The 243,793-nt window shown below is 46.9% G+C and overlaps 2 protein-coding genes across 4 annotated transcripts; both read right to left on the reverse strand.

Annotated features, from left to right (window-relative positions):
- Nucleotides 1–12,006: 12,006 nt before the first annotated feature.
- On the reverse strand, nt 12,007–89,949 carry Heg1 (heart development protein with EGF like domains 1). Of its 2 annotated transcripts, XM_059277342.1 has the most exons (15): nt 89,709–89,949; nt 64,344–64,643; nt 53,953–54,174; nt 51,875–53,206; nt 49,044–49,160; nt 47,914–48,033; nt 43,394–43,497; nt 40,768–40,826; nt 40,354–40,514; nt 36,611–36,745; nt 28,851–28,893; nt 28,496–28,533; nt 20,093–20,180; nt 17,387–17,561; nt 12,007–14,788 (listed from the first exon to the last, which is right to left on the reverse strand). In XM_059277342.1, the coding sequence occupies exons 1-15, from the start codon at nt 89,947–89,949 to the stop codon at nt 14,639–14,641; spliced, it is 3,285 nt and encodes a 1,094-aa protein (XP_059133325.1). In that variant the 3' UTR covers nt 12,007–14,638. The 2 variants fall into 2 exon arrangements, with proteins under 2 accessions (XP_059133325.1, XP_059133324.1); XM_059277341.1 differs by lacking the exons at nt 17,387–17,561; nt 64,344–64,643; nt 89,709–89,949 and adding exons at nt 55,441–55,776; nt 56,621–56,790 and having other exon boundaries at nt 14,649–14,788.
- A 20,202-nt stretch (nt 89,950–110,151) lies between these two features.
- Slc12a8 (solute carrier family 12 member 8) lies at nt 110,152–243,529 on the reverse strand. Of its 2 annotated transcripts, XM_059277132.1 has the most exons (12): nt 243,413–243,529; nt 238,882–239,073; nt 229,941–230,172; nt 190,495–190,608; nt 177,526–177,613; nt 175,537–175,624; nt 165,459–165,605; nt 153,740–154,364; nt 127,221–127,318; nt 123,582–123,699; nt 115,158–115,218; nt 110,152–110,633 (listed from the first exon to the last, which is right to left on the reverse strand). In XM_059277132.1, the coding sequence occupies exons 1-12, from the start codon at nt 243,512–243,514 to the stop codon at nt 110,471–110,473; spliced, it is 2,028 nt and encodes a 675-aa protein (XP_059133115.1). In that variant the 5' UTR covers nt 243,515–243,529; the 3' UTR covers nt 110,152–110,470. The 2 variants fall into 2 exon arrangements, with proteins under 2 accessions (XP_059133115.1, XP_059133114.1); XM_059277131.1 differs by lacking the exon at nt 165,459–165,605 and having other exon boundaries at nt 243,413–243,514.
- Nucleotides 243,530–243,793: the final 264 nt, after the last annotated feature.

Genomic DNA, 243,793 nt, shown 5'->3' on the forward strand with positions numbered 1-243,793 from the left:
TACTGGGAAGAAGTAGCACCAGCATGCAGGGGATCTTTGTTGCTCCTGGAGTAATTGACCTGATATGAGGAAGAAATTAAGGTGATGACTCATTCACCCAAGGGAATTTCTGTAATAAAGATTGGTCAGAGACTTGCACAGTTAATTTTACTTTCTCAGATACAAAAAAAATCCAGTAAGAAGAGATAAGAGAGAAGCTAGATTCAGTTTGTCAGATGCCTATTGGCTATAAGCCATAGGTCCACAGTGTCCAGAACTCACCCTTAGTTATAAACGGAAAAAGTTTCTTGGGTCTTTTAGATACAGGTGCAGATTTACCTGTTATAACTGCTAGTCAATGGCCTTCTATGTGGCCCAAAATGGAAACTATTATACAGCTGAAAGGAATTGGTCAGACTCAGTGTCCTGAGCAGAGCAGCAATGAACTCTCCTATAAAGATGAGTAAGGTCATGAAGGAACTTTTTGGCCATACATTGTCCCTCACTTGCCTGTAAATTTGTGGGGTCAAGGCCGGGCGGTGGTGGCGCACGCCTTTAATCCCAGCACTCGGGAGGCAGAGCCAGGCGGATCTCTGTGAGTTCGAGGCCAGCCTGGACTACCAAGTGAGTTCCAGGAAAGGCGCAAAGCTGCACAGAGAAACCCTGTCTCGAAAAACCAAAAAAAAAAAAAAAAAAAAAAATTTGTGGGGTCAAGATGTTATGAACCATATGAGAGTATATTTACATACTGCCAGTGCAGCCATCTCTAAACAAGAAGTTCCTGACCAAAGGTTAATAAAGGTCATCTCTACTCCCTAAAGAAAAAACTAATAGGGATGGGTCAGAATATTTTTAGGAAGGGTCACTGAGCAGCTTGTACTCCATGCAGATCCTATAACTTGGAAATCTGACCATCCTGTGTGGATAGATCAATGGCTCCTAACAGAAGAAAAAATACAAGCTGTCCAGCAGTTAGTATGGGAACAGTTGGATGGTGGTCATATCGAACCTTCTAATTCTCCTTAGAATTCTATTTTCCTAATCAAAAAAAAGTTAGGGAAATGGAGATTATTATAGGACTTAAGGAAAATTAATGATACTACACAGCCAATGGGAGCTTTGCAGCTTGGATTGCCTATACCTACTGCTACACCAGAAAATACTTATAAAATTATTTTAGATTTAAAGAATTGTTTTTATACCATCCCCTTGACTTGCCAAGACTGTCAAAGATTTGCATTTAGCCCACAAAAAGATTCTGTTGCAAGGTTTTGCCCCAGGGAATGGTCAACAGCCAAACACTGTGTCAGAAATTTGTGGTTCAAGCTATCCACAAAGTTAGAGAGCAATTTCAGCAGGCTTATATCATTCATTACATGGATGATATTTTGCTTGTCCATAAAGATGAGGAAATTTTGCTTGACACTTTTGAACAGCTTCAGCACTGTCTTACTCTTGTGCCAGAGAAAGTGCAAAGACAGCCATCTTTTAGTATCTGGGACTGAAAAGTTGGAAATATGAAAGGATGGGTTAAAAATGTTAAATGGTTTTCAAAAGCTGTTAGGAGACATTCAATGGTTATGACCTTATTTGAAACTACCTACCAGTGATTTGAAACCTTTAAGTGATCTTTTAAAAGGAGATAGTGACCCTAATTTGCCAAGAGAGTTAACTGAAGAAGGACAACAGGTTCTTTTACAAGTAGAGAATGCTATTCAATATCAGCAAGTACATTACATTAATTATGATCTCTCTTGGCATGCATATATTCTACCCACTAGACATACTACCACAGCAGTACTATGGCAAAACAATCCTCTTTTATGGTTACATCTTCCTGTCTTACCAATTAAGGCATTAAATCTATATTATGAAGCTGTAGCTTGTTTAGTGCAGAAAGTCAGAATTAAACCTAGATGTTATTTTGGTAAGGAACCAAGTGTAATTAGTATTCCTTTTATGAAACAGCAAATTGATTGGCTTTTTCAAAATAGTGATTCTTGGACAATTGCCTTTTCTTGGTTTTGGGGTCAAATTGATAATCAGTTCCCAGCTGATCAATTGTTACAATTCGCTCAAATGCATTCATTTGTATTTCCTAAGGTTGTGATGAAAAATCCTGTGAAAGATGCTACACTAGTTTTTATTGATGGTTCTTCTAATGGGAAGGCTGTTTACATTATCAATGGAAAAAGTTATGTAGTACAAACAACCCCAGTTTCTGCACAGATAGTGGAATTGCGGGCAGTGAACATGGTTTTCAGTTTTTTGTAGACAGTTCATTAATTTATATACAGATATATTTATAGAGTGCTTCAAGTCATAGAAACTGTTCCGTGCATTGGGACTAGCAACAGTCAAGTCAGAATGTTACTTTGGCAAACCCAAGATGCTATTCACAAGAATGCTACCACGCGTTGCGGGTCATATTAGAGCTCATTCTAATCTTCCTGGTCCTCTAGCTGATGGTAATACAACAGCTGGCAAATTAACATGGATGATTGACTTATCCCAAGTAGAACTGGCTCAACAGTCACATGCTTTTCTTCATCAAAATAGCAATAGTTTAAGGAAGCAATTCAATCTTACTAAGGAAACTGCTCAACAAATAGTTAAACAATGTGGGATATGTCCAAAATATTTTCCTGTCCCTCACTTAGGGGTTAACCCTCCAGGTCTTCATTCTAATTATTTATAGCAAATGGATGTCACTCATATTGCAGAATTTGGCAAGTTAAAATATGTACATGTAACTATAGACACTTATTCAGGATTTCTAATGGCAAGTGCAGAATCTGGGGAAGCTACAAAACATGTAATTACACATTGCTTGAAGTGTTTTCCCTGTATGAAAGTACCAAAATTATTAAAACTGATAATGGTTCTGGATATAGTAGTAAAGCATTTCAGCAATTTTGTACCCGGTGGAAAATTGAGCATAAAACAAGCATTGCTTATAATCCTCAAGGACGAAGCATAGTGGAAAGAGCTCATGGCAGTCTCCAAATACAACTTCAAAAAATAAAGAAGGGGGAAATTTACCCTCAGTCACCACATAATGCATTGAATCATGCTCTTTTCATTCTGAATTTTTTAATGTGGATGTCCGTGAGCAATCTGCCACAGATAGATTTTGGCATGATGGCACCCAAGTGACTTTCACTCAGGTGAAATGGAAAGATCCTTGCTCAGGATTATGGAGGGGTTCTGAATCTGTTTTAATACGGGGCCAAGGACATATTTGTGTTTTTTCACAAGATGAAAATGAAGCTCAATGGCTGCCTGAGTGGTTTATGAGGAGTGTGGAACAGAGGAATGTCAGCTCCAATAATGCTCCTCCATAGGAACTGCAGTGAAAGCAGTTGAACCAGTGTTCCTGATATTGAGGTTCCATCCTGAAGTCCGGGAAAAGCAGGAGACTAAGGGGACCCCCAGGCTGCTGAGGAGTTTGGGAGAAGGGTTTTGTCACTATTTAGTAAAAGCTGAAAGGAAACAGACCTCAGAGTCATACTGCTTTTGTTTTGACTAGTGGCGAATCAATGCAAGCTCCCTTGAGACAGTGCCTAATAGCTGCACAGGAAATTTTTTCCAAGAGCCTTATGGCAGCTCAGTTTGATAATTTTACCCTTGTCCTGAGGTGAGGTTTTTCGGTAGAGTGAACCAAAAGTTCTACTGTAACCAAGTGAAGTTTTAGCAATGTTTGTTTGAATTGTGGCACTTAGGGGAGCTGCAATGAGTTGGGTGAAGTGATAGCCCCTGACTGGCAACCATCCACACTGTGCCCAGTTCTAGAATGTCTGGAAGGGCCAGTGGGCAAGGTGACTTTGGGGGAGTGGCATTGCCCTGAGTGTTACAGCCCCCTAGCAACAGCACTCACCAAATCCCAGGGTCAAGGGAGTTGGATACCACAGCTCTAGAGCCATTGACAAATTAGGCTCTGGTTTCCAACTGTCAGGGGAACTTTAAGAATGTTATCAAAACTGATTGTGATCTTCAGAAATAAAGCAGTTTTGAGTTCACCTGCAATTTTAACTATGGTGATTCTCAATTCATGTACTCTGTATTATTGGAAGAAAATGTAAATAGTTCTGTTAAAAGATCTGTTTTAGATGTTTGCTAAAGTTTACAAGGTAATTCTATAGAGAGCTTGCTTTTGAATATAAGTTTGTAAGAAGTGTAAATACATATAGTAAGTAGTCATGCTAGTTGTAAATATGTATAGTAATGTTCATACTAGAATTATGTTTATATTAATGAATGAGGGCTTAATGAAGCTAAAGAAATCTTTAAGTTTGATGTAGTTTATTGGATGCAGTTTGCATCAAGTTTATTGATTTAAAAAAGGGCTTGTTACAGCTAAGACCCACTTAAAAAAAGAACATTCCATCTTGGTCATCCTCTACTCCTTTACTGGGGGGTGTGGCAGCCTACGGATCACTGGGTTATTCAAACTAATTGCAAGCTTAGTAGGGACCCGAGTCAGAGTTGAGTTAAGCTCTGTACCCCCTCCTGTCAGAGGCTGGTAGTCAGAGATGGGCAACATTCTTCTTGCTTGCTTCCAATCTAAGACAGAATTTACTTGATGGAAAGTATCTCTCCATGACGGGTAAGGTTTGTCTAACTGAAGACGACAACCTAAGGCAGGCACAGTCTATCTGAGGGGCCTGAGGGGCTCTTTAAAAAATTAAGAGGAGGTACCTGTGGGAGTCTATAGAGGTTTCCTAGTGAAATCTGAGCTTGCTTTACTCAACAGGTTTGCATAAGGGGAGGGATTGACCACATGCATGGTTACCAGGTGTTTGGAAGGGTCTGCACTTGGATGTGCAGTGTGCTTTGTTCTAGCGAGGGGAGACCTTTTGCCCTGCCCCTTGGCATTCCTTTAAAAGGCCCTTTAGAAGAGACAGAAGGGGCAGGTGGATAAGGATCCAGGCCCTCCCAGCCCTCCTGAGCTATCTTGTGTTTCTATCTGTCTCTCTTCTCTCTATATTTCTATTTAAATATTTTTCACTTCTCCCTCCTCAAGAGTATCTGGGGGTAAAAGTGGGAGCGGGTCTCCCACAATACCCCAATGCTAATAAACAGTATTGGTGAGTTTCAAACTGAGGTAATTTTTATCCAAAAGCCACAAAAGCTCTGCAGACCATGAAGTACGACTTTCTGGTTTGCTTTTGCAGTGCTGGGTTTAGTGCTGGGGGCTAAACCCAGGGCCTTGCTCATATTAGGCAAGTACATAACCACTAAGCTGTATCTCCAGATCATTTTTACTCTTTAAATTTTGAAACAGGGTTCCACTAAGTTGCCTGAGCCAGCCTTGAATTCACTGTATAGCCCAGACTGGCTATACAGTGGTCCTCCTGCCTCAGACTCCTGAGTAGAGAGGATTACAGGTCTATGCTACCAGGCCTGGCTTTTTAATTTGAATTCTTTTGTTGTTGTTGTGAGTTTTCATTGAAACCCAGTCAGCTTTGTAATGTGCTTCTGACATTAAGCAATCCTGTATTTCTTAAGTGGTCTCATGATACTTGTTATGTAGTTTAGCCTGACTTTGAACTCAAGAGATCCACCTGCCTCTGCCTCCTAAGTGCTGGAATTAAAGCCATTAAAGCCACACCTAGCCCCATATACTAATTCTTAAAGTGTCTTCCCAGAAGTGACACATTTCACCTTCATTCACATGTCTTTAGTCAAAGCAGGTCCCTTCAAGGGGCTGGGGACGGGCCCACTACCACGTGACCGAAAGGAAGCCATTTCCTTGGGACCCTCCTGTCAATCACTCTTCTACTTTCTATAGTTTTATCTTTTCCATAAATGGACTCAATGTGTTGACTTTTATGTTTAGCTTAAATAAATGTATTTGTGTATTTTTGTGTTAGTGTATGTATGTGTACCACATGCATGCAGGAGCCCAAATAGGTCTAAAGAGGGCATCAAATCCCCTAGAACTGGAGTTACAGGCAGCTGTGGGCTGTCATGTGGATGCTGGGAATAGAACCCGTGTCCAAATGCAGTGAGTGTTCTTGACTGCTAAACCATGTTTCCAGCCCACCCAGCTTTCTTTTCTTTACTTTTTCTTTTTCACTTAACATAATGCTTCTGAGACTTAGCCTTGCCACAGCATCTCTGCCTGTTATAATAGTCTGTTCTTTTTAATTGCTTGGTGAGACTCAATTGCATAGTTATTCCACAACTCTACAGGGTGTACAACCTTTGGACACTGAAATACACTGCTTCCTCTACAAATGTGTTGAGCCTATGCACATCTATCCTGGGATGTATGTGGTCCATGTAGTCTCCCTCTCTGTCTCCCTCTGTCTCTGTCTCTGTCTCTCCGTCTCTGTTTCTGTCAGAGAGAAAGCCTTGCTGGGAACCTTAGTCTGTCCTCTGACTCATGATGTAGTCTAAGCTGGCCTTGAACTTGCTGTCATATCTCTGCCTCAGCCTCCAGTATGCTAAGATTATAGGTACAAGCCACTATTCCCAGCCCAGGGCCTTTGATTTTAAAGTATTTTTTATGACTCATGTACCCACTAACCCATCCTTACTTTAGTAACTGCTTACTAGCTGTGGATCAGACCTTGAGCATAGACTATCAGACAAGACTATACTGCTGTCAGTCCTCACAGTTATGATTCTGAGCTAATTGGTCCCTTTTTGGAGGGGGGCAGGCTATGGAAGTGAAGGGGCCAAGCTCAAGTCTCCAGGGACAGTGAATAGTGACATCCAGTGTTCCATGTTCTTCCTTCTTTTGGTGACAGGAGGTTCTTATTCACCAGAATCAAAATGCATCATTTCTTGATAGTTATATAAAATGATTTCATATGAGTTTTTTTAATCTTTGCAACTTCCCTAAGGCAGAAATTATTATCCTATTCTACCGACCAGGATACGGAGGTTCAGATGCTGTGGTAGACTCAGGTCTGCCATGGTCATTTGGGAAGAAATAGCAGGCATGTATAGAAGAATGTCTTATGCCAGCTGATAGAGCTGAATGATTTTATAAAGCCAGTAAAATCAGCATAGACATTCACTCCTGGTATGCCGAGGGTTGCATGATGTCATAATGCTGTTATTAGAGCTGAAAGCTGCCGTGGCCTTCACCTACCAACATGGGAGGACTCTGCCTGGGAGGCTCACTTCACCACTGCACCCAGGCTCTGCTCCCTAAGCTGGAAAACATGACTGTGAGTGCTGAAATCTTCAGGCTGAGAGTCTGAAGACACTTGGAGAAGGTTCCTTCCCAGCAAATCAAACCCTGGGGCAGAGGCTCAAGCAGGGCAGAGACAAGAGTGGGCTAAACATGCAGCCTCGCCTGACATGTGAACAAAACGCCTTCCCATCTGGGCTTTGAAACAGTTATCAAAATGTAGTCACAGAAGCCAAGCTGTAGAAATAACCTTAGTATCCACTAATGGCTAAAGAAACTTGTGTGTGTATATATATATATATATATATATATATATAATGAATATTATTTAGCACTAAAATAGGGGAGAGGGTCCTTCTATTTTGAGTTGTGTAGAACTGGGGAGAATAGTATAGTGAGTGAAACAAGCCAGGCAGAAAGATAAAAATTGCATGACCTTACTTACATGCATGTATTAGCGTGCATTATACGTGTGTGTTCACTGCTATTATGAAAGATCTGAGGACGAACACAAAAAAGATTGCCAGGCGTGGTGGCCCAAGTCTGTAATCTCAGTGCTCAAGAGACCAAGGTGGGAGACGCCTGGGTTTGACGCTGACCCATATTTCAAAAAGTGAAAAAGATGAAGAGAGAAAGGGAGGGGAAGAGGAAGAATGATGGGGGGAAAGAGAGAGAGAGAGAGAGAGAGAGAGAGAGAGAGAGAGAGAGAGATTGATTGACTGATTGACTGATTATTTAGCTTGAGACTCAGCTTTGGGGAGATGGCCCTCCTGGCCACGTCACACCACAGTAGGAGAGTGTGTATCTGAGGAAGAGATCACAATGCAAAGCTGGAAGACAAAGAGACACTGAGGACTCATAATCTCTCCTCTGTGGGCACATCTCTAACTGCCCCAAGGCTCTTCTACCAGGTCCCACCTACTAAAGGTCCTGCCATCTCCCAAAATTGCCACAACGAGGACCAAGTTTCCAATACATGGACCTTTGGAAGACCACCCATTGTCCCGACCTCAGTCACATGGAGTCTGAAAAAAGTCACTATAATGAGAATGATGGGGGGTAGTTGGGGAACAGAGAGAAGAAGGTTAAAAAGTCACTAAGATACATGGATACTATAGTTAATAGTGTATTAAAGGCTAAGGATTTGCTGAAAGATCTTATGTCACTATACAAACACATCCAAGGGTAGATGACAGGTTGATTTGCTTACCTGTACAGAAACCACTTCCTTACGCATATCAAACATCATAATGCACACCTTAAATGTATACAATTGGAGGGGATTGCTATGGTTTCCAAAGCCTGGCTAAGCTGAGCAGGAACAGGAAGGGACCAACATCAGGACCCTGTTAAGATCTCAGTGTGGGACTGGAGAGATGGCTCGGAGGTTAAGAGCATTGATTGCTCTTCTAGAGGTCCTGAGTTCAATTCCCAGCACCCACATGGTGGCTCACAACCATCTGTAATGAGATCTGGTGCCCTCTTCTGGCCTGCAGGCATACATGCAGGCAGAACACTGTATACATAATAAATAAATACATCTTAAAAAAAAAAAAAAGATCTCAGTGGGGCCTGCTTCCTAGAGGCTGAGTGGAGGGAGGGTCGGAGGGAGAGATGGTACTGGCCATCCGGAGTGTTCGATGAACTACAGCCTAATTGAGCCTGCTGATGAGATGCCCTCATATTCTTTTTTTTTTTTTTTTTTTTTTTTGAGACAGGGTTTCTCTGTGTAGCTTTGCGCCTTTCCTGGAACTCACTTGGTAGCCCAGGCTGGCCTCGAACTCACAGAGATCCGCCTGGCTCTGCCTCCCGAGTGCTGGGATTAAAGGCGTGAGCCACCACCGCCCGGCAAGTTCCACAGATTCTTAAACATGCTATTTACTGTCCCATCTCCAAGACAAGAGGAGTTGGTATGGAGTGGTCACAGGCAGCAGTCAGGAGCAAGAGTCCAGTGTCTGACCTAGTTACACCCTCCGATTTAGAGACAGAGAGAATATAATATCTGAATTAGGCCTTTATCACTTAGGGAGGTCCATCCATCCACCCACCCACTCATCCACCCACTCATCCACCCACTCATCCACCCACCCAACCCATCCATCCATCCATCCATCCATCCATCCATCCATCCACCCACCCACCCACCCACCCATCCATCCATCCATCCACCCACCCATCCATCCATCCATCCATCCACCCACCCACTCATCCACCCACTCATCCACCCATCCATCCATCTACCCACCCAACCCATCCATCCATCTACCCACCCAACCCATCCATCCATCCATCCATCCATCCATCCATCCATCCATCCACCCACCCATCCATCCATCCATCCATCCACCAACCCAACCATCCATCCCCCCCATCCCCCCCCATCCATCCATCCATCCATCCATCCATCCATCCATCCATCCATCCACCCACCCACCCACCCACCCATTTACCTTCAACAGCGTTTCTTCACTTCCTGGCACTGAAGACAGAGAGTCTACTCACTGACTCCATTTTTCATTCAGAAGTCCACTATTCACTTCAGCTATTTAAATGGTGTGCTGATTAAAAAAAAAAAAAAACTTACACACTCATTTGCTTGTTTTAAGAGAAAACCAATGGGAATGATATTAATTTTATTGCATCATTTTTTGCTGACTAGAACGCCAGACTTAAGAGTGGATATAAGTATAAAAATAACCGAATTCTTACAAATAATACTTTGCTGCTACAGTACTGAATAATTAGTGGAGGCGACATTATAATACAACTTTAAATAACATTCTCTGATGGGTTTCACACAGTCAGTTTCAAAGAGTACAGAACAAAATCCAGGACAATGGGAATGGAGTTCGTATCGCAGCTTCATCTCCATTGGACCTCAAGGCCAGCCACACACACACACACACATCACCAAAACTCACAGCAACTTGTGGTGAAACAGTCATTTTCTCTGTAGAACAGGCCTAGGTAATGCCCAAAGATTAAGCGAGTGGGTTCAGTTCCCCTGACAAACCGATTCCACCCCACCCCTATCCTCACCTCATCCTCAACGACTCAGGACAAGGGCATCAAGCCCGTCATTTAAAATTATAGCCGAATCTACCAGGTAGCCCCTTGGAAATGCCCTCTTTGAAAATGCCCACATGACAGGTGCAGTCCAGGACCTGCCTCTTTTCAGACCTGAAGGGTTCCCTTTGGTTGCACAGGCTATTCTGTTGACTAAAGTTTCCACCAGACACAAAGGAATGTAACCTCGCAGAGACACTTAAGTACAAGGAACTGATTGGCATTTAATACTTCCATGTTCCTATTATCTTAACTAGTTATTTAAAAAAAGTTTAAAGTTACTATTTTAACTTCAATGTTCCTATTGTTTTTTCTTCCCATTGGGATTTGAGAAAAGAAAGAACACACATCCCCAAAGACAAACTACAAGACCATTTCTGTCTCCCAACATGCTGGTGAGCCCTTTAGAATGATACTGATAGGAAGAAGACAAGACAGGGCTGCAGTGTGATGCAGCTCCGCAGTACAGTGTAGCACTTGCCCGTATGTGCAAGCCTGGGTTCCATTCCTGGTCCTGCCCTCCAGGAGGAGGAGGAGGATGAAAAGGATGAGGAGGAGGAGAGTGAGGGAGAGGAGGAAGAGGAGGAAGGAGGAGGAGGAAGATGAGGAAGAGAAAAGAGGGATGTGTATGTCCTTTTCTAAAACAAAAAGCATTCAGGTAGACAGGTAGATGACTATATCTCTGCTATTACAGGCTGTTTTAAATAAAATACTAAAATACAGAACTTTGCATTGTTCTTCCCAAAGAAATGCTTTGGTCTCGAAAGGCAAATCAATATAAATTTAGAACTATGGGTAAAGCCCCTAGTTTTGAGTGTATTATGGGACACTTAGCCAAGGGCAACTTCGCTGTATAGCTTTACTGCGTTAGGCCAAGTCCTGCAGTTACAGAGACCCCGGCACTTAACTACTGGGCAAGGTGGCTTAAGGAGGCACCCAAAGCCATGTGCCAGGGGTAACCCTAGTGTGCCCACTCGGGAACCTCCCACTTGAGTAGACAGCATCTTTGAAGACTTTACTCTTGGTGGGCAGCCAGTCTCCTTCCAACAATGCTGCTCTCTCCTACGGGCCAACTTTTATGACTTCCTCTTTTAGAGCATAACTGTCATCTTTGACCTCCAATGCCACGAGGCATCTTGACTGCACCAATCATACACAACAGTTCTGGTTCAACTCCACTTAGATGCTTCTAAAAATAGCTTCCCCAATAAGGAAGATCCTTTAGCACCCCGGACATTCAACTATGTTCCAAGCTACACACCTAATATGTGGGAGCCATGGCCTCACTTTGAGAGTCAAGCAGGAAGCCCTCAAATGGGCACCTCAGCCTGATTGTGCTTGTCAAAAACCCACCCACACCACTTCCTTTCACTTCTAGCAGCCCAAGCTACATACCAGTATACTTCTTGCCAACTACTAGCCAGTCAATATTTTCCTTTTTGAGACAGCTGTCATGTGCTCCAGGAAACCCTTGACGTCCTGATCCTCTGGCTTCGACCCCTGAGGGCTGAGGTTACAGGAGTATACCACTATGCCCAGTTTATTCGGTGCTGAGGCTCAAACCCAGGGCTTGTACATGCTAGGCAAGCACTCTGCCATCTAAGCTACATTCCCGGGCCCCTCTCTGAATGTTCATCATCCACTAACACAGGTAAGGCCAAACATCTCGCATAGAGCCTGGTGCATGGTGGGAACACACGATGCTATTTATCCTCTTAAGAGATAAGCTCCAGGGTCATCATGAGGTGCCGTGTGTGTGTGTGTGTGTGTGTGTGTGTGTGTGTGTGTGTGTGTGTGTGTGAGAGAGAGAGAGAGAGAGAGAGAGAGAGAGAGAGAGAGAGAGAGAGAGGAGGGCCCCTTGGCACTTACACAGAGCTCAGGTTAGATTCGGAAAACCCCCCTTTCTTTCCTGTTCCTGAACCCCTCAGGATAGATAAGTTCTGCCTGGCCTGGCTCTTTTGTACACAAGCATTTCCTAAGCAGTGTACCTTTTCCCTTCCCCCCACTTCCTTCACCCTGGGACCCCAATGCAGGACTGTGACACGTCTGTGCAAATGAATTATGCGTTCTAGGTAATGAGGAATGACTCTGAGCACTTGTGTCCAGCAGAGACTCTGCATGTCTAGGCATGGGTTCATCCTGTCTGTCCTGCACATGGCCTGCTGACATCCTATCTCCAGGCTCCATCTGGATGTAACCCCAAGTAGTAGAGCACCCAGTCACCCCATTCCTTCCAATGGTGGGCAGAGAGTCCCAGATAAGTCTTGAAACCTTTCTATCTCAAGCCCCACGGGAAACGGTAGACTCAGTATGAATTCACCCTTGCTTGGCGCTCTCATTTTTTTCACAGTAAAAAAGAAAGAAATGAAACACTCTTAATCGACTCTATTTGGACCAAACTCATGAGTCAACAAGCATTTTTGGAACTCACAGGACACTTTTTCTGGACACTGGGATTCTTCCCAGGAATTTTTCTGGGAATTTCCACTGTGTGGCTTAAGGCTTCTGGCCCCCTAAACAGGTGCTCAGCAGCTGTGACGCCAGCTGAAGGCATTAAAAATGTGTGTGGGAACAGCAGTGAGGCTGGGGACAAACAGGGATATTGAGGGAAGGGCTAGAACCAGGCTACCTCACAAGGGATCTGGGCTCAGGCAAGCCGAGCACAGGAGCTCACAAAGATACAAGGAGCCACCAGTTCCACAGTGAGCTAGGGGCAAGACCCATGGCTTCTTGACGGCTGCTTTGCAACTTTAAGTTAGCATCAACTAACAGCAACAGAATTCTCCCTGTACTAATGAGTGCGTTCTGATGGTTAAAATCCACTGCACCTGACTAGTGGTCCTGAGCGGTGGAGACCACGAGGCACAGCTCACACTTAAAACAGGATGGGGACCTGCATAAAATTTGGAGGAACCAGAGAACCCCACATAAACACACACAGATCCATCTCCAACAGCTGCCCCATTTCCAGAAAGATATGCCACGGAATTTCCAGCTTCAGAGTGGGGAAACACTCCGCCCTCTTCACTCATCCAAAACCAGGATATTCCAATATTCTACAAGTTGATAAATGTAGTTCCACAGGGGACAGAGCCTCCTCCCCTCCCCCCCAACACACACACACAACGGGACCCCACCACAGTGCAATAAACAAAACACGGAACTCTTTCCCCGAAAGCAAGCTCTCAGGCCCCTAGCCGGCCAAGCTTTGGTTCTCCAAAGCTGACCTGGACCATAACTGAGTCTCGAGGGGGCACTGCACAAGGACACAGACATATTGATGGCCGGGCGAGAGAAATGGCCAAGTTCTCTCTTCGGTGAGTAAATGGCTTTGAGTGATCCAAAGTTTCCATGAGTTTGTGGACAACATTCTGGGTTCAAAGATTAGCAGGTACACACCCTTACCTGTGGCTCCCTATTCTTCCTCGGGGAATCCCCCCAGCTTTTCAAAACACTGGGTGATGCAGGAAATACGTCCTGTTATCCAGTCCATTCCTCTGTCCCATTCTGCTGTGGGGACTACAGCAGGGCTGCTCTGTCCTTAGGTGAGACGCTAGCTGAGATGCACCTGCGATCCCCTCTCCCTTTCCTACTACAACCGCAGACTCTGGCGTCAGAGTCCCAGGTCCCATGCGACTCCCGCATGGATCGAAAACACCCTTCCACATGGAGGACCAGCCTGATACTGCCTGCCAGGACTTACTGAGGGGCAGCTGGACACTTCTAATGAAAACCAAATGGAAGTTCTTTTGCCCTGATTCATTCTTGTTTGGAAAAGTAAGATGAATAAATCCTAAGCCAATGTATCACCTCGACTTACAACACAAATGGAAGGTGTGTGTTCTCGCCTTGCAAATGTCAAGTTCTCGTTTAGGGCGTTAGCTTGGAAACGAGCTCAGGCAACCTAGAAACCTTAAAATACTATGCCCCTGACTGCTGCATCATTAGACCAGAGTGGTATGTTTACCTCCATCTGGTGTGTAGCACAAGGCACCAGGCAGGGAAAACAAAGTGCCAGCACCTGACTGCCAATCAATCACCACGCTGAGGCCTGCAGAAGGATCCTAGAAAAGGAAGGCTTTCTGGAATAGTCTGGAAATGAGTCAAAAATGAGACCTCCCTGCCCAATCTATTAAAGTGCAAATTAAGGGGGAACTGGGTCCTGGAAACGATGCCTAGTGGTCTCCTGTGGAAGTCAGCCAGTTCTACGCGCCAGACGTTCGGAGACTCGGTACTGGCCCACGTTCATGTTCACAGTAATACCAGTGCTGAATGAGTGGCCTGCAGTTCTGCATCCATCTGTCCCCTTCCACTGTGGTCATGCCCCTCAAGTATGGCTCTGACAAGTCCTAGGGGCAGCCAGTACACAGCGCTCCCTTTTGGTGCAGGCCTCTGAGCCAGAGGGCTGGGGAAGTGGCTCAGAGAAACGGGCCCCTCTCTCTCCTGGACTCAGAAGTAGTCTCTCCTTCTGCTCTCATCGCTGATGAAAGACGGGTTATACTGTCCCGGGAAAATGCAGGAGTGCCTTGATCCGGGCAGTCCAGTGTAGGCTGGGTAGAGTCCGTTGCGTTCAAGTTCAGGGTTCCTTACGTTTGTGGGCTGGATGCCGAAGAGAAAAGGATAAAAGTTAATTATTCCCGGACTTAAATAAGTTTAAGCGATTTTACATTTTAATGAACTTAAGATGGGGCTAGCTGTAAATGAAGATTGGGGCCAGCTATAAATATATCAAAGCACCGGCTCACCTGGAAACGCAACTCCCACGGGTCTATTTGTGTATTTAGATGGGGGTGGGGTGGGCAGAGTCGCGCCATCTGTTCCTGGTGGCCTGAAATGCACAATCTCCTTCTTTTAAAAAATTACTTTAATTACTTTTCTAAACTGTGTTTTATGTGTATGAATGTTTTGCCTGCATGTGTGTCTGTGCATCACTCGAGAGCCTGGTGCTCAGAGACGCCTGGAGACGGCGTTCGATTCCCTGGTGCTCAGAGAACCGAGAGCCGCCGTGTGGGTGCTGGGACTTAACCGCTGAGCCATCTCCCTAGCCCCCGTTACAATCTTCTCGGCTCTTCCTACCATGGGCTGGGACTATGGGCACGTGTCACTACACCTGGCATACAAGCTTATCTCTTTATGGATGTGGGATACATTTCACTTCATTTTAAAAGGGGGTTAAAAAACATTAGTCGGGCCGGGTATCCGAAACAACAATAAAGACCCCATGAGAAACTCTTCATTGCAGCATCAGAGGTTAATGCTTTTTTTTTCTTTTTTCTTGGTAGAACTAAAGTACTAGATAGGGTGCATTAGAAACGTGATACCTATGAGAGCCCAGTGTGGCATTGCCGGGACCACTTTGTACCCACTGTGAGGGACAGCGGCACACAGGTGACAGCATCACGCTGTCAACTCGGGTTCTGTTTCCATAAAGAGAAGATAGGGCCTGTGCTGGCTAGTTTTGTTAACTTGACACACAAACTAGAGTCATCATCTGGAAGGAGGGAACCTCCACTGAGAAACTGCCTCCATAAGGTCCGGCTGCACGGCATTTTCTTAGTGATTGATGGGGGAGGGCCCGGCCCATTGTGGGTGGGGCCATCCCGGGGCTGGTGGTCCTGGGTGTTATAAGAAAGCAGGCTGAGCAAGCCATGGGGAGTGGCACCCCTCCATGGCCTCTGCACCAGCTCCTGCCTCCAGGTTCCTGCCTCGCTTGAGTTCTTGTTCTGACTCCCTTGGTGATGTGGCCATGTGAAAGTGTGAAGTGAATAAACCTTTTCCTTCTCACGTGGCTTTTGGTCATGGGGTTTCCTCGAAGCGATAGAAACCCTAATTAAGCGTGTTCACCTGAGCTCCTAAGGAGACTTAAGACAATGCCCTGGGTATGCGCAGAGAGGCAGGTCCCCAGGATACTGCCTGCTTGTTTGTTAGAATTAACACATCACACAGGGCTGAGGAGTCCCTAGCGAAGGATGTGGGGTTAGGATACACTTACTACAGCATCAGTTAGGGAAGGGAAAAGATATTTCTGACAGAGGCAAAAAGACCAATGCCTGTTCGGAAACAGGATGTTGAACTATCAACAGGATGTTCAACTATAGGTACACGTCCATATTTATTTCCTCCACCTTCCTTGTTCTTCCTCCTGGTTGAAAATTTTCAAAGAGCACACTGGAACAAACCTGCCCCTCCCATCCAAAGTCTGATCCTCCTGGTTCATCCCCATAGCAACCAGAGGGATTATGGTTTCTATAGCGAAATGTCTAGCGCCATTAAGTCCCCATAGGGCAAGGTCTCATGTTTATTGCTACACAGCAAACTGATGAGAAGTCACCTGACATGTTTATTTTTCTGCTCAGATATCTGCATTTGTGTCTGCTGATGGCTGACACCGTGACTTGAGCTGAACTGGACGGAATAGGAATAAAAGTTGTATTTCCTTCAGTGTGGGACAGGAAAAGGGGCTTAAGGCGGTGGTTCTCACCTGGTGGGTCGAGACCCCTGGGGTGGGTGGGTCGAACAACTCTTCCACAGGGGTGGCATATCAGATATCCTGCGTATCAGATATGTACACTACGGTTCATAACAGTAGCAGAATTACTGTTATGAAGTAGCACGGAAAATAATTGTATGGTTGGGGGTCACCACCACACGAGGGACTGTGTTAAAGAGTCGCAGCATCAGGGAGGTTGAGAAGCACTGACTGGCTTAGGGCATGCTCCCAGCTTTCCCGATGATGTAGTCCAGGGCTGGACGGAGCCAGTGATTATCCACTGAGTTTCTAAAACCTCCAAGGTGAAGATGCCATCGAGCCCCACGGAGCCATTCTGGCCGCGTCTTTCCCAGCTCCCAGTTTTGACTGACAAACCACAGGGGGTGAGGTACGAGATAGCAAACCACAGTAGAGGGCAAAGGGCTAAAACCACATTCTCTCTTCCTTTGAAGTTCCCGTTCCTACTCAGAAAAGCGAGTTTAGGAATTACGACTCCCCACTCGCTAACTGTAATTTACTCTGTGGAAGTATCCCTGATACTCAAACCGATAAATACTGTGCAACCAGGCCATTGTTGAACTGAATGGTAAACAAACTGTGTATCTGAGAGGCTCGCGTCACTATTCTCTTGAAGCCTTAATTAACTCCGATACACTCACAAGGAGCTCTGAGCTGGGGCCCGAGGCCGGCTGGGCACAGGCACCTACCGAGTAGTACACGTCTGTCATCTGCAGAAGGTTTTTGGTGCTCCCGTTCTCGTGCATTTCAATGGCTTCTCGGCCCCATTCTTGTGAGCGAGGATTCTTGGGGTACTCGGCGTACGGGGACATTTGGAAGTCCCCGCTTTTGAAGATGAGCTTACTTATGTCATTTTTACTCTTTCTGTGAGATGTTAAAAGAATGTGCGACAAGTTCTATCAGTAAGTTGTGTCAGGAAATGGCCTCTGCGGCCACAAGACCAATGAGTGTGTTTGGCAACATAAATTAGACGGGGAACTGCCTACCCCTGCATTCCCATGTGGCTGCCCACCGGAAAGGCTACCATAATTTAGTATTTGACTAAAAAACCTAAAACTGACATTAGGTGCCCCCTCTGCCATCCAAAAGAAGATGTAAAAAGACTTCCTAAGTTCAAGAGTCCAAATGAAACATGAAGACAGCCCCAAAGGAACCATTAGTGTCCGCTGGGAGCAGAGGGTACTATGCCCTGGGATCGCGAGGGGCACAAGAATCAGGATTCACAGGTGCCTGTGGGCAGGAAAGGAGCTGAATGGTGGCCAGACCTCAGTAGCCACAGATGAAGCATCAACGCTGTTCCAGAATGCGGAGCCAGGCCTCGGGCAGCTCTGGCTCCCGGAGACTAAGCCCATGGCTCCCCTGTAGCCACTAGCCACCTAGGACGGGGTTGGTCTCTCCTCTCCCCAGCCATGTTTTATTTACAACTTCACAAGCCATAAAACCTTGATGGGGCCCCCAGCTTATAGACTCTCCATGTTCTCATTTTAGCAGGCCCAGAAGCCCTACCGTGAGGTTTCACTGCCTAGAAATGGTCAGGGCAACTGTCTGTCTTGTGGGTGGAAGGCCAGGAATATTTCATTAGTATTTGCTCTGAGTAAGAGAATCTGAAGCTCGCTGTTCACCCTGCACTTTAAGTTTCTGGGAAAGGATAGAAATGACTCAGCGTCATAAAGCATGGCCTCAGTACCGGTCCTTCCTTCGGGCTCAGAGCAGAGCTGCCACTACTGAGGTGGGACAGGATGACCCCACTGCTGTTTTCACTTTTCAGTAACCAAGCGCCCAGGCTCCCTCCAAGAATGACTACACTGTGTGACAGAGAATGTTGCCACTACAAGGCTTATGTCCTCCCAGCTGTCAGGCTCTGTTTCTCTACATAACTGCTCCGGTTTATTTCCACGCATGCTTATCTCTGATTTCTATGTGAGAAGGGATGGCTGTACCATGCACCCTGCACTCCTGAGGGAGCGAGGGAGTGCTTACAGGAAGTTATTCTTGGTGGCCTTCCTGGAGGCAGAGGATGCCTTAAAATGTCCTTATATCACTGGCACAAACAGACAACGAGCTATTTTGGAAAGGTCCCTCCATCTGTTACGTACAAATAATTCCATTGGATATCCTCTAAGTCAATGATTGTAATTTTCCTTTACTTGAACAGGTAATTGTAGACAAGGAGGGATCTAGTCTCCCCTTTCTCTTCCCTTCCCAGGGAAGCTCCATCACAGGAAGCCCGGAGCAAAGGTCATTTTCATCCAAACTATGGCTCCAGCCTCTTTACTGCTAACATAGATCAGGCAGCCCCCTCCCTCCCGAGTCTTCGTCTGCTTCTCTCTATATACACAGCCCTGAGAGATGATTGACGCAACCCTACGATTTACTCTTTCAATGGTTTTTAACATATTCACATCATCACAATTTCAAAACCGCTTCATCACCAACCCCTTAGCAACCATCCCGTCTTCCAACTTCCTTAACCTGCCCTCTGCCCTAGACTCCAACTAGTCTACTTTCTGTCTCTATTAGACGCAGACTACTTTAATAACTCATATTCATACCACACCCCCGACGGTCTTTCAGATACCTTTTTTCATTTAGAATAAGATTGTGAAGGTCTGCCCATGTGTCAGTCAATGGCTGACTGTTGGCTTTGGGGTACTGCTCGGTCACATTTTTTTTTTTTAATTCATCAGCCCACAGGCACTGGGATCATTTCCTCCTTTGACTTTTAGGAATAGAATCGCTGTGAATACACCAGGATATTTCTTGTGAATACACAAGAAACACATTCTTGTGTGGATGTGTTCCCATCAGATCGGCCTTTAACTCAAGGAGACCCAAGTGTCTGTCTCCAGAGTGCTGGGATTAAAGACGTGTGTCACCGAATCCGGCTGTTTTGTATTTTTAGAACAGCTTCCTGTATCCCTGGCTGTCCTTGCGCTTGCTTTCTAGCCGAGGATGACTTTGAATTATCGATTCCTCCTGCCTTTACCTGCTGGGCTGGTTCAGAAGAGGACACCACCACGCTTAGTTTTTGCACCACTGGGGGTGGGTGGAGCAAACACAGGGCTTCACGCGTGCTAGGCAAGCCCTCTACTCACGGAGCCACATACGTCCTCAGCTCTGGAGGGTCAAAGTTCTGGATTTTGATAAAGTCCAATTCGCCTTTTTATTTTGGTGCTTGTGTTATTTATTTGTGGTTCTTTGGAGACGGGATTTTTTATTATGTAGCCCAGGCTTGCCTAGAACTTGCTATCGACCCAGGCTGTCCTCATCCTCAAAGTCATTTTCCTTTTGCCTCTGTTTCCCCCATGCTAGTTTATTCAAGGTGACAAGCTGACCCTCTCTCTGTATAGCACGGCTGGTCAAACAGGATTTAGACGTGAGTTCTCACCACTCACCTGCAACAGGTAACAATCAGTGCGATGCCCAGGATGAGAAGAAGGCCACCTCCTGCGGCTGCTATCACCACAGTGATGAGCTGGTAGGCTAGAGGGACAGACAGACAGACAGGCTGGATTGGCAGGAGGCCACGAGTAAAAAGCCTCCACCCCACCCCACCCCTGCCTGCAAGGCTCTGGCTGCTCTCTCCCATTGCCAGGTCTCTGGCCCAGAAATCTCTAAGGCTAGAGTTCCACTTCCTCTGACTTGACAGGATTCCCCCATTCAGCCCCTTCTAGGGTGGTGGCCCTGAAATTCTTCCTGTGGGACAGCCTGAGGATGTCACTCAGCCACAAAAGGGAAAGAGACAGGCAAGCATTAAGTTTCCCCAAACTGTTCTGAGGGATTTTACTCTTACAGTTTGCTTCCCTCTCTCATTTAAGATGGGTGCCTTTTATTGTGTGAAAACTATACATTGGGGAATTTAGCTTGTTATCGTGATGGTGACAGTAGAGATAAAGACGCTTGATACCCACGGGAGGCAGAGGCAGGCAGATCTCTGTGAGTTCGAGGCCAACCTGGTCTATAGAGCTAGTTTATTTTTTTAGATAGGATTTCTTTGTGTAGCCCAGGACAGCCAGGGCTACACAGAGAAATCCTGTCTAAAAAAAAAAAAAAAAAAAAAAAGCCAAAAACCAAAAACCAAAACAAAACAAAACAACAAAACAGAGCTAGATTCAGTTTTAGGGTCTTACTTGGTAACACAACTGAGCCAAGTTCTTCAATTTCAGAAGAACTATTACTGGTCTGTTAAGTGCAGGGTCTGGGATCACTGAATAATCCACACCAGGGACCCAGGAGGCTCCTTATACATAAACTTAACTACCAGAAATCAGCACTGATAGAATAATGCTGGAAGGTCTGATTAATTGGGTTTTATATCTGTATATTTGTAGCAAAATTAATTCTTACAAATGACATTAAATATTCTATTTTTTTCTTGTGGAAATACAATTAAAATTGGTTTCTTAGTTTGCAAGACCTAGAATGAAAGGCTAGTAACTAGATTTTCTTTTTTTAAAAATATTTATTTTAGCTGGGTATGGTTGTGCACGCCTTTAATCCCAGCACTCGGGAGGCAGAGGCAGGTGGATCTCTGAGTTCAAGAACAGTTTGGTCTATAAAGCAACTTTCAGGACAGCCACAGCTACAGTGAGAACCCACACACCCCACTAAATTTTCTCGCTTCCAGCAAAACAACCAAATGTCCACTATTTGACCCCTGTAAGTGGCTGCAGGTTCCAGCACGTTCCCTCTGAAATCAATGATTTTGTCTGAAAAACAATGTATTTTGCAGGAAAATGGATGGACCTATATAACATCATTTTAAGTAAAACAAGCCATGCTCAGAAATGTGAATATTGTCTGCTTTCTCTCACACTGAGAAATCTAAACTAAAATCTCTCTCTCTCTCTCTCTCTCTCTCTCTCTCTCTCTCTCTCTTTCTTTCTCTGTCTCTGTCTCTCTCTCTCTCACACACACACATACTCTCTTTCTCTCTCACATACACTGTCTCTCTCTCACACACACATACACACACTCTCATACACACACATACACACACACTCTCATACACACACATACACACATACTCTCTCTCATACACACACATATACTCTCTCTCTCTCTCTCTCACACACACACATACATACTCTCTTTCTCTCTCACACACACTCTCTGTCTCTCTCTCACACACACACATACACACACACTCTCTCTCATACACACACACATACATACTCTCTCTCTCTCTCACACACACATACTCTCTCTCTCTCTCTCTCTCTCTCTCTCTCTCTCTCTCACACACACACACACACACAGACACACAATGACAGGAGAGTAGAAAGACAGATAGTGAGGGGAGAAATAACTCTGGTTATATAGCCTAGGGTAGCTTGGAACTCACTATGTAGCCCAGGCTGGCCTCAAACTCACGATCCTCCTGCTCCAACTTTCCAAGTACTAGAATTACAAGCATGTGCCATCATACCCGGCAGGACAGCTTTTTAAATAAACAATAAAATCTCACTTGGTCCCCCTTCTTTCCCTTGAGGGACCAACTACTATCATATACTCCCACCCTTTTTTTTTTCTTTTAAAGACACTCACTGTGGACCAAGCGAAGTAACCCAGACTCAGGAATCTGGAACCTAGCTTGCAATGTTTATATGAACTATTGAGAGTGAGCGGGAGTTAGAACACTAGAAAGGAGACCATGAGCGGTTAAAAAAGGAGGTGACCGGGGAGGCCACAGGCCATATGTGACCTGAGCGAAGGAGGCTGTGGGGAGGTGGAAGGGTACTCAGGAGGCAGGTAAGGTGCTGTGAGATGGTCTTTCTGTATGCTATGAATATGTGGTGCTCTCACTGGCTGATAAATAAAGCTGATTTGGCCTGTAGCCAGGCAGAATAAGGCTGGGTGGGAAAGCCAAATGGAGATACAGGGAGAGGGAGGGCGGAGTCGGGCAGATGTGATCCAGCCACCCAAGGAACAAGATGTCAGAGAACCGGTAAGCCATGGGCCATGTGGCGATGCATAGATTAACAGAAATGGGTTAATTTAAATATAAGAGCTAGCTAGTAATAAGCCAGAGCCATCAGCCAAACATTTATAAGTAATATAAGCCTCTGAGCCATCAGCCAAACATTTATAAGTAATATAAGCCTCTGGATGATTATTTGGGACTGGACAATCAGGACAGAAAGGCTTTGCCTCAGGTTACAGAAGGGTAAGAAGAATTAACATAAAAGAATTATGTTTGAAAATGCTACAGTGAAACATGAAAGTGTACATGCTAATTAAAAATGTTTAAATAAAGGAAATAATGATAAAAATGAACAGGAGAAGAGATCTCACATACCCTTCACCATCTCTACCTAGGGCATTGTCTTACAGGATCATTTTAACTGATCCTTTGGGTGCAAAGACTGACTTTAGTTTTCTGAGCCACAGGGCTTCATGGGGCCTTTCTCCCCCAGTGCCAATGATCATGTTTACTTCTAACTTTGCAGGACAGAGACAGAGACACCATCTGTCTGCCCTGTGCTCTCTAGTCTGAGGAGATGCTGCCAGATGAAGCCGGGGTCCTCAGGCCTCACCAGCAATGGCTCCTTCCACCGCCCTCTCAGCTTGAGGCTGTGATCTCTGCTTGTATTTTTCCACCAAACCAACCCACTCTGGGCCTCCCCCTTCCTCAGGAGCTCTTCGCTTTGGATACATGGTTGTTTGGAAGAAACCCATTGTCTGTAGAGCCCACCTCTTCTGGGAATGACTTCCTCCCTCCCTCTGCAGTGGGGGTGCTCACTCATGTTGACATCCTTGGCCACAGCTGATGAGGAATGAGTGCATGACCCACACTCAAGTGGAAAATAGAGAGAACTTTCTCTTTCACACACACTCAAGAGCTATATGGGGACTCTGTTTTCTATCACGTGGTCTGGGAAGGGAAGGAAGCTTGTGGACAGCCACCCCAGGTAAAAGCAGAGAGGAGGTGGAGTCACACTTGGATGCACTCTGCAAGCTCAGATCTCGGCTGCCAGAGGAGCCCACTCCAACGATTCCTACCATGCCTGACACTGGGTCCCAGGACAAGTCCTTCCAAACTGCCTAAGCTCGCCAGCCTTTTACTCCAGAAGAACTTCCTTTAAAAAGGACACACTTTCTTCCTTTAAAACCATGCAACAGAGCTTTCAAGGCAGCCTTATTGGATTTCTTTTACAACTCATTCAGTACTTAACCACATAAGGTCAGAGGTGTGCCTCTGAAGCCTCCCCATCTTCCGACAGCTCTGCTCAAGGCCCGCCCTTTCCTTCCTCTGAAGTTTCCCAATTTCCAAGTCTCCAGCCTACATGTGAACCTACCCAGTGCCTACTGCCCACATTATGATGATTTTCATGGGACTCTCACTCTCTGCTGGAGTTCCTGTCCCTTCCACCTCACCAGGCCATGGGGATACCCAACACAGACTAGGGTTCTCCTCCCCCAAGCCCTGCTTCCCCCGTGTTATGATGGGAAAGGAAGCCAGTTGAGGCCATTGGAATGACTGCTTGCTCTGACTTCCACGTGATTATCGATCGTTCCTTCCTCCTAAGTGTTTCGTCTTTCTGGACAAGTGCGCTGAGTGACTCCTGCACTTCCTCTGACCTGTCTCTCGGTGCAGTCCCATGCGATGATGACAGGGAGAGCAAAGAAAAAAGTTCTTTGTGTTCCAGGTTGTGGGTGGAAGACAGTGGGGGGATATCACTAGGTGGAATGCTCTAGTTCATGGAAGAGACCGTGAACAGAAAAGATGGCTCTAAAAGCCACACTTGGAAGATATCTCTGTTGAGCCACAGGCTTTGAAAAAAAGGGCATGTGGAATGCGTCCAAAAGAGGGATGGACAAGAATGTCTGTCCATGGTAAGAAACTAATCTGGAACAACAGTGTGAGTTCTACAGTCATGAGGCAACAGTGGCCATAAATCAGAGAAATGGCTTAGAGGATGAGCCCATAAAAAGGTCACCAGAGGGACAACGCACTTAAATTGTAGCACAGAATAGTATAGCACTATCCAAAGTGATGTAATAAGAGTATAGAAATGAAAACACTGCACAGTTATAAACAGGTTACAGGGCTGGAGATGGCTCGGCACTGGCTGCTCTTCAGAGGACCTGAGTTCAATTCCCAACACCCACATGGTGGCTCACAATCACCTGTAACTCCAGTTCTAGAGGCTCCAATGCTCTCCTCTGGCTTCTGTGGGCACCAGGTATGCACTGTACACACATGCGGGGAAAATACTCATTTACATAAAATAAAATTTTAATTTTAAAAGTTTAGAAAAACAGGTTACAAAATATCACATCCAGTGAAGTCCAATTCCTTGAAAAAGAGATGCACATTCACATGGATGACACGTGTTCTTCAAGCTGTAGGATGTATGCAATGCAACATACAAGCAAGCCGCTGAGTTTGGTAAATTTCCAGATTCTGATTTCATAGGTGTGGAGTGAGGAGATCTGAAACTGTGTCTAGTAGGTGCCTGGTGACTGGGGCTGCTGGTCCTCACAAAGACGGTGTGTGGTGTATAATGGGTGATAGATGGTGTGCATCCTCCTCTTTCCCTGCTAACTGGGGCTGCTGGTCCTCATGAAGACAGTATGTGGTATACAATGGGTGATGGATGGTGTACTCCTCCTCTTTCCTTACCTTACACCTATACTCTAATTGATTTGGGGTTTGAAAAGGAAAAATCAACGATTTTACATCGTTCTATGCTATGACAAAGTAAAAATTTTAAAAAGAGAACAAGTGGCTGGCACAGTAGCACCTGCCTGTAATCCCAGCACTTGGAAGGCTGAAGCAGGAGGATTGTGAATTTGAGGCCATCTTAAGTTACAAAGTAAGTTTTAGGCTAGTTTGGGAGATATGTTAGACCATAACTCAATAAACAAATATATATATACACACATACACACACGCATACATAAACACACACATTACATACACACATACATAAATATACACATACATACATACTACATGCATACATGCAAACACACATGAACGAGGGTGCAAAAGGTGAAGCAACCCAAAGCATCAGGGGAGACACGACACACCTGTGCGGAGGACCCAACATGAAGCTCAAGCAACAAAGGAGACGTGAAGTCTAAGAAAACAGCAAAGGACAAGGGACAGATCTGTCAGACATCTGGGGAAGAATTCTGGACAACTGGAGAAGAAGACGGAACGTGGGGGACAAACAGAGACAAAGGTTCCATGGAAAGAAGGATAAGCCAGTGGGAGCCCTGAGCCTTGGGTGTGGGTGGCCTGCGTGTCCTTGGGGACTAAAGCCTTGAGGATGACTCATTTTATCCCCTTTTGAGGGGTATTTTCTAGGAAAAGCAAGGAGTAGAACCTGGGCAAAGCCGGAAAACCAGCAAGAGCCTTTTAAAATGCAGAACACAGATGATGCCTATGCCTGGAATATAGAAACTGGATGACAGCCAGGAATGCAGGAAGGAGAGAACTTCAAGGTCATGCATGTGGCTGGGAAAAGCTGGCTTATCTGTCTCACTGGGGTTGAGAACAGAATGTGCCAAGAAATCTATCTAGAGATATTTCCTGCCTACAGAAAATCGATAGACCAGGCATGGGAGAGCACACCGGTAAACCTAGCACTCGAGAGACAGAGGCAGGATGATGGTGAGTTTGAGGCTAGCCTGGCCTATATACAGTAAGATCACATCTCAAAACTGAAAGAGGAAAACCAAAATCAGCTTGAGTGACAGACCCCAGGATGGGCGGTATAAAACACTGAATGATGAGTCATGGCTTCCTCAGGGGCTTTCATCACCAATGGGGAGACGTCCAGGTGCCCCCAGCTCCGTAACCAACACCCAGGGCTGGGTCCAGACCTCAGATAAAGAGCCAGGTGGCGAGTGTCTCTCAGTGTGTGCTGCTGAAGCATGTACAGCAAGTGTCACTTCACATGTTATCACAAGTCATAACATTTTTATCAGCTACCATAAAATGTTTTATAACACTACCTTAAAGTAGCTATCAAAGTCACCACAGTTTAACGATAAACTGTCAGTATCCGTTCCTGAAGTGGGCTAGAGCCAATAATCGATTCAAGTGTCTGCTGGACATAATGATGGCCACTTGGATAAAAGGGGAAGGGAAAAGTGGTCTCAGGGAACCTGAGAGAAATCCTAGTTATTTTTAAGACCTCCACAAACAAATAGACTTGATGATTTTCTCACCATAAGAGCTGAGAGAGTAACTGGATGCAGGGTATGCATTTCTTAGACAGACAGTAGCAACGGCCAGTCATATAAAAAACAAAACAAAACAAAAAAAAACACCCCAGCAACGGCACATAACCCAGAACATGGACACATGCAATACTCCCTTCCTGAATGACTGCTATTCTGCTGAACACAAAACTAGAAAGATCTGGAACCCAGCACCCAGGAGGATCTCTGTGAGTTCAAGGCCAGCCTGGTTCCAGGACAGCCAGGGCTACATAGAGAGACTTTGTCTCAAAAAAAAAGTTATAAAAAGAAAGATAGGGTAGGGGAGAAAGGCTAAGCTTGACATGTACACTGAAGACATAAAAAGTGGGGCATACAGAGGGAAATGGCAACCGGGGAGTCTTTTTGTTTGTTTTTGCTTTTTTTTCGAGACAGGGTTTCTCTGTGTAGCTTTGGTGCCTGTCTTGGATCTTGCTTTGTAGACCAGGCTGGCCTCGAACTCAGAGATCCACCTGGCTCTGCCTTCTGAGCCCTGGGATTAAAGGCGTGTGTCACCACCGCTGCCTGGCTCACAACTGGGGAGTCTTAGCACACATGAAATAAAATCATGTCTACTTCCAAACTGGTAAACGTAGATATTTACCATTCGCACATTCACCCGTACAACAGGAGGCAAAGCTACCCGAAACTGTCTTAGTTGCTGTTCTTCTTCGTCTACTCTACCATATCCTGTATCACAAATTTTGTTTCATAATTTTGAAGGTAACTTCCATCTTGAAAAACGTCAGTGTAAACCAAGCTAAAATGCCTCCAACTGCAGTTCAGAAGGGACTGGATCACGCTTGCCGCAGCACCGTCAGCCCTGACCATGCTGAGCTTTACTTTGGGGAGTAAGATTCCACCTGGTAGCAGGTGACTTCACAGGCTGGTTCCTGTCCCCGGCTGGCACGCCACTGGAGTCTCCTGACTCTTACGCTCTCTCTTGCTCACTGCAATCTCAGCGGCTTTTCCTCAATCTCGTAACTCTCCTGTGCTGTGATTTCTAGCTCCCTAGCAGTTACCGATTGCAGCCTAGGAACTTCCTGTGTACTTTGCAAACCTAACGCTGTACTTCCCGTCTGATTTTCCTTCCATAATTTGGGCACACCCACTTACAAACTGTACCCCAAACACCATGGATCTGTGGCTGCCCCAAGACTCTAAATGGGTCCTAAATGGTACCCCCCCCCTGCCCCGCATCCGCACCTTCCCCCCACCAGCCCAGCTCTGGGACATCCTTCCTACTCTCACTCCACCCCTGTATCTGCCCAAAGTCTTTCTAAACCTCCCTCCAATTCCATTATTTACAAGAAACACCCCTGAGTAGCTTGGATTCTCCCTCAGGTGTGGGCTCTGCTCCGCGCCTCCCACCGCATGCCTGATTTAGCACGCTCACAGCACAGGCGGAGCTGTGCAGGCCTGTTTGTTTCTTCCTCTAGAATCTGAGCTTGGGAAAGCACTATGCAGGGCGTACTCTGTTTTTCTCACACACCCAGCACAGGACTTAAGCACACAGTGGAGAGGGGAGGAGGCTGTCAGCAGGCCAGGCCCCACCTGGTCACAATTCTCCACTTCGGGATACTTACGGTTTCCACAGTTGAGACCACCAAGGCCGAATGGGCAACTGTAGACAAGAGAGACAAAGGAGACTCACATTCAAATCTCAAAAGCCGTAACAAGGCAATGCATATGAGAAACTTCTTTACTTAGGATAGGTTCCTTATTAGGATGGTCTGTCTGTCTGTTTTGTTATTCTGGGTTGCCCTGGCCATCCTGGAACTCACTCTGTAGACCAGGCTGACCTCGAACTCAGAGATCCGCCTGCCTCTGCCTCCCGAGTGCTGGGATCAAAGATGTGTGCCACCACCATCTGCCTGGATGGCCTGTCTTTCAGAGTAGTTTTTAAAAAACTTCATCAGAAAAAGTGAATAGGGAACTCACCTCATACAGGTTTCGTTTTCAAGCCTATATCCATCTTCACATGCTGAAAGAGAAAAGAAAAATCCATGAGGGTCCACAGGACCAAAACTCACATTGAATTAAACACCCAAAAGTCCACAAGAATATTCCAGAAGCCAAAAGTTTTAAAATTATCTATATCCTGACCTGAACCGTTGTCATCTCAATTCTTAAAGTGATCAAGAAACTCTTCTTGACCTCACTGTGGCTCAGTTCTCCATCAGTAAAAAGAGGGTTATGAGAGAATAGTAATAGTAATGGTTTCTTAGAGGTGGTGATGTATCTTAGCCCTTTTCCATCAGGAGGGAGAAGTGTTGTGGATGACCCTCTGGAACACAGTCCTGGTCGATGCCCGGGTTTTCATAAGTGAATGCCTTACTGTATAATCTGTGCCAGAGATCCTAGATGTTGTGGGAGCCCACAAAGGTTTCCTAGTGAGAGCGGAGCTTGCTTTACACAGCCTCATTAGGGGATGGCTTGACCACGTGCATGGTCACCAGGTGTTTGGGATGGTCTGCACTTGGCTGTGCTGGGTGTGGTGGTGGTGTCTTTTGCTCCACCCCTTGGCATTCCTTTAAAAGCCCTTTAGTAGAGACAGAAGGGGCTGGTGGGTTAGGACCCAAGCCCTCCCGAGCTACCCTGGGTTTCTATCTGTCTCTCTCCTCTCTATATTCCTATCTACGAACTTCTCCCTTCCTCCTCCTCAAGAGTACCCTGGGGGAAGAGAGGGAGCTGGTCTCTCTCAACATGTATCTAGATGTGTCCTAATTTTCACCTTGCCAAGAACAAAGATTTGAACCCTCTGGTGGTAGAGCTCTGGGCCCCCTGGATAGGCTAAGGCCCAGCTCTTCTCCTGGGTCAGCCATTCTCAAGCCTGTCTGATCACAGGATACTTTCAACATTCCAATAATGCAGACAAACACCAGCAATGGTGATGCATGCACGGATGAGAGCAGACAATGAAAAATGGCCCCGGATACAAATTTCCTGCTGCAAGGAATGATAAAAATTTGATTCATGATTAATGCCTGATACACATCACATAAGAGATCAAACCAAAAAAAAAAAAAATCACAGGATGTAGAGCTGCCAACAGGGAGCAGAGAGCAGAGATACAGTAGGAAGAGCTGTGAGTGGCAAAGGCCAGCATGGGCTGGGGATGGGATGGGGGGTCGCAACCCTGCAGGCTGGGACAGGAGGTCTCACAGACTTCCTGTGTTCTGCCATGAGTTTGTGCATTACAGCATTAACTGGGTAGATGTGCTTGATATTTTTCCTCGTTATGTTTTTAATGCTAGAAGCTAAATATCTGTAGCATCCATTTTACTGTCATACATCACCCATTAACTGCCATTAATCGTTTTGTGGAATACAGTTTGAAAAACACTGTTCAAATAACCTGAAACTGATCTCACCACGTCATTAAAGAGCCGTGCATACACAATGGGCTCCACAGACTCACTTTTCCCGAGTGACAGTCTCACGCACTCCGGGCTGTTTACCTTAAGCAGCAGCCACAAGAAAGCCCTCCGGCACCATCTACTGCAGGATGCCATGGACCACGATACCACAGTAACCTCTCAGTGAGCATGGCCAGAGAAACTTCTTGTGGGTCTCAATGCCTCGAAAGATAGGGAGTCTCCTGGACCACCAGGGTGCTTTGCTTTATGCGCTCTGACTCCTCTCAAAGTCATGATCTTGCTGGTTTTGCGTTAGTATCTGAGCTTAGGTCTTGAGTGTATGGTTTACCTCAGCAAATACCCTCGTTGGCTTTCTATATGTTCACTTTCCTTCCAGTCTCGACAAAGCAGCCAGTTTCCCCTTCAGCCTGACTTACCCCTTAACTATGTACATTTGCAGGCCTTCAACTCCGAACTCCTCAGCTTCCCAAGGCTAAGGTCACAGGCATGTGACACTATGCCCATTCCCTTTCTTTTTCCCCCCATACCATACCTAACCAGCCAAATCTGTGATTTTATAATAATAATAATAATAATAATAATAATAATAATAATAATAATAATAATAAAATTCACTTTAGCAGGGTGTGGTGACTTTTAATCCCAGCATTCTAGAGGCAGAGGTAGGTTTTCGTGAGTTTGAGGGCAGCTTGGTCTACATAGCAAGTTCCAGGCCAGCCAGAGCTACATAGTGAGACTCTATCTCAAAAAGAAAATCGTTTTATTGTGAACTCACAAACAAAACATCACTCAGCCACCCACACAAATACACACTTACCCTGCCCCAAATTCTATACATCTAGAATGATGGTGCGGAAGCCACAGGGCTTCGCTTAGGGGTTTTTGTTGTAGTTTTTTTTTGTTTTGTTTTGTTTTGTTTGTTTATTTGAGACAGGGTTTCTCTGTGTAGCCCTGGCTGTCCTGGAACTCACTCTGTAGACCAGGCTGGCCTCAAACTCAGAAATCCACCTGCCTCTGCCTCCCAAGTGCTGGGATTAAAGGTGTGCGCCACCATCATCTGGCTTCTCTTAGAGTTTTACACTTTAACAATAAGTCATGCTTTTTATACACCTATCCACCACAAAAAAGAAAAAAAACTTATAATACAGTTGAAACTAGAAAAATAATTCGCTTTCTATTCTTTTTCAAGACTCACATCCTTTTGCCTCATTCGGATGCTCCTCATTATCTGGTATTATCCTTCTAGGTCTTCTTTCTAAATGTTATACGACACCCACACTTAAAGCTGTTGGCATGTCTACATGTCTACCTTACACGCCATTTTCTTTTCTTTCAGAATTTGGGTGAGCTTGCTTAATATCATACTTTCCAACTCCCTCTCCTTCCCGGAAGTTTCATGCTCTCATTTTACTTTACAGCTGAACTAATGTTCCATTTCATTTCTGTATCTGGGCCACATTTTTATTCTCTATCTGTTGATGGCCATCTAGGTTGGTTTCGTTTCCTCGTAAACAGAGCAGCCATAAACATGGGTGTGTGAACATCTCTCTGGCAGGGCGTGGGGCTCTCCAGGTAGAAGCCAGGAGTGAAACAGCTGCCTCCTGCAGTTCTATTTTTAATCTTTTAGGGAGCTTCCAAACTGACGTATTGATTTGTACCCCCGTCAGCAGGGAGCAGGGGCTCCTGTCCCCACATCTGTGGTCAGATTTGTTGATGTGAGCCATTCTGAGTGGGGTGAGGTGCTATCTCAAACTAGTTTTAATTTGCTTTCCCCTGATGACTACGGATGCTGAGCACTTTTAAAAATAGTTACTGCCGTTTGTGTTTCTTCTTTTGTGAATTACTTGTAATTTACAAGTAAACTTACTTTGTAAATGAATTACATTTCATTCTCCCTGCCCAGGCAGTATGTTTTCAAGTTCATATTTATTTATTTATTTATTTATTTATTTATTTATTTATTTATTTATTTATTTTTACATTTATTTTTACATTTATTTTTACGTGTGTGTGTGTGTGTGTGTGTGTGTGTGTGTGTGTGCAGGTGTGTGCATGTCATGGAGCACAAGTAGAGGTCAGAGAACAACTCTCAGAAGTCAGTTCTTTTCTGTTATTTTGGGGGATGTGGGAATTGAACTCAGGTCATCAGGCCCATGTCCCTGCCCACTGAACCATCCTGCTGGCCCCTTTTTACTATTTAAAAAAATCTTGTTTCTTTATATGAATTTTTTTCCCTTTTTTGTTTTTTTTTTGAGACAGGGTTTCTCTGTGTAGCCTTGGCTGTCCTGAAACTCACTCTATAGACCAGGCTGGCCTTGAATTCAGAGATCCACCTGCTGGGATTAAAAGTATCTGTCTCCACTGCCTGGCTTATTATATGGGTTTTCAATAGGTATTGCAAACCCTTTATTCCACAAGAGAGTGTAATCATATCCTATTTGGAGAGGAGACGAGGCTGTATTACCCCATCTTTGACACCTTGAGTTCTCTGCTGGCCTTAGGAAAACAAGGCCCCCTGTATGGAACAAACAGAATGCTCCCGCCTTTTCCTGGCCTGAGTAGAAAGCTTCACGTCCTCACTCGTACTCCCGCTCCTACTCTGTGTCATGCTCTACAGTGGGACTTTGGGAGTGAGGGAAGCCCCTGAGCGATGATTTCTGACTCAGACTGCGCTCCACGGGGACAGCTCACCTCTCCACCTGCTTTGGCTGATGTCACCTGTATTCTATTCTGAACACTTCTTCCTGAAAACATTTTTCCATCCATCTACACACCCAACGCTCTTCTGCTGGGTGGGAGCTCTCCACTCCTGGCTATCACCCAGTCATGTGCAAGGTCCATCTGTCATCCTGCTCACGCGCTCCAGCTGGTGGCTTGAGCTATTTTCACTTAGCATCAAAAGTGTCCTGACTCCATGATGTCAGCATTTCTTTAATCAGAAGGACATAGGCTGGTGAGGTTGTTCGGTGGGTAAAGACATTTGCTGCCACCAAGTCTGATGGCCTGAGTTTAAGCCCCAAGACCCACATGGTGGAAAGAGAAGCGACTCCATTAATGTGTCCTCTGACCTCCACATGTATGCATTCACAACAAACAAAGGAACAGATATATACACGTAAAATATTTCTTTAAAGGGTGTGTCCATCATTTGTCAAAGACTGAGTGTCCCTGTGTGCCTGGTGTTGCTCTTAGGACTCTTAGGGAAAACCTTGCCAGTAAAGGCCCTCCCAGTTCCTCATCACACATACCCCAGAGGGACTCTGTCCCCGGAGCATTAGGGACAGAACGCATATGGCAAGAATTTGCATATATAGCCTCACCAGGTTTCTGCTACTGCTAAGGGAAAAAGCAAAATCGAGCTTAAAGTACAGGGTGGAGTTTTAATAACTCCTTTGCAGGACACTACGTCAAGACTGACCCTTAGACACATTTGGTGCCCTATGGTCACCTCAGTAGACCCTTGAACCCTTCTTACAACATGCTAAGCCCTATCCTGGACACAATTTTCATTCCGAAGGCACTTGCCATCTGAAGAGATCAAGTCTGTTAGAATCTGGGCAGCGGAGACGGCTCAGTGACTGAGAGTACTTACTGCTAGGCCAGGAGGCAGGAGTCTGGCTCCCAACAACTGTGACTCCCACTTTGGAGGATGTGACCCTCCTCCGGACTCCTATGGTAACTGCACAGATGTAGCACATACACAGACACACAACCACATAAAATTAAAATAACATTTCACCAGGTGTGATGGTGCATGTTTTTAATCCCAGCACTAAGCGGGCAGAGGCAGGCAGAACTCTGTTAAAGACCAGCCAGGACTACATAGTGAGACCCTGTTTTAAAAAACAAATCACCCTCTCCCACCCCCACCCCCAAAACCTTTAAAAATGCTAGTCCTAATCTGATCAGAAGAGGGGTAAAGGTTGCTAGAATTGACGCCTGTCTGATGGAAGGAAGCTAAGAAGCCCAGGAAGGACACATCTTTTAATTGTAAATGTCTGTGCTCCCACACCAATGGCCAGGAGATGTCACTGCTAACCCATCTGACAGAGCCAGAGTCCACAAAACTCCAGAATCCACTCGTTAGAGGCCAGCGACCACTGCTTGAGACACGGCCTCATGGGGCTTTCACAACAAGACCCAAGGCTAGTCAGGGTCTTCCCCGGGCTGTTTCTTAGTCATTACCGGGTAAACGTAGGTTGGTGGCGCCTGCGTCACTTAAAGCACACATACTGAAAATGACCTGAAAAGGATCATGGTGACATATGCCTGGAATCTGGAAGCTGAGGAGACAGGAAGATCATGAGCTTGGGGATGGAGCTACCTATATGCCGAGTTCCAGGTGAGCTCGAGCCACAAAATGAGTCCATTTCTTATCTCTCCCCTCAAGTCTTCTGAAATCTGGCCAAATCTCAGTGTAAACAGAGAGTGAGAAATGTGTATTTTTTTTTTTTCTAAATTGCTGTAATTCAAGCTAGACATTGCCAGGTTTTTATACGGTATACACGCATGCCTCTTACTGTCTCACACAGACATCACTAGACTGTCTTTGCCGTACTTTCAAAGCTACATATAGAACTGAAGTAGACATCCTTCTTATAGAGGTTGTCCCAATGCAACCTCTGACCGAGGTTGCCTAAGAGATAGTTAGGACATTGCTGACTTGGAAGGAGAAAGAAGTGGCCCAAGCCAGTCAGAAGCAAGGGTGGCAGGCAGGGCCCAGCTCCTCTGCACACCCACGGTCCTGCTCACCTTTGTCACAGGCACCATAGCACACCGCACAACACCACAACACACACAGACTTCAGCACCATCACTGTCCCCACACAGCCGAGCTCCAGGCCCCATAAGAAGGGCAGGAAAGCCGATAAGAAGGGGTTAGGCGCTTGATGCAAAGCAACAGTCAGGCTGGCAATGAGAGGCTAGGGACCAATCATGCCAGGCGTGAAGCCCAGCTCGGAAAGAGGGTGTTCTTCTAACTCTGTCACAGGTCCCGTATGGAAGGTTGACGTGGGACCTCAGAATAATTTTCTACCTAAACCTAACACCGTCAGAAGCACTTTCAAGATGAAAGTACTGCCTCAAATATGTTTCTATATTCTTTTGATGAGATGAGTCCTCTAAGGGGAAGTCCTGACTCAAGTGGCATGTCACCTTGCCCTTATATGTGGTTTTTCTCTAGGATCCCAGTACATCTGTCCCCAGCAAGGTGCTGGTGGAGCAGGAAATCTGTGCCATCCGCATTGTAACTGGAGATGGTGCTCTGTGAAAAAATAGCCTCTATACTGTCATCCTTGCTGACCATCACAGACTGCAGCAGTCTTCGGAGCCAGGGAACACGGCACTCTGGATCTGAATAAAACTGACTTTATTTGATCACACTCATTGAGTGTGGTCTTTGTCTCAAATGGAGTGAATGTCTTCGGCTTCTTCTAAAAGACTGGCAGAATGAGGCCGGAGAGATGGCTCAGAGGTTAAGAGCACGGGCTGCTCTTCCAGAGGTCCTGAGTTCAATTCCCAGCAACCACATGGTGGCTCACAATCATCTATAATGGGATCTGATGCCCTCTTCTGGCCTGCAGGCACACATGCAGAGCACTCATACATAAATCATAAATAAATAAACTTTAAAAAAAAAAAAAGGCTGGCAGAATTAGATTTCTACTCTCCAACACACCAAGAAATCTTTAAAATGTTAACCCATCAAATCAACAACAACCCAGATAAATGCCAGAGCACGTGCCCACGGGCGACAGAGAACAGCTTTAGACACAGCTTCCTGTCATTCTCAGGGTAGCTACTGAAGTATCACCACACTCATTTCAAAGAAGAGGAAACAGGCTCAGAGAAACGAAGTGCCTGCTTAATATGAAACCTAACTGCTGAGGCGGAGTGTGGCTCTGACCGGTGTCCCGGTGTCCTGGGCATCAGTGAGTACACTCACTACTGAGCCACAGTGACCCCTGAAAGACCCAGCTCTGTGTCTGTTATTTTCACCTTTAGTGATTAGCAGGTAACAGACAGAGCTTTGGGGATAAAAACAATTTTTCTAACTTCTTCCAACTGGAAGGGAGGGAGGGGAAGGGGCCCTTGTGATAGCTTCCATTCTCTTTCCTTTTGAATAGGCCTGGCGGGACCAGCATGCACCGGGAGATACATGCAGGGAGATACTGTATCCATTCCTGCTGCGAGCCAAATAGCGAGAGCCCGTTATCCTCAGTTTAGAAGTGTCACACCCAGCGCAGAGACCTGCCAGCATGGCAGGCGCTGCACCTGCCTATCCCAGGAAGGCATCTGGGGCTGCTGGGGACCCGTGGCTACCTCGGCAAGAGTGATCCATCTTGTTGAACTTAAAGTAGCCGGACTTGCACTGACACAGGGCGACGCCATCCAGGTCGGTGCAGACGGAGGTCTCTCTGTCGCACTCCGGGCTCTTCCGCTTGCACAAGCTGCCCGCTAGGATGCGAAGAAAACAAGACGGTGAAACCAAACCCAAACCTCTCCTCCACACCTTACGAGGCACACACTCGTCATTTCGAGAGGCCGAGAGTCTCCGTGGAGCCGTATGCCTCTCAGAGGCCCCGCACAGCCAGCCTCTGCCACTTGCTTCCTGGGCACCGCCGGCAAATAAATACTCACAAGCATTCCCTATGCAGAAACCAAAGTGAGGAAGCGGAGGGCACTGCCCAGCCTACAAACGCAGCCTCGGTGGTGTATTCTGTACCTTCACGTTAAAGGATTGGGCGTAGGGGCAGGTAGGGGCGCTGGAACAAACCCAGAAAATGTGACCACGTTCTTAGGGAAGTTGAGAGCTTGGACCAAAACCAACCTGTTCTGGCCAGACCAGTCTCAAGTGGAAGCATGTCTGGGCTCTGTGTGTCCATCCTCAGAGCCCAAGACCACTCCTTGTGTTAGGGCCTTTGCCCCCAACGCCTTTTACAGGGTTTATCACAGGGCCAGGTTTGAATGGTAATCCGACTCTCCGGGGCTGGCAGGAAACTGTTTGTCTGGCTGTCTTCCCACTACAGTGGGGATTCCTTGAGGTTCATTCAGCACTGGGTCTTCAGCACAGAGACCAGCCAGTGAGCATGTGCCGGGGTGGGGCTGGGGTCAGGTGTCCTACCCATCAGGCACCACACCATCACCGGAAGAAACAGAAGCAGGCAAGGAAGGAGGCCAGCTTTAAGGCCGCTTCCCTGTTCGTTTGTGGGCTTTATTCACCTCATGGACGATGAAGAGTCAGTTTATTAGTATCAAAAAGTATCCACTGCTGGGCACATAGTCCTTTGAGGTTTTATACAGCAAACGCTATGAAGGATACAATTTACCACCCAAGGTAAGCAAAGAGGCACATGTAAATGGGTGCATAGAAAGAGCAGAACTATGAAACCAACTCGATAGTGACTAATAACTTATCTACACATGTACAAGGTAAATAAGACAGATGTGTGCTGTTGCTGTTGGGGGTCAACAGCAAGTTCAACATGGGAAGACAACTTCCATTAGACAGGCAGCGTGTGCGTTGTACGATCAAGAGGAGGCGTCAATTTTGTAGGCATAGTCTCCCCTCTTCTATCTCAAAGAAAAGACCCCAAGCTCTTCGGAAGGTTCCTGTTATTAACACTGCAAAATTAACCCTTGCCTGGGCAAGTTCTGGTGATGGAGGCTGATGCCAGCGCTTGACAGCCCTGGTGGAATTCCCAGCATCCACCCCTTTTGAGAGTCCTGAGAACTGAGGCCGGGAGACTGCCGGGTCCCAGCGGGGTGAGTTAGGGTACAGCTTCAATTCTCCGTGCTGAACTTCCTGCCTTTATCAGCGGAAGCTGACGTGTTAAATCTGGGTTCCTTTGTTTATTGTAAAAAGTTTGTATTTAAGGGGAAACTTTTAAACGGAAAAAAAAAAAAATCTCTCCAGGCAACCTGCAAAGCCGGCACCAGAGAAGACCTGTCTCCACAACCTCCTCTCAGCCGACTTCTTTGAAGGCTCTGCCCGTCATCTAGGTAGCAGAGAGCAGCGTCTGCAGGATAAAGCATTGCCCAGGCCATCCTAGCCTGGGAACTGCCCGGTCTCATTTTCTGGAAGTCAACGTTAAGTTTTCCTTCCATCCCCTCCACTGATCTGGACTGCTAGCAAAAATATTCCTTGTCATGCCCAAGCGACCATTTCCTGCCCAGCATCAGATTCCTGTTTGAACAGGGAGGGCAGGTCCTGGCCCTGCAGCGGAGGAGCTGTTTCCCTCAGCCTTCTCAAAGGACATTTTCACAAAGCCACCCAACAGGACCTTGCAGAGCCTTACTTAAATCGATCCCTGGTTATGTGAGTCTTCAGTGTTCACAATTCCCATGGTCTTTCCTGGGCATAGCATCCATCCAAACAGACAATGGGCGCTCACACGAGTCTAAGGCTAAGGCATTCCACGGGGGATTTCCACAGTCTCTGAACCTCGGGAGACCATGAGAACTTAAGTGCTTTGAAAGGAGGAAGGTGGACATTCAGTGGACTGAAGGGAGAAAACCATGCTTGCCGGTGGCAATGTCCAGAGCAGCCTCGCCGCCCAGATGCTGGAAATCCAGGTGTGTAGCACCTGCTGGTCTAGCCTACCTCTCTAGTTCCAGAAAAATTACCAAGAGACAGGGCTGGACCTGTCTTGACCAACCCTAGAAAAGGTCTGGAGGGAAACCAGGGATGGGAGCCCCATGTTGGCTAATGTGCCCGGCTGTCTTTATTCTCGAGATTGGGAAGGAGCAGTGGGGACAGTCTCAAGGTGACCACACGGGGGCAGTCCAAACAAGGCAGCGGAGTGAGCAGGCACAGCCAGGAACAGGCTCTTGCAAAGCCTCATAATCCGGCCACTTGACCTGCAAAGCACAGATGCACGTGCAGGCACAAGAGAAGCACCCTGGCTCAACACTGACCACACAAACTGCAGCCCAGAAACGGTTAGCAAACTGAAGGGGACCTACCTACTGGGAGAAAAAAAATGGTACCCTTGAGTCCTTGGCAAGAGAAACAAAACCCTAAAGCCAGAGAGCCTCAAAGTTTCCAGCCCATTATAACAGGGCATGAACTTTGAAACAAAACACTCCAACTCTACTACGTTTAGTCCACTTCCCCCCAATCACTAAGCAGACAACCCCCAACAGCTTATCTAACAATGAAAAGTTAAGTGCCAGCTCCCAAGCTCTGTGGCACACTTGCTCATGCAAAGAAAGGCCCTGGACCAGCAGTTACAAAATCCTGACCTACTGGGAATATCCTAGACCAGCCACCGGATATGGCACCAAAACCCGATACCTTCAATTTATGTCTAACATCTGGATGCCAGATGGGGAGGCTTAGCCTAGGCTCTCTTTCCTTTGCCAGCCCTCAGCCAACGGTACAACAAACTAACCAGAGTCCGCTTTGATCACTTACAATGCGCCAACAGGGACTAGCTCTCTTTGCCTAGAGGCATTTGTGATTCCAGCCAGTCTTCCTCTCCCAGATGTAAAACCATCCCCACGAGATGCAAGTGTGCCTCCAAGATTTGTCTCTAATCACCTTCTTCGTTGGCCTTACCCTAAGACAGGGCAAGAGCTCCGACAAAATAGACAAGAACCAGGGAAGGGAGAGCCTCATCACAGCATTCCTGGGAGCATCCTGCTGTGCATTTTTTATGTTTTTAATGTTTTATGATAGGAAACAAACAAAAGACAGGTAATACGGCACATGGGTCTCTGTTTTTTTCTTAGTAATCACCATATGAAGTTTGCTGGATCATTGACAAGTCTACACACTCTGTACATCACTTTCTGTCTCCCTAGAAAACAGGAGTAATATCTTTTGGTTCCATTAGTTCTCACTCTGGCACTGTATAGAAGAAACAGAAGGAACAGGACACCAAGCACTAGATGCCCAAAGGCCGTGCGCAGACAGAACAGTGTGCATCTGAGTGTCATGAAGGTCTGTGCTTCAGACATTCTAAAGGTAAGTAAGCTCTGTGAAGGAGCTTTCCTGAGCCTGAGCCCTGAAGACCTCCCGTTTCTCTCCAGTCTATGTGAGTCCTAGAGGAATCTCTCCTTACCTCTAAAGATCCGCCTCTGAGACCCCAAGAGCTGGCAAACTTCCGCAGAGGACCTGCAGGAGTTGACATATTTCTGGATCCCGTCAGCCAGGTCAAACAGTGTCACATTGGAGGCCAGGGCAAAAGTGGATTGTAGTGAGATCACCACTGTACTGGGCTCTCTGTAGGCAAAGTTAGTAAAACCTTAACTGACCAAAAGTGACATGTGGGTCCCAGCCAAGTTTGCAAAATAAATGTTACTGCCATTTTCCAGTGAAAGAATAGGAAAGCATGAAGGTCCCGTGACCTTCCCCTGGGTTACCCAGTGGATTAGTCATAAAACAGAGACTGGCTTTATTTTGATCACCCATGTGGTAACAGCCCACCCCCCACTCCATAGCCCAGTTCACAAGCAATAGAAATTCCGTTTCTTACCTAGACACAGCAACTGTAGATCGGATATAACCAGGCAACGTTGAAAAACACAAGTTTAACTAAAACGAAGAACAGGGCTGTCAGACAAACACACCTGACCCAAGAAGCGATTTCCTATTTTCAGAATAAAACAGGTGGTTTCTAGCCATCAAGTTATCAGCAGGCAGCTTTACCCAAAGCAGTGTGTGCGGCCTTGTGTTCCCCGCCTGAAGATCTTTCTGTTGTTCCCCGAGAACAGAGGGAACAGGGCAGATAGTGGGGGGAAGCTTGGCAGGAAATGGTGTTCAGAGCAGCACCCTCAGAAACAAAACATCTTCAAAGGAGAGGAGATCCAGGGTCTCAAAAAAACCAGGCAACTGTTTATTTGGACTCTGCATAGTGAACAAGCTCGCTCAAAAGGCTCAGCTCCTCTCGGCTCCCCAGGTCTGATGGGCCCCCCAGGCTCCTCATAATCTACAATGAGTTGACCTAACTCAAAGACAGGTTTTCCTCAGAAAGGCTCTCTGTGGGAAATTACATGGCGTGGGTCAAGAGCTCTTTTGTTGAGACTAAATGAAGAGCTGTGTGTTTGCCTTGTGCCCCAGAGAGAGCAGAAAGACTCGCAGCCATAGAAAGCATTGTGCCTGCCTCCTTAGCAGCTCTCCGCAGCCAAGCTGGAAATCCTTTTTATGGAGCAGAGAGTCTCGATATCTCATCCCAGGCAGACCCACCACCGGTCTTCTAAGTCAGCGTTCAGAGCCCTCTGACTTGGGAAGATGGGGTCAAGCATGGAATGTTATCGAATGGGTGCAGGTAGGTCTGTAAGTCATTACATTCTAGTCTAAGAGCAATGGTTATTATTGGTGCTTTATTATTAACCTTTTATCCAGGTATGAACAGGATGCCGTCTTGGGAAGGCCCACGCTAGTGGCTTTCCCGATGGCTGCTTAACTCTTCATGTTAGTTGGGGTCAGGTATGTCATGGTTCAGTGTGTTGTATGGTGATATTGGACCAAACAAACAAACAAGAAATACTTAGTTGCTTGGTACAGTGTTACATGAAGGGCTGCTCTTTTGCACAGGGCTCTAACCCCTGCACTATGTTAGAGGAAAACATCTACCTGCAGAACAACCAGGAGGCAGCTACGGTACATCAGCGAGTCTGCTTTTGGCTAGAGCGGTCATGCCTCTGCCCTTGCAAGGCCGTTTCTAAGCCTCACAGTGTCCTTCTTGACAATAATGATTTTACTGAGCTGGGACCCCTGGGCCAGGCCAGAGTATCTGCCATAGTCCCTATCACTAGCCATCTGATCGCACTAATAGTGTGAACAATAGAAGGAACTCTGGGTCATACAGCATCAGCTCGGCCTCTAGAGGGTCTAGGACTGAAGTCAGCCACATGGGCAGCCAACCACGTCTACAGGGCAAAGTCCAAAGAAATGCCTCGGACACCAAGGCTCAGGAGCATTGTGGCGGGCAGTACTCACATAGTCACACACTGTTGGCAAGAGGTACCAACAATGTCAATAACACCCCAGGGACAGAGTAACTAGAAGCTTTGCATTTGGGACCCCTAGACTCTGCCCCGGGCATATCTTCCCTTAGCTAAGTTTAACTGAAAACCTTCAGTGCAGTGAACCATATATATGAAGATACTGGCCTCCAATGAGTTCTGTGAGTCCTAAAAACTATAGAAATTGAGAGTGCACTGAGAAACCCCCAAACTTGCAGTTAGTGTGAGCAACACAGGTGACCTAGGGGACTGCTTTCAGCTCGGCTTCCACTTAGTGTGGACTCAGACAACGCCACCAACTTCCAGAGCCTCCCAGTCTTCCATCTGAAAATGTGTCACCTACCCTCTTACAGGACTGAGCATCTGGCATAGTCCCTGTGACAGATTAAATGCCCAGTAGACACAGAAATGGAATTAAAATACAAATAAAACCCGCAGTCCTAAAAGAGCATCTAATTCCTGGCTAATATATGAACTCCAACTTAATGTAATAGCAAATCCAATTGCATTGCATTTCATCTCTGATTTAGTACAATGGCAAACTTCAGTTCTCAAAACACCACATCTTTGGCTTGGGCAGCAGCTGAGGACAAAATACATTGTCTGAGTTTCATTTTGATTTCTTTTTCTCCAGTTTTCTTTTCAGATAGAAAGGCAATAAAGAAAAGAGCAGCATCTAAGGCCCCTAGACAATGTACATTGTGAGCTCACAAGGCTGGCTAATTGGAATAGTATCAGGCCGCTGGCGTCCTTTGAGGAGAAAGAGTGGTCTCTCTGAGCTCTCAAAACACAAGGTAGTCATATCGGTGTCAACAGCAGATGGGACCCGAGGGTTTTCTGGGTCCTTCCTCTTCACCCGAAGCCCACACTGGTGCAGGACATCACTGTGTTGTCTATGTGTTTGCACATGAAAAAGAACCAGCCTAACAGATAGGAACCGTGCATGAACATGTATCTAGAGCAGCACTGTTCCTGGACTCCGCGGATCCCAACACCTTTCTTCTTTGCACTTTCCCTTCTAAGTACAAAAGCAAGTCTGGGGGACACAGATGACCCTGAGTAGCATCCAATTCTGAGTGAAATCTGGCCTAGAAAACAAAGGACGGGTATGAGGAGGCCTTTCAGGAGACTTACCGTGTGAGTGATCTCGTTCTCAACCTCGTGAGTGTTGGAATGGTTGTCCACAGTAGTGTTGAGAAAAGTCTTCTTTAATTTAAACTCAGTCACGAAGGTTCTAACTGAAAAGGAAGATGTTGCCTGTTAAGCCAGACAGCAGAGAGACCAACGCAAGGCCATGTATTCATAAACCTCTGGGACGACCAGCTTCACTCTCCCACAGGACAATCTGTGTGCATCTTCTTGAGAGTGAAGACCACACCTTCCTCTTCGAGAAGGTAACCAAGGGCTGACAAAGGAGCAGGGCAAACATGTGTAGTAGGTGTAGACTCCAAGGTGCTAAAGATTCCACCATTCTCAGCCACACAATGAAAACAACCCTCATTAGAAACATGGCATCCCCATTTTTAAAGCCCATTTCACTCATAAAATAAAATTCTAGTTAACACCAATTTGTGCTGATTGGCCCTAAGAGAAATGAGACTTGAAAATGGGCAGACAACCAAAAATTAGTACAGCCTGTTTTTTTACAGCTGGCTCTTATCTTTCATTATATTAAATTCATATATCTTGCCCTCTGGACGGAAAAAAAAATAACCCGAAACACAGAGGCCTATGAGGCCTTTCTAGCATGGAAACCTTGCATGCTGAATTAAGAGGAAGGCCAGCAAATGAGCCAGGGAAAACATCTAACATCTTAGAGCTAACTGTCTAAGGCCCCTAATCCTTATTTAACATCCTTTCCTTGCTCTACAGTTCGGTGAAGCCAGCTGCTTAGGGCTCTTTCTGAACAGCAGGGAGCTCTGTGAAAACACTCTGGGCCAAGCGAAGGCATTTCAGCACGCTCTAATTTGCATGTTCCTGTGATCTGTACGAACAATGAAGCCAAATGGCTTGAAAAGGGAAAGATGGCTGTTTGCACAACTGAAGTGCATTCCTCCCATCTGTGCTACCTGTGGGACAGTCTGCACACAAGCTTCCAGGACGGTTACCTGACCCGGTCATCTTCACGTCTCACACGCCCAAGTTCAAATCCAGACTCTCCATATAGAAATGTGCACAGGGAAAGGGTTAGGCACACAGAAGTTTTCTGAATGTGCCTTCTGTTTTTAGCCTGAGAAATATAGCCTGCCTTCTCCCAAACCCTGTCCTCTTTCCTAGAAGGGCCTTGCTGAGGCATTTATTATTGATTGATTGATTGATTGGAGCTGAGGATCGAACCCAGGGCCTTGCGCTTGCTAGGCAAGCGCTCTACCACTGAGCTAAATCCCCAACCCACATTTATTTATTTATTTATTTATTTATTTATTTATTTATTTAAGTTTTTTGAGACAGGGTTTCTCCGTGGAGGCCTGGCTGTCCTGGAACTCACTCTGTGTAGACAGGCTAGTCTCAAACCCACAGAGATCTGCCTGCTTCTGCCTTCTGTGCTGGGATTAAAGGTGTGAGCCTCGACCGCCCGGCTGCCAAAGGCATTTATACCTCTGTGGAGAGGACGCCATGCTTGGCTTTAAGTTGCTGGTTATTGTAAAAACAGTGACTTTTAGCCTACGCTTTGCCTGGGTAACTCCATTTTACAAGCTGCATTTGACTCTATTTCATGTTGTGAACAAAGACACTCCCTCCTGCCCAGAACCACCCACGGGGCACAGACTGATAAATATCTTGCAAGAATATATCAAATTAAATTGGATTTCTGTATGAGCATACAGCTTACTAAAACTTATTGGAAAGCAAGGCCCTACAGCTTATGAAACACGCCAAGGAAGGTTGCAACACTCTTTCCTGCACCCCATAAAGAGGTGAAACTTGACATGCTACGGCATTGCCCCCAGCAACCTGGCATCTGACCACCCAGAACGCACAGGGACGGCCTGACTCTCCATAGGGCTTCCGCTCAGCTCAGTCTCCACTCTTGACATGGTATTCCCTGTCCCTCTGTCCATCTGGACCCAGTCCTGCACAGGACCTCATGCCTATGACCTACACGGGCCTGTGCTTCACCTCCACAGCCCTGTTCCTCTAGAGCTCATCTGCCCCAGTTCAAGCCTGCAGCCCCACAGAGGCCCAATGTGCTCCTCAGCAACTCTCCAACTGGATTCCTGATGTAACAACTAAAGTTCTCTTCTCATCGGCCTCAGCTGTCTGCCACCTTAACCCTTTCATGGCCATTCTGTAACCTACACACACACACACACACACACACACACACACACACACACTGTGATGTGTAACGTCATTAATCTCAGAGTTAATATTAGTAATTCAATTTGGAATAGAAGGACCTACGCTTGCCAACGGCCAGCTATCAAGGGAAATCAGAATAACTTGGCAAATTATAGCAAATGAAATTGAAGTAGCCTGTGAATTCATTGTTCCTCAATAAATTCTGACATTGTGGAAAGACACAGATGTGTCCGTGTTTCTAATATAGTTAGCGTACTCAAGACAACTTCCACGGCTGCAGTTACATCATCTAGCTTTAAGACAGGCATTGGAAAAAATTACTACATTTATTTACTTTGTGTGCGCTTTGGGCATGCGTGCGTGCATGTGCGTGCGTGTGCCAAAGTACCCGTGTGAAAGTCAGAGAACAGCGTGCATGAACTGGCTCTCTCTTTCTCCCATGTGAATCCGAGGAATCGAATTCAGGTGGTCAAGCTTGGCAGCAAGTGCCTTTACCTGTTGAGCCCTCTCACTGGCCCACGACAGATTTGTATCTCAATTTAACTGCCAATTTCACTAGTGACCTATGGCAACTACTCTGCACTGACAGCGGTCTGCTTTCATAGCAACCAGTCTGGTGGATGCTGCCTCCCAGCTGGACCACTCTTTACCACGCTCAGAGCTTGCTCAAACAGATCATTTCATTCGACATTCCCAAAACCTTGAGTGAGAAGTGGAGCAGACGGCAATCTGATTTCACAGATGAGGAAATCAGAGGTTCTGGCTAGGTGTTGCAGGTGATAGCTGGGAGCTGGGAGCCTGAAGCCGGGCACTTGAAACCTGGCAGGTGTACTTTCCGCAGGGCTTCAAAACACAAACGAAAATGAACATATCCCCATCTCCATCCTCTGACTGCACACTCTCCTCTAGCTCCCTATAGGGTGTGGCTACATGAAACAGGCTACCCAAATGCATATAAACTATTACAATAAGAACAATTCTTGACTTTGACTCATGTCTGTATCTGTAGATTTTTCTTTCTGAAACAACGCTCAATTCCTGTATTTCAAACAATTTTCAAAATTTTTGTTTTGTTTTGTTTTTTTTTTTTTTTTTTTGGTTTTTCGAGACAAGGTTTTTCTGTGTAGCTTTGTGCCTTTCCTGGATCTCGCTCTCTAGACCACGCTGGCCTCAAACTCACAGAGATCCACCAGCCTCTGCCTCCCGAGTGCTGGGATTAAAGGCGTGCGCCACCACCGCCGGCCAAAATTTTTATTTTAGGAAAGTGCCAGCCTTACAAAGCCCCTTCTGCCTCTGGGTAATAGGAACTCATGCAGGCAACACTTGCAGAAGGCACAGGCATCCTTTCTCTCAAAAAACATTGACTGAGCACTCATGTATGAAGCGTCACACTGGGCAGCCGAAGCTGATTCAAAGGCAGACCATTTTACCTGCTAGTTTCTATCCACAGCTTTGAGACTGTGTTTCTCATTCTAATTTCTCCAGCAAGCAAGGTATTAAGTTCAGCAACCTAACAAGGGTCACGCCCTGTGTGCAAGAACGCTCTTAACAGTGACCACACTCTTGTGTAACACAAGGAACTGCAGCCTGAGAACCGGGACTCATCCCCAGTGACCCAAGCTTGGCTGCCGAGCCTCTCTTGAGAACCTTAGCTCTCACTGGGTTTGTTGATATGTTTTTTTAACCTGTAAGATGAAGAATGAGGGGTTGGGGATTTAGCTCAGTGGTAGAGCGCTTGCCTAGCAAGTGCAAGGCCCTGGGTTCGGTTCTCAGCTCTGAAAAAAAAAAAAAGATGAAGAATGAATTTAAAACCAATGACCTGCCAAATGAGGAACAGAATATGGCCCATATGGTGGACCGATTCCAGCAGCAGCTGTGTCAAAATGTATGTCTGTGCCTAACAACCTGAGGACCACTTTTAAAAACAAGAAGAATGTGTGCACACAGAGGGCAATCAGAACTTCACTCTGTGCTCACTCTAAAATTGCAAAACAAAACAAAACAACTATGTACTTGGAATATCCTCTGGGTCTTTTTATTTCCTTAACTACAGGGTAGAAGGGTTGAGCAAGTAATGTTATACACACATGAGCCTGTGATGCAGGCATTAAGATATTTGTGCTTTTCAGTAACCTGCATATACTTACGGATGTATCTTGAATTTAATATGTAAATGTTAAATGATGTAAATAGACTGTACATCAACAAACTCTGAATAAAAGTATTAGAATAACAGGCGCTGTGCTTCACTTCCTTCTATATTTCTGCATTTTATATCTTGGAAAAAAACATTGGCTTTGAGTAGGAAGAAAAACAGCCAATAAGTGCCAAGACAGACTTAACTCTCTTACCCAGATTGCATATTCCTTTCTCCAACTGATACCCGACTGGGCATCTGCAGCTGAAGGATCCCTGAGTATTGTTGCAGGTGGCTAGGGGTGGGCAAGGGCTGGAGAGGCACTCATTCACATCTGTGGAGGACAAAGAAGGAGAGCATGTTGATGGGCGGCTGACAAAGAGTTATAATCCAGGGCCTACTGAGAACCAAGTGGCACTCTGTGGCGTGTGGGGTGAAAGAGGAGCAGGAAACCACCCCTGTCCTCCAGGGGACGACTACCGGTCAGGGCAGAGGCAGCCATATGAAGAAAAAACTAGAAGACAAGACAGGGTTTGGATGTACAGAGCTGTACCTAGATCTAGTTTATTGTTTGTTGTGGGTTTTGTTGTTGTTGTTTTGAGACAGGGTTTCATCCTTTTATGCCTGACTGGCCCAGAACTCACCATGTAGACCAAGGTGGTCTTCAACTCACAGAGATCCCACTATTTCTGGTGCCTGGGTTCTGGGATTAAAGACACACACAGCAGAAATAGTAGGCTTTGATGCAGGGGAGAATTAAAGACTGTTTTAAACACTATTTGAATATAAATAAGACTAACGGGACTTCAACAAGCAGATTTTTGGGAGTAGGCTAGGGTTCCAAGCTGAGGGAACAGCAGAGTAAATGCCCAGGGCAGGGAAGGAAGGGTAGGTGTCTTTAGGGAGCTGCAGATGGTTTGGTGTTGCAGGGGCACAGAGAAGCTATGGAATAGAACCAGGTCAAAAGTTTGTTTGTATCATGCTGTGGTCCTTCATGTTATCATATACAACACACAAGCATGCTAACACTCAAGCCAAGAGGCTATTAAACTAAAAATCTTACCCATGTACACTCTAGAAGAAAAAGGCTCTTTTAAAAATTGTTGTTTTCCATTATGTATATGTATGTGAACACAGGAGTGCAGGTGCCCCCAGAGGCCAGAGGTATCTAATTCCTTTGGAGCTAAAATTACAGGCAGTTTTGAACTGCCTGATATGGATGATAGGACCCAAACTTCGGTCCTCAGCGAGCACAGTACGCACTGTCCACCCTGGAAAAAGGATCTTACTGAACAGCCCGACAACACACGGTAACATCATAATAAATGTCCCTGTCTCTCTTACCCACACTGCAGTTGTCCCCTTGCCAGGCAGGTGGGCACACACATCGATACCCACGACCGGTGAGGTCCACGATACATTCGCCATCATGAAGACAGGGGTTCACGAAACAGCTGTTGACTGAACACATCACAGGAATAACACAGACATGTCAGAGCAGCCCCGGTAAACATCTCGTTCTCACAGCTAATGTTTGCTTCCTGCCTATGTTCGTTTGCTTGCCCTGAAAAATCACACCACTGAAATAGAACAGAGTCCCAAGAGGTTTGCAGACAGAGGTGATGAAGTCGGGCACTGACACCAGTGTGTGTTCGTGTCAAGTGTTAGATAATTAGATCTCCAAATTCAAAAAAGCACATTCAATGCTTCCTGCAAGCCAGTCAGTTCAGGACTGATAATTCTATGGCCTTTGTGATACTAGACTAGTGAATGTCAACTTAAAACACATTTTAAGGTGGAAAGAATCCCTGGTCAATTTATCATGCCTGCACCAAGATTCACTCTGTGTGTGTACACAAATGCATACATATGCACGGCTTACTTTTTCTCTTGGATTTTGTCAAAACTATAGAAACCTTTACCTGAAAATCTTGAAACATACATACTTGTAGTTGCTATGCTTTTGGGTTTTTTGTTTGTTTGTTTGTTTTTTATTTTGAGATGGTCTCATGTAGCCCGGGCTGGCCTCAAATTAATTATAAAGCTCAGGCTGGCCTTGAACCCCTGGCCCACCTAACTCGGTACCTCCCAAGTGCTGGGATTATACACATTCACCACCATGTTCAGCTTCCAGATGTCTTGAAATTTAACGTGGCCTCCTCCACAGATTGTACACCATCTGGAAAACTATCAGGTAAACATCGCCAAGCCTTTTCTTTTTTCTTTACTGTCTGAGGCGGGGTCTCATGGAGTTCGTGCTGGTCTCAAACTCCATGGTAGACTGGGATGACAGTGAACTTCTGATCCTCCTGTCTCTGCCTTCCAAATGCTAGGGTCACAGGTGTCCCATCAGCCCTTCCTCTCCATATACAAAAACAGGTCCCATCTGAAGTCATGGGGGCCTTTGTGGTTAAACTCTACTGTCGCCTTGGCCTCTTATCCATTCCCTGCCCCATGGTGCCCACAATCTGTTTTCTTCTATGTAATTAGAAGGGTCATGCTCCAGCTGTGACATGCCTGTTCCATAAGGAGTTTTGAAACACTCTTAGAAAAGCCCCAGACCTACAAAATGGTGTCATCATTTGCAGGGAGGAAATCCTTGAGGAACAAGGGAAAGAAAACAGAAGTCGGACCTTCAAAGAGTAAGCTGAAACAAATGGGCTGCTCTAGACAGGGCAGTCCTATTCTTCACGGCTATGGCTGCAATTTGTTATTCTGAAATTATGTGTATGTGGGGGGTGGGCAGGAGCACGTGGGCGCACTGTTTCTGGAGGCCAGGGGAAGGCGTTGCAATCCCTAGTATTGCTCCGTGTGGGTACTGGGAAGCAAACTCAGGGCCACTACAAGAACATTGTGCCCTCCATAAACCGAGTCATTTCTCCAGTCCCACACTTTGTCACCCAGCATCACCGACGTGAGCAGAGCATCTATATGATTAAATGCGGTGCCCATTACATAATCCTATAGTTTCCAGTGACTGTACTGCAGACACCCACCCACAGGAACTGTAACAACCAAACCCTTGCCTTAAGGGAGTCTGATGAACCTGGGATTGGACGTATTGGCCAGTGGAAATGAAGATTTTTTTTTTTTTCTGGAGAAGTGATTCACCTTTCACTTCTTGGACATACTCGGATGGCTGAGAAGCGGGCACCGTTGACTAGCAGTGGGGATGCCTTCTGACCCTGCACCCCAGGTTCGTCTTCACTGACTCACTGAAACTGTACCACTAACTGAGCTCTCTGCTGTAGCCGCCACACGGCAGTCCCTCCTTTCCCTCTTACATAAGATGGCGTCCATCTTGCTGTCTTCAACAGCGGTTCTCCCTCATCGAGTCTGGATCAACTCCAAGTGCCCTGTGAACACCACTTCCTGCTGTGTCCTGCTTCTACCTCTCTTTGCCCTGGGTTAGCTTTCTTTTCCTTATATCGGCACCTTCAACACAGCTGTGCAGATAATCTCATGTACAAGGTAAAGAAACACTGGGAAGAGGTTTGCTGAACATCCTTTTGTTTACACGTCCTCTGGTTACCAACTAACATCAGGGAGACAAAGAACTCTGGGCTTCCCTGGATGGAGAGAAGCCTTTGACCCTGAAGGACCCTGAGCTGACTGACTTGGAAGCTCTGGACTGTCTCTGGAGAGCAGGCATTCAACTCAGCCCTACCTCTAACGGACCACCTAGAGCTTCTTTTTTCTTGGGTGGTGCTGGAGAACTTGCTGGAGACTGTGCACACGCTAGGGAAGCGCTCTACCCCCATTCCACATCCTAGGCCCGCTAACACTGCCTCTTCAATTTCTCCACTGTCCAAACCCACAGCTATGCTTGGCTCTGACCTCAGATGAGTTAAAGACACGCTTGAAAAGCTTGGACAATAACAGAGCACGAAAGACGACAGTTATAGCCTCTATGCACGTCACACAGGGCCCAAGTGTCCTCTCTCCTCTTTCTTCAGAAAGAATCATGTAACTTGGGGGGATACTAGGAGAAAATTAGGCCCACACTGCCCATACTTCATGCTTCGTATTTCAGTAAGAGTCATTCTCGGTCATAGGACAGACATTGTTTCAAACACTAGCCACGTCCACACGTCCACACAGACCCCCAGCCCTTTGCAGCTCTAGTGCTGGTCAGGGCCTGACGGTCAGTGTGTGTGTTTGTAAGATGCATTTACCTGGGGCTGGAGGTGACAGTGCTGTTGGTGACTGTGGGGGGCTCTGAGCAGCGAAGGTGGTATATTCGGAAGTCGACATTTCAGCTGTAGAAACATCTGTAGTTTGAGGTGAAGGTGTTCTGAGAAAATGTGAAACCGGGCTGGCCTCTTCTGCCTGGCCCAGCTTTGTGGTCTCTTCTGCTGATGTGGGAGTGGTGGTCAGAGGGGCAGAGTGAGTGGTAGGATCCATATGCACCCGGTTCCCTTCTGTGGTGACGGCCTGCTCTGTTGAGGTTTGCAGCACTAGAACGTCAGGATTGGTTGGCAGGTGCTGTTCCTCAGGGGTAGTGGGCACAATCACAGCACCTGGGGTCAAAGCTTCCGTGCTTGACAGGGTGCTGGGATTGGTCACAGGAGAGTGAATAGTCTGGGAAATGGGAGACGTCAAAGCTGGAGACATCTGGGCTAAGCTGGTGCTTGTGGCTAGAAGGGCTGGCTCTGTGGAGAACCCCATTAAGGCTGGGGACCAAGGGGTCCCTGGAGGAAGGCTCATCGTTACTGGTTTGATAGAGTCCGTGGGCAGAGACACCAGGCTTGGTGACTTTGCTTCCGTGACGGTTTTCTCTTGCTGTGGGGTGCTCTGGTTCTTGGGGTCTGCTGTCTGGTTACTGGGGAACACCACTACAGGGGATACCACTGTTGACATCTGGACTGAAGTTACACGTGGCTCCCTTGCCCTGTGTGGGATCAGGGGCGAAGAGGAATGTGGGACGGTCGTTTGTGGGACAGAGTGTGGGGCAGAGGTTGACACCACGAAGGAGATGGGTAAAGGTGACGGTGAGGATGTTGAAGATGTGGCTGGCTCAGAGGTAGACTTCAGCTGCTGTGTGGGAGACCCGGGTGATGGTAAGGTTGATAGAAACTGGTGGGGTGGTAACACCGAGGGGAGAGGAGAAGGGGCCGCCTCAGAGGGGTCCTCAACAGACTGAGTGCTGGCATCAAGACCCAAGGTGTCTGGCACATTAACGGTGGATGTGTAGGATGGAAGGTGGGATGTATGCAGATCCAGTGACTCGGTGGAAGACTGAGCAGGTTCGCCATCATAGGAGGACACGTTACTTCTTGTAGTCTGAGCCTGAGAAGAGGAAAAGTCCAAGTGTGGAGGAGCTGAGATCTTAATATAAGAGGTTGAGCTCTCGCTGGAGTCTGAGGAGGAGGAGTTTTCTGTGATGGACAGTAATGTCCGTTCTCCTTTGGTGAAAGTAGACGAAACATAGGCGTGGTCTGTGTGGTCACCGGAAGTCCTTTGTTCCGCGTCTGAGCCGGGCCCTTGACCATCGTTAAGTCCAGTGACTACAAAGAGAAAAGACAAAGTTGGTCAGGTAAACAAGACATCTTTTTTTTTTTTTCAGAGCTGAGGACCGAACCCAGGGCCTTGCGCTTGCTAGGCAAGCACTCTACCACTGAGCTAAATCCCCAACCCCAACAAGACATCTTTGAGACAAGCTCTGGAAAACGTTCTTCGCGTCTTATCCACGAACTTAAGTGAGGGAGACACTGCCTCTGAGAGGTGATTCCTCTCGGTACACACTCTCAGTGAAGACGATGCTGGAAGCTAAAATAGCCAGCCAGGGTCGGCTCAGCGCAGATCCCTCCTGTGAGGGCCAGCGCTAGTGACATGCGTGGGAATAAAGGCGAAGTGCAGAGCCTAAACATAGGGACTATTTCCAAAGGCCCTCTTCACGTCATTTTTAAATAAAAGCAAATTGCCATGGAAAGGCGCCCAAGATTCCCAAACAGTTATTGCCATTATCAAATGGAAAAAAGGAAAACGCTCCCAACTTTCCACTCTGTGTAATGAGGTACTTCTTCCCGGGAGATGGTCTTCACCACAGTGGCTGCTCTCCCTCTATTTTAAACCTCTCAGGCAGATGTCATCCCATCTACCTCAAGCAAGCACGAGGCGATGGGGGTGGGAGAACCCAGAAGGTTCTTTTCCTAACGAGCAGTAAGCTACTTTTTCCGGTTGCCAGCCCACGTAACCACCCCAGGGCTGTGAGCCAATCTACAGACAGGAAGGCGGCTGCGGGAAGACACACCTCCGGGGGTAGCTGCCCGGGACAGCAGGCCCACGTGCTCCGTCACGTTCCCACGCGGAGTGGGGCGCGCTGGGTGGGTCGCGGCGGCGCGCGATTGGCCGAGGGACCGCAGCGTGCGTTCCCCGCCCCGGGTGAGCATCGCAGACGTGTGCGGGGCGCGCACCACGGAAGTGCTCTCTGCCAGGTCCGAGCTGTCACTCAGCAGCGCACCATCTTCCGGAGCTACAGGAAAGAGAGGGCAGGTAAATGCAGGGACAAGGACTTTTAGCCTCACGTTCTGGGCCACCAGAGACCAGAGGCTTCCCTGAGGCTCTTTACCTGCCACCAGAGGGCTGACATCTCTCTGTTCAGGTGTCCTGACCGTCACTATAAAGACTGTTTGTTACTCCAGCCAAATTTTTGCTCGGTGATACATTATAACAATCAGAGTTTTATCAGTGAAGTTGGTGGCAAGTTCAGGGCCTGGCCTGTGGAGTGTCAGTCACCACAGGTCAAAAAATAGCATGGATGCTGGGTGGTGGTGGCGCATGCCTTTCATCCCAGCACTTGGGAGGCAGAGGCAGGTGGATCTCTGAGTTTGACGCCAGCCTGGTCTACAGAGTGAGTTCCAGAAAGCCAGGGTTGTTACACAGAGAAACCCTGTCTCAAACAGCAACAACAATAACAACAACAACAACAACAAGATACTAGTATATAACCTGATAATTCCAAGACAGCACGTCTCCATATAAAGTGTCCCCGAACAATCATAGGGACACTATTAATAATAGTGCATCCTTGATGGAACATTATTCAGAAGGACAGATCCATGCTTGATGAATCCTGAGGCCATGTAAAATTAAATACACAAAAGGCCATGTATGGTATGATTGTTTTCATAGGAAATGTCCAGAAGTTCTGTGATTAGCAGGCATTGGGGTTTGGGGCAGGCTATACTCCATGGGAGGGTGTGGACACAGAAGGCCCCAAGTTCTATATGACAGAAGGGGAGGCGGCATCCAAAGCTCCTTAGACATGGGGCTGGGGAGAGGGCTCTGTCAGTAAAAGGACTTGCTATGCAAGCCTGAGGACCCGAATTCAATCTTCAGCACTCAAATTTAAAAGCTGACCATGGCGCGTGCTCCTGGAAGCTCCACACGAGGGACATGGGCACAGCCTTATTATGATCCCCAAGTCTAAGTGACAGACTTGTCTAAAAGCTAAAGTGGATTGCTTTTGAGGTTCAACACCGAAGGCTGATGGCTGGCCTCCATTTACATGTGTGCACTTGGGCACCTACACACATGTGTGTGCATATACATACACCATAGAAAAAGAGTTGAGACGTACTAGATAAAAAGGATGGGACATGTAGGCATATTTGTAGTAACCAGCTAAGAGAATGGCCTGCGACTGGTAAAATTACTTTCCTAATGCAGGCTTTAGAAGATCAAAGGACCAGACACATCCTAAGTCCCTGCGGCAGACTTCCATGCAATAAGAACTCACTTGAGTGTCCTCCACGTGGTGCTGCAGAATCCAGACTTTCCGAGGAAGATGTGGATGAAGACTCTGAGGAACTCTTCCCATCCAACCCTGAGCCCCCACCTTGGGGCTGTGGTGCAGTGTGTGAGAACTGAGTCAAAGTCCGAGTGCTCCCAGCTTCTGGATGCAAAGCAGAGCTTTCTGCTGGAGCTGTAGATGTTTTGCTCTTGCTGGGGAACCATTGTCCTGTGTGCTCACCACCACCAACGGAGGGAACTGACCTAAACGCCAGTTCAGTCAGAGGCACGGCACTTCCATTTCCTGCTTCCGAGCTGCTGGCAAGCTGATGTCCTCCGAAGGCTGTAAGGTATTGGGGTGGGGGGTGGTCATTAGTGGGCCTGGAAAAGATGCTTAACAACTAAGATGTTATCCCCTCTAAGGCAAGCTTCCCTCTGCCAAGGAATCTTGGACAGTGTTTATATGGGTCACCTTACAAGCATCACCATGTTCTAAATTTTTAAAAAAATTATTGGATGTCAGCAATATAATAATATTAAAAATTAAAGCTGTGAACAGGAGACCTGAGGGCAGCATGGGCAAACAGTAATTTACAGGCTTCAGTGTTTCTCTCTGTCCCTTGAAAAGTAGCTCAAGGAAGGAGTCCTGACATCCAACAAGTTCAGTGTGCACAAATATTGTAGGTGGAGTGTTTTTCTAAAACGACAGCTGGAATACTGATAAATGTTCTTCTACTTCTGATGTGCAATAAAATAAACTATAAGGAATAAGCCAAACTATGATTTGGGAAATACATTTACACCTGACAACTTTTATATTTATAAAGATGATCTATACACAAAATCACTGAAGCCAGCTGTAAAGAGCAGGTCGGCGTCTCACTTTGCAGATGAAGATGAAGGATAAAGATGGGCCGAACAGTGAGAGCCCCAGGGCTGAGGTCTCCACTCTGCTCAGTAAGCTGTGTTTGCTTTACTTAAGCCCTTCAGGTCTTGGTGTTCTCATCTGAGGGATGGCACTTGTCCACACCCCAAGATCAAAATGCAATCGTGTGACATGGCAGAAAGGATCTGATGTCATTAAGGACACACTTTTCTTCGGAGACTGCAAATGGTCTTGAGGAAACCTCCTAAGAACATCCAACTCTATAAAATATCCACAAGTCAAATAAAGGAGAACTACTTACTGTGGGAGTCACTTTGCCAGTACATGGATGGAAGTCCAAATCCATTTTCTGTAGATGGCCCCATGCCTTCTCCAACTCCTAGACTCTCAGTTAGTCCACTGTTTGTCCTTGAGTCAACCACAGAGGGTAAAGAATGGACTGAGGCTGAAGTTATGGCAATTCTGGAGTGCTCAGGGAAGCTCTCTGTCTCATTAGGTTCCATACTGACAGTCAAAGACCGGAGCATTCTTGGGACACCATTAGTGAATGTGTTGGTGACATGTGTACTCTTTGTCTGGGTGACTGATGGGCTTTGGAGAGCAGTGGAGTTGTTAAAATTCTTTATGCTTCCGGAAGCTAAAACAGAAGAAAATGTGCTTCAAAACTACTGGAATGGCTAAGAAAATCAGGATTCTATCTAGGTACAAATGATGCTTATTACATTTGATACGTGAATCTGAATAGCATGGGTGTAATAAAGAGCAGACACTTGTATCGTGCTGATACACACCAGTGCTACTAGGGATCCCTCCTTCTCTTTCTCCTCACCAGTTCTGAGTCCCACAGAGCTGGCTACAGACACAGTCAGATCGCTCACCATGCACAAGTTTTCTATGCAAGCGAAAAGGAAGACAGGAGAATCTCAGACAAAGAAATAATTTGTCTTGTTTTCTAGAGAGACACTGCATTCTACAGTGTAGGAATCCCACAGTGCAGGCCACCGTGATAAGACTGTGGCTGCCAGTTTGTTTTTTAGCACGGTAACCCTTTTGTTCAAACACTCTCATAGATTAAAATCCAGTCCGTAGCAGTTTGTGAGCCAAGTGTGAGCCAGTACGGGGTGTACAGCCACTCAGCCAGCACTGAGGCTCTACAGAACACAGTCAAGACATTACTGGCCTAGGACAGTAGTTCCCAGCATGGTCACCACCAAAGGCTCTTTATTAGTCCCTACATCGTGGCCACCGTAAGGCTTATGCTTTGAGAAACCATTCAAATTACATTCATCAGCAGAACTACTAACCAACAGGAGAATGTATTATGGCTCCGGGGAGTTTTATTTAATTTCACCTAAAAGCAAACAGATTTCATTATTGCAGCTACTTTATCTCACTGAGCTTTAGAGAGATGTCTTCAAACCAGTGTAGGACTCCAGAGGGCACTCCAGGAGACCAAAGACTAGGCTGGGAACAGTTTTTCTGATCAGTGAAACAGATGCCTGTCCTCAGAAAGCAGTCAACAGCCTCAAGACTTCAGTTACATGCCGTTGGCAGAATGCACAACCTGCTCCTCACCATGGATACCTGGCCGAGAGCTCCCTTCCACAGGGAGATTTTCCAAAGGTACTTAAGAACTGTCCTCTAGAACGCACCTCTCAGCCCCAACACCAAGGGCTAAGGATGCTGCTCAGTGGTAGAGAGCTGACTTAGCATGCGTGAGGCCCCGAGTTCAAACCCCAGCACCACAAGATGTCCTTGTTAAAGGCAAGAACAAGGTGTAGGAAAGCCTGGAGAGCCAAACAGTGGAGGCAAACAAAGAGGTGCTTTCCTTTCTTTTCCCCCGGAAGCCAACAGCAATAAAGAGCTGTCTAGACCTATACCGTGAAAGGCTTCCAGCTGTCAATCATGGCTCCAGAAAGGGAAAAAAGGAAGCTGCCATTATAAACCGTTCTTTGAAGACCATTCTTACGTGCAGTTGTGGCCAAAAGCACAAATAGATTTTAGACACAGAGAGGAAGTGTGAGAAAGAAAGGGTGCCTTTTATTCTCGCGCAAAACCATAGACCCCCTGACACCAGGAGCAGACTGCTGGGCAGGTTACTGGACCTTAACGGAAACAGTCACAGGCCCAGGTTATCCACAGAGATAACGGATTAGAAAGATGTGGGTGCAGAGGCATCCAGCCCTGCTGGAACACAAACAAAAGCCAAAAGCCACTTTTCTATAAGAGAGAAGTGATATAGATATGTCCCATAAACGGTCTCCAAATTACTTTAAAACCATTTTTATTTCTAATCAACTGCATTCTGTCATTTGTTCAATATTCCCACCAAAACACAGTGGTGGGGGATAGAGATGACTTGGCATTAAGAGTATTTACCGCTCCTTCAGAGGACCTGAGTTCGGTTTGCAGCACTCACACTGAGTGGCTCACAACTGTCTGTGACTCTGGCTCCAGAGGGTCCAACACCCTCTTCCGGCCTCTGAGGGCACCTTTACCCATGCGCAACCCCTCAAAAAAAGCACATATACATGCAACTGCAAACAAAACCTTAAAAACCAAACCTACTGTGATGATTATATTGGATTCAGCTTGAAAAGTCCAGGCCTGCCCATTTTGGTAAGTTTAGCAAATAAATGGCCACAGAAATACAATCACAAAGTTCACAAAAGCTGAGTCACTAAGGAAACCAGCTCTATTTCCCACACCCCCAAGGGCTGTGCAGCACATTGCCACCCCACTCATCATGGTTGGACATGATAGCACATGCTGCAATCTTGGGAGGTGAGGCAGGAAGATAGATCATGAGCTGGAAGCTAGTTTGGTCCGCACAGCAAGGTCCAGGCCCACCTCCACTACAAAGTAAGACCCAGTCTCAAAACTAAACCCAACGGTGGCTGGAGGGAAGGCTCAGCTGTTGAGAGTACTGTCTGCTCTTCCAAGGGACCTAGGTTCAATTCCCAGCACCTACATGGCAGCTCACAACTGTCTGTAACTCCAGTTCCAGGGGATCTGACACCCTCACACAGACATCCATGCAGGCAAAAACAACAGTGCACATAAAATAAATAAAGTTTTAAAAAATTCAGGAAAACAGCTACCCTGAAGTGAGCAATTGCAATGCCTTAGGCATCGTGCTAAGTGCCTTATATACACGTCTCACTTAGTTCTCACAGTGAAGGTGTGTAATTACTTCTGCCAAGCTACGCCTCTGATAAAGAAGGGAATGCTTATGATCCTACACGGGCACCTGCTGCACAGGCTAGGAGGAAACACATCACACTTCTGAATCAGTAAGCTGGCATCGTGATCACTGGATGATCACCCTTCTTGGATGGCTCCCAGGAAGCAGTCATTCAAAAATGGGAAACCTTCGGAGTTTGAACCTCAGAAAAGGCAAAAAGAAAAAAAGGAAGGAAGGAAGGAAGGAAGGAGGGAAGAGAGACAGAGACAGAGAGACAGAGTGAGAGACGGGGGCAGGGGGGAGGGAGAGAGAGGAGGAAAGCTCAGCTAGTGAGATGCTCAGCTACGGGCACCCGCCACCAAACCTGACAGACATTCAATCCCTGTGTCCTACAGGGTGGAAAGAGAATAACTGACTTGTACAAGTTGTTCTCTGGCCCTAACACACTGTAGCATGTGCACTCCCCTACACAATCAATCAATCAATCAAATAAAAAATCTAAATAAAAATTTAAAAACTTGTCCCACCCCCTGGGACAAGGCCCGAGCTAAGCTCCTGGTCTTTCTTTCTAACAGGCCATGGAGAGAAGGCCCTGCTCACACGAGTCTCTCTCCAGTCACAGGACCAAACCCCACAGCCTCAGGCATCATCACATTGCTCAACCTTGACTGTTATCCAGAACTTCCCAGAAGAAGAGCCGAGGCAGCTGGTGTTAGAACGAGACAGACGGAATCCAAAATCTTTCAAGTTATTAATGTTCTCTCCCTTCACAAAGCGAAATCACCACAAAGCAATTTACCTGGACCACATCAGCTCGGCTGCCCACAGGAAAGACTTCCGTAAGTCAAGACCCATTATGACGCCCCAGCCCTTACTGAGTCTGACAAAATGTCACCTTCAAAGAACATTAGCGCGATTCTCACAAACCGGCAATGGAAAGATTCCTTACGTAAATATTCCTTGGAATTACTGCCCCTGAAACATTCATGCCTATGGAGAAAACCGTATGCTTACTTTGTCCGACAACAATCGTATGCTCCACCCTGCTTCCCTTTGTGCCCCCATTTCCAGGAAGCTCATACTAAATTTAGTGCTCAGTTGTGGTCACGCTCACACAATTCAACATACACATTTCTGCCTTGGGAAGAGCTTCCTCCCCTCCACCCTCACCCCTGCCATGTGTTGCTGTGTTGACAGCCCCACCCCCACCCCGTGATCAAACAGCAGTACATGATCGTCGAAGAGACTTCGGAAAGTCTACAGAGGCTGAAGCAGGAGAGGGTGGAGAGCAATGCCTTCTGGTCTTTCTTATGGTCTTACCCCTGGCTCATCTTCCTGGACTTGCTTTGGTGCTGCTGTAAGATGCAGTTTCTGTTCAGAGACAGATTAACTCCTGGCTCTCCAGGGTGTGGAAGAGGCTGTATTGAACAGTGTGTTCTAGTTTGTGCTCTGGTGCTCTAATAAAACACTGACCAAAAGACACTCAGGCAAGAAACAGTTTGTTTTAAAGTTCTAGGTAAAAGTCCATCACTGAGTCTGGACCTGAAATAGAACCATGCTGCTCACTGGCTTGCTCCTCATGGCTTGCTCAGCCTGCTTTCTTATAGAATCCAGGACCACCTGCCCAAGGATGGCACCACCCACAGTGGGCTGGTCCCTTTTACATCAACCATTAAAAAAAAAATGCCCCACAGACTTGCCTATGGGCCAATCTGATGGAGGCATCTTCTCAATGGAGGTTCCCTCTTCCCAGATTACCCTAGTTTGTGTCGAGTTGACAGAAACCCAGCCAGCACCACATGCCGGTGTAGCCAGGTGGCAGTTAGGAGGCCCAGTTGACAGCCCGAGTGTGTATGGACCACCCAATGTTGCCCCCTTTCAGATCAGCTGATCCCTTGCCGCGTCCTTAGCTTGTCACCTGTGTGCACATCCTGGAGAGGCATCACCAACCTGACTCATCTGAGTATTGGGCTATTCCCTAGGCCTCATTGCTAGAAACCCCTCACCACCCCGCACCTGGTACTCCATGGCTTGTCTTAAGCTGGCCAGCCAGGCAGGTTGACCCCAAGCCTGTCTGGACAGGTCCTGTTGGCTTCTCTCCTTTGGCATTCTTGCCTGCATGCCTGTATCCTGTATTATGGACTCAGAAACGGACAGCAGAACCTTCAAGATTTCCTTTCAGTAGAAGGAGAGGTAGACAGAGCTTGCTTGGTAGGCTGGAAGGAGCCAGGCTAACTTTAAAAACAAAGCAGAAGTTTGTTTCCTCTTTTGGTCTCAGGTGCTGGGTAGCGTATGTCCTCTGTACCAAAGTCCTCTCCAGTGGCCATTTTAGAGGGTAGCCTGACTCTACCTACAACAGATCACCCAGGTCACCAAGGAAGAGAAATCCTCAGTAAGACTCCAGGACTATGAAAGATAGTGAAACTCCAAACATTAGAAATGGAAGGTTCTAGAACAGTAGTTCTCAATTTGTGGGTTGTGATCCCTTTGGGAGATTGAACAACCCTTTCACCTAAGACCATCAGAAAACACAGATATTTACATTACGATTCACAATGGCAGCAAATTTTCTGGTTGGGGGTCACTACAACATGTGGAACTGAATTAAAGGGTCACAGCATTAGGAAGGTTGAGAACCACTGCTCTTGAAGGACAACTGCTCAATGAATTAGGGCCAGAGACAGGCATGGTGGCGCACGCCTTTGATCCAGGCACTCGGGAGGCAGAGGTAGGCAGGTCTCTGTGAGTTCAAGGCCAGCCTGGTCTACATGTGGAGTTCCAAGACAGCTAGGAACTCCATATGTAGAAAAAACTCCATGAAAAGAAAAGAAAAAGAAACAAAAAGGAAGACTATGGGGGTCAGTTACCTTTTAAACAAACAGATGAAGAGCAAGTCTGGTCCAGTAAAGTTAGAAATGTGGACTCCTTTTGAATATACCACAGTACTAGGTTTAATGTATATTATTAATATTAAATGACCCTGACCAGAACCACAGTGGACATCCCTTGGAAATGCTTCTTTTCTTTTTAGCAAAGCTGGTTGTAAATCACCAAGCCACAGAACTCAGGCTGCCCAGGATCATAGCTTTTGTCTAATCCAACTAATGCTCATGAATGATTTTTTTTTAAAAGATTTTTGTTGTTGTTGTTTACGCAGATGTGTGCGTTTGTGTGCATGTACTTGTGTATGTCTAGAAGAGGACATCTGATCCTCTGGACCTCGAGTTACAGACAGTTGTAACGTCAGGGTGCCACCTGATGTGGGTTCTCTGGAAAAGCAGGAAGGACTCTTAACCACTGAGCCATCTCTCCAAGCCACTTATGAACCATCTTAAAAAACAATCCCCTGCAAACATGAACCGTGAATTCTGTCCACACCCGACAGTGGGAACTACATGGCAAGCCTATGCGAGAAGACTGCCCTTTCCATGGGTAGTCCAGAGAAGACCTCTGGGCTCGGTTTTCACTTTGATGACATAAAGCCAAACTCCCAAACTTGCAGAATACTTTAAGAAACCTCTGCCTTCATGGTTGGAGGAGCAGCACATAAATCCTCACCCCGAGCTGAGGTGCTATTGATAGCTGATGGTTGCTTGGGGAGGAGACTCAGTTTTCTTTAAGAGGTGTGGTTCCTGGTAGGTTGACCATGCTCCAATGGGTGGCCCCACAGCCATGAATTTATGGGCATCAAGGATTGATTCATAGGGAGCAAGGGAGCGAGGGAGCGAGAGAGGGAGGGAAGGTGGGCATACATGAAGTTAGGAAATGGTGGTGATCTGGGAGGAGTCTGGAGGAGTTGATGGCGATTATGGGAGGGGCTAAACATGATTGAAATATAATGTATGCATGCATGGAATTCTCAAAGAATAAATAAAATGCTATATATATTTTTTTAAAAAAATAAAAACAAAACAAAAACCTCTCTGACTTAAAAGGATCTTGAAAGTGCCAATCCTGCCACTCTGCCTTGCTTCCCACAGCCCAAGGCTAGAAACAACCTGAACAGCACACAGAGGGGCAGTTCACACCATCTCTTTGGCTCAGGGCAGGATGTGCCTCCTGGGGGAATCTGGGCACATGTGAGCCCCCAATTCTTAACTACTGAACATTGCTCTGGAAGTGTCCTCGAGAGGACGGCGGTCTCTAGGCAGGTAGGCCTCAGATGAGCTGGAGAAGTGTGTGGCGTAGAGGCCTAGCAGAGTGGAGAAATGCTTGTGGGACAGAATGGCTTCGTGGAGGCTGGTGCACAGGAAGCAGCATGGCAGGATGGGACAGGGCCATTCTCTGCGGCCACAGGGCCTACCAAAAGCCGTGCAAACACCTGTACTGGGTAGGCTATTTCTTTGGAAACAATGCCAGGAAAAATTATGGACCTATTTTCTCTGCTATCAAAGAAACTGCTTTTGCAAAAATAAACAAACGAAACTCAAACTGCTAATCAAATGGTGTAATGGTGTCCGGCTCGCATTTCATTCAAGCCTCCTGGCATGTGGCCTCTCCTGTAAGCACACACATCTGTCACACTTAATCTTTGTTGTACGTGTGTATGGAGAAGGGGGGGAGGAAAGTGGGAACAGGAGGTGTGGAACACAGCAGCCACCAGACTGGCTGATATTTCCCTCCATGTATAGTTAAAACGTATTTTGAGCATAAACCTCAATACCGAGATAAACTGCACAGACCGTACTTCCACCCAAAGCACTTGGCACTGAAGGAATGGCTTTTAACTCTTCCTCTGCTTCCCCTCTTAGCCTGACACAGTACTTAACCAGCTAGTTATACACATCGATTTGGGGTTATTGTGACATTGGAAGGGTGAACTGGGGACAGGAGTACTCACACGAGGGATGGTCTGAGGGAGGTGGCCGACTCTGGGTCCAAGAGAATTGCAGCCCAGAGCGCTCCTGGCCTGATGAATTTCTCTTCTGGAAGAGCATGGTTGGCTTCCCAGTTTCCAGGGCAGGAAGGGAGGCTTGGCTGGACACCCCCGTGCCAACCACTTGTGTGTACACGGTCCCTTCTTCTGGGAGCTCCCTGGCCCTCTCCAGGAAGTCCGGGGATACTCCACTCTCGGTTTGAGAAACGGTGGTTCTTCCTTCTGATCTGGAACTGCCGGGTGACTGCGGGAAGCTCCCCAAGGCTGAAAGGCAGACAACAACAATTAAAATTCCACCAGCAGCTTCCAAATGTCTCATTACCTTTAGATAGCTCAACTTCAGCTTCCACGAAACACACAGATGTGAGGAGAAGGCAGGAAGAATTATTCATTTTAGGAAAAATTAACTTCAAGAGAAACCACCAACCGAAGACGGTCTTTTGACCTCATCAGTGGCCCTCGCCGGGGGAAGAAATTACCAGTAATGGAGCACTCTGATGCTAAGCCTTAAACAATCTAGAGTTAGAGATCGGTGTTGGACCATGAAGACTTAACCCTCACCTTCCATAAAGGGTCCCAGAATGTCCCAGAATTCAATGTATGCAGAATTCCCCACACTGGACAATCAGGCCAACCAGAGAGTATCATATGCAGGACTTCTGAGCTCTGCGGTCTCCATTCATAGATGAACACAAAATACTTTCATACATTTCCCTTACAGAGCTGGGTGCCCCCAGTCAGACCTGTCCCAAGGGTATGAAACCAGGAAGTCACCTTCGATGGCTTCAGCCTCTTCTTTGAGGTCTTCACCAACTATCAACCCCCCTTTGGTTGACACAGCTCTCGTTTTGTTTTGTTTTTGTTTTTGGAGACAGGGTCTCGCTATGTTGCTCTGCCTGTCCTGGAACTTACTACGTAGACCAGGCTGGCCTTGAACTCACTGAGATCCACCTGCCTCTGCCTCCTGAGTGCTAGGATCGTTTTTTAATTTTAATTTTTGAGGTGGGGTCTCACGAAGCACAGACTGGTCTCAAACTCAAAGATGACTTTCGCAACTTTTTTTTTTTAAGATTTATTTTTATTTTTAGGTGTGAGTGTGCGTGCCTATGGTAGCCAGAAGAGCACTGAATCCCCTGGAGCTAGAGTACTGGCGGCTGTGAGCTGTCCAACATGGGTGCTGTGAAGCAAAGTTGGGTCTTGTAGAAAAGGGATTTTAGCTGCTGAGCCGTCTCTTCAGCCCAAGCTTGAACTTCTGATCCTCTTGCCTCCACCTCCTGAATGCTGGGATCACACACGTGGTTTATACGATGCCAGAGACTGACTCCAGGGCTTTGCACCTGATTGGCGGGCTCCCCCGCCCCTCCTTTGTTAAGTGATTCTTCAACACCTTCACCTGGTCAACGCTTGCTGCCTACATGTCTACCTGGATGGTTCAGCTCACTTCAGGTCCCCTTTACTCCCATATTAGACATCTTAGAGGCAGATGGCTCCTCTCTCAAACTGTTTTAACACCATCACTCCGTTGTGCAAAACCCTTCAGTGAGTCTTCCCAGCACGCCATGTCGAAACTGCCGAGCTTGCAAAGTACTCTATCATTGTCCCGACCCTCCATAGAGTTAGTTGTCCTGCCCACTGCTCTGTAACTCTCCCATAGAGGGCTCGGGCACTGATGCCCCACAGGAAGCCCACATGGGCTTTGCTCTCTCTTTTATCTTCGCTCACACTGGGCACCCCATTCCTGAGCTGGAGGGCCCACTCACTCAACACATGGACTTCGGCTCTCCTCACTTGGAAACCTGCTGCCTGCTCTCCACATACTGGGTTAATTAGTCTCCGAGCTTCAGTTTCCAAAACCTTAGAGCGGGCACAACACGGCCTCACCGGGCTGCTGGAAGGCTTGAGGGAGCAGGCTCGTTGCTGCTACGTAGGCGTGAGCCTAATTAGCACTGCTTTTCTTTGTCTTCGCTCTTAGGTTGAGCTGTACTCTGAGGACTGCGGCCTTGTTTTGAAGCCCTTCCCTGAAAATATTCAGTAACCCACTGTGTAGACTGGAGTAGCAAGAACCAGTCAAACTCCATCGACACAAACAAAGCCTGGCCATCCTTCCCAACCCCTGGGACGTGCGACTGCGAGGCAGGAGCCCGGGAGGAGGGAGGTGGTATGGATTTAGACTGCCATGGAGCCTAGATGTCAAAGGACCCGCCAGGATGTTCGGCAAATCTGCACCTCCCTCTGGTCTGACTTTACAAGCTAGGCTCTGAGGAGGATTTGCCTGATACACCCCAGTGCAGAACCCCTAAATGGGCCCAGTTGCTCTGGATGTGGGGGTGGGGTGGGAAGGGGGCAGGAAATGTGTTTTCTAGGACTGGACATATATAAATGAACATCATGACACACTCACACGAGGAGCTGCCGTGGTCAGTCAGGGCCGTGGTGATCTCAGGCGAGTGTCCGGCATGCAGAACAGGGACGTTTGCTCGGCCGGAAGACTTGTTCCTCCCCTCAGCACTTGTCTCAGGTAGGAAAGAGGGGTTTTCTGGGGCTCCTGAAGGACTGTGGCTCATTCTGGCAGTCTGAGCTGTCACTCTCTTCCTGGAACCTGAATGGTCCCCTTGACTCTGATAAAAGGGGGTGTTTCCTGTGTGGGGTTCAGTGTTGTTACTTTCTGTCCAATGGTTCCTTGCGGTGGCTGCAATAACAAGCAAATGCATCAGGGAAAACTCAATGGCTTTTGAAAAGTAAACATGAAGAAACTTTCAGCACCCCAAGTGGACCCCTGGAGGTTATCGCCAACTTCATGACTTCTTAAGAACTCCATCTAGGGGGGCTGGGGTGATGGCTCTGCAGTTAAGAGCACTTGTTGCTCTTGCAGAGGACTGGAGTCCAGCCCAGCACCACACTGAGGGGCTCACAAATCCTTGCTCTCTAGCTTCAGGGATTCTGACGCCCTCTTCTGGCCTCCAAGGGCACCTGCACACACATGCACTGCTCATACACACACACACACACACACACACACACACACACACGTACACACACTGATTGAAAAATTAAATCTTTATACGCCCCATTTTTATTTTCCTTATTTGAGAATATTTCTCTTTGTGCTTAGGCTTGGAGCCTGTGAAACCATGGGAAATTCTCAGTGGGAAGTGAATGAAGTCATTTCTATGTTTATAAGCCAAGGCAAAAATGTTAAACCATCTGATAAGCAGAGACCCAGGCAGGCAGAAAAATTATCTGTGTCTAAATATAACAAAGAAACAAAAAGAACAAGTTATCTTTTAGATTAGTACTGCCCACAGGATTAAGTGAGAGAAACCCACAATCCACAAAACTAACTTTGGTAGCCACTTTAAAAAATATATGTATGTGAAATATTTTATTTTATTCAACATATTCAAAATATCATTCCAATAGGAACTTGATATAAGAAATATCAAAATAGTAATTATATTTTTGTATTAAACCTTTAAGTTTAGTTCATATTTTACTGCTGCCCTCTTTATGTGTGTGGGTGTTTTGTCTTCAGGTACATCTGTATATCACTTTCAAATTTGGTGCCCTTGGAGGCCAGAAGAAGGCATTGGATCCCCTGGGACCAGAGTTACAGATGGTTGTGAGCTGCCATGTGGGTTCTGGGAATCAAACCCAGGTCCCCTGGAAAAGTAGCCAGTGCTCCTAACCACTGAGCCATCTCTCCAGCCCCTTGCTGGCCATGTTTCAAGGGTTCAATAACAAGGGGCATGACCAATGGCTCAGTTACCTGAGGTGGGTTGGGAGGGGAGTAGACAAACTGCCCTAGGAGAGTCTGAGAACTTTCTCCAGGGGTTATTTCCTCTGCCAGTTCCTTGAGAATTACTGTTCATGCCCTGGCTCTCTTTCCTGGAGGTGATAATGAACAGAGGTTACCTGGAGGGGAGGGAAGTCACTCAGGCACATGGGCTTCTCTGGGGTCCCAGCCTGATGGGCAAGGCCCACAGTAAGTTACAATTGGATGTGGGAGGGTGTTGCCAGAGGCAGCCAGAAAGTCCCTAAGGTTATGAATGGCAGCGACCCACAGGGAATGCTTGTCCTACTCTTCCTTCTCTGCTTCGGAGGCAGTTGGCATCCCAGAAAAGGTGAAGAGGCACCAAGGCATGAGGATGCTTTCTCTACCCTCTTGATTAACTGCACACAATAACAAAAAGGACTCTCAAAGGAAATCAGAAAAAAGGGAGTTGCAGAAAGTCAGAAGGATGCCCCAAGGCCAGGAAGCCAGGAGCGAAAGGAAGATAATAAATTTAGCTCCATTAGAGCCTTTAAAAAAAGGCAGAGGCCCAGTGATAGCCCCTTCTTGAGATGATAGGAGTGGAATTCTCAGACCCCAAGCAGCTGCAGGAATTCCACGGGAGGAAAAGACTGGCCACAGGCAGACAGAGCACAGCTCACACTGAACCATACTGTCTCCCTGAGAGCAGACTACAGAAAGATGTAAGAATGGAAAGACGCACGCTATAAATAAAGCCACAAGGCTGACAATAGTCCTCTGCAATGTCCTCAAGAACCCTGCCACGATCAACAGCTAAAAACGCTGAATAAAATAGCTGTAAAAAAAAAAAATGATCCTAAACGCACTTCTGAGCTGGTGAATAAGGGAAGAATCAGACTAGGAACAGAGAAAGGTGAGCAGAACTGAAGCTGGCATTTCTTCAACATCTCTAGCCTTCTGATGAACACGGGGCTGCAGGGGGTAGACCGTGTAAACTCTCCAGGAGACTAAAGCGGAACCACTGTGCCACGCTGCAGTCAGAAGGACTAGACCCTGGACAAAAGACACGGAAACTAAGCCACAGAGGGACAGCAAGGAAAGCTGGCCCTTCCATCTCGGCTTCAGAGGAAAGCTAAAGCGATCACAATCCAAGTCTATCAGCCCAAAGCCATCTCCTGAGGGTGTGCAGATTTATATTCCCTACACGATCCAAACCTCAAGTGGAGGGTGTGCTCAAGAGGGGTCTTGTGACTACACTAAAAAAGAATGTATCTTTACAAAGGTGATTTAAAGAGGTACACAGCGCCCCTCCCCTCCACATATCAGTGAAGAATGGGGAGCTGAGGAGTGACCCTGATAATGTCTTGAGGAACCTGGCAAAACCATGCGAACACTCTCTATACGAACATACTTCCAGATCAATTTCTGTCATTTACCAAAAACAAACAAATAAACAAAAAAGAAAACTTCTAATAAGACATTGCAGTTAAAAAAATCACAAATATACTAGAAAACAAGTCATTCTTAAACAAAAGTCAGCAAATCAGGTAAGATTTGAAATACTAGAATCATTGAAGAAGATGTGTATATATATAAACGGATGCCTGAACTCACACCCACATACTCCTGCACAGACACATGGTCACACAGGTAATTTTAAAAAAAGGAAAAAAAAGATAAGAGAATGCTAAGAATCAGGTAAGAAGACAGAAATTATAAACAAAAGTTTAGCAAATTAGAAAAAAAAAAGGCAAAGCCAGGCGGTGGTGGTCCATGTTTTTAATCCCAGCACTCAGGAGGCAGAGGCAGGCGGATCTCTATGAGTGCCAGGCTAGCCTGGTCTACAGAGCGAGTTCCAGGACAGCTAAGACTACACAGAGAAACCCTGTCTAGAAAACAAAAAATAAAAAAATAAAAATAAATAAATAAATAAATAAATAAATAAATAAATAAATAAATAGATGGAAAAGAAGCCGAACACATATCTAACTGGAGTTTTATTTTGAATTATTTTTTTATTTATGTTGGGGTGGGTGAGTGAGTGGGTGTCCCTGGAAGCTAGAAGAGTAGGTGGGACCCCCCAGAGCTGGAGTTACAGGAGGCTGTGAGCTGCCTAACAATCATACATGCTGGGGACCAAACTCAGGTCCTCTGACAGAGCATCGATGTCTCTTAACGTATGAGCCATGTCTCCAGTCGCTAAGGAGAGTTTGAAGAGAAGAGAAGGGAAGGCCAAAGGTCAATATTCACAAACCAATGAAAAGCATAAATCTTCAAGCTAAGGAATTCTAACAAACTCCTAGAGGATCTCTCTCTCTCTCTCTCCCTTTCTCTCTCTCTCTCTCTGTATCTATACATCTATATGTATATATCTATGTATATATATATGTGTGTGTGTGTGTGTGTGTGTGTGTGTGTGTGTAGTTGATATATACTGATATCATAGTGAATCTGCCACAAAACCCACAGAAGTTTTTAACTTAAACTCAACCAGAAACAAAAACAAAAACAAAACCCAGCAAATTATCTACAAGGAAAAGCAACCCAGCCACTACAACAACGGAAACCAAAGAAAAGACAGCAGATCAGCGTTCGCAGTGTGCTAAGAGAGAACAGCTGGAATCGCAAAATGATCTTTCAGACGTATTCTGAGAGCATCAGGTAAAATGATTTTCACTCACAAGTGAGTTAACCAATCTCCCTCCCGAATGAAAACAAGAAATAAAAAGGAGGACATGACTGCTCCTAAGGAGTTGAGGTTTTTATTACAGATGTAGAGGAGAGCACAGGCAGAGGCAGAGACATCTGGGAGAGTCCAGAGTGAACATGGACAGACTGAGCTGGGCCATGTGGAGGGGGGGAAGGAGGGCAAGAGAGGAGCCACTGACCAAGAGGGGCCAGGAGGGAAAAGGGCCAAAAAACCCAAGTAACCAAAATGGCTGGATTATATAGGGAAGGACAGACCAGCCTCTGGGCTGGAGAGTTCAGGGTCGGGATTGGGGTATGCCAGCCATAGCCTGTAACAGATAGGGACTGAGGGATGCTGGGAGAACCTGGAGGCCAGCTTCAGCTTTGATCTGTTAATAGGCATCTCAGCTGTTGTCCCGGGTTTGAGAGCCAACACCTTCGCTAAGAGAAATGATAGAGGTTTGCTTTCAAACAAGAAAGCAATCCTGGACACCCGAGGCAAGGAAGGCCAATGTGCAAGGTAAATGTGGGTGTGCATCTTAAGGAACAGTGGATTCATCTTTTCAAATGTCATTTTTTAAAAGTAATGGGACTATTAAGGTGGAACAAATCCTGGCAAACAGGTGCATGCAGGGCGTGATCAGAGTCCTTGGTGCAGAAGGGTAACTTCACTGACATACCTGAAGCTAACCCTGAGCAGAATTAGACTGCGTCGTGTCCTGGTAGATTTAGAAGGTCATAAAATGTCCATAGAGAGAAATGAGTGGGCATCACTCAAAACCAAAAGAAAATAAATAGATATGAACAAAATTATAAATGGGATCAACTAGAAGGGTTGAAAGTGGTCAAAATTTCCACTTCAGCTTTGTAAAGTCCATTTAATTGTTAAACTATATGTAGGTTTAATAAAAATAAACGCTAACAAGAGATGATGGGAAGACAGGGCCCACCGGCAGCGTCATCCGACTTGGGACTCACTGTGTGGCCATGTAGGCCTATTTGAATATTTGGTTTCCAGTTGTTGGTGGTGTTTGGGGAGGTTTAGGAGGCACAGCCTCGCTAGAGGAAGTACATCACTGGGGGTGGGCTTTCAAAGCTAAAATCCTCTCGCCATTTCCAGCTTGTTCTCTGCTTTGTGCTTATAGTCAAGGAAGTGAGCTCTCAGCTCCCCGTTCCTGCTGCTGTGCTGACCCCACCATTATGGACGCTAACCTTCTGGAACCCAAACCAACACAAACTCCTTCTTCTCTAAGTTGTCTCAGTCATGGTGTTTTATCAGAGCAACAGAAAAGCAAGGAATACATCTGGTATCTTTGCTGGACCTCAAGGCTGGAGACCCAGGGAAGTCATTTTGTAATAACTTTCGCTGAACCCCAAAATGCCCCCTCGGTAGGTGGTCTGTAGCCCTTAAATACAAAGCTGGGTTCATGAGACTCATGAGGAGTGATGTGGGTTGGGGCCCCAGTGACCTTTATAAAGCAGAGGCATGTGAGTGGCTTGTGACTCCACGGCCGAAAGCCTCACGAGATTACTTGACTTTGGGCTGCTCGGTCTCCAGATGCCCAGCCTCTGTCAGTGCCGTCTGTGGACATAACAGGCTAAGAGAAGAGGCCAGTGAGCATCTGTCCAGAGACAAGATTCACCCTGGGTCGATATTGTTGCACCGGGTGGCCTGAGACCTGCAGGCAGAGGTTGCTCTCCAGCTCCTTAGTAGGTATCAGCGCTGCCTAGATTGGTAAGAAGTCATTTAGTGTCTCTTTGTGCCTTGGGTTCTAGCTTTTTCCCACTTTAGGATCAGAGGCAGCCTCCGGGCAGCCCAGCCACAGCTAGCCCGTTTGCCTTGCCAGCCCAGCTTTGGGTCAGAGACAATCATCCAAACCCCATTCAAGCCCATGACTACGGCGTCACACCAACCACTGGAGCTGGCGTGTCTGGGCTCAGCCAACCTTGAACAAGGATTCTATTCTTCTGTACTCAGCCAGAACATCCCCCGGACCATGAATGGAGTTTAAATTAACAAGAGTTATATTGCTTTGCTTGGATATTTTCCCCTCAAGTTGACAGCTTCCACTTCTGTAGCATCTTAATGTTCTAAAACATCTGTTTAGGAACCGGCGCTCATGAGGGAAACTGGCACAGCCTGGAATCGGATTTCCTAATTAGCAGGTGCTTCAGTGGCGGCTCCTCCAATCCACATCCCCACCCGACACCGCCATCCCCCATCCCAGTGAACGTGTGTGTGTGTGTGTGTGTGTGTGTGTGTGTGTGTGTGTGTGTGTTCAGCTAGCTTGTTCCTGAGCGGTGATGGGCCTGTGCCATTTCCTTCTGGAGGAATTCTCACCCCTACCCTCACCATCCAGCCCAGCAGAAGGCAAAATGTCAAGCACAGTCTGGTACTAGCTTGTGTTTGGAGGTGGGGGGGAAGAGTTGAAGAATGAGCTCTTTATTTCCCCATCTCTCCATTCCAACTCCAATTTCACTAGCTTGGGTCCAACACCGCCACGTGCTGGATGTTTTCACTTGCCTTGCCTCCTGGAGGAAGGATTGGGACAGTCCTGGCAGGTTGGTGTTATTATCCTTATTGGGCACATGGAGAAAGTAGGAAGCAGGAAGAGTCAGAGATTGGCCCGTTAGCTGCAGACATGATCTGAACCTAGCTCTCCTGGTACACGCCAGCTTATTCCTCAAGGCTCTAGGCCATTGGCTGGTAGGGCCAAAGGAAAAAACAAAAACCAAAACAAACAAACAAAACAATAATCCCTCTGGCCTTCAAACCAGGCTTTAACCCAACTTGGCCGACCTTGTTTCTCCCTAAGAGGAGTGAAGTGGCGTCCATCGCACGGGCTTTGAACCCAGACTCCATGTGGCGACAGCTGCACAGGATTCTCTGGAAGATTGAGCAGGAGGATCTCTAAATCAGCTTCCAGCAGAGATGATGTCTATGGATGCTGGAAGCATGGTAACACAGAGAGTGGAGTGGGCACCGAGGTTCAGGGGAACAAGTCTACTTCTCAGACATGGAGCCGGGGTGATGTTGCGACTTCCAACCACAAACATCTGATTAATGCCTGGGGCTGTTGATGAGGAAGGACCGCAGAGAGGCTGTGAAGGCGCAATGGAGGATCAGGGTCTGATTTAAAGATTTCAATCTGCCAGCAGGGGCAGAGCCAGCGACAGGGACACAGACACAAGGGGAAGACGGGATGGAGTTTAAAGCAGGACCTATGAAGAGGAAGGCGGTGTCTGCTGCAGGGCCACAGGAGGCTACCGGCACCGGTCCTGCAGAAAGGCCATTCGGCTGTCTGTTGGTGAAGGTCATGTTGCTAGGGTTAAAGCTCACAAGGAGAGGGTCTGCGGCAGTACCACCCACATCCCTAGCCCTGGAACTCCCCATCCCCACGTCCCCTTGGAGCTTCCCCAAGATCCTGAACTTGAAATGCCCCTTTTGAGCTGTGGGTTTGATGCCTTGCCCCTAATTATTACAGATTCCAGCAAACGGGTCTCCCGTTATGAGTTTCTTTGTCATTGTAATGGTTTTCCTAAAATTCGATTGCTCACATAGGGAGGAGAGAAAAGTCTGGGGGGGGGGGTTTCTCCTCTCCTTTGGTTCTTTTAGTGTGTGGATTGCCACAGGCGTGAGAGGAGCAGAACACAGCTCACGGGCCCTTCCCACAGGATGAAATTATGCTTCTATCCTGAGAGCCAATTACAAATCCCACACATTTCCCTCCCCACAAGGCACTTTTTACAGGAGAATTTAAGGGCCCTCAATTATCCTTTTAGATGCTGAGAAGGCAGGCAGGAGGGAAATTCTTCACTCTTTAATGGAAGAGGAAACTGAGGCACAGTATCAAAGTCACCAGGCAGGTTAACTCAGAAAATGGTGGCAGAGCAGAGACTAAAGCGAATCCCAGACGAAACCAGCGGGGGCCCAGAAGAGAAGCCCAGCCAGCTCCTCCTGGATTAATGTGCAGTGCGTGGCCAAGTCACTTGCTACACCATTGCTTGGTACCACTCACTCTGGCCACTGTTGGCTGGGTTGTCACTGACTCCCTCCTAGTCCTCTCCAAAGGTGACCAGGTCCTTTAGGGATCATAATAACTAATTAATCTTAGCCTTGGATGACAGGTCGGAGGCTCAGGAGGGAGAATTACAGTTCTAAATCCACTATCTAGCTAGTGAGTGGCATGTATAGATTCAAAATATCTGCTCTCACACCGATAACGATGGCTACTATTAAAAAAAAAAAAAGGCAGGCAGGAAGGCGGCAGACAGGCAGACAGACAGACAGATAGGCAGGCAGACAGACAGGCAGACAGACAGACAGACAGGCAAGCAGACAGACAGGCAGGCAGGCAGGCAGGCAGGCAGACAGGCAGGCAGGCAGACAGATAGACAGGCAGATAGGCAGGCAAGGACCGGTAAGGATGTAGTGAGCCCGGAGTTCATATGTGCTGCCAGGAGTAATGTAAACTGGTTCAGCCACCATAGAAACAGTCCCCCAAAAAACGTAAACAGAGTTTGCATATGATCCAGCAACCCCTCTTCTGGGTTGTGCAGCTCACAGGACTGACAGCAGAGACTGGAGCAGATAACATGACACATTTTCACAGCAGCTGTATTCACAGCAGGCAGACGGTGAAAACAACCAGTGGATGACTGCTTTAACAAGATGTGGTATAGGCGGATGATGGGCTATTTAACAAGATGTGGTATATGCAGACAGCTACCAATATAAAGCAACCCTAAAAACCTAAGTGAAACAAGCCAGACACAAAAGGACAAATACCGTACGAGTCCGCCCATGAAGTACTAGGAATAAAAACTTCATCAAGATGGAAAGTGGACCAGAGGTTCCTCGGGGCTTGAGGTCAGGGATTATTACTTAAGAGTTTCTATTTGGGATAAAAAGTTTCTGGAAACGAATGTGATGGTGGCTATAACACTGTGATTGTTGAATGGCACTTAGAAATGGTTCAAATGGAAACTTTCATGTTAGGTATATTTGGCCACTTTAAAAACCAGAACACATATTTTTACTGCACCAGGCATAGGCAGGACACTTGAGGGCTGCCAGGATGACTCAAACAGAGATGTTGCCTCAAGGGCTGAGTTGTGAGTCCTTCTGGGGTATGAGTAACTGCCCAGAGAAGCAGAGCCTGTGCCCCCGGAGTCTGAGAGGTAAAAGAGGTAAGACTGGAGCTGAAAAGCCCTCCTTGCACCCAGAGCTGCTGGGGGCCTTGCCCAGAGGGGCCTCACAGCTTTCCCCAGGAACCCTCCAAACGAGGGCTATTTCAGACCAGATGGCCAGGGGTCGGATATTCCAGGGGCAGGCAGGAACCTGGGGGTGTGGGAGGAAGGTGGTTGTAATCTCCCCAGAAAGGCGGCCGCCCACCCAGCTCGGCTACTCCAGCAGGCCGTGTTTTGAACTGTTGCTGCGGATGTAATGATTTTGGGTGGAGCCAAATGAGCTTGTGTGAACAAAAGACTCAGCCGTCAATGTGGACAGTCCAGGGCTCTTGGGGACTTTTGCTTCCTTCCTTGTTCTTATCCTAAAAGGAGTAGCCCTTAGAAAAACCATACACATTGCAAAGCCTTTGGACGTAATGTCTGAGGATGACATTTAAAAAAAAAAAAAAAAAAGAGTCCCTTGGGGCAGGCTCTAACGACTGAAGTGTCAAGTTGACAGGGCACACCACCACCCTCTGCCCACGAGAGACGGCCTCTGTCAGCTGTTCACCACAGCGTCCTTTCCTCTCAGGAAGAGGCAGGTCTGCAGGTCTGAGCTCAGCTAGGCTAGGACGAGGGCTAGCCTGAAGCCCTAAGGCTGGGGTCAGCCTCCCAGAAACAGAGCTGGCCAGGAGGGGTTCTTGAGGACCACTCTAGAGAGATGTAGCCTACCCAGGCAGGAGAAAAGGCTAAAAGACCGTGATGCTATCCTCAGGCTCTTTTTTTTTTTTTTTTTTTTTTTTTAAATCTTGTAGGAAAGTCTCAGGGTCAAGGGTCAGAAGATTCCCACTCAGTTAAGTAAGTATACACAAAAGCTCTCTGCAATGCCTAGTCCACCTTGTTTTTTTCTTTTCTTTTTTTTTGTGGGGGGTAGGGGGTACCTAACCTTGCAGCCTGCCTGTTCTTCGCCCCTCTCATCCTTTGAAAAACACATTTTAAAAAAGGCTGCAGAGGAGGCTCCTCAGCCCAGGGGGACCTCTGGAAGGAAACAGACCCTGGCAGCCTGTGCCAGGCCTGGCCGAGAGCTGAGGAGGGCACAGGGCAAGAGCAGACCTCCAGCTCCTGTGTGCTCAGAGTGTTCGCTCACAGCCAGAGAGGAAGCTGGGGCAGAACTCCACCAAAGGAGACCTGCCAGGTTAGTGAAACAATAAAGAGGCAAGGAAAAACATCCTGGTTCCGAGGAGGAAGCCCGGAGAGCAGGGCTGAGAAGGGGGAGGAAGAAACCGCCTGTGCCCTGTGGGTGTGAGCAGGACCTGAGACTCCAGCTTCACACATTTGCACAGCCCTGTGGGTGATTTTTTTTTATAGGTTCTGCAGCTAATGTATCCCTAGACTTCTGTGAAGTGGCCCTGGCCTCAAGGGAATCGTAGAAATATAATTTGTTTACGCCTGTTGGAAAATGAATGTGTCGGACTCTGGGGGACACAGGGCTCAGGCAGGAGGAGGGGAGCAGGGTCATTGGCTCTTCCTGGGTGGGGTGTCACTGTGGGGCTCAGCCAGGTGTGAATGAGAGCAGTTAAAGAGAGAAAAAAGGTTGCTAAGCTTCATTTTATTTTATTTTATATTATTTTATTTTTGAGACAAGGTCTTTCTATGTAGCCCTGGCTGTTCATGGAACTCACTCTGTAGACCACCAGGCTGGCCTTGAACTCACAGAGACCCTCCTGCTTCTACCTGCCAAGTGCTGGGATTAAATGCATGCGGCACCATGCACAGTTTACTAAGAAGTTTCTTTAAAAGGTGTTCATTCCCTTCAACTAGAACCAACAGTCTTCCCCCAGGCGGGCTCCAAGGGCGGCTTACCGAGGAGACAGATCCAGACAGGTTTTACGGCACAAAGGAGGATGCTACCTCTGGCTGCCTGCCCTACGTAGCCCACATCTGGGAGGAGCCTCGGGGTTCTGCTGGGACTTGGGAGGAAGGGAGGATGCCAACAAGGAGGGAGGAAGAGTTGGTGGTAACCGCTGGCAGATGGGAGAAGTCATGAGCAGAAATGATGGAGGTGTAGTGTGGACGGGAGATGAAGGGCCATCAGGAGGGAGATGGGGAGCAGATGAGACGGGGTGTCACATTGCATCTGTAACTGCCAGCTGAAGGCACAGGACTGAGCTTCTGAGAGGAGCAAAGTCCCTTCAGGAAGCATCCACACAGAGGGGGCAGGTGAAGCCGAGCTGGCTTCCCGCCATACCTCTGTCGTACAGAGTCCTTAGGACTGTAGACCTGCAGAGTCCTCCCCGCCTACCAGGTCCTATCCCCTCTCCTCAAGCCTTCTAGCCAAACCTGGTTGTTTCTTAGGACCAGTTCAGAAACTATCCGGGTCTCCACGCCCTCTGGCCCCTCAGGAGACAACACCAACTGTGCCCGGGAAGGAGACTCTCCCTTAGGACTCCAGGTTTGCTTTGTGAGACGATTTTTGTCTACTTGACCATAGTCACATTCCTATGTCTCTTTTGAGAGGCTAGCTCACAGGAGGTGCTATCCAAACAATCCCTGGGCTAAGTTGGAGGCCAAGGGAGCTGTGAAGAGCGTCGCTCTTGGAGGCCGAAGAGGACTTGCCACAGCACCCAACCAGAGACAAAAGAACAAAGAGACAGGGTAGAGAAAAGCCACTGACGTTGACTACAAATGTCATCCTTTTCTCCTCTTCCTTCCTAACTCTCTCCCCATCCTACCTTCACGAAGCCCCGCCTCAGACTAGACTAACAGTCCAATGTACATCATCAGTAGTAAACACAGCATGTACACGTTTACACAGCACATCCATGTGGCTTTATTTTATGTCTACAACCACGAAATCAACAGGACTGGATCTGTTATCTCTGGGTTACAGATGTGGAGGCAGATGCAGAGCAAAGGGCGTGCCCAGGGCCTCAGTTCACTGCATTATGACTAAACTCACTCACTATGTTACTGGTGCCTTCACAATCACAATTGTTTTTGTTTCGGTTTGGTTTGGTTTTTTTGTTTTTCAAGACAGGGTTTTTCTGTGTAGTTTTGGTGCCTGTCCTGGATCTCGCTCTGTAGACCAGGCTGGCCTTGAACTCACAGAGATCTGCCTGGCTCTGCCTCCTGAGTGCTGGGATTAAAGGCATGCACCACTGCTGCCCGGCCACAGTCACAATTGTTAAAGAGAGAAATTAATAGCTCCATTTTTAACACAACCCCCAGACACTAGGAAGCAGCCCCTACCACACAGCTTCAAGTAGAAGGGGCTAATACCGAAAGTCCTCTGACCCATGTCAGAGCTCCTGAGCTACCATTGGCATCTCTCTGCCATAACTCTACCAGACAGCAGCCCTCCATGACCTCGAGGCAAGACTATACTATAAATAATTCCTAACAAACCACAAACCTCACCTACGAAAGCATGAGCCTCTTTGAAGACGTCTCACTGAGACAATACTTCCTCCAATGGAGGTTCTTGCTCAAGCTGTTTTCTAAAGCCTGCTGATGTTTAATAGATGCACGTATCCACACAGACACACACGTATACACATAATTAAAAATAAACCTTGCCGGGCGGTGGTGGTGCACGCCTTTAATCCCAGCACTCGGGAGGCAGAGCCAGGCGGATCTCTGTGAGTTCGAGGCCAGCCTGGGCTACCAAGTGAGTCCCAGGAAAGGCGCAAAGCTACACAGAGAAACCCTGTCTCGAAAAACCAAAAATATATATATATATATAAATAAATAAATAAACGTTTTTTAAAAAAAAGGATCCCCAGAGGTTCTGACCCGAGGGGAATGCTCAGTGTGCAGAGGTGCAAGCCCGCCCTATTACTCTGTAGTCACACCTCTCATCACTTGTGTCCCCCACCACAAGCGCTCTGTGTGGGATCGTCGGGTCTCAGACGGTCCCAGACAAGGGTGGCCACATTGAGCTCTTCTCACTTTCAATCCGGCTCGTTTCACTCGGCTTAAAGCGAAGGGTGGATAAGGACAGCCGGGCCCTGGCATGGAGGAGGGCCAGGTAACAAAGGTCTCTCTAGAATGCAGACTTGAGCCCCTTGCTTTTAGAACTGGTACCCTGTCCAATAAAACACCCAGAAGACAAGCGTGTGCGTGGCAGGGTGTTATCAACACAGTGACTAAGCTGGTTGTTGTTGTTGTTGTTATTTAATCAGCCTGACATAAACCTAACCATACCTTGGAAAAGGAAATTTCAAAAGAATAGCCTCCATCAGACTGGCCTGTAGGCCAGTCTGGTGGGGGCGTTCTCTTGATTACTGTTTGAGGTGGGAGGGCCCAGCTTACCTGTGGGCAGTGCCACTCATGGGCAGGCGGTCCTGTTTTCTACACGAAAGCAGGCTGAGCAAGCCCAGGGGAGCAAGCCAGTAAGCAGCACTCCCCGACAGCCTCTGTTGCAGTTCCTGCCTCCTGTTCCTGCCCTGACTTCCCTCAGTGATGGACCATAAGCTGCAAAATGAAATAGACCCTTTCTTCCCCAGATTGGTTTAGACCTCAGACAACAGAACCCAGACTCAGACAGTGTCCAATGTAAACAGGCCTTAGTTTCAGAAGTAGAAGCATTCATTGGCAGTATAGTGCTTTCTTTCCTGACTGAGCCCAGAGCTGTGGGCTTTACAGGGTAGATGGCCCCTATACTCCCTGAGGAGGGCTCTTTTTTTAATTTAACAGATGAGAAAACAAGGACACCAAGAGGCTAAAACCTACCAAAATCCCATAGCAGGCAAGCGGCAGTGACGGGGCTTGAACCCCAACTGGGGTCTGTGCCAGTAAAGACAGCAGGGCTCTAGCCACACATGGTCAAGACACGATCCCCCAAAAAGTCTTACCCCATGGCAACAGGAAATGTCATGGTGGCCCCCCGAGGCTCCAAGAATGAAACTCATTCCCCAGCGGAAGCTACTCTGTCACCTCCTGGGCAGAGAAAACAGTGGCTTTCAACACTGCTTAACAGACAATTACTAGTCACCCCTTGTTCAAAGGTCACCCCTTCAGGGGACAACCCAGCATCTCTCTCCCATGTGCTTTCTACTCTTTCCTGAAACCTGGATGCCTCCAAGGATGGAGGTGGCCGGATGCCCTGCAGCGCCGAGTCTCCATCCATCTTCCTCCTTGGCCTTCAGCTCCCAACTCACCAGGAACATCGAGGAGAAACATGTAAGCTCACCACAGCCACGCCTCCACCTCCCGAAGCCTAGCTCCTTCCTCACACAGAGAGGGGATTTCTGAGCAAGATCAGAGCGTCTCTCATGCCTTGCCCCCTCACCCCAACAGCCCCAGGAGGGAGACACACAGGGTCTTGCCCAGCTTCCATGCTGTCTCACCCGTGTGCTTTTTTCAGAAACTCTACACGATAAAGGGGTGACACAATGCTGTGGAGCTCAAGTACCCCAGAGCTAAAATGTAAAGCAGAAAGAGCATATCTGTTTTGAGCAGCCTCTGTAGATTTAGCAGATGGCCTTTCAGCCCCCAAAGGGATCTGGTAGCCATAGCCCTACAGCCCACTAGGGCACTCAGAAGGAACTGTGACCTTCTTCCAGTTTTCCTGGCCCTTCGGGGTCCAGTCCCCACAGCCAGCCAGTCTGCCTTCCTCCCGATCCTGAGGCAGGTGAACTCGGTCCTGCATTATGGCATTTGCCATGGCCATCCCCTCTGCTTGGAAAGCTCTTTCTGTTGGGGCACCTTGTGTCAAGCCTCCAAGACAGGAGTAAATTTAGCGCACACACACACACACACACACACACACACACACACACTCTATTGGTTGTGGTGGTACTCATCTGTGATCCCAGTACTTGGGATCGGGATCTCAAGTTCAAGGCCATTCGGGGCTACATGGTAGAACCCTGCCTCAAAAACAACAAAGCAAAACAAAACCCTGTCTGCTTTGGGTAACAAGTGGGGTGAGAGTGAGTCTACAATGGTGGTAGTGTCGGGCCCTGCGGAGCTCTTAGAGGTTTTAAGGTAAGAATCGGGTGACCCGAATCACATCTTAAGATTACGGTGGCTTTCCTGAGCATCGATTAGTGGGAAAGAATGGATGAGGCGAACAGAAAAGAGCCAGGGAGATGCAGAGGGCAGACTCCTGGTGTATTTTGGAAGCAAATCGACCTGAATTGTTCTCCCCCGGAGGGACGTAAAAGGTGAAGGGCAGAGACAGTGGAGGGTCATCCGGGCTTCTGGGTTAAGCAGGTAAATGCTGCACTCAGCCCCCGACATGGGAAGAACTGAGAATGGATGGCAGGTTTAGAGGGGGAGAATCAGGAACGTTGGATCTCTGATTTTTTTTCCCTCCATTTCACTGACCAATTTTGCCACAGGGATGCCACATGTGATGCCATCCATGCTCAACCATTCTGCACACAGGCTTCTTCCCCTTGTACTCTAGCCAGTCCCTACTAAACAGCTCAGATCAACTGCAGTGGCATTCCTCAGCCTCAGTCTCCCCAGGCTCCCTAGTCTCATTAACCTGGATGTGCCAGGAGGAAAGGACACGTCCGGCAGAAACATACTAACTTACTCTCACAAGTAAGACTGACAGGCTGCCGGGTTTCATGGTTAAACTGAGCACTACATTCGAGCGTTCTTCCGATCCACAGCTGGCCTTCCAACCACGCCGCCTCCCACTGCGCCTCCACGCCGGCGCCTAGACCGCTCCTTCTTCCTCCTGGTCATCCAGACTGGATGCTCTCCACCCAGGCAGGGTTGGTTTCCTCTTCCCATGTGGCTTCAACAACCCCTCCTGGGATGAACCTGACCCTGGCCTCTCTAGGTCAGCCCCCCCCCCCCCATCAAAGGACTACAGAATTCTTCCACTGAGACCAGCAGGGCGTCTTTATAATGAAGACAAACTCCTTAAAAGCAGGGCGACTCCTGTCCATAGCCTCTCCTCTACCTTCTACCCTTCACCATGACATCTCCTCCCCTTCTCTCCCCTCCCCACATCTTCTTGGCTGGCAGCCTCACGCCCTCCTGTAGTCCCCTAAAAGGCCTTTGTAGCTCTCACCCACCAATTCCCACAGCCCCTACTCCAGCCCATGCCCTGTTTTTTTGTCTTTTCCTCCAAACTCATGGATTTAACACCTGATAGCCTTCCACAAGTTCCAGGATACCTTCTGGGCTGGAGTGAGGCAGACCTGCCAGGGTTCATCCGCAAGACCCCCGCCCCAGGCACAAATGAGCATGAACACACAAAAGACACTGCTCTCTCCTCCGAGGCCACGAGGCCACGGAGGGCTTTATGCGGCCAGGACAAGACAAATTACTTAACAGGATTCTAAGACCCTCTGTAACGGGCCCTCCTCCCCTTTCCAGGCTGTGTTCAACGACTGATTATTCTCAATCCTAATTAACGTCCCCAGGTCGTCTTCTCTGGCCTTCTCAGCTGTTAATCACATCTATTCAAAAAGTCTTGAGCTAAGGGAACCAGCCTAGACAGCTGTCAATATATGAAGAGATAAAGAAAATGTGGTGTATAAATTCACTGTTATTCAGCCGCGAAGAATGAAATTATGCCAGGGAAATACACAGAACAGGAGATCATGTAGTGTGAAAAAAGCTGGACTCAAGAAAGGTGAAGACAAACACTGCATGTTTTCTCTCATATGTGTACATACCTACGTACATACATACACAGACAGACAGACAGATGACAGACACACACCCACACACACACACACACACACACACACACAAAGAGAGGGCATGAAAACAGAATGAGGCCTAGCTGAGGGTAGACAGGGGACCAGTGGGAGGGGAACACGAGCAATGTTAATAACTTACATGTATGAAAATGTCACAGTGAAACCCACTATTTTGTATGCTAACTGAAAATAAGGCCAAAAGCGTAAACAAAAGAAGAAACCAGTCCTGAGTTTTTGGACATGTGGGATTCTACTGATGTGAAAGGCCTCTCCACATCTCTGTCTATCCGCATCCCAGTCAACCTTCCGAAGCTCGATCCACTCCCCCCACCCCTCACGAGGCCTCCCTAGCCCTCCAGTCCCTACGGTTCCCACCTCCACACCACGGCCTCCTCTATCCAGAACATTCCTTTGGTCAGTACCATCTTGGATCCTTCTTAGGTTATGAGTCATCCCTATATTTTACATCTTTAACAGCTGTGCTCCAGCAAGAGAATCCCTAGGGGTGCGGGGTGTAAATGTGCCTACGACCTCCAGGCCACCTGACTCAGCTCTCCACACATGGTACGGCTTCAGTAAATATTTTCTGATTTATAAACCAATCGAATAAGACATGGATTGCTTGCTTGCGCCTTTTCACAAGATTGGGGACCATGATTAGAATGAGCTGGCAATCGGGATGCTGACAACTTGCAGTAGAGAGATTTTTTTTTTTAATAATTTAAAAATTAGTTATTTTTAGTGTTCTGGTGCGTGCGTGCGTGTGTGTGTGTGTGTGTGTGTGTGCGTGTGTGTGTGTGTGTGTGTGTATGTGTGTGTGTATGTGTGTGTGTGTGTGTGCGTGTGTGTGTGTGTATGTGTGTGTGTGTGTGTGTGTGTGCGCGTGTGTGTGTGCGTGCGTGCGTGTGTGTGTGTGTGTGTGTATGTGTGTGTGTGTGTGTGTGTTTGCACATGGGTACCGGTGACTGTGGAGAGGCCAGAGGTATCAGATGCTCTGGAGCCGCAGTTACAGATGGTTGTGAGGTTGTCCACTGAGGTTCTGGGAACTGAACTCAGGTCCTCTGAAAGAGCGGTATGCTCTCTGAACCACGGAGCCGTTCTCCAGCCCTGAGAAGGTAGATGTTAAGGTTATTTTTAGGAGCGGGAGACATCTGTCATACTCTGACAAAAGAAGGGGAGAGAAGACAGGGCGGGGATCTCTTTGTTTATGTCTCTGGGAAAATGAAAAGTGAGTGGCCAGAGGGGGCAGAGACATTCAGATGAAAGTGATTTGACAACTTCTGGATGCTTTCCCATTTCACAGAACAGGTACTGATAGCAACTGACAACTGCCACACAGCATTAGTCACTGTCCCATGTCCCCAGCCGAGCGCCTACAGTTCATTTCAGTTTGGTCGATAATGAATGTAGGTGCTTCAGGGGCCCATAACCTATGGATTGGCGTGTGTGTATGTGTGTGTGTGTGTGTGTGTGTGTGTGTGTGTGTGTGTGTGTGAGATACATCATAATAGCATTATAAAATATCACTCTATACATGTATAGACTTAAGTCCTTTTATGTGCAATTCCCCCCCTCCTAAAAAAATAACTTTCATTCTCAAGACAGGGTTTCTGAGAGCGGTCCTGGAACTCCCTCTGTAGACCAGGCGGGCCTCGAACTCGGAGATCCACCTGCCTCTGTCTCCCTAGTGCTGCGCCACCACCCCCTGGCTCTAAAACTAGTCTTAAAATCTACCGGCTTGGGGCTGGAGAGATGGTTCAGAGTGTATAATGGTCTTTAGAGGACCTGAGTTCTGTTCCAAGAACCTACATTGGGCAGTTCACAACCACCTATAACTCCAGTTCCAGAGGATCTGATGCCTTTGGTCTCCACAGGCACCTGCAAACACACACACACACACACACACACACACACACACACACACACACGCACAAATAATAAAAACAAAGAAATCTCCCCGTCAGCACCTTAATTTCCACCTCATGGTCCCTTGTCTTAGGCAAAGGGAAGAGCAAGAATGGTGAACTGGAAAGGCCCTAAAGATCTATAACAAGACTGTCCTTTCCAACAGGTGAGAAACAGACCTTGTAACATGGTGGTATGGGCTACTACATTTGGTTGAAATGCAGCCTCCTTCCATTCCCTTGAGACCTAACCTTGCTAGGCTTCATTTCCCATAAAGGGAGAATCAATGGGAAGCAATACCCCTGGGACCCCCGGCAGGACTGTTTGGAGGGTGAAATGGGGTAAGAAACATAAATGCGCTGACCCCACAGAGGTGCTCCAAGGGTAGGGGTGAGTCAGTCTCCTTGCCTGCGGGCTCCTTAGGAGTCTTCAAGGAAAGGTACTGATTACACCTCAAAGGTCCTGCTCATACAGAGAAGATGCTGGGGCAGAGGGAGGGTGCTGAGGAAGCCAGCGAGCAGCTAAGAACACAGCAGCTGTCGTCTGTCTGCTGTTCCTTCTCTCCGACTGAATAAGGACACCCTCAGACAGCTGGCCAGCGCCAATGGAAAACAGAGAGATCACCGGGAGGGCAGAGGGTCCCGTCCTTGCTCTCAGGCTTAGCAAGCAGTAACTGCCCAGCTGGCATGGGCACAGTGAAGTCTCCCCTTGTCCACACAGGTCAGCTGGTGTGCCAAAAACACACGGTCAGCATCTGCATGCACCAGGAGAGAAGTTAAAAGGCTAAAAGGATGTGGCTTTTCAGCACCCACACACACCAAGTCCCTCTCAGTACGTGTGACAACTCCAGTCAAAGAAGCAGGCTTCTTGATGCCCGGAACCACCTCTCAGCCTCAACCAGTAGGGTCACATTGCTGGAGGAAAGATACTCTTCCGTCCCTGAGAGGGCCGACTCTTCCCCAGCCAGCCTCCATGGCACCTGACCGTGGTGCCTGTGGCAGCCGAGCTAAATGATGAAGTTAGGCCATAAGGTTTAGAGCGATTTGGGAACAGCCATTTCACAGGCTCAGGAGGGGCTGGGCTCATAGCCCTTCCTTCAGGGAGCCACATTTTTCTAAGATTAGTATTCCTTGGACTGGTTACTTAACTACCTAGCATCTTCTCCCCTTTGGGTGGGAAAGGTCTTTCCTTCTGCGGGGATTCTCATGATGAGTCTGACCTCCTTTCCCACCTCCCCGCCCCTTCCACCATCCACGGATCTCACAAAAGCATGGCCTACGGATTGAGAAGTTAAAGTGAGGACTCGGCTCAGGGCTGTGGCTCGGGAGGGCCCTAGGTCGTAGGAAAGGAGACAGAGAGGAAACGTCTAGCTCTCAGCCTCCTTTCACTGACAGCAACAAACACATCGGAACAGGGTGACAGGTGGGCACCAAAGCCAAACAACGGCTATCCAAACAGGGGGCTGCTGTCCTTGGAGGACAGAGTCACAAAGGCAAACAGCCCGCAAATGGAATGCAAACACAGCCTCCCGGCAGGGAGAACCTTGAACTCTGTGGAAAGAGGAGAGCTAGAATGACTCTCTAGGAAGGAAAAAAAAATCTCTAGTCCCTGCTGCTCGTGGGGGAATATCTGGAAGCCTAGACCAAGACGGCCAGGCACTGACCACCAGCACCCATAGAAGGATCTCAGAGCAGTTTCTCCAACTATCAGACTATCTATCAGATATAGATATATATCTATATCAGAATCTGTGCGATTCAAGCCTCATTGTAGGAACACCCACCTCCCCACAAACCACGTGGACGCAGAGCATGGGCGACCATCTGTCCCAGTGCCAGGGAGGCTGGATGTCCGCAAAGGACTCCAGGATCTCTGCCGATGTGAGGCCTCGCTGACTCTTCTTACCGAGTGGTGCGTGATGGCCAGTCAACGCGGCCAGGAAAATCTTAAGAGATTATCGTAAAACTCTGGCTCCCTGAATCACTAATGGCTACTGTGTTGTATTTAGTTGTTGTTTCCTTTTTCTCCTAAGTGACCGCATCGTTTGAGGCATTAGCAGAAACCGGACAGAGGCCATGCCTGAATCCTCGGCCACACTGGTAACTTTTAGCCATTTTCAACAGGTCATGGATTTCAGTTCTTCTAATCTTACTCTTCAAATGTCCCTGACCCAGGCTGGGCTTAGGGCAACAGAGGGCAGGCACCACGTGGACAATGGTCTGCTGGGGCACCAGGAGATCAGGAGACCTCCTCAGAGAAAATCCGGATTATTCCAGTTCCCCCCTAGGTTCCTCCTTTCCCTGAAGCCTCCATCCTGCTCACCCCCCAAACAAATGAAACAGAGAAGCTGCAAAGACAAGACCATGGGCACGAGGAATGCGTGACAGCATGGCTTGTTCTCTCTCTCTTTCCTTAGATTTATTTATTCATGTATTTTATGTATACCCTAAAAGAAAGAGTCCGATCCCGTTACAGATGGTTGTGAGCCACCATGTGGTTGCTGGGAATTGAACTCAGGACCTCTGGAAGGGCAGTCAAGTGCTCTTAACCACTGAGCCATCTCTCCAGCCCCAAGCATGGCTCTCTTAAGGCTTCAATCCTTACCTTATTTTTTTCCCCAATTCAGTCAACAATAGAGTCCTTTTGCTACACTCACCTCCTGTGAGCTAGGGAGAGTTCCTGCCTTAGAAAGGGGAGTCCTCACAAGCTGGACCTCACAAAACAGCACCCCTCCCCCAAATCCCCTCACAAGATGGAGCCCTCAGCCTGAGCACCAATTATTGACACCTGCCTTGGGTTCCTGAGTAGCCCTGCGAGTTATCAGTTCCTTACACACCTCTGTATCTAGAACATCCCACAAAACGCCCTACCGCATCCCTGTTACTTTTCCGCAGCGGGAAAGTCAGTAAATGTCTTCCAAGCTCTTAATTCTTTCCTCTGGAACTCAGCTAAACAAGGGTCTGCACAGCATGTGTCTGTAGGGACCTCCAGAGCTGCTTTCCCCTCAATGGCTCACGGTGCCTCAGTTTCCCTGTCTTGGGCCAGTGACTTGGAAGTTCACAAATCCTAGGCAGTCTGCGGGGGCAAGAGTACCGTTGAACTTCACTTGAGGTTTTATGAGGGTAGGAAATCTTTTCTTACTCAATTCTACGAAATATCTCTATGTTCCAAGGATGAGCAAGTTGGAAAAAAAGTTTGTGAAACAACGCGAGGTAGACAAGAGTAGTGAAAACTGGACAAAATCTTGCCAGTCCCAGCCAGGCCTGTGGCAACAGCAGAGCCCAGTGCGTGCCCGGCACCTCTCACAGGAAGATCAGAGGCTAACAGCACCCAGACTCTTGTTCACAGCACTTTCTATCATTTTTACTTTCAGTTTACCCAGAAGGCTAGGAGGAACCAGGCCCTTCCATTTCACAGACGGGGAAACTGAGATCCAAGGACAGGACACTGCCAAGGTCCTAAGGGCAGTACTTTAGGATTCCACCCAGGCCGTGGCATTTTCTTCCACCAGAAAAAGGAACTAGAAACAAAGACAGCAGGGACAGGAGCTGGGTTCCCATTCTGTGACCGGGACAGGCAGCGCCTGCCTGCGGAGCGGCTGGCTGGGGAGGAAGGGGCTCCCAGACAGTCTCTAGTGTCTTGAAGAAGGGGTTCAACCTCGCAGCTCCCCACTCCCCACCCCCAGTACCCCCGCTCTTAAGGGTGGCTAGCTAGCTCGTTTTCTCTGAAAGTGCACCCTTTGTCCTCTATGATATCCTAAGTGCTAGAAGCCTTTCAAACTCCGAAATCCGTTATTTACTCACACTGGAAAGTCGGGCTCTAGACCTGGAGAGACAGACCAGTTCTACATCTGTCCGGGGAGAAAAGGCTGCATTGGAGGGATAGTAGCCAGAAGTTACCACCCCACGAGGTGGGAGAGGCGCTTTGGGGGTCTTCTTTTTGTAAAAGGGACATGGGTGTGAGCTACCCCAATGAAAGAGTTTTCTTCCAAAGCTCAGGGACGGAAACGCACGGGCACACCTTACCAGTGGCCAGGGACAGCATCTCTCCCTCCCGGGCCACTCTCACAGTTTCCCCCCGCGGGGGTCCGCGGAGCCGCGGCCCCGGAGCGCCCACGCCCCCTGCCCCACGCTGGTGGCTCTCACTCACCCGCGCTCACGTCTCTGGGGACCCGGCCAGAACGTCCCCGCCGGGTCATGACGCCGGGCCCGGGGGCCGTGTGTCCGGAGCCAGGCGGCGAAGGCGGCCCCGCGGCCGGGAGGAGCGCGCGGTGGGCCGGGGAGGGAAGGGGGCCCCGCGTCCTGGCGGTGGCGGGCGGTGGCAGCAGCAGCGGTAGCAGCAGCAGCAGCAGCAGCGGCGGCGGCCACCGCGGGGCGCGCGGCGAGGCCATGGTGGCGGCGGCCGCCCGCGCTCACATGCCGGGCGCCGGGCCGAGGGCGGCGGCGAGAGGAGCGGGGTGCGAGCGCGCTCCCAGCCGCAAAAGTTGTGCGAGCCGCGGGAGGGCGGAGGCGGCCCCGGCGCCACCACGCGCCAATCAGCCCGGGCGGGTCGCGGGGCGGGCGGCTCCTCCTCGGTTGACATCACCAGCCCCGCTCGGGGGCCCGGGGGCGGGGAGAGGGCAGGAAGAGGGCGGGGGCGGTCTGGGTGCCCCGGGTGAGCTCACGGAACCCCCGGGTGAGCTCATGGAGCCCCCGCGCAACTTTTGTCATGGGCCCACGCCCTGGAGCATCGCTTTGGGTTTTAGAGAAATGGAATGGGGTGGAGGTGGGGGCACTTTCCCAGCTCTTTAGTCACACAGTAGGTCTGTGAAAAGTAGGTCCTGGCAATGTAATGGATACCAGGTGAATATACAGCGTGATTTCAGAGGACAGAGAAGTGGAGCCTAGACCCTGCTCCGCACCATGCGCCTGCGCTGCCCTTAAGGCTCTAAAGAGGCCCCAATCCACCGTTGCCCTTTTGGGTCCCCAGGGCTAGTGATAAGCTTGTGTCAGCCACCCTGGGTGTCTGAGGCGGGAACCCTCATCTTCTTTGAGGTTCACAAGCTTTCTTCCCTTCCCATGCTGTCACTGTCTTTGGCTTACACCGGAGTTCTGCGGAGATGTCGCTGCTGGGACACTCCAACAGGCCACGGGAAAAAGAAAACTGTGAACTGAGGCTGGGGGAGGGGCAAACCCACAGCTAGGAAAAGGACGGCAATTTGCAAATGAAACAAAAAAAACGATACACAGCCTACACTGAAGTTGAAAGGAAATCTTTAGAAAGGGAGATGTTGCAAGATTGGGTGTCAGTAAATTTGCTGGTTAAAAAGTTCCCCGCCCCTAGAAAACAAATGATACAATGTCCAAAATTTAGGACCCAAATCTCTTTGTTTGTAAGAAAAAAAAAAAAAAAAAAAAAAAAGAGCAGCTCAAGATGGGGAAACAACTTGCTTAAGGCTGTAGGAGAAGCAACAATTAAAGGATTTCTCACTGAACGACCATGTGGCTTCATTCTTGCCTCATAGTTTACAGTTGTCAATAATTCAGACAATGTCTCAACCAAAATGAAAACCACAGCTCCCTTGGGATGCTCTCAGATGTGCTGGGGTCCTTTGTTTACCAAGTGCTCAGGAAATGGGCTTGTCTCTTTTCCCCATTTCTCTGCCTCTCTCTGTCTCCAAGCCTCCATGACCCACCTCCAGGGGACGGAGATCAGAATGTCCAGGGCAGCTGTCGATGGGCCTAGACCCATTTTCTGGTGACTCAGTATGAGTGAGTCATTTGGCAGAAAACAAAGGATGCTAGGTATAAACGAGCTTGCCTTAGACCAGTGAGCAAAGAGCAGAGAATTGGGGTTTGGGTTTGGGTTCATGGAAGCACAAAAGAAACCTAACTTTTCAGGTCTCACACAAAGTGTTCAGATCTTTCAATAAATAAATAAATAATAAATAATAAATAAATAGATAGATAGATAGATAGATAAATAGATAGATAAATAGATAAATAGATAGATAGATAGATAGATAAATAGATAAATAGATAGATAAATAAATAAATAAATAAATAAATAAATAAATAAATAAATAAATAAATAAATCCGAGCATGGACCCAGCTCAACATCTTTGGACACAGCTCCTGTTAACGGGTAGGACTATGTCGCAGTCCAGACCCAGCTGGACAAGCTCCAGCAGGCTAGTACACTGTGCTCAGAGGCTCTGGTCTCTACAGCTCCCTCCCTTCAGTAGAAAGGAAGACTAGCCAAAGACCAAGTCACCCTTTCAGGCAAACAGGAAGGTTTGTGCATTCAGAAAGCTCACTTGGGAATCTCACCTTTCCTGGCGATGGATGCCCCAGGGCATTGCACCTGCCACCTGCTCCTCCCATTATGCATCAGATTTATCTCTCTAATCTCTCTACCATCTAAGTCAATGGAACATTCAGAGTAACCACCAGCTTAACCAGTGGATAAAGGGGGAGACCCAAGGCAGACCCTGCAAAAGTTGACCACAGTGTAGATGGGTCCTACTACCTTTTCCTCTCCTGGGACAAAGCAAGAGGAATCAGCAGGGAGGCCATACTTAGGACAGAAACTTGCAAACAGCAGTCAGTCTGGTCTTAGAAACTGCTTCTTCTCCTGATTTTACCACCGTTGAACTGATCTGGGCCTTACCTTCTTCATCTATAAAACAGACTGTCCTAGATGATTGCTAAGGAATGTTCTGTCCCTGATGTTTTACGGTGCAGGGGCAAGGCTGTTGAAACAGGTGCCTAAGGACATATAAGTGGGGCACAGTGAAACCACCAAACTGGACCGCTCCGTGGGTGCAGTTGAAAGAAAGGTGTACTGTAAATCTGAAAGAAAAAAAAAAAAATAACCAGAGGCCTTTGGGAAGTCCAAAGCAGCCATGGCTCCCTCTTAGGGACAGAGGGATACAAGAGGAGAACACCGGCCTTGGGAGCAGAGAAAAATCATGGGGAAAGAATGAGGGGGTGAAGCAAGAGCGGGAAAACCCCACTGAGAACAGGTAGCTGCAGGGTGGGAGGAGGGATTGGACAGCCTGGGAGCTAGCATCGTGGGGGGGGTGTGTGTGAGAGAAGGACCAGAAGGCTAGTGTGGGGGCTTTGATATTCATAACAGGTACCTAGGAACTAGAGGAGCCTGGAGGTTAGCGTGGACTTTGGTATATAACTGCAGCTTTATACCAAGGGAAATGGCCCTTTCTGGCGGGTAGGTTTCTGAAGAACGCCACCAGCAATCCTTCTAGTCACTGCCTTTTGGGGCTTGGTGTCTCTTCCCCTGGAATATAAAAACACAGACAAGAGTCCTGATCATCTCAGATGACCTAGAAGAGCTTCTCTCGGGAGCCAGGAGCAGAAATAAGATGGTCTCACAGATCTGGTCCAGCCTTGGGAGTCTCTTTGTTGATCAAGACTGAAAACATCTCAGGCCAGACTCGAGGGATCTGTGGGCTAGGGCTGCAGAGGTAGGTGTGGGGGTACACCATGGGCTATCAGGGAAGTCGACAGGAATCTAGTGTCTGCCTCCCGATACTACATGGCGTCAAAGCGCTCATGCCTTGGTTTGCAGTAACAACTAGGACTCTCCTGGGACAAAGCAAGAGGAATCAGCAAGGAGGCCATGCTTAGGACAGAAACTTGCAAACAGAAAGTTTCCTTCGTTCAGCAGCTTAACCCCATGATGTTTCCTTCTTGTTCACTTAACAGCCTTCCACTCCGATGTGAGGTCTGTGAGGTGGCTCCTTCTCAGACTCTTTTAGGGGTCTGCAATCTGCTGGCTCTGCCATTCTGTAATACACGGCTTCCAGCTTTGCTTTGGGAGTCAGCCTTGCAATCAGCCAGAGGTGAAAAGAACATTGAGGTAAGCAGGAGGAACTCTGATGAGCCAGACCTGGGAGGGGCAGGCCTCACTTCCTCTTCCAGTCCACTAGGGAGAATACGACAATAGGCTTCACCCAACTGGGAAGGAAGCTGGGAAACGGGGCCTAGACACAAAGGCAAAGAGGAGGAGGAGGAGGAGAGGTTCAGGTGGACTGCTAACAATGTCTACCACCTGGCGTCAGGGGGCGTGGAAGGGAAAGGGAGCACCAGAGTTTCCTTCTTTGTATAAAAAGGGTAGTGAATCAGGTGATCTCTCCCGGCCCAGCTACTTAGATGTTCTGTAGTTTACATATGATGCCCCAAAGTGAATAAGCAGAACAGGCTTCAGTGCAGCATGCCCTCTGCCCACTGGTCAGCAGAGAGGACCTTGGGTTTCCTTCAAGTTCTGTCCCTAAGCTGTTCCCATTCCTCAGCCAAGTCAAGTGATCGCTCTTGACTTCAGTGTCCCCAATTGTCCATTGAGAAGAAAATCCATCACCTTCCGATGCCTCCCCAGGGTTGGTCTGAGGATATGATGAGGTCACCAAGAGCTCTTCTGAGCACCAGTGTGCTCTCGACACAGTGCTGTTACCAGCAGGGCCTCTCAAGTGTGCCCACTCTGCCCCTGAGCATGTGTGGCAGCACAGGACAGCATTGCCAAGGCTGGGATCCAATGGCGACTGCATGGCAGACCATTCCCGGGATGCCCAAGATTCTGGTGACTGGGGGGGTGGTTCCAGAGGTGGGCAACTTAGTCAACAGACACTTGAATTGAGCTTAGCCTGGGGGCAAAGGGCTGGCTTTAGGCATCATTGTGGAAGGCTAGCCAGTTTCTCATGCTAAGCCATCCTGGGTCTTGTTTATTCATCTTCTCATCTGCTTGTCTCTCCTCCCACTCAATTTATGAGCTGCTTTCTTGGAACTCTGCACTTTACTCATCCTTTACCAATAGAACCCGACACAATGCCTCCTTTTATTTAGTCATTCAATAAATATTCTGGGATTACCCTGTGCCTGGCTCCGTGCTGGGCGTGGGAGTCTCTGACCTCAGAGCTTAAAGGTCTGAAGGAGACAACCATCACAAGAGCCTCCCTGTAAACCTGTGTCTGTGGAAGGGCCCTGAAGAAGAGCACTCAGGACATCATGCCATGCCCCTGTAAAATGAGGTTGAGCCATGATCTGATCGCTGTCCAAGTTGTTAGCCAGGTCCATAGGGAACTGGAAGAATATGCACAAGCCTGAATGCAGGAAGACTTGGAATAAGATGAATGTAAAGAAAAAAGAAAACCAGGAGCTGGAGAGATGGCTCAGAGGTTAAGAGCACTGGCTGCTCTTCCGGAGGACCTGGGTTCAATCCCCAGCACCCACGTGGAGGCTTGTAGCTGTCTATAACTCCAGTTCCAGAAGATCTGATGTCCTCTTCTGTCTTCACAGGCACTCCACGAATGTGATGCATAGACAGACAAGCAGATGAAATACCCATACATATAAAATAAGACTTTAAATTAAAAAAAAAGTGAGAGAAGAAATCCAGCATGGCTGGAGCACAGTGAACAAGGAAGAGCAGGGAGGTGACCCAGCCCTAAGACTGGGAGGCTGCTTAGACCAGGGATGCCCAGGAGCACAGTGGGCACACTTGAGAAGCCCTGCTGGTAATAGCATTGTGTAGAGAATCTATGCTTTAAGAGATTAGGAAGACACGATCAGATTTTAGCTAAGAGAGATGGGGTACAGTAGAGATTGGTGACAGTGGGGTACAAGGGGAAGGGCGAGGGGTGACATGATACACAATTGGACATCATCATTCAGTGATGAGAGGAATGGTTCAGAAATGAGAGCTGGTATCTTCAAGTAGAGTGAGGAAAGGACAGTTCTCTGACAGGAGTAACAGCAGCAAGTTCCAAGGATGCTATGTGTTTGAGAGGTCGTGGGAAGTAAAAATCCACGAGCAATGGTGGCCAAGGCTTCCCGAGTTTCTGTCTTGTATAGGTGGGTAGACGCTGGTGCCGTTCACAAGGAAGAGAGGACAAGGTATGAGCAGTAGGTCTTTGAAGTCAAGACCATTGACTGGGTTTTGGGCATTGGTCCCAGGTGACCGGGAGACATCCATGTGGCAGTGTCAAGTATACCTTTGAGCCTGTGGACTTGGAGCTGAGAGAAGTCCAAGTCTGAGGTCTCAATCGAAGTAGAAGGGGAGGAGATCACCTATGGAAGGGAGAACTTTTAGTCAAAGAGCCCCAAACATGAGTTCTAGAGAGCCTGACATGACATGCCCTAGAGAGAAGGCCCAGCCAGAAGGAGACTGGAGTGGATCCATGGAGAGGGTGGAGGAGAGTAGGGGTGGAGGGTGGGGGGGTTGGTGAGTGGGTGGTGGTAGTATCATCAGAGCCAAGAGAAGGAGGGTGTGGTCAACAGTGTATCACCCCCAAGAAGGTCAAGTAAGGCAAAGACTGAGAGAATCCATTGCTTTGGCAACGTTTTGTGACCAGGGATCATAACAAGAAGGGTGACTGGAACAGAAGCCACATGAGAGGCTTGCAGAGGAGTGAGAGGTGAAACCCAGCTGGCTGAGAGAATGTCTCAAGAGGGTTGGCTTTGGTGGACAGAGTGAGTTGGGCCAGTAACTACAGGGGTGAGGAGTGAGGGAGCTGTGTTGTTTTCAGTGCAGAATTTGGACAGGGAAAGCATCTGCTTGGAAGGGAGAAGGACAAGATGTAAAGGTGATGATGGGAAGGCAGAGGATGCAGGAGGGGATGTCGGAGGGGATGCAGGTTGCAGTGGGTGTAAGGACCGGAAGAGAGGATGGAGCAGGGAGACCAGGGTCCAGCCAAGGGTCCAAATCTCTGCCTCAGGACCTCAATTTCCTGAGTAAGGGGATAAGGCTACCTGTGAGATGAAAGGACTGAAGTGATGGGCTAGAGGGATGTGAGACTGGGGAGAACATGCAGCTAGTTTCCTACCAAGGTACCATCAACACGGGGAAACTTAGGACGGGAATTCATCCTCCGACAGGATTCTGACTGCGGGGTCTAAGGCAGGAACCGCTCTCACCTCTTCCTAGCATCTAGTGGTACCCAGCAATCCTTGGTTTGCAGTCTGTGCCCCCAGCATGACATGGGCACGTCCCCTCTCTATGCCTTCTCCTAAGGACCTGGACAGTGGTTTAGGGCCTTCTGGAATCCAGTATGGCCTTATTTTAACTTGATTACATCAACAAAGCCTATTTTCAAATAAGATCACATCCACATATTCTAGAAGTTAGAACACAAAGGGTATAAATAGCTGTAGTGACATGATTTAGACCTGTCAGGAACCCACCCAGACTGGTGTGGTGGGGACATGCAAGAGTGTTCCTCAGCTGGTCAGCAGCTGCTCTTGAGGCAGCTCAACCTTATCCACTACAAAGAGGCTTACTACCCTTCCACTAGGGACAAAGACATCTGACCTCTCTTGTCTACTCCCCCCTTTCCATCCCAGACTGGGTCTCTGCATGCCTTTTGGCACCTTCCTCCGCCCAAAGATCTCAGAAGGCCCACTGCAGGCCAGCTGCAGAGCTGACCCAACCTCCCAGGAATTGAACTAGAAGAGGCAGAACCCAGCTTCTCATGGAACACATGCTGCTTCTATGCTGTTTTGCTTGGAGTTCCAGGAAGCAGAGGGCCTTTGGAATAAACCCCCTTCTGTATTTTCAATCCCCCCAGGAGAAGCCTTATTGTCCCCTTTCTGGAATGTCAGGAATGGTCTGCTTTTGTCCAGACAGAGTTAAGCTATGGCTAGAGAGCCTTTCCTTGCTGTTTCTCTGCAGATCAGTGCTAGGCTTAGGGCTTTTGCCCTTCAGGGCCAAGGTGAGAATGTAAACACCCAGTCCCTCTGGAAACTGGCTGGGACCTCCTCCAGGGAGGAAGGGTTGCTCATGGTTTGGCCAGGGTCCCAAGCCTTATGTACATCAATGCTGAAAACCAACTTACACAGCTTGGGGTGGATCCTCAAATGACCTTCCGTTTCTTGTCTACCCATTGGAGAAGGCCACTCCACTCCAAACAACATTCCCCCGATAAAATCAGTTACACACTGTAAACGTCAAGGAGCCTGGAACATTCTCCTCTGGTGCAATAGGATTCTGATAAACCTCTATTTTGCAAAACCTTGCAGCATGAAACATCCTCCCTGGAACAGCAGGGAAATTCCTGGGATGCCGGGACACTGGGCAAAGTGGCCAGGGCCCCAGGGAAGGAGCAGAAAGCCCAGAGTCCCATTGTGGGCAGAGAGATTAGAGTGTTCAGTCATCAACAATCGTTGGGCACTTCTCAAGAGCCAGATCCAGGACCAGTCTCCAAAGCTGCAAAAAGTTGCTTTTGCAATGCTTTCTCCTCCCACTCAGTCCAAGCTCACATTAGTGCTACACACTCACCTTCCTGCAGCCCAGATCTGCCATTCCCCTGGCCACTCTGCTCCACCCCACTCAACATGAGCCTGGAAGTTTCCATCCTCCCCGAATTCTGCTGGACCCTAGCCAAGTGCTGCTGTCTGTTCAGAGGTGTTTTGCCTGTGGGTCAGTTTCTGGGCATCTCAGTTTTTCTTTATGTTCGAGTGCCTCTGGACCATCCTCTCCTCCACCCCTTCCTCAGCCTCTTTCCTCTGTGTATGCCTTTTTCCAATCAACTTCTCCATATTTTTACTCTTTTCCTTTCTAGTCCTTTTGCTTAACTGCTGGTTGACACAGAACTAAATGCATTTCTCCTAGGTCTGTGGAATACACTTCCCCAGTCTCTGATGGTGTGGCCAGATGACAGAGAGCCATTCAAGAAGGCCCCACGCATATGCCACATGTACAGGAGTGTCCGGGGAAGAACTCCAAGAGCTTCCTGAGAGATGGAGGAACTAGGCAGAGTCTGAAAAATGGACATCAGAGCAATGTCTGGACAATAGACTTGTGAGGGGGGGGGGTGGGGGGGGATTGGCTTTTTCACAAAGTTCTACTGCAGAGAATTCTTTTACTAAACCAGACTCCCCAGCCATGGGGCTTGGACATCATCAGCATTCCTTACGAGCTCCCCCAACAATTCTAACATACAGCGCAGGTGAAACCACTCCTACCCACTGTGTAAGGAAACAGAGACTCTGTGCATCGGCCGGTAATCCAGAGTGACAATCGGTACGGTCATTTGAGAAGCAGTTGCTGTAAATCTACTCTGCACAAGTAGGCGTCATGCTAGGCTCTGGCAAGATGAGCAAGATGTGTGTGTGTGAGTGTGTGAATGTGTGTGTGAGTGTGTGTGTGTGGTGTGAGTGTGTGTGTATGTGTGTGAGAGTGTGAGTGTGTGAGTGTGTGTGTGTGTCTGGAGAGATGCCTCAGTGGTGAAGAGCACTTGCTGTTCTTGCAAATTTGTTGTATTTGTTTCCCAGCACCCATGGGGCTATTTACAACTATCTATAAATCCAGTGACAGGGATTTGATGCTCTCCCTCTTCTGGCCTCTATGGGTACTGCACACACGTAGTACACAGACACACATACAGGCAAAACACCCATACACATAAAATAAAATAAAAAGAAAGAGATAGTCCCTAGCTGTGACAGCTAGCAGATTAGGAGAAAGGATGGAGTCAGTTTGTTTACTCTAAGTTATTTTACATAAATACCAAGTGCTCTAATTCTGAGATTTAGCTTCAGCCATTAGACTGTTCTCCTGAAGGATGCTTCAGGGTTTCCCAAGCAAAGCAAACAGAGAATGTTATTTTTTTTCTTTCATTTTGAGACAGGGTCTTGCTATGAAACCCTTGTTGGCTTGGTACTTGCTATGAGACCAGGCTAGCCTTAAATTCATGGCAATCCCCCTGCTTCAGTCTCCTGGCTTTTGGGATTTATAGGCATGAGCTATCACATCCAGCTAGAACAGAAATTCTAACGGAGGACTAATACAGAGGTGCTGCATCCTCCCGGGGTGATACAGAGAGTGTTGGGAGAGGAGAGGAGTGAGCGATAAAGGCCAGCTGGCTGAGAGAATGTCTCAAGAGGGTTGGGTTTGGTGGACAGAGTGAGTTGGGCCAGTAACTACAGGGTCCGGAGTGAGGGAGCTGTATTGTTTTTAGTGTAGAATTTGAACAGGGAAAGCATCTGCTTGGAAGGGAAAAGGACAAAGGTGTAGGAAAAATGGCGAGGCAACACCAAGGGCTTGGACTCCATTGATCTCTCGGTGTTTAAAAGCTAAGGCATGGAGGACAGATTAGAAAACAGAGCAAGGGGTAGGGAGACCAGTTACAAGTCACTACAGTGACTATTCTCAAAAGGTTTTGGTGGCACCATCCAAGTACAGCCTATTCCAATGCCAGCTGGCCTCTTGAGAGCTGCACTCAATTCTTGCCTCTTCATCTTAGAACACTCTGTATGTGGGGCCTCAGGCTGCCATGAGAGCAATGGTGGTCATCAAGTATCAGAGGTGAATAAAGAAAAAATGTGGCGCATGTAGACACTCAGAAAATACTGAGTAACTGAATGAATCTATGATGGGTTGGCTAGGTTGACAGGGCGCATCAAGGGTAATTAAAATTGGGTTGGAGATATGGCTCAGTGGTTTTGCTGCCAAGCATGATGAGTGGAATTGGGTTCTTCAGAACACAGGGACATGCTGGGTTAACATGGCAGCTTGCCTGTAATTTCAGCTTCAGAAAAAACTGGCGCCAGCCATATGAGTGAGCTCTGGGTTGGGTTGAGAGACTCTGCTTAGTAAGTAAGGTAGGAAACCAGGAGGGTTTCCGACATCATCTTCAGGCCTTCACACGTACACACACACACATATGAATATGCAATCACACATGCCCACATATCTGTTGTATAAAATTTCCTCAGAGATTGGAACATTCCATCCTGTAATGGAAGCTCCTTAAGTAGGAAAGTAAACAAAAAACAGCTTTCGGAAGTACCTGAAACTGACCAGATTCACTAGGCCCCTCCCTGACAGAGTAAGTAATAATGACTGCTTGAGAGTCCCTCCAGGATAAGCCAAGCTGCAAAGAAGACTCAGACCAGACCAGCTGCCTGCAAGAAACAGAAGCCAGATGAGCTGCCTGGAAGAGGTGTAGACCAACTGAGGCATCTGGAAAGTACACTGTCCCATCTATTGAGCTGCCTGCAGGCTGTGCAGTGTGCTCCAGGTTCCCAGCTTTGTGAGCTGTCCCCATGCTGGGCTGGGCTCTGGCAATGCAGCTGTCTTTGAGTTATTTCTGCTCCTGTGAGTGACCCCTCACCCATATCCCTGTAAATAACCCCGATAAAATTCACGGTTCACCAAGTTGGACTTTGGTGAAATCTGTACTGTGGTGGGATCCCTATCTGGGGTGAGTAGATGTGTGTGTTGTGTCTCCCCAGGAAAAGTTTTATAATACAACAACAACATTTACACATAACAAGAAAAAAAAAGAATACTTAAAATTACACATGGTGATAATTTTCAACAAGGCAAAAGAAGGCCAGTATATACATAAATAAATAAGAGCGTGTAAACTAAAGTTACAAAGTCAATCACATACTCAGTTTACTGAAATGTCTCTAAATAAATGGCATTCCTTCAAACTCAGTACCTTGGGAGGCTTGTGCAATTGTTCCAACAACACTGTGAAGCTTCAAAATGTGCTGAGACAGACTAATTTTTTTTTTTTCACACTCAACAAAGACAATTTAGCTTGGCGAATCACTTTATGATTCAATTTAGCTTCCAATCACTTTGGAACCAGATTCGGTTCCAAATAGTTTTAGGTTCTCTCAGAAACCAAATAAAAACCTTGCCATCAATTAGAATGGTCACAGGCTTCACTTCAGTTTTGAGATGAAATTCTACTATCCGAGGCTGGTCCCAAGCTTCTGGGTTCAACTGAATGGCTCGGACTATCAGTGCAGATCACCACACTGGGTTTTAAGGGCTCTAGAGAGTCCCGAAAATGGAGTTCCAAGCATGACATGAAGACAGCTGTGTCACTGGATGAGTGAGTGAAGACACAAACCCACTCAAGGCAGATCGGGAGATTCTCATCAGTAAGGACCGTGGTCCATCTGGTTTTGTCCTGGAGCACAGTGACAGAACAGACCCGATGTCCTCTAAAGCCCATTCCTCCCTGCCCTCAGCACCCAGCTGGCCTGTATTTCCCAGCCTGTCTTTCAGTCAGATAGATGGTGTGTCTAGTCTGACCAATGAACACAGGAGAAGGTAACACAGGCCCTTTCAGTCCTGATTTCCTCACCTCCCTGGTACCCTCCTGGTGCTATCTTCTCTTACCTGTCCGCTGAGGGCAGAGATGTTGAAGAAGCCTATGTCTCTCTGGTGCGATTACAGAGCCTTGCTCTCCCTCTGACTTTTAACAGACGGTAACACAGGCTGGAATGCATTTAGTGTCAAGTCACTGAGGCTCATGGATCTTTATTATACCAGCACATGGGCCCTGACTGATACAAAACCACAAAGATGCCTATGTCAGAAGTGTTCAAGTACAAATTGATGCCACCATTTGGGGCACCAGTCTTTGTGACATTCAGTTGGGTGGCTGTATTTGTGTTTGCTCTATCCAGCCTCCTAACATACATGCTCTCTGATACATCTCACTAATCAGCACTCACTAGGCCCTCCTGCTGGTGGCTGGGGAATGACTGCTAATCCTCTGAGATGTCACCTGCTCATAGGGTTTCCCCAAGTGACTCTGATGTACGCCACATGGCCCATACGTCAAGGCAGTCTCCACACTTGGTAAGTCTAGGTTCTAATATAGTTCCTTCTTTAGCAAAACTGATCAGGAACACAGGTACACGCATGCATGTGTACAAACACATGCACACACACACACATAGTTGTTGTTGTTGTTATTGTATCATCAAATAAAAGAGAAAGAAAGTGACTTTGAGATGACTGTGGCTCAGCAGGTAAAGATGCTTGCAGCCAAGCCTGATGACCAGAGTTTAATTCCCAGGACCCACTACACAAAGTTGTCCTCTGGCCTCAACACAGGCTGATATGTATGTCATCACACAATATATACTCCTCTCAACTAAAAATAAAATTAAAATTTTTAAATATTTTTGTTTAAATGTGTGTGTGTGTGTGTGTGTGTGTGTGTGTGTGTGAGGCAGGTGCCCAAAGAAGCCAAAAGAGGGTGTTGGAGCCTCTTGAGCTGGGGTTCCAGAAGGGTCTGGGTGCCATGTGGGTGATGGGAACCAAACTCTGGTCCTCTGCAGCGAGCAGAAGGGCTTTTAACCACTGAGCCATCTCTTTAGCCCCCAAACAGAGTATCTTAGAGGATAAAGAAATACAGGCTACCCATTATTTTAGGTCCCACTCTCCCTCTCTTAAAAGGAGGCTATGCCCGTCACTCCATGAATGATGGGAGTAATCACTGTCATTCACTCAGCTCAGTCCATCATACCCAGGGCATAGAGAGATGGCACCAGCCTCAATGTTGTGAGATGGGCTACTCTTCCAGGAGCACAGCCAGCGGGGGGACTCCTGACCCTGGTGGGGGTCTTCCTTGCTATCTGTTCTTTTTCCTGGATATGGCCCTCCTAAGAATACCTCAGCAAGAGTTAGGGGCTTAGGACTCTATTGTGGAATATTAGCTTAAGGTGTGTCACATTCATTTATTCTGTGGAATATTTGTTTAATGATGCAAAGATGTGTTGCATTCTTTTATGTTGCATTTGTTTAATTCTGTAAAGCTGTGTTACTTTGCCTGTCTAAAACATCTGATTGATCCAATAAAGAGCTGAATGGCTAATAGCTAGGCAGGAGATGGGTAGACAGGGATGCCAGGCAGAAAGAATAAATAGGAGAAATTGAGGCTCAGGAGAAAAAGAAGGAGGAGCCAGAAAAGGAGGAGAGGAGGACACCAGGGGCCAGCCACCCAGCTAACCATGGAGTAAGAAGGAAAGAAAGCTATATAGAATAGAGAAAGGTAAAATCCCAGAGGCAAAAGGTAGATGGGACAGTTTAAGTTAAGAAAACCTGGCTAGAAACAAGCCAAGCTAAGGCCAGTCATTCATAAGAAAGAATAAGTCTCCATGTATTTATCTGGGAGATGGATGGCAGGCCCCCAAAGAGTAAAAACAAAAGCAAAACCCAATTACAGGCCTTCCATGCCTCAGCTGAGAACTGGCAACTATTTCTGCTGATAATTTCCCTAAAGGAGCCCATGTATATTTCCAAGATACGGGTGTGCTGGGCAGATTTAGTGGGATTTCTCTGGTTCCCCTTTCTCTGGAGGAGTGAGGACAGCATAGAGAAACTCCAGTGCATGCCACCACCACACCAAGCCTCTCTTCTCAGGCACCTATGCACTCCAGGGAGACAAGACTAGAAGGGATTAAGGTAGTCCAGGAGATGGATGCTTGTTCTGGAATCTACCCTGGCTCAGAAGAACGAGAAAGAAAAATTCTCAAGGCTCTAGGCAGATCAGAGAGAAGACTGAGAGAGGTGTGTAGGGGATAGGAAGGGACCAGAAGAATCTGACAGGCCGAGGGCAGAGTAAGGGTAGAGTTCTGTGGTTCTCCCTGCTCTGAGCTGGACATGCCCCAGATCTGCTGTTGGCTGGCGAAGGTGTCCTGCTAGGTCTGTGGCTCACAAAATGCCACATGGCCTCCTGGAGCAGCAGGGCTCCACTTGGCTCTGAAATTCCAGGCTAGCTAGTGCCAAGAAGCATTGCAGTTTGTGTGAGGTTTTTATTCTTCCTACGCTGCCCACAGTAACTGACTTAATTAGTGGGGGTGGCTCTTAACACTACTGCCCACTCCCCCATCTTTATCTCCTCAAACAAATTATTTTTATAAAAGTCTCGCTTCATTTAGTACTCAGAACTCTATGTACTAGCTGGTAGGAATTTCCATCATCATCTCACAGAGACAAATGAAAAAAGCATGCTCAAGGTCACAAAACTAGTAATTGTACTAGAGCCAGGGTAACATAAAGTTTACATTAGTAAATGCACCTAAAAGAAAGAGGTAGACCAGTAAGCCCACCTAAAGAAAGAGGTAGACCAGTAAGCCCACCTAAAAAAAAAAAAAAGAAGTAGACCAGTAAGCCCACCTAAAGAAAGAGGTAGACCAGTTGGTAGACTGAAGTGAGTCTGCTTTTTCTGAATGGCATCTTATTTATTTCTGTGCCTCTTGTTCCTTGGTTCAAAAGCCTTTTTGTATTTTCTTTTCTGTTTTAAGGTTTATACATCTTTTATTATTTAAATTTTTAAGTGTGTGTGTGTGTGCGCGCGTGTGTGTGTGTGTGTGTGTGTGTGTGTGTGTGTGTGTTGTATATGTACATGGGTGATACATACACACACGTGTGTGTTCACACTTCTATGCATGTGTGAGGAGGCTTCACCTGGCTTTTATGTGGGTGTGGGGGATTTGAACTCAGATCCTCATGCTTGCACAGCAAGGCCTCTTACATACTAAGCCACCTTCTCAGCCTTTCTTCCCATATTGTCTAACAAACATGGTTTCACATTCACTTCCCAATCTGGGTTCCTGCCTCCCTTGTCTCCCCAGCAATCCTGAGGTCCTCTTGAAGCAAAGGGTTTGGCTGTCTGCTGAGTCCCTTGGACATATATTCAGCCATTTCCTAAGTGAAGCATCATTCTCCTCTGCACCTAAGCATATCAGATACGGCAGGCAGAGGATGCCCCTCAAATATGGCTGCATCCTCATGCCTGGAACCTGTGGATATGTGACTGACATAGCAAAGAGATCTGGGCACATATGACTACAGATTCTGAGATGGGGAGATTATGCTGGGTTACTAGGTGGGTCCAGAATAATCACAAGGGCCCCCTAAAAGCAGAAGAGGGAGACAGGAGAGTCAGAAAAAGAGCTGTGATGGAGAAGCAGAGCCTGGAGACAGTATGCTTGCTGATGGCTGGGGTAAAGGTGGAAGGCACAAGAGCAAGGAATAAAAGCAGTTCCTAGAAGCTGGAGGAATCAATCAACTCCTCTAGAGCCTCTAGTGCAGTGATCCTCACCCTCCCTAATGCTGTGACCCTTTTATACAGCTCCTCATGTTGTGGTGAACCCCCCCAACTATAACATTATTTTCATTGCTACTTCATAACTGTAATTTTCCTGTTATGAATCATAATGTAATTATTTTTGGAGGTTAGTTAAGGGTGTCAAGACCCACAGGTTGAGAACCACTGCTCTAGAGACCATGGCTCTGTTTGCACCATCAATTTATTTCATCAAGACTCATTTTGGACTTCTGACCTCTATAACTGTAAGAGAACATATTTTTGTTGTTTCAAGACAGTGAATTTGTTGCAGCAGCAGTAGAAAGTTGGGCTGGGGATGTAGCACTCAGTTGGAAGAGTGCTTGCCTACCATGCATGAGGCCCTGGGTTCGATTAGTTCATCAGTCCCCATGCTCATTAGTTCACTGAGTTGAATGGTAAGGATTGTGAAGTTGTCACCTCTCTTTTCACATGCTATTGGTGACAAGGCGGACTGGGCCTTGGTTCTGACTCCTTATTGAAGGGACTTTGGGGTTAGAGTTTAGACTCAAGAGGAAATGATTAGACACCAGGGGCCTTGACTCAAACTGCTGACATCAGCTGTGTTTATCTACTACTTGTCAACCGAAGCGTTGCACCCCGCCCCAGAGAATGGACTGGAAAGGTGGCTGGGTGGCTAAGAGAGCTATTCCACTCTTGCAGAGGACCTGAGTTCAAGTCTCAGCACCCATATCAGACAGCTCACAGCTGCCTCTAACTCCATTTGATATTCTGATATCTTATATATTCAGTTCTGTTCCTCTAAAGAACCATGACTAATACATACACAAACCTTGTCTGAATGAGCCACTGACGGGCATGTTTAGTCGTCGTCGTAGAGACCTGCAATATATGGGTTTTATATGACACTTGTTAATGCACCATCTGAGGTCCCATCTACACCACCTGTCAGTGGTCAGGCCACTGGTTCCATCTCAGCTGGTTGACTCCTTCCAGGTAGACTTCAGACAGGCTCTCTTCACACAGAACTGTTAGGCACTCACGCATGTGCACATTATAAGTGCAGGTGGCCAATGTCCACCTGGGCTCCCCCTTTAGTTTGGGGAAATAGGAACCAAGAGATAAATTCTGACTCCTTCTCCATCTGGAAGAGGGTCTTGAGACAGGTGTTCTGTAGTCTCTCGGACCCTTCAAAAGCTCCTGCGTGGCTGTCAATCTGTCCTTTCTGCCTCGTTTCTCTCTCCTCTCACTTCTGCCTCTCACTCTTTATTAAAGTGGTAGCTTGTAAACATTTACTTTCCAAGGAACCTAGGCTGAGGCCTGATAGATGTTACAACTATGTGATCTAGCTGGGGTTAAATACAAGAACTTTGGATCCTATTAGAGGTTCAGCCTGCTTACTACCTGCCCTTGCCCCACAACACTGAGCTATTCATTTTGGTGTCCCAACACTGAGCATACAGTTTCCAATTATCATAATGACCGGGTCCGCTCTTTTTCTTCTCTCTGTAAGATGAATCACATCGGACTAAGGATGCTCTTCTTGAGTCTCTGTGCATTGTTTGTGGTCTTGGGATCATCTTATTCAAGCTCTGTGGATATTCCAGCTCACTGCCTTTTTCTTCAGAGTGGTTGCTCTTTTAGACTGGCGTGCAGAACTCAAAACAGAAAAAGCAGAAGCAGCCAAAGTCTTCTGTGATGGGCAGAAAATGATCCCAAAGATACCATGTCCTGTTTCTCAGGCCCTGCCAATGTCTCCTCACGTCAAAAATGCATTTGCAAATGTGATTAAATCAAGGCTCAGTCTAGGTTATCTTGGGCCTCATTATAAAACAGATAAAAATGAAGATGGACTTCACACGTCCCCAGAAGGCAATGCATGGGAGCTGTGACTTGTGGTGTTGGCTTTGAATTGCAGTGACGTGGTCACAAATCCAGGAATGCTGGCAGCCACCAAAACTAGAGAAAGCACAAAACAAATTCCTCCAGAGCTTGTGTGTGTGTGTGTGTGGGGGGGGGGGTTTCAATCCTGCTTCTTGGCCTTGGTTTTTGACTCAGTAAGACTGACTTGAAATTCCTATACTCCACAGTTAGGAAGAAAAATGTATTCCTGCTGTTTTTAAAGGCATCTGGTCTGTGTGATTAATTACAGTGGCCACAGGAAACTTCATGAATACAGGTTCTTCTTTAAAAGGGCCTTCAGATATGGCCGCTGAGGCCAGAGGACTACAAGTTCAATGCTAGCCTGGGCTACAAAGTGAGTTCCAGGCTAACCTGAACCACATTAAGACCCTGTCAATGAAACAAAAACAAAACAAGTCCTCAGGGATCACTGCCCTCGGCTTTTCATGAACAGTTGGCTTTATTTCACATCTCCTACCTCAGCCTCCTAAGTGCTGTTTGTTATTGACCATGCGCAGCTCAGCCTGTCCGTTTTGTACTTTATGTGTATTGATGTTAGCCTGCCTGTGTGGCTGTATACTACCTTCTCTGGTGCAAACGAAGGCCAGGAGAGGGTCTCTATCCCCTAGAACTAGAGTTACAGACAGTTGTAAGCCACCACACAGGTCCTGGGAATTGAGCCTGGGTCCTTTAGAAGAGCAAGAAGCGTTCTTAACCACTGAACCCTCTCTCCAGCCTGTCCAGCCTTTAAAAATATTTAAAAGCTTTGTGTGAATGTGTGTGCCTAAATGAGGTTATGTGTGCTGCATGCATGCAAGTACCCATGCAGGACAGCAGGCACGGGATCCTCTGGAATTGGAGTTACAGGTACTTGTGAGCTCAAACACTAAGCCATTTCTCTAGCCCCTCAGTCTGTCTTTTGTTTTTTTATTCTCTGTGTGTGTGTGTGTGTGTGTGTGTGTGTGTGTGTGTGTGTGTGTGCATGCTCATGTGTGGTGTACATCACAGCACACCTGTGGAAGTCAGAGGATAACTTGTAAAAGTTGGTTCTCCCCTTTTATCATGTGGACTCTGGGAATCGCCCTCAGGTGGTCAGGCTCGGCGGCAAATCCCCTCGACAGGCCAGCTTGCTGGCTCTTTTTATGGTGTTTCCATTCCCACAAGTTCATTCCATCCCAAAGTCTGCACTCTTTCAAAGTGTCTAAAGGTGCTCAGACATTTGTTCTTTAAGTAAAGCTGGGTATCGTTTTCAGATGTAGCGAATGAGATCTTGTTTTCCAGAAGAGAAGAAGGTTCTAAGTTTTAGCTCACCCCTCATGCCCTTCTCAGCCCTCATCTACTCTAAGCCTTCCTGTGGTGATATATTGTGTACCCTAATAAAATTTGCCTGAGGATCAGAGAATAGAACAAGCCACTAGATTAGACATAGAGGTCAGGCAGTGGTGGCACACACCTTTAATCCTAGCACTCGGGAGGCAGAGATCCATCTGAATCTCTGAGTTCAAAGCCACCCTGGACTACATGAGATTGACTCAGTCTAGGAGAGAAACAGAGCCAGGCAGTGGTAGCACAAAGCTTTAATCCCAGTACTGGGAAGCACACAGGCCTTTAATCCCAGGAAGTGATGGCTAGGTGGAGAAAGGTATATAGGGTGTGAAGAGACAGGAACTAGAGGCTTTTTCAACTGGAGTCTTTCGGGTGAGGACTCAGAGGATTTCAGTCAGAGGATTTGTGGAATTGGTGAGGTGAGACGTGGCAGTGGCTTGTTCCTTTGTCTCTCTGATCTTCAGGCAAATTTTATTAGGGTACACATATATCACCACACCTTCCCTTCTAATATACAGGTGTTTTATAAAATGTGTTCACAGTGTATCCCACACTGAATTGTGGGTAGCATTTGTTAAAGATGTGCAGCCCATGCCGCAGGCAAGGTCAGCACAGCATCTCAGGAAAGTGTACAGAAGAGTCTAAAGAGACCCAGCAGTCCATCCCTCCATGCTCAGTGGAACTGGAGCCTGGGCCAGGGGCTCAACTTACCAGGAAGCCTGGGCCCCAGTGCTGGATACTCATGAAGAGTGCCAGGCCCAGCTCACAGAGGAACCAAGAGTTCTGTCACCTCACGCTATTCAGGTCACAAAACAGCTGCAAAGGTGTCGGGGAGTCGGGGACTACACACATTTCTAACAACACCAGTCAAGGTTAGGCAATTCATAATCATTTCTTTCCTTCTCTTCCCTCCACCCGCTTTGATAAAGGGTCTTGTTACACAGCCCAGATTGTCTCCATCTCTCGAGTCCTGGGATTCCAGGTGACTACCATGTCTGCCTGGCCTGTTATTTGACCCTTTAACTAAAAAGCACTTCTCCAAACACTAACAGCCCACAAATGCACATTCCCGCTGATCCTGCGTTCTCCTTCTGAAGACTTATCTGCAGGTACCCTTCCCGACTGTGCACACATTTAAACATAATGACTGACTCATTGCAGAAGCGTCTGTAATAGCAAGAAAATCAGAATGAATCAAAATGCCGTCATCCTGAGACTGATTGAATAAATGATGGAGTATTCAGACATCGCGACCTCATGAGGAAACTGTGTAAGCACCATCGTGGAAATGCTTCCAAGGCAAGATGCTGTGGAGCATGTATATGCAGACTGCATTTGTGGATAGGAAGGTACAAGAACCCCCTTTCCTATGTGTAAAGAGATGGCTGCTGTGTGTGTGAGAAGTGGTTGCCTCTGTGGTGGGGGATGGGCACCAAGCAGATGAGAAGAAGGAGACTTTTATCCTGCATATAATTATACTTTGTGACTTAGAACCAAATGTAAGTGTAGCATATACTTTAAAAAAAAAACAATAAAATTAAAATAAGTATTTATTGTGCCCCTTACAATAAGAAATCTGGTTTTGGTTCTCCACATCTGATTGTCTTGATGTCAAATGATCACCCTGGTAGCCTGTGGGCTGTTCAGGTTGGGTACATGTGGAAGCCATGGCCACACCTAGAGTCTGGTGAGACAAGCCAGTTCAGACTAGAAGGTGATTTCTGCCATCCAAGGCTGTGAGGGAAGACCAGTCTTGGGGTTTCTCATTGGTAGAAGCAGTTTCCAAAGGTTCTGAGATTTGGGTCCCCCATCTCCAGGGCAGCTTCTAGAAAGGAGGAGTCCAGCAAGGGTCTAGTAGGGAGGCATCAGCTGTTCCCGACTCACGAGGGACGAATGGTGGTAGCGATCTCGGGTGGCAAAGTCTGTGTTCTCCTGGGTAAGCTGAGTCATTGCCGTGGCAACCTTGGCTGGGGATGGTGCCAAGATGATCTGCTCCCGGGTGGACCTCAGGCTCCTTCAGTGGGAGACAACGGATGGGGAGAAGAGAGGAAGACGCAGATGAGCAGTGGAAGCCAGTCTTCCCTGCATAGAGACACTGTGCAAACGCCAGCTGTCCTAACATTCAGCCTGTATTCAAATGTTTAAAACATAACTGTTGAGAACTATAACAGTGTGTGAACTCAAAGTAGGAGACATGGCGGCAAGTGAAGAGAGTAACACTAACTGTTCTTAAGTGGGACAGTATAAAAATGTGCTTTCCGATAAGAGAGGCCCACACTGAAGACGGTGTTGCGAGAGTTCTGTAACTTTTCCTTGTGCTCTTGCCAAACGAGACAACGGAGTGGCAAATCTACAGACTGGAGAAGAGTGGAGAGAGAAACCACTCTGAGTCACTAGGAAGTGAGTTGAGGTGTTACACAGGCTGCTGGGGAGAAAAGGTATCCGTGGTATCCCTACAGCCAACCTTGCATACTGCAATGCCTCCTTTCCAGACAGGATGTGCCTATGGCTGCAGTAATGGCGGGAAGGTTGTGGGTGTAACCCACTGCTTTTGGATTGGATTTGAGCCTGCTCCACAGGAAAGAATTAAGGCTTAGTACCATAAACCTGGTGGAGAGTCATGGCTTAGGAGGTTACAGGACCCAGGGAGGAAGCTTCTGCTGTTGTTTTACTGAAGAACCTGTTGGCAAACAGCCTTATAAGTTTATTGCTTATTTACACAGATTAGCTGCCCTCCACCTTAGCCAGAGAAGCTTCGCTCTGCAGCGGGCATCCCTTAATACAAAGACTCATAACTGGTCAGAGTACTGAGAATGAGTGTCTATTGAGCACTAAGCCCTAGATGAGATGTCTGTATCAATCCTTGTCACCAAGGCTGAGGGAGCATAAGCAAGAGGAGCAGAATGAAGGAGCCAGAGAATAGGGAGGGGTACCGTGAAATACTGTCCTTTGGACATGGCACTCATGAGCTCACTGCAGCTGGGATTGCTCACACACAGTCAAGTCAACAAGATCAATGGCCATTCCAACGGGCAACACTTACTGGATTCAGGGCTGTTACAGAAGAAGGAGAGGACATGAGATGGGAAGGGGGGGGGGTGTGCTGCAGGTACCCGGGGGACTGGGTACACATGATCAAGACGCATTGATTACATGCATGAAATTATCAACAGAAAAACAAACAAAAGATATTCTATAAAAAAGAAGGAAGGAAGGAGAGAGAGGGAGAAAAAAGAAAGAAAGGGAAGAAAGAAAGGGAAGAGAATAAAGAAGGAAAAAAGGAAGGAAGGAAGGAAAGAAGGAAGGAAGGAAGGAAAGAAGTTAGTTGAGTGAGGAGTGGTTTCCAAGGCACCAAGTTTACTTCGCAAACAGCTAAGGGGTCAAGCGCCAAGGCTTTGGGGACCAAACTGGTAAGGACAAAGAGAAGCCCAGCTTCAGAGTCCACTGACACCAGCCTTCGCACATCCAGGTGGACACACCAGTGAAGATCATGTTCCAGGCTGGTTCCTGAGGAAGGGATTAGGGGCTGGGGAAAGCATTACTGCTCTAATCTCTGTCCCTCATCAGTTAGTGGCCTCGGGATGCCTCTGTCTCCACAGGCCTGTTTTCTTACCCCTCCATGGCCCTTCCAGGTCCATAGCCTGTCAGGTTGTTGAGTTCTCACAGAAGCACAAAGTTCCTCTGAACATCTTTCCCTCAGAGTAACATTCAAGTGCTCAAATCAGGGATGTAAAAAGATCAAGAGCAATGTGAAAAGACAGATGTCTAAGGTAGAACTTAAGCAGCAGTGTTCGCTGACTCTGGAAAGCATCCGATCACATGATCCAGGCGCTACAGTCATTTGTTGAGAACATATCTATAGGAGTTAGGCTAAGAGTTCCTAAAAACTGAATTTGCTTCTGTAAGAGTGGAATCTGCAAAACAGAAGTGGCCAAAATGCCACACTAGACAAGCATACATGTTTTGTTTTGTTTTGAACAGGCAAAAGCCATGCATTCTTCTGGATTCAGGGAAACCAGCTTCCTAGAACGGCTTGCAGACTCTCATCTGGACAGTTGCTATGGCTCCCGGGAAGACAGCCTTCTAAAAGTCAGGGTTGACCTCACAGAGTAACCGTGAGGTACAGGTATAATAGAGGACAGGACACAGCAAACCCTCCTGCCCAAACACACTTAACAGTGGCACGCCCTTGGTTCTGAAGGACGTTTTAGAAAAAGTCAAAGCTACAAGGCAGAAAGCAAAGCTACCAATTTCTATTTTTAAGCCACTTCTTGGCCCTTCCCACTCCTAAATCATCACAAAACACACCCAGGAGCTGTGGTGGGGCCAGCAAGTTTGATGTGGACTTGGCCAAGGCTCCACACTCCACTTCACTAGTCCAGAGCTGGGTACTGAGGGAGGAGCCGTGTGGAGTAACTTCTGTTCCAACCAAGGGGCTGTCTTTTCCTAGGAACACCCTCCTAACACAGGGACCTTGATGGTGTCATCCTAGGAATTCAGAGTACAGCTGAATTTACTGTGGTAAACTCCACCGCCATTTTTTTTTTAGGCTTTCAAGCCAGAAATGACTAAATACATTCTCGTAAATCAGATTTTACCAAATATCCCCACCCACACATTTGAAGCTTAAAATTTTGTAGGCGGCTTCTATACCAAATCTATTTCCACTTAATCCACTTTCTCTCAGTACTAGGTTATGGGGGAAAGAGATCTGGGTAGGTGTGCTGCGACCTGGGCCATCCAGCCTCATGCCTCAGACAGGAAGAGAGGCAGAGGTTACCCCACACCCACCACAGCTCCAAGGAGGACATACAGCAGCCAGGAAATGCGGCTGACAGACAGGCTCTCACTCTATTCCCATCCTCCATTTCCGGGCCCTCACATCTCGACTCCTCCCTTTGTTTCCATAACCTTACACCTCTCCCTCTGTCCTCCCAAGCTATCGCACCGAATTCTCACTCCCTGTGCCAACTTGAACAGATTAACAGTATTTTCAGAGCGCTGTCTCAACAAGGATGCAGGGGTAGGGGCTGGAGAGATGGCTCGGTAGCTAAGAGAAAGCATTGCTCTTGCAGAGGACCCGAGTTCTGTTCCCAGCACTCAAGTCGGGCAGCTTACAACTGCCTGTAACTCCAGTTCCAGAGGAATCTAATAACTCTGGCCTCCTAAGGCACCTACACTCATGTGCATATACTCCCTTCTCCAGTACATATAATTAAAAAGAAAAAAGGATGTCAGGGAGTGCGGAGTGATGGTTCATAGAGTTTGGATTCTGGAGATGAGTAGTGACAATGACTATATGACACTATGATTGTATTTAATACCATGAATATGCACTTACAGATGATTAAGATGATACATTTTATGTGTGTTTTACCACACACACACACACACACACACACACAAAAAAAAAAAAAAAAAAAAACCCTAGGGGGGAAACACAAAGAAGGAGAAAGGATCCACACCTACATCTGGAATCAATGGGAACGGGTCCTAATTTCATTAGCAATGACTGGGCGTGGAAGGTGCAGATATTGGCAAACATGACCCACACGTCTAGAGTTTCAAAACCAAACCATCAAGATGAAATCAAATAAGCCCTGGGCTGTATTCTGCTCGGGCTTGCCTGGCCTTCAGCTTTGGCTTCTCACTGGCAGTAAAAGGGGACATGGGGCAGAAGCCATTTCCAGAACCCTGAGGCCTTAAAAGATGAGGAAGTTTGGGCTTCCTACTAGGGTGGGAAGGAACCAGAGGGAAGGAGCATCAGGGAACATTCTCTTCAGGATAAGGTCCCCGTTCCTCTGTGTGTGTGTGTGTGTGTGTGTGTGTGTGTGTGTGTGTGTGTGTGTGCACATGTGTTTGCACCTGCGCACACATGCCAGGCTTACTGCAGTCCTTCACAGTGTCTCATCCGTGCCCATACTTGACTTATAGTGTCTGTCACGAGTACAATGACACCAGCCACCTTTGAGCTGAGATGGGAAACATGAGATCCAATTTCACATTCCCTTAGGCTTTGATCTTGGACCTGATTAAGTACTGGTGGGAATGTGACTCAGACCATCAACTCCTGAGATCAGCTCTGGTGACCTGTCACCCAATATTCAGACTCTAGATGAAGGCTTGGCTCAGAAAGACTTCTGAAGGGAGAGGGCATGAGCCTGTAGGAGGTTCTGAGGAGCCAAAGCTGGGAAAGAGGCGTGCAGGATAGTGAGGAGAGAGTGCTACGTACTGAGTGAGGACCGGGAGGAGTGAGTGCTGGGTACTGAGTATGGAGGACCATGAGGAGCAGGTCCTGGGTACTGAGTGTGAGGACAGTGAAGTGTGAGTGCTAGGTACTGAGTGAGGACAGTGAGGAGTAAGTGCTGGGTACTGAGTGTGAGGACCATAAGGAGCAAACACCAGCCACTCAGAGCTTCTCCATTGTCAAGTTCTACACCACAGTCTAGGCCCAAGCACAGCCAGAAACAAGACTCCTGGGCACCTCCCAAGACTGGGCCACTTGTCCACCCTTGTACCAGCCCCCATGGGCACAGACCTGCAGGAGGGCATCAAGAGGGACTTCATCCATCGGAAAAAGCTGAAGTTGGAGGCTGAGCCTGTGAGGAAGATATGGGCATACATTTCGAGAATTTTTCATAGACATCTTGAACCCCAGCTTCATTAGGGGCTTACACACCCCTTAACACACTCACACACAACTTTCATGTGTGTGTACATACACAGAACGAGCATGCTTTCCCACTCGAACCTAAGAGCATTCACTATCATAGAGCCCAGCAGCGGCCTTCCTCGTGCTCATGGACGGTTTCCAGAAACTCATTTCTACAATACCTCTGGAGGAGACTGGGTGGAGCCTACTGTAGAGAAAGAAGGACACGTGCTGCTTCTGCCTTAGGAATTAACACACATTCTCACGGTACTCCTTCTTAGAGTCACATGTGTGTGCTGAATGCATGCTGTGCAATCCCCCACCAGGACCACACACCCTGAGAACAGGGAACATGGCTTCTCCGTCCTCATAACCTCACAGGATCTGGCACTTAGGAAGGTTCTAACGGGTGTTAAGTGAACAACATAGTTCAGCGGGCAGAAATGATTGAAGCAAGGTGTTTTTATTTTTTTTTGGTTTTTGTATTGGTCAAAAGAACCTTTGTCTATGATACACTGATCTAAGTTCAACCTTAAATATACATATATAGTGAAATATATATTTATATAATATTATATCGCATATTTATTTATCATATATAACATACTATTTATGTTTTATATAAAATATATATTTATATATTATTTATAATATCAACATGTTATCACATAGTTATTATGCATTATAAATTATATACTAAATAATATATAATTATATTAATATTAATATGCTGTATAATGTATCATATAAATATTACATATTTGTAAATATAACATATTTATATGGTTATATTATATAATTATTCTATAATATATTATTATAGAATATATGTTATATATTATATGTTACATAAATATTGAATTTCAGACCAGTGCAGGCTACCAAGTGAGACCCCCATCTCAATCAAACAAATAAAAATGCCTTATCTGGGCTGGTGTGGTACATACCTTTAACCCCAGCACTCAGGAGGTAGAGGCAGGCAGATTTCCATGAGTTTGAGGCCAATCTAGTCTACATAGAAAACTCTAGGCCAGCCTGGGCTACATAGTAAGGTCTTGTCCAAAAAAATAAATAAATAAATCATTGGCCAGGTGGTGGTGGTAGTGGTGCTCACCTTTAATTCCAGCACTCAGGAGGCAGAGGCAGAGACGGGCAGATTTCTGTGAGTTTGAGGCCAGCCTGGTCTACAAAGCGAGTTCCAGGACAGCCTGGGCTATTATACAGAGAAACCCTATCTCAAAAAACCAAAACAAAACAAAAAAACGAAATCCCTTTGTTGATGATCTGACTTATTACTTTTCTGTTGCTGTCATAAAACCCCAGGACCAAGACAACTTACAGGAGGAAGGATTTATTTGGGCTTATGGTTCCAAGGGGTTAGAGTCTATCACTGTCACTGAAGGGAAGCATGACAGCAGGCAGGCAGGGAGTCTGGAGCAGCAAGCTGAGAGTTCACATCTTAAACCACAATCAGGAAGCCAAGAAATCAAACTGGGACCAGCATGTGGCTTTAAAACCTTGTGTAGTTTCTGAAAGTTCAGAGCACATATCTAGTGACATATTTCCCCTAGCAAAGCTACATCTCCTAAGCCTCCCCAAACAGTGCCACCTAGTGGGAACATGTATTCAGACGCCCAAGACTATGAAGGACATTTCCTTCAAACCACCACAACCTTGGCATGATAAGTTATATATAACACCACCCCCACAAGACAGGGGTTCACGCTAGTCCATGCTTCCTTTCTCTGCATTCCAAGTGCTAGGATTACAGGCACACACCACCATGCCCAGCTCAAATTATATATGACTTTGGAAAATTAATCAACCATAATTTAAGAAAAGGCGTTCCTCAATTATATGAACAGATACAGTTGAAACTGACTAGTGAGATCATATTTAATACATGATCAGGAAATCAGCAGTATTTCAAGATGCTTGTACGAAAATCTTGTTTCAGTATCTTGTAGGGCTCCTCTGGTGAAACGGAGCAAACATTATAGATCTGCAATAGTATGTGTAATTGCAGAGAGAGAATCCTAATATATTCAGGTAATCAATATATATTCTATAAGAAGACACAAAATAAAACCATTATTAGTTGATCTTACTTATACATGATCATTTAAATTCTGAATTATCTAAATTATAGACACTGGCCTGAAATTTTATTTCATACTTTCCTGTGACTGGATTACTGGGAAAATATTTGGATTTCCTAAGATGAAGCAATCATTGATGTAATCATTTATGTTAATTAAAATATATTCTATCTGTAAAATTAGATGATACAGGACCTCTTCACAGCATTACTGCTGTTCTAAGACATTATTTTTAGTACATGTTTTCATTTTAAATATCTAAAGGGCATTTCTGTAAAAATAATATGCCAAACTTCTGTAATTCTGAAGAACTTTTTTTCAGTATGTCTAGACTGTTCTTGTCCATCTGACTTGGTTAGGACTTGATATTAATTACTTTTTGTTTTTGAGATAGGGTCTCACTGTGTAGCTCTCTCTGGCCCAGAACTCACTATGTAGACTAGGCTGGCCCTGAACTCACAGAGATCTGCCTGTCTCTGTCTCCTGGGTATTGGAATTGAAGATATGTACCACCACATCTGGTGATATTAATTGATTGATTTTACGTGTGTGTGTGTGTGTGTGTGTGTGTGTGTGTGTGTGTGTGTAGTGCTAGGGATTAAACTCAGGGCTTTGGGCATACTATGCCAGCACTTAGTTACATCTGTAACCCTCCAACATGTCTTTTAAAAAATACTTCTTTTTTATTTTTAACTATGTCTATATGTGTGGGTATGTTCACAAGAGTTCAGGCCTGAAGAGGACATTGAATCCCTGAAGTAGAGTTGTAGGAAGTTGAGAACCACCCCATGTGGGTGCTGGGAGGTGAACTTGATTCCTCTGCAAGCAGAGAAGGTACTTTAAACTCCCAAGCCATCTCTCCAGTCCCTGCCCCCACTTAATGCATCTTTTTAAAAAATAAGAGGCCAGCCTGGTCTATAGAGCGAGATCCAGGACAGGCACCAAAACTACACAGAGAAACCCTGTCTTGAAAAAAAAATAATGTTTTATTAATTATTTGAGAATCTCATACAATGAATTCTTACCATGTTTACTGTTCTTTCTCTCAACGCCTTCCAGATCCACCCGCACCTTCCCCCTATCCACTAGTCTTCCAATTTTCTTCTTTAAACCCATTGAGTGTTATCCAACTGCTCTTGGGAGTGGGGACAACCCCAGTGCGTGGTTAACCTAGGAGAGGTCACATCATTAAAGAAAACTGACTCGCAGGCTGGGTACGGTGGCGCATGCCTTTAATCCCAGAACTTGGGAAGCAGAGGCAGGCATATCTCTGTGAATTCAAGGCCAGCCTGGTCTAAGTATTGTGAGTTCCAGGTCAGCCAGGAACCTTTCTTTGAGCCCTGTCTCAAAGAAAAGTTTTTAAAAAATTGATTTTCCCTCTCTCAGTAGCTTTCAAATGCCAATAGCTCCTCTTCTAGCGGTGGATTTTGTTCCTACCTCCCTCTGTCCATGTCGGGATTTTGTCTGGCTTGAGCTTGCAACAAGTCTTGTGCATAGTCCTAATCATTGTGAGTCCATAAGTGCAACCGCCCTGTTATGTCTGGAAAGGATTGTTTCCTTGAAGTTCTCTACCATCTTATGGTCTTTCTGCCCCTGTGTGGAGATCATGAGCCTCAGGGTGAGGAATGTGGTATGTATGGCCCGTATAGGGATAAGCTCTCCCCAGTCTCTCTCTCTCTCTCTTTTTTTTTTTTTTTTTTTTGGTTTTTCGAGACAGGGTTTCTCTGTGTAGCTTTGCGCCTTTCCTGGGACTCACTTGGTAGTCCAGGCTGGCCTCGAACTCACAGAGATCCGCCTAGCTCTGCCTCCTGAGTGCTGGGATTAAAGGCGTGCGCCACCACCGCCAGGCTCTCCCCAGTCTCTTATGCTCTAGATGTCGACCAGTTGAGCGTCTCTGTGTCTATTGCCATCCACTTCAAGAAAAAGTTTCTCTGATATGGCTGATAGCTACACTGATCTATGGGTGCAGCAATAAGTCATTAGGGGTGTTTCAATGCTGTGTCTAATTAATAGTATTAGGTTCTCCCTTGAGGCTTATTGTCTATCTATCCACAGGTTCTTAGCCCCATTACAGTGCCACATAGGGGTTCCATCTCATGGAGTGGACCTTAGAGCAAGCAGAAGGTGGTTGGTTACTCCCATAACATTTGTACCATTATTGCACTGGTGGGCATATCCTGCCAGGTCCGCTATTATTGTAGTTCACAGGGTTCACAGCTGGGGGTGAGACTGATGATAACTTTCCTCCCCCAGTACCATGCATAGTACCTTCCAGCACCATAAAAGCTAGCCAAATTCTAGAGGGGAACCAAGAATAGTGGGAATCACCTGTAATGTTTGGGGGGGGGTGGTCTGTGGGACCTCACTGGCCACGGATTCAAAAAGAAGTAACCCGTTCTGGTTCTGGGGTTCTTATTTGTTAGCATATGGTATCTTGTTGGAGTATTGTCCCCTCATTGTAGGGTAACTCCATTTTAAACTACTTTTATATGTGTATATGTATATTTTATGAAGTGTCTACAGTAGTAAGGATGGCTTTTTCAAAAGTATTAGTAATCCTTCCCCATAGTCCCTCTTCTACCCTGCCTCCCACCTCCCACTCCATTTAATCTCCCCTGATCCGTTATTCTCTCTTCTCCTGTTATATTGCTATATTGTATATTCCCTCTCTTAAAAGCACACCCCCAATGGTCCCTTTCTAGTTTCCTAATCTCTATGGGTATTCCAAATGAATCATACTTATCTAAAGATTCCAAGCTAATATCCACATATAAGAGAAAACATGCAACATCTGTCTTTCTTAGTCTGGGTTACCTTACTTACAATGACTCTAGTTTCATTCATTTACCTGTACATTCCATAATTTCATCTTTAATAGCTGACTAGTATTCCATTGTGTAAATACACAATAGCCAGGAAATGGAAACAGCTTAGATGTCCATCAACTGATGAATAGGTAATGAAAATGTGGTATGTCTACACAATGGACTATTACTCAGCATCTTTAAAATTGCTTTATTATTGAGGAAAATATAAATTATGTGCTATGGTTTAAATGTGTCCCCCAAAGTTCATGCGTGGGAACTTAATCTCTAATGTAAGTGTTGAAAGGCAGAATCCCTAGATGGTTCAGCCATGGTGGCTCTGTTCTCTTAACTGAAGTGATGCTTTATCCTGGGAGCTGGCTAGTTATCTAAGGAATGGGTTAGTTATCTAGGGAGTGGGTTAGTTATCTAGGGAGTGGATTCCTAATAAAAAGATTATTTCATCTTTCTTCCTCTCCTTCCTTCTCATCCCTGTCTCTACGTCCACATCTGCCACGGGATGTCTTTCTCTGTGTTATAATGCATCAGTTAGGCCTTAACCTAAGTAGCCTCTGATCCTAGGCTTCCAAGTCTCCAGAACCCTCAGCCAAATAATTTTTTGTTGTTTATAAATTGTCCAGCTTATGGTATTCTGTTTTATTATTAGAAAGGAGGCATTTTCTATTTTCTGTATTTGTTTTGTTTTTGTTTCAGACAGGGTCTTATTATGTAGCCCTGGCTGGCCTATTGAACTTGCTATGTAGCCCAGGCTGGCCTTGAACTCACAGAGATCCGCTTGCCTCTGTCTCTTGAGTCCTGAGATTAAAGGTGTGTGCCATCATACTCAGCTATTTTCTTCTTCATATGTATAGGCTCTCCAACGATAAAATCTTTTTTATTCCTGGTTTGGGTCATTTGTACCTTATCTTATTCTGATCAGTCTGGCCTACTGATTTTACTGATCTTCTGACACAATCATTTGTTACACTGGTGTGGCAGTTTGAATGAGAACATCCTCCATATACACAAGTGTTTGAACACTTGGTCCTCAGATAGTGGCACTGTTTGGGGAAGTTTAGGAAATGTGGCCCTGCTGGAGGGGGTATGTTACTGGGAGCAGACTCTGAAGTTTTAAAGCCTCCCCCCAATTCTCTGTGCTCTCTTTCTGCTTTGTACTTGTTCAGGATGTGAGTTCTCTCTCAGCATTCAGTTCCTACCTCCATGCCTGATGATTGCTGCCATGGTGGACTCTTACCCCTCTGGAGCCCTAAGCCCAAATAAACCCTTCCTTCTGTAAGTTGCCTTGGTCACGGCACTTTCCACCGCAACAGAAAAGTAACTAATACCGTCAGTGTTCTCAATTGTTGTTTTTCTGTCTGTTTTGTACCTTATTGATTTCTACTATGAGACTTACTGTGTCCTTGTCCCATCCCACCCCTTGCCACTTTGGGTTTAATTTTCTCCTCCTCCTCCTCTTTTCTAATTTCTCAAGTTCAAAGCTGGGGTCTGAGGTCACTGCTTCGAGAACTCTCTTCTTGGATGACATACACACATGCTGCTGTGAAATTCTGTTAGCTGTATCTTACAACTTGGATAGTTTGCATTTTTGGTTTCATTAGGTTCAAAGTATTTTGTAACTTCAGTTCTGTTTTCTTCTTTGAAACTTCAGCTGGTTTCTATAATTTGCTCACTGTTGTTAGATATTTAATTTTTTTTTTTAGCTTCTAAATATTTGGGGATTTTCCCATTATCTTCCTGTTTTTTATTTCTAATTATTTACCCCTTTCAGACAAATATTTTCTTCAATTGACCTAAATCCTTTAAAATTTACCGAAACTTTGTATCCTGTAATATTCTAGTGAGTATTTCCTGTTACTGAAAAGACTGTGAATTTTGCTGTTTGTGAGAAGATTCCATAAATATTAGAACAAACTTGTTGACAGTATTACTCAAGTCTTCTGTGGTCTTGCTAACTGTGTGCCCATTTATATCAATTATTTGGAGGCAGATGTTGAAATTTATGTGGCTATGATCTTTTCTATTTTTTCTTCATTCTATCAGATTCCATTTTCATGTATTCCAAAGCTCTGCTTTTAAGGGCATGAAGGTTAATGTTTATTGTGGTTTTTTTCATGTGTTTTCCCCCCTCATCTTACCAAGTCATCCTCTTGATCACTGGCAACAGCCTTTCCTTTGAAATCTATCTGATGTTAATGTAGCCATTGCAGCTGTCTTTTGATTGGTGTTAGTCTGGTATTTATTTTCACATCCTTTTAATTTTTAACTTATTTGTGTGATTTTTATTTAAAACAGATTTCTTTAGCTGGGCATGTAGTTCAAGGGCAAAGTACTTTCCTAGTATACAAAGGCCTTGGGTTTGATCACCAGCACTGCAAAAATAAATTCATCAATTAAAAGAAGTTTCTTGTAGGCAGCATATAGTTGGGTCACATTTTTTTATTCAACTGCCAATTAATTGGGAGTGTTTAAACTATATTTACTGTGATAATCAATATAGATAGGCTTATATAAATCACTGCTGCTCTTTAACTCAGGCTGGCCTTGAACCTGCTTTCTTCCCACTTTCACTGCCCATGAGCTGGCATGCACCATCATGTCATGTCTTTGTTTTATTATTATCAATAAATATTCTGTTTTGTTGTTGTTGTTGGAGCTGAGGACCGAACCCAGGGCCTTGCCCTTGCTAGGCAAGCGCTCTACCACTGAGCTAAATCCCCAACCCCAATAAATATTCTTTTATCACACTTATTTTTACTCTTTTTGTCTTTGATGTGCTTTTAATTTTTAAATTATATTTATTATTTCATTTCCAAACACACACACACACACACACACACACACACACACACACACACTCACACTACAGTAGCTGTGTGGAGGTCAAAGGATAACTTGTAGAAGTCAGTTTTATTTTTCTACCCTGTGAGTCCTGAGGATCAAACTCAGGTTATCAGGCTTGGCATCAAGTGTCTTTACTCACTGAGCCATTTCTCCGATTCTTAATACTTTTTTTTTCCACTCAATTTTTCCCTCTGTTGACTTATTAGCCATAACTCTTCACTAAATTATCTAGTGGTTGACTTAGGGTTTATATGATACATCTTAAACTTAACCCAATCCATCATCAAATGATATTATAGCACTAACTCATAGCATAGGAAATGTATAACATTATGCTACGCCAGTATACTTTATTTCAGCATATTATTTTATCCTTGGCTCTTTTACCACCGTTTCATCCATTTTAGTTCTACAGGTCTTATAAATCTCAAATTAGTTGCTAATGTATTTCATTTATAATTATGTGTATGATTTAGAACACAAAATTCTTCAGTGAAAGCTAGAAAAAATAAGGGAAATGGTAGCACAATGACTTAGCCACTTACCTAGGTAAAGACCTGGACTGGACTGGCCAATGTAGAAATACACCATGACAGCAACACCCATGCTACATAGGGTATAGACCCACTGGATCACAAACATGATGAGAAGGGATACAACAGCCTATAGAAGCAGATAGGAAGAGTAAGTCACCTAAGGGCTTTGTACAAGGTAATCAAAACACAAGATTAAGACCTTAGGAGACAGTGGTCTCTTAACAGTGGCTGAGCTTTGAATAGTTAAAGTTTACTTATAGCAAAATAATACTTATAATAAAAGTAAATAAATAATAGAAGTAAATATAAGAAAAGGGAATAAAAATACTTATAATAAAAGTAAAAGTCTGCATAATTAAAGTTTATATTTACAATAAATAAATAATAAATAAAGTTTATTTACTGTGGTAGTATGCTCGTTTTGTTTTTGTTTGTTTTGTTTTTGTTTGTTTTGGTTTTGTCAACTTGTAGTAGGGTCATCTGGGAATAGGAAACCTAGCTGAGAAAATACCCTCATCAGATTAGCCTTTAGGCATTTTTTTAAAAAAAAAAACTATTGTTGATCGATGGGGAAGGGCCCGGTCAACTGCTGGTGGTGTTATCACTGGGCAGGTAGTTCTGGACTGTATAATAAAATAGGTTGAGCAAGCCATGAGGAGCAAGCCAGTAAGCATGGTCTCTGCTTCAGCTCCTGCATCCAGTTTCCTTCCTTGAGTTCTTGCCCTGGCTTCTTTTCATGGTGGACTATAAGCTGTAAGATGAAACAAAGCCCTTCTTCCCCAAGGTGCATTTGGTCATAGTGTTTACTACATCCATAGAAAGCAAATTAAGACAGGGTGCTAACTTGACAGGATCTGGAATTATCCAGGAAGGAAACCTCTAGGCATATCTGTGAGGAATTTACTTAAATTGGGTTAGTCCCTGGGCATGACTGTGAGAGGTGATTTTGATAGATTAGTTGAGGCATTAAGACCCAGTGTAATAAAAGTTAATATCATCCCCTGAGCTTAGGTCCTAGACTGCCCGAAAAGGAGGAAGCCAGCTGAGCACAGGCATTCATCTTCCTCTGCTTTCTGACTGTAGATACAATGTGACTAGCTACTTCAAGCTCCTCCTGCAAGGATTTCTTCATAGTGATGGATTTTACCCTCAAACAATGAGCCAGACTGAGCTCCTTTCCTCTTCAGTTACTTCTGTCAGAATAACAAGAAACCTAACTATGACAGAAAACTCATACCAGGAGTGGGGTTGTTGCTGTGATGAACCTGACCATATAGTTCTTAGCACTCTGGAACTGGTTTTGCAGGCACAATGTAGAAGCATTCAGAACTTTGTGATAGTAAAGCCTTTGAGTACAACAAATAAAGATTAACAGGCCATTCTAGTGCGAGCTTGGAAGACAAGAATGCCAACAGAAATGCAGATGGTGGAGACCTAGCTCTTGAAGTTTCTAATGGAAACAAGGACTCTGTCAGAAACTGGGCTAGAGGACATTCATGTGACATTTTGGACAATACTGTGGCTCCATTCTGCCCATGCTCTAAGGACTTAAGTGAAGTTGAATGTAAAGATGACTGATTAATTTGTTTGGTAGAGGAATTTCAAGACAGGAATTTTCATCCAGGCTATGGTATGACGACTTTCTGCTTCACTTTTCCAGATCTACAGTGAAAAGGTATAAAAAGTTGAGCATAAAGGTAGAAATAAAGTGTGGTTTGTCAAGGAGAAGAGTTTAACAAGTTAAACTACGAGACCAAGGAGCATGCTGAAGAAGAAACTATAACTGTTAAAGAGAAGCATCCTGCTTCATAATGGGACAATAGGAAAGATGTCCTCGGGGCAAGACCACACCCATTAAAGGGTCCATTTTATGAAAACACAAATTTATTGGGAAGGAGAAAGCCTAAATTGAAATAGAGACTGCCACTGAAGGGGGTTCCCCATTCCTCAAAGGCACCTCCCTAGAGACATGGTTTCCCAGGATTAGCACACAAAAACTGATGCAGCTGTGGTCCAAGGAGGCCAGGCTGTATCCCTAGCTGGCAGCAGGATTTGGCAGAATCATCAATGTGGTATTGGTCCTCTATGCATAAAAGATGCAAGACTGGGGGTGGGGGGGCATCTTGAACCACAGTGCCAAAGAGACACTGAGACCTGCCAATATGCTGCAAGAGTGGAGCCCCTATACAGAGGCCTTGAGAGGCCACAGTGTGAAACTGTGAGGTGAAGCCTATTGGAAATATTGAAGATGCCTGGACCATGGGGTATCTGCAGAGGAAAGCTACAGGCATAAAGGACAGTAGGCCAAGAAAAAAGAATGAGGTCCCACAGGCAAAGGAGCTGTCTGGGTGGGGCTATCCAAACCTTTTTGAGCCCATATGATCCCATAACCCCAAGATGGCAGGCATGAAGCTGCAGGATTTGATGTTTGCTTTGTTGGGTTTTGGTATTGCTTCGTTCAGATCATTCTTTGCTATGTCCCCATCCCTCCCATTGGGAATGAAAATATTTATTCTATGCCATTGCATACTGGAAGTACATAACTTGTTTTAATTTTGTAGGAATTCATGGTTAAGAAACGGCCTACCCTCTCAGATGAGACTTTAACATTGGGCATTAAACACTGTTGAAACTGTTAAAGGTTATGGGGACCCTCAAGGTCAACTAAACCCATCGTGCATATAAAATGCCCATGAGCATGAGGACAAGGGGTGAAAAATTATTGCTTAAAACTTAATGATTTGGTTGTTAACCTGACAAGGGATGGACTTGTGATTGGTTAGTCTCAATTGTCAACTTTAAAATTGTGATCTAGAATCATGATTCTGGATTCTGAATGAAAAGAGTAACTAACTATACACATACTCAAGCAAGTTTTGGGAGAACTACCCTTTGAAGGTAACCCCTTAATCAAAACCAACAGCAAGCAGACACTCTGTCTTAGTTACTTTTCCTGTTGCTGTGATATACGATCCTGACAAAAGCCACTGAAGGGAGAAAGGGTCTATTTTGTCTCACAGGTTAGAGGCTCACAGTCATAAATCTGTCATAGTGTGGAGTCACAGCAGCAGGAACTTGAGGCAGCCAGTCACACTGTCCCCATAGTCTAGAGCATAGAGTAAAGAATGTTTGTACAGCTCACTTTCTCAGTCTAGGATCCCAGCCGAAGGAATGGTGCCACCCACAATGGGCAGTTCTTCCCACCTCAAGAGATCAAGATAAGCCCCACAGACAAGCCCCAACGCCTGTCTCCCTGTCCATTCTAGATCTTATCAAGCTGACATTTGAGATTAACTATCACACTATTTTACACTCCTCCCTATAATCAATAAATTAGCATGAAATTAGTAACCCAGGAGTTATCAGATACAATTAGTTAAAAAGTAGATAATTGATTAAAGTGAGTGGTTGATTAAATGTAAATCTTGTCATAGTGGTCTCATCTTAATTCTAATAAAGCAAGCAATTTAATCACGTTGATGTTAATTAGCACTTTTTCTTTCCCCAAATTACTCTCTCTCTCTCTCTCTCTCTCTCTCTCTCTCTCTCTCTCTCTCACACACACACACACACACACACACACACACACACACACACCTTCATCTGAATCATTTCTCAGGACATTGAGATCAAGATGGACTTACTCACCCCTAACAAGGAGACCCAGGGGTTACACATGCAAGTGTAGAAAGCATTCGGTCTCCTCTGGACCTCTTGTTCCTGAAGTCTGCATTTCAGAACGAAATCTAAAAAAATGAATTAGCCAAATCCTTCATTACAGACTTACTACCAATCCCTCTCTATTTTTATTAGCAAATATTTACAAGCTCATGGCCCGTGGGCCATGCAATTCAGCCTAGAGCCAGCCCCAAGCACTCGCTCACAGAGAAGGAAGGATGAAGGGCTTATGGCCTCATGCCAGGCACAGACCTGAAAAAGAATTCGAAGAAAGGCCAGAGTAGAAGTGGGAGCCTCCCCAAGCCTGCTGCACGTTCGTCCGTATCCATCGTCTAGGGGGGCTCCAAGTCCAGATCTTCCCTCTCTTTCAGATTGGGGGGGGTCAGAAGCGGGGAGCTGGACACCTGGTGTTTGGGTCCCAGAGTGACCCAACTAAAGCGCCAGGCTGGCTTTTTTCTATAACAGGATAGTTTTTGCTACCATCTAACAGCTGGGCATTGAAGTTAGCCTGGCCTCAGATACAGACCAGAAGCTGACAAAGGAGATAGGGGACTCCCCTTACTCCTTCCTCCAGCAAAGAAGAGCCCCAGGGGACAAACGGATCTGGATGCAAATACATACACATTCCACTCCCTTCATCGTAGGTTTCAGGCACATCAGAGCTCCTCTGGGTTGCATGTTTTATTTAGCTCTCTGCCTTCTCAGTTTACATGATTCCAGACATGCTCATTTAACCATGAAAATGCATATAGATTGTTTAACAATGTGGTCTAATCACCATGAGCTCTGCCGTGCGCGCGGTGATTCAAACAACTGGTAGTGTTGGATTAACTTTGCTGTGTGTTTGTGCCTCATTTTGACACTAAATTTTCATAGCTAGTTGCTCAGGAAATGTGTCAGCTCCTTAACTTTTTACTTTCCATCATCAAATTCATTCTTCAGCTGAAGACTGTGCCAGCTCCTCTCCCAATCCTTCCTTCTTCACTCTGTGCCCTATTACCTATCCCTCAGGTCATAGTCCGTATCACTGTCTCACAAAAGTTCATCCCTATCATAACAATCTAATTCCTCATAGTATTCACATTTCCTTTGTCCCACCTCCTCTTTCACAGAATGTACTGCCATTTGCATCCATGTCCTTATATACTTATTTCTATGTGTCTATGCCCCCTGGAGTATGTGCTTCATGGGAAACAGGATCCATGTTGATCTTGAGGCTAGGGCTCACAACTGGCAATCGCTATGTGTTTCAGTGTAAGTCTGCTATCTTCTCTGGGCCCTGTGCCTTTTAGAACTAGTCCCTCTGGACAGCTGTGGGTGGTGGAATCTATAATCTCAGTGCTCGAGAAGCTAAGGCAGAAAGAAAGATCACAAATTCTAGGCCAGCCTGAGCTACACAAAGAGACTGACTTAAAAGCAAAAACCAAACCAGACTAACCCAAAACAGACCTAGCCCCTCCGAAGTATGTCAGATTTATCAGTTACTTCACACCCTGTTATGGCTTGAACATGTACTCATGGAGGCTTATTTGCCTGCTGATGGATTTTCAGGGAAGCAGTTGGATCATGAGAGCTATGATGTCATAAATGGATTAACCACTGATGGTTTCACAACCCAATAGCATTATTAGGAGGTAAGAGAACCATTAGAACTGGGTCTGAGTTGGAGGAAAGAGGTTACTCGGGCGGGGACGTGCCTCTGAGGAGTGTGTGGTGTCCCCTGTCCCTTCTTCTCTTTCTGCTTACTATCCGTTATGAGGTGAGCAGCCTGGACCACAAGCTCCTGCCACCATGACATTCTGCAACACCATGGACCCAGAGGCGACAACGGACAGCTGTAGAATGAAACCACTAAAGAGTCAGGTGAAGAGTAGAGACAACTCTTCCCTTGAGGTCGCCTTCCTCGGGTACTTGTAACAGCAACAGCCAGTCTGACAGTTTGCCCTACATCGTCATAGCCTTTCACCATCTCCCTGGTTATCTCTGAGTAAAGATTTCAGCCCGTGACCTGCCATCTTTCTCTGTCAGCACTCCGCCTTCATTCTTGGTAACTCTTATAGAAACAACACACTCAACACCCTCCTCTCTCGGTTCCCTGAAAGCTTCGCTCCATCGATCTTTCTTTCACTCACTCGGATTTCTCCTCCTTAGCCACATTCAAGAGTTGTCATCACAGGTAACTAATATTGTGTGTGTGTGTGTGTGTGTGTGTGTGTGTGTGTGTGTGTAGCATATTTTTTTTCAGCTAATCTGTTTGGCCATCTTTCACTCCTGGTCCATAGAGGGACCCTGGAATATTTCTGCTGTTTCCTACTTCCTGTTTTCACTACCATCTTACCTAGCTCAGGTGCTGCCATAGTTTAGACATTTAGTGCTCTCAAAGCTCACCATGGCAAGCACCAGGAGTCCAATGCAAGGTCTTTTGGTCATTGAGGCATGTTCTTGAAAGGGACGCTGGCCTCCTCCTCTTTCTCTCTTTGGTGGCCTGGTCATGATGTGAGTGGTTATGTTCCAACACACACTCCTGCCGTGAAGGGTCATTGTGACACAGGCCTTTAACCACGGGCTAACTGGTTATGGGTGAAAATTTCCCAAACTGTCAGCCAAAATCAACCTTAGGTCTTTTTAAGTTTGTTACATCAAGTGTTATAATAATGCAGGTGTTACAGTAATGCGGTGTTACAGTAATGCGGGTGTTACAGTAATGTGGGTGTTACAGTAATGCGGGTGTTACAGTAATGTGGATGTTACAGTAATGCGGGTGTTATAGTAATGTAATGCGGGTGTTGTAGTCATGCGGGTGTTGTAGTCATGCGGGTGTTGTAGTAATGCGGCTGTTACAGTAATGCAGTTGTTGTGGTAATGCAGTTGTTGTAGTAATGCAACACTGACTAACACAGGTTACTCGGTCTAAGACTGCCGGTGCTCCCTAGCACACACATCTGCTTCCATGTTAGCTTCTCAGTGATCTTGTCCACTCAACTCATTCTCCTAAGTGCTGAAACAGCAAACAGAACTTCCACATCCTCTGCTCACCGTATCTTCGGCCCACCTGGGTCTGCACCCTCTGCTCCACTGCCCCCCTTTACAGCACATGCTCAGTCCCCCTCTTCCTCAGACACATTCCCCTGACTCAGTACAACCTGGATCCAGTGCTTTTGGTCTGCTCAGAACTTTGTTCTCACATTGCCAGTTTTTCTACCCCCTCTGAATCAGTCCTATTACATACAATTACCATGTCATTTCTCTCACCTAAACAATACTTCCAGGTTACTCATGAGCTACAGCCCTTTCTCTTACAGCAAACCTCCTTTACCATTTTATTTGTTCAGTATCTATAGCCCATTATGTTTTCAATCCATTCTTCATTTGTTTTTGAGGTAGGGTCTTGCTGTGTAGCCAGGCTGGCCTTAAACTTGCAATCCTTCTGCCTCAGCCTCCAAATGCTGAGATCATAGGCATGTACCATCACATATGGCTTCACTAATCCACTCTGGAGACAGCTGACTCCACTAAGTACTCTTACTGAGCTTGCCAAAGATCTGAATCTAATTCAAATCCCATTCATGACTGTTCATCATTAGATATCCTTGAAATGTTTTCTTCTTCAGGGCACCCCACCTTCCTGTTTTCCTCTCCCCCTCTTCTCAGTCCCCTTTGTTATTTCCTCTCCTCCTTCAAAAATGCAGGAGCACCCCCATGTCCAATCCTTAGCACCCTTCTTTTTCCCTATGTGCCCACTTCTAAGAGAGCTCATCTTATCCTGTGCTTTAAATGCTAGCCACACAACAAGAACTCCGAGTCTAGATCACCTTTGAACTTAAGTTTTTAATATCTAATTGCCTTGCTAATACTTCTCCTGGGTAGGTTGCTAAGCATCTCAAACTTAACAAGGCTAAAACAGAAATCTATCCTTCCCAAGTCTCTTTGAAGACCGAGTCAGTGATATGATTTCTGCAAACAGCTAATATCCTCACTGACTTCTCTTTCTCCCCCTTCTACCTCTATTCCGTCTGTAAGTCCAGTTGATTCCGAATATGATCATTCCTTGCCACCTCTCTGGCTGCCTTCCTTGTCTAAGACACTTCACTCCTTCATCTGCTGACTGCAGCTGGTCCTGTGACAGATATCACAGCTACCTTATTGCTAAGGGTTTCTTGGAGTTACATGGCCACATGACCAAGATCTCACCAAGAGAGAGCAGCCATGGAGAGTGTCACTTCTGAGCCAAGGCCTTTGCCCTTTCTGTTTTTCCTCTACCTGAGATCTGAATGTGTAACTGAGCCATGACATCAGCATGGCACGGTTGTATGCACACCACTATGTTTTTATTTCATTAGAACAGTTTAGCCTATTCATCTCCCAACAAGATGTTTTCTGATAAAGGCGAGTGACATGCCACAACTTCCTTCCTGCCAGGGATGGTTAGTGTTCTTTACCAGCTTGACAGAATCTAGAATATCTAGGAGACAGGCTTCTAGCATGCCCGTGAGGGATTGTCATGATTAGGTTAATTAAGGTGAGAAGACCCATTGTAAAAGGGGATGGCACTGTTCTTTGAGCTTGAATACCAGACTAGGTGAAAATGCAGAAGCTAACTGAGAAGTGAGCCTCCTCACTCTCTGTTGCTCGACTGTGGATGGACCTGACCAGCTGCCTCCTCAAGCTCCTGCCACCACAGTGGACTCCACTCTTGAACTGTAAGCCGAAATAAACCCTTTCTCCGTTTATTAAGTTGTTCTTGTGAAGTATCTTTGCCTCCGTAATGTGTAAAGTAACTGATATGCCACCCCAGTCTACATCCCAGTATCTGGGTTTTTTTTTTTTTATTCTTTATCATATTTAGCACTTACATTGCAATGTATGTTTGCTAATTATGCATCATCCCCCACAAGAAGGAAAGCTCCATGACACCAAAACCTTCCTGCATCTGCTCAGCATGTTCTTCCAACACTTAAAATGGACCGTGGAATGGGGATGCTCCATACATGTGGTTGAACCAATAAGCCATCCCCCCAAAGACATCCTCTTCGTGCTCTTGAAATCCATTTGATCTCCTTGTGTGCTTACAAGCACTCTACCCGGAGTTCCACACATCCGAATTCCAGTGACAAATAGCCTCTTCTAAACCTCCAGGCATTTAAGAGTTTGTGCATATGAAGTACTTAACACGTCTCCTAATTGTGGATTAAAGCAAAGGCTGTCAAGATTTACCATTGGCTTGAACGGATGGCTTTATGACTTTTTCTTTTTGACATAGAGTCTAACTATAAAAGCCAGGTGGGCCTAGAACTCAGAACCTTCTTGCCTCAGTATCCTGGGTGTGGGGATCCAGGTATGAGCCACCATGCCTGGCTCCATGACTTTTTTTTTTAAAGAAGGAATTTGGTTATGAGTGCTATGACTTAAGATGTATAATTTTAACATGTCATTATGTGACTCATTCTTTTCAATCACAGGCTTAATGAAATACAGTTGCCTTTTTGGTTCAGAAGAAACACTGTTGGCCAAGAATGCATATTTCTGCCTCTCTGAGATGTGTCAGAGGTTAAGCTCTCTCTTTCCCAACACTTGATCTCGTACAACCTCAATTACATAATTAGTTCCTGACTCCAGATGGTGCCGCTTAGCTTTGTCTACTGGTCCAAGGTGCATCCAGTGGGAACTGGGCTTTAGCGGGGGTTTTTGGTCTTTGGGTCAGCATGATGCTCTTGTATTGCATGGTACCAGAGTTTCCATCCAAACCCATCATCATGAAGGGCAACAACAGACATTGAGCAGGCCTGTGCTGCTGAGGCTGGTATTCAGGAGGCTGGGTGTGTTCCCTGCATTTTCCACCCACCTTATCTTCATGTTATTAAGGGCTTATCAGGACACACCTCTAGCGCAAGCCAAAAGAAGAGTCTGTATTGTTCCTAAAGGAAGTATGTGTGGGTGTGTATGTGTACGGGTGCATATGTGGGAGTGGGAGAATGGGGGTCTGTGTATGTGTGTTGGTGTGGATGTGTGGGTGAGAGGGTATGTGTGGGAGGGTGTATATGTGTGTGTGTGTGTGTGTGTATGTGTGGGTGTGCATGTGTGTGGGGTGTTGTGTATGGGTGTGCATGTGTGGGTGTGAGTGTGTGGGTTGTATGTGTGGATGTGTACGTGTGGGGGGAATGTACATGTGGGTGTATGGGGGTGTGGGTGTGCGTGTAGAGGGGTGTGGGGGGTGTATATGCGTGTGTGTATTTGTGTTTGTGTGGGTGTGAGTGTGGGTGTATATGTGTGGGTATGGGGGATATGTATGTGTGAGTGTATGGGGGTGTGGGTGTGTATGTATGGGTGCGTATGTGGGGTGTGCATGTGTGGGATGTCGGGGGGGGGGTCCAAGAACATGAGGAGGAGAAGGAAGGGGTTTATTCCCTTGGCAAGTAGACAGCCTTGTTTTGATTTTGCTATTTTGAGATGAAGTCTCACATAGCCCAGGCTGACTTCAAAGTCACTGATTAGACTGGTCTTCCACTTATGATCCCCCATCTCTCCCTCCCAAGAGCTGGAATAGAGGTGTGCATTCCATTGTCCCTGTAGTCATCACCATGGAAGGGACAGTTCTCAGCAGACTTCTCAATGACTCTGCACAGTGTAACGAAACAAGCAGTCACTCATAATTCTAGATGACCAGGTCCCAGCTCCCTTACGGACTGACTAAAGGAGGTTTTCCTCTTGGCAGATTTTACTGTAAGAAGCAAATCTCACAGACCTTTGAGGGGGAGAGGCTAGTTCCTCAAGCCAGAAATCCTAGGGAGTAATAACTAGGAAGGCAGCTGTACTTTATCAAACATACAGTTGGAAAGCACCAAGCGAGCAAGCGGTGTGTCATACACATTAATAACAGCAAAGCAATAAACAATACACAGTGCTGACTTAAAATCCAGTGGTATGTTGATGACGGTTATGTTCATGAAACTCATGCACGTACAAATGTTTTAAGCATGGGGGAACCCATCTGTGTCCATTTTTAAGTCAAGAATTTATGTGATTTTGTAGAAATTACTTAAAATCTCTACTAAACCGCCGGGCGGTGGTGGTGCACGCCTTTAATCCCAGCACTCGGGAGGCAGAGGCAGGTGGATCTCTGTGAGTTCAAGGCCAGCCTGGGCTACCAAGTGAGTTCCAGGAAAGGCACAAAGCTACACAGAGAAACCCTGTCTCGAAAAACCAAAAAAAAAAAAAAAAAAACCCAAAAATCTTTACTAAACCATCTTTGAAAATGGACTCCTTCTCTCCCTCCCACTTCCCCTCTTTGTGATTCTGGGGATCAAATCCAGAGCCTGTGTGTGATAAGCAAGCACTCGACTGCTAAGACGCACCACCACTCTCCCTCTGTATCTTTATCAGAATATATAAGCACAGGATCCTAAGCCCCATATAGAAACCAAAGATTTATGCTGTTACAGTCTCCACAGAATTGTGCATAAAATCCACGTGATATTTTTATCATATTGATATTACAATTTGCTTAGCTACTTCCCAAATGCTGAACATTTATTTCTAGCTTGTCATCAATACAAACCATGTCACCATAACAATCGTGAACACATTTTTTGGCTTGCCATTTGGATTGGGTTGTTTCCCTGATACCCAATTCCCCAAGCAGATTTTTCCACATCAGGTCAATTATACAATTTTCCAATTCTTGTTACATCTTTAAAGATTGCTTTCCATGATCAGAGAACCACAGGGACACTCAGCTATGACAATGTGAAGAGACCAGTGAGTCTTTCTCCCCGAAAATAAGTGTAAAATACAAAAAAGTTAACACACACACACACACACACACACACACACACACACACACACACACCCAACTATTCCAAGGCTTCAGAAATTTACCAAATGAGAAAAATAATTAAAAAGCACTCATTTTTCAAAACCTGCTGGAGTGTAGGGCTCTGTAGCATAGCAGGAATGTAGTCTCACATACTCAGGAGACCAGGGCAAGAGGATTACAAGTTCAAGGCCAGCATGAAGAATTTAGTGAGACCCTGTCTCTAAATAAAAAGTAAAAACAATGCTGAGGCTGTTGTTCAGTGGTAGAGTGCTGTGGGATGTTCTGTATGGCAAATGTGTTGCTAATTAGTCAATAAATAAAACACTGATTGGCCATTGGCTAGGCAGGAAGTGTAGGCGGGACAAGGAGGAGAATAAAGCTGGGAAGTGGAAGGCTGAGTTGGAGAGACACTGCCAGCCGCCACGATGACAAACAGCATGTGAAGATGCCGGTAAGCCACGAGCCATGTGGCAAGGTATAGATTAATGGAAATGGATTAATTTAAGCTGTAAGAACAGTTAGCAAGAAGCCTGCCACGGCCATACAGTTTGTAACCAATATAAGTCTCTGTGTTTACTTGGTCGGGTTTGAACGGCTGTGGGACTGGCAGGTGAGAGAGATTTGTCCTGACTGTGGGCCAGGCAGGAAAACTCAAGCTACAGTAGAGTGCTTGCCTGGGATAGCCTGGGATAGCCTGAGATAGCCAGGGCCCTTGCTCAATCCCAAGTATCCAACGAAACCAAAAACCAAACCAAAAAACTGCTGGGTATGATCAAGACATGTTGTGTGCACATATGAAATTATCAAAGAATAAATTTAAAACACTTCAAAACAAAACAATTGCTGTAGCTTAGGATGTTGACAGTGATTCTGTGGCCTTCTTGCCAGCTTCCGGAGGGGACAAAGAACTCGGATCAGGGAGAAGAGCTAGCTTTTGAAGCTAAGTATGTGAGCACAGGAAAAACAAATGGGGAATCTGTCACTCCTTCACTTTGCTAATGCGAGGAGGGAGACTCGGTCAGGCCCAACGGTAGTCTAGAAATTCACTGGGAGAGCCTGGAAGGACACGGCAGGACCAGATAGCTCCCATGTTTCCCTGGATGACTGGGAAGGCCTGGATGTCTGGAAAAATGGAAAAGCCAAGGAAGACTGGAGACCTATCCCAAACTAATTAGGCTTCCCAGCCCCCCCGCACAAGTCCATGTGCAGGTGGCAGAAGTCTACGGACCTTGTAGACACCGGAACCACCTTCTGGGAGAGGGGAGCAGGCTTCAAAAGTCGAAGATTAAAACTAGACTATAAAGCCAACTAAAGACATGAGCAGCAGGGCTGGAGAGATGGCTCAGAGGTTAAGAGCACTGGCTGCTCTTCCAGAGGACCTGGGTTCAATTCCCAGCACTCACATGGTGACTCACAACTGTCTGTAACTCCAGTTCCAGGATATGTGACACCCTCACACAGACACACATGCAGGCAAAACACAAATATACATTAAAAAAAAAAAAGACAGTAGCAGCAGCAATACACTACAGGGGAGACTTATCCCACAGTTCAGATCCAGACATTTTACTCAGACAAGCAAACCAACACACAAAAACTTACAAGAATTTAAACTGAGAGATGCTACAATATATTATGTACATGGTCCAGTTTTCAACCCAAAATCGTAAGACATTATGCAAAAGGAACAGGAAACTGTGATCCATTCTTACAGAAAACAAAAATCAAGTGAAAGAAACTATGGGTAAGCCCACATGTTAAATTTAAGAAAGACTTCAGGGCACTCACTGTAAATACATGCAGGGGACTAAAGGAAAATAGAGCACCAGTGGCCTCAGGACCATGATACCAACAGCCTTAAGAACAGGAGCTATCAATGGAGAAATATATACCGTAAAGGGGGATAGAATGAAACGTCCAGCTAAGAAGTGCAGAGACGGGAATGAAAAGCTTGCTAGATGGACTCAACAGCAAATCAAGAAGAAACAAGGGCCTGTGAAGTGAAAGATCAGCAGAAATTACAGAAAGAACAGAGAGGTGAGAGGAACAGCCTCAGTGACCTGTGGGACAGAGACCAAAGACTGTAGATGTAACCAACCGTCTTATTAAATAAGAAACACAGAACCAATGCAAAGAAGAAAGCCAAGAGGTCAGAGCTAAGAGCTAAACCTTACCCTTCCTCCTGGTGGTGGTCCTACCTCTCCGAATGAGAGCTACTTCCTGTGTGTTTGTCTTTATAAAGACTTTCTGTTCTGCCTTCTCATTGGTTGTAAACCCAACCACATGACCACCTCGTCACTGCCTGTCTGTACAGACCTCCAGGTCTTCTATGGTTGGTATTGAGATTAAAGGCATGTGTCTCCAATGCTGGCTATATCCCTGAACACACAGAGATCTACCTAGCTCTGCCTACCAAGTGCTGGGATTAAAGGCATGCGCCACCACCACCCGGCTTTCCTATGGCTTGCTAATAGCTCTGACCCCGGGCAACTTTATTTATTAACATACAAATAACATTTTAGTACAAAATAAAATATCACCATGAAAGACGTGCAACAGGAGTTCCATGGGGACAAGAAAAACCCAGTGCTGGAGGAAACACTTGAAACAATGGTCAACGTGCTCTTGAATTTGATGAAAAAGTTGAATCAATGGGTCCAAGAAGAATGAATTGATGTGACTTACAGCAAATTGTATCTGGTTAACACACATGTGCCTTTTATTTAAATTGTTATTGACGTAACAGACATGTCTTTGTTTGAGACAGTATCTCACTGTGCTAGCCTGGAACTCACTAGGTAGCCCAGGCTGGCTGCAAACTCCTAGTAATCTTCCTTCCTCAGCCTCCTGCATGCTGGGATTACAGGTGTGGGCCAGCTACATTGATGTCTAAAAAATGACTTAGGTTGTATTCATTTAATCCATACCACAGTCTAGTTCATAATAGGTACCCTCAGTACATGGCATGTACTTCTGTATTATGCATTTTATTCTTTCATATTTATATGTATGTGTACATGCATTTATGTGTACCACAAGCATGCAGGTGCCTGCAGAGACATTGGATCCATTAGAACTGGAGTTTCAAGTGGTTGTGAGCTGCCATGTCAGTGCTGGGAATAGAACCCGGGTCCTCTGGAAGAGCAGTAAGTGCTCTAAACCACTAAGCACTCAGTATCATGCTTTTGAAGTCAGACTAACCTGTGCTCATACTCTGACTGTCTGACATCAAGAGCACCCAGCTTCTCCACACTTCCGTTTTATCATCCATAAAAGGCTAATAACAAATGCCTGTCTCTGTGCTTCAGGATGAAATAATTCATATTAAAGACTGACTTACTGCTGTGAAGTCTCATGGGACTCACTCAACAGGATTGCTAATTTTAAGTACTGGCAATATATACCTAAGAATAAAACTCTGAGCCATTCAGTGGTGGCACACAACTTTAACCCCAGAACCTAGGAGGCAGAGGCAGGCAGATCTCTGTGAGTTCAAGGCCTGCCTGGTCTATAGAGTGAGTCACAGCACAGCCAGAGCTACACAGAGAAACCCTGTCTCAAAAAAAAAAAAAAAAAAAAAAGGAAAGAAAAGAAAAAAGACTAAAATCCTGTTGAATGTTGAATGGATATGAATGGACCTGGGCCCCAAATGTTTCCAATATAAACTGTGTATTTGTGTCTCCTGACCTCCGAGGAGAACCTGGAGCCTGACCTTCCTGTTTTGAAGACTAATGTGCTTTAGAAGGTACGTTTTTATCAGCTGTGCTTGGCAGGATAATTGTTCCCTTCTGTGACACTGTATTGTACAAATGTTTTTCTATTTCTAGTTAATCAGCTCCTTTCTTCTTTGATGATGAAAGTCCGGAGTATCTCTCTTGCCCAGCTGGTAAAAATAAGGACTCTGTGTGTATGTAAGGTATAAAATACAGTCCCAAGTTATTTTTGACCCACGCAATCAAGAATATTTGATTCCGACTCATTCTTATCATTTGATGGCCTTTGGCTTATTAAAGACTATGTTTGTCTACCAGTTTAACTCTTCTTGTCTAGTTTACTGATCAGTGGTTCACATTTTGGGCCACATCTGTTCAACTGTTCATCCATTTACTAACCCTTACCAAATGTTTGCTTCATCCCCCGGACTAGGAGGGAACACTGTGATGGACACAAAGGTCAAAAGGTCCAGGGTGTGATCCAGAGAGGTGCCAGGGCCATGGAGGAGAAAGAAAATGGATGTTTATTTTCCTTAAGACAAGCAAATGAATGGGCCTGAATATGACTGTGGGAACAAACCTGATATAAATGTCTAACACAATGTGATAAGGACTTAGGCGTCTCCTAGGAATCAAGTGTTTTCACTTGCAGTGGAAAAATTCTCTAAGTCCTCAAAAGAGGTGAAAGTCTTTAAAAAGCCAGATGGATTTTAAGCGTCAGAGTTTTCCAAATAGAGAAAGGAGGAGGAGGAGAAACAGTCTGAGGGGACAGCATGGGCTGTGAAAGACAGGATGGAGCAGAATGGGATGGATTTAGGGCCCTAGCTTGGGCTCGACTGTGATGCTCCATACTTGGGTGGTCAGGAGTATGTGGCCCAGAGGAAGGTGAGAGCAGGGCTGAAGAACTGTGCCAACGACACAGATCTGGACTTCTGACAGAAGGGCTGGGAGTCCACAGAGGCTGCTAAGCAAGATAGAAAAGTCACTCCATGGGCACTTCAAGGAGGATGAGGGGGAGAGTCTGGAGGTAGGACTCTAGTCTGGGGACTTGGCAAAAGTCCAAGAAGGAGACGAGGCGTGGCTGTGCCAAGGAAAAGGTAGCAGGGAGGGAGACAGAGGGAACAGTCGTCCAAAGCCATGGCATGGCTAAGCCTGGACAGCAGTGCCCACTTCATTCATTACAGATCACAGACTGGCCCAGTGAGGTGGCTCAGCAGGTGAGGGCCCTTTCTGCCAAGCCTGGTGACCTGAGTTCAATCCCTGTGAGCCACATGGTAGAAGGAGAGAGCTGACTCTTGCAGGCTGTCCCCTGACCTCTGTACCAGCATGCGCACCATCGCACATGAACGAGCATTCGCATAAACAAAGAGACAGTAGAGAAATAGAAAAAAAATTAACTCACAGACTGACCACATGTCTGTCTGGAAAACCCACACAAAGGCATTGAAATGAGCACAAACCCAAAAACAGCAGAGAGCAGAGACAGAAGGGAGTCTTAGAACGTGAAGTAACAGTGAGGGTAGCCTATGTGGAGAAGAAGAGGTGAACTCTGGGCCCCACAGATGGTGCTGACAGAAGCCAGCCATTCCCCCTGGAGGACGTCAGCAGAGCTGAGGCCAGCTGGCTGATGACAGACTTGTCTCTGCTGTAGACGAAGACCCTCCTCTCCCAGCAAGCCAAGACCAACCTCTGTTTTTGCAATCCTCTGTCCAAAGTGTTCTTCCTCTGAAGAAAGCCAGCCATGGTGTCTGTGCTTCACACAGAGGAACAGAGAAGCGGGGACTGAAGGGCTGGGCCCTACACAGTAGGACTTGCCAACTCCCAGAATGCAAGCTGCCATCTGTGTCTCCCCTCCCCCACAGACTAGACCCAAAAGGAATAAGAGAGCCTCAGAGAAAGCCTTCAGCTGTTCACATTTGGGCCCACGAAGAGGCCAGCTTACTCCCAGCCATTCTGCAGTAAGGTTCCCCAAACAACAAGTCTTGTTATGTTCAGGTCTTCCAAATGGCTCTCAGGACAGACGTCTGTCCCTTGTCGTCACTGATAACTTGTTTCAGGATCCCCATGGATACCAAAATTCACATCTCACACATGAAATGCAGTGTCTTCATAGAACCTACACATTCTCTAACTTGGTAAATTATGTCTACATTACTTATAGCACCTGAAAATACAATGTAGTGCTGTGTACTAGTTATTAAATTGTATTGTTTAGTGAGTAAGGCTAAAAAAGGATAATAATGTTTGATTCGGTATAGATGTAATTACCACAAGACTAAATACAAAACAGGACAGTGGCAATTTAACTTTTTTTTCAAATACTTTTCTTCTGCATTTGATTAAATCTACAGATGTAGACCATGGATGCAGAAGGTCAAGTGTACGTTAGTTGTAACCATGGAAAGATAAACAGGTGATCTAATAAAAGCTTGGCAATACAACTGGAAGCTCTAGAACAAAAAGAAGAAATAACAACCAAAAGAAGCAGACAGCAAGGAATAATCCCACTTAGGGCAGAAATCAATAAAATAGAAACAAACAAACAAAAAGGATCAATGAAACAAAGAGTTGATTCTTTGAGAAAATCAGTGATTGACAAACCCTTATTCAAATTAACTAAAGGGCAGAGAGAGAATATCCAAATTAACAAAATCAGAAATGAAAAGGGGGACATAACAACAGACACTGAGGAAATCCAGAGAATCATAGGACATACTTTAAAAATCTGTAGTCCACCAAATTGGAAAATCTAAAAGAAATGAATACTTTTCTTGATACGTACCACTTACCAAAGTTAAAGATAGGATAAGCAATTTAAACAGACTTATAAGCCCCAGTGGCATAGAAGCAGTCATTAAAAATCTCCCAACCGGCCGGGCGGTGGTGGCGCACGCCTTTAATCCCAGCACTCAGGAGGCAGAGCCAGGCGGATCTCTGTGAGTTCGATGCCAGCCTGGGCTACCAAGTGAGTCCCAGGAAAGGCACAAAGCTACACAGAGAAACCCTGTCTCGAAAAACCAAAAAAAAAAAAAAAAAAAAAAAAAAATCTCCCAACCGAAAAAGCCCATGGCCAAATGGTTTTAGCACACAATTCTACCAGCCCTTCAAGGAAGAGCTAATGTCAATACTCCTCAAATTATCCACAAGAGAGAAACAGAAGGGCCATTGCCCAATTCATTTTATGAGGCCATAGTTACCCTGATACCTGAACCATCTAAGGAAAGAAAATTACAGACTAATTTCCCTTATGAACATAGATACAAAAATTCTAATAAAATATTTGCAAACCGAATCCAAGAACACATCAAGAAGGCTTCATCCCAGAGGTGCAGGGATGGTTCAACATAAGACAATAAATGTAATCTACCATATAAACAAACTGAAAGACAAAAAACACATGATTATCTCATTAGATGCAGAAAGGGCCTTTGACAAAAGCCAACACCCCTTTATGATGAAAGTCCTGAAGAGACTAGAGATACAAGAGACACACCTCAACATAATAAAGGCAATTTACAGTAAGCCCATAGCCAACATCAAATTAAATGGAGAGAAACCCAAAACATTTCCACTAAAATCAGGAATAAGTCAAGATTGTCCACTCTCTCCATACCTATTTAATACAGTACTTGAAGTCTTAGCCAGAGCAGTAAGACAACTGAAGGAGACCAAGGGGATACAAATTGGAAAGGAAGAAGTCAAAGTATCTTTAGTCACAGATCATATGATAGTATATATAAGCGACCTTAAAAAATTCCACCAGGAAACTTCTATAGCTGATAAACACTTTCAGCAAAGTAGCAGGATACAAAATTACACAAAAAAATTAGTAGCCTTCATATACACAAATGACAGACAGAGAAATTATATATATATATATATATCTTGGGGCAACTCTAACCAAGCAAGTCTTGTCTGATAAAAACTCTAAGACACTGAAGAAGGAAATTGAAGATGGTATCAGAAGATGGGAAGACCCCCACGCTCATGGATCTACAGCAGGATTAATATTGTCACATGGCCATCCTATTTAAAACAGTGTCCAGATTCGAAGCCATCTCCATCAAAATTCCAACACAATTCTTCATAGAAACTGAAAGGGCAATTTTCAGCTTCATATAAACACACACACACACACACACACACACACACACACACACGACAGCATTTTCAACAAATGGTGCTGCATGTAGAAGAATGCAAATAGATCCATATTTATCACCCTGCACAAACCTCAACTCCAGTGGATCAAGGACATCCACATAAATTCTTATGTATTTCTGAATCTGATAGCAGAGAAACTGGGGAGTGGTCTTGAGCTCACTGGAGCAGGAAAAGACTTTCTAAATGGAACACCAATAGCACAGGCACTAGAACCAACAATTAATAAAACTGAAAAGCTACCATATGGCAAAGGACACCTTCATTCAGACAAAGCAGCAAGCTATAGAAAGGGAAAGAGCTTTCCCAATTACACATCCAATAGAACATTAATACCTAAAATATATAAAGAACTAAAAACAATAACAACAACAACAAAACCCTGTACATCAAGAAAACAAATAACCCTCCAGGTGGTGGTGGTACATGCCTTTAATCCCAGTTAAAGGGAGGCAGAGGCAGGTGGATCTCTGAGTTCAAGGCCTGGCCTACATAGTGAGTTCCAGGACAGCCAGGGCTGTTACACAGAGGAACCCTGTCTTGAAAAACAAAATAAAACAACAACAAAAACAAATAACCCACTTAAAAATGGTGTGTAAGGGGGCTGAAGGGATGGCTCAGCAGTTAAGAGCTGCTCTTCGAGAGGTCCTGAGTTCAATTCCCAGCACCCACATGGTGGCTCCCAACTATCTATAACTATGGTCACATGAGATCTGATGCCTTCTTCTAGAGTGCAAATGTACATACAGACAAAACACCCATATGCATAAAATACTTAAATAAATAAATTGCTACAGGTCACAGGAGTATATTATAAGAACTCAGCTGGTTATGGCAAAGCCACTACCTGAAGGGATCAAGGAAATCCTTCAGAGGAAGCATTTGGTGTTATTTGGCTTGTTATATATCAGCTGTCTTCTGTTATGAAAATCATGTGTGCCTTCATAGCTTTCCCAATTGATTTTTTTTCTAAGAATTTCTAACAGTGTGGACTGATCACTATTTGGACATTCCTGGTATTTGGAGAACAACCTCAGGAAAGGCTTCCTTCCCTCAGGCTCATCCGTTCCTCCCCTTCTAGCACTGGAATCAGATAGCTCCCTTAGCCACATTCAAGGACTAACAGGAATAACAGTCCAAACCACCACATACGTCTCCTGAATTAAGGTAAATTCCACATGGAGATACCAGACACCACCTAGGTCAGGTGGACCTTAAGTAATAGCTTCACACAATTTAGCTCGGATCCTCCTTTTCTTACAGCCTTGCTAACTTTATAGACCTCTAACTCCTTACCTAACCACTTCTAGGAATATTTAGATAACTTTCTGTGCTGACAGCTATGCTCAGCCAGAACCCCAGTTCAAGCCTCCCTATAATTATCATCTTTGGCAATATCCGGCCAAGTCCATCCCCAGAGGGAGGAAAGTACCTTATCAGAGATACCTCTGTACTCTCTAAGAACAGACGTAAGTGTCCAGACTACCTGTTTGAGAAGGCCTGGCAGATGTGCCAATTAAGCTTAACTTTCTCCTTTCTAAAGTCTCATCTCTAGTTTTAGATCCACCCTTAACAACTAACTCAGAACTAAAGGGTTCCAACTTATAGGTACATCTAGCTGTTATGGAAGTTGCTTAGCCATGTTGCCTAGCGACGGAGCACTCTTGCCGGAAATGGCAGGAGCAGAGATAGCTTGGAGAAATAAGGGTCAAAGGGATAAAAGGGCAGTTTTATTTTCAGAGAAGGGCTCAATGGAGAAGAGAAAAGAGAATGGAAGAAGATGGGTGAGAATTGGAGAGGAAGATACCAAGATGGGGAAGAACTAGATTGAAGGGCTAGAAGAGAGGACTAGAGGAATGAGATGGAAGATGAGGAAGAGCCAGATGAGGAAGAACAAGATGAGAGAGAAGGAGATGGAGGGAAAGAACTAGATGGATGAGAACCTAGATGGGGCAGAACTAAGATGAGAGAATTAAGATAGAACTTAGAGGGGACAGCAGATAAATGTAGAGAGATTCAGGCAAGAAAGTAGCTAGACACAAGAGCAGAATAGAAGCTGTGTAGAGAGAGAACTCACACTAATTAATAAATGTATGGACTAAGGGGTTTCGTGTACATAGATTCATTTCTTTTATCAAAGATTAAATTATCAGCTGGTTGTAGATTCTTCCTGGACCCTGGAAGGGGACTATTAAGGGGCTGGAGCCCCATAGTCCCCAATAATAAATCTTTTTTTTAAAAAATGGGGTACAGAACTAAATAGAGAATTCTCAAAGATGAAACACAATGATTGAGAAACAATTAAAGAAGTGTTCAGCATTCTTAGTCATCAGGGATACACAAATCAAAATGACTTTGAGAATTCATCTTACACCAGTAAGAATAGCTAAGAGCAATAAAAATAAAGACAGCTCATGCTGTAGAGGATGGGATGTCTTAGTTAAGGTTTCTATTGTTGTGAAGAGACACCATGACCATAGCAACTCTTTTTGTTTGTTTGTTTTGGTTTGGTTTGTTTTGGTTTGGTTTTTTGAAACAAGGTTTCTCTGTGTAGTTTTGGCACCTTTTCTGGAACTCACTCTGTAGACCAGGCTGGCCTCAAACTCACAGAGCTCCACCTGCCTCTACCTCCCGAGTGCTGGGATTAAAGGCGTGCACCACCACCACTGCCTGGCCACAGCAACTCTTTTTTTTGGGGGGGAGGGGAGCTGAGGATCAAACCTAGGGCCTTGCGCTTGCTAGGCAAGCACTCTACCACTGAGCTAAATCCCCAACCCCCACAGCAACTCTTATAAAGAAAAACATTTAATTGAGACAGTGGCTTACATTTTCTGAGGTTTAGTCCATTATCATCATGGTGGGGAGCAGGGCGGTGTGCAGGCAGACATGGTGCTGGCTACATCTTGATCAGAAGGCAACAGGAAGTGAACTGAATATCACACTGAGCATGGCTTGAGCATCTATGAGACCTCAAAGCCCAACTCCACAGTGACACACTTCATCCAACAAGGCCACACTTCCTAATAGTGCCACTCCCTCTGGGGGCCATTTTCTTCCAAAACACAACATTGCTGTGGGAGGGCAAACTTGTGCAGCCACTATGGAAATCAGCATGGCAGTTCCTCAGGAAGCTGGGACTAGATCTACCTCAAGATCCAGCTGTTCCACTCTTAGATATAGCCAAAGGACTCTACATCCTACTACAGAGACACTTGCTCACCCATGTTCATTGCTGCTCTATTCATAATAGCTAGAAACAACCTATATGTCCATCAACAGATGAATGGCTAATGAAACTGTGGTACATTTACACAATGAAATATTATTCAGCTTTCAAAAATTGAAATTTTTAGGTAAATAGATGGGGGGAAAAATCATCCTGAATGAGATAACCCAGACCCTAAAAGACAAATATGGTGTGTATTCTCTTATATGTTGGATGTTAGATTTTAAGCCTTTGATAGAAATGCTACTATCCACATAACAACAGAGGTTAAGTATAGAGTAAGGGACTAGGCAGGGTACAAGGAACCCCCAGTGTAGGGGAAATAGAATATATAGTTATGGAGAGACAGGGGGTGGTCGGGAGACTGGAACAGGAGGATTAAATGGAGAGGGGTAGCAAAGAGGGGGTAAGGGAGGAAATACAGGGAGGGGCAGCTAACACTAAAGGCCATTTGAGGGGTCATATGAAAACCTGCTACAGTAGCTTTATATATTTATATATTACATATATATTACATATATATATATATATATATATATTACATATGTATGAAATCTAAATAGAATCACCAAATAACAAGGGAGACAAAGACCCAACTAGACCTCTCTTACCACCAAGTGAAACATGGAAACTCCCAAACAACTCAGGCTATTGCCAGGGCTATTGCTTGTTCTCCACAAACTGACTGTAAGGCCCTATTGTTAAGACATTATCTATATAACACATTAAATGCAATGAGTCAAGATGGTGCCTAACTAGAGCTGTAACCCCTACTGACTAGTGTTTATGGTCCTGGAAAGTACTCTGCACACTACCAAAGGAGAAAGCTAAACACCAACCCAGTTCCAAACCCTTTCATCTACAATGGTGACCTGTCTGCATGATATGCTGGTAACAACAGTGGTAGAAACGTTGTGGGAGTAACCAACCATTATGTGATTTGATTTGATTTGATTTGACATGACCCACTCCATGAGACAGAGCTCATGCCTGATAACGCTTGGGTGGCCAAGAGCTTGAAACTAGATAGGTCACGGACCTAGGGGGAAACCAGGGACTATGGTTCTGCTGATGGAACACGGCAATAAAATGACTCCTAATGACATTCTGCTCTACCCATAGCTCAGTGTCATGCCCAGCCAGCATCAGAGAAGCTTCCTCCTGCAGGAGATGGGAACTGATGCAGAGACTCCACAACAGGACACTGTGCAGAGAGTAAGAGGCCTTGGAACACTCAGTCCTAAAAGGGGGATGTCTTGTTCAAGCCCCTTTCTCCCCTTAGGACTCAGGGAACTACGCAGAAGAGGAGGCAGAAAGATTGAAGAGCCAGTGGGGATGGAGACCAAGCCAACAGTGCCTGTCAGACACCACAGGACTGATGTACTCATGAACTCACAGGCTGTGACAACATGCACAGGGCCTACACAGGTCCAAGCCAGGTAGGGCCCCAGCACTGAGAAGGGAAATGGACCTGGGCCTCCATCCCTAACCCAGAAGCTATCTCCAATTGATAACTGCTTACAAAGCAGAAATGAGTTTCCTCCAATTAGACCCCACTGGGTAAATAAGCCACACTTAAGGGAGGCCCCAGACCTGTAACAGCTGGCCAACACAAAACGAACTCAGTGGGATTTTTGGAGATGTTTGTCTCATAACGCTTTGCTCTGAGCATTTTCACCTTCCTTGGCTTTTTGTTTACCTACTGTGGTTTCCAGTTCTGTGACGTGTGTGTGTGTGTGTGTGTGTGTGTGTGTGTGTGTGTGTGTGTTTCTCATGCTTTTTCTTTGCATTCCCCGCCCGCCCCCCATTTGTCTGTTTGCTTTGTTTTATTCTAGTTTGGTTTTGGTTGGCCATTTGTCTTCCAGAGAGGGAAAGAAAGCAGGTATGGAGTTGGATGGGTGAGGAGGGGAAAGACCTCGGAGGAAATGATGGAGGGAAACCGTGATCAGAATATAATATATGAAAAAATTATTTTTAAAAAATGTCTTTGCAATAAAAGAGAGAAGGATGGAAGAAGGGAAAGAGGGAGGGAGGAGGAGAGAGGGAAGAGGGGAGGGAGGACAGAGGAAGGGAGGGGACACCAGAGGAAAAGAATCTAGAGAAAACAGGAAGAGATTGCAGGGCAGAAAGGTTTTTACAGGGAGGAAGTGATGGTATTTGTCAGGGACATAACTGAAGCAGTTATATCCACAGAACAAACAAGGACGATATTCAAAGTAAGAGAAGAAAATGAAGACAGGGACAAGTCAGGTTACAACCCAGTGTCTGGAGATTAGAAACAGTACGACATGGCCCAGACGCAGATTCCACCTTCCTGCCTTCCTGGTGAAGAAACCAAATGCAACGCATCATTTTATAAGCAGCAAGACACCGGGTAAAAAGACATCTGCTAGCCCGGTCTTGCAGGTTGTATTAACCATATCACGTGACTAAATGCCAACCATGGAAACACAGCAAGGCAGCATGGGCTTTCAAGGAAGGCCCATGTGACAGTTTGGAGGCTCATCTTTTGTGCCTCTTTCTTTCTTCTACGGCCTAGATATGATGTAACGGCAAGCCTCCAGCAGCCCCATCTTGGATCACAGAACAACCTGCTAAGTGTGGGTGGTAAAGACACAGGTCTGTGGAGTTGCTGTGCCCACCTCAGGCTCCTTTTGTAGGAGGCAAGTTAAATCACTACTGTCTTGTGATTTTGTTATTGGTAATCAAGCCTCATTATGATGGACACAGCAAGCGACATTTAAAACAAAAATCACCAAAAGAACTGGGAAATGAATTTGTGACATGTTCCAGAAAGGAGAACAAGATGACAAGAAAAGAGAGGGCTGTTAAACAAGATAGAGTGGGGGAGCAGGGGACGGCGGACGGCAGAGCTTCAGGAAATTATCAAGGAAATCAGTGAACAGGTGGGACATTTCTTAACAAACATAAACATTGACAGTCACAGCAGTAGGAGACTTGTCGGTGTGTGCAGCGCCCTGGGAAGGGAGCTGACTCCCACCTTACTTGTGTATTTTCAGCCCTGTCAAGAACAGAAAAACAGTTTTAGGTGACTAAATACAAAAGAAAGCTGGAAAATGAACTAAAGAAATATACATAATACACTTGAAAATACTGTGGAAGAAAGAAAAATACCCACAGTATCAACACAATGGACAATGGATAGAGGAAGAAATCTCCAAAGATATAAAGAAAGGTCTTGTTGGGTAACATGGTAAACAACTCTAATTCCAAGACTAGGGAGCCTACCTGAGTTTAAGGCCAGCCTCGGATACACAACAATTATAAAATCAATCTGGTTATATAATGAGACCCTGAGATCTCAAAAGACGACAGGCAAAACCCAGAAAGATAGAAAGGTCTTGTCTTAGGGAAGCAGAGGCATTGAGAAATTAGCGGGAGTACTTATCAGGTTTGTTTTAAACAAGGGTCTTCTCAGCCCTCTACACCTGAAGTCAAGAACGCCCCCGCGCACCCCCATTCCAGGCTCCAGTCCTGATGGAAAGGACAAACTGGGAGGCCGCAGGAAGAAAATGTTCTAAACCCGCAGAGATGACAGAGTGGGATCGGGCATTGCTCTAGGTTGCTTTCTGTTGCTCTGGTAGACACTGGGACCAAAGGCGACTCGGGGAGGAGAGGGTTTGCCCTCATCCTACAGCTCATTGTCCATCACGACGGGAAGTCGGGACAGGAACTCAAGGCAGGAGTCCGGAGGCAGGAACTGAAGCAGAGGCCATGGAGGGGTGCTGATCACTGACTCGCTCCCTGTAGCGAGCTCACCCTGCTTTCTTATACAACTCAGGGCCACTCGCCCAGGGGTGACATCACACACAAGTGGGATGGACTCTCCCACAACAATTATTAATCTATAGGACAATCAGATAGAGGCATTTTCTCCATTGAGGTTTCCTCCTCTCAGGTGACTTAGTTTGTGTCAAGTTAACAAAAACCTTGTTGTTGTTGTTTTGAGAAAGGGTTTCCGTGGTGATATTTAATTTATGCTGAAATGTGGTGGTGTTGTATTTGTGTGTTAATAAATAAAGTTTGCCTGGAGATCAGAGGAAATAGCAGGAAGTGGTAGCACATGCCCTTAATCGGATCACTTGGCAGGCAGGGTCTCTGTGTGTTCAAGGCCATACTAAGGAACAGAGCCAAGCATGGTGACACACGCCTTTAATCCCAGTACCAACCATAGAGACCTGGAGGTCTATACACACAGGCAGTGACAAGGAAGTAAGGTAGCTGGGCTAAGAGCCAATGAGAGGGCAGAACAGCAAGGCAATAAAGGTGTGGGTAGACAGGAAGTAGCTCACTTTGGAAGCTGCAGTGTGGTGAGGTAAGGTTAGCTGGTGGCTATTCCTATTTCCCTGATCTCTAAGGCTTTCACCCCTACATTTGGTTCTGTGTTTTTTATTTAATAAGACCAATTAGAAATTCATCTACAGATTCCTCTGTGCCCTGGATGTCCTAGAACTCGCTCTGTAGACCAGGCTGGCCCCGAACTCAGTGATCCACCTGCCTCTGCCTCTAGTGCTGGGATGAAAGGTGTGGACCACCACCGCCTGATTCAAGTCAGCACAAGACTAACATGCACAGTCATCATTCCAACATGAAGGATGTAGGCTCAGCAGGGCACGTTCCCCAACAGTGAACAGTGAGCTCAGGGAAAGAGAATGGGAGTGATTGTTTAATGGATATAGTTTCAGTTTTATCAGAGGGAAATGACCATGGTAGTAGCTGTCTCACTTAAATATAAACATATTTATAACACTAATCTGTACACTAGAAATGGCTCAGATATTAATTATATATTGAGTGCATTTTAACTAAGTTTTTAAAAGGGATCTCTGAAAATAGCTGGAGAGACTAAAGAGCGTGGTCAGGACTCTAGAGCCAGGCTAACACTCAAAAATGGTATGTATCTGGGAAATACCGCTGCTGCACTGTCCTGTACCTTCCAACATACTTCCAGAGAGTTCTCTGACGTCCTCACTTCCCCTGATTCCCAGTTCCCATTCTGAGGAGGGTTAATCTGATTGGCATATCCTTGGTCCTGTGCCTGAACTCCACCTGCAGCTGATGCCATAAACCTGAGTATTTGACGTCTATGATTTTGAGTGTGAAAGGCTTCCTCAGCCTACCCACAAGATTCATGATGTTGGAAATTCTTCAGACACAGGAAGGACATTCAGTGATGGGCATCTAACAGCAGTGAAGGACAATCGTTCACTATACTATCATGGCCAAGACATTTCTTGTTCCCTAGATTTGATGTGTGGTTAAAGGGATTGTCTATAAGGTGCCGGGCATGGTGGCATACAACTTTAATCCCAAGCACCCAGGGAACAGAGGCAGGGGATTTCTATGAGTGTGTGACCAGCCTGGTCTACAAGTTCTAGGCTAGCCAGGCCTACACAGTAAGACTCTGCCTCATAAAACTAAAAAAAAAAAGGCGGGGGTGGGGGGGGGGACACTACAAATCACAGAAAGGCTAACAGTAGAAGAAACTCTTTGGCTGAGTCTTAAGGTTTTTTTTTGTTTTTTTTGTTTTTTTTTTTTGGTCTAGGGGTGGGACTGGGTGTTGTGAATAGCAAAGAAGGACAGTAAGGAAGTGTGGGAACCACTGTTCCTGACAGTGTGACTTTTAATGCCATTTGGCTTATCAAACTGTATGCTTACGATTTTGATAAAAATAAAATAATGCTTTATATTTTAATAACACTCCTACCACTAAAAGTGTCTCACCAAGTCAGAAGGAAAGGAGGAAAAGCTAGTTAGTAGGAGAACACAAAGTGCTTGTTTTTAGACGTCTCTTTCTATGACCTCTGCCTTGCCCTCTGCCCACACCTATTTGTACAGAGATGGCATGATACAAAGTACCTAGATATCAAATGCACACAGTAAACCTGGAGATCACGGGATATCGAGCCGTGCAAAGAATCTGTTCAAACTTGTCTATGACTTCACTGGAAGTCTTCCTTTGTAAACTGGAAGATGCTGGGATCTGTTATACTACAGGAAGTAATAGACATGTATGAGTTAGTTTCTGCCGCTGTAACAAACACCTGAGATGATTAACTCAGTCAATTACAATCTGAATAGAAAATGTCCTCCTAAAAGTCTTATTGCTGGGGCTGGAGAGATGGCTCAAAGGTTAAGAGCACTGGCTGCTCTTCCAGAGGTCCTGAGTTCAATTCCCAGCAACCACATAGGGGCTCACAACCATCTATAATGCAATCTGGTGCCCTCTTCTGGCATGCAGGCAGAACACTGCATACATAATAAATAAATCAATCTTTTAAAAAAAAAAAAGTCTTATTGCTGAGGACGTGGCTCCAGCTTGGTAGAGCTATAGGGGATGGGGTGTGACTGTATCAATGAATTCATTGATGAGTCTATACTGAATGGGCTCTTAGGAAGTGGGGCCTGACTGGAGGAAGTATAGTAGTAGTAGGTTATATCCTGCCCCTGGTTCTTTTCTGTTCTCCTTTCTCTTCCTGACTGCCAGAAGGTGAGCAGCTTTCTCTCACTGTGCCTCTCTGCTGTGAGGCCTCAACCTTGCCACAGGCTCCAATGCAATGGCCTCAACTGAGTATGGACAGAAACCTCTGAATGGCGCCCAAATAAACCCTTTCCCCCTTACGTTGTTTTCTCAGGCATGTTATCATAGTGATAAAAAGTTAGCGAATTCACCAACTTTTAAAGCAAAAAGGTTTATTTTGGGCCCACGGTATCAGAGGTGTCAGTCCATGACTACTTGGCCTCACTGCTTTGGGCCTGCTAGCAGGGTATCATACCATGGTGGGACCATGTGATAGAATAAAACTTGCTTACATCATAGGCCACAGAACAAAGGAGAGCAGAGAAAGGATCATCGTCCCCAAACCTCCTTGATGAGCATATCTCCAAGGACCTGAAGGCCTCCCAATAGGCCCCTTCTCTTAAAAGCTCTGCTAGCTCCCAATTGCACCATCCTGGGGCCACACATTTAACATGGGCCTTTGGGTGACATTCAAGCTCCAAATTAGAGCAAGATATAAAGCACCTAGGATATGGCAGGTCCTCAAAGATGGTATTTTCTCTTTCTCTTGGGGTTTCTCACATTCTATAATGACTTTCTTTGTGATGTTGTGCTTGTATGTTTAAGAAACACTAGATTCCTATAACTACCATTCCTTCAGCCCATGGTGCCTGTGTTAAGAGAGTCCTTGTCTGCCAACAAAACTTCGTGAATCCTTAGCAATAAGAAGGGTCCTCAACAAAGGATAACTGAGTCTGATTCACGGTGGTTAAGCTCCAACCTCATTTTGACTAAAAGGAAAATGATATTCAACGTCTAGCTCTGGCTCCCAGCTCTTATACACAATAGATAGAAATTTTTGTCTAAAATTAGCTAGTGTATATATAACAGGGTAGAGTTATAAATAATTTAACTGGCACCTAAATTTCAACATTTTGGAATAAATATTAAAATTATCCAAACTTAGGGAAACTGGGGTGTAATATCCAGGTAGATGAAGCAACTGGTGGTCACCCCAAAATAGGAGGCCCCAACATTTACATTTGGAGCACTTACCTTCTCTGTTCACTGTAGGCTGGGTGCACAGATCGGAGACAAGTTGGTCATGTGATTCACTCCTAGAAGTCTGCTGGTTCTGACAGGATGCTTGCTCCTCCCAGGAGGCAGTGGGCCACCCATCAGAGGCTTCTGTGGGAAAGGATGAAGGAGACCCGGCATCTAAGAGGAAGCTATCGCGTAGGGTTCGCTTGGCGCCTTTCTTACACTTCCTCTTCTGCCTCTTTGGCATCCGGTTCCCCTCGCTTGACCCAAGCTGACCACTCTCGAGCCTCCCTGTGGGCTGGAGGAGCTGATCCATGTCCTTGGTGAACTCCAGCAGAGTGCCCTCAGAGAGGCTTCCAGCAGGGGAGCCAGAGCCATAGCTGGGAGCCTTGTCCTGGAGCAGGTGCTCAGAGCAGCGCAGGGCATCTGGACCTTCTCTGGGCACCGGCTCAGGAGACTGGGAGAGACTGCATGGAGCCATGGAGAGGGCAAAGTAAGAGTAGTCCACGGCGATGTAGGTGAGCATGAAGTTGATGGTGACCACGGGCGCCAGGACGTTCACCTGACCCACAAGGACAAAGGCCATGGTCACCAAGCTGGTCAGGCAGATGGCTGCTACAGGTGTTTTGTTTGGCCCTTTCTAGGAGAACAACAACAACAAAACACAGAACTATGAAATTTCAGAAAGGAAGTTTCAGAAATTTTACAGTTAAATGATATAAAAATCAAATGTAGTATCTCAGGAAATTCTCTTATGGTGATATTTTATTTGTACTAAAATGTGATTTGTATGTTAATAAATAAAGTTGTCCGGGGGTCAGAGCTAATAGCAAGCCATCACAGAAGCTGGGTGGTGGTGATGCACGCCTTTAATCCCAGCACTTGGTAGGCAGAGCTAGGTAGATCTCTGTGTGTTCAGGGATACAGCCAGCATTGGAGGCACATGCCTTTAATCTCAATACCAACCATAGAAGACCTGGAGGTCTATACAGACAGGCAGTGACGAGGTGGTCATGTGGTTGGGTTTACAACCAATGAGAAGGCAGAACAGAAAGTCTTTATAAAGACAAACACATAGGAAGTAGCTCTCATTCGGAGAGGTAGGACCACCACGAGAGGAAGGGTAAGGTTTTTAGCTCTTAGCTATTGCTCTGACCTCTTGGCTTTCTTCTTTGCATTGGTTCTGTGTTTCTTATTGAATAAGACGGTTACTTCTACATTCTCTCCATGTGAAGTTGGAAAAATAGCATCCAACTCCTGGGGTCAGTGTGAGACCTGAGTTAACACATGGTCACACAAACACAGCAGGGTCATATAGTAGCTCCAAAACACCAGAGGCATGGGGCTCTTTACTATTAACATGGGTCGCTACCGTACAACTTTGCAAATCTTGGTGTTTCAACTCCCCATGTGATTACAAACCACCGACCTCCTCTGCTCACTCAGGTTGGGTGCACAGCTCAGGGACAAGTTGTTCAAGTCCACCCAGAAGACACAGCAGAATCACGGGTGACCAGATCAGGGAAGTTCTGCTAGCATATGTGTGCTCGTGCACACATTATTACACATGCCCGGCATTCATGGAGGAGGGCATGGATGTGGGGAGACGTTTTAACTGCCTTTCCTTGAAACTATCACAGCCACTCATGGTTCTGGAACCGAAACGGCATTGGCCTCTCGGTCCCTGTTCTTCACCGGAGGAGCCTCATGTGACCCAGCTGCCCTTCCCTCTGTGGCTGACACCGCACCTGGCTTCTCTCCATTTGCCTTCTTCTCCACCAGCTGCTCCCTCGGAGTCTTCCTAAACCACCCTCCAAGCCTCAGAGACTGTGTCTAAAGTCATCCCAGCCTTGTCCTCCAGACTACTCCTTTTCTCTTCCTAAACTCACCAGGCTCTTATCCCAGTAAAAAGACAGATTTAAATAATATAAAGTCCTTAAAAGAGGGAGTGAAATAATATAAAGGAAATAAGCCAGGTAAAGATGGGAAATACACAGAGAGTCTGGATTATGTATATTATTATGTTGTCTTTAAAATTTTTGGCTGCTAAAAGAACTTGGATTATGAAAACTGCTACATTAAACCAACCTATATATTTTTAAATTATCCTGATTTCAAAATTTAAGCCAAAAGATATGTCACTTTGGGAGAGATGTTATGCTTTTGTTTTCACAAGAAATGAGGAACAGTGGATTCACTCCAGATTAAAGAAAATCAGGTTGATCAAGAAGACTCCCTGAATAATCCTGGCTACAAACATAAAGAAATGAACTTAAAAGAACTACAAGACGCATGATGTATATTTTACCTGCTCAAACATGAAACAACAACAAAAAAAATCATCTTTGGCTGATTTATGTACAATGCAGAATCTATACAATTAATGCAGATATGTATGTTACCTTTAAAAGTTTATGTATTGGCCGGGCGGTGGTGGCGCACGCCTTTAATCCCAGCACTCGGGAGGCAGAGGCAGGCGGATCTCTGTGAGTTCGAGGCCAGCCTGGGCTACCAAATGAGTTCCAGGAAAGGCTCAAAGCTACACAGAGAAACCCTGTCTTGAAAAACAAAAACAAAACAAAACAAAACAAAACAAAACAAAACAAAACAAAAAAAAGTTTATGTATTGTCAGAGCAAGGGGACCAGAGGAATAAAACTGGATGGCCCAGGTGATGCAACATCTCAAAATGCCTCTGTTATAGTCTCCTCAGAATTCTGCATTCAGAACAGCTTGAAGGTTGCTGGCTGAGATGATCCAACCTCAAAGAATACTCCAGTCAGTCCTTGACCATAATCCTGAATTTTCTCCGGGTCCCCCAAAGATTACCAGTGTCCCCAATAAGCAGGAAATAGTCTAGAAAACTATTCCCACATTCCCAAAATATTGGTTATAAATGTTTGTTTTCATTTAAGGAGTTTGGCTACAAATTGTTATTGGTTATAGTAAAAAAAAAAAAAAAAGGCTAAACAAAGGAGTTAAATTCAGAGATCTCTTTCTAAAAGAAGAAAGAGGGATATTATATAGAAATAATGGGGGAAAATATAGATTATTAAATCTACTTTAATCCAAAAGACAACTATTAATCTTACATATTTTACATTAGTATGGATTTTGGTTTATTGATACAAATTTAATTTTGTTACACTGTATGTATGTAGCTACTCTTTTTTAGGGTATTATGTTTATGCGGCTCACTTAAAAATGTAAAATATAATTAGGAAATTCAGATTAATTGTCATCTATAGTAGCAAACTTATAATCATGTTAGTTAGGTTTTCAAGGTCATACAGAGATATATTTCAGATAGATAGGCAATCTTCAAACACTTCAAAGACCTCCAGAATATGGCACTTAAAATGTTTTAAGAACTTGGAATTTTCTCGACAGTGAGACACTTCTGCTCCTGGTGGAACCAATTACTTCAAAGACAATGATGAACATCAAAGAACTCCTTATGGAGTTTGTTTTCTTTATAGCAAAAGCTAGCCATGTGGGCAAAGAAACTGCCCTTGCCACAGATGCAGACAGTTACTGTCCAAACTGGACAAGCAAGACACAAGAAAGGCAACTACCAAATTTTGCCAAAATAAGGTAGGACAGTCCTTCAAAATTCCCTGCTTCACAGGAAAGTCTGTCAGATATGCTAGGCCGTAGGACAGAGTTGGATGCCCCAACATTACAAGGGAACTTTGGGTGACTGTCCAGGCAGCCTGATGTCCCTGTCATTAGATAACATTTCACCCTTCTGGGGTCTTTGAGTGGAAGACTAAATAGTTATAATTATAGTTTTCCTTAGTTACAATAGAAAATAAATGAGATTCAAAACTTTAGACTCACCAAGATAAGACAGATAATTACGTATTTTCTTTAATTTTGTCAAATGCAAATGGATTGGATATTGTTACTGTAATTCTTACTTAATAATTGTTTTTGTTGTATATAGTTTTACTATATTAAGTATAGTAAAAGTACTAGATTTTTTAATTACACCAAAAGAGGGAAATGCTATGAAACAATTCTTCTCTACACTATGAATATTTATTACTCTCAATGGTTAATAAAAAGCAGAAAGGCCAGTAGCTGGGAAAAAAGATAGGTGGGAAAGCCAAACTGAGAATGATGTGAAGAAGGAGGGCAGAGTCAGGAGAGACACCAACCAGCTGCTGAGCAAGCAGGACATGTAAAAATGAGGTGACAAGCCATGAGCCATGTGGCAAAGCATAAATAGAAATATAAGTTAAGTGTAAGAGTTAGCTAGCAACAAGCCTGAGCTATTGGCTGAAGCATTTATAGGTAATATTAAGTCTCTGAGTGATTGTTTGGGAACTGGCAGGCAGGAGAGAAATGTCTGACTACAAAAGGTATCTATTTTCCAAATACCCATGAGAATGGCAACTGTGTAAAATACAGAGGATTAGAATGCCTCACCCATCTTTACGGCAGCACTGATTAGTACACATACCCTGGAAAGGATCAGATGTTACTGAGCATGTGAATACAGACACATTGAGCAGTTAAGAAATTCTGGTGGGGTTGGAGAGATGGCTCAATGGTTAAGAGCACTGGTTACTCTTATGGGGGACCTAGGTTCAATTTCCAGCACCTACATGGCAGCTCATAACTGTCTGTAACTCCTGTTCCAGGGGATCCAGTACTCTCACACAGACATACATGCAGGCAAAACATCAATGCACATAAAAATAAAAAGAAATAAATCCTTAAAAAAAAAGAGAAAAGAAATTCTGGTAATAGAAGCTGGAGATGATGGCACATGTCTTTAATCCCAACACTCAGGAGGCAGAAGCAGGTGGTTCTCTGAGTTCAAGGCCAGCCTGGTCTACAGAGCAAGTTCCAGGACAGCCAAGGCTACACAGAAAAACCCTGTCTGGAAAAAAAAAATTCCAGTAATAGGAATGCAGTTTGGGATTAGTCTAAATTTACATCCAGAACAAAGTCATCCATAAAAGCCCCCAATACTAAGATTCTTCTACAACAAAGAGGAAGAGGATGCTCAGAAACATAACGATGAGAAATAGAGTACAGCACAGAAGGACACACACACACACACACACACACACACACACACACACACATACACTTCCATGTACAGACTGCATAGCCTCAGTATAAAAATTCTGTATCTAAAATGCTGGAATTCCATAAAATCTGTAGTTGATTTGTATGGAAATTTAATTGGGAAATCCAATACCATGAAACTTTGTTTCATGCCTAAAATGCTGTGTATAATTACCTTCAGGCTATGTGGCTAGGTATATATGAAACATAAATGAATGGAGTGTTTAGACTTGGCCCCAAAGACACTGCAATTATAAATAGAGAAATATCCCAAACCCCCAAATCTGAAAAGCTCCTGGCCCCAGACAGTAAAGAGAAGGAAAACTTAATCTGTATTTGAAGGTTTCAAAATCAGGCAAGCTGCTTAGAGATGCATAGGGAGGGAGCGGAGTCACAAACTGAGGTCCCTGGGCCAGATCCCAGTGTCTGTCTGTGCCATGAGCTGCAAGACGCTTTGCATTTTATAAACAACTGGAGGGAAATCAAAAGGAGTAGAAAGCGTTGTTGCACGAATTACATAAAATTTAGATTTGTGTCCTTGGTCAAGGGCTGGGGACTCTCTGTGGCAACTGATGAGCAGAGCGGAGCACTGGTGGCTAAGGCGGGCTGGCAGGGTTCCGGAGTGGGGGCTACAACGTGCTTACCTCAGGGTTATTCTTCAAACTGCTGACATTGATTGTTATGACGTTTTATATGATGTTCCCTATAACCCAAAAATGTGTTTAAGTTTCAAATGTTCTGCCATTAAGAAAAGGAAATAAGCAAATATAATCTAATCATAAATGAAGAAGTTTTTAGGGAAACTTCCAATGTTAAAAGACACACGACAAGCAGAAAGAGATGGCCGGAACACAGATCACAAAGAGTTAGCCTTCCTAACAAAGACCTTCTAGAAATTGAAAATAACCCTAGTGATAGAAAAAAAAAATACAAACAGCTACAAAACAGGAAGAGATAATCAACTTCATTCACAATAAAAGGAATACAAATCTTTGTATCCTGAAAGGCCATTTCTACTGCACACTGGCAAATCATTTCATTTAATAATGAGACATAGAAGCTGGCCAGTGATGGCGCACGCCTTTAATCCCAGCACCCGGGAGGCAGAGCCAGGCAGATTTCTGTGAGTTCGAGGCCAGCCTGGTCTACAGAGTGAGATCCAGGACAGGCACCAAAACTACACAGAGAAGCCCTGCCTCAGAAACAAACAAACAAACAAACAAACAAACAAACAACAATGAGCCACAGACATGCTCCTTGCTACACTGTCTTTGTCACTCAAGGCAACAGTACAAATGAGGTTCATACACACTGTGTCTAAATATGTACAAGTACAGATCAAGCTAATAACACAAATATGATCAAATATGTCTATCCTCCTTCCTTGGCAGACACACCTACAAGATGAGGAGGAAGGCCAGGTTTTAGGGTTTTGTTTTTTTCAAGACAGGGTTTCTCTATGTAGCCTTAGCTGTCCTGGATCTCACCCTGTAGACCAGACTGGCATTGAACTCAGAGATCCGCCAGTCTCTGCCTCCCAAGTGCTGGGATTAAAGGCCTGAGCCACCACTGCCCGGCCAGCTTTCCTCATTAGTGAATGCTCACACTCAGCCTCCACGTCAGGGCCTACCCACATCACTTTGTAGACCACACTTGGGGCGGGGACACACACACACGGACACGGACACACACACACACACACTCACTCACATTGGTATGTGGACTCTTCACTCTATGCCTTGGCTCTATCTAGATGGTGAGAAGCCTTTGCAGACTGTGGAGGTAGGCTGGGAGGCATCTGGGCAGGAAATTTTATAGGGCAGCTTCCTGGACACAGTGTAGAGGAAGGTGCCTGGGATCTACACAGGAATGAGCTTCCTATGACCTCATCAACCTTTTACATCCAACAGCTGGAGCAGAATCCTATCTCAATGGTTAATGCCAATTGTCAATTTGATTGGATTGAGAGACACCAAATGAGCAAAGCATGCTTCTGAATGTCTGTGAGGGCGTTTACAGAGAAGATTTGACCATGCAGGCTCCAGTCGAATCACTAGTATCCATGTGATGAGTTCCATTTTCTTTTTCTTTTCTTTTTTTTTTTAAATGTGTGTGTATGAGAGAGAGAGAGAGAGAGAGAGAGAGAGAGAGTGTGTGTGTGTGTGTGTGTGTGTGTGTGTGGTATGTGCACATATCAGCCATAAGAGAAATGTAATTAATACTACCTTTGAGACTCTGTCTCAAGAAAACAGTGAATGCTGGTGAGGATGTAGGAAAGGGGAAATGCTTATTCACTGTTGCTGGAAATGTAAATTGGTGCGGCCACTATGGAAATCAGTGTAAAGGTTCCTCAAAAAACTAAAAACAGAACCCCCATATGATGCAGTCACTACCTAACCCCTGCTCGTATACCCAGCGGACTCAGTCTCTTTTTCACAGGGGTACCAGCACAGCCATGTTCATTACTGCTCTGTTTACAACAGCCAGGAAACAGAATCAGACTAGATGTCCATCAGCTGATGAACGGATAATGAAAATGTGCTACATCTACACCGTGGGATTTATTCAGATGTAAAGAGAAATGAAGTTAGGAAATATGCAGGAAAATGGCCAGAACTGGAAAAGATCACACCAAGGGAGGCCACTCAGGCCCAGAAAATGCCACACATTCTCTCTCCTGCGGATCCCAGCTCCAAACTCTGAGATCTGTGTGTTTAACCTGGAGCCCCTGTATAAGCCAGGAATCTAGAAAGGCCCTATGGAAAGTGGAAGAGAAGGAGCTTTTAAGGCTAAGACGACAGTAGAACATGTGATATGAAAGCAAAGGGTGGGAGCCAGGTGTGGTGGCTTAATCCCAGCACTTGGGAGGCAGAGGCAGGCGGATCTCTGTGAGTTTGATGCCAGCCTGGTCTACAGAGTGAGTTCCAGGACAGCCAGAGCTATGTAGAGTGATCCTGTAAAAAAGAAAAGAAAAGAAAAAAAAAAGGAAGGAAGAAAAGAAGGAAGTAAAGGATGTGAATAAAGGAGGTCAAAGGACAGGGGAGAGAAGGGGAGGGGGAGGGGTTTGACCAACACAAAGGATGTATGAAAACCCGTTATGGAGACCCACTACTTTGTAAGCTAATTCAAATACATACTTTTTTTTAAAAGAAGGAGTTTGAACACAAGTAACCCATGTCCATGCTGCATGGGTGGACAACAATTGCCCTGGAAGTCATGGGTTATTGAACAAAAAAAAATATGTAAACAAAACCAAACCATAAGTTGCTTTCGGTCATGGTATTTCATTAAGTTGCTTTCGGTCATGGTATTTCATTATAGGAACAGAAAAGTAATACAGTTGGTAAGGCCCTGTTGCTGAAGGCACACCCCATTTGGGTTTAAGGACATAGAGAATAAAGTTGAAACTAATCTCAGAACTTCCTCCCTGCTAGCATAGTGCCAAAAAATGCTATACAGGCTGCTGGGAGAGAAAACTTACCAATGGTAAGGTTCCCAGTGAACCTTAAACGGGACCACACAAAGATATGCCTGTGGGAGAAATAGTGATGTGACAGCTATGGAGGTAACCAACCACTTTCTGACTGAATCTGAGGACTGTTCCACATGAAAGAATTCAAGTCTGGTATGTAAGCTAGTCCAAAGTGTAGTGAGTAGCCATTCCAGCTTTGATCTGGAAGTTCCAACCCCTTTAAGGCTTCGGTAACTGTCACACCTACAAGGCGGGGCCGAGAGAGGACCCTGAAGACCCGAGATCTGGATGGGCCAGCTCTCTTGGCTCCTGGACCCTGGATGCTGGAGGTAGACCGAACAGACTTCTCCAGAGAACACCGCCGGACTGCGACACACCTTTAACCTATCCCTTCACTTATTTTTTAATTTTTTGAGACAGGGTTTCTCTGTGTAGCTTTGTGCCTTTCCTGGCTCTCACTCTGTAGACCAGGCTGGCCTCGAACTCACAAAGATCCGCCTGCCTCTGCCTCCCAAGTGCTGGGATTAAAGGCGTACGCCACCACCACCCGGCCTGTCTATCCCTTCACTTGTAAGTTACCCAACAAAATAAACCTTCCTTTTAACTATGTGGAGTGGCCTTAATAATTTCACCAATACCAACGCCCATGGCTGGGGAGGTCATCGGCCCTGAGGGGAGAACCTACTACTGCTGTTTTGCTAAATGGACACGTTGTCAAACTGCCTTCTAGATATTTATTGTTAGGTGTTAGTGCTGCTCTTCATCTCAGAGAAGTTTCTCTCTGTAGTGGGCAGCAGTTGATGCGGGGACACACAAACATACGTGACTCTTGAGTGCTCAGCCCTACACCATCTACACCAACCACCACAAAGCTGAGAGGACATCATGGGAGAAGGGGTGGAAAGACTGCAAGAGCCAGAGGATGCGGAGCAGGGCTGTGACATGCTGTCCTCGGGACATGACATGGTCATTGTACTCACGAACTGCAACTATGGTGACCTCCACAAAACGAAGTCAGCAGGACCAGTCAACATTCCAGCAGGCAGCACTAACGGGACTGGGGGGGTTACAAAAAGGAGGGAAGGCCATGAAAATGGGAGACCTCTCCGGTGAGGGGAGGGAGAGGTGGATAGGATCCAGACACATCGCACACGGGTATGAAATTGCCAGAGAACATAGAAATAAGGAAAATTATCACACGCAAAAAGATGGATTCAAAGCATTTGCCAGGACAGATGTAAATTACATACATACGGTTGTGGTGGTAGAAAGGGAGAGCTGTCTATCCACAGCAACACCGTTTACTGGAAGCCACTCATGTAAGTCAGTAGGGAACGGATTAAATAAACTATGTCACATCGACATAACGGAAAAAAAATGAGAAAATCCTCTTCATGTTAATATAAAAGATGGATTTCTAAGCTATATGAAATTTAAAAATGGAAGTTATAAACATTGTACTGAGAGAACTGTCTATAGTGTGGAAACAGAAGGATTCATCGGAAAAACAAATGGGAACCTGAGGACACAGCCAGTTGGTAAATGTCTGCCACATAATCCCGAGGACCCGAATTCAGACCCCCAGCACCCATCTACAGGTGCATGGAGGCTTGCACCTATAACCCAACATGGGCTGGTGGGGGTGCAGAAATAGGATCCCTAGAGTTCACTGGCCAGCTACCCTAGCTGTACCAGTGAGAGACTTTGCTTCAAAAAATAAAGTGGTGTGGCTACAGAGATGGCTCAGTGGTTAGAAGCCCTTGATCCTCTTCCAGAGGACCTGGGTTCAGTTCCCAGCACCCATATGGCAGCTCACAATCATTTGTAACTCCAGTTCCTGGTGATCTAATGCCCTCTTGTGGCCTTCACAGATACTGCATGCAAGTGGCACACAGACATACATGCAGATACAACACTCATATATATGTATTTTCATAATATAATATAGCCGGGTGGTGGTGGCGCACGCCTGTAATCCCAGCACTTGGGAGGCAGAGGCAGGTGGATCTCTGTGAGTTCAAGGCCAGCCTGGTCTACAGAGCTAGTCCAGGACAGGCACCAAAGCTACAGAGAAACCCTGTCTCGGAAAAAAAAAAAAAAAGACTGCAATCATAATATAATATATAATATAAATACATATATATTTTCATAATAATTTTTAAAATAAAAATATAGCCAGGTATGGTGACACACACCTTTAATCCTGTCATTTGGGAGGCAGACGGAGGTGGATCTCTGTAAGTTCAAGGCCAGCCTGGTCTACAAAGCAAATTCCAGGACAGTCAGGGCTGTTACACAGAGAAACCCTGTCTCAATAAATAAATACATAAATATGAGTGACTGAGGAAATATTTTTTTAATTTAGAAAAAAAATAAAGAGGCTGGGAGGCGGTGGTAGCACACACCTTTCATCCCAGCACTTGGGAGGCAGAGAAACCCTGTCTCAAAAACAAAAAACAAACAACAGTAAGTATAGCTTATAAACCACATTCCCGAGAAGTGGGATTCCCAGTGTGTATTTGTATTGGTTTTTAGGAACCTTTGGCCATCCCAGCCATCTCTCAACCATGTTATTCATATCAGTGACAGTTTGGTCCATGACAGCTCATAGAGAGCCCAGAGTCCACAGTGTGAGCCTCATCAAAAGGCCACTGCTGCCACCACCACTACCACCATCACCACTGCCACCACCATTTACCACCAACAACATTGTCACCACCACCATCATTACCATCACCACCAACAACAACGCTATTATCACCACCACCATAACTATCACCACCACCACCACCCAGGACACAGTGAGCCTGTGGGAAAGGCACAGCTGCAGGGCCTGCTCTTCTCCTAAACCAGAGAGTCTTTTATGCTAAACTTAGAGGATCCTGGGTGTGTTTTTATTGAAGGAAAGGGCTCTGTTCACCTCTGCTCAGCACCAGGAAGCCAGGCAGCTATGATATGAGAGATACTTTATCTAAGTTAGCCAGCCCACCCAGGTACAGGGCTGAAAGATACGACCTCTGCACTTCACTCTGCCCTCCGCAGAGACCAGAGGCACTGACCAGAAAACTGTAGTAAGAAAAGCTCATGGTGTATGTGTGTGTTTGGGGGGGACACAGAGAGAAAGAGAGAGAGAGAGAGAGAGAGAGAGAGAGAGAGAGAGAACAAGAACAAATGGGCCACTCACCCCTTGCCCCAGAAAGGCCAGCACGGGAATCACTTTCTCCTGGGCGATGCACTGCAGGATCCGGGGGGCTCCGTAGAGTCCCCCCATACAGGAGGCCAGGGATGAGATGTACAAGCCCAGCAGGAAGAGGAAGCCGACCAGAGACACCTACGTGAGGCAGATGGTCCACCATTACCACGGGCTGCTGATCCTGAATGTCCCCACCCCAGGGCAGCACCGATGAACAGTAATGGGGCTGAAAAGGCAGGGCCAGTTGGGGTGTGCCCTTGAAGGGGATGGCGGGGTCTCAGGCCCTTCTCTTTTGCTTTGGAGAAGACGGTTTTGCGGTGCTACACACGAGTGGCCATTGTCATTGTAGGCATTGGCGTCCCTGCAAGAGCCTCAAAACAATGGGTCATGGAATGAAACTCCAAAACCAAAGCAAAACAAGACTTTTATACATTTTGCTGATTTAGTGTGGAGGTGTGGGGGTGCATCCCATGACGGGCATGTGAAGAACGGAGAACTTGTGAAAATCGGTTCTCTCCTTCTACCATGTGTAGCAAGAATCTTAAAAGGTCTTAAAATCAAACCTGAGCCAGATAAAAAGGGAGATTATTGAATCTACTTTTAACCATGTGGGTCCCGGGAACAAAGTGAAACCACTGGGCTTGACTGCATGCGTCTGTTTACCTGCTGAGGCATCTTACCAACCCAAACTTTTCTCTTTATAAATTAATTATCTTAGGCCTTGTACGACAGTGACTGGAATTTAATATAATTATTCAATGACCAACATTGCTTTTTTAAAAAAAAATATTTTACAAATATTTACTGTTTATCTGGGGGGGGGTGCTCTGTACCCCTGTACACCTTGCAGGTTGGAAGAGGACCTGGACCATCACTCCTCACCGTACGCTTTGAGGCAGGGTCTCTCTTGCTTGCCTCTGCACTGCGTATTCTAGTTTAGATGACCTGCAAACTTCCAGAGGGTTCTCTTTCCTCCACCTCCCATCTTGCTGTAGAAATCCTGGGATTGCAGACATGTGACAATCCATCTGGCTTTTCACGTGGGTCCCAGGGATTCCCAATCAAGTCATCAGGATGGCACAGCCAGAAATGAGCCTCTGAATGTTTCTAGGGCCTAACCCTGGGGTTGGCTGATTTTGTTGGTTTGTTTTGTCCACTGAGACAGAGTCTTTCTATAAATCCTGGTTGTCCTTAATTCACAATACTCCACCTCCACCTCCCAAGTTCTGGGATTACAGATGTGCTATGCCAGTCAGACCAAGCCTCGACCTTTCTACCCCCCAGTGCACCTTCCCACTCGCCACCTATTTATACACTGCTTCCCCCAGCTCAGCCTCAGGGCTAGGGCCTCCACTCCCCAGCCCACTCTGCTCAGCCCACTAGTTCAGGTTAGTTCATGTCTTATACGGACTATATACTAGTTCTCAAATTGGGTAGGCGCTGGATTCATCTCAGTGCCTCTTGAACCATGGGTTTCTGGGCCCTATTTTTAGTATTTCAGATTCAGGAGGTGTGCAGGGGTTGCCTAGGAATATGGATGTCCTGAAGGTTCCAAGGGAATGGTGATGCCATGGCCAGAAACCACACTTGGAGAACTGGTGGCTGGCTATGGTTCCAGTCAGGCTCGAGAATTTTCTGGCAGAGTGACAAACTGAACCCTGATCCTAAAGCCCCAGCTACAACTCCTATTGGTCGATAAGTGGACCCTGAACAGTCCATGACTCCCCCAGCCCCACACCCTGCACCACACTCACTGTTGGGACCCCCGTCCACCCCTCATCTGCTCATTGTTCAACACTGAGCATCAAGAATCGGCACAAGGGGCCTGGAGAGATGGCTCAGTGGTTAAGAGTGCTTACTGTTCTTGCAGAGGACCCGAGTTCAGACCCCAGCACCCCACATCAGGCAGCTTATAACAGTCTGTAACTCCAGTCCCAGGGAATCTGATGCCCCCTGGCCTCCAGAGGCATCTGCATGCACATAAACTCATTTGGATATACACACATAGTTTTAAAATCTTAAATAAAAAAAAAAGGCTCAGGACAAACCCCATCTCCTCTTTGAGACATCTCACTTCTCCTCATAGCAGAGGTTGCCCCATAGTCTCATGAGGCATGAGGGTAGGATAGACCTCTCACAGTCTCCTCTACCACCCTGCTGTCTTCAACTAGGCAGGCCTTATGATCTTTCACACCAGCATTCTCAGTGCCCAACAGAGGAATATAAATGGTGAATTAATTAATTAATTGATTGATGTAATCCACAACCCATACATCACACAGGTATCGGGAGACAGGACAAGAAAGAACAAAGCTGTTCCCCTTAGTGCCAACTGGCAAGGGACCGGTGCTGCTGTCCATGCAGCAGTGCCCTGGGGGAGCCATGAACCCACCTCACGAATCCTCATTTGGACTTTGGGAAGCCTCTCTTTTCTGATACTGGCAGGCCCCTCTCCACACTACCTTACTTCAGACCTAGTGACCAGAACCGTGCACTTCAAGTGCTCACTTGCATGACAAGGACAGATGGGTTAGATGTAACTTTCAGCTTGGCCTCTTACAGCCTTCTTGATGAAGATCCTCCATCTCCCATTGTCCTAGCTGGCTTCAGGTGTCAACCTGAGGCAATCTAGGGTTATCCAAGGAAGTCTCAAGTGAGGGACCACCTAGATCAGTTTGGCCTGGGGCCATGTCTGAGACATTTTCTTAACTGTTCATCTTGGTTTCTGTTTCAAGCCTCTGCCTTGGCTTTCCTTGATAAACGGACTGAAACCTTTAGGCAAATAAACCCTTTCCTCCCTAAGCTGCTTGTGGTCAGTGTTCTATCATAGCAATAGAGATGCAAACAGGCCAACTATGTTTTATTTCCTTGCTTCAGCAATGGGCCAAGTCCACGTGGTCAAGTCATACTGAACCCAAATCCCGGGTTAACCTACTTCCTGTTTCACAAGTTATCACTGAAATCATCTGACTAACAAATCCTGCATTAATCAGGCTTCTTGACTTGAGGGCACTTACAAACAACAACAGGGCTGGTGTATCCCTAGCAGGTCAAGGCACTGGCTACAAGCCCAGCAACCCGTTTGAGCTCACAATCCACAGGTTGTCCTCTGAGCTCTGTGCATGTGACCCTCCCAGCTAGAAGTAAACTTAAAATACATGAGGCTATCTGCAGGACACTGGACGTTCACACTCCTCACCAACACAGTTCAGCCAGGGCACTGTCAGCACCCAGTACCCTGTACCCTGCAGACAACTCTCCCCATCTCATTTTCAATGCATCGTTCAGCACACTTGAAGTGGTCATCCACCCAACCTCAGTCATGTGACCTATTGGGGCTGCAAAAAGGCATCAAGAAAGGGTCTGGTCCTTTGAGCTTTCGAATATTAAATGGGGGTCTCATAATCTGCAAAATGGGAGGTCAGGTGGTCAGAGCCTGGGAAGACTCAATGTGGCCCCCTACAGAGCCATCCTGTCCTTTATTCCACGTGGACAGCTTTTCCCCACGGGCATCATATCATCCCAGGTGGAGCTCATCGTCCTCTTGCTTCAATACCATTGGTTTCTCGGGCTTGTCCCAGCTTCTCTCACCACCTTGTTATTGGAAATCACTGTTATCAATGTTTCCCCTCACTTTGTGTGCTCTGCTGGCATTTTTTTATTCTCTCCCCTGTGGGAGAGTCAATCAGGCTCGTGGTTTATCTCACCAGTGTGCCCTGCACTCCTCAGGAGAACACTGGAATTGTGTCTCAGCCTCCACCCACAGTAGAGGCTGGCATTAGCGAAGCCTGGGCACTTGGCAGGGTCTGAGCCCTGGAGATTGCACACAACTGTTAGAGAAACTGCCTCTGGGGTTATTTCTCCATGAGAGGACCCAGCTGTAATCTTTCTTTGTGTCGTCTCTACCAAATGCATCCAACGCTGACGCCTTAAAAATAAATAAATAAAAGACTGATGCAATTTTATCAAAAAGCATTTTGAAATTTTAACGCAGTGTCTCTCTTCTCAGCCTTTACCTAAGAAATCACCCCAGAGAGTCTGACTCAATGAGTGCTCAGCGGGCCACGGGCGCTGATTTGTAAAAAGTTTTCCAGGTAATTCTAACGTGCAGTCAATGTGAGGAGTGGCTGGGCACAGCATAGTGCAATCATTGCCTCCATGGAAGACATGTTTCAGAAAGGCAGGCATGGATCGTCCTTCAGAAACCTGACTGCTTCTCACCCAAGAGGCTAGGAAATCATGCTTTACTGTTGATGGAGGATGGCTTCCGGGACCCCAAGGGTATCTGAATCTGGATGCTCAGGTGCCCGATATAAAATGGCATAATGTCTAGCTATAATCCACCTACATCCTCCTATATACTCTCATTCATTTCTAGATTACATCATACCTAATGCAAATGGTTGAATTCGTTAGGGCTAATGAAGAGAAAAGCTATCTTTAGAACAGATGCAATTGGGGTCAGGGTGTTGAGACAGGGTCTTATTATGTAGCTCTGGCTATCCTGGAACTCACTATTGTAGACCAGGCTGGCCTCGAACTCAAAGAGATTGGCCTGCCTCTGCATTCCTAGTGCTGGGATCAAAGGCGTGCATCACCACACCCAGCAGTCTTGCAATTTTTTTCTGAAAAGTTTTTAATCTAGAGATTGAATGTGTAGATGTGGAATCTGTGAGAAAATTGTGTGCATGCAGGCATGTGCACGTGTGTGTGCATGCTTGTGTGTGTGTGTGTGTGTGTGTGTGTGTGTGTGTGTGTGTGTGTGTGTGTAACTTTTTCTTTTCATTAAAGCATGTCCATCCACTGGAATGATACTCCCCAGTCTGCACCCCTCCAGTGCTGGCTGGACCCCAGGCACTTGGTCGGTGTCTGGCTCCGTGATCTCCGTGACTGGTCATCACTGGTGACTTCATCTTGGGCTGCCTTCCACAGATACACCCTGGGGTTCTTCCAAAACATTTGGGCTGGGGTCAGAGCAGGGATCACCCAAGCATGACTAGTTTATGTTCCATTGATGAACTGTGTTTGGAATGGTCTGCTCAGTTACTACTTTTTATATAAAAGTATTATTCAGTCTATTTTTGTAAATTAGCTAAACTGTTGGCCCTTACATCTAGATAAACAACAGAATTCTTACAATCCACCTCTTTCTCTGCTGAATCCTAGCTCTTCTTTTACCATCCACCCAGGCATGCAGGAAGCATTTACTAAGGTTACTGTCCTGGCTTGGTAAAGGCTCGGCAGGCAACATAGATAGATGAGGAATAAACCCCACAGCTTGTTCCCAGTTCCCGCAGAACCGAGTCATTTTCATATTAATGCTGTGTTGAAAACTTGATAAACATATTGGTAGACATGGAAATGAGAATTTATTTTGAACAAATGTGCATTAATGATTCTATTTTTTTTTTAAAAAAGGCAACATCCATGCCATCACATGAAACTATCTTCCTAAAAGACTATATGGGTGCAAACAACCCTAAATTACTTTTTTCGGTAACTACTGATGGAAGTAATTAATTACATGTGTTACAGCTGGCTCTCTGCTCCTGCTCTTTCGCTCCTGATATCCACTTTGTGCAGCCACAGAAGGACTCCCCACCTCAGTGGCCGCTCCCTTCAGGGACTCATTTTGCCTCATCTAATTCCTGTGGCCTCTGGATGTTACTGTGGGGGTACCCCAATGCCCCCACAAGTAGAAGTAAACTAAGAAGGCAATGCCTCCACACCCCGAAATCCTGCCTTTGCTTGACAACCAGTTCCCACAAAGAGGCTTCTGAGAGGCAGTACTGGCTTTGATGTGAGCAGAAGCCGGCTCAGCTGGGAGCAGGCACTCTGGTGGGTGGTGGCACTGAGCAGATGCCCCCAGCCACTCACCAGTCATGGGCTCTGCCCATCCCAGGCACAGCATGCAATAGTGAAACTCATGGGCTTTCACAGTCCCTCCTGGATACATGAAGCCACCACCAGCCTGAAGGATTAGGGTTGACTCTGGGGGATTTCCATCTGGAACAAAGACTCTTCGACATCTTCTTCTACTTCTCTTGCTCTTATCCTGTGAACTGGCATGTCTTAGGATTCTTGGTCCTCTTGACCTGTTGTAAACACCCACTTCCTGGAGTGTGTGCAGTTTACTTTGGAACATAATCTATCCCCACTAATACTGTTCTTTAGACAAGTTCTCTATCACAGAGAATAGTGGGATTGACCACTTTCTTACTGAATTAAACATGGAGGATGCAAGGTGGGGGCAAAATGTCCCTAAAATAAATGTCTCCACCTATAAGGATGTCCCCATGAGGAGTGTGAAGGGGTTAAAATTTAATAACCACCTGCCATGCATCACCCAGTGATTTCAAAGGTGATTTCACAACTGCCATATACAGTAAAACATTTGAAGAAACCTGAAGTCAGGGAAAGTTCCTCTGGCATGGGAAAACTGGATTGGGGAGACAAAGAATTAGAAATAGATCAGAGAAGCTGCAGGGAACCCCAACAGACACAGATCAGCTGACCAGGCACCCATGGTAAAGGACTGAGGACAACCAGGAGCCATGTAAGAGAACTGTTCTGATGGAAAGCACTGGAGGGGCATGCAGACCACCAGCACAGAGAGTGTGTCCGAAGCCAGCTGCTCTGTGTCCCAAGGTGATGTTGGGGAACTCTGACAGATGCGGCCCAGCCTAGAACCAAGACCTAGCTGAGACGTGAACCTGAGCTGAAGGACTTAATAAACTACATCAGGACAATGGGCCATCAAAGTAAAGATACCTCTACTAGCCGAAATTCTCTGGGTGCTGGTGGTAAGGTCACGTGGCCCAAGCAACAATCCGAATATAGTGCTTGCCACTGCAACAGAATCAGACCCAGAGAGAGAGACAGACAGACAGACAAACTAGGGAAGAAGAGAAGTAGTCTGGGAAAAGATCTCGGGTGATCTTTCGGGGAAGAGGATGCTGATCTTGGAGCTTTCCCTGCTGGTCCATCCCTGTCCACTCGTGCACTACATTTGCCGAGAACCAAGAACAGCCACTTGCTTTTCTTCGTGGGCCTTACAGTGGCCTATCCCAGGAAATGGTCTCAGGTTCCCTCCACAGCCTATGCTTCACTTTTCACCCCAGCACGTGTACGTACGGACATCCCCACACACCACAGCCAAGCCTGCCTAGAGGGTGCTACCAACTGGCCGTGCCTACTTGTCTCACCGTCCAAGACAGGCAGCATTCCCAAGAGAGTTCCCTCTGTTGGCAAGTTCATTACTGACTGAGGACCTTCCACCCACCGGCTCTGGAGGCTGTAGCCCGCAACTCTGGACATGTTTTTGACCTATGCTGTGACGGTCTTCCTTGGTTACAAAGCCTCTCCCATGTCTGTGGAGGCCCAAATTACTCAGAGTCCGAGAATCTGACCTTGCTTTACCCAGCAGGGCTGCATAAGGGGATGATTGGACGACCACAGTCATGGTTACCAGTGTTTGGAAGGGTCTACACTTGGCTGTACCTAGCAAGGGGGAGGTCTTCTGCCTCGCCCCTTGGCATTGTTATTAAAAAGCCCTTTGGAATAAAGTCCTGGGCCTTTGGGTATTGACCCAGGTCCTCCCGAAGCTGTCCTGTGTTTCTGTCTGTCTCCTCTCCGCTATCTATCTACAAGGTTATTATTCCTCTCTCGTCCTCATAGGAACCCTTTAAAAGTAGGAGCTGGCCTGCCACACATGTCCATGCTGAGCTTTGCCTCCAAAGCAGAGGAAAGTGAGGCACACCCCAGCAGGAAATCTGCCTCTCTCTCTCTCCAGACCAGAGCCTCTAATGTGTGAAGGGAGCATCATGGAGGGAGCTGCTAGAGAGGAAGCTGCTTTAGAGGCAGGCAGAGCTAGCCAGCTCCCCCCCCACACACACACACACACCTCCACCCCACAGCGGCAGACAAGCAGCAAGCAGGTGTCCCTGGTGAAGCTTCCTTCTTGGCTTCAGTGGCTTCTTGCACCTCAGTTTCTCAGGTACAGCCACACTTGTCACTGAGAAGGGGCCCGTGAAGGTCAAACTGCTGATGAAACCATGTGTGTGTGAGTGTGTGAGTGTGTGTGTGTATATGTGAGTATATGTGTGAATGTGTGTGTGAGTGTGTGTGTGAGTATATGTGTGAGTATGTGTGAGTATATGTGTGAGAGTGTCTGAGTGTGTGTGAGTATATGTGAGTGTGTGTGTATGTGAGTATATGTGTGAGTGTGTGTGTAAGTATATGTGAGTATATGTGTGAGAGTGTGTGTGTGTGTGAGTGTGTGTGTGAGTATATGTGAGTATATGTGAGTGTTTGAGTGTGTGTGTGAGTATATGTGAGTGTGTGTCTGTGTGTGTATGTGTGAGTGTATGAGTGTGTGTGTGTGTGTGTGTGTGAGTATATGTGAGTGTGTGTGTGTGTGTGTGTGTGTGTGTGTACATAACTGGAGACAAACATTTCTTCCCTCAGATTTGGGGCTCTGGGCCAGCTCTCTCATGACCTGATCTCTTCTCCCTTCCCATCCTGCTCTTGTACTAAGGTCATGACCTCTGAAAACAAGTATACCTGTACTGGAGTCTACGCACCCTAAAAAGAGACCCAGATGAATGTGAGATCAAACTCAAGCACATCTTTAAAATTAAGTTCCATCTCCCCATCAGCTTCCCGCCATCCCTGCCCCTGCGTGCAGATCAGCTCCACACAAGAGAAGAGAGTGGGCGTTCTCGGGAGACCCTCCCTAACTGGCCTTCTTCCTTGGGAAATGATGGGAATTTCAGAGTCTTTTCCTCCGCCAACTTGAGGCACAAGAGGAGTTTTAGGGAATTTTTCAGAAAATCTTATTCTTGTGACTTCAGCAATGCCAAATAAGTACCCATGGTGTCACATGACCTCCAGTCAGTAAATGAAGCTACGGAACTCAAGGAATTCACTAATCCGACCCAGTTTGTCCCCCAGAAACAAAGATGTTGCAGCCAGACCAACCCAGAGTTGCTGAGATTCTTAGGGGAACCGGCCTGCCTCCATGCCATGCCCGCTCTCCACTGCACCCTCCCCTCCCCCACCTCCCTGTCCACTGCACCCCTCCTCTCCTCCCCTCCCCCACCTCCCTGTCCACTTCTCCCCTCCTCCACCTCTTTTGAGCAGGACTTCCACGTGGCAGCGGAAGCTACAGGCAAAAATGTAAAGACTGAGGAGACAAGAATTCAAAATACTGGACTCTTCTGTCTGCGCTGGTCACCACCACTCCCACTGTGTGTGTCTCTGTCTCCCTCCCTCTCTGTCGCCTCCCCCCATCTCTCTGCATGTTGGATCATGAACAGGTGCATGTGAGTATGTGGAGGGCAGAGGTCAACCTTGGGTGTTGACCTCAGAAGCTCTATATTTGTTAATGTGGTTTTTTTTAACTTACATGATGTGTGTGTGTGTGTGTGTGTGTGTGTGTGTGTGTGTACTTATTCACATTCATGCCATGGAGCATGTGTGGTAAGAGAACAAATTTCCATTTTTCTCCTTCCATCATGGCAGTTGGGAGCTGTAACTTAGGTCCTCAAGCTTGGCAGAAAGAACCTTAGCCTGCTGAGCTATCTTGCTGGACCTCCTCCTCGTTTTCTGAGACAGGGTTCTTTCTCCCTGACACCTGCACTCACTACACAGGCTAGGCTGGTTGGCCAGAAAGCCCCAGATCCTCCTGTGTCCACTGCCCGGTGCGCGAACTGCAAGTGGGTGGCACCACTCCAAGCATTTTACAGGGTCCCGGGGGCCAGCGAGGGGCCTCAGGCTTTCACTCAAACATTTCACCAACAGAGCTGCCTACCCACCCTCTGTCTTGATGTCTTTGACCCTATTATCCAGTCTTCTGCATTCATGTCCCTCTCTGGATGCTGGGATCGGAGAACATCCTAAGGATCCATGGACAGATGCTGCACATTTCCCACATGCCTGTCCCAAACCCTGATTTGGTCCTGGGCTGAAGACAGATTCCCAGGCAGAGCTACAAGGGGAGGCAGCTGTGTGTTCGTGGGACAAGTAAGCCCTGCAGACTGAGCCCTTTGGGGAGCAGGGATGCACTCACCTTTTCAGCTATCAGGAAGTCGGAGCGGAGGGCCTCTCGGGTGCAGATGGCACCAAGCAGGAAGGTGAAGATGATGTACAGGAACCACCTGCAAAACCCAAGAGAGAGAGAGCTGCCACCCGGCCCAGCCCACCCCGCCAAGCCTGGTCGGTTTTCTGTGGGAGCCTGTGTCATGAAAGAAGGTCAGCCGTGAAACCCCAGAGCTAGCCTGGGAAGCTGCATTTCTTTTTCCTCTTTCTCCTCTGGAACCAGGGTAGCCGTGTTTTCATTCTTACATTAAAGAAGGATGTTGAGGTGGGGAAATGGGAAGCCCAGCCGCCATGATTTGCCCGGGTTGACCTGCTGTCCCCCAGCCCATCCATCTTCCTCCAGCAGAAGAACTACCCTGTCATCTCTCGGGCCTCTGGTCTCTAGTCCACAGATAACAAGTACTTAGTATTTTGTCAACTTGGCACAAGCTAGTGTCATCTGGGAAGAGGGAACCTCAACTGAGAAAATGTCTCTGTAAGGTTGGCCTGTGACCTGTAGGTGAGTGTGGGGGCATTTTCTTGATTAATGATGGGTGGTGGAGGGTCCAGCCCACTGAAGGTGCTGCCAGTACCCCTGGGTGGGTTGGGGAGCAAGCCAGTAAGCATCACTCCTCCATCCATCCTCTGCTTTAGTTCCTGCCTCCAACCTGACTTCCCTCCAGGGTGGACCATAAACTGGAAGCTGAAATAAACCCTTTCCTCCCCAAGGTCACGGTGTTTTATCACAGCAACAGAAATCAAACTAATACACAGGGGAGAATTAAAAGACAGAGCCATAGCCTGGCTCTGCCACCAAGCTGCTCTGTGTGGGAGAATAAGTCACATGATCCCGAGGTCCGCCCATTCCCATCTGGGCAATGACGGGCTACACCAAGACTCCTCTGACTTCCGACTCCCTCTAAAGCAGGGCAGGCTGCTCATGTGGAACCTTCTTTCTCTTCCTCCCTCCCACTCCGTTCTTCCTGTCCTCTTCCTTTTCTTCCCAATGTTGTTGCCTCATTTTACACACATGGCCGGGAGCCCCATGCCTGGCTGGTGGCAATGGAGTCACTGTGGTAAGCGTTTGCGGGTGGATATTTTAATGTTTGAAAGTACTGTGGTGTACAGGCCCCGTTAGCTGCTCACATCAGGGTTCTGCCTGCGACCTTACTGTCTTCCCACCTGTCCAATGAAGGCAGAGATGCACCCTTCTGCCCCTACACGGGAAACAGCACGAGACTCTCGAGGATCAAAATCAGACCCAAGGCCATGTCACAGTCTGCGGCGCAGTGGGAACTAAAACTCCAGAAACTAACAACCCTGGAGGACCAGGAGGGGAAGAAAGAGACCCATCTCTGGGCTTCCCCTACTCACCCTAGCACGCAGCCTCTCCCTCCATCCGTAAGGTGCACACATGGAGAACATATACTCGAACACCGACCTACATACACTCACACAGTCACACTCTCTCTCTCTCTCTCTCTCTCTCTCTCTCTCTCTCTCTCTCTCTCTCTCTCTCTCTCTCACACACACACACACACACACACACACTCATAGAAGCTCAGAAAGCTGACGAATGGGATGCAGACGTTAGTCTGTGTCTGCAACATGCTTCATCTCCATGTGCCCACCACGACCCTGGGAACTCAGTGGTTTAAAAAAAAAAACAAAAACCCTCAAATTCAAAATGAGGGTTGAGGAGAGGCAGGGTGGTTGAGGGGGTGGGGTAAGGGAAGGATCTGCTTTGCATTCATGACCTTCCTCCTCCCAAAGCATTCTGAGGCAGGAGGTGTGAAAGGGCAGTGTCTGAACCCACCAGACGTGAATTTTCCAGCCCACCGAGTGTGAAAAGGAGGATTGGAATACGAAGTAGGTTGGTCCCAGCCGGGGCACTCTCAGAACAAAAGGGGCAGTGCCGCTTCTGCCTGGGGTTGTCTCTCCCATTCTCCAGCCCAGACTGCTTGCTAAGAGGGGAACTTACGAGATGCCAACCGCTGCCAGGGAGCCTAGAGGTATGCTGGCAGTGGGCTCCCTCAGGTCTCCTCCCATGTTGAAGCCAGCCATGACCCCTGAAAGACACCCAGACAAGGGATGGATGGAGCGAGGCAGGGTACCCGCGAATCAAACTGCTCTCCCCCGGGGTGGTCCCTTCCTCTCCTCTGGGCCCTTTCCTGGAAGCTGCCATCTGCGGCGGAGGTGCAAGCAGGCTGCTTCCCCGTCTCCCCTGGCAACTGGGGAGGCATCTGCAGGGCGGTGAAAGGGACCTTTGTGGATGGTGTTAGGCTCAGGAGGCAATCCCTCCTAGCTATGAAAGCACCTTATCGCTCCGGGGAAAGGACCCAGGGCGAGGGAGGTGTGCTCAAAGCCACACAAAGGTCCTGATGCCCCATGCTGAGCTCCACCTGCTGAGCTCTGGACAATGCCCAAAGCGGCTCAGCAGGAGCAAAGGGCCTGTAGATTTCTTCTGCTGTGGCTGCGGGTTCAAGTACTCCCAGGGTCAGCTATCCCCCAGCAACCAGGACCAAGTGCCATGTTCAGAGCTCCTGACCTACCAAAGGGCTCCAAATGACAAAATCTGAGGGATCGCTGTGTCTCTCTCCTTTATCTTATTACCTCCAGTCCCCCAAAACACCTATGAAGCACTTGATAGGCAGAGGCAGGTGGATCTCTACGAGTTCCAGGACAGCCTAGTCTATATGGCAAGTTCCGGGACAGCCAGAGCTACTTAGTGAAAACCTGTCTCAAAAAACTAATCCCCTCCCTGGACATAAAAATTAATGAAAATCCATGCACCCGTCCTGGTGAGGGGCCAGTAGCACAGCTGGGGAGAAGCTGTTTCCTCTCTCTAGACACACTCAACAGAACAAAGTCTTCTGAATGAGTGAATGAGGGTCCAGCCCATGAGTGCTCGCTCTACCAACTCAATGAGAAGGGAAACGTGGCCATGAAACTCTGACACAGCAGGTGGAGATGGTAGCATGTGGGGCGTGGCCCTGAAAGACTTCCGTGGACTCGGGGATGACACGGGTCTGATACCATCATTGTAGGCTGACCCTCAGCCTTTACGCAGTTTTCCTTTTTGTTTAACCCCCACCACAGTCACACCAGAGAAAGGGAATCATTCCCTTGTTTTATGGAAAAGCTCTGGAGAAGTATATAGTGCTGATGCTCCAACCTGGGGCCCGTGCAGATGAAGCACACCCTGTCAGCTGAGCTACATCTAAGCTCAAGACAGTTTTCCAATATGGGGTAAATAAGGTTGGAAATGACCTGGCGGGTCATTTATATTTTCTTTCTATTCATTTCCCTTTTCTTTAAAGGAACTATTAAGAGGATGTTGGTGGGGTTAGTAGGTGCCTATGTGCAAAGAGAATGCATCTATTCTAAGAAGACAAGAAGTCTCCTGTTTGGGACACAGAGATAATAAAATAACAACAGCCTGAAGGGATGGAAGGCTCCTAGGGAGTCTCAGCATATGGCCTGAGGACAGCCAGGCTGCCAGTGTGGATGCTGCGCCTCAGAGGAAGCCCTGCCCATGAATCAGCGGGCACACAAACGTGTTGTCCTTACCCTCCCATCCAGCAGGCAAACAGTACTGAACCACCGACAACACAAGAGCCCACACAACTACCAGGGCTTACCAGATGTGGGTGGAGAGCCACAACCAACCAACAAAACCCTGAATACACACGGAGCAACGGAAGAAACACATAAATCACAGCTGAGAGAATTTTGGAGAAAAACGCTAATTAGCAGCTCTGGATACATCCAAGAGGAATATTCTTCCAGCAAAATAAAATGCTGAGGATAAAGATTCCAACGAGAAAGAATAATTAGATGTTAAAAATGTGATCATTTCAGTTAAAAAATGCCCTAGATCTGGGCTGGTGAGATGGTTCTGTGGGTTAAGGCATTTGCCACCAAGGTTGACTACCTGAGTTTGATCCGTGAGACCTACACAGAGGAATGAATATACAATTAGTTAGCTAATTAATTAATTAAATGTAGTAAATTTTAAATGCCATAGATCTGAAAAATAAAATTAAATGTACACCCAAGCATGTACACACTGGGTGTAGTGCACAAGTCTGTCATCCCAGCACATGGAAGGTAGATTCAGGAAGATCAATAGTTCAAGGTCAGCCTGGGCAGGGGACCCTGGCTGAAACAAACCAACAAAAGATAAAATAGAAATAGAAAGGGGTAGGAAAGTTCACTGAATCAGAGAGAACCCTTGAGAGTATAGTGTAGCCAGAGAACAGAGAGATAACAGAAACAGAGAACAGAGAGATAACAGAAACAGAGAACAGAGAAGATAAAAGAAAATTCCAGGTGAAGAGACAGAAGCTTCCCCAAACTGAAGAAGACCCATGTCTCCATTCCCACAACTTCCCAGCACTTACATACATCATTGTGCTATTTCCAGAGAAATCCAAGTGCTACCAAGGTTTAAAAAACCCTGGACATTAACATGAGAACTAAAAGCCGACCAGCACCAGGCTTCCCATCAACACTGAACCCTAAAAACACTCATTTTGAAATCAGTAGGGAAGACTGTCTTTAAACTAGAGTTTTGGCCAGCTTATCAATTAAGGGGAAGTCAAGTTATGCCAACAAGAACTCAGACACCTTAACTTCCCATATCGTGTCTGAGAAAGCTGCTAAAGTATGTACTCCAGCAAAACGAAAATGTCAGTCACAGAGGGGAAAAATAAAAATAAAACAGTGGTGATAACCCGGGATCAACATGAAGCCCCGGACAACAGGTTGACAACAGACAGAGAGAGGGGCAGAGACGGAAGCAGAAGGACAGACAGAGGTCCTGGGTAGGAAATGGATGAAGCAACAGGAACAGTACACGGACACACACAATGACTTGTGGACTCCTTGTTCCGCAACAAGAAAAGAAAAATGTTATTGAAAATTTAGGGAAAGTTAAAAACAACCACAACAAGTCAAGGTCTAAATGTGAAGAAAACTAGGATGTGACATGACCTTAACTAACTGGAGGCAAGAAAGTTAACTCAGCCTTCTAATTAAGAATATTGCCGGGGGCTGGAGAGATGGCTCATAGGTTAAGAGCACTGGCTGTTCTTCCAGAGGTCATGAGTTCAATTCCCAGCAACCACATGGTGGCTCACAACCATCCATAAAGAGATCAGGTGCCCTCTTCTGACCTGCAGGTGTCTATGCAGACAGAACACTGTATACATAATAAATAAATCTTTAAAAAAAAAAAAAAAAGAATATTGCCTGCATGGCACAAGGACCATTTTGGAATTGCAGGGGATACAGAATTCCAGCCACTAATTCGTTCTTCAGCAAACAGCTACTGTAGAGTCACAGGCACCTTTGAAACTGAAGACAGAACATGTAATACAGAGCAGAAAATGAATATCACATACCCCGGCCATGTAAAAGTCAGGCTACAGCTCACTGACGTTAGGAGAGGGAGGTCAGATGGCTCAGTGGGTAAATGCGCTTGCTTCACACCATAACCACCCCAGTCTGACCTCCAAAACCCATGGAAAGGTGGAGGGTGAGAACTGATTCCACAGAGTTGCCCCCTGCCCTCCCAAGCATGCTATGACACACGCACCCTCACACACATTAATACCGAATAAAAATAAAACTTATAAATAGAGAGGAACCACTAAAACACCACTGTCGTGTAAGTCTCGCTCAGAGTCTGTGGCTATAATTTCCTCAGCTTCCGAGAGTCCACTGAGAAAAACGTGAAAAGCAATTCCAGTGTGCATTTGGGGTTAGCCGTGAAGGCAGAGAAGGGCAAGGCTAGGAAAATACTAGTATAGCTGCTGAAATCAATCAGGAAACTATTTCTAAATGTTGACTAGAGAAGAACAAACAGCAGGCTGAGGAGATGGCTCAGAGACTCCGAGCACTGACTGCTCTCCCAAAGGACCTGGGTTCAATTCCCAGAATCCACATTGGTGGCTCACACCCATCAGTAACTCCAGCCCCAGACGCCCTCTTCTGGCGTCCAGGGGCATGCCTATGGTGTGCAGACAAACACGCAGGTAGAACACTCATACACATAAAATAAGACAGACAAGATATTTTCTGTAATGTTGAGAAGTCTGTTTTCATAATTCCAATGACTGTTCATTCGTAACCATAACAAAGAAAAATGTTTGGTGGGGGCGGGCGGATACTGTGTTTATTCACTGAAAGTTTAATTATTCATGAGGTTTGGTCCACTCGCCGAGTATAATCAACTTACTATAGATTTCCTGACATTGCCCAGAACCTCAAATATAAAAGGATCATACAGATTCCCTTAAAATAAGGATAGTAATTAAAGTATTCCTCATAAATATTTTACACATAATATATATATAATGACAAAATATGAAACCAAAAAACAACCCAGAGAATCTCAGCTCCCTAACCAAAGGAAGGAATAAAGGGATGTAAACTAAACTTGATAAAATAACAGGGATTTAAGTATTTAAAGTTATTAAAGATTATCAAAGTAATCAATAAACAATTTTAAAACTTTATCAAAATTGGGGAGGTGGACGGGGGTGGTCTAGGTAACATAAATTCATATTTCCTAGCTTGAAGTTAGTGTCTAAAGGTACAGGTTCAATGAGAGGGTTTGTGACACACAGCTTCAAAACCAGCACCTGTGAACGCACAAGGGGTTGCCTCTGTGGTGTTTGGAGTAGTGAGAGTTGGGAGAGCCTTGCTTTATAAGCACCAGTGGGCTGTTTGCATACAAACACACAGGCATATATATCTATGCATATACATAATTCAACCCTATGCAGGGGTGATTGCCTCCTGGGGCCAAGGCCTGTTGTGGAGGCTCAGCTGGAGAGCTGAGGCCCTACTGCTTGACAATCTGATGTCAAGGGTGTTGGAGCCCACTGGGTTTCCTAGTGACTGTACCCAGCAGGACTGCATAAGAGGTTGATTGGACCACGGGCCTGAGTATCAGGTGCCTGTAATGGTCTACACTTACTGTAACTAGCAAGGGGGAGGTCTTTTGCTCCACCCCTTGGCATTGTTATAAACAGACCTTTGGAATAAAGTTCTGGGCCGGTGGATAAGGATCCAGGCGCACCCGAGTCTATCCTGTTTCTGTTTCTCTCCCTTCTATTTCTAACTAAATCTCTTATCCCTCATTCCTCAAGAGTCCCTGGGGTAAATAATGGTGGGGGCTGGTCCGCCACACAAGGGCTGTATTTCCCAAGCTCCAGCTCCACCCCTAAAACCACCCCCTTCATGGTCCTCCTAAATCCAGCCCTTTGGCAAGGTCCCCAGCCATCGCCAGCTGACTGGCTGCTGTGCCTCACTGGTTACCACGTTGCCTCCTTCCTCTGCATGGACTCCATTCTGCCCCCAGCATGGCTGGTCACTCCCTCAGCTCTAGGAGATGGTACACTGTCCTATCCCCTGCCCGCTTTGTATTCCTGTGGCTTGTCATGTCGCTGTCACACCTTCCTTCAGATCACTGAGGACCCGTGAGAACCCCAAACGAGGGACTGATTCATGCTCACTCTCTTTTAGCTCCAGACAGGTTCTGTATCAGTAGCAAATGCTGATTGGTCCTTGGGGAAAGAGCTAGGCTCCTGCTCAGTGGGAAGAGAAAGGACTTGATGTTACCAGACAAGAATGAGACAGACCCAGAAGATGGTGTCCCAGAAGGGAAGCATGGGGTGATGCTTGCTGGCCCAAGCACGACTCTTTCTGCAGGAAAAGTGAACTCATCGATCTTCCATCTCCTCAAAGCTGGAAGGATGCTGCTGGGACAGACAATATCGAACAGGGCCTTGCAAATGCCAAGGCTCAAAGCAAGGTTTGCTTGCTTCTGCACAGGGATAGCCCCAGACATCATGGGTCCTCTCCTGCAGAGTCCTCTCTTCGTGCTTGAGAACAATGGGGTTCATGTTTACCATCTGGGTGAACGACAGTAGACCTCAAGTAAAGATCTAGGTTACATGGAGCCTAAACTTATAGATATAGATATATAAGATTATGAATATGAAATTAGGGTGGGGCCTCAGCAGGAATTTGGGCAAATGAGGGACCTTGAAGCCAAGGTGTCGTCGACTTCATGGAAGGTGCCACAGAATTCCTCCAAAGGTTCAAATGTTGGAAACTGAAGTGAAAAGTTCATGTTAGCTGAGCATGGCGATGCCCATCTGTAATCTCAGTGTTTGGAGGACAGAGGCAGGAAGATCAGCTGTACAGCAAGTTCCCGGCTAACCTGGGCTACATTGGGGGGCAGGGAGAGGAACTTGTGTTAATTGCATTTGGAGATGGAACTTGAGAAGTAATTAGGATAAGACGTCATAAGAACGGGACCACGTGGTGACATTAGTGGCTTTATAAGAAGAAAAGACCAGGAGTGTGGCCCAGTGGTAAAGCACTTACTTAACATGAATGAAGCCCTGGGCTCCACTCTCTGCATCCAGCTGCCTAGCCCAGCCCAGTGGTACATGCCTGTAATTCCAACCCAGGAAAGTGGAGGAGGACTACAGCAGGGTAGGGGTGTAGAGAAAAGCTGAGCTGGCATGCTGTGCAATGTTTCACCATGGGACCCCCTCCAGAATGTTCTCACACAGTCACAAGGCGTTTACCAGAGGCCGATCGGATGTGAGCACTGTGCTGTTGAACTTCCAGAATCACCAGTCGAATAAACTTCTACTCTTTATAAATTACCCAGTCTCGGGTATTTTGTGATAGCAATAGCAAAAGGACTAAGGTAACACAGCTGTTTCTCATAGAACTGGGGAGAGGGGGGTGTTTAAATGAAAGGCTGTCCATCCAGAGCTCAGCACTGTGTGTCACATACTAGGCTACGACGATGACAATTATAGATACTTATAATAGTTTTGATAAAAATCATAACGTCCATAAAATTATTAACCAAGTGTATAATAATTGCAGAGCTTCCTCTTTTCCTGCCCACAGTCCATCAGAATGAAACCGCATCTACCCCATCCTTTCTTGGTCCTCTCTGGTCCCTAGACCTGGAGTCTCCCCTCCAGCCCGGCAGGTGCTTGTCCTCATTCATGACAGACAACACGCAAGGGGGGTGGGGGAACAGTTGGGGGGATGACTGGTTAGTAGGGTCAGCACTAACAGCCTGGGTCAGGGAGGGGAGGGTCTGGGGCATAAGCAGAGGGCAACCAGGGCTTCCTTCAGTCCTGCAGACAGACAGCTTCCCAGGGTACATGTGAGTAAACAGGAAGTCAGGCTCAAGGGTCAAGGGCATCACAGAAATAGACCTTGACAAAGACTATGGACATTCTGGTAAATGCTGCTGGTTTCCCACTGGTTTCCCACCAAGTTCTTTATGCTGGGTGTGGTCAGCCACAGCCCTGAGTGCTGACTGTGGCCCCAGGGCCTCTTTTCCTTTCCAGTAAGAGTTTGGGATTTGAGGACAAGGTTTAAGTAACTCCACACAACTGGTATTTTCCTCATGAACTGTGGGCCTGGGTTCCTGGGGTGGCTGCCTCTGTAAGGGTGTGTTTGGGAAAACCCTGTAGGGAGGGATGTTTATTTGGGGTCAGAGGATTTGGTGGTACAGCCTGGAGAAGGAAACTACTTTGAAGAACAAAGCAAAGGAAGAATCTAGGCCAGCCCCTCTTCTCTCCCCTGCAGCCCCGACCCCAGGGCACCGTGGAGCCCAGCTTGGTGAGAACAGCAGGTCAGGCTTCATGAATGCAGTGGGGCCACCCCACCCCACCTAATGCTTGCTCTGCGGCTCCTCTGAAGTCATCCCCCCACCTTGGATAAAGTATCTAGGTTACGGAAGTGATACAGCTCTGGGGGTGGGGACGGACGCAGCAAAAATGTTTATTCTTCAAAACTCCCCTCCCCACAGCCCGGAACAGGATGGTGCGGGAGGGAGCCCCAGCCATGACTCACTCACAGCTAATCCCTGGCAAATCTATCACCATGGAAACTGCCAATCATCCATGCTTTTCATAGCTTAACCGAACATCTGTCAGGGAAAACAAGCGGTGTGAATCGGTCACCCTGCCTCCATGTTTACTTTGGGGCCCTAGTAAACAGAGCCAGGGGAGGGCAGCCGGGCCCCCACTCTGCTTCCTAATTATCTGTATGATCTTCATCAGGTCCTTTCCCAATCCTTCCCCAGTCGGTAAAAACAAACTCAGATCAGAGGCCACAAGTTCTGAAACAATGAGGGCCTGGGACCCACTCCCTGACAGTACGGGTAGGGACCCAGAGAACCCCAGAAAAGGAGGGCCTGGGAAATGCTTAGGCCCTAAATGTGGAGGACATTCTACTCAGTGTTATAATCTCACATGTGGACTCTTACAAAATCATACTTTCATAAAGTGCAAAAAATAAATCTGTGTTTGTGAATGTCTGTATGTGTTGGGGAGTGGATATTTGTTCGTGGGGCATGGGGGTGGCCAAGCATGTACCATGGTGTGTGTGGCAGGCAGACAGGCTTCCTCGCCTTCCCACCATGTTTGAGACAACGCCCTTGCATAACACAGGTTAGCGGGCTGGTACCTTCTAGAGATTCTTGTGTCTCCACTGCCCATCTTCCCGTTGGCACAGCGGAACTGTAGATGCTTGCACTCCTGTGTCTGGCTTTTATGTGGCTTTAGGTGATCAGAACCCAGGTTACTGGGCTTGCTTGGCAAGTACTGTACCCAGTGAACCATCTCCTCAGCCTCAGGAAATACATCTCAACCAATATTCTCAGATGTCTCAAAAGAAATCCAGAAATCCAGAGGAGAAATCTCTCTGGAGCAGAATTTGCAGTGTGATTTTCAAGAGGGAAAAGTGATTTAAAAGACAGTAAGCCGAGTGGACTGGGATGTAGCTCAGTGGTAGAGTACTTGTCTAGCATGTAGCAGGCCATGGGTTCCATCTCTAGCAACACACACACACACACACACACACACACACACACACACACACACACAAAGAAAAGAAAAGACAGGAAGCTGAGTGGCTGCCCTGGCAACTGATCTCAAAGTTAAATCAGCTCAGCTCTGCCTGCCAAGTGGCATTCCCAAGCTGCAGGCCACTGCTAATTCTCATCTGGAGAGGTCACCACCCACCCCACTCAGAGCAGGCACCGCTCCCTTATTTTACTCACCAACTAGGAGACATCAGGACCACACTCTAAGGACAACCTCCTGGGGACCCAGTGACCCACAGCGAGGCATGGCTCCTGCCCAGGCACAATGGCTACCCTGGCCTCTCTGGTTCAGGGTCTTCACCTGGTGGGGACTCCCTGCCAGGCCCAGGAAACTCAGCTGGAACCTCTTGACTGTGTGCTCCTTAGTGCCCAGGAGGGTCAGGGCAGGAGGGGCTGGTAGGCAGTTTTAAATATTAACCTTTTTTTTCCATTCATTTCTTCTCTTTTCCCTCATTCTTTTTCTGACCCTTCAAGTGGAAGCTGACCGAGATTTGATTGACGGCTTTGGGGGAGAGGTGCAGAGTTTGCCTGACTATTGTTCAGGCTTGTTCCTCCACAGCCTGGCTCCTTAGGATGTTTCACAGATTCAAAGCAGTGGGAAAAAAAATCAGGCAGATGGCTGGTGACAGCATGGGGGACCAAACAGGAAATAAAATGACAGCAAATAAAATGACAGGGGTCCCTTGTTCAAAATCGATGAAGAATTTTGGCAAAAGCAAAGCATTACACCCAGGGGAGGCCCTTCTCTGTGAGGGAGCTGGCGTGACTGTGCTAGGCACACCTAAGGTGGATGGGCCTGGGCAGGAGTACTCCCCATCCCATCCCCACAGAAGATTGGCTGGAGGGTTAGGAGCAGGGAAAGACAGGCCCACAAGTTCTGAAACAATGAGGGCCTGGGACCCACTCCCTGGCAGTACTGGTAGGGATCCAGAGAACCCCAGAAAAGGAGGGCCTGGGAAACACTTAGGCCCTGAATGCAGAGTTCTCAAATTCAGCAGGTCTCCCAAAGCATCTGGGATTACAAGCACAAGGCAGCAGAAACGTGAAGGCCCTGCGGAGAGGACGTGGGCAGGCCTGGCGCTGTACAGAGGCCCAACAGTAAGACTGCCTAAAGTGCCTCGGTGCTGGGGGAGAGCCCAAAAGCTGGAGCTGACGGACACATGGCAGCACCCGGCAGTGGCATCCTGAATGACCGACGTTCGCTTTAAGTCAGCCGGGTAGGGATGAATCTTAGGTCATCTCACTGGGTAGAATCTTAAGAGTTAGAGACCGACTCTCTTTTCGTTTTATAGAAATCAAAGAGATGTGTTGTTCCGACCAATCTGGATCAGCAGGCCGGGAGTCTACCTACCCAGCCCTAGCTTCAGGCTCATTTCCAAGGTTGGGGGTGGGGTAAGGGTGGGCAACAATTTAAGCGAGGGGTGTGGCTCAGAACAGAGTGGTCATGTGGTGGAGGTGAGGGGAAGTGAAGAGAATCCAGTGCTATTTGCAAGGTAAACTTGTCAGGACCTGGAGAGTTCTAGGAGGAAGATGGGAGGACTCAGGGTAAGTCCCTGTTGCTGGATGCCATCCCCGAGAACAGGAAGGAAAGAGAAAAGCCAGTCGGCAAAAATGGTTTGGTTCTGAATTCATTGAGTCTGAAACATCCCAGATGTTATACAGGCCAACAAAGAAACTATGGGATGTGCCGAGGAGACACCTGGGCTATCGGGGTGAATGTGGGAGTCCTCAGCTTTGGGGTGATCACTAAATAAGGGGATTGGGAAAGATTAAGAAGAAAACAGGGCTGGGGAGACGGCTCCATTGGTAAAGAGCTTGCCGTGCAAACAGAGGACCTGAGCCGGATCTCTAGACTCCATGTGATAAAGCCTGGTAGGGTCCATGGGCTTGTAACCCCAGCACTGAAGAGTCAGAGGCAAGCAGGTCCCTGGAACTCACTGGCCGGCCAGCCTGGCCAACTTGGCAAGTTCTAAGCCGGCAACAGACCTTGTCTCAAAAACCAAGATGGCTGGAACCTGGGGAATGACCCCTGGGGTTGTCCTCTGACCTCCATATGCACACCATAAACACACACACACACACACACTTGCACACAAAAATAACATATGCACACCATACATACACATGCACTCGCACACAAAAATAAGTGGGAACGTGGAGAAGGGGCTCGGAGTAGCTTGAGAAAGCCAAACATCTGACAGGCAGACAGAGAAGAGAAGCAAGCAGGCAGCGGGGGACGGACAGACAACAGCGGTGTGTGATGGGCCTTCGAGAGGAAGAGGAAGCAGTGGCTGCTGGGAGGTCAAATAAGGCAGGAAATCAGATCTGCTCACTGCTTAGTAACACGGAAGTCACCAGCGACCTTGGAAGGATCCATTTCATTTGGGGAGACACTCGGCAGAGTGTGGCAGAGCTGAGCAGGAGGAGGTAGGAAATGCAGATAAGAGCCACCTTCCTTACCTTGGGCCTTTATCGGAGAAGAGGGTGGGGTTGGGTAAGATGATTAAAGTGTTTCTGTGACTTCAGCAGCTTTATTCAAGAATAACTCAGGCTCGGTAAGCTGCATGTTTTCAACAAAACAGCCAGATACACCCATGAAGCCACCAGCATAACCCAGAATCCCCTCACCTCCATCCCCAGGCATCCTCCTGCTGTCTGCAAACTAAAGCTTGGCTCTTTAGAATGTTAGATAAATAGGGTTTATGTGATTTTACTTTTTTAACTTTTTGAGTCTTTTTTTATCTGACTTGCTCAGCATAATTATTTTGAGGCTTATATATATTTGCTGCACCTATTAATAACTTCTTCCCTTTATACTGTTTTCCCTGCTGTGTGGCTGTACCACAATTTATCTACTCGCCTGTTGACAAGCATTCAAGCTATTTCCATTTGAAGACTCTACAAATTAAGCTACTTTGACTATTTTAAGTATTTTGTTTTTATTGTGTGTGTGTGTGTGTGTGTGTGTGTGTGTGTGTGTGTGTGTGTACTGAGTGCAGTGCCTGTGGAGGCCAGAAGAGGGCGTCTGACCCCCTGGAATTGGGGTTACAGGCAGTTGTGAGCCATGTGGGAGCTGGGAACCAAGCTCTCATCTTTTGTAAGAGCAGTAGGTGCTCTTGACCACTGAGCCGTCTCTCTCCAGCCCAAATTAAGTTGCTTTGAATTTTCACACAAGCACTTGCTTCCAGATAATTAGAGGTGGGACGGCATATGGAATTTTTAAGAAACGGTCAAACTTTTCTAAAGTGGTGTCACCATTTTATGTTCCCATCAGGAGGACGGGTGAGTTTGGATTCCCCACATCCCTGCCAACACTTGTGTGGAGTCTCTTTCCTGTTAGACACCCCGGGAGCTTCTCCCTGTCCCATCCCTTTGCCTATGTGGGGAAAGGGTACCAGTAAGGGCTCCAGGTCAGCAACAGAGATGCTTGTCTGGTCTGTGCTCTGGAGACGGCCCTGTCCTGAGCATTTCCCACGGGCCACCTGTCACATGTGACCTTCTTGCCTTCTAGGCCAGGAATCTATCTACATGAGGCAAGAGTTCTTCTACAGTCTGCTCCAAAGTCATACAGAGCAAAAAAGGGGGGAGGCAGGATAATGAGGTGGACTCTCTGCCCAGGGGCCTAATTTCTCTGATCCCTGGGAGAAAACACAATGGGACAGGGAGGGGGCAGGGGGGAACAGTCCAAACTCATTCTAGAAACGACAGAGGCAGCTTGTCCTGCTAAGGAATCCATCTTGTTGTGCCTCAAGAGAAATACACCCCTTCTACTAATTTGGTCAGGATATGTAATTTGTACAAAGGCGTGAAGACTGTCGAAATCAGGTTGAGGCCCTCAGACATTATGAGCAGGCAAACCCACTGTGAAAATAATGGATTTTTGGTCAGGGCTAACACATCGTCAAAGTCAGCTACACATTCGGAGAGCACATGCAGGCCAACTGTGATGCTGAACTTTGGGGGAGTCAAGCATTCACACCCCTAAGGCAAGAGTGAGAAAGAATCAGAAGCACCTACCTGTGGCTGCTGGGAAGAACACCCCAAACACAGTGAAGAAAGACTCCCCGGGGCTGTAGTCAGGCAGAGTGTTGTTCTCTAGCAGTTCTGGGGAGTATCCAACGAAGCCGTGTTCTGAAATGACATGAAGGAGTGCCCATGGAGCAGAGCGGACAGACACTGCGGGGTGCCCCAGGAGGTCGCATGGTTCATAGCATGGTAAATATTCGCTTCCTTCTTTTTGAGACAGTGACACACTCTGTCGCCCAGGCTGACCTGCAACTTGCTGTGTGGCCTGGGCTAGCCTCAAATTTACTGTGATTCTCCTGCCTCAGCCTCCCGAGTTGCTGGGATTACAGGCATAGGCCACCATGTGCTAGTATGTAATAATGAACACTTAAAGGCAGGCAGGGTGTGTATGAGGGACAGACAGACAGACTTGGAAGCCTAACTGTGTATCTGTACCTACAGCTACACAGGAATGAAATGACATAGAGAACAGGGGAGCTCAGTGGGGGAAGACTTCCATCTTGGCTTTATAGATTTCGGAACGGTGACAGCATCTTTCAGTGAGGGTGTATTTATGTGATGGCTTGCCATAAAACCAAATCCCTGCTTGGAAACCTCCCATTGAGTCCCTGGGAGCTGAAGAATAAAGTCCAGACTCCTTAGGTTGAACATCAAAGCTCCCCACATCCTACAAATAGTCTGCCATGTCCCCTCCACCCTTTACCTCTCCTGTGCCTCCACTGGGGGTCATGTTCCCTGCCCTGCTAACCCCCTCTCTGAGCATCAATATTATGCTCACTTTTTTTTTTTTTTTTTTTTTTTTTTTTTAGGTATTGAGCCCAGGACCTCATGCATGCTAATCAGTCTATCACACATCTCTAGCCCTGGTTTTATTTTTGATTTTGAGGCAGGTCTCTCTAAGGTGCTCAAGCTGGCTCTGGTATTCTGTAGCCCAGTACTGCAGTCCTCGGGCTATCAGCGAAGCTTTGTTTCAAGCCTCAACCACAATCCTTGCTTTAAAAATACTTATTTTATTTATGTGGCTGCATCTGTGTGTGCCCATGGAGGCCAAAAGAAGGCATAGGATCCCCTGGAGCTTGAGTTACAGGCGGTTGTGAGCCACCTGACGTGAGTGCCGGGAACCGAACTCAAGTCCTCCGTGGCAGCGGTACTTAGCCATCTCTCCAGCCCCTCACCCACAGTTCCTGAGATGACAAATCCACTCTGGCACGTCTCTACTGTACCTGGCACACAATAGGAAGGTTGTAAATAGACCTCATCGTCATCTTCTCTTAGATCTCTTAGCTCATGGGCACTTCCAGACTTCCTGCTACACTCCCTCACAAGCTACTTCCTAACAAGAACATCTGACGTCTGAATTCTTCAAAGTATTTTACATGCATTTGCACATTGACCTGAACTAAGTTTCTCAAGTGCCTTCGATCCGTTTTGCTTCTTTGTCAAAAGAGGTCCCTTTCAACAGCAGCATGCCCCGATGCACCAGCAGGCCATGGAATTCTGAGACCCAAGTAAAATGTTCTTGGCTCAGGGACACCCAGGATATTGGGCTTTGCCTTTCAGTCTTGTCCCCTAGAACCAGCTAGCTTTTGTCTATGAACTGCTGCCCCCCACCCCTACCATCACGCAGCACAGCGCCCCAGAGCTTGGGGACAGAGCCCACCAGGAATCTTGCCCCGCCCCCATCTACGGGGGGGGGGGGGAGGGGGGGGAGTCAGAGCTTCCTCCAATAAAGGGAGTCTCTGATGGCTCCCAGGAGGCCACGCGCTTCCCCAGCTTCCAGGACTCATAACTTCATAGGAAAAATATTCCTCAAGCAAATAATGAAGTGGAAGCTCAGAGAAGCACAGAGAGCCTTGGGGAGTCCTGCCCGGACTTTCAAATCATTGTCAATTGCTTTCTCTTGGCTGAATACAGACTTTGCCCTGGTGTATTAAATCACAAGCACGCACGCACCAGGTTTCTGAATGGCTCGGCCTCCCTGCAGCTGGTCCCTCCCCTCATCAACAAAAAGCAATAACAAGCTAAGTTAACTTTAGCTTACCCGCTGGCTGACCCCATTGACTAGTCTTCCTGAGGAGAAAACCAGGCAGCCTGCCTTGGAGCTCAGCTCAGCCAGGCTGGGATGACGCACATCTGGGCCAGGGCTGTCTGTGCACCCTGAGCAGGCCAGCCCACAGCACATAAACACCTCATTCCATACCGTTCACCTCCACAGCCTCAAAGGAGGTCTTAAGGCAGGAAGGGTTTGGTCCTGTAGCCTGAGGGCTCAAAGGTGTTTTACTCTGCTAGAGAGATTGCTTAGTGGTGTCAATGGAGAAGCCTTCTCTACCTCTCCCAGTCACAACATCTGAGAGAATGGGGCACGAGGAGGCTTCAGATGCTGCCTCTCTCGGGGCCAATGACATATTCGTAAGCACACACTCACAATTACACACTCAGTAGCATTTACCAACACGTAACTCCCCCATCACAGACACTGACATGCTCACAAGCATACATTACATCTGCCTACACACATACAGTGACACACAGGCACACACTCATACCTATACACAAGGATATTTCACAAGGGCACATTCACACTGGCCCATTCACAAATACACATGCACTTATACGTGCATATGCGCCTGTGTGGGCACATTCGTACCAACACACTCACACCAACACATACATCCACAAGCACAGGCACTTGGTACACTCAAAATCCTGCTACCCTGACCCTCTGCCCTGGGCTGAGTCTAGTTCTCAGCCTTCCTCGGGGAAATAATCTTATCTTTAAAAAGAACTTTGTGAACAAAGATAATTGTCAGTGTTTTCTTGCAGTGATGTAAATTTGGGGAAAGATCTGAGTCTCTAACTATGGAGAATTGAGATATTTTAGATGTTAGTGAAGACATCTGAAGCTGGACCCTGGGGCAAAAACATCTAACCCCAGCCACTCAGGAGGCTGAGACACAGGATTGAAAATTCAGGCCAGTCGGGGTTACAGAATGAGACTTTGTCTCAAAATAAAAAATTTAAAGGGGGGGTGGCACTGATAGTATATCTCCTAGCATGCATGAGGACCAGTATCAGAGCGAGACACCACAGACCTTATCAAAGAACACTGACATACACATGACATAATCTTAGAATAATCATGGAATAATGTTTTTGCACACTGTAAATATGTATTGTTCTCATTGTTAATAAAGAACTGATTGGCCAGTAGCTAGGCGGGATTTTCAGGGCAGATAGAATGCTGGGAAGAAGAAGGATGAAGTCAAAGGATCTGAAGGAGAAGTGGAAAGAAGGAGATGAATTTGCTGTACTAAGAAAAAGTACCAAGCCATGTGGCAGAGCATAGATAAGAAATATGGGTTAATTTAAAAATGTAAGCATTAGCTAGTAACAAGCCTGAGCTACTGGCCAAGCATTTATAATTTGTAAGAAATTTCAGTTTGGTTATTGTCAGAGACCAAACATGGACCGTGGAAAAGTACTAGCTAGGCCAGAGAACAAGCCCCTACCCTAAACCAAAGATAAAGAACAGGTCAGGCAGGTCAGGTAGCATAGCAACAGAACAATGGGCCCTTACCAGTGACCTTACCACCTAGCAGCCTCACGACTTGCACGACTTGCACATAGCCCTTCACCTGCACATCCCCCTTCACCTGCACGTATGGCACGTCGTGCACCCCTTCCCTCCTTCCTGCCCCCTCCCATGCTATATAAGCCTTGCTGAGGAGAATAAAATTTGCAGCTTGATCAGAACACACTGTCTTGCTGTCTTCTCTTGTGTCTCCCCCATCCCTCTCATTCTCTCCCACAGGTGGGTCACCCCCGTTGACACCCCGCTGGCCGGGGCAGGTTATCTGGAAACTGGCTGGTAGGACAGAAAAGTCTGCCTACAGCTATGCCATAATGATATCTAATAACTAGTATGCTAATTTTAAAAAATAAAAACTTCCCATGTTATAAATACTAAAAATAAGTTTACACATCTAAGAAATATCTATGTCAGGCCTGGTGACACACACCTTTAATCCCAGCACTCAGGAGGCAGAAGCAGGTGGATCTCTGTGAATTTGAGGCCAGCCTGGTCTACAGAAGTGAGTTCCAGGACACCCAGGGCTACACAGAGAAACTCTGTTTTGAAAACCCAATATATACATGGAAACACACCAAAATACTAACTGTGGTTGTCTATATAATTATGGCGATTCTCATTCTCTCTGCCACTCCCTTCTTCCTTAAGATCTCTCTTTCTTTCCCCCTCCTTCTCTCCCTTTCCTCCTTGGTCTGTTCCCTCCCCCAAAGATCTCATTATGTATCTTAGGGTGGCCTGGAATTCATGATAGGCCATCTATTTCTCAGCCTCCCCAGGGCTCAGAAAACTAGCACTCACCAGCAATTCTTTTCCTTCAAAAAGTTCCCATAAAATTTCCACAGTTTAAAATATGAGGGTAATCTACTTATCAAAAAACTGGATCTTCCAGGAAAATAATGATCCCCAGGTGAAGGTCAGCTGTCTGCAGGGACATTCCAGACGTGCCTCCTTCTTTCTCTTCTTCTCCACGTATACTTGTCCTGCTTCCCAGAAGTATTTGAGTGGTTTATGAGAAAAATCATAAGCAAGACAGAGCAAAGAGCATTTACAAAGGAGGGGTTCAATAAGGCTTTGAAGTGAAATCCGCAGCCATGTCCTTGAGACTAGAATTCGGGGCCTACGGATATGAGCTGTGATTGTTCTGACCAAGCTCACAGGAGCAAGGCATTGGGCCTGGTGACGTGGTCCCCATAGAGGCCATTTTCTCTCAGATGAAAAGGAGTGTCTGAGGCTGGCCTTGTGTCCTACATGCCCCCATCTCCCAGGCCCTTGTGACTCCTGCCCATCCTGATTCCTCTCCTTTCCTCTCAGGGCTCCAAGTCCCGGACCAGCTCCTACGGAGCGCCACACTGCCTCCCTCACAGACAGACACAGGTGGCGCAGATGCCTCTTCAGTTCCAGAAGCCAGTGTCCCCCTCATCTGGGAAAGACGGGCAGACTCTGTGGAGCACCACAGGTCAGAGATACCCCTATAGGGGACAAGGACCGATGGAGGTACAACTGGGAATAGGCACAGCGCGGTTGGGACCCCAGCTCTGTCTGATCAGTTTCCCAATCACCGCGTTGTCTCTCTCTATTTTCTCCTGGAGGGCTTCGGGATTCTGTTTTGCAGGACTAGGGTGCTAGGCAAGTGCCCTAGCCTTGACCAACAGCTCCAACCTAAGCTTGCTGCTTCCTGCAGCCCAATGTCATTTGTTTGCTGCAAAAGCTGGGTCCTGTCCGCTGCCATCTCCAAGCCTGAAGGGCCTGAGATGCTAAGACCCTGCAGCTGCTGCGGGTGAATGTGTCTGGGCTTGACCTGAACATCTGCTTCTGTATCCACTGAGTAAAAATACTCCGGGCCCCTCCGGGCTGTGTACTTTTTAGGAAGACCAGGAACAGAACAGGGGAGGGGAAGAGAGAACAAACTGTCACAAGTCCAGGCAGGAAGAGGCAGAGGGATGCCCTTAAAGGCCTGTGTGTAGGAAGGCCTCACTCCTCCCCAGAATGGGGTCCCTCAGGTTCCCATGATGCTGCCAATAGACTGTATGTAATCCTTGGGAGCCTAGGGTTAGCTACCAGGGGTGCTTGTGGAAGCCCTCATCTTTTCGCAAATATCTTCAGTTCCGGTCACACGTAGTGACAAAGAGCAGCTCTGGGTCTCAGTGTTAGTTGTCCAGGCTCACAGACTCAGCCAGCCTGGTGCAGTGGCTGCCCTGCTGGGAAACACCCTGTGGCCACTATGGTGTGGGTACTCACCCAGCCCCCTACACACACAGCATGGTGAAATTAGCAGAGGCAGCTGAGACTCTGGTGTGGGTGTCCGCTTGTGACTGCGGCCCAACTTAGAAAATAAGGTTTCTAAAACTGCTGCTGGTGTTGGTGCTGTGGACTGCGGGCTGTGGGCTGTGGGCAGAGTTTCCCGCAGCACTGGCTTTCTTTGGGGCTCAGGTCCCCCACCCTGCAATCAGCGACCAGTGACCAGCCAGACATCCCTTTCCTGGGAACGGACAATGGGAGGGGCTGGTCCAACCAGGAATAGAAAGAGTGGAGGAAGGGCTTGGAGAGAGGAAGGGAGGGAGGCGGGCACCCCCCAGACGGAGGGGAGGGTGGGGCCTGAGAGATCACAGGAAGAGTAACTATGCAAGGAAGAGGAAAGGAGAGGCCGTGGTTCTGGGAAAGCACAGGCACCAAAACAGCCCTGGAGGGAGGGGCGGGAGGGACCCAGGCAGGGCAAGGGAAGGCCACCAAGCCCCAGCATGCTGGGATCCTCAAAGAAGAAGGAAGTATAGTACAGCCATGCAGGAAGTACTGCTCAAGTCTCCTGGAGCATGCTGCCCTCCTGACCGCCCCCCCACTCCCCTCCAGCTGTGGAGTTGGATTGAAATCCACGAGGACCCAGGATCCTCACTACCTGCCACACTCTGGGGACCGAGATCCAGGCAGATCTGAAATAGCCTGACAGAGAAGGGTGAGGAAAGCAAGTGTTCAAAGCCCCATCTCGCTGCACAGGCTACCAGGAGCCAGATGCTGAGCCACTGCCCAAGCCCACAAAGACAACAATGAACAAGAGCCATGGGCTTTGGCATGAGCTCCCAGAGCACCAGATGATAACGGGGCTACAGGCCAGCAGGAAGGATGCTGATCACACAGAGGCATGGCCTTGGGAGAGGTCCCAGCTGGGTTCCTCTTGCCTGGGTGTAGTGGGGTGTGAGGGTCTTTTCCAGGTGTAAGACTTCCAAAGCCCTCCGAGGAGAAGGCAAGAAGATGAGTCTACAGACCCTGGTCCTGCCACGGATTCACTGTGGGACTGTGGATGAGTCCTTCCTCCTCAGGGATTCTGCATTCCTAATAAGTTCCCAGGCCATGCCAAGCCCCAGCCTGCGGGCCACGCTCTCAGAGAGGTGCAGGAGAGGATTTCTTCAGAGATCCCTCCCTCTGAAAGCTGCCTCCTTCTCAGGACTCAGCACGCGGCATCCAAACACATGGTTGAATTCCTGTGCCAGCTGCAAAACCCAAGCTGGCTTCCCCATGAGCCGCCCCTGCCCAGCAGCCCCTGCCCTGCCACCGGGAACCAGCAACCAGCAGATGACCACCGGCAGGTGTCCACCGGCAGGTGTCCACCGGCAGATGACCACCGGCAGGTGTCCACCGGGAGGTGACCACCGACAGGTGACCACCGGGAGGATGTCCACCGGCACTGACAGAGCAGCTAGACCAGTCTCTGCCACTCACTGGCCTTGGGTGCTTTTGACTTTCCACTGTATTGAATCACCAGTGACGTCGGCGGCTTTCCTGAGTGCAGATAATGAGAGACAGAAGAGAGCAGAGGAGAGAAGGGGACTGTGGTCTGGTTGACTGAGCCATTTTTTAAATTTTATATTTAAAAAAAAAATTCCCCTATGACATATTTTAATCATATTCTTTCCCCTCTCCTAATTCCTCCCCACCTCCCTATACAACCAACTTCATGTTCTTTCTGTCTCTCTCGATAAAAGACAAAAACAAACTAGGAAAAAAATAAATAAATAAAACCATGAAATCAAAACAGACAAAGAAAACCAATGAGACAAAAAAAATACTAAAACAAAATAAAAAGCATACACACAAAACAAACAAACAAAAACAAAAACAAAAACAGAAACTGTTTTGTGTTGGCCAACAACTCCTGGGCATGGGTGCTGATATATGCAGTGACAACCATTGGAATACACCAATTACAACGTAGCTTCTTAGTTAGGGGTTGGACCTAGAGCTCACTTTCCTCTTCTCAGGGCAGAATTTTGTCTGGGTTGAGCGTCTGCAGGTCTTGCACATACCCATATCTGATACTGCTAAAATGCCCAAGAACCTGCTGAGGACATAGGTCACGGCCCTTAGGGAAAATCTACTGCTATTAATCTGCTAAAGAAACAGCAAGAAAATGACATATTGCTATATATATATTGTAGAGAGCCACAGAGGTTTCCTAGTAAGAACTTACTCAGGGACAGAGAATCTGAGCTTGCTTTACCCAGCAGGGCTGCATAAGAGGATGATTTGATCACAGGCATGGTTACCAGGTGTGTGGAAGGGTCTACACTTGGCTGTGCAGTGTGCTCTGATCTAGCAAAGGGGAGGTCTTTTGCCCCGACCCTTGGCATTGTTATAAAAAGCCCTTTTGAATAAACGGAAAAGGACCGTTGGGTTTTGATCCAGGTCCTCCCGAAGCTATCCTGTGTTTCTATCTTTCTCCTCTTCGCTATCTTTCTATCTAATATTTTCTTTTTCTTTTTTTTTTTTTGGTTTTTCGAGACAGGGTTTCTCTGTGTAGCTTTGCGCCTTACCTGGAACTCACTTGGTAGCCCAGGCTGGCCTCGAACTCACATAGATCCTCCTGGCTCTGCCTCCCGAGTGCTGGGATTAAAGGCGTGCGCCACCACCGCCCGGCGCTATCTAATATTTTCTTATCCCTCTCTCCTCCTCATAGGAACCCTGGGAAAAGTGGGAGCTGGCCTCCCACAATCTATCACATATATTTAACATATCATATATAAAATCTTATATGTTATAGTTATATATTATGTGTTATATATTCTATATTAAGTAAATATATTATTATTATGATCATCCATAAATATCCAGTGCATTGCTCTTCTTGCAGTAGATAGGAACTAACGAAGAGACCCACCCCTGGACAATGTTCAGAGAATGGGAGGCTCTGGAACACTCCTAAATGCATTTACCAAACACCTCCCGCCCCTAAGGCTCAGAGGTCTGGGAGGAAAGGATGTGAGAAGATTGGGAGAGGCAGGGGTGGTGGGTAACTCCAGGGAAACAGCGTTTCTCCGACACAACAGGACTGATACCCATGAGAACTTGCAGAGACCGGAGCCATCTTAACAACCAAGGACACTGGAGCTCACCATGGAAGCAGAGAGTTCAGAAGACACGAGAGTAAAAGACACGGCCAAGTCCTGATAGGAGGGTTTCTCCCATTCGGCACAATCAAAGGCGTCCAAGGACTTGGAACTAAAGCTGACCATGGTGGTGTTTGCCTGTAATCTCAAACTGAGACAGATGGGTAAAGAGTTTGAGGCTGGCCTGGGCCTCAGAGCAAGAGGTTGTCTGAAAAAACCCTAAACAGAATGGAGCACAACTTGGGTGTACAGCTCATGGCCTGCAGAGAAGGAGGGGGAAACATGGCAGGCTTAGAAGGGGCCCCCAAGGAATTCTGGGCCATGAGCTGGGAGCAGCCCTCAAGTCACTCCCTGGCCTCAGCCCTGGTAACTTGGGTCTTTCAAGGAGAGGGTGGGGAGAGAGAGGAGTGAACCAGGTCTCCGGGCCTGCACCCCCACCCAGAGAGAAAACACACAGCAGGGCCAGAAGGGAAATGGAAATGGGGCTGGGCCTGTGGGGTCCTCCCAGACTGCCCAGGGAAGACAGCCCAGAGCCCTGGAGCCTCCTCTGGCCCTAGGGAAGGCCTCCACCCTGAGCAGGGCAGGCTGCCAGGAAGCAGCAAAATAACCCCCCACCCCACCCCTTATACTAGCAACCAAGGGGATGAAGGGCCCGAGAAGGGAGGGGTGTCAGGGTAGCCGCGCTACTTTGGTAGGGGAGTGACTAAGTGTCCAGTGACTGGACCCTTACCACCCACCTCTACACTCTAGAAGAGTAGCCCGGACCTCTCTAAACCAGGCACTCTCTCTTGTGAAAGAGAAGGTGACCATTCCCTATTGCAGGGTGGTTGCTAGCAGCCAGCAAGCTACTCCCATCTGTGACCATGGCCTCTACTTTAAAAAGCACTTGGGGCTGGAGAGATGGCTTATCAGTTAAGAGTATTACTGGCTGCTCTTCCAGAGGACCAGGGGTCAATTCTCAACACCTATGTGGCAGCTCACAAGCATCAGTTACCTCCAGTTCTAGGGGATCCCACACTCTCTTCTGAACTCTGCAGATGCCAGGCACACATTTGATACATACTACACATGCAAGCAAAACACCTACACACACACACACACACACACACACACACACACACACATTTTCTATTTATATGTATGCATGTGCATGTCTGTCTGTACGCACATACTACATGTGTTCAGTTGCCTATGGAGGCCGGAGGGATCCCATGGAGCTGAAGTTACAGGGAACTCATGGGTGCTGGGAACAAGTCTTGTACTCAGCAAGTATTCTTAACCTCTGAGCTCCTTCTCCAGCTACAACATAAAATAATAAAATAAAAATTTTAGCCAGGAATGGGGCGGGGGTGGGGGAGTGGTGCATGCCTCTAATCCCAGCATGAGGGAATCAAGGCAGGTGGATCTCTGAGTTCAAGTCCAGCCTGGTCTATAGAATGAGTTCCAGGACAACCAGGGCTACACAGAGAAACCTTGTGTTGAAAAACCAAAACAACAACAATAATAATAATCATAAATAATTTTTTAAAATTGTTTTTACTGTACTGAGTTTTTCCCTTACCGTGGTCTTGGAGTCAAAAAGTTGAAATGAGAAGAGATTTCACCCAGAGAGGATAGCCAAAAATGGGAATGTCAAATGCCAGGAAGGGGGACCAAGTCTGACTTGGGCCCAAGAGAAAAGCAGTATCTTGAGGTGAGGCCAGCAATGGGACAGAAAAGGTTGGGCCAGACACTGTGTGCCATGCTTTCCCGAGGTGGGCGTTTAAGCCACTAGCTACCTGGTGCATTTTGTCAGGTGAAATGGGAGTCACAGAGACAGGGATCCCGGGCAGATTCTAAGTCTGTGCTGCTCCTACAGGGCCTGTAACGCCCCCGAGGATGCAGGGAGCTGTGGAAGGGAGCCCTAGCTCCAGGTTCAGCTGGGGCTCTGCAGAGGGGACTAGAGAGGCTCTGCCCCCCTGCAGCCCCAGGTCCCGCTCCCCCCTCCCTCCCCCCAGAGACCTGGCCTGTGTAACTCGTGGCCTGAAGGAGCCCCTGAGAAAGGAAAATCTGGCCTCTTATCTCCTGGGGGAAAGGAATTCACTCTCCTGCCAGGACAAGGGGCTGGCTGTTTGACAGGAAGTCTCCACCCTAGCTGTGGGTTCCTCCCAGGCACCACTCACTCCTTCTGGCTGTCCCTGCCTCTGGCATCCACTTCCCAGGCTTAAACTTCTGACCTGACATCCCCAACAGAACTCTAAGCCAATTCAGGGCCCTCCCTCCAGTTAGCTACCCATTCACAGCTCCATGTGGATGGGGAATTCTGACTCACAAGTCCATCGCCTAGCCCATTCCTCTGTGGCTACGCTACCTAGGCAGACAGCTGAGGAGGCCAGGTGGCCTTGTAGAGCATAGGACCATGGCCGCTCGGAGCTACAGTCCTGCCCAGCACCAGGCTGCATACTGAAACATGCAGTTCCTGTCCCGCAAGTCTCCAACCCAGTTCCACCCAGGAAACAAAGCAGAAGCCTTCCTGAGTGCCGTGGCCTGGAGCTGGAGCTGGGGCTGTACTTCGGTGATAGAGTATGGGCTTAGCATGCACAAGACCCTGGGCTCCATTCCCAGCCACACAGAAAACAAACAAGGTCAACAACAAAGAAGGCAGATAAGTGGTTCTCCACCTGTGGGTTGCGACCCCCTTGGCAAACCTCAAGCTCCAAAAATATTGACGTTACGATTCCTAACAGTAGCAAAATCACAGTTATGAAGTCGCAACAAAAATAATTTTATAGTTGTGGGGCGGGGGGGGGGGGGGGCACCACAACACGAGGAACTGGATTAAGGGGTCTCAGCGTTAGGAAGGTTGAGAACCACTGTCCTAGATGAAGATTTCTAGCCTCTGCACATGCTGCCTGAGACTATTCCAGGAGGCTTTAACTTGAACCATGGAGGTGTTGAGACCCAGGAAGAGAGACTCCTATTCCACAAGGTTGGCAGCTGGTCGGGCAAGTACAGAACCTAGGGATTCCACACCTCCACTCAACAAGCTCTGTGTGTCCTCATGGGCCCCTCGGCAGCCATCATATATGTTGTCATTGTGTGGCTACTGGCCAGTTTTGCCATTACACTATGCACCAGGTAACTATTTTCCTAGGATGGCTGTAGTTCCCAGCCCCGTGGAACATGCAAAAAATGTAAAATATGCTTAATAATAACATTGAGAGCAAGCCAAGCATCCATCAACAGATGCCGGCATAGGCAAAATGTGGTATGCTTAGGCAATGGAATATTATTCAGCCATGAAAAGGAATGAAGCCTGGGCTAGAAAGAAAGCACAGCTGGTGAGGCACTTGCCTTGCAAACGCGAGTGTTAGTTTCTGCGGCCACCGCCGCAGCAGCAGCAGCCTGCCTCTGCCACCAAAGCAGTTCCTTCACCGCTTTCCACCATCAGCTAGGGGACATGCGCACCCTTTAAAAGTGCCCGCCAGGCGCGGCTCGCCCTCTTTGCCTCTCGCGTCTCTCTTGCCTCTTACTCCTCTTTGTCTCTCCTTTCCTCTTGTCTGTCTGCTCTCTCTCTCAGGTCCTCACTCTGACACGGCCTTTCTCTCCCCCCTCTCCCGGGCTCCCCCTCCCCCAATAAACCTCTCGCATTAACTCTGTTGCGTGGGATGTGTTTGCTTAGTACCTTGGCAGGGCCCGCCAAAAGGTACCCATTATCGCCTTTCTTTTCATTTATCCTTTCAATAAGGACCTGAGGACCCAGAGCCCACATTTAAAAAGCCAGAGGACCAAAGAAATAACTCAGAGGTCAGGAAAACTTGTCCCACGGTCACGATGACGGGGATTTGGATCCCAGCATCCACATAACAAGTTAGGCACCCCTCTGATGTTGCAGGTTTAGGGAGAGACTCTGCCTCAAAGGAAAAGACAGAGAGTGAGAGGAGAGGACACTTGATGTCCTCTTCTAGCCTCTGCACACGTTGCCTGCACACACATTAATTAATTAGTTAATTAAGCAAATGTTTTATTGTATGTGTGTGGCCTGCCTGTATGTCTGTGTACCATGTGTGTGCCTGGTGCCAGCAGAGGCCAGAAGAGGGCGTCAGATCTCCTGGAACTGGAGTTACAGACAATGCTTTTAACCACTGAGTCGTCTCTCTGACCCCACTCATCAAATATTCCTAAAAGCTGGGTGTGGTATCGTGTGCTTATAAACCTAACACTGGGGAGAAAGAGACCAGCAAATAAGACCTAGGGCTCACTGGCCAATCAGTCTTACCTACTTGGTGAGTTCGATAAAGCAACGTGGACAGCACCCAAGGAACACCACCCTAGATTGTCCTCTGGCCTCTGCATGCACAGACTCATGGATGGACAGAAAGGGATGGAGAGGGAGAGAGAGGGAGAGAGAGAGAGAGAGAGAGAGAGAGAGAGAGAGAGAGAGAGAGAGAGAGGGAGAGAGAGAGAGAGAGAACACACACACACACCACCATACTCAATAGGAATGAAACATTGGACATGATATAACATAGGTGGACTTTAAAAACACCATGCCAAGAGAAAGGACAAATGTCATACGTGTCCATCCACATAAAATATCCAGCCAAACTAGACAAATTCAGAGACACACAGCAGAAAGGAAGTTCCCCGGGGCCCAGGAACTCAGTGTCTATTTGAGGTGGGGGAACCTTAGGAGTAGAGGAACCTTTGGGGAGCAGATGGTGGTTACTGCTATATACAGAGAGACTGTGATTAACCTCACTGAACAGTATACCTAAAAATGGTTTAAACATCAATTCACACCTTAGAGATATTTTATGACAATAAAAAAGAGCCCAAAGCCGGGCGGTGGTGGCGCACGCCTTTAATCCCAGCACTCGGGAGGCAGAGCCAGGCGGATCTCTGTGAGTTCGAGGCCAGCCTGGGCTACCAAGTGAGTTCCAGGAAAGGCACAAAGCTACACAGAGAAACCCTGTCTTGAAAAACCAAAAAAAAAAAAAAAAAAAAAAGAGCCCATTTCTTTTCACATGCCCCCTCAGGGATCACAGCCTGCAGCCTTGATTTAGACCCAGCTCCTGCCTGCTTTACACATGTAGACACGGTGAACGAAGGGTACTTCTTGGTCAAGGCCGATGTGAAATCAGCTATAAAACTATAGCCTCCCAGACATGGCCATTCCCCCAACAGGGCCAGCTGAAGCCCAGCAGGGCAAAGACCAGTGCGAGGCTTACTGTGATCCATCTGTCGGAGGCAGATGTGGGCAGAGCCCTGTGTATTCATGAGTTTAGATGGAAGTCTGAGGACCCTTTGCTGATGCCTGGAAACCATGGTGTATCAGCAGTGGAGGTGAGAGCATTGGCAATAAAGCCACGAAGAAGCAGAGATCTGGATGTCTCCGGGCCAGGCGTTCCCAACTCCCATTTAACACTATGGTGCAGTCCAGGGGTCCCCTACCCCAGTTGCACTTGGCCCTCATGGGGCCTCACTTCCAAGACTCTCATGGTCGCCAGGACTTGACATTTAACAGGGGTCTCCCTGAGCCAGAGCTAGCCTTGGTGGAGTATGCTATTGACATAGGCAGCCCGGTGACAGTGGCAGCATGCTGGCTGTAAAGCTTCCTGCTGCTCCCACGTCCTCACAGGGGCTGGCAGGGCTCACTGCTCTAGGTGCCCACAGCCTTCAGATGTGGAGAGGAAGCAGGAAGGGGTGGTGTACCTGCCTGTACTGATTTCCTTTGCAAGCTTTCCTCGTGCAGAGCATCTCCTATAAGAAGAGGGCGCCTCAAGGTCAGCCACAAGTTCCCTCCTCCTCCTGCATCGATTTCTCAGCTCAAGTGGATGTCATCGTTGGGGTGTGGTGCCTGGAGTATTAGTTAATAGGGTAGGGAGTATCCTAATGACAGATGGCATAAAGGAACACAGAGGACTAAAGGTCTCATCCAGCTGGCCTGGATTACAGTGTCCAGGTGCCTGGCTCATGATGCAAAGCCTAGTCCTGGAAGCAGCCAGGCCCGAGTGCTGTTTAAAGAGAGCTCTGCTCCTCCCTCACCCCCGACCTGCAGCACACAAATCTCGATTTTCCTAAGATCCCTGGATCCTGAGGCCTGAGAAGCACTGTCTTGGCGCATATCCCAGTGACTTCTAGGGGCTTCATCTAGGGTAAGCCATGGTGGTGGCAATAATTCTCTGCGGGGTACTTGCTGCATGCCAGGTGCCACACTAGGCCTCCTACAGACAGTTTCTTATCTCATTCTTTGACAGGCTTTGTCGCCTGTCTTCAGATGCGAGGAGAGCCGGACAAAGAGGTTGGTGGGGTCTGCACAGCAAGTTGAAGCTAAGCTGGTATTTGTCTTGAGGGGTCTAGCTTTAAAAGCAGTGCTCTGACGACGGTTGTAACTGCGATACAACCTCTCACGCTGGGCCAGCAACTCCCGGTAGGGCCCAGAAATTCACTTGCAGGTGTACTCCCCAGGGAGGTGTTCCAGAGACTCCCTGGGCCTGGCCTGCCGTGGCCGGGCTAAGCCTGAAGCAGGAGCTCTCAGTACCTTCTCAGAAGCTGTCCACCAGGAGGAGTTTGCACGTGCACCTGCAGAGCGCATGAGGGTCTGGGACTAGAGAGACAGGGAAGCTGGGGAGCGGGCAGGCCTGGGGACCACTTCACCGTAAGTTCAGAAACCTCAGCACTGGACCCCAGCGTGAGGGACACGGGAGGGGAGAAAGCAGGGTGAGAACCACTCTAATCCCTCTGTTATTGTATTGCAAATTTATGATGCCAACCCCGGGGAAGCATGGTTCTGCCAGCTCCACCTGGCCAGCCTCCACAGGCTCCTGGATCTCCAGCCAACCATGGATGGGTGCTCTACACCAGCCCCTCACAGTGACTGTCCCTTCCCCAACCAAACGTGAGTGATCTAAGGCATGATTCACAGACCCACTGTCATGATGCTTCCCACACAGAGTCCCCAAAGTGCCGTGACTTGCCCTCCCACAGCCACAGGAGAGCATTCTGCAGGCTCCTCAATGCCACAGGCCGTTTACTCTGCCCCTATACTGAGAGGAGCCCAGCCTGGCTGAGCATTGCAGTTTGAGAGGTTGGGGGGGGGGGTCACAGGCACAGTGTGCTAGCCCACCCCTCAGAGTTCCACCCTCTACTTCCTTGGAACTTCCAGCTTTTTGGAGCTCAGTAATGTTCAAGAAACCTCCCAAGCCAGTGACTTCATACAGCAGGCATCCATCTCCAGAACTCTGGCCAGGGAGGCTGGCCAGCCCTGTCTCCTGCCCACAGAGTTGGATCCCACACAAGGGCAGACACCGGGTAGCACTGACTCTCACTCGCTTTGCAGCATTGATCAGGGCCCACAGCCTCTTCAGCCTGTGGCCCCTTTCTCTGCTCTTCAGTGAATGCCTTCACATGGAAACCATCCAGGGGAGACATCTCAGTTGTAGGGTGGGGTAGGCAGCCAGGGGGGTTGCATTCTGGTCAGTCACTCTTTATCAGAATCAAACTCAGGACAAGAGGCGGGAGAGGGAGACATGCATGCTGATCATACCCGCCCCTAGCCATTCTGTCCATGGAAAACCTCCTAACGGGCCAGATCCATAAAGCAGGGATTCGGGGTACCTAAAGCCCTGTTTTCTCCCTCAACCAGAGAAATAGAATTCCAACACAATCTTAAAAACAAGAATCGCTCACATAAAACAACACTCTATAAGGGGAACACACTGAGTATACAATTTGCCTCCGACTCCAGTTAACAAGGGAGATATTTTGGGGGTGGGGGAGAGGGGGGGCCAGTGAGATGGGACAAAGAAGAAAATCAGAAAGAGAGAGGGAGAAATAAAGGGACACAGAGAAGCAGGAGGAAGCAGGGAGGAGGAATTAACTCCGAGGAATGTGTAGATGAGACTGTGCTTTGGGTCAGTCGGTAGTTCAGAAATCCCCACCCAGCTCATCACTTTTCACTGTTTCATCTTCTAAAATTCCTGTGTTCCGATCCTCAATCTTTCTCCCTTTAGGGCCAAGGATGCCTTTGGGAATCTGGCGGCAGTTCTGGACTCTCTCCCAAAAAAATATTCTTATTCACTTACAAGTCTTCTCGAGATTTCAGGGGCTCCTGGACTCCATATTAGGAACTAGGAACTCCAGTCTCATCGGGAAACTCTTAATAGCCCAAATAAAAACATTTAAATTAAACTAAATTAGATCAAAGAAAGGGTGGGAGAGGCCGGGTGTGCTGGAATCTAAGCGCTTGGGAGGCTGCGGCAGGGGGATCTCTGTAAGTTCAAAGCTGGTCTGGTCTACAAGTTTCAAGGCTCCCAGCCCCTAAAAAGGGAGGTGGGATGTGGCTTCAGTGGTTACACTAGCGTGACTAAGAGCATTTGGGGCCCCAGGACTTGTCCCTAGGGAAGACCCAGGGCCAGGCATGTGCATAGATGGCTATCATCCAGTTAAAGTCTGCCTTTGACCCAGGCAGCCCTACGCACCTGTGTGGACCCTGGATTCACCCTTTACAGGTCCATGGGACTGTTAAATATCAATTGTTCCAAAATCTGACCGTGCTTAAGAATCACCCGTGTGTTTGTGTAAAATGCAGATTGCGACTCAAATTTTGAGTCCATTGCTGTGAGCTTTGCGGTGATGTCCTTGCAGGAAATCAATAAGCCTTGGGAGGCTGAGCTTCCGGCCCCATTAGCTGATGCATGCTGCTTACGTTGGGGCAGGACTAGGCGTGTGTGCAAGGACACTACAAGACTAGCTTCAGATCCTGCATCAGTAAAGTTCCCCTCCCAGTGAAAACGGCGAAACCCCACAGGGTCCTTTAAGGCATGACTTTCCCAGAGCTGGCTATGCACACACTGACACACAATGGCACAGTCTTTAAGGCATAGTGAAAAATGCCTTAAAGAATCTGTTACTTTGTATGCTCACTTGAAATAAAATTTTAAAAGTCACCAGGAGTATTTCTCATAATCCAAATTCCTAGGTCACAAGCTCTCTCTCTCTCTCTCTCTCTCTCTCTCTCTCTCTCTCTCTCTCTCTCTCTCTCTCTCTCACACACACACACACACACACACACACACACACAGAAGTTTCAGAACTTGTGGAGCTTGGTGGCTCACACCTATAAACCCAGCACTCGGGAGGTTAAGGCACAACTGCAAATTTGAGGCTAGCCTGTGCTACATAACAAGAAGAAGACCAGCCTGGGCTACAAAGTAAGATCTAGTATATAAGAAAAAAAAAAAAGCAGGATATGGGGATTGGAAACAGCCTTATTTTGTTATGATACCCACGTGAAGATAACAGGGTATTATAAGAATGCTTTGCAAAATTCGAAATGTTCTTAAAATTCTTCAACAAAAATCAGCGGACATTGCCAGAGTGTCTGTCAGTCAGTCTGTTTGCTGTCTTCCGGGGTGCTGGAGTTAGGCTCCTGGGCCTCGCACACACTCGCACATGTTCCACCCCTGAGCTACATCCTGCAGTGTCTTCTTTCTCTCCTCTGAAGAGACTGAGTGGAAAAGGTGAAGACAGTCGCCTCCCGGCTCACTGCCCCTCCCTGGAACGCTGGACCAGTACCATCCAGCCCTGACTGTGCAGTGGCATGGGGCAGCTTGGGAGGCATGGGTCCGGTGTGAAGAAGCCTATGGAAAGCCAGGAACCACTCAATCCAGAGCACACGAGAAGCCCTCTGACCTTCTAGAACAGGAACATCCACATGGCAAAAGACACCACAATGGGCCCAAACCTGTTCACACTGGATTTGGCACCTAACTATGGGACAGGGCCCAAGAGACACACTGACATTCTTTTCATTGTTGTTTTGTTTTGTTTTCGAGACAGGGTTTCTCTGTGTTGTTTTGGTGCCTGTCCTGGAACTCTCCCTGTAGACAAGGCTGGCTTTGAACTCACAGAGATCCACCTGGCTCTGCCTCCCGAGTGCTGGGACTAAAGGCGTGCGTCATCACTGCCCAGCCTGAGAGGCATCCTTGTGTCAGACTGCTGGACAGTGACATGGAAACTCCAGCACAGAATACAGAGCCTCCACCTGGAAAGCCATCCACGGTAACATCTGTCTAGAATCTCCTCTCAGCCAATGCACTCTGATTTATCCTATTTCCTCAATAGGAGTATGATTTTCTCTCCCTCACCCCCAACCTCAGGGCTGGGAATTGAACTGGGGACCTACTGAGCATTCCCGGCCATGTACCTTTAACATTCTGATTTGCTGAAGTTTGAATGTTTTACAGTGAACACAATTTGTACGATAGTTTTTTTCCACCTGAAAATTTTTGAGTGTATTAAAACTGACAGCGGTCTAGACTTGAGGAAATAAAGTCTATCACATCCATTAATCTCTGGGTGCTCTGTGGGGCGGGTGCTCTGACTCTCTATTTCTAGATTCAGAAGCTGCTGTGCCGACAGGTGATTTCCCCAAGGTCACAGAGTGAGGAAATAGCACAGCTGGAAAGAAAGCCAAGTCCAGGGCCCACTGCTTCCTCCCTGATGTGTGTGCTCACAGATCAGGGACTCGGGACTGTGGGGGACTGCTCTGTGAAGTCGCCTCCACTCTGCCTCTCTGCAGCTTCCCTCTTGTTTCAAGTAGAAACTGGGGCAAAGAGAAGCATGCTTGGTGGGTTTATCCGGATGCCTGTGGGATTTTTTTTTTTTTGGTTATAACTAGTGTCTCCTCATTACTCTAGGAACTGGAGCACATACATACAAGAGTACTCCTCATATAACAGCCATCTGGGCTTACACTGCTCACTCAGACAGCAAGTAGATTTCCTGCCTGAATTTATTCTTCTATTCACTTTGGATAGTCTTAATTTCTTGCAGTTGGAGCACCTCGGGAAATCTAGCATTTGGGTTTCTTGTAGGTTTAAGATGATCCAGTGGGGGTCTAACAGGGGAAGCCAGGGATGGTGGGGCCCATCTGTAACCCCAACCCTCAGGAGGCTGAGGCAGCAGGGGCATGTGTGGGGAGCCAGGCTGGGCAGTACAGTGAGGCACCACCACACCCAGCTTCTAGCGTATGGGCTCTACGGCTTGGACACAGGTCCTCAATCTTGCAAGGAGAGCACTTTATCCCTGAGCCCTGGCCCCAGCTCTCTAAATTGTATTTGTGCCGGGCGGTGGTGGCGCACGCCTTTAATCCCAGCACTCGGGAGGCAGAGCCAGGCGGATCTCTGCGAGTTTGAGGCCAGCCTGGACTACCAAGTGAGTTCCAGGAAAGGCGCAAAGCTACACAGAGAAACCCTGTCTCGAAAAACCAAAAAAAAAAAAAAAGAATAAATTGTATTTGCAATACAATAATAGTTATTTTGTAACTCAGTCAGGAATAGCATGGGGAAGGGGGTGTTCCAGCAGTTAGGAACAAACTAAATCTACTGTTTAAGCAGAACCGGGACCAGGGTAGGGACACAGCTTGATGGGAGAGAGCTTGCTTAGCGTGAGTGAGACCCTGAGCTCATCCCCAGCAGTGAAAGGGAGAAAAATGGGGCTCCGCAGCTTCACCTCCAAATCTGCAACTCAAGGCATGCTGTGATCTCAGCACTTGGGAGGCAGAAGTAGGAGGATCAGGAGTTTGGTGCCTGATGGGCACGGTGGTGCACGCCTTTAACCCCAGAACTCAGGAAGCAGAAGCAGGGGGTTTCAGAGTTTGATACCAGCCTGTTCTACATAGTGAGTTTCAGGTCAGCCAGGGTTACATAGGATGATGAGAGACAGAGAGAGAGAGAGACAGAGAGAGAGAGAGAGAGAGAGAGAGAGAGAGAGAGAGAGAGAGAGAGAGACAGAGAGAGAGACAGAGAGACAAAGAGAGAGACAGAGACAGAGAGAGAGACAGAGAGACAGAGACAGAAACAAAGAGAGACAGAGAGACAGAAAGACAGAGACAGAGACAGAGAGACAGAGAGAGAAATTTAGAAAGATTGAGAGAAAGAGAAAAGAAAAGGAAAGAAAGAAAACTAGACCCAGCCTGGGCTACATAACAAGTCCTGTTTTCAACAGTCATCACCCACCCCTGCTCCTTATAAATAGAAATATGCAATATTTATTATTTTAAAGAATAATTTTATCTGGCATTTGGTAAACATTGTCTGACAAGAGCCCTGTGAGATTCTGATGTGCCAATTGATGTAGACATTTACCTGAGGGCCTACTAGAAATGAACCTGAAAACATTAGGAGTGGGGGAATGGTACACACACATGCACACTATCCATACAGAGTATTTAAACGATACAGTGTTTCAGAGAAATGGGAAATTTCCCTTCACATCTCTAGACTCTGTGAAGGAGACTGCTGTTTGGGCTGAAGACTTCTGAGACAGACATTATTTTCTCATGCAAAGCATGGCCACATACAAGGAGAACCCAGGCTCTGGGCCAGGCAGAGCCCCAGCTGTCCATTTATGCTGCTGATCCAGCCAGCCTGTGAGTGAGCTGCGGCCCTGAGACAAGGGAACCTGCAGGATGTGTGGTGGGAGAAGCTGCCTATGTGGAGGCCTAAAACCATGAGGCACCCCGGAAACCCTGCCAATGAATTCTGCTCAGTGTAAACGGCCCTGGCCACTGCATCACAGGCAGAGCTGACCAGAGTTCTCTCGGGGAAGAGAAATGCTGAAGTCCGTGTGCCTGACACTACTGGCCGCTTTCTTTCTCTACAGCACGTAAGGGGGCTGGGCCACAGTGCTTGTGACGGGATAGGTTTCGGGGCTGGGGATTACACGTGTGCCTACCCACAAGGAGTCACATGGAATAAAACACATATTCATAGCAGGATTGTGAAACCCTTTGAAAGTTATCATTTTAGGTCATAAACTAACAAGAGGAAAGGCAGTTAAGATTCCCAGGTTAAAATACACATTGTTGCTGGAATTTGCAAATGTGTATGCTCCTGATGGTGGCAGTGGCCAAATTTGGAAACAGAGCCTGGTATGGTAGTGCACACCTTTAATCCCAGCACTCAGGAGGCAGAGGCAGGCGGATCTCTGAGTTCAAGGCCAGCCTGGTCTACAGAATGAGTTCCAGTACAGCCAGAGCTACACAGAGAAACCCAAAATATAGATAGATAGATAGATAGATAGATAGATAGATAGATAGATAGATAGATAGAAAGAAAGAAAGAAAAGAGGCTGGAGATGGAGGAGATGGGGAAACTAAATAGGTATATAGAAACAATAGAAAGATGGCAATATATATATATATATATATGGTTTCTAAAATGCTCCAGATCTGTCCCCTGCAGCCTCACAGTCCCAGCTGTGACTTCTCCAGTCTACCTCAGGACAGTCTGAGTTTTATCCCACCCCACTCTGCCCACACTAGGTTTCCAAAGAGCAATTCCCAATTCAGCCACTTCCGGCTTTAAAAGGAAACCCCCTGACCTTCTGCTCAGGTTTTTTGATTTTTTTTTTCTTGCTTTTCTAGCCCGAAAGACTCAGAGAATCCCAGAGACACATCACGGAGCCTGTATTGAGCCGAGAGCTGTCTGAGACCTCTGAACACTGCAGCTCAACTTTAACTTTGAACATGACATATACTACGTGAACTCAATTATGTTTTCAAGGACAGAAAAGAAACCGTGATGAGATGGCTCTTATAGTTCATATTTTTAAATGAAACATGTGAGCTAGTGAGGTGGCTCAGAGAGGAAAGGCATCAGCCACTAAGCCTGACGACCTGAGTTCAATCCCTGGGACTTACATGATGGGAAGAGAGAACCAACTTCCCATAGATTGTCCTCTGACTCTCCACATGTGCCCTGTGGTACATACACACCTGCACACACAGAGAGAAATATATATAAAAACAATTTAAATAAAATAAGCATGCGTTGTTCCGAATATAAATTATAATTTATGTTCAGTATTTAATGAATACAAACAAATATGAAATAAAAATATGGAAGTAACAAGACTGATTATCCTTTATTTCTCTGAGTGGCAAGATTCTGAGTCTACTTCAGGACATTTCCCCTCCATCTGCTTTGATCTTTATCTCTGAGAGGAGCATATACTGCTTTGAGAAAAAACTTTATTTCGCTTTTTCACGTTGGCCCCTTCCCCCTGGACAGGCTGAACCCCGACCTGTCCGTATTGTCCCACACGATCAAGGAGGTCTTTGATGCTCTCCGTGCTTGCCATGTCTTTTGAGGACACAGGCCATGAGAATTTGTTTCTAGTTCAACATCTCCCTGTGTCCTATGGACACAGTCTCCGGAGAGAGATGGGCATGCAGAGGCTGGTCCCCAGGGAGCCCGCTGGCTCAGACTTCCCATGAGGCCCTGTCCTGAGAGATCCCTCACTGGGAGCAAAGGAAGGGGACCTTCGCAAAGGCAGGGAAGGACAGCAGGTGACAGCCATGGCCCTGAGCTGAAAGGTGGATGCTAATGTTTTGTTTATTTTTGGTGTCTGTTTTCACATCCCAACCAACGCAGATGCTAACTTTTATGGTTTATGTTCCTTCTTCTCCAGCAGCCCACCAGAAGAAAACACTCCGATTTCTTCTACACTATCATCCAAACGACTTCCAGAAGCCTCTATAACCTCTTATTTACAGAGTTTTATTAAAAGATGTCCACAAATGGCCCCTAGAATCAGGACATAACCCACGTGGTGGTGACTGTCCTGAATACGAGACTTTGAAGTTTGCCAGAAGAGAGAGAGAGAGAGAGAGAGAGAGAGAGAGAGAGAGAGAGAGAGAGAGGTGTTCAAAAAAGAAGAGCAAATATCCCCCCCACACCCACATATACATACCCCCAACACCCATACCCCATACCCCACACCCCCACACCTCCACTGCTACATTTTGGAGGCAAAAAATGCTCTCTCCAAGGTCTGTGATACACACCCACTCTGGAAGCCTGGGAACTCACAGGCCTACCTAGCTGATCAGGGGAAAGTGCCATCAGGAAGCAGTGACTCTCCTTAAGCCAAGAGCACTTCCATCTAGCCCTCTGTCACTCCCCATCCCACACCGTGACCTAAGCACCACATAGCTAATCCTGCACCTCTGGAATTTTCCAGGCACTTTCTCTTCAATGGATCTGATAGCCTCAGGTCAAGGTCATTGCACACTGCTCCCAGAGCACGGAGATGTTCTTTATAACACTTACCCTGGGTGTAATGACTGCCCAGTTAGAGGAGAGACTGGCCCTCATTCTTGTGTGCGTCTTAAACATGGAGCATTGCATTTGCATGTAGCAGAACTCAAGCCAAAGTGTTTTGGTCAACTGATCGAGTAGAGGAGAAAGAAACAGAGGCAGGCTGGAGGACACCGGAGACAGGGAAATGAGACCAAGGAAGGACAAGAAGAAATAAAGGAGCCCAGGAAAGAATGCCAGTTAGACAAGCCTTAAAATGTACCACGACAAGAATATTTTTAGAAAAAAAAAGTGCATTTTCCTATTTAAGCCTAAATGTTCATTGCATTCCCTTTTGGGGAGATGATGGGATGTTTTGAGAAAGGGTCTCATGGTGCAGCTAAGCTGAACCCAAATTCTGACCTGCTTCAGGACCCCCCAAGTGTTGGGGCTGCCGGCACGCACCACCATACCTGGCCCTAGGTTTTCCCTACCAAGGAGACTGTTTCTCGGCTTAATTTCAGCCCCAGGGAGCCCTGATTGTGTAGCCCGTGACTGTGGGATGTCCTGTGGACAACATGAGCTCTTCTCTTGATACTGTTTCCAGGTGTTGTAATCATGACATCGCTGTTTTCGCCAGAGCAATGTGTGAGGCTGGTTTCTCTAAAGCCTACAAATACTCTCCAGTGTGTGTGGTCCAGGCTCACAGTCATCTTGGACGTTGCTCACAGTGCTAATTCACACCTTCTGGCTGCTGTGACTACAGGCCAGCCCAGAAAGTGACCCCTCTGAGGATTGAGAGGACTCTGTAATATTTATTTTGACACTGTCAGAAATCACACTCCAGTAACCAACCAAGAGAAAACACCACCATTCTTCTACACTGTTATCCCCAATGGCTTCTAGAAGGCCCTGAAGCCTTTTATTTAGAGTTTTATTCAGGTTTCCACAAACACCCCCCATCCCTGGAATCAAAGGTATAACCCACATAGTCGTGACTGTCCCAATGCAAGGCTGTGGGCTTTGCTAGAGAAGGGAGGAAGCACACTCTACAGAGAGACGAGCCAATATGCTCCACCCCCAGGTGGAGAATGATACTTTATGAAGGCAAGAAGTGAAGGAAATGAAGTATTTTTTAAAATGTGGTCGATTTGTCATATAAAATTATTAACACAGAATTTCTGAGTCAAGACAGCAGATGAAATACACGTGCAAATTTATTTCCTCTATGAATTGAAATAATATGCAGCAAAGAGGTTTTTTTTGTTTGTTTGTGGTTCCTTTAAGGATATAAATCCATAAGATTTATGGATTTGTTTTTTACATATAAATCCATGAGATTTATACAAAACAACATTTTGAAAGCTACAAAGTCGATGTGTGAGTGCTGTTGCTACCACGGAAACAATGCGCGAAGACCTTGGGACTGACGGCACCTGACAGACTCTGCGTGGATGTCTGAGACATGACAGGTTAGAGTAAAAAAGACCTGGAGAAGATACCGCTGTCACCAGGCAACCGGCACAACCCAACAGGACCACAAGTGGGCTTTTCTACTGTCTCACGAAAGCAGAAGCCACCCAGCCTTCCTCCTCAACCCAGACTCCATAGCAAGGTATTGTGGGTAAGCGCTTAGGTGGAGTCTCATCTGTCCTTGTGATTGGGAAAGTATTTCTCACTCACTGTCTCAACTTTCCCATCTATAAAATGGGAATAATCGAAGCACACGCTTACTATGTAATAACTAAATAAACAAGTATAAATAAAGCCAAAAATAAAAATAAAATAAAGAAATGCCTGGCCTATGTAGCTTGATAAATGATAGCTGTTGTCATGATCACTACAGATAAGCAATGGCCACACAAGAGCCTTGTTCGTAAGCTTTTTCCATCCAAAGGGCCTGGCTGTGCTCAGTCCTCACACAGAAGGTGTCTGAGGCCCCGGCTTTCCCATCCTGCCCTAGCTAGTTGCAGAATTTGGATGAAGCACGTGGTATCTGTAACCACTTGTCTAAGTCTTTCATAACCAGGATAAAGGCACGGGTCCCTAACATCACACACTCAGTTTGTGGTAGGCTGAGGATCAGTACGGCTGCCTTCATCACCAGGCAGCATCATGAGGGGTCCTGAAGAAGTGTGAACACACAGTTGTGAGTGATGGCCCCCTGAAAACACAGGTGCTCACATGGCCACAGGATGAGGAGCTGGGAGAAGTGGGTTCTATTGCAGCTGGGAGACCCAGCAAATGGCCCTCTAGCTCCCTGTGCCCAGGTCCTCACTCAAGGTCCAGATGCTGTGGGTACACGTTGGTGTGCCCTAGGATCCCATAAGACAGTGGTTCTCAACCTTCTAAGCCTGAGGCCCTTAACGCAGTTCCTCGTGCTGTGGTGCCCCCAACCACAGAATTATTTTCATTGCTACTTCATAACTGTCATTTTTCTACTGTTATGAGTCGCAATGTAAACATCTGTGTTTTCCAATGGTCTTAGACGGCACCTGTGAAAAGTTGTTCGATTCCCCAAAGGGGTTGTGACCCACAGGTTGAGAACCACTGCCATAGAACTACGCAGAGAAAAGGAGGTCGGTCATGGGGTATCGTGTCTACCCCGAACACAGTGCCTCATCTAAATCTAACTTCAGAGCTAGCGCTGCCTGGCTCGTGTTTCCCATCTCCTTGTCGAGGCAGGACCCATAACAATGTTATCACTTTTTAAAACATATGCCTGAACTCGTTCCTATTCCAGACAATTGGCAGGTGCCCAGTTAATAGATTATTTCGCCAGACAGCTGAATGCGTTGGCCATTGGTCAAAAATGAGATCACCGCAATCCTATGCGCTGCGTGGAGGAGCCTGAGGAGGAACCACTGGCTACAGGTTAACAAATGGGTTTACGATCCCATCATCCTACATTTGCCTCTCCCGGTGTCTGGTCCACAGCAAAAGAGGGTCTGTTTAAGCCAGGCTGGTTTTAGTCTTTGTCCCCTCAGGTTGGTGTGTGAACTGCCTATTCATGTCAGACACCCACAAATCCCCAGCCAGACTCTGGCTGCTCTGTGGGAGTGTCCGGCCAACATCCCAGATCCCTGGCCTTCCTCTCAGACCTGCACGGTTGGAAAGAACCAGTCAGGAGACCCCCCTGTCCCAGCTGTCTAGATTCTGGTTGAACTTACTTACATGCGGATATGGGTAATACTCCACATGTGTACCAAGAGGGGCGGAAAGAGGGAGGAGGGAGGAGGGAGGAGAGACGTCGTTGTTACCAAGCCTGTGACGCAGATGACGCGCTGTGACCTGGGGTAGGTAAGATGGGCAGTCTGATTTCCCAGTGACTCATCCCCACTCTTTCATGAAATATGTAATGCTTCCCTAAGCACCTCCACGCCTTGCAAACAAGAAAATTCAGGAGGAAGACTTTCAAAGCCACAGCGTCTCACAGCTGTAACCGTCTTCCTTCCTTCTGCCCAAGGAGGTCTGACTGAACTTGCAGCCGGACTCCACCCAGGGCTGGCCCTCTGTGAAAGCATTGTGAGATCCCTTGCCAGCTGAGCCTTTTCAGACAGAATACCTGAGAGCCACTGCCAAAACAGGAAGGCCGGCGCCTCTCCGGGGGAGACTGGGGAGGGTCAGCCACCCAGGTCTGCAGGGGCCAAGGGTGACAGTCCTCCACCTCCACTGAGGCTCCAGGACCTTTCCCTGGGGCCCTGGTCACTCTGGTCCCTTCATTTGCGCAATTAACAGAGTCTCAAACCCTGCTAGGCTGTATGTAGCCTGTTGCCGGGGGACACAGAGGTGCGGAGATCTATCCCGTCCCCAGAGCATTCATATTGTTGTAACAAGCCACCGAAGGGAGAATCCCGGCAACTGGGCCTCCTCTGGAGCCCCACCCCCCCCTGTCCCACGTGACACCCCAGCAGTGTGCCTCAGATCACTGTCAAAGTTAATGAGGGGTGTGAAGAAGGGGACCAGGCAGGGGGATCCAGGTAGGCCCAACTTCAGCTCTCCCTCAGCATCACAGAGCTTCCGGATTCTGGTCCAGTATCTGTAACAAGAACTTGTCGCACAGGCCCTCTCTGGTGAATGGCATGTGCTGAGCTCTAGTAGAAATGGATGAACAAACTCTTCACGACTAAATTGCCCGTGATGCCTGCTTTCCATTCATCCAAACACCTACACATTACCTGTGTCCACAAGGCATCAACTCTTTAGCTAAATAAACTAACATACAATTTGTAGTAAAATTTTAGTATACCACGAGAGTTTAGGACAGCAATAGAAATGATCTGGGCTAGGCCAGAAACCCCCATACACTGGCTCATTCCAAGGACCCAACCACGAAGATAGAGGAGAATTGGGAGAAAACCAGAAGGACAGGAAGTTGGGAGAGGAATCAGGTATGGGGAGAGATGGAGAAGCAGAAGATATTAAATGTAATAATAATAATAATAATAATAATAATAATAATAATAAAAATAAAAACATCATGGTGGCATGCCCTTTATCCTCAGTACTCAGAGGTACAGGCAGATCTGAGTTCAAAGCCAGCCTGATCTACATAGCATGTTCCAGACCAGCTAGAGTTACACGGTGAGACCCTGTCTCAGAAATAAAGAAATAATACTGTTCGTCTCTTCCTCTTCCCTTTTACTGTGACCTCAAATCTCAAAGGTTTGCTGCCCCCACCAGCAGCTGCAATCCTTGTCTGTTTCTAAGCCAGCATACCTTGTCAGGGAATCCTAGGGAATGACGGAAATGTTCACCTCTGCCCAGGTCAGGCGGCTTTCGGCCTGCAGTGCAGAGGACTAGGGTGGAGACTTGTGGATCCCAGATTTGCCTCACCACCATGCCCTCCAGGAAGAGGGCTGCTGCGGGGGTCCCAGAGGGGAGAGGCAGGCTGCACAGAGGCAGGCCTGGATGGTCTGACACTAACCCCGCCTGCTTTGGGACCTGAATTTAGCACTTGTTGGCTGAGCGTGTCCATGAGCTCTGTTCCTGGGGACACCAGGAAAGCACGCTTTGTCACAACCAGGCCTGGAAAGCACGCTTTGTCACAACCAGGCCTGATGTTCACAGCCCTCCATCTTGTCCCTTGTTTCTCCTTCTCAGCTCTGACTCTCTGACCGTGCAAGAGAAGACTGGCTGGGACTTTAGGCTCTCAGTCCCTCTTGATCTGAAAGAATGGAAGCAGTATGGGAACCCCACCTTTATCCGATGGCCACGGTGATAACAGGTGCCTCTGAGATCACACTGGCCAAGCCACGTACTATGCCATCTCAGGGAAGTTTTTCAAGCTCTTGGGACCTCAACTCCCTTGTCTATAAAGGAGGCCTTATCATCTCACCGGCCCCTCCCACACTAGTTGTTTCAAAGTTTGCTAGGGTAATACGTGTAGAATGCCTGGCAGCCAGTTCTGTTTGCTGTTTCCTCACATGTGTGTGCATGTGCACACATGCACACACACACACACACACACACACACACACACATATACACACAGAGCAAGGATATATGAGTGCAACTCTTGGCTGAGTGTCAGTCACGAGAAAAGTTTGTATCAAAGATCAACCCCCTACCCAGCACACTCTAGGCCATTCTTGCCTCCAGGTCTCTGTGAGTTTGAGCATCAAGAGCCATGGTCTTTGTCCCCACTGTACCTCACTGCCCTCTGAAGGAGGCAGGACAGAGGCCCGTACAAGCAGAGGACACTGGGCAGGGATCCCCAACCCAAGCAGTTTGGAAACACAGACGGACAATCTCCACCCAGAGGTGCAGGACTGAACTAGGAGGGCCTGGGATTCTTTCTGATTCCCCTCAGGCTCTAGTGGTGTTTTTGGGTGCAGGCGGGGTTCAGGGCCCTGGGGACCAAGGCTGGAGTGAAGCCGGGGACCCTCATTGAAACTGTTCTTTGTCTACTCCCAGACTTTGCCTCTCTGTACTGGACCAGCAAGGAGCTGGTTGCTCACGGAAGGCCTCAGTTCTCAGAAACCACTTCCCCTCTCCAGGCTGCTTGCTTCTGCCTCTCTGAATTAATCTTGCCCAGTCCCTGAGCAGTGCTGTTTATGAGGGTCACTTGAGAGCATATGTGTGACAGTTCTGGATGAATAGCACCACCCATCCCTAGTCCCAGTGCAAACTGTAAACACCGCTCAGGAGGAGCAATCCACCACACATGGGAGTGAGTGTTTCCGCCTAGGACGGGGACAGGGAAAAGGGTTAAGTGCTGCCCTGGGATAAGGCCTCCTGCCCAGAGGCCAGGGAACGGACAGACTGCAACTCCACACAGAGGCCACTGAGGGCACTGCAAGGCCCTTCAGGCAGGCCTGCCCACAGCTGGGGAAACCCTTGGAGACAAAGCATGTGGAGCTGGTGTCCACCACAAGGGGCAGGAGCCAGGTGGGAAGGCGATGCCACAGGGGTAACCTGGCCCCTGTTCCCATTCTAAGAGTGAAGTAGGGTGCTAGAGATGGGGTGCAAGACAGGAAGGTGTCCCACAGTAAGGGCATGGAGGCCTCGCTCACGGTTGCCACAGACTAGCCAACTGTACCTGCAGAGACAGAAAAGGCAGTCTGGCGTCTGTCACTTAGTGGACTCTCTGCATACCAGTGTTTACTGCCTACCTCCATAAGCCAGTACTGAGCAATTCTGGAAAACCCAAGCCTTGCCCTTCTTAGCCACCATGTGGGCTGACTCTAATTAAGCTCTAGAAAAGCAGCCAAAATGTTTGTGTTCACCTTGCTCCACAGGATGGAGCTCATGCCTATATTATAAACCTGCTCAAAAGTCCATGGCTTGGGGCATAGGCCTTAGTCAAGAACCTAAGTCTATCAACTCCCAGATTTTGCCTCTCTCAGATGCTGAACCAGCAAGGAGCTTAACACAGAGGCGTGGGTCCCTAGAAATTATTTCCCCTCTCTTGATTGCTGCTTCTATGTCTCTGAGATAGTGAAGTAACCCTGCCTAACTTCTGTCACAGTGTGGTTTTGCTAAGTGGATATATTGTCCAGGCTGCCTTCTAAATAGTGATGTGTAAACCCATAGATTAGTTCGGCCCTCAACCTTAGCCAGGGACTCATAACTAGTCGAAGTGCTAAAACTATGTGACTATTGAGCACTCCATCCCACCCTCAAAGTTCAGAGACCATCTCAGAAGAAAGGCAGAAAGAATCTAAGAGTCAAGTCTGGACCACAGTGAGACCCCACAAAAAAACCAAAACTGACAAACCAAACAGAGAGGAATCAGTGCAGCAAAGGTCCTGGATTTAGAGATCAAGAACTCAGTGGAACCTCGAGACAGTAATTTCAGCAGAGAGCAGGGGCAGGCATGCTTGCTGCTCCCTCCTTAGAGCTCCCAAGCAGTGACTTTGGCCTTGACACAGCCAAAACCAAGCCCCCGACCTCACCAAGCAGCTTCCACCTGCTGGATTCTGCATGAGATGAGCCTGCCCGGGGCTGCTCTGACTGACTGACTGGAGGAGACAGCAGAGGACCAGAGTGGAGCAGAGTGCACAACGTGGGCTGTGAAAGGCAGGGTGTATGTCACAGAACCTTGGCAAGCGCCTTCCTGGATAATCAAAGGATTAAGCCTGGAGACTCACAGTTTCATTTCAAAATGTAGAACCTAGAATTAAAACGTACCACATGTCACTTCATTTTCTAAAACGTATTTTCTCTATATCTGCCCGAGTTTCATGGCAGTGAGATCATTTTGGCCCGAAACTCGTCTTACATAAATGAACATATGAGCCCTCAAATGGCATTTGAGGAACTTTAAGACAAATGTTTGAGGGTGTCGTGTCTAAACTGCCATGCTGTTCAGCTTTGTACGGTGCCGCTCGGTGTCTGGTGCTGTGGTTTGTGCTTTGGGAAAGACAGGAGAGAGTGGAGAAAGAAAGAAGGGACCCTTGCTGCCAGCCTACCGTCATAACCAGGCAGTGAGGGAGAGAGGTGGTAAGGAAAGTCAGGGCAGAGAACACGACACAGAGAGACACTCATCTTGAGACAGAAGGACACAGTGCACAGCCCCACCCCCACACACATGCACACACATATATGTATATAAATAATTTACAATGTAAAAACATTTTAAATGACAAATGTTCAAGCCAAGAATTCTCATATCCAACTGTTGATTATCCCCAGGGATCAGGTCCAAGATCCCAGGGATGCCCGAACCTGCAAACCTCACTATAGCCTGCATTTTCCTACGCATACCTGTGAAGAAGTTAATTTATAAACTAGGTACAGTAAGAGGCTAACAAAAACAAAACCAAATAATTGAGAACCTTATGAATGATTCATGAAATGTGGATAGAAATCCATGAATTATATCTTGAATTTTCCATGTAATACTTTTGGTGAGTAACCTAAGCTTCAGAAATTAAAATTGTTTTTAAAGGAGGATTGCTACGGTCAGAATTTAAAGGGGGGAAGGTGGGGGGTAAGCTGGGTGGGTGTGGTGGTACACACCTGTAATTGTAGCACTCAGGAGGTCGAGGATTGGGAGTTCAAGTCCAGCATGGTAGGAGTGATTTAAACAACATACAAAATAGAAAAAAAAGAGGTGTGGGGGGATAGACTATAAAAGAAATAGCTGTAACCCACAAATTGAAGGTGCTCAAGCTGATAATAGATTTTTTTTTTTTTTGTTACAGAGGCTTGGGAGATGGTTCAGTGGTTAGGAATACTGGCTGCTCTTCCAAAGGACCCGAGTTTGGTTCTCAGCACCCACAGGGTGGCTCACAACTACCTGTAATTCCAGCTCTAAGGGATCTGACACCCTTTCCTGTGTTCTATGGGAAGCCACGTGCACGTTCACACATACACACATACATATAATTTCAAAAAAAAATTTAAATCTAACAAATTTTTGTTATGGGAATTATAGGGCATCATGGGTAGACAGGAGATGTTTAACACTTGGAGAAGAAACAGGCGTGGGCATCAGAATAGCGCCTGACGCCGTGGAAAGCTAGAAAGTGAAGCAAAATGATTTCACAGTTCTATTCCAAAGTATTTTCAACTTGGAATTTTTTTATCCAACGTCAATCACAGCTGAAGATGGAGAAGTGACACTTTCTGGGACCCACGAGAGGGACCTGGGAAGGGAGGTGGGGAGCTCCAGTACACCAGCGGGGACCCAGCACAGAGTGGCCTCTCTAGGAAGAGCAAGGCTGGAGAGAGGCTCCCACAATGGGGGCTCTGGGCTGACACCAGGGGCAACTGAAAGAAAATGCCTCTGTGGGGGCATTTTCTACACAGTAGTGGGCCAAAGAAAAGAAAGCAAATGAGAAGTAATGAGTGTGGCAGGGTGAATGGTGGCCTCCGAGCATGTGTTCTCACCCAAAACCTAAGAACCTGCAAAGAAGGCCTCATTTGGAAAACGGGTCTTTGCAGACACACCCAAGGATCCCCAGGTGGGATCTGTCTGGATTATCGAGTTGGCTGTATTTATAGTGACATGTTATGTGTGGGAGCCCGTTCTCGGGTTCCTCGTGGCTTTACCCAGCAGGTCCACATAGAGGATGATTAGGACCACGGGCCTGGGTGCAGGTGTCTGAGATGGTCTGCACTTGCCTGTGCTGGGGGAGGAGGTCTTTTGCTCCACCCCTTGGCGTCTCTATAAAAACCCTGGGGCAGAGACAGTCGGGGCCCGTTGGAATAGGTTCCAGGCCCTCTCGAGGCTATCCTTTATTTTCTATCTGTTTATCTCCGCGATATTCTCCGCAATAAATCCTTCTATCTAATATTTCCTGCTGCTCGCACTCAAGAAAACTTTGGGGAACTGTGGGAGTGGGTGGGTAAACGCCCCACAGTTATGTTACTTTGTTGAAACACTGCATACACAGGAGCCATGTGAAGAGGAAGGCAGACACTAGAATCATCAGCCACTCCTAAGGGACACCTGGGCTTCCGGAAGCTGGAGGAGGGCAAGGAAGGGGTCTCTTCTAGAGACCTGGGGGGACGGTGACCCCAAGACACTTTTGATTCCAGACTTCTGGCCTTCAGAACTCTGTGAAAATAAATTTCTGTTGTTTTAAGCTCCGTGGTTGTAGCAGTTGGTTAAGGCAGCCGCAGGGACCTAACACACAGAGTCCATTTAATTTCAGGAAAATACACAAGGAAGTAAAGAGAGTATATAGCTTGGATTAAAATGGGTATTTTATGTATGTATTACTGCTTTACATCTAATTTTAAAAGGATGGATGACATCAGGGGAAAGCCTCAATGCCTGTAGCACGCATCTAGCCTGAGTAAGAAGTAAGCCAACATTGTCTGTGTTGGATTCACTGCTAAGGTAGAGAGCTTTAGGGACCATCAAGGAACAAGAGAAGCCAGTGGAAAAGAACAGGGGGAGATTATAGACCATTCAAGAGGAAAGAAATAGAAGATGCAATAAAAATGTGAAAAAATATCCTCAATGGTTTACAAAAAGCAAATTGAAAGAAAAGGAATACACACTTTAATCCATGACACGGCAGAAATTTAAAAGATTACGCCTACCCAATATTTTCCAAGATATAGGTAATCAATAACTCTTATCTGCCACTGGTGTGAGTTCAGAACAATCTAATTGGAAGGCAGCATGGCAGAACCCAGCACAATTTAAAGTGCTCTTGATCTTCCTCCTGTGAATTCTATGTATGATTTGCTCCTGCAGAAACATGCCCCCACATCTGAACAGGATGTTCACATCAGCCATATCTGTAAAGGCTCAAGATGGAGAAATCTAAACTTCAGTAACAGGACTTTAAACTCAAAGCACGTTTAAGTCAGTAACAGGGAAATGTTATGCAGTATGTATGTGCACATAACAACAGTTAATGAAAAAAGAGGCATGCATTTGAAAGCAAGTAGGGAGAGATGTAGGGGAGGCTTTGGAGGGAGAAAAGGGAAAGGGGAAATGATATAGTATGATCTCAAAAAAAAAAGAAATATATTTTATAGAGTGACTAAATTCCATACGGACAGAAGGATGCCCACGAGGTGCCTCAGAACAGGAGCTGGAACAGTAGCAAGTGCAGTCCTGTGTGGACTCAATGCATGCCTATGTGCCCATCTCCTCCTGGCCGTATGTGCCCATCTCCTCCTGGCCACATGTGCCTATCTCCTCCTGGCCACATGTGCCCATCTCCTCCCGGGACATATGTGCCCATCTCCTTATAGGACATATGTACCCATCTCCTCCTGGCCATACATGCCCATCTCCTCCTGGCCACAGGAGGGGAAGACGGGAGCAGGGAAGAAATACTCTTCCTTTTATAGGCATCAAGATTCGGGGGTTCATAATATAAAAAAGAAACCGTTTCCTTTCCTTGCTTTCTTTTGTCTCGCCACACACCCCCCATTCCTTCCCTTCTTTTTGAGGCAGGGTCTTACTCTGTAGCCCAGGCTGACCTTAAACTCATGCCAATCCTCCTGCCTCAGCTTCCTGAGATCATAGGCATGCAGCCGTGCCTGACTTGTTTTACCTTTAAAATACAAATAAAGGGGAACCACAGTACAAGTAGATCTAAAATTTTTGTCCTTTTTTTTTTTAATTTTTCAAATGTTAATTTTTGTGTGTGGGTGTTTTATCTGCCTGTATGTGTGTGTACCACATGTGTGCCTGGTGCTCCCGGAGGCCAGAAGAGGGCATCAGAGCCACCAGTTCTCCAGCCCCATATATATATATATATATGCGCATGTGTATATATATGCATGTATATATATATATATTAATACTAGTCTGAAGAGATGGCTCAGAGGCTAAGGACTCCCACTGCTGTTACAAAGGATCCAGGTTCAATTTCCAGAACCCACATGGCAGTTCCCAACCATCTGTAACTCCAGTTCCAGGGGATCTGATTGATTCCCTCTTTCGGCCTCCTCAGGCACCAGGCATGCACATAGTGCATAGACACACATGCAGGCAAAACACACACACAAAACAAACAAACAAACAAACAAATCTATCTTTAAAAAATTAAGCAACACCAGCCAATGGAAGGAAAAGTAGAATTGAAATAATATAGCCTCACATAATCTCAACAACCACTGCTAACATCCAGGCACAGTTCCTTCCAGTCTTTCTTCAAACATCTTTTTCCCTTTAATGGTTGAAGTCCTTCTGCTAAATCCATCCTGAAGGTTTATGGTCTGGTTTCAGCGTGGGCTTTTGACCGCAGAGAAAACAGTCTGATAAAAACCAATGATGCCGAAAACAGATACGAGAAGGGCCCGTTGCTATGGGAATTATTGAAAATAAATTTCAGCTCCTACTACACCCTGCTAATGTATTGACCAGAAGGAAGAACAAGCATTTGAAGTCACTTAGAAGAGCAGCCAAGAGCATTTCCAATCAAGGAAGAGAACACATGGGTCTAGCGAAGCTCAAGGTGGCCCGCAGTACTGCCCTGCCAGTCAACTGTGGTCTCCTAGCAACCGTGTCAGTGGAGAGGAGGGCACCGGGGAGTCAGGGACTGGGTAGACTGTTTCTCCCTTTGTTGACAGTTGGGCAGCCAAAGGCCAGTCTGTCTCCCTCAGTATGAGAGCCATTGTGGCAGGATGGTGCAAGGCCCGGGAACAGCACACCTTCCCTCCTACAGAGAAGCCCCAGATAGCATGGGGCAGCACTTCAGGTGAGCCAGGGGACCACCAGGCCCTCGGCACTGGAGTGACTCCTGAGGACCCCTTCTGTGTAGGAGTCAGCCCCTATGTCGGGGGAGCTTCTGGAGGTCAGTGGGGAGCAGCCAGGGAATTCAGAGGATATGCAGTCTCTGACATTGGAATTATATCTGAAGAAACGGTAATCTACGCCAACTCAACTCTGAACAGTAATCTACAACCAACAGCATTTAAAAGGCAAGACTGGGGGGCTGGAGAGATGGCTCAGTAGTTAAGAGCACTTGCTGTTCTTCCAGGGGACCAGAGTTTGATTCCCTGTACCCATGTCAAGCAGTTCACAACCATCTCTAACTCCAGATCTAAGGGATCTCATACCAGCAGGCACCCGAACACACCTGTGACATACACACAGACAGACACACATACATTCACATAAATACAAGTAAAATCTAAAAATATATTAAAAATAAAAGTGAAATGGTGCACAGACATCTTAAGTTTGTTTGTTGTTTGTAAAGGCAAGGGGTGACCTCAAAGCGGGGAGCAGAGAAGAGACAAGCATGCTGTACGAAAACAAGCCTCTTCCTAGCCCAGGACGGGCTCGGCTGCAGCATCATATCATAACGCTCTGCCATGCGTTAGCACAAACCATAGCCTCTTCGTATATCTGTAAAATGGGTATCAGTGCTCCCATCTCAAGGGGTTCTGATAGGGGATAAGTAAGATAAGCTGTGCCCAGCATGGCAGGAACTCGGGCACAGTGATTCATCACCACCATCACAGGTCCCTATCTGGGCTGCAGGTGATTTTATACACCAGTTGGCTCCATCTCTCCCTCTCTTTAAAGCCTGGTCTCTGTTGCCACACAAACACAGAGTTCCTGGAGTGTGCAGTATCAGGCCTCTCTGCAGCACCCTGGTGACAGCTGAGCATTCCGAGGACAAGCGTAGTTGACCTTGATGCTAAAACAACACACATCTGGAAGTGGCAAAGTTACAGACCCCCATGTCCTTCAGAGCCCTGAGATGTAGGATTCACACTTCCAGGCTTCCAGGAGGCAGAGGAAACCCTGGGTTCCATTAGAGCAGCAGTTCTCAACCTTCCTAATGCTGTGACCCTTTAACACAGTTCCTCATGTGTAATGACCCCCAACCATAAAATTATCTCATTGCTACTTCATAACTGTAATTTTGCTACTGTTATGAATCGTAATGTAAATTTCTGTGCTTTTTCTCATGGTCTTAGGTGACCTCTGTGAAGCCCAAAAAGGTCTTGACCCACAGGTTGTGAACAGCTGGATTAGTCAGTCATGAGTTCATTCAATAGTTGCAATATTCAATGGGTATGGTGATGTACACCTTCAGTCCCAGTACTTGAGGGGCAGAGGCAGGCAGATCTCTGTGAGTCTGAGGCCAGCCTGGTCTACAGTGTGAGTTCCAGGAGCTACATAGTGAAGCCCTGTCTCAATAAAATAAGAAAATAAGCCAGATGGTGGTGGTGCACGCCTTTAATCCCAGCACTCAGGAGGCAGAGCCAGGTGGATCTCTGTGAGTTTGAGGCCAGCCTGGTCTACAGAGCGAGATCCAGGACAGGCACCAAAACTATACAGAGAAACCCTGCCTTGAAAAACCATTTACTAATCCCAAAGAGTGAAAAACTATCCCAGGTCACTTGATTGTTTTTTAAGCTTAGGTAAGGAACACACATTCTTATTTTGAGAAATAATTTAGCATATAAAGCAATGGATAATCAGACATTTCCGTAGCCATCTCTATGAAATGACAGTTGTCAACATTTGTCATAGTTTGCTCGTTTTTCTTTCTTTTTTTATTATTTATTTTTTATTTTATTATTTATTTTAATGTGCATTGGTGTTTTGTTTTGCCTGTGGAAGGGTGTTGGTTGAATCTCCTAGGACTGCAGTTAAGGACAGTTGTGAACTGCCATGTGGGTGCTGGGAATTGAACCCGGGTCCTCTGGAAGAATAGTCGGTGCTCTTAACCATTGAGCCATCTCTCCAGTCCCCAGTTTGCTTGTTTCTCAATATAAGGTCTCAGTATTTTGTTCGAAATCTTCCTGCCTCAGCCTCCCAAATATTTACAGGCAGGTGCCACTATGCTCAGAAACATCTATTTACATCAAGTTCTTAAAGAAAACTGCCAGATAGGAAGTCCATTTCCCTCTCTATCCCCACATTTCTCTCCTGCTTGTGTCTCAGTAGTTGCTGTGGATTTGGTCTCTGCCCATCTGTTTGTGCTTTTGTTTGGAGGAAGTTCTGTTATCTACAATTCTGTACTTTTTTTTATAGAAAGAAATGAGGGGCTGGAGAGATGGCTCAGCAGTTAAGAGCACTGACTGTACTTCCAGACAACCTGGGTTCAATTCCCAGCACCCACATGGCGGCTCACAACTGTCTATAACTCCAAGATCTGACACCCTCACACAAACATGCATGCAGGCAAAAACACCAATGCACATAAAATAAAAATAAATAAAATTTTTTTAAAAAAGAAAGAGAATCAGGGAAAATACATGAAGTAAAATTCTGTGTGCGTGTGTGTGTGCGCACACACACACACACACACACACACACACACACGTGCGTGCTCATATGCATGCCTGTGTATGTGGGTGCCTTTGTGTATATAGAGGGGCTTCTGGGCCCAGGGAGCTGCACCAAGGTGCAGCTGTTCACCTGATGAGGACCCAGCCCCCAATAATTGTAGGTACAGCCTGTGGAAAGGAAGGGTGCTCTGCAAATTATACCCATCAACATCTACAAAGCAGTGTACTCCAAGGGCCTACCTGGGTCCAGGTGGGTGAAAGAGCCCACCACGAAGTCCAGGGTGGAGACAGCCAGCAGGAACAGCAGCAGCAGCTGGAGGCGGATTATCCACTTGACACCTGCTAGGTTGATGCCCAGCAAAGCCAGAAGTACAGCAACTGAAATTCCTCGCACAGCCCAGATGTTCCCAAGGCCCAGCAGATCTGAGATTGACTCGGCAAAGCCTGTGATGTACATGGCACCTGCAACACACTGCCAGGCAATTCCCGATGGGAACAGCCAGCAACAGAGAGGCATCAGCTGCAGACCTGCCTGCACACGCGCACACACACACACACACACACACACACACACACACACACAAACACCAGCACTGTGGCTCTCTGCCTGGGAGGCAGCACCAGGTCAAACCTGCTCTTCCACAGGGGAACCTGCCTCAGGGTCCCATTTCTGCTCATTCACATCTTGAACAAGAAAGGAATGAGCCCCGGGTTGAGAGCTGTCAATGGTAACCAAGGCAAAAAGGTTAGGGGATACTGGGTCAAAAGGCCTTTGGCTTTCTGCCTGCACTATTCAAGAACTAAATCTCTACAACAAACATGTGCACACAGGGCCCTGTCCTCAGAGCCCAGCAGCTCACTCCCACAAACATATGAACACCATTTATTTTAACTTGCGTGTGTGAGCATGTCCACCTCTTTTTTGAAACAGGGTCACTCAGTGGCCTAGGACTGGCCAAGTAGGCCAGGCTGACTGACCAGCAGCCCATGGAGCCTCTTACCTCTGCCTCTCTAGTGCATGCCACCACACCGTGTTTGTTTTTCACACTGGTTCTGGGGAATCACACACATGCCCCCAGGCATACAAACAAGCACATTACTGAATTATACTCTTTTCCCAGGCGTGTAAATCAGGCTGTTTTAGTTTGGTTTATATCATTTGGTTTTGGTTCTTTAAGACAGGGTATAACACTGTAGCCCAGACTGACCCGGATCTCACTATAGATCCCAAATCAGCTTCAAACTCCAGTAATCCTTCTGCCGCAGCCTCCTGACTGCTGGAATTCCAGACATGAGCCACAATCCCTGGCAGTATTAATCTTTTGCTTATCTAGCTGTCAGGCATGGTGGCACATAGCTATAATCCCAATACTCAAGAGGCAGAAGCAGGAAGATCACTGAAAGCTGAGGCCAGTCCAATCTACCTAGGCCAAGCAGGGCTATGAATGAATAATATGAAATTTAGAACTAGAATAAAAAAGAGTGGGTAGCATATCTTTTCAAGGGTATCCACAGGCTGTCCAGGTGAAGTCAGGGTCTGGTTCACTATTCACTATTGATCAAATTGGCACTAAATATCCCACACTGAGTAGTTACACGTTAACTTACTGATTTTTGCCAATCTATAGCAAATGCATGCAGAAATAACTTCTGTCTGGTGACCAGGTAGCCCGGAGGATCATGGTTTGCAGTTCTGTAACAGTGGCTAGCTGATGTCCAACCCAGCAAACTTGACTTCCCATTTACTGACTAAAGCGCCTAACTGTGAATGTGCAGATTCGATCTGTCCCTCTGGCCTCCACGCCTCACTCCTCCGTGCTAGTAAACATCTTAACTAGTAGGCTGCACTCATTCATATACTAGCATCATGGTTTTACATTATTTGGAAAATTTGAAAGGCAGGTCCAAATAAGTAGTTAAGAGTAACATGAGCCGGGTGTGGTGGTGGGCACTGTAATCCCAGCATTTGGGAGGCAGATCTCTGTGAGTTCAAGGCCAGGCTGGGCTACCAAGCCACACAGTAAGACCCTTTCTTTAAAAAAAAAAAAAAAAAAGTATCGTGTGGGCCAGCAAGACGGCTCATCAGGTAAAGGCACTTGACACCAACCCCAATGACATGAGTTTGAGTTCCAGGACTCACAGGGTTGAAAGAGAGAGCCAGCTCCTGCATGGTGTCCTTTGACCTCCACATGCACACACATACACAATACACACATAATACACACATACACAATACACACATACACATAATACACACATACACAATACACACATACACAATATACATACATACACAATATACACACATACACAATATACATACATACACAATATACACACATACAATATACACATACACACATACACAATATACACATACACATAATACACATACACACAATATACACACATACACAATATACACATACATACACAGTATACACACACATACACAATATACACATACACACAATATACACACACATACACAGTATACACACACAATATTTACATACACATACATACATTCATACACACACACACAATAAACAAATGTAATAAACTGTTAGTGGCATGAGCATCACTTTGTGCAATCATCAACCTCAGTCCCCTTCTCTCCTGAGCTTGGTCACTTCACTGACCCCCAGGCCCTGCTGTCACCCTCGTCAGTGCAGCCCTGCCCTTGCCGTTATCCCAGGAACGAATTCAGCTTGAGCCTATTCAAGCTCTTCCTTTTCCATGAACTTCCCGTCACTCAGTAAATGTTACACTTACCGCCACGGCTATGTAATTATCTGGTTCCAGACTCTACTATCTCCTGCACCAGGAATACAAACACCCTTTCAAAACAAAGCACTTGGGCTGGGGAGATGGCTCAGTGGATAAAACACTTGCTGCACACGTGTGAGGACAGAGTTCAGATCCCCAGAACCCATGAAAGAGCTGGTCAGGTATGGTGGCCAACAGTAATCCTAGCATTCCACTCTGAGGCACACAAAGGGGATCTCCAGGGACTCCCCAGCTGGAATCAGCCAGTTCTGAATCAGCAAGAAACCCTGCCTCAATAAATAATGAGTAACCCAGGAAAATGGCAATGTCAACCTCAGGCGTCCACAACATGCACACACACACACACACACATGCACCTATAACCATGTGAACACATAATCAAGCAAGTGCACACACCAAATACAGGTTAAAAGACTCAATATTGGTTTCACCTCTTGGGTATCCTCCATTTGCTGAGCACGGTGCAAGCCTTCAGTGAACACTGTGTGATATGCTAACTTTCATAGTCAAGTGCCCTTATCTGTGACCATTCCTACCACTCAGATAGATCTGGCTGGGAGAAGTCCTGTTGACTTGGCCAGCTTCTGACAACCAGCACAATGTCACCATATACTCAACACAAGGAAGCCTTTGTTCCAAGATGAACACAGAAAAGCATAAGGACTCTCTCTCAGCCAGGGTTCAGCTAAGGAACAAAATTAGTGAATGCACATGGGATTCCAAAAGGAGATTTAGTGGCTTGCACAGACAGAGGCTGGATAGTCCCACAATGGTCATTTACAAGCTGGAAAGCCAGATAAACGATTGGCTGCTGAGTCCAAGAAGATGAAAACCTCCAAACAAGAGGGACCAAGATGCAGCACCAGTCTCAAGACAAGGGTCTGGAAGCTCTGTGGAAGTCACTGGAGTGGGTCTGCATCAAAAGGCTGCCAAAGCTGGAGTCTGATGTCCATGAGCGGTGGTAGCAGCATTTATGCACCTGCTGAGGAAGACTTTACCATCCGCTCTGACTTCCTCTGTTTTTGTTCCGTCTGATCCCCAGCTTACAGGACTGTGGCACCCACGGTCAGGACAGCTCTTTGCCCCTCAGCTGTCCACCCTCACAGACACAGCAAGTGGTGGTCTTTACTAAGTTCCTCTCTCTCCAACCAAGTCAAGGTCAACTATCAAGCTGGGGATGAAGGCACTTGTCTAATAGCCCAGCACGAAGACGGTAGAGGCAGAAGGGTTGTGAATTCAAGACTAGCTTGGATTACTTGGCAATATTCAGATAGATTAGGCTATATAGCAAGATCCTGAGTAGGGAGAAGGGGGAGAGCCACCACACCATCAGAGTTATTGTAAGGCCTTTACATTTCTAGCCGGTAGACACGCCCATCGCCATGGAACTGGAATACCTGCACACATTTGGGGTGTACTGACAATGGTACCTTGTACCCAGTTACAAAGTAAACCCATCTCAGGGAAAGAGGAGCCTGTGCATGAGCTCCTACAATGCAGAAAGGCTATTCCCTTCTGGCTCAGAACTCATGGCTTAGCCCACATCCGGCTTGAGACAGCTGACACAGGGCGGGTCTGAATCCCAAGCCTTCCCGAGCAAGCCAGCTGCCCTAAGGCATCCACGCTGGAAAATGCTCTTCCTTGGAAAGCATTACTGAGTTTCTGTAAACATTCCCAGAGCTCATTATAGTTGGAAAGAGTTTTCATTTCCTTCTAATATAATCAGGGACTTTTCTTTTTACCATTCTCAACATAGAAACATCTGTAACTCCCTGCCACATAAGGTGGGGCGGTGCTCAGCATTTGAAAGGGAGGAAGAGGTATATTCTCAGGGTAGAACACCTCCATCCTTCCCAGGGCACTTGTTTTGGCAGAATCGGGTGTTCGGGAGACCTGAGTGGAAGACAGGTACAACCCTCCACACTCGCCCCTTCAGGCACAAATCCCAATTTAGGCTGCAGTGGGCAGCGGGTATGGATCGTGGAGGTGCTCACTCCCACCATGAAAACTCCAGGCCTCTCTCTGGTCTAAAAAGGCTTTCTGATCCTCCACTCTTGCCGTAGAGAATCCAGCACAGAGCACATTAGCCATGACAAATGTTTTGGACACAGTCAACACAGGCTGAAGCCAGACATTTTCACACCCAAGTAAGTAGCCCAAAGAGGCTCCTCGGATTCCCCACAGATGGGTAGCATAGGGAGGGATAAGGGTTTCTAGCTGCAGTCTTCTCCTCTGGCCGTGGATCTGGTCCCATAGGGTAGGGCGGCTAGCCAGGCCTCCAAAGTGAGGGAGGAAGGATTGAGTGTGTCCAGGACATGGCAAGATTTTTTTTTTTGTTGTATTTTTGCTGTTTCATGTGAGGCTTTTTATTAATTTTATCAATTTTTATTTTACGTGGATGGGGGCTTTGCTTGTGTGTATGTCTGTGTACCACCACTGGGGTAATTGGTGCCCGTGAAGGCCCAAAGAGGAAGTCAGGTCCCCTGACACTGTGTCGCAGGTGGCTGTGGACCATCATGTGGGTGCTGGGGATCGAACTCAGGTCTTCTGGGAGAGCTCTTTCTTAACTGCTGAGCCATCTCTCCAGACCACACGGCAAGATTTTAAAATCATGATTCTAATCAGGCATGTAGGCCTGTAATTCTAGCACTTAAGAGGCAGAGGCAAGAGGCTTACCATGGGTTCAAGGTCATCCTAGGTGTCCGGATGGAAGCTCAGCCCCCTCCTCCCTCTCCAAACCCTGCCTCTTTTAGAAAGCCTGCCAAGCAGCAGCTCCAGACCGAGCCTACAGGGTATTTAAGCTCCAGTCCACAGACCTGCCATGTGATTTCTCTTCCTTCCTTCCCCTGGGGATCATCCAGGAATGCTTTGCTCCGATCAAACCTGGTCTTATTAACTCAGCTTGATTTGGCTTATTACATTGGTGGATAAACCCATTACTGGGGGGTTCAAAATACTTACCACTAGGCTACAGAGTAAAAACAAAAACAAAAAAACCCCACGAAGTTAGGTAGGTAATGAAAGAGGGGTGAATTGGGAAGAGCTGGGGTGTGTTTGAATATGATCAAAAGACATCAAATGAAATTCTCAAAGAACTAATAATAATAGTTTTAAAATATAGGCAGTGGAGATGGATCAGTGGCTAATAGCACATCACACATAACAGAGGACTCCAACCACCTGCTAACCCCAGCTCTAGGAATCCAACACCCTCGACTGACCTCCAGGAGCACCGCCCTCATATGCACACCCCCTCAACAACACCACCACCACACGCACATAATTAAAAATAAAAAAATAATGCCAGGTGGTGGCGGCCCATGCCTTTAATCCCAGAACTCAGGAGATGGAAAGACAGACAGATCTCTGTTAAGTTCAAGACCAGCACAGTCTACATCGTGAGTTCCAGGCCAGCCAGGGCTACATAGTGAGACCATGTCCCCCAAAGAGTTGGTTGTTTAACATGTGACATGAAATAAGAAAGAAGGCTACAGGAGGTGGGGGGACAAGGAGGGAAGCAGAGGATGGGAGAGGGGGCATTGACAACAATAGATTTCCAGTAAAAATGTCACAATGGAAACCTCACTCTTTGCAACTTAAGATGAAATGAAATTATGGGATAACTCTTTATCTAGATTGGTCGAGAAGAGAGGTGAATTCAAATGATTAAAGGAAGGAAGGAGGGAAGTGTCATCACCAGACAGAAAGAAATAAAGAGGATTACAGGGGACCAGATAATATATCAGTACTCTAGATAACTGGATATGCAGAAGGACACGACCTACCAACACTGCACAAAACAGAATCAGGACACCCCCTTGCAGGCAGAGAGAATGCTAATAATTGGGAGATTTGAAACAATGGCCACCAAGAAAACCAGGACCAGATGGTCACACTGCTATGCTCCACTTAGCATTTAAAGAGTTAGTGCCAACCCTTTATACACACTTCCAAAGACTAGAAGAGAAGGGAACCCCCCAACCCCCACCAAGTGAGTCCTTAAGGCCAGTGTTAGCCCCACACCAAAACCAGACAAAGGCATCTCCCAAGAGCTGCAGGCCAGCATCCTTGGAAGTGTGTGTGCCAACATCCTCAGCAAAGTCCAGGCAAACCAAACCCAGGCGTCGACTAAGGACAGGAAGGTAAGGCACCCTGGTCAGAGACTTGGCCCAGACGAGCTCAGACAGGATGGACTACAGGGACTGCTGTCAGAGGCCTGGGCCCAGAAGTTTCTCCCCAGGGCTGCCTATGCTGGGCAAACCTCTGTGAACACTCTTCCTTCCAGCCCGCCCAGTGTCCTCTCCCCATAGGGTGTTCAGCCCTTGTCCTCGTCTCCTGTCTGCCCAGAGAGCGGGGAAAGTGGGGCTGTCCGTGTGACCAGCTGCAGTCCCTGTGGCTATGTCACAGAGCAGGAAAGCAGCCCTTAGGGAGGTAAAGCAGCCTGTGAGGACTGCTAGCATTCCAACATGGCTGTCACAGAGGCAATGCATGTTTCGAACTCCTGGATTTTGGAATATTTACAAAAGTCTTACATTATTGACTAAGCTTTTTCCTCCTGTGAAAATCCAGCTTCACAAATGCTCCAACATCTGAAAGTTGGTGGGTTTTGTTTGGTTTGTTTGCTGTTTTCTGTCGTCTGAGAGTTTGGCGTGGATTGGGTTGGTAGGAGTTTTCTGTTGTTTGGGTTTTTGTTTGGTGTGGGGGTTTTGTTTGTTTTTTCTTTAGAGACAGGATCTTACTATTTTGCCAAGCTGACCTATTGGTCACAACCCCCCTGCTTTAACCTCTCAGACGCGGGGATTACAGGCATGTCCACCACATCCAACTTCAAACTCTGAAATATTTCAACCCGGCTTGATATGATGCTCAAAAAGTTTTGGATTTTTTGAGTTATGGATTTTGGATTTTTTTTTACTGAGGATGCCCAATATATTATATTTCTAGATTTTCTCCAGTAAAAGCAACTGCCTTTTCTGAGCAAGTAATGAGGTACCTCCCATGCACCTGTCCTACACACACACACACACACACACACAAACACACACACACACACACAAACACACACACACACACAAACACACACACATATACACACACATTCACACATACTTTCTCACACACACCCATGCACACACGAATACAAATGCACACACACACTTTCTCACACACACCCATGCACACACAAATACATGTGCACACATACATGCACACTCATGCACATTCATATACTCAGCTTTGTGTCCTTAGGGAATATGATGTATTTATGCTGTGGATGATTGATTGATAAATAAAACGCTGATTGGCCAGTAGCCAGGCAGGAAGTATAGGTGGGACAAGGAGAGAGGAGAATTCTGGGAAGTGGAAGGCTGAGGCAGGAGATGCTGCCAGCCGCCATGAGAAGCAGATGTTAAGATACCGGTAAGCCACGGGCCACGTGGCAAGGTATGGATTAATAGAAATGCGTTAATTTAAGATAGAAGAACTAGATAGCAAGAAGCCTGCCATGGCCATACAGTTTATAAGTAATGTAAGTCTCTGTGTGTTTATTTGGCTGTGGGACTGGCGGGTGAGAGAGATTTGTCCTGACCATGGGCCAGGCAGGACCAGGAAAACATCAGCTACATATTTATGCTGATGCCTCTGCTGCTCCAAATGAGAAGTAACAATGCCCATTTGTTCTTTTTTAATTGGCCACCCGCCACCATTTGTTTTTCCATTAAAAACCCGTTTGGTCCAAGCCACACTTACAAAAAGCTACTTCTTAATGTCTGCATGTTGCCTTCCCAGCATCAAATCTCCACCCGTGTCCCAGCTAACTAAGCTTTAGATGAGCCTTGGAATTTCTCCCTGCCTGCTGATTTTCCTCCTGCTGTGTCCACCCCAATGTGTGGCCTTCTCATTGGCATGCACCTCAGTCTAAGCATCCACATGAGGGCCTCTGGCCTGCCTAAGGCCCCCCAAGTCATCAGACCTGTCAGAGCTTCACCTCCAGTGGAAAGGGCTGCTTCCAGGAAAGGCCTCTGGCAGAGGCACAATGCCCACCCATGGTGCAAAATGCAGAGGGCTTCCTGCCATGCACATCGCTCCTGGAAAGGCTGCAGAAGTGAGATGCTGCCAGCCCCTGGCCTGGGTACACCAGGAATTCATGAGGCAGAGGCAGGAGGAGACAGGAGCTCTGGAGTTCAGGCTCTCCACCTAGATTGCTGGCACCAGCTCCCCCTCAGAGCCCAGTGTGGTCCTCTGTCAGGTGGGGCCCTTGTCCCCACTCTTCCCCCTACACTTCCCTCCCCCAGGTCAAATTAGGAAGGAGACAAGGAGATGAAGGCCAATGAACAGGCAGAGGCCCTGACTTCTGGAGTCAACAAGGAGTTGACTCATGCTGTGGCCTCACCTGTCCAAACACGTACAACAGCCCGATGGTGCCTCCCATCTGCCCACCAAGGACTGAGGAGATCATGGAGTAGACGCCACCGCTGCCTATCCCGCCATGCTCTGCGATGCCAATGCCAGACAGCACCGTGATGAGGGCCACGAGGATGACGAAGGACACCAGGAGCAAGCCCAGGAGCACACCTGTGTTTCCCTGCAGCAGAGTGGGGGAGGGGTGTCAGATTTAGGAGAGACATCTCACTGGAGCTGTTCCCAACAGAAGCACTGCAGGCCTCCACCCACTGGGTTATCCACAGGGCAGGGGGACCACAGAGGAGCCAGGAGAAAAGAAGCGTCAGGTACCTCCTGGTTCTTCTTCTGAGCTAAGGCCTGCAGGAAGTTTCAGACAGGTGGAAAGTCCACCCTCAAACACTGACTTTATACCACATGTGGCTAAAGTGAAGGCAACTCAGGAGACTCTCCAGCCAGGCTGGAGTTAAGAGCACTTGTGGTTCTTGGAGAAGATCGGGTTCGGTTCCCAGCACTCACATGGTAGTTCATGACTATCTGTTAACTCCAGTTCCAAGGAATCCAGGGGACTGATCTCCTGACCCCTCAGGCACCAGACATGCATGTGGTGCACATACATGTAGTTAAACACTCCTATACACAAAAGCAAAACTAAAAAGGAGAGATTCACCAGGAGCCTGCAAATCTATCGTGCAGGTGACCTTGACCTCGCAGGATAGGATATGCTCTCTCCCTGCCATCCTCTTACCCACACCAGTCGCTCTGCCTAGAAAGCCCTTTGTACTCACGCCACTGGCTTGCCAGGTTAACCCCAAAGTAGCCTTAAAGACTCAGTCTTCTGCCAGTAGCTGTCGTAGGCACCCCTCCCCTGAGCCCTCCGGTACTCACAGCTTAGTGCTTTTTATCACAGTACTTATTCATCACAGTCTCCAGTCTCTCTGCCCATGTCCCATGTGAGATCAGGACACGTTTCCAGCCCCCTTCATGCTCGCCGGGCTTCGCACCGCCACACACTAAGTGCTCACTAAACGCTTGCTGAGCAAATAAGCCCACATTCCTGGACACGCACGTTGACACGTATACACACACACACACAGACACATCTCAGTGTGAAAATCAAAAGAAGGGCACAGTGCAAGTCCTTTGTGGTGCTGCATGCTTTGTGAGAGCACAGCGCTGCATGCATGCTTTGTGAGAGCATGGGCAATGGAGACTCCTGGAAGGTGTGCTGAGTGATGGAGAGAGAATGAAGGGAGGACAGAGGGGCCTTAAAATGAGCTGGAGGGGTGCCCTGCAAGTGAGGGGTGCCCCGGCTGCATTGCTGGTCTGGGATGGAGATCGCAGGGAGGCAGGGTTCTTCCTCTCCTGAGCCCCAGCATTTTGCTACCCTGTCCTTACTAATCGGTGGGATTTTGTAGACACTCAGGAGGATATTTGCACTCTAACTCTCTTAACTGTGGATCTCACATGGGCCAATTCTGGTTTTCTCTTTCTAGCAACACGCCCCCCGCCCCTATCATACTGCCACACAGTAGGCCCAGAAGCAAGGCCCCTCTGAGGCCACTGGGACAGGCACTCCCAGAGACACACTGTTCAACTGGCTTTGGAGTGACCTGCCAGTGAGACCCGGCCACTAGGGACTGCTCAGACAACAAGCATATCCCTTCAAGGACTCCCTCTCTCCGTTTTTGTTTATTCTTTAAAGTGTTAGAGATATCTTCGTTAACTATGTCCAGCTCCTTCAGGAAATAAACCAGAGCAGAAATGAAACGCAGGGCTGAAGATGTAGCTCTCTGACAGAGCGCTTGCCCATTAGGAGGCCTGGGTTCAAGCCCAGCAGGGAAAAACCAACAAAGAAAGAAAACAAAAACTCCACAGGAGGCTCCGGGCTGCGCCAGAGCAGAACAAACAGCCAGGAGGATGCAGCACTAGTCACTACCAGTCACACCAAACAGGAGGGGCCTCTGCCCATCTGACCGAGTGTGGAGACCCAAGCCAGGGGAGGGTCCCTTAGGGGACATCTGTCTACAGAGAGCTGGGAGCTGCATGCCAACTGTGTGCAGTGTGAGCAGACCGGAAGTGGTTCCTCAACCTTGCCTTCTGCTACTCCACAGCCCCGGGTTGTCTCCTCCTAAAACAGACGATATCTGCCTCATAGCTGTCAGGAAATCTTCAAGTTTAGAGAATCAAACGTATTTACTTCGCTTTGCCTGCCGCCTGCCACATAAGGGCTTGATAAGCCTTACTTGCTATATCTTATTTTGCTATAAATGTTACACGATTATTATTAATTATTGTTACACAGCTTATAAATACCACACCCTCTGAATGTCCCCAAGGCCTAGTCTGGTGCATACGGACAGCCGTGAGCTTCCTTCAGAAAGAGAATGCCAACAGCCACGTGTACAAAGCCCAGCTACTGCCGGGTGGCAAAGGACGCTGCTGCTGAACTCCTGGGTGTGGTGGCAGTACTAGCTGGTAGTGGCGAGATCAAGGGTGGAGAAGGGCTGACAGGAACCTAAGTGCCCGCGTGGCTCCCTCCCTCTGCTCATGGCACAGCCCCAGCTCCCCAGGACACCGGTGTCCATGAGCATGACACTGGAGTGTTTGCACGATTGACTTTGCTAATATTACACTTTCAGTGAAATCCTACAGAACCATTGCCTTCTTTTGTTCGTACTTGAAACCTGTCTGCATGTGAATATAAATACCCCGCTCCAAGAACAACCTTGGGTCTTCAGAACAGAACTGTCGCTATAACAGTTTATAAACTATGTCTCCAAGTTGTTTTAGAGTTAACGTTTTTCTATTTAAGAAATGCTTTTGGCATTATATCTATTTCAATTTCATACAATTCCCTGGATGGTCTGTCTCGTTTTTTGGCATTTCATATTTATCTTTTCTTTTCATGATCAAAAATACGATACCAATGGCAGAGCTGAAAGGCAGAGTTTATTTTAGGACAAAAGGACAGACAAGCTCAAAGATGGCCTGTGACCCCTGCCTCTGGTGTTCCCGTCCTTGTGTGGCCTCTGTCCTGTGTGGACCCACTTTCTGGGTCCCACAGAAGGGATGGCATATCATTTCTGAGGCTAGGACATTGAAGAGATGCTGGCCGCCATTACAGGCAGGAGTTTTCTCCTATTCTGTCTGTGGTCTTGGTGGAAGTCTACAGCCTCAGAAAGAGACAACCCCACAAGGAGACCAGGTGATGTGGCCAAAGCCTGCCAAATGTACTTGGGTGATCCAGTAGAGCCTTCACATGTGCCTGACTGACAGCAACCCTCACAGGGGCCTTGAGTACATGGCCCTCAGAACCACAGAATACACAGTGCTGCCGTAAGCTGCTGATGTTGGGGCAACTCGTTACCCAACAATAAACAGTGAATACGACTTACACCTTCACTTTGGGGATGGAGCTCACTTTAGATAGCCATTTCTTAAACATCAAATAAATAAACAGAGATGGCTAAAGAATGTAGAGCTGTCTTCCTTCCTGACACTGATAACTTCAGAAAAACAACAACAAAGAGATTTAAGCCTGAGGCTTCCCAAGGAGGCGTTCTGCCTCTAGACTACAACAGAAATGCCTCCTAGTGTCTCGTCTTGACTCAGGTCTTACCTGACATGTACCTCATGGGTGTGTGTGTCTCCCACAGCATTGGCTATTTCTCTGGTGAGCACTTGCAGACAATAGTCTCCCTGAACACTCTCTCCAACCCAATACAGCCTTCAAGCCTCCTGCAATTCCTCCTCCAGGCAGCTTTCCCAGACACCTTACCTCCACTGCAGGGCTCCACTCCTGGGGCCTTAATGCTCCGGGGATCTCTCCTAGTGTGAGTCTGCACCACCAGAGGAGCAAAGGCTTGTGTTTTACAACCCCACTGGCAGCATTAGTGCCTGCACACACTAGGCATTACACACTAGGGGTGTAATTCTGAACTGGGTGGTCTTTGGTTCTGGGCAGCCTGTTCGGAACATTGAAGTTCACTGTGTGAGAAGATGTGGTGTGAGAGGTCTGGGAACCCAGCTCAGGGCCCAAGGCATAAGGAGAGGTCCTTTGTGCCCTGTGCTGAAGATGAACTACCCATCAGGATCTAGTACAAGAGGGTCTGTCCTGGGTAATAAATTCTGAGAGGTAGGCGCTTGACCTCCAACCAAGCGGCTCTACGAACAAGGCCAGGAACAGTATGAGAGGAACCATGTCATGGGAGCTGGTGTTTCAGAGGGGCACAAGGTGATGTGACAAACGCCAGGAAGCCCAGAAGGGTCACAAACCAGAGTAAAAACCATCATCTCTGATCCTTGCCCTATCTCTAGTCCCATATACAATGAGCCCTGACTCCATGTAGTCAGGTCCATGCTGAGGCTCTCACTGGGGAGCCTCTGAGGGCCAGGCTTTGCTTCTCCTTTCAGGAGAATCTGTGCTTCAGGACTCTGTTCCCTAAGTTGTGTGGGGTCCAAGATGCTTTTCCACGTCACAGGCCCACCAGAAGTTCCAAGGTTACCAGCTCATTACTCACCACCAGCCAGCCGGTCCTCAGGAACAGGACAACCCCAAAAATGTTGATCATGCAGGATGTGAACACACCATCCCAGGTCCCGAACAGCACTGGTTCCCACATGAACAACTGGATCTTCCACCAGGGCTGGGGCTGGGCTAGGATGCCCTGCAAAGAGCATAGTGAAGTCAGGTGAGCAGCCACGAGAAAGACTGGGGGCGCTGGGGGAGGGGAGAAGACTGAAGGGGAACAGGAAAGGGGAGGACACCAACCTTTAAAAAAAAAAAAGCAGGGCTGGAGAGATGGCTCAGAGGTTGAGAGCACTGCTTGTTCTTCCAAGGGTTCTGAGTTCAATTCCCAGCAACCACATGGTGGCTCACAACCATCTGTAATGAGATCTGG

Source organism: Peromyscus eremicus, chromosome 12 (genome assembly GCF_949786415.1).
Source record: "Peromyscus eremicus chromosome 12, PerEre_H2_v1, whole genome shotgun sequence".
Lineage (NCBI taxonomy): Eukaryota > Metazoa > Chordata > Mammalia > Rodentia > Cricetidae > Peromyscus > Peromyscus eremicus.

What these genes read in the sequence shown, in the direction of transcription:
- Heg1 (XM_059277342.1), bottom strand. Translation starts at nt 89,949, where the DNA reads ATGGCCTCGCCGCGCGCCCCGCGGTGGCCGCCGCCGCTGCTGCTGCTG. An exon ending in ACTGTCACCTCCAGCCCCAG is followed by an intron (nt 49,161 to 51,874) that starts GTAAATGCATCT and finishes TGATGTGTTCAG; the next exon opens with TCAACAGCTGTTTCGTGAAC. An exon ending in TCTACAGTTGCTGTGTCTAG is followed by an intron (nt 40,515 to 40,767) that starts GTAAGAAACGGA and finishes CTTTGCCTACAG; the next exon opens with AGAGCCCAGTACAGTGGTGA.
- Slc12a8 (XM_059277132.1), bottom strand. Translation starts at nt 243,514, where the DNA reads ATGTGGGAACCAGTGCTGTTCGGGACCTGGGATGGTGTGTTCACATCC. An exon ending in TTTCACCCACCTGGACCCAG is followed by an intron (nt 190,609 to 229,940) that starts GTAGGCCCTTGG and finishes ATGTCATTTCAG; the next exon opens with AACACGGCTTCGTTGGATAC. An exon ending in CTCTTGATGCCCTCCTGCAG is followed by an intron (nt 110,634 to 115,157) that starts GTCTGTGCCCAT and finishes CTCCCACTGAAG; the next exon opens with GAGCCTGAGGTCCACCCGGG.